Genomic DNA, 275702 nt, shown 5'->3' on the forward strand with positions numbered 1-275702 from the left:
TTTGGCCCCTGAAATAGCTGTCTTTTCCTAATACCAGCGGAGGAATTGCTTAGTGGTACTGTTGGGTAGTTTAAGACTCTGGACTTAATTGTCTTACCGGGGTGCTCTTCTTTAGATGATGATGTGCATCACTTCACTTGCTTCAAAATGTGGTAAACTAGCCTTGCTGTGTTTTGAGGACTTCCTGCTCATTCTCTCTCTCTCTCTCTCTCTCTCTCTCTTTCTGTGTGCGCGCGCATGCGTTCATGTGTGCATGTGGTGTCCAGGTCCTGCTTCCATATTTTGTCCTGATGCAACCACTAGGGCAGCTAGCCATGAATATTGATCAAGAATTTGTGACTATATTTCCTGTTCCACTGTCACTAACTACATAATTAAAAAAATATATTTCTTGAACCATTGTGCAGCGCCTCTCAGAAGTGAAAAGGGGCAAATCCAGTGTAAATAACTACTTGCTATAGGGCTGGAAACAAAACAGAAATAATCTTAATTGCCTTATATATAAAGATATTTTAAAAATATTAAGTGGTTTAGAAATGCTTTTGAATAAAATAAATAAAAATATAATAATCACATGATATACCAATATATTCAGCTTTAAGTCATCAAATATTGAATCATCAAGCGTGTATATGAACATGAGTGTGTGGACAATGCCCAGGGGGAGACGGGAAGACACAACTGAGGAGTACAAAGAGGCATATGTTGTGGAGGGAATGAAAAATATAGTATATCTCATGATACTCAGGGTCATAATCTGATTACATTTATCAACAGTCAGTTCAGGACAAGCAACAGGAAGACATTCTTCAAATAATGCATAAATAACTTACGTAGCTGCTACCTTAGGTGCTTAAAAAGAGTAGACTAACTGATGACAGATGGCTCTGTCTGCTACTGTTAGGAAAAGCAGTGAAATACAACCTCTGCAGTGTTCGAAACTCCCATTGTTCTAGGCGCATTTTGCAACAGGGAATTTCATTAACGTGAGCAGTTTCTGAGCTCCGGGTGCAGTACTGCACCTAGGATTTCAGATTAAAACTGCAGAGTACTTCCAGCTACTCTCTGAAGACTGGATAAGAGATCCTCTTAAGAATATTAAGGGGGTGGGCAGGGGAAGGACTAGACCATGTGAAAAATGAACATAATATTTTAGTTCACTCATTTTCAGCTTTGTATCCTTGTTATTTAAAAAGTGCGCCTAGACATTCTGTTGTTGTGCCCATAACCTAGTTTAAGGTGTCATTTAGCTCCTAGCTTTCATATTTCTGTTTCTAACACTGATTCTTTGATACACAACATTACAGCAGGTAATACTGGGGATAGAGTTTAGCTGTCTGTTGCTCCAGAGAGTGGGACTGGAAATGGTGAACATTTCTGAGAGGCAGATTTCAGCTTAACATGGAGGGGTGGGTACATCCCAATGGCAAGAATTGCTCAGTAATGGCAGAGACTGCCTGGAGAGGTGAGGGGCTCTCCTTTGCTATAGTTCTATGCATCACCTGGTGATTGTTAAACTGGTTTGTCTACAATGCAGGTATGCCTGAAGTGATGGGTATGGGAAATGTAACAGTATAGACACCTGATTTGGAGTAGTTCAACATTCTGAACCAGCATTCTGGTCTTGAAGTGCCCTATATTGGGTGTGTTATTTAAGTACCCCTGGAAATGTATGCATTTATTTTATTTAAAGCATTTGTACCCCCCTCTCCAGCTGAAAAGGGCTCCCAGGGATGACTTGCATAGATCTAGAGTAAAACAATCCCTGTCCTCAAGCTTACAACTGAAAAGACATCTGCAAGCACCCTCAGAGAAAGTATTCTTATGGCTTCCCTGAGAGCCAGCGAATAACGTGAGATCATACAGAATAAGCAGAGAGCCTGATAGTAGAAGAGCATTAAAAACAACAACTTGTAATGACAGCATTCTGCTGCCTGGCATGATGCGATGCAACCAAAATCAAATCATTTGATTGTATTTATTTATTTGAGGTAGCCCATCCCTTTACTCAAGTGTCCCAGGACATCAATACCATTAAAAAAGAATCACAACTAACAATTATAATAAAAAACACAAAATCAATCAGAATCATACTATTTATAACCACCACCAAATAAAACAGGCAGAAGTAGTGAAAACAAAACACTATGCCAGGGGTCAGCAACCTTTTTCAGCAGGGGGCCGGTCCACTGTCCCTCAGACCTTGTCGGGGGCCGGACAGTATTTTTTTTTGGGGGGGGGTGAACGAATTCCTATGCCCCACAAATAACCCAGAGATACATTTTAAATAAAAACACACATTCTACTTGTGTAAAAACACCAGGCAGGCCCCACAAATAAACCAGAGATGTATTCTACTCATGTAAAAACATGCTGATTCCCAGATCGTGCCTGGGCCGGATTTAGAAGGCGACTGGGCCGGATCCGGCCCCCGGGCCTTAGTTTCCCTACCCATGCACTATGCACTTCTTTATCCAGGTGTTTGAGGAGGGATGACCTGCCATCTACACATGATAAGGTAGACTATTTCCAAGCTGCAGGGCCATAATAAATAAAGTACCCCTCTAGGCCCCTACAATGTGAACCTCACTCCATGGAGGAACCATCAAGAGGGTTTCCTCTGCAGGTCTTAAACAAGCAAGCTGGTACTGGAGGAGGCATTCTTTCACATATTTGGAAGCTTTAGGACTTCATGTCATAATAACTACTTTAAATCAGGCCTGAAACGTCAGTGGCAGCCTGCGACCAGAAGTTCCCATTAGCACCCTTGTCATCACATTCTGCACCAGTTGTAAGCGCAGCCCCAAGCAGAGTGCATTCCAACAGCCTAACATGGAGGTTATCAGAGGATGGAGAACTCATGGTTAATTAAAAATACGTGGCAGGGCATAAATGCATTGTTATGCATTGATGGGGGTGGTGCCCGCTATTTTGAAAGAGGCGGTGGTGTGTCCATTCCTAAAAAATAATCTCCACCCTGGATCCCCTAGTCAGTGATAGCTATCAGCTGGTTGTTAAAAGGTAAAGGTAAAGGTACCCCTGACTGTTAGGGCCAGTCGCAGATGACTCTGGGGTTGTGCGCTCATCTCGCTCTATAGGCCGAGGGAGCCAGCGTTTGTCCGCAGGCAGCTTCCGGGTCATGCGGCCAGCATTACTAAGCCGCTTCTGGCGAACCAGAGCAGCGCACGGAAACGCCATTTACCTTCCTACCGGAGCGGTACCTATTTATCTACTTGCACTTTGACGTGCTTTCGAACTGCTAGGTGGGCAGGAACTGGGGCTGAACAACGGGAGCTCACCCTGTCGCGGGGATTCAAACCACCGACCTTCTGATTGGCAAGCCCTAGGCTCTGTGGTTTAGACCACATCAGCTGGTTGTTAATATATCATTTATTTGGCTTAACCTGGAAGCTGCAGCTGGTGCAAAATGCAACAGCTAGGTTGTTTTCTGGGTTCAAGGTTTTGCTTTCAGTATTTAAAATCCCAAACATCTTGAATTGTTTAAGGGGCTGCCTCTCCCACTACATTCCTCTCCAGCAACTGTATTCTTCAGATGGGGCACTTCTGATAGTACCATCTGCACTAACAGTGTGCTTAGCCTGTACTAGAAATCAGGTAGTACTACATTTCCACCTCTCTGGAATCAATTAGCAGCCCAAATCAGACGGGTGCCTAGTGTCATGATGCTTAAGTACCTACTTTAAGACATTTGGGGGGGGGGGGTAAGCAGGCTTTTCCTGAGGTGTTAACTCACTATTTTATATCTTATGGAATTGTTTTGCTGTTTTTGGAGTTTGTAGGGATGGTTTTTATTGTTTATGCAGTTGGTTGAATTGCTTTTATTGTTGTTGGTGTTTGTGCTTTCTTATTCTTCTTATAATCATGTACAGTGCTTCAACAGTTTTATGAAGTGCAGTGGTCTATAAATCTGTTTGACAACAACCATTCAATCTAAGAAAGGCCGTAAACTGGCAAAGCAGCCAGAGCTTGGCATAAGCCTCCAAGGCTACCTGAATTGTCACTGGAACATAGGAAATAGCCTTTTATCAAGCCAGACCATTGGTCTATCTAGCTCAGCACTGCCCACACTGACTGGCAGTGGCGCTTCATGGAAATTCTTGTGGAAATTAGAAGCATCATTCCAAACCAAGTCATTTCTAATTGTAACACTATAGCTCAACTTAACCACTATGCCGGCAAATTAATGTTTAGAAGGTAGCGTAATGTTGCTGCAGTTTGTAAGGTAAGGTAGCTGCGGTTTGTAAGGTGATCCAAGATGGGATACAGATTTCTGCTGCATCTAAAGCTATCCTGATCATTATGGCCAGGCAGTTAGCATTTGTTGTCATGTCAACTCTGTTTATAGCATTTCTTCCTTCCTTCCTTCTTCCTCCTCCTTCTTTGGCGATCACTCATAGCCAAGTAAGATTGTCTTCCATGAACACAGTCTTAACAGTGAGTCCGTAAGTGACTGTGGAAGCCAATTCTGGATCTTCACATCCTTCCACAATGGGGACATAGGTTTCCAGGTGGGAGTTGTTCACAGTGAGAGTTTGCCAAGTGTGCCTTCCTCTTAGCATGTTTCTCCCTTATGTCCTGAGTGTGTCTTCAAAGCCCATGATACCTTTGGTAAAGGCTGTGCTCCAACTGGAGCACTCGCAGGCCAGTGTTTCCCAATTGTCAATGTTCATACTACATTTTTTTTAAAGATTTGCCTTGAGAGAGTCTTTAAACCTCTTTTGTTAACCACCAGCATTACGCTTTCTGTTTTTAAGTTTGGAATAGAGTAGCTGCTTTGGAAGACAATAATCAGGCATCCGAACAACATGACCAGTCCAAAGAAGCTGATGTTGAAGAATCATTGCTTCAACACTGGTGATTTTTGCTTCTTCCAGTAAACTAGCATTAGTTCTTCTGTCTTCCCAAGTGATATGCAAAAATTCTCAGAGACACTGTTGATGGAATCTTTCAAGGAGTTGGAGATGGCGTTTATAAGTGGTCCATGTTTCACAAGCATACAGTAAGGTTGGTAGCACAGTAACTTAGTAAACAAGCATTTTGGTTTCCCTGTGAATGTCCCAGTCCTCAAACACTCTGCACTTCAGCTGGGAGAAAGCTGCACTCACAAAGCTCATGCGATGCTGGATTTGCATTTCTAGACATTGGCAAACACCCCCCCCCCCCGCAAATGTCTGCAGTGCAAAACTAGAAAATGTAAGAGGAAGTACCTCGTAGAAGAAGACTCTGCAATCACACGACTTTAGTATGACCAGCGTTGCTTAGGGAAGCAGGATTTCAGTCCCGGAGCAATGCTGCAGGGATAGAAACAGTTGTCATAATCAGATGTCACACAGCTGCACCACAGAATTGCTAAATGGTACACAAAGTAGGACTAGAGTTTGATTTGTTTTAATATTATTAAATATTATTCTAATCCCCTTGCACTAGTGGCCCATTGTGCTAGTGGCAGTCCTTGTTTTGGCTTTCACTAGCACACTGAGTTAGTTGAATCTGGCCCTGTAGTTTGTTAAGCGTGATTAGAATTGTTAGGAGACCAATTTTCTCCCAAAGACCTACAATTCCCAGAGTGCCCTGGGAAGAGGGGCTGATTGTTAAACCACTTCTGGAAGTTGCAGCTCTGTGTGAGGGGAATAGGGGTTTCCTGACAATTCTAATCATGCTTAACAAACTATACTTCCCAGCATTCTTTGAGAAAACCTTGGTAATAACGATTCAGGTGGAGCAATTTCTTCTGCCAGCCCTGGCTGCGATCCTACACCCATTTACCTGAGAGCAAACCCTACTGAACTCAATTGGATTTATTTCAGAGAATTATAGGAAGGTGATGTAAGCAGAGCAGGTAGTGGCAGAAGACAGGTAATGAGAGGGCTAATGAATAGGTTTAAGACCTTCTGGCAAAACTGCTCCCGCCACAACACCAATCCATTTGAAATGTCAAGATCACCAGTGGCATCCTAACTGCAGCTAAGGTTCCAATCTGAGTATAGTTATATGCATTCAGATACATTTATTTATATACTTTGCCATTCAACATATTCAAAAAGGCAGCTTTCCAAAAGGCCATAACTGCAGGCCATAACTGCAAACCAATTTTTACACTAAATGTCCATGAGCTGGTATAATGAAGTAGCTAAAAGAGTAAACTCCAAATCAGGAAGTCCCCAGTTCAAATCTTGCCTTTGCCATGAGCTCACTACTTATTTATTCAGTATTGATGTTTCGCTGTACACCTACCGTATTTTTCACTCTATAGGATGCACCTTTTCCCCTCCAAAAAATGAAGGGGAAATGTGTGTGCGTCCTATGGAGCGAATGCAGGCTCCCTGGCTTCAGCGATAGCAACGCGAAGCCTCCAAAGTGCAGAGGGAGCGCTCCCTCCGCACTCCGGTGGCTTCATGTTGCTTTCGCTGAAGCCAGGAGAGTCTGGTCTTTGAGGCTGGCGGTGGGGGAAAGCAGCGCCAGCCCCCCACTGCCAGCCCCACAAGCTCGGGGGGCAGCAGGAAAGCGTGCGACGCCTTCGCGCTACTCTCCGACCTGGTTTGGAGGCTCGCGGTGGGGGAAAGCAGCGCTTCCCCCCACCGCCAGCCCCACAAGCTCGGTGGAAAAGCCCGCAGGAGCCGCGCGCTCTTTAAAGGCTGCTCGGCTTCTGCGGGCTTTTCTACGAGTTGGGGGAATTCCCCCACCTCGTAGAAAAGCCCGCAGGAGCCTTGCAGCCTTTAAAGAGCGCGCTACTCTTGGGGGCTTTTCCCCAAGGAGGGAGAAGGGACTGACTGGCCGAGTCAGTCCCTTCTCCCTCCTGTGGGCTTTTGCGGGAGATGGGGGAATTTCCCCACCTCCCGCAATAGCAGGGAGAAGGTCTGGGAGAAGGGCACGGGGGGGATCAATTTTTTTCCTTGATTACCCCCTCTGAAAACTAGGCGCGCCCTATGGTCAGGTGCGCCCTATAGAGCGAAAAATACGGTATATGCTTTGCAGGAGAGCAGGATATGAAGACACTCATTCATAAATAAATAAATAAAATATTTGCATGCAGCCCCATATAACACAGTTTTCTGGGTGGCTTACAATAAAATATAAAAGCAATTTAAATACAAAAGAAACCACGATGCAGTAAAATAGAAAGCAACATGTATACAGAAGGAAGACAAAAGTTACCACAACCACAAAGTTGAAACACCAATTTTAAAACTGAAAGGACCAGACCACACATGCTATTTAACCAAGTACTATGTACATGCTGTAGTTGTGCCCAAGGCATTAGGTTCTTTGAGGAAGGGGCAGAGGAGCATCAGTGGATGCTGAGGGGAAAGGGGACTGACGTTTTAGAGTATGGTTTCATTCTGTATATTTGTTATGTTTGTTTTGAAACTCAGTAAAAAAAAAAAATAGTAAAGGAAGTTATTTTAAAGGTAAACAGCAAGAGCTTCACCAGGCACTGAAAAGACCCACAAGAATGGTGCCAAGTGAGTTTCTCTGGGAAAGCAGTTCTTATAACTAGGGTGCCTTAGGCAAGCAAGCTACTGTCTGTCTGTCAGCCTGAGCGCCACCACTAGCAATATAGATACCTTCCCACACTCCCACTGCATAAGCGTATACAAGCCTTTAGCCGCACATCTTGTCTGGCACATTTGTGAGTTTCTTTTGTGGATGTGTGATATTCTCCATGGTCTAAGATATTTTTATCAAGGCTTTTCTGAATTGAGCTGATGTTCCATAAAGACCACTCTTCACCCTCCTCATTTAATTCTCAGTCCATTTTCTCCACAGCCTTTTAACATTGTGTAGGGACTATCTCACACCTTGCAAAAGGAGCATTTCATAAAGCTTTGAAACTAAATTATTTTCACTGCCTTCCACCTCCATTAGTATTTTACTTAAAATATGTGAAAGCTCTGCTTCCTTGCTCTCTGATATTGTTGTCTAATAAATGCCCCAACTGGCTACACAGGAAGTATCTTTTAAGCTGATTTCTTTGCAGCTCTTACACAGTCCTTGTAAGCAGGATAATGCATCGTAAGAAGATACTGCACCTGTAGTGTGCTAACACTCGAAAATAAAGCTATACAAATTATTGTGTCTACAATTTGATAGAACTAGTCCAGCAGGTGGCCTCAGAACAACTGATGATGTAGAACTGCTGCAGCTAAGCACAAAGAGACCTGGGCAGTCCTGTGGATGAGAGGCTAGGATTACGATAGAATAGAAACACAACACAATTCCATCAGACCCAGCTAGCAAAGCCAATGGTCAGCTGTGGTGAGTCTTGTGATACAAAACATCTGTAGGGCACTGGGTTGGGGGAAAGCTGGTGTAAACACCCCAGATAATTTGCCTCTGACACACCCCATATGAAGCAGCCTTATACTTCCAGGTCCATCTAGCCCAGTATCACTTCCTCTAGTTATCTCCCGCTTGGACTACTGCAATGCGCTCTACATGGGGCTACCTTTGAAGGTGACCCGGAAACTACAACTAATCCAGAATGCGGCAGCTAGACTGGTGACTGGGGGCAGCCGCCGAGACCACATAACACCGGTCTTGAAAGACCTACATTGGCTCCCAGTACGTTTCCGAGCACAATTCAAAGTGCTGGTGTTGACCTTTAAAGCCCTAAACAGCCTCGGCCCAGTATACCTGAAGGAGCGTCTCCACCCCCATCGTTCTGCCCGGACGCTGAGGTCCAGCGCTGAGGGCCTTCTGGCGGTTCCCTCATTGCGAGAAGCAAAGCTACAGGGAACCAGGCAGAGGGCCTTCTCAGTAGTGGTGCCGGCCCTGTGGAACGCCCTCCCATCGGATGTCAAAGAGATAAACAACTACCTGACATTCAGAAGACATCTTAAGGCACCCCTGTTCAGGGAAATTTTTAATGTATGACATATTAGTGTATTTTTGGTCTTTGTGGAAGCCACCCAGAGTGGCTGGGGAGACCCTGCCAGATGGGCGGGGTACAAATAATAAATTATTATATTATTATTATTCCTCTGGCTTGGCAGTTCTCCAGGGTGTCATGCAGAGTAATGTCTTTTTTCAGCCCTATAACCCAAGATTCTACTAACCGGAGATGCCAGGAAGTGAACCGTCCAACCACATGTCCTTTGGAACCCTGCTGATTATAGTTGATATCAAGCTGGATGACTGAGTTTGCAAGCAAGCATGGTAGGGTGGGGTGGGCTGTCTCTTCACGCCTGCACTGATGGTAGCACATCCTTGGCAACAGAACTCATGCCCAGCCCTGACTCTCTCTGCTTCCAATCTAGCCGGCTCTCCTTCCCCTATAGGGATGGCCATTAGCCCCTAAGCAGGAGCCTCATCCGTATCACTGCTGGAGCTGTCTCTGCTCCCTACCCCATCTCAGGGTTCTCCTCCTTCTCTGTCAGAGCCTGCCATTCCTGCCCCATGCTGCCTAGCAACATAGGGCCCACGACAGATATTTTATATGAAAGTGTAAATTTAAAATATTTAAATAAAATAAACAAATCTGAGACCTTCTGCATGTAACATCTGTGCTGAGATATTATCTATCTCCATAGCTCCTTCAGCACTGGGAATTATCTGTCTCAAGGTATAATTGTGCAGAGGAACCTTTTTCTATGAAAATGATTGATGCAAACAGAGGCAGTCTAGCAGCACAGAAAATGACATTCCTTGTGTCATAACAATGAAGCAAAGCAGTATCAACAGGACAAAATACGTGACAGAGCATTCTAATAATGGAAGGAGAATTCAGAGGCACATTATAATCCTCTTTCAGACTTCTCTCTAGGTTGCAATCATTTTCTGAAATAGCGATGGGATGTGGTGTTTAGTACCAAATTGATTAAATACCGAGCACTGCAGCAGCTTCAAGATTTTAATACCTATATACATAAATAACATGTTAATACCTATACAAATAAACAAATACAAATGTGGCCTGCAAGTTTCCTTCTTTTATTCCCAAATTCTAAACTAGAGATTGTGTGGCCTACACCGATGCAGATTTGTCTTCTGAATAAACAAAGCCATCCTGTTTATATTTATAGTAATAGGCCTAGCATCTCCTTCTATTATCTTCCTTCAACTTACACTTTCAGTCATGACTACAACTCAGTTCAACATCCTAATTCTATGCACGTTGTTTTATCCTCCTCCTACCTGGTCTTTTTACATTCACTTTCTCCTATTTATAATAGCCCTTTTTCTTATGTGCATAGGAGGCTTTAAAGAGGTGGGATGTAGGAATTGGCAAGCAAAGCAAGCATAGGCACCACTCCCTAGTATTCCTATATGTTGTTGCCAGTGTGCTCTAAAATACCGGTACTATCTTCCCACTAGGATACTTTTCAGATACACCTGGAGGAAGTACTCTAGTGTCACTTTTGGAAATAAAAATTCAACACATTTTGTCTTAAAAACCAGTCTGGGGCTTTCTCTCTCTCCTTGCTATTTTACAAGAGAATTATAATAATATTTCAGCCTGAGAGAGATTTTTTCTCTGAGAAAGCAGAGAGATGCTTTCTCTGTATAAGAAGACTGACTAGTTGAAAACATTCTGATTGAGAATAGGTGGGGGATTGAAATCCTGTGTTGTAGGCCAGACTAACATAAAAGAAACATCTTGCAAACCTGTAATCTGTGCTTTTCTTTCCTTCAACTATCCATATAATTCTTCAGGAGAATAGCAACATCATAAGGAATAGGCAAAGCATAATGTTTTCCCCCCTTCAAAATATCAGCATAAAATGGAAACATTCCAGTAGATTCTGGAATGCCCTTGACTGCCTCAGCAGGGCTTGAATCACTATGACAGAGCAAGCATATACTGTAGATCCAAGGAAACACAGCCTAGAGCTCCCTCTTTAGGATTTGGGGGGAAGAAAATGATCATGAGACTCAGCTGAGTCATAGTCATCATAGCAATCTGATGTAAGTTCCTTCAAGTAGCCCCAAAGGGCCCAGCAAAAGGGTTTCCAGAGGGCCAACAGTTTGTTGTGAATCTTTTGTCTGCGAACAAAATGGTCAGTCAAGAAACTAAAAGTACACCACAGGATGTGATGGCATTTAGACTGCCTAGACAAAAAGATTCCTGTTAATTCACTTACACCATATCCCTCATGAGAAAAAGGAACCTGGTGTACAGTCACTACAAGCCCACCTTCAGCACATTCAACTGGAGTGTAGTTGCCATTTTTTCCTACTGGGCATGATCCTATACCTTTGACAACGGTATAACATATATAAATTAACCATAACTTCCCCCCACTTAATTTATTAGGGTCAAACTACATGCAATAGGGAAGGCAAATATGTTTATTCCTATCTCCATTCACATAAAAAGCTAGGACATGGGTAGGCAAACTAAGGCCTGGGGGCCAGATCTGGCCCAATCGCCTTCTAAATCCGGTCCGTGGACAGTCCAGGAATCAGCATGTTTTTACATGAGTAGAATGTGTCCTTTTATTTAAAATGCATCTCTGGGTTATTTGTGGGGCATAGGAATTCGTTCATTCCCCTTTCCCCAAAATATAGCCTGGCCCCCCCACAAGGTCTGAGGGACAGTGGGCTGGCTCCCTGCTGAAAAAGTTTACTTACCCCTGAGCTAGGATTTAGAGAATGGATGAGGGCTGATTGTTACAACAAGTGGGCTAAAAGGGAACAGAACCCCGCACTGCCAGTTGCTGTTGACACTTTTCATTCAGTTCAGCCCCAATAACAGAAGGACTGGGAGAAAATGTCTCAAGTAACACAGCACAGGAAGGCAAGGCAAGGCCCTACCATTACAGAGTGAGATGGTTGCCCCAGACAGCTGATTTGGGCCAGCAAATAACTAGTTATTTATTATTATGGTATTTTTACTGCCAGTGAGAGGGAAAGGCACTTGTTGGATCTTCTGCCAAAATAATTTTACATGTACCTTGGAGGGGGCATTATTTGCTGCTCTCTTTCAGGCAACAAAATGTCTTGGATCAGTCCTATTGCCATATTTTTTTTACTGACACTGCTCCTAGGTCCTGAACAGCAGTCCAATAAGCAGATACTGAGAGATGACACTTCTCCCAACACTGAAATAAGTGATGGATAAAATCCCAGCAGCTAAATTCCTGTGGCAGGGCACAGTTGAGGAGACGTAACAACTGTATCCACAATAACAAACAGTGCTAGAAGGAAAGGCCATATAGATTGAATGAAAGCTAAAAAAAATTTAAGAAGAATTTATTCTGTCCCCCAGGAAGAACACTATGTAGGATACCTAAGTAAATAGTAGACTGTACTTGAGACATTTATGCATTTTTCTGATCTGTGATTTCCCACTGCTGCAGAGGCACAGAGAGGCAAAATGACTATGCACAACAGGTACAGGTTTCATTTTCTTACTAGGCCAGCAAGAGAGAAGTAGATGAATTAGAAAGAGAATGGTCATGGGACTCAGGTGAGTCATTAGCAGCTGAGCTAGTTTCCTTTTAGATAATAAGGACCGCAACAGAGCTGCTGGAGTGGAATGGCAAGTGCTGATGTAATTGTTTTCTTCACTTTAGAAACCTCTAGAAAAAGCATGACATAATGAGAAAACCAAACATGAATTCACTGATAAAAGAAGGAACTTTCACCCCCAAATCCCCTAACATAGGATTAAAAATGTTTGTGAGTGTTATCTAAGTGAGCAGTTGCTCATTTAAATGTGGATAGTAAAATTCAATACATCTGAGAAAAGATGCCCAGACCTCAATTGGGGCAGGATAATAAACACTGACTCCAGTATTACTGTTCTAAATAATATTCAAGTTGCTAATAAAGAAATATTGCTGCCACTTGATGGAAGTGTGATGTGACTAAGAAATAAAAAGCAGTTTCCTATAACATTTCCTGGTAAACATTCTCCACCTTCACATTTGGTTCAGTCTCTCCCTTGCTGACACTTCACCTTTTGTGGCATAAATGAAGCACTGGAGTGCTCATCTAATCATTTAAACAGACAATACCTTCACCTTACCGCAATGCTCTCTGAAATTTAGGGCTTCTTTCTTTCTGTTAAAACCAAAGGGGGGCAGTTGCGATATCCTGAAAATCCAAAGTCCCCATCGCAACCTCGAACTAAGGCCTTACACGGTATGAAACATAGCAAACCTTCAAAAATTCACAAGAAATCAATGGTTTGTCTGATTCTCTCCATCCCAGTGGTGTATTACTCCTAAAGAGAAGGCAGATCCAGGCTTCTGTCTTCCTTCCTCCATAATCCCCTGAATGTACCACTCCTCTACGCAGGAGGTGTTCAAGAGCATAAATGTACCAAACAGAAATCCATCAATACAGTGGATTGTGACCAATCTTTTCAAAGCACACAAACAGGAAACCCTGGAGGCCAGTGAAATGTGTAATATAGAGAAACCTATATCTAATATGTTACTAACTCCATTAACGGGAACTTCTTCTTCTTCTTCTTTATTATTATTTCTATCCTTCCTAAAGGAGCCCAGGGTGGCAAACAACCAAGCAGTAAAACAATACAATTAAAAGTCTATGCATAGTTAGGTAAGCATAAATTTGGCCATTTCAATTGGCTTAGAAATGGGCTGCATGTCACTCAAGGTATCACTTGAATGAAAGAAATTTGAGCAGTGGACCCTTAAGGAGAAAGGTTATTAACACTGAAAAGGAGTCCTGTTCACAATTATCTACCATCAGCTACTTAGAAGATTCAGATGGCATCTTCTGTAAACTGCACATTATCTAACCAAATTGAAAAGCATGCCAGCCATTATCTGAACAACATATTGTGCAGCCAAAAACCTTGGGAAGTCTAAAATGTGACCTCTGATGTGAGTAATATTTGCACTGCTATCTGATTCAGGCTCCAGAACTGCACACCCAGAAGAATGCATTAGCTTTAGCTAAGAAATTGTTCCAAAAGTGTGAGGCGGAAAAAAAGGGTCAGTTACCTAAAGGGAAGGACCAGAATGCATAAATATTTTTTTCTTAGCTGTTAACGTATGTTGCTATTGTTATCATGTTGTTTTATTTCAGCAAATATGTTTAACGGTTCTGAAAGCCCCAATATCAAAACCAACCATCAGCTGTTGGCTAGTACAGAAGACTGAGTAAATCACTCCCAGGTGAATAAAATTATATTTCAATACTACCACCAACTTCAACATTAAAACATCTGCATTAATCTGTTAATTTGACAGTACTGCTGTATGTGGGGGGTTTTGTTTCCCCTCCAACATTCAGTTTAACTGTTGCATGTTCAGTCAGGCTTTAGGCCTGGTTTTGGAAAGGCAACTGGTTTGGTTTCCTAGAAGCACAACCTTGGCCCAGAGAGGAGCAGTGCAGGTTCATGCAACCTTATTAGTTTTCTTGGACCTCCCAGGGACCTCTGAAGCTGTCTGGGTTGTGTGCTGAAGACACTGTGTTGCAATGGTTCCACTCCTACTTGGATGGTAGATTCCAAGAAGTGGTGCTGGGGCATTACTGCGGTATCTCTTGGCTGTATAAAATTCCACAGGGTTCCATTTTATCCCACTTACTGTTTAATATCTGTATGAAACCACTAGGACAAGTTATCTAGAGATGTGGTCTGGTCACTAGCATAGCTGAGGGTTGAGACCAGAGGCACAATGGGTGGTTGTGAGTCCCATAGTGCCTTTTCAGGTGGCACAGTACCTGCAACTGAGGGGAAGGAGGCAGCGGGTGGAGCGGACTCGATACAGGCACCAGTTCCGCGAAGCGCACCCTATCCCAGCTTGCCCCACTCCAAGAGATACTGTTAGTAAATGGTTCTGACCCAACATAGTTTGGAGAGTTGCAGCCCCTTTAAAGCAGGGCCAGGGAAGCTTTTACAGGCCAACAGTTTACATTCTTAACAGGGCAGCCTTCTGGGGGTGGCTAGAAACAAAAGTGGGCAGAATAATTTATACATTTCTTTGTATAATAGGCAACATTGTAGTAAGGTTTCTACAGACAACTCTTTGTCCTCCATCCATGCAAGCAAAAAACCACTATCAAAGATAAAGGACACGGTCCAGACCAGCTAGGAAAAAGCGCTCACAGAGGTGAGAGGTGTGACCAGGAGAAAGTCACAATGGCCAAAAACAGAAGAGTGAATAACAACATTTGGCCCCAGGTTCTAATAATCCCTGCCGCTGCCCTAAAATACCAGGTTACTGTCTCTGGAGACACAGGTGTTATACTAAATGTGACCCTATTGGGATTAAGACAGCCTTGCTAGTTATCCATGCTCCTTTTTTCAATTGCTGCAGTATTATACAGTATTATATAGCGGCATTTGAAAATGGCCCAGAAATGTCAGCAGTTCCGAAATACAACAGTAAGATACTTAACTGGAACTGGTCAATATATTATGCCAGTACTTTGCCACTTGCTTCGCTGCCAGCCTGTTGCCAACCCCAATTAAAAGTGTTGGTATTTAAACTTTAAAGCCCTCATGAGCTTTTGGGCCAGGTTACCTGAAGGGTACCCCCCAGCAAGTAAATAAATAAAAAAAATGACCAATTGTGTTGCAGATAACTCGGTTCTGCCCCCCCTAATATAATGCCTGCTGCCCCCCAATAAATCCTGGCTATGCCCATAGTGGGAGGCTACTAGTGGGGCATCCTAAGTGTTGCATTCATGTCATCTAGAAATATACAGTGGTGCCTCGCAAGACGAATGCCTCGCAAGATGAAAAACTCGCTAGACGAAAGGGTTTTGCGGTTTTTGAGCTGCTTCGCAAGACGAATTTCCCTATGGGCTTGCTTTGCAAGACGAAAACGTCTTGCAAGTTTGTTTCCTTTTTCGTAAAACCGTTAAAACCCAAGGTGCATTGCTTGAAGAAGTGCAGTTGTGACTTGACTTCGAGGAGCAACTCATAGCACGCAGTGTGGTAGCCTTTTTTGAGGTTTTTGAAGACTTTGGCGATTTTTGAAGCTTTTCCAAAACTTCTTTTGCAGCCATTTGGTAAGTTAAACTTTTAAAACTTTTTTGGGGGGTTTGGGATTTTGGGTTGGGGTGTTTGGAATTCAAGGACTTGGTGTTGGGGAGGGGTTTGCAAGAATCTGGGAGCTTGTGTGGGTTTTTTTTTGAATTTTTATGATTTTCTGTGACCATTGGGCCATGTTGTTTTTTTAAAAAAAAAATTTCTGGGTTTGAATTTCTGTGTGGTGGCTGGCTGGGGGAACAGTTGAGGAGGGGTTTGCAAGAATCTGGGAGCTTGTGTGGGTTTTTTTTGAATTTTTATGATTTTCTGTGACCATTGGGCCATGTTGTTTTTTTTTTTTAAAAAAATTATGGGTTTGAATTTCTGTGTGGTGGGTGGCTGGGGGAACAGTTGAGGAGGGGTTTGCAAGAATCTGGGAGCTTGTGTGGTTTTTTCCTGCATTTTTATGATTTTCTGTGACCATTGGGCCATGTTGTTGTTTTTTTAAAAAAAATTCTGGGTTTGAATTTCTGTGCGGTGGGTGGCTGGGGGAACAGTTGAGGAGGGGTTTGCAAGAATCTGGGAGCTTATGTGTGTTTTTTTTGAATTTTTATGATTTTCTGTGACCATTGGGCCATGTTGTGTTTTTTTTTAAAAAAAAATCTGGGTTTGAATTTCTGTGTGGTGGCTGGCTGGGGGAACAGCTGGGGAGGGGTTTGCAACAGTTGGGGAGGGGTTTGCAATTTCTGTGTGGTGGGTGGGTGGCTGGGGGAACAGTTGAGGTTTTAGAAGACTTTGGCGATTTTTGAAGCTTTTCCAAAACTTCTTTTGCAGCCATTTGGTAAGTTAAACTTTTAAAACTTTTTTGGGGGTTTTTGGATTTTGGGTTGGGTGTTTGGAATTCAAGGACTTGGTTCTGGGTTTGAATTTCTGTGTGGTGGGTGGCTGGGTGCTTTTGAATTTTTTGGATGTGAAGCACTGATTCTTTTTTTTTTCTGAGTTTGCGAAGGTAGGAGCTGTGCTGCCATGGGACCCAAGAAGACTGCTGCTGCAGAGGCTGGCGAGAGGAAGAAGGAGAAGGTGACGCTGGAAATGAAGAAGGAGATCATCCGGAAGCACGACGGTGGAATGCGTGTGACAGACCTCGCCAGGGAGTACGGGAGGAATCCATCGACCATCGGGACCATCCTGAAGATGAGGGAGAAGATCCTTGCGACTGATGCAGCCAAGGGAGTCACCAGGATCGTGAAGAACCGCCCAGCTGTTCTGGAGGAGGTCGAGAAGTTGCTGCTCATCTGGTTAGAAGAGAAGCAGCGTGCAGGGGACACAGTGACTGAGGCTGTCATTTGTGAGAAGGCCAAGGCCTTGCACGCAGACCTCGTCCGGGAACAGCCAGGAACCTCAGGCGAGCCAGAAGTCTTCAAGGCAAGCAGAGGTTGGTTTGACCGGTTCAAGGCAAGATCTGGAATCCACAGCGTGGTCAGGCATGGAGAGGCTGCCAGTTCTGATGTTTCTGCAGCTGAAGACTTTGCAGCGGAGTTCCTGGAGGCTGTGAAGACGGAGGGCTATGTTCCACAGCAGGTCTTCAACTGCGACGAGACCGGGCTGTTTTGGAAGAGGATGCCCAAAAGGACTTTCATCACACAGGAGGAGGCCAAGTTGCCTGGCCACAAGCCCATGAAGGACCGTCTGACCCTGCTCTTCTGTGCCAACGCAAGCGGCGACCTGAAGATCAAGCCCCTGCTGGTGTACCACTCGGAGAACCCACGGGCCTTCAAGAAACACAAGGTCGACAAGGAGCAGCTGAGTGTCATGTGGCGATCCAACAGTAAGGCTTGGGTCACACGTGTGCTGTTTGTGGACTGGGTCAATCTTGCTTTTGGCCCTGCTGTCAAACAGTACCTGCTGGACAACGACCTGCTGCTGAAGGCTTTGCTTCTGATGGACAATGCTCCTGCTCATCCTAAAGGCCTTGAGTTGGACTTCTTGGAGGAGTTCAGCTTCATGAGCATCATGTTCCTGCCGCCTAACACCACGCCACTGCTCCAGCCGATGGATCAGCAGGTCATCGCCAATTTCAAAAAACTCTACACCAAGGAGCTTTTCAGGCGATGCTTCGAGGTGACTGATTGCACCACCATCACCCTGCGGGAATTCTGGAAGGACCACTTCGACATCGTCACCTGCTTGAAGATGATCACCACGGCCTGGAACGGGATCAGCCAGAGAAATTTGAATTGCGCTTGGCGCAGCCTGTGTGGCACCAAGTGACTCTGATGCACCAGAGTCAACAGTGGTGCAGGACATTGTTGCCTTGGGGAGGACCATGGGCCTGGAGGTCACAGAGGACATCAGCGAGCTGGTGGAGGAGCACGACCACGAGCTGACCACCCAGGATCTGGTCGAACTGCAGGCAGAGGCTGCGCAGGAGCAGGCCTCGCTGGAAGAGGAGGAAGCAACTGAGGAACGGCTGTCCTCCAAAGAACTGAGGGACATTTGCCTGAAGTGGAAGGATGTGCAGGCTTTTGCACAGCGGCACCACCCTGACAAGCATGTGGCACATGACCTTGTGAACACTTTTGATACGAGGGTCATGTCGCCTTTCAGGGAGGTGCTGAAAAGGCGGATGAAGCAGCAGACCATGGACAGGTTCTTCAGCAAGAAGCAAAGAGTGGAAGAGGAACCTTCTTCGAGTTGTCCCCCAGAGTCTTAGAAAATGTACTGTACACTTTGTTGATTTTTAAATGTTTTTCTGTCATGTTTAGAAACTTATTTTATTGTTCCTTCAATTTTTGAAATGCTCTTTACAGTATGTGTGACTTTAAAGAGCACTTAATAAACTCTTGTTGTACCAAATTTGGCTTTGTTTGGACTTTTTTTGACCATAGAAACACATTAATTGAATTTCAATGCATTCCTATGGGATTTTGTGCTTCGCAAGACGAAAAATTCGCTAGACAAAAAAACTCGCGGAACGAATTAATTTCGTCTTGCGAGGCACCACTGTACTGAATGGCCGCTTCTGGAAGCAGGTAGTTCGGTTGATGCCTTGGCTCCCTTCAGCAGGGACCTTCTTGCTGCTTAAATTGGCACTATGGTTGAGGTTATGCGAGACATACCTAAATTAACATGGCACAAAAATGTAAGGAGCATATCCGGACAGCGGGATGGTGTCTGAAGAATAGTGTTTTTGCTTTAAAGCATTCATACTGAGCCATAACTGCGACACTAAAGAGGGATCAGTTCTTTCCTTGTGTTGCAGTGACACTTAATTAATCAATAACCCTTAATTAATAAGGTTCATCGTCATTTTCACTTCGTAAAGAAACCAATTCTTGAGGGGGCTTTTTGTTAGCGACCTTGAGCAACCTCCTACCGCACTTCAGCCAAACGTTTTAAGCCCCGGCTGGGCACGAGAGACGGGAAGCTGTCCGAGGCCTACCTCCTCTTGCCCAGCCTCGTATGTATTAGATCCAGCACACAGTGAGTCAGCAATCCGAAACCACACCGGGCGCAGGAACCGGAGCGGGCGAGGCAGCAGGAGGAGGTTCCACGTCTCGCGTTTTGCTCGCCTTTGCCACCTCCCGCTTCAAAAAACAACCTCGCCTTGTTGCCTGCTTTCCTCCGCCCACCTCTCTTTCTGTAGGCCGCGGAGCAAGAAAGCGCTGAGTAATGCTTACACGCGGGGTTTGCAAAGGGAACTAAACCGCGTTGGGGAGATCAAACCTCCTCCTCCCCTCCTCCTCACGAGGAGGCAAACGAGACGCCACCTCCAGGGGCACAAAGGATAATTGACTTGCCTTCCCCCTCCCCGCTTTAAAAATCATACGACTGACAATGGCACTTCCCCTGTCCTTGGTGTTCTCCTTCCTGAGCTGCAACCCCGCCTCCTTTCATTCTAGAAGCAGCTTTTTAGCGCAAGGGTCGCGCACGCCCCCGCTATTGTTGTTGTTGTTGCCGCTCCTCCCCTGCTCGTCTCCCTGGGTGGGGACTTTCCCAGCTCAAGCCCGCCCTCTTTGCAAAAGCGCCTATAAGAAGCCCGGGGACGAGCGGCCAAGCAGCAGGCAAAGCAGGCTCGAGGACAGAGTTAAAGGAGGCTGCCACGCGGAGCGGTGTCGTCGTGATCCGGTCCGACCTCCCTCCCGCCTTCCTGCGTAAACCAATTCTTGCTGCGCCACTAGATCCAGCTGCTGCCGCCATGGCTCCGATGACGGTGAAGGCCTACCTGCTGGGCAAAGAGGAGGTGACTCGCGAGATCCGCCGCTTCGCCCTCGACTCACCTGCCCGCTACCTGCCGATACGGGACAAGATCGCCGATCTTTTCCAGGGGCTGCTTCGCAATTCCGCAGCCGCCACGGGCGCCTTTCAGATGTACTATAAGGGTGAGTGGGGGCGGGGGACCATTAACAACAGGCCACCGTGGTGTTTTACTTCCAACTCCGGTATTTTATTTATTTGTGCGACAGCAAAATAATAGCCTTGCACGCAGAAAGGAGATTCCGACTAAAGCGTCGGGAAGACAGTACGTCTTCAGACAGTTATGTCCGTTTCTGACAGTAAGCTGCTCGATCGCAGAACGGACTCCCACGAAAGGTGGCGGAGTCTCCCTCAATGGAGGTTTATAAGAAGAGGTTGGATGGCCACCTGTCGTGGATTTGAGAATCCTGCATCGCAGGGGTTGGGCTAGATGACCCAGCTCTATAATTCTCTTCCAATTCTATGATTCCATGAAATCCGGCCTGGGAAACTTTTTTCAGTCACTTGATCTCCGGGTCTGGGAAAAGCTTCGATGTGGGTTCAAGGTACCGCAACAAGGCCAGGAAAAAAGGTGTTTACCTTTAAAAGGCGCCTCTGCTTTAGTGAATTGATAGTCCTAATGCTTTTCATGCTAGATCTGGGAGGCAGGGCTCTGTGTAGCCGTTATTGCTGCCTGTCGGGCTGAAATCAACAGGTCAAGGTTTCCCAGACTCCGTTGTGCAATGGAGAAGCAGTTGGAGGTTTTGTCCAGTGCCTGTGTGCATAATATATATTCTTTGCTCATTAACCTATCATAGTTGTCACGCCCTTCTGCTATACTTGCTCAAACCAGCTCTTAATCTCTCAACGAAATAAGATTTGGAATTCAGATCTGTTAGGAAGCAACACACCCTAGTCTAGAAGCCTTACTTGCTAATGGAAGCTGTCTCTGATAATGTTTAAGAAAAGGCACTCTGTACTAGTTCAGAGGCAGTCTTTTCCACTCAGTTTACTCCTCCAGTGTTGAGGCCTGAGCACTAAAACTGCTATTGGCTATGTCTCACTAAACCTCAGTGCAGGTAACAACCTCAATTCACCTGTTGAGGTTGGGTGGGGAGAGGGAAGACTCTATAGCGTGTGGCTACTCTAAATCTGGTTTCAGTTGCTCGTTTCTAGTCCCACCATGCAATTATCATAGTTCTTGTCTTCTCATACATACAAATAACCAAAAATGTGTGGGTGGCCCAGTTCTTCCCAACTAATCAGTGCCTGGGAGGGTAGGCATTGATCAGATAGGAAGGTTCTGTGTGGTTGCATTATTGATACTCATACACATAGTGCGGTGGTGTGGAATTTTGCTCTGATATGTATCAAGGGACCCATGGCGTGAAGCTAAGGGACCCATGGCGTGAAGTTGCTCTTCAACAATCTGGGCAAAAAGTATGGCACACAGAGGAATGACATAAGCAGCAGAGTCTCCACTGTGAAGAGGGGACTGCCACTGCAGGCGTTAATATGGTACTAGCTACTGGTGTCCAAATTTCTGTTTGGGAACTGTCTATGCGTTTCCTGAGGGTGGTGGGATCCCCTTAGTAGTAAGATATGACAAGATAGGATATGGAGCTCACTGATACTTCTCATAAATTCATTTAAAATAAGTGCCATTGTGTAATGCTGCACAGTGACCCAACTGCAACCCAGCTGTAAATATTTGTTTAAGCATGTTTGTACACTTGGGCAGTTACGTCATACTGGCATATTCCTGTAGCAACCAGAATTTCTTCTAGGGAGCTCTGTTAGCCCTGCAAGTCTTGCACACTTTTCAAAAGAAGTGTTTTTTAAACCACTCATGACTATTGGTATATAAAGTGTGAGAGAGAACTGCACTGTGTATTGTAGTTTTCAGAGGCTGATGTCTGAATACACAAGAGCGCAGAAAACTATCAGACTGTTGGTCCATCTGGCTCACTATTTCTTAAACTTACTGGCAGAGGCTCGCCAGGATTTCAGAGAGGTCTCCTAGCCTTTACAGCCGCATTTCTGCATGCAACGCAGATGCTCTGTCATTCCATTAAGTATTACTTCCAGAAGGCAACTTGGTAATGCCTGGGCTTCCCAATTATGAGGAAAGGTAGCAAATTGCTTTTGTACCTGAATGCATGTTGTGCACTGTTTTCAGTCCTGCCTGAAGGTCAGAACTGATTAGCAATGCCTTATTTTTTTGTACTACTGACAGTGCATGCTGCTTTTAAGGTTCTCTTGAAAGGAATGCCGATTTCCATTAAAGGAAACATAAATGAAGGCTTTTCTCATCTCAAGAATCAGGTGCTAGGAGGTTATTGTCTGTTGCTGCTTTCATTAACAATAAAACCTCCAATAAAACCTGTCCTGATCTGGCACAATGGGAATTGTAGTCCAAAAACAGCTGGAGGCCACCAGGTCTGGGAAGGCTGCTCTTTTTAATAGCTTTGTATAAATCACTGCCTAAAGCATAGATGCATCTTTACTAGAGATCAGCTGCTGGAACAGTAATTCAGTTGGTAGCTGAGAACTGCATAGCTTTTTCAGTGGAAGGTTACATTTCTTTCATCAGAGCTAGCTTGCATTACATAGCCTGCAATCTGAAGCTTATTTGCCTTTAGATTTTAATTCAAGTAACTGAATAAAAGCTGTAAATCTGTCTTCTGAAAGCACTACTTTGCTATGTGAAATAAATGTGTAACCAAAGGATAATTCGCCACCCATGCAGATGGCGCTAGGCAACTTTCTTAACAACAGACTTGCATACAGCCCAACAAGAGGAAGGTAGAGTACATATCGAGTCCAACAGTGTTTTCTGCTGCCCTATTCAGAAATTTCAGGATAAGGCTGAGTATCTGCTGTCAAAGTGAGTTAACTGTGTTCTTATTTCAGATGAAGATGGAGATATGATTGCTTTTTCCAGTGATGAAGAACTGAAGCTGGCCCTGCCCTGTGTGAAAGATGGGATTTTTCGCATTTATGTTAAAGGTAATCTTAGCCAGTTTAGTATTCTCTCTTAACTGCTTTTGGCAGCTATCTTGTAATGTATTCTAGTAGTTATAATTCATTCAAGAGGGGAAAACATCCCTGCATTTCACAGCTTTTGCACTACAGAAATTAAGACACAGCTTTTAACAAGCTAGTGTTTCATGAGAATGGCTGCTATAGGAAATATCACTTGAGAGTAAGGTGAGACTCTATGAACCCCAGTGATTTAATGGGAATTTATACTGCATTGGCAAAACCAGTCTTGAAAACTAGAAATTCACCCAGAGCCAGTACAAGGGTGGGTTTGTTGGCCACTGCATTTAAATCCCTTGAAGTAGACTTCCCCCATTTCTCATTCTACCCTTATTCTTTCAATGACCATTGTTCCAAGCTGTTTTTGACATGTGTAATTTTGTTTTTCAACTAATACCAATGTATAGTTGGAATGCAGCAGCAGTCTGAGGTGGTAGAGCCCATAAACTAGGCCAATAGGAGATTATGCCTTTCCCATAGAAACTCTAGTAAAGGAGATTTGTTGAAGAATTGTAACAAGAAGCGTATAGCTGATCCAAAGTTTACATGACCAGACTTCTTTGTTGTGCTCCAAGAGGCTTGAAATTCCTCCTAACAAAGCTGTTGCGTACCAATGGGGCACAAGCCACACACTAAAAGAAAGCTCAGTTGGACAGAAGTTGGCAGTTTCATGCTAGATTTCTGCAAGAAATGAGACATTGCCAGACACATGGGAAAGGGTGAGTATCCACCAGAACAGCATCCTAAGAGAGGAATGGTGATAGGCTAAGAGATCTAGAATTTGCCTTCTCTAACTTTCCCCAATATTGGAATTGGTGGTTTTAAGGCCTGAAATAAGAATGAGCATTTATATTCATAACCTATGAGCACCCATATTTAGAACATTCTTAAATATACAGAATGGGTATAACCCTCTGCTTATCATTGTTCCCTGCCCATTCCTACCTGCAGAGCAGATGTTGAAACCCCAAAAATTGAGAAGGTTAGAACAGGAAAAGTTATTGGTGGCCCTGATGGAAAACTGAGTCTGGTTTTTTAAAAAAAGTTTTAGGATATAATAGAGAAGGCATTTTGCAGACTTGGATAGCAGAGACTGCTGGTGAGCAAAGTATATCAATAACAATAATCTTGGGTTACAATAAGAGCCATGCTGAGAAAAAGACTCAGTGGCTACTCTCCTTTGGAAACAGAAAAAAACCTAAGTCATATGTATCTCTGGTAATTGGAACTCATGGATATCTTGTCTGCTGGTACAAACTGTGCCGTGAATAACATATTTGAAGATTTAAAAAAATCAGAGTTGGCTACAGTAGTCTGTGGTGCAACTTGATAGGAAAACAAAGTTACGATCACTCATAACAAACAAGTCCTCGATGAGCTGGGTTGTCAACATTTCTGAAAACGATGCTTCAGACACTTTTTGCAGAATGTGACTTTTACATCTATTGTCATCCTTGTATACAAATACTGATTGGACAGTATTTGGTTCATGGTTATCCACACCACAAACACATGGGAGAGAGTTAGTGGCAGGCACTAAAGGCTTTTATGAGAAATTGTTTAGTTCACTTCTGGGCAAAACAAAGTTGGAGGTGCAGGAGTGAATAAAGTATACACGCTTCCATTTCTGTCCTTTTACAACTGTCTAGTTCTGCAGCTCGATGGGTATTGGTTCATTTATCTTGGGCATATTTCAGCAACACCCTGTGTTTGTGTCCTTCAGAGAAAAAGGAGCTGAAGCGTGACCACCTGCACCGCCAATCCTGCAGCCAGGAGCGCCCACCGAACATGGTGCATCCCAACGTGATCTGTGATGGTTGTGATGGCCCAGTTGCGGGTGCAAGATTCAAATGCACTGTTTGTCCTGACTATGACCTGTGCAGTACTTGTGAGGGAAAAGGTATCCATAAGGAACATAACATGATCATGTTTCAGAGTCCATTGCTCCATCCATTTGAGGTAAGTAACATGAGGAAAAAGCAGTTGCCTGTAGGGGGCTGTAAAGATCATCTTGCCTAAGATGAACTGCAACTATTTTCTAAAGCGACAGTTACCCCTAACAGCGTGTTCTTTTAACCTTTAGTGGCTTCCCAGAGGTCGCTGGCTTCGTAAGATGAAACATGGTGTTTCACCTTTTGCGTGGATGCAAGGCTATGGTCATCCTTGTCCTGCCCGCAAGTGTCAAAACCCTGGCCAGGGACAAGGTAGCACCACTTCTCAGAGTGCTGCTCCTGAGCAAGGTATGCGTTTAACTTTCTGATAACCATAATGGTGGTTGTAAATGCAAAATAAAAAGGTGCACACTGTCCCAAATTCATTGCTTTCAGGAACTTACTTTTGAATAGATGTGTTCAGGATCTCCTTTTAGAATGCTACATTGAGTTAGAAATCAAATCATAATTAGGAGCTAAAAGGAACTGAGTTTGTGAATCCTTTTAACTTTACTGATCAACTTTTCTCTTACAAGATCTATTAGTAACTTTCCCCCTTATTAAAAACAGCTTCTAGCAGTCAATCTCAAGATCCCAATGTCACCTTTTTGAAGAATGTTGGAGAAAGTGTTGCTGCATTTCTGGGTCCACTTGGTAAGCAGTTGCTTTCATCTGGCTATTATTGCCTGCTTTCATCTATTATTTGCCTTCATACTCTGCATGTGAGCTTTCAGAAATATCAAATGGTTTAAGTAGCCTTTTGTGGTTTGATCAATTGGGTCTCTTACTAGTTACTTTCTGCCACTATCAAAAGGATATGTGTTACAGTACCGTGCCTTTACGGTATCTGTCACCTATACAGGACATGTGGGCCTTCTGTTTAGTTTGCCTTACCCTTTCCTCCCAAATAGTTTTATGTCAAAGTCTTCTAATACTATGGTTTAGCTTTGGGGGGCGGGGGGAGTGGTCCTAGCAATAGTGTTTCATTTGTGTTTATCTTCTCAAATACTAATTGCCATTACATTGGAGAAACAAAAAGGCAAAAGTGGGCATCTCCTGGGCCTGTGCTCGGATGCTGGAGTTTGTTGAAGGTGACTGTCCTTCAGATGTATGACTGCACTGTGCAAAGGCAGACTATAAATACTTTAAGCTGTTGTAGAGCAATGTAGTCCGAGGAGAAAGTTGGCACTGCAGGTCAGTCAGCAGTAGGTGAATGTTACAGAATAGCTGGCACATTGTCCATCTTCTCTCATATCAACCAGCTATCAGTCTTCACATTCTCCCCAGTGATTGCTCAGTGGGAACATGAAACTTCTGTCCACAATTCCTGGACAAGGTTATTGGAGAGCTACTTTTGTCTGACCTTCAGAATAGCAAACCGTTGCCATTCTAAGGGGGAGGGGGAATCCATCTGAGAAGACTGTATTCAAATCCCTAGAGATGTAGATGTAGACAGAAACATAAAGTGATTGCAGATTACCATCCGGCTTCCAACTTTTAAATTGTTTTTCTAGGTATTGATGTTGATATTGATGTGGAACATGAGGGACAGAGGAGCAAAGTGTCACCTAGTACAGAACCTAGTTCTGAGAAGAGAGGTTCCAGTGATCAGACCGGACCAGAAGCAAGTACCAACAGCAAACCAGCTGCAGATGCAGATACTCTTACAGACCAGCTGCAGGAAATGGCAGTACATTCTCCTGCTACACAGATGGAAGAGGAGAACCTCTTGTCAGAGGTACGAGTATGAAGATTAAACTGTCACTTCCGAAATGTGCAGTCAGTAGGGTAAAGATGTACACTGTTTACTGTCACTAAGATCAGCACTGATGCTTTTTATATTAGGAACTTAAATTGATCTTTCGTTTTCCTATGCAAGAGAGTACTAAATTTATTTAGAGATGGTCATGAGTAGTGGTAATCTTCTAGCCTCTGTACAATAACATACAACAGAAAAAATGTATTATTTCCAAAGAAACTAAAGCTGCAATCCTAACTCCGCTTAGGTGGGAGTCAGCCCAACTGAATTCTGAGTATGCATGGTTACTTGGCAGGGCATTCTTTGTTCGGTTTTCCTGGTGGACATTAGGCTCTGAAAAGGCAACATATTGTATACTTCTAGCTTCAGGGCTGGGTGGGTGGGGGGGACCCATGCTAGATATCCTGAAAATAATCAAGAGTATATAATTGAGCAAGAGATGTTTGGTAAGACAGGGTGAAATCCATTATCACATGTGGACTTCCACTTGCACAAGAGGACTTCCCACTGCAGCTCCTCACTTACACTTGTTCTGGAGGGTCTCCCAGTGTTGAGTGTGGAGGTGCTGGAGAGGCAGGAGGAAGTACTATTGTACATGTGGAAATCCATTTTTTCTGGTGTATGTTTAAAGCCACAGATTAGTAACATCAGCATGTATAGAAGGGGGTAGTTTTAGATGTGAAGCTAGATCTGTAATACACACTGACGTGGCTAAAATTTTCATGGAAGGTTGTGGTTAGCAATGTTGCATTTGATGTGTTTTCTTGGGCATCAAATGTCTGTTTAGCAGGCATGGAAAATCCTAGAGAAAGTATACCTGCAATATTCCTTAAGGTGAGGGAGGCAGAGAACTTTAGTGTTGGGGAATTATAAGTTAGTTATAGCCAGTGAGCAATGTGTATGTGCTATTGGTAAGTAACTTCATTAGGCGCAGGTCTTTTAAGGAGTACTTTGCGTTATTCTAAAGCAGGCTCTCCACATTGTCTTTGTGCAATCCCAGGAACCAGCTGAATCCAGCAGCAGTTCAGGGGCAGATGAGGACTGGACCCATTTGTCTCCAAAAGAAGTAGACCCTTCAACTGGTGAACTGCAGTCCTTACAAATGCCAGAGAGTGACAACCCAAGCTCTCTGAATCCAGCTGAAGCTCCCACTAACACAGGACCAACAGGACTGCGAGAGGCCGCACTCTATCCTCACCTTCCACCAGGTAAAAAAAAGACATTGGAAGGCTATATACAGCTCTGGCATGTTAGGAAATCAAATCCTGTTCGCCTTGGGTACAGACTAATATTACATGTTACTTGCTGAAACCTGCATCCCCTTACCCAAGAGTAAGTGCCACTGAACTCAGTGAGCTTATGTCTGGAGTAGACATGCATAGGATTGTATTTGAGTCACATCTCTTCAGTAGTATTGTTTACAAGACAAATTGGTCACTTGAACTCAAGTGAGTAGAAAGTTCGTTAGCTGCATTTCGGTATAAGCTTCCATGACAACATACAACTAAAATACAACAAAACAATAGCCCCAAAACCTAGTTTATATGAGCTGCTTAAATTCCCAAGCAAATGTTTTTGCCTGATACCAGAAAGACAAGAACGCAGCCCTGTCTGCAGGTCTTGAGCTGTTCAGAGCTTTATAACCATCACAGGTTGCCGGGATAACTAGAAAGATTGTTACCTAATCAAGGTCAGCCTCAGCTGGTCTTCCTATTGGTAACTTTTCCTGATAAAGCTTGTAAGGGTCCAGTTTTTAGAGAACACAACCTAGGCATAGTCAGTTGCCCACACCATCTTAAAACATCCAGCTGTGGATTTGCAAATTGGGGATGGGATGTAGGCAAGGTTGTAGGATAGCTGGGTCAACTAATCCTATTTCTACTTATTTACAGAAGCAGACCCCCGTCTCATTGAATCCTTGTCCCAGATGTTGTCTATGGGGTTTTCTGATGAAGGAGGCTGGCTCACTCACCTGCTGCATTCCAAGAACTACGACATTGGGGCAGCTCTGGATACCATCCAGTATGCCAAGCAAGCAAAAACTTCCAAATAGCACCTGTGTAACTCATATTTCTTAAAGCAAATTGTTAAGGCTGCTGCAACTGAGTAGCCTACCTTTTTATATCTTTTGGCCCCTGCAAGGCTCTGATAGTATGAACTTAGAATATGGAAATACAATCAATAAAGATTCACATTAACTTTCCCCGCTTAATTCAGTAGTGTGTCTAATTTGTGGTAATACACACTGAGAGCCAGTGTGGTGTAGTGGTTAAGAGCGGTAGTCCCATAATCTGGGGAACCGGGTTCGCGTCTCCGCTCCTCCACATGCAGCTGCTGGGTGACCTTGGGCCAGTCATACTTCTTTGAAGTCTCAGCCCCACTCACCTCACAGAGTGTTTGTTGTGGGGGAGGAAGGGAAAGGAGAACGTTAGCCGCTTTGAGACTCCTGAAGGGGAGTGAAAGGCGGGATATCAAATCCAAACTCTTCTTCTTCTTCTACTACTACTACTACTACTACTACTTCTACTTCATATTGCAGAAGATACTTGGTAGGTGCCAGTACTCAAAACAATGGATGCTATCAGGCACAAGTTCTGATAGCTGGTCTGGTTTCTGGTTTTTTTTACCCTCAGGTGGTGAATCAACTGCAAGCCTTGCTTTTATGGAAAGAAATGGTTTTGGAAACTTGGCTGAAAGGTGGTTTTGCATTTCACATTACATTTGTGGCACTTTCTGTATTAGGGTGTGATGAAGCAGAAAAAGTTTTTAATACATAGGCCTACCATTGTTGTGGTTTAGCCCATGACATGAGAATTCTGTCACGTTCTATGAGACAAGATAATCAACAGTGACACTGATTTATTAACTACAGCAGGCATAGGCAAACTCCGGCCCTCCAGATGTTTGGGACTACAATTCTCATCATCCCTAGCTAACAGGACCAGTGGTCAGGGATGATGGGAATTGTAGTCCCAAACATCTGGAGGGCCAGAGTTTGCCTATGCCTGAACTACAGTGCACATACAAGTTTCAGCACCACCTGAGCCAGCATTCCTACTCCTACTCCTACAGAACCAGATACAAGAAAATTCCCTCCTTGTATGCAAGAGAAAACAAAGCTAGCCCCAATTTCGTACTTGAATGCAGAAAAACACCTTTTTAGAAATTTCTGCCTATACATAGTATACAATGAATACTGCTTTGCTAGTTTTAAAGTCTTGTCCCGACACCACATTTTTCACCACAAATGATGAACAACATCATAGAAGCCCTACATGCCAAAGATATTGACAAAGTATTTGAGTACAATCTCCTTTATTATACAACATAGCTCTGTGACTTAGGTCAGGCTACAGTTTATTCTTCTAAGTCATCTCTAATAATGACTAATAATGATAAAAAAGTGTTGGGAAGAAAAAAGAGCATTTAAATATCATCATCAAAGTCATCTCCTGTAGAAAAGAGGTTTCTATGCAGATTCTTTGAATCTGAGACACTAATAAGAGTATTTAAAAAAGAGGCAGATTGCTGTTCAGGCAGTCTATTATGCAGTTTTTCTTGAAGATGAACATTAGTCAAAGGAGGAAAGTGTTTCCCTCTTCCCACAGGTATGTCAGCTATGGGAACATGTTCAGTGTTGGAGAACTTTTGCACTCCAGCTAGTGGAATGGATGCATGATGCCAATTACAGGGGCTGAAGGTTGCTGGCCTTTCAGCACTTGTCCCTGCAGCAAACGTTTGGACTAGCGTTCCCTGCCTCTCTTGCATCATGGCAGTTTCATTGCCGCTATTACAACTCTTACCAGATAAAAGGAATTTCTCCCACTTTGAAAGTCCAGCAGCTCTTGACTCTGAATCTTTATTCTTCTGGCACACCAGATGCTCTTTGACAGCAGGAATCACATTTCCAGATGTATAATCTCCACAGGTATTTTTAGCTACTATGGCTGAATCTTTTCTGTTCTATGATAAAAAGCAGGAGACTGAAATAATCGGAAATGCCAGATTGCAAATAAGTAAAATTACTCTTTATCTGATGCACGTGTAGCTCTTTTGCTCTGTTGCACACTCGGCTAGACTGCATGGGTTGGTCTGTTCTAAGGTGGGTAAGTAAGTAGTCGACCTATCTGCAGGAAAGTAACATGCACCACAGGTGGTGGTTCTGTTATTAAGACAGAACATTCTCCTCAGATTCAGAAAGCAACTGCACAGCTTGCTAAGAAGCCTTGCTGAAGCAGAACCAGCATTGGTTTCTGCAAGGGCAAGTCCAGTTTTACAAACCTATAAAGAGTTATTTGAGAGTTTCACCAAGCATATAGAAGTGATCTGGTTGATATAATGTACTTGGGCTTTTAAAACACTTTTGACAAAGTACCTCACCAAAGACTCCTGAGTAAGCTTGATGGTAAAGTGATGAGAGGCTGTATTGTGGATCAATAATTGGCTGAGTAGCAGGAAGTAGAGAATAGGAATCAACAGACAGTTCTCTGAATGGACAGATGCAGACAGCAGAGTCTTTCAAGGATTGGTATTGGGACCTGTGCTTTTTAACTGGTTCATAAGGGATCTAGAGTTAGGAGTGAGCAGTGAGGTGGCCAAGTTTGTTGATGATATTAAATTGTGAGAACAGGATGCTGGACTTGGGCCACAGGCTGATCCTGCAGGCTTTTCATGCATTCTTTAAGTTGATACTCATTGACAATCCAGCTCTTCCATAGCAAGGTTAACATTGCATCCTGTACAGATGTACACTACTTACATGGTGGAAAAAAAATTAGAGTAGGGCCTCATAGAATGGCTGTAATAACAGGCCTACTGCACAATAAGTAAAAAGCCAATTCACTGGCTACGAATACTGTAAAGTTGATTTGTCAGGTAAAAGAGTTGGTTAGGATATGTACAAACACCACCTTGTGCTTTCAGTGAGGCTTTGATTATACTGAAATTGCTCAGTAAGCTCTACTCATTTGGTAGGCTGCTTTGAGAAGAGCCATGGTAGCTAGGCAGATTTGAGTTCTACCCATTTCAGCAACAATGCAGGGAATACAACACGAGTGAAACTTTTATGACATTTAAAAGAGGGTCCTGTAATACTATAAAACATTAAGTATTTGCTATCTTGGAAAAAGAGTGATACCTCAAAATGTAGGACATCCTTTGCAAATCCAGAAGCTCTCCTTTTTCTAGACCCTTGGGAATCGTGTAAGCTGGTCTTCTGACACTTCCTAGCAGGTGCAACAAAATTAAAAGTGGTCCAATGAATTCACACAGCATCACGGAGAGAAAAAGCAAGTACCTCTTAGATGAACCTTGTGATTCAGTTATAGTATTCTGGCATGTTCAAACAAGGCACCATTACTTACTATGCAAAAAAAAAAGAATCTACTACATATCCACCTTAGTGTGTTCTTGGAAGAGTAGCTCTGTTTTTCTGTATGCACCATTATCTCCTCCTCATCTTCTTTCACTTGCTCTTCACATCTTCCATCAAGATATTTAGTCCAGCGGCTGACCAACTTTACCTTTTCCTCCTACAAAAATTACAGAATGTCTTATCGAGAGTCCTAACTCACTATCCATCTCAGACTAAAAGCTCTGTTGCTTTCGTGATCTGTTTTAATCACAGCAAGAAACCGGATAATGATTATTTTTATTAATACCACTGCTGCTACTACTGTCCAGCCATCTCAAGTACCAAGAAAAGCTGAATTTGGTGAATTATGCAAACTCAGATGCATTTGTTCTGGTTTTGCTTGTCATGGGGAAGGACAAGAGATATGCAGGACCCTAGATGGTTTCTAATTAGTACCCCAGGCTTCTAAGATTTCAATAGGATCTGCCTGTGTTTATTCAAGCCCATCCTCATAACTATTTAAAATGAAAGCATGTATGCTCAGAGAGCTTAATTCTGTACCCAATCTAGAAGAACTGTATTCCACACATTTTTCTGTGTTCTGATGAACCATGACCTTTACACAATCCTGCTAATATGCAGTAAAAACAAAGGTTGCCCAATGTCACATGGAGAAATGGGTCCTTACTTAACTAAACAAATGGATAAATTACTGTTATAAACATTTACACAAAAATAAATCTTGAGAGTATCGGGGGGGGGGTCAGCTAAACTCATCTCCTTTCCTTGATTTGCATTTTAAGGGCTTGTGACTGGTTGTCCTTCAATTTTGGCTTTGAAGATACACTTTATTTAATACAAAGGGGTTTACCTGCCTGCCCGAATTCTCTTCCAGTTTAACTATTGTGTTCTCACCATCTCTCTTTATTGGTTCTTCTTTAGATCTGAAAATAATCAATGCACTTAATGTTATATCACTATATAAATGTGCGTGTTTTAGAGTTCATATGTACTGAAATGTGAGCACAAACTGCAAAGCATCAGGTCTCTCTCTCACCCACAAGATCAAGGTGTCTCCCCTGCCAGGTTAAGTATAGAGGTAGAAGATATCACACACTATCTGCTGATTTCCCCCTTGTATACAACGCCCTGAGGAAAATTTATATCTCCAATTCTTAATTGGCTTCCTGGTCAATCTGCACAGAAATGACAGTTGAACTCCTAGCGGATAAACATCTACAGTGGTACCTCTGGTTGCGAACGGGATCCGTTCTGGAGCCCCATTTGCAACCTGAACAGAACACAACCCGTGCCTGCGCGTGCCCCGATTCACCGCTTCTGCGCATGATGTCATTTGGAGCGTCTGCACATGTGCGAGCAGCGAAACCTGAAAGTAACCCGTTCCGTTACTTCTGGGTCGCTGCAGGAAGATTTAACCCGAAGCGTCTTTAACCCGAGGTATGACTGCATATATTACACAAGCGGTAACCAAATTTGCACAGTTCCAGCTATGTGAATGCACTCCAATTTTAAAATTTAATGTTGTAAATTTATTTTATGTTGTAAATTGCTGCAGGCTACGTTTTACAATTTTAGAGGAAAGTTTTCCTTTTATTTTCTGTCATTCGTTGTAAAGACCTTTGGCTATATACAATAAAAATTGACTTGACTCTCACCCACATCCACACCTTTAGAAAATGCAACTGTGGCAATTAATAATTGTTAATAATGGAACAAAGGAAATTTGATACAACATGCAATGAAAAATGTTAAGATGGTGTGCATAAATCCCGCTAGCCAAATCAGTACCTATGGTCTCAACAAAACCTCAATTACTCCAACAAATAAGTTTAGGTAGCTAGTCTAAAGGATTGTTTCAGATTTAAACTGAAGTGTTGTCGACAGTTCCACTCCTTGATCATAGTAATCATAGCATTTTAAGCAGTTATTGAACCTATTTCCACAGAAGCCAAGTTTAATGGACATCATGTCACCTTTCTGAATTTGGAAGTTTGCTAGTCCAGATTGGAATTAACTAAGTGGGAGCAGAAGCATTATTTTAATCACATTAAATCTTTGCACTGCAGTTGACAATTGTAGAATTGCTGAACATTTCTAATTAAAATCCATTGGGTGATAGATGTACTCAGAAGATACCCACTGAAATCAATGGACTTAAGTAACCTTAAGTCCACTAATTCCAATGGGTCTACTCCGAGTATGACTTTGTTCGATACTGCCCATTATATGCAATTTAGAATGAAAATTATAATGCAAATGTATACAAACACAAAACAGCAAATAATCAGTTAATACCATACCTAAGCATTTCTGTAGGTCCCTGCTCTACCTGTCCTTGTAGCAAATTGAGTTTTTGTACATGGCGCCTGCAATCAGATCCAGAACCCTGACCAAAAATCTAAAGTAACAAAAGTTTTGTTAACACTTATTTTCATAGTTCTTTAATGTTATATAGGCAAGGAAATAGCATCATAGCTATATCTGAGAGGCCCTAGTTCCAGGGACATTACTTAATAATGGGTACTTCCTGCTTGTAAATCTGACATATATACAACCTTTTGCTTTAACAGACTTGCACTGTACATCTTATCACTCCACACTTTAGCAAAGAATGCAGTATACTCTTCTTTGTATACTTTAACTTCCACATAGTTTATATAATCAGAATAATTATTATGACTCCCTTATTCTAATACATGTTTTATAGTAGCTCTCCTATAGTACTATATTTGGATCACATTTTTTTATCATTAACATGATAACGTATTAAAATCTCTTCTAGTTGAGGAGGTACCAGAAAAAATAGAAACACTCCACTGCTTAACCTATTTTTAACACCAGATTATGTGAACAGATTCCTATTGCAAGATAAGGAGATTTTTTAAAAAAGAGATTAATGTGGGTAACATAGATTACTAATACAACAAAATCCTATTCATGTCCACGCAGCAGTAAGCCCCACTGAATCCAATGAGACTTGTTCCCAGTTAAGTATGTGTAGGATTGCAGTTTGAGAATCTGAGGAATAAGAATCCACCTACTAAAAAGCCGGTTCATTAACAGCAGGACTTAAATAAAGGAACTGTGGGTACTCACCTTTAGAACTGACTGCTTTTCATCACATACTTTGCAATTCCATTTTTGGCTCTTTTTGATCTAAGACAGAATTGCAGATATAATTCTTCAATAACCCACACAATTCATATTACACGGGTGAAACATTTGCCACTGTGCATATTTCTGTAACTATTCATCGATTTTCAATAAAAGCCAAGTATGTATTTTAAGGGGCTCAAGAACAGGTCTATGATCAGAGTGTTGTGTGTACTGTGCACTTATACGTATATCAGAATTGTTTATTGTAGGTTTTCTGTTCCTTCCCCCCCTTAGTATTCTTTTGTATTACCTAATAAAAAAAAACATATATCAGAATTGTGCACCATCATTTGAACTCTTCACCCTGCCTGAATTATGTCAACAAAGTTAATTGTTATTGACTTGCTTAGCTTGCCTAATTTACTGTATTCTCACCGAGAAGAATGCTTACTTTTCCATCCAGTAAGTACTAAATACCACATTTGTGTGGCAAAATCATGGAATCACAGAACACCTGGCCATAATTCAATCATAATCCATAGATTTAATGGCCGAAGGAATCACAACTCTTTAAAGACGAAATGCAACAGTGACCATTCTACAGATTGGGGCATGTGCAATGCAGGCTACAGTCTGCTATAAGCCACATCTGACTGCCTTGCACTCATTACATTTTATGCAGCCCCGAGTCCCTCCCAAAGCTGCTCCATTCTTCCATCCAATCAGCATTTGTTCCTTCCTGCTTGTTTCCTCCTTAATTTTGGCCACAGTTAAAACTGAAGCAAGACTATCTTTATTCTGGAAAACACATCCAGAATAATACTGTCTCTTTTTGCCTAATCCACTGCTAACATGTGGCCCCTGGCAGATTCTGTCCAAGGTAATGTGGCCTTTGACAGAAGAAAAGTTGCCCCACTCAGGCTTTGACCAGGGAGCAGGAGCACTGCAGAATGGCACAGTGGCAGAATAAATAGCTGCAGCTGGTTCAAGTCAAAGTACATGGAACGGCAAATAATAAAAAAAGGAGTTTCTAGCCCAGTGGTTGCCAAGCTTTCTTCCACGTGGACCAATTGAAAATTCTAGAAAATTGGCAGGCCAATTAATGTTTCTGCCTGTTGCAGCAATTGGTAATGTGCTGTGCTAAATGCTGTATGATTTTTATTTGTATTTTTATTGCTTCTTTTATTTCCTATTTCATGTGTTACTGTATCACCATAGAATTCAAATTATAATACAATAAAATACAATATACAGAAGCAAAATAAATACAATTAAAAATCAATGCAAGGATATAAAATGGATGTGCCATTTCTCATCTTCAAACACAAATCCAGAGACACCACAGACCACCTAAATGAAGCTCATGGACCACAGGTGGCCTGTTGACCAGTTTGGGAACACTTGCTGCAGCCAGCGAGTGATGCACAATGATTTGATAGTACCCCAATAGATGCTAGTTTTTAGTACTATATTTACTTAATTCATCAATAAAGACCACTGGTCTCTAAGAAAGGGTAACACCCCCCCTCCCCCTTGGTATACATTTTGGTCCATTTCAGACTTTTAGACCTGTAGCAACAACCTTTGTGTAACTGTAGTCAGTGCTTTGGGGGGGGGGGGATGCAGGGGTATGCATACCCCTAAACATATTGTGCATCTTTGTACTTTTGTCCATTTATTGTATTTATTTTCCCCGATTTGAACTATAAAATGGTGATTTTCTTGAGTCAAAGTGAGAGTACCCCTAGACGTGTTTTTTTTTAAAGAAAAAAAAAAGCACTGACTGTAGTGATGGAAATGCCCAAGTTTGCCCTGAAGGCAAAGCCAGCTTGCAAGACCTCAACTTACGTATGTCTTTTGACCACCTTTCGAATTAACTTTTAGCGTCCTGCACGGGACTAGATGACCCTTGGGGGGTCCCTTCCAATTCTACAACGCAGCGGTTCTGTGAGCCCGAGGAGGGCAGAGCTCGGGTTCAAATAGCCCGCGCGCTCCAGCCGGCAGGTCCCGCTCCCCCGCGGCCTCACCTGCTGGACTTGGAAGACGTTGCAGAAGCAGCACCTCAGCACCTGAAACTGCTGAGCCATCAGGGACACTGCTCTCAGTCAGCGCAGCTTCTTCACTCGCATGGGAGAAAAACAGACACCTTCCACCTCTCCCAGGGGGCGAGAGGGACTGGCAAGCGCCTCAGCAGCAGCCCACTTCCCGCTTAGGCTCCCCTTAAGCCCAAACATTTGGCGGGAAATGGCGCGCGACGCGCAGATAGGTTCCTCCCCCCCCATTTCCTACGGCTTTTCATTGGCCTCGTGCATGATCTAATTGGGATGGGCGGGGACAAGGTTCCTCCATTAACTAAGGGCTCCCCCTCGAGAGGCAGAGTTGTTTTGCCCGCGGAGTGAATTTCCTGGTTACCTTTGAACCCTCCGGCGGCGTTTGGGGGTGATAAAAAGCAAAACAGCTGTGTGCAGGAGGAAGCGAGAAATCCAGGATTAATTAAGTAGTAATGACGAGTCGGACACGAGTAATCGACTGAACAAAAATGAGTATTATTATCCCCATTTTACGGATGGGAGGGACGAGGCTGAGAGATGGGGTCGGTCAGGAGGCTAAGAGTGGCTTATGACAATTATCCTTCCTATAGACTTTATACCCAGGTAGCCGGGTCCCCCGTTTTCCCCATTCCCCTCCAGTTTATCAGAGCAGCTGATTCATGCATCTTTTTTACTTTGTTTATATGCCATCTAGTGGGCAGAGTGAAGATTTGACATTTCTTTACATCCCAGTTTGTGAGGCTGGCACTATTTCTGTAAGATCTGTGCTTTATAGGCTTACATATGTTCATTACCGTACATCTGATGAATGGTAGCTGCATGTATCAGCTGGTTCTGCTGAAACTTTTTGCATTTGAGGTGGTATCAAAATGTTATGTCTAGTGGCCCATTTCTGCAGTAAACTCATCACTTGATGCTGCAGTCATCAAGTGAAGGGATGCGTGTAGTAGCCAGTTACAAGCAATTCCTAGAGTCAAGATGATTCAATGCCATTAAGCATACTCAAGGTCTTCATTACAGTGCTATTTTTCTAGAAAAAGAAGTGCCAAAACTCAACATGGAAACCTCCCTCATTCTCTTATAATGGCAATGGCACCCAATTGAGTGGTGCCGGAACTGAGTTCCAGTTGAAAAAAAGCCCTGCTTCAATAGCTTGCAAGTTTTATTTCTACACACACAAGAAAACTTCAAAATTGCTTGTGTCCCCTGATCACATGGCTATTCATTTCACGTATTCTTCCCAAAGGCCATTGTTATGCATATGAAAAAAAGAGGAACTGTGGAAGAGAACAGGCATTTTAAAAAAATGGTCCTGAAGTTGAAATAAAGGAAAAAGAAGTCTTATGTGTGATTCTGTTCATTTATTGAATACATGATTGATCAGACAAAAACCAATGTAAAATCACATGTATTTGTTTTTTTAAAAAAATTACAATAAATTACTGAATTAGTAAAAGCTCTCCAGGTGCATGGCTAAGAAGACAGTCTTAAAACAAATACTGGTTGTGAATACATACAGAGTACGCCACAAAATTGTAGTAACACTGGGTATTGCACCATGTGGTGTATTCCTTGTATATTCCAAGGTCACTCTTGCTCTTTCTGAACTGCCAGTATGTTCCATATTCATCACTGGTCCAACAACAGCCACACACTAGCATTCACACTGTTTCAATGGTGCTCATATGACTGAGTAAAATAATTATGCAATGAGATGAGCAGGTATACAAATATAAACAAATATAATAGTGCTTCTTTAGAGTGAATGCCTTCCCATAGGGAAGTTATCAATCCCAAAATGGAGCTCCAGTTTTCCTCAGGCCTACAACTGATTCTCAGAGCACAGATCTCATAACCGCACTCTATGCCGCCAGGAAAGAAAGTTGTCTAAACACCACACAACTTTATAAAGTAGGTAACAGACACTATTTGGAGGGTACAACCAGCAAGATTCCTATGGTGTGGAACTTCTGGACCAGCATGTAGCCAGTAGGTTAGTTGATTCAGATAAACTGGACTAATCTCTGCTTTCTGCTTAGTCCTAAACTGTGTACACACTTGCATTACTTGAGCCTAGCACACACACAAAAGCAATAGATCCACTTTCCACCATGGTGAGAAACAGATCAGATAAGCAGCCTGTACAGTGATGCAAGTCTTTTATGATAACTAGCTTACTGGTGTAGGGGCTTAGATCTTCCACGTTATTATTAACTTCTTTAAACCCCACATTTCTGAGCCCTTGTACCATCAAAAATTATGAAGTAAACACTCTAATGCCCCAAAGCACCAAGAATTCTGTTCTTATCAGTGTCTTGCAATTCTCAGGATTGTTGCATTCACTTCACCCTCTCCAGTCTCCATAGCTTTTGCAATTTTCAGTGCTGCTTTTTCCCCCCTCAGGGAAATTAAAACAACAAAAAACAAAAAAATTACATGGCACTGAAGAGTTAAAACTGGGCTAAAACATATTAATATGCATCTTTCTTGGGCAGTGTTGAAAACCACATGCTACTGTGATGGTATATCAACTGGGATAGAAACCAGCTGTCCCAAGACACTGGTACGTTCTAGCGGCAGAATGCCAGGCGTAACAGAGCATAACATCCTTTACCTCTGACTAGTTACTGCGTAGCATCTAGGTTCCTAACAAGGCTCTCTCAGGCAGGCTGGGGATCTCTACAGCATTTTGATACATGGTGTTAAGGTCACAGGGAGGCAGCCAAAGATATAGAGGAAGGAATTCAAGCTAGGCTGCATTTCTTGTGAGCGACTACCAAGGAACCTAAAGCAATAGTGTGACTGAAATCAAGCTTCATTAAAGAAAGATAGGCAGAGGCACACATGCATAATTTACCCTAGTAATTCTAGGCCACAGAGGCTATTAGGTTCTAATGGCTTTCATGCTTTTGAGAATGTAATGTAAGCACAGCAAGCAAGGTGTCCTCCAGGGAGGTATCTATACCAGAGAGTCACTGTGATAAGTCCCTTACTCAGCTGAAGTGACTTTAATTGTTGGGTAGTTGTAGGTGTTGGTAAAAAACAAAAAACAAGTGTCCAGCTATCTGCCAGGTTTCTAGTTCTCCTGCCTCTATTATTTACAGCTCTCTCTTGAGTTCAGCCTGATACTGAGGTAAGTTCATAATCACTGGATGCACTGAACTGCCTCTCCACTTTTTTTTGTTCCTTGATCTTCTGTGCAACGTCAACTTTCTTCTCAAAGTAGTTTACCAGTACTGTCTCTGTAAGCATGGAGGCCAAGATCTGTTCAAAGGAAATGGACCAGTCTGTGTCAATGGTACTGCCATACCGCGCAGCTGAACTGCCAGCCTCACAACCGACCAGCACTGTATCGTCTGCAATATCTTCGCACTGCAGAGAGCCTGTGCTGACCATGGAGTATGAAGACATGGACATATCGTCTTTAGTTTCATCATCTGAAAACAGCTGTATTGGAGATCCTGGACCCTCACCACCTCCATCTACCAAAATCTGGTTTTCCTGTTGCTGTTTCTCAACCTGAATGTCTCCAGAAGCTTTTTCTTCTGGAGTAGCTTGGGAATACTGCTCCACAGTTGAATTTTGACTTTGGTCAGATGTTGGAGACTCTTCTTCACTTACTGGGTCCTGAACACTGTTTGCTTTTAAGTCATCACCTTTCTTAGCAGGCTGGTGGGAGAACTTTTTGCCTACCTCCCCAATGCGCAAGAGAAGGCTGGCAACGGTGGCAATGGCATGGTACAGCTCTTGCTCCACAGGGTCTTCACTGAACATATTGTAAAGGGTCTTGCAGAGCTCTATAAATTGCTCCTTGAAAAGAGACAGATGCACATTATAACAACTGCTTAGAGTTTAGGTGCAAAATATTCAAACTGACAATGCTGCAAAACAACAAGCTTACCAGTCACAAATTCAAATAAACTTTTTTTTATCATCTCAAGCTAACAATCATGCTGACAACACAGAAAATGTTCCAAAATGTAATGCATTTCCACTTGAGATGTGCACTAATGTTTCATATATGAAAACTGAGTGCACAGAACCAAAATTAGCTGTCTTTTAAATGTTACCAAGTTAACTTGGCTAAACTCCACATTTCTAAGGGTTGGGAAAATCCCATTTCCACCTGTCTGCTCATGAAGATGTGCAATGACAGTAGCAGACAATTCCTCCTTGGGTGGTGCAGAGGTAGGCAGAAAATGAAATGCAGGCCCCCAGCCACCCCACCCTCTTTCTTTCCCTAGAATGTCCCTGAGCTGCACCCACCCAGAGGCATTTCTCTCAGCAAAAGAGGATGGTGATGGGGTACCAGGAGCTCCCTGTCTTGGCCAAAGCAGACATGGTTTTCTTCTCTCTCTGTTTCTTTGCATTTTATCCTCCTCCAGCAATCAGCCACATATCCCTGGCTTGGCTAAATCAGAGAACACAACCCTTCATGAGGATGTCACCCAAGCCAGTCTTAGAACAGCTCTCATTTATTGCCTGGTAAAATATGGTACAATGATAAAACCACCAACCCTTCTGGTTCATTCAGTATCTTAAATCTAGGCAAATACTATTTCAAAAATTCATCTTAAAAAGCATAACAGATCTTAAAATAAATTCCTACCTGACTCATTTTAGGAAGATCTTTGATAGTTTCTTTTTTGGAATCTTTTTCCTTGGCCCAAATTCGCAGGTGATATCTGTAATCTTGGGGACTGGTGCCCTTTTCCTCTGAAAGGAAAACCAAATCAGCATAACCAATGCAAAACTGTATGATGATGCATTTTATTGACTTCAGTGACCTTGACACAGATTTTGAGATTTATTTTATTTATTTTTAAACTTTCTGCCATAATATGCTGCTTCAAACTGGCAGCAATAAGTAAAAGTTCTGCTGAGGCCAGGAACACACACCAAACATAACAAAACTGTTGAGAGGACTATTAAGACTTGTTGCTCTAATCAAGGCATTTTATTCTATGTTAAAGGGAAATGTTAAAACTAGGAAACAAACCAGGTTGAGGTTCTGGGGAGAGATAATTTATGAGTCACAGTAAGGAAATGTTGGGATATGTCAAATAATAATTACCTTGGTCTTTGGGGTTCTCATCTCTTGGTGCTTTCTCTTCCTGTATAGCTGCTTCTAATAAAACAGACAATAAAGTAGTAACTACTTTAAGAGAAGTACATGAAACAAAAGATAGCAAAATCATAGAACTGAAGAGTTGGAAGGGACCACAAAGGTGATCTAGAGCAACCCCTGCAGGACTCTTTGGCCCAACATGGGGCTCAAACCCACAAGCTTGAGATTAAGAGTCTCATGCACTACTGACTAAGCTATCCCAGCAGGATACCAAACACACTGAATGATATATAACAAAGCTAAGGGTGCATCCATAATTTGAGCAATGGCTCTGTTGTGTGTAGACATTGGACACTCATTGTGTTTTATATAGATGCACAGCCTTTTCTTATAGATCAACCTCAGAAGAAACCAGCAGCATGTTTATTACAGAACCAAGATGCACAAAATGCTGATCGGCCAGAAAATTGTGAAGTAATTTTCCTTAGCCCTCAAAGCAATTTTTCAAGTTTAAAAACCAACCCTACTTTAAAAACAACAACAACAAAACAAAATGAAAAGGGGAGATGAACATATATTAAATTGAATAAATGTCAAACTAGTGTTTTAAAAATAAAATTTTAAATAAGGTAAACAGCATGACTGAGGCATTTGAATAAGCTTTCAAATTATTGACCAATATGTCTGCCAGCTGGGGAAAAACCTCCCAATGAATTCTAATTTACATGTACACAACCAAACACCTTTGATCCTGTACTGCTGGGGGGGGGGGGGAAGCAATTGATGGTAAAAACATATGCTCAAACAAACAAACAAAATATTTTATTTTATTTTAAAATATTTCAGTTTAACTAATGCAATGGTAGAAATCTGGCATAAAATGTCATAAGAATATATCAGTTATTTGGAGCTAGCAGCAACATGGTTTTTTAATTTAGAAAAAAATGACTACAGTGAGACACAACAGACTCCTAGATTGTAAAGTTATAAAATATGTGGAGTGAGTGTGAATTAAGAGAAATTTGTTTCTCTATTCCTCAAACTATTGGAACTAAAGGTTAAATGAAATTGGTTGATAACTTGCTAAGGGCAAATAAAGTTAATATTTCTGCACATAAAACACAATAGCAAATAAAGTTAATATTTCTGCACATAAAACACAATAACATGAGATTCATGGCCATAAGATGATACTCACTGCTTAAAGTGTTAGAAAAAATAGGAAAAAGATAACCAGTGCTATAGATAAACAACTTCATTTGTGGAATGAATCTTAATTATCAGACATTGTGCCTTTTCTAGGTCAAAAATCTGTGCAGTGAATGTGGTATATATGGAGTTAGAGGAACTGATCATAGATTAAGAAAATAAAGCACGCTTGTTATGGTGACAGCTAGGTAGCTTAATCTATGATAGCTATCTATCTATCTATTTGAAATTATAAACTATTAATCAAAAAATCTGTAAGCAGTATACATAAAACAATCATCAATATACAAATAAAAGCAGCAAAATTTAAAAACAAGTATGCATAACTAAATCATATGTCTGGATAGGCTTCCTAAACTATTTTTTTAAGGCATCTGAAACAATATGTGGGTGCCTGCCTAATGTTAACAGGGGGTGAGTTCTATAGCACAGACCACAGCCAAGTGGTCAAACATGTAAGGAAAGGACAAGGAGATATAAATAAAGGGTTGCCAAAGCTCTTAAGGCCTTTGTATGCCAATAAAATTAAGACCTTGATTTTGGTCTGGTAGCAAATTGATGGCCAGTGCTGATCTTTGAGCAGATGATCTCACTCTGTCAGCAATTATGCTGCAGTACTCTGCACTAATTGCAGCTTCTAGACCAGCTGGAAGGGGAGCCCCACACAAAGTGCACTGCAGTAATCCAATCTTGAAGTTAACAATGGCTAAACAACCACTGACAAAGCTTGACTCAGAAGGACCCCCAAGACTGTGTACCAGACTGCTCCTTCACGTGGAGTCTAACACCGTGCAGCACAGGCAACTGGTTGATTTCTTGGACACACGAACGACTCACCCATAGAGCATCCATTCTGCTGCCACGCATTGAAGAGCAGCACTAAAGCAATTCCATTTTAAATGAGCTTTCACTCACATAGTAGGCAGGTAAATTTTAGTACATCAATAGTGGCCCACCTTTGCAAGGGCGGGTAGACTAACCTTGAGAATCACAATGCAGGAAGAGATCCAGTTCTGAGACAAAGGGAGATACTAGAGAAGCAAAGAGAAGAGAGAGAGAAGAAAAAAAAAGAGAGGGGGGGTTGAGGTCAGGGAATAAATTCAAGACAGAACGAGAGAGTGTTAAAATACAGAGCAACAGAAACAAGTGGGGAAAACAAAAATGGAAACAAGATTTGAGCAACAGCCTGGGCAGAAAAAGCCATCTGATAAGTGGTTTTAGTCTTTCTTAGTAGCAGCCAGTCAATGCTTCATATAAAAGGAGAACATCTCTCCACAGTCCACAACAGAGGCTAAAACATTTCTTTGATAGCTAAGAACGCCACCATTGAGTATGCATTCCTACAATCAGATGAGACCAATCCCTGTTACCTTCTGTAGCATTATCTTCTGTGAAGTAACGTGCAGCCTCCAGAGCAGACTCTGCTTCCTCTGGGCTCAGAGCTGTACAAAGAAAGAAAAGTATAAAGCCATGGCCTTTTTATTTATTTTATTTATTCCCTGCTTTATTTGAAGAATTTAAGGTAGCTTACAAACAATAAAAAGCCTAAGCTAGCCTTGGGCTTGTGTGCTTCCCCACTCCACTCCAGCGTAGCCACAATGAGAAGACTCAAAGCTTTTACATCCATTTTTCACAAACTACAGTTAGCTGTATGTCTGAACCTAAAACTGTGGTTGTATGAACTAGCCATCTTCAAGCTATGTTTTATGAAAAAAGCTTTTTCCTGGACTATGGGACGTGGGTGGCGCTGTGGGTTGAACCACAGAGCCTAGGACTTGCCGATCAGAAGGTCGGCGGTTCGAATCCCCGCAGAAGTAGATAAATAGGTACCGCTCCAGCGGGAAGGTAAACGGCATTTCCGTGCGCTGCTCTGGTTCGCCAGAAGCAGCTTAGTCATGCTGGCCACATGACCTGGAAGCTGTACGCTGGCTCCCTTGGCCAATAAAGCGAGATGAGCGCCGCAACCCCAGAGTCGGCCACGACTGGACCTAATGGTCAGGGGTCCCTTTACCTTTACCTTACCTAAGGTTTGGACTTAACAGCAAAATGTGATTTAATGCTTGAGAAGCTCATGTATGCAATGACAGACTATTGTTTATCGTTAAATTCAAATCTGACCTGTGCTATATATGGACACAAGTATTCAAGTTCTTCAATAGGCAGATTAACATGACAGCAATTTCTAAATAATATTCAGGTCACCTTTCCTGCTCTACTCTTTTCAGTAAGCCCAACCCAAGTTTCTTAAAGACAGGAGAAGAGATGATACATACAGGAAGGGCTGCAATGAAGAATCACAGAGAAAATCTCCCAAAGCACTGGCCCAAACTTAAAAGGCTGGTCAGATAAGCCACTGAACTGGCACAGGGAGAAGTGTACACAGGGAGAAGTGTACTGGCACAGGGAGGTGTACTCCGCATGACCCCCAAACTCTTGGGCCAGATATTAATTTCATTTATTAAACCACACCAGTGATGTGAATTAAAACCTTTAGCTCTTGTAAGTTATTTTAAAATCATTTCTCAATGTAGCTGAAGGAGCTGGTCATGATAAACCAGAATTACATTTCCAATTGGTATAGACTGACACCTTAGGAAAATGAAACCTCAGTGAACACAGAATACTGAAAGCTTACCAAGACATAATGTATTTGAAAGAACCTATTACCAACTTTAACAGGTTGCAGCATTCAGGTACCACCAATGTACATTTGAAAGAAATAAGTGGTTCACCTGGAGGTAGGTGTAGTTTGTAAAGTAGTTTTAGCTTCTCAGTCAGATCACCATGATACATTCCACCTATTAGGAATAGGGAAGAAGGGAAAATAAATTTAGCATTAGGAGACACTTCAAAAAAATTATGAGAAAGGTTATTATGCTTGATATCTGCCTGATATGCAGACATTTAGCAAGTGAAGCTTTCCCATATCCACACTGAAATTTTTGTATGCCATCACAGAGCTTGTTTATGTTTCCCCTCTCAACAGCCTTGTGAGGTAGGTCACACTATTCTAATTTAGAGATGGAGAGCTGAAGCTCATAGCTATTAACTTGGCCAAGGTCAAACAGTGAATACATGGCAAATGTAAGATTCAAGCCAGGCTTCACAACCAAACCACACTGGTTCGAACATCTATCTATAGATCCTACACAAGCCATTAGAAGCTTTATCTGCTAATTTGGAGTAGAATGTGGCACACTAGGAGAACTACCATTTATATTTCTCACCCTACATCAAAGGGTGGGGGAATGAATTGGCCTAATAATGAGAAAACATTTCAACCACAAACATATTATGAGGAAATCATTCAAATATGCAATTGCATCATTCTCTCACAATTGACCAGCAGATAGGAGAAGCAGGGAGGAGGCAAGAATTTATGCTTCAGCAGTACATTGAATCTTTTATATAAGCCACTCACTCATCCCTGTTGCAAACTCCTTGAAGTTAATTAGTGCATCTTTGTTCTCATCCAACAGTCGGAACATTCTTTCTGCTAGCACTGGTGTGTGGAGGCCACAAGACCAAGGAGTAAGAGATGCAAACAACTCCTTGAACTGCTCCATGTTAATGCGGTACTGCTCTAAGTAGGGCAGGCTCTGGTCTCGCTGGGCAGATACAGTGTGATTTCCCCAATAACAGCTCATTAGGTGTTTTGCCTGTGAAGGGAAGGTGGTACTATAATTATTGTGGTCAGACAATAATTACATTTTCAAAACTTCAGTCTTGAAGCCAACCCAAAACCATAGGTGATGGTGGGGAAACCTGTGAGCTGAATACCAACACCATTTTACATTTTTCAGGCTTGGAAATAACTTTTAATCAACTGCAACAGGCAGAAAAGATACTACGGTACATCTAAAGGTTAATCATAACAGTAAGATGGAGGTAGTGGTTCTCAGCAGATGTGGCTGAGCTACAGCTCCTATTGTCCCTGAGGATTGGCCATCCTGGCTGGGGCTGGTGGGAGTCCAAACGCATTTGGAGGGTGCCACATTGACTGCCCCTGCAATAAGCAACACCACCAACTTGAGATGCAGATTCAGGTAGAAATGTTAATGTGAATGAAAGGTATGGAAATAAATGGCATTTCCTTCTGCAGTTCTATAGCCCTTTAAACTTTCAATGGATCAGTTGGAAGAATTCCACTTAAATCTGTTCAACAAGTAGATAAGTGAAATTAGATTCTTACTTCTCAACTGCAGTGGCAGAGGCTATGGTGGGTTCAGCCAAAGAAACTGAATGTATTCATTAAGCTTGGAACAGGAGAGTACAAGTTAACAGATAATACTGTTACTAATAATTCTGGTTCTGCTCTCATGCTGCAGTCACAAGGATGCTCAGTACGGAATAAATCCCACTGAAATCAGTGGGCGTTATATATGAGAAAACATGCCAAGATTACACTGTACGTTGGTAAATAAAATACACTAAGGATTACTATGGAGCAAGTCCCAGTGAAATTTACTTCTGAGCAAACATGCTTATGATTATGCTGTATATTGTTAAATAAGCTTTTATGCAGGGTTCCTACCTTAAATACTACATAGAGGTCTTCTAATTCTTGCATAGAAAAACCAATGTCACCAGATATAGCTCGGACCTACAGAAACACAAAGAAACAGATATATTTTAATTATTTTTGCTGTGAACTTGGAAAAGTTAAATTAAAACATACCAGGAAGGTTACTTCGAACAAAGCATGACAAAATGACTTTCAAAGTCTGGGGACTTGACCGGAGAAAGGAAGGAACATGTAATGATTTTAAGCAGAATACTAAAGTCTGCATTTGGGAGCTATTGATCTGAGACAGGAAGATGCAAAAACCTCAACAACAGCTAGAGAAGAGTAGCTCTATTCCCTTGAACTCAGGGGGTAAACACAGCAAAAAAGTGGTCAAAAACATTAAATGCATTTCCTGCTCTCAGTGCACTGTAATTGGAAGTGGGAACAGGAAATGTGTCAACTCCTTCATCCTTTCAGCTTTTATCTATTTGATCCACTCACTGTCAAACATCTACAAGGGCATTAGAGACATTCACTTGGAGACATCTGATCCTATCTGGAGGTAATGAACACCACAATGGCACAAACAACAGGGGGGAAAAACAGAAGCAAGAAGACGTGAAAGCTATTCTTCCCTTGAGATTCTATGGCACTGGAGTTCTGAGGATGAGAAAGGTCAGTATCTTCTGTTGCCACACCCTCAGTGGAGGAAAAGAGGAGAGCTCAGTAGAAGGGTTTTTTTTTAAAGCCTGCCAATTTTTTCTCACAACTTTTTCAGGCCAAACTCTCATGTCTTCAGAGAAATATATGGCAATTTCTCAGATGCAGCAGATGCACCCCCAAGATCATCACTCACAATTCCTTAATTCAAATGTGATACAAAACAACTCTCTGTAGAATAACTTTAAGCAAAGTGTCATTCAGTGCATGCTAATCATTTGATTACCTGATTTACTTTTTAAAAAACTCATCCTATCCGCAAAGGTAAAAATTAGAACAGCATCAACATACCCAATACCTATAACACAAAACTGGGTGCAACATACCACACTTCTCTTAGCTGTGTCCTCTAAAGAATGGATCACTTTCAATCTCTGCTTAAAGCGCATCTGCTCAATGTCATCTGCTTTCAAATGGCCAAATTTCTGTAGTAATAAAAGTAAACAAGATTCATCTTTAGAGCCACAGGGGAATACCACATATTCAATGAAGCATTTGAAGATAATTTCCTAAGCAATGATTTCACTGGGGAGAAAGCAAATCTCTGTCTAAAGCAGGCATGGTCAAACTCGGCCCTCCAGCTGTTTTGGGACTACAACTCCCATCATCCCTGACCACTGATCCTGTTAGGTAGGGATGATGGGAGTTGTAGTCCCAAACAGCTGCCTCTAGCAATGTTTGAAAGCCATGAATAGAAATACTAATGGCAGAGGAAGGGGAAGATACATTAGCAAGCAGCAACAAGTCACTGTCTAAACAGGGGAAGTAAAACACAACAGTTTTGCTTCCCTTCTATTGCATTAACCATGCATGTAACATTTCAGAAGACTAGACTCAGATTTAATAAGGTTTATATTAAAGGTGGGGCAGAGGGAGAGAAGTAACATCAAGCCCATATCCAGAAATTGTGCATGTATCACAAAGACGTTTGACTGATTAATATAAAATTTTATATCCCACTTTCCCCCTTCAAAGGAGTCAAATAGTTTCCAAAATATAAAAACAAACACAAAGATAAAAATAATAGTAATCCCATCTTTTAAATAATTACCCTGAGCAACCCAAGATTAAAAGCAGCATGAAGAGGGAAAAGGGGGTGGGTGGGTGTGGAGTTTAACAAGGAATACAAGTCTGGTAAGGTATTTAAATAAAAAGGAGTGAAAAAATAAGACAGCACTTGACCTCATAGGCTGTTTTTATAAGTTCAAAGATATCAATTTCATCTGGTGGATCATCCCCACTTGTCAATAAGGCATGGAGGTGGGGAATACGTGGGAAAACATTTTGTCGATTAACTACGTTGTCCAGGTACCTACAGGAAAACCAAAAGTAAAAGACAGAACCTGGGATTAATGCATAACCCAAGTTTAGGGTTACCATTCTGAATAGTTTATATAGTTCTACCTAGCCTGCATAATTCCACTGATGATTAATTCTCATTACTTCTGATTCAATCTCTGTACAAATCATTTATATGCTACAAGAAACCAAATGAACATACTATAAAGGTTGAATAACAGCCATTAACAGGAAAATGTATTTTGTTTATGTATGTGTCATATGTATCATATCTATCTACAGCTTTCCTTTTTCAGCAGAAAAACTCAAGGCAACATGCAAAAACTAGAATAAAATATGAATGATCAAAGCAGGAAGTCCTCACAACCTCCCCTCTTTCTTCTGGCAGTTGCAAATGGCTTCTGCTCAGCAGCAGTCTTCACTGTCTCAACCCTCTCCTCTTGTTAGCTGGGGAGTAGCTGGTCACTCATTCAAAGGAGGGGAAGGGCAGGAAGGCAGCTGACCCTTGTACAAGTAAACCCACTGACTCACTGTTTATCTTTTAACATGTGTGAGGAACCTTTGGCACTCCAGATGTTGCTGAACTACAAATCCCTTTTCCTTGGCCTTTGGTCAAGCTTGTCATGTTTGCTGAGGCTGATGGGAATTGTACTTTAGCAGCTTTTGGAGGGCCAAAATGTTCCCCGCACCTGTCTCATAAGATGGCTGGTTGCTATTGGAATCTACTCCAAGACAGGATAGGCTGGGTAACAGCTGGTTCCAGCAGAACTGAATTGCTATCTGAAGCAAACCCTTCTTGAAAGACTTCATTACGATGATCAAAGTCAGCACTGTGATTGTTCATTTCTGACCCCTGCTAGCCCACATGCTCCTGGCTGAAAGAGATTTCACTAGCCTCTTTCATGGAAACCAGATTTCCTAGTTACATTTCTATTAATTTATCCATAAATTACCGTATTTTTCCATGTATAAGACTAGGGTTTTTTAACCAAAAAATTAGGTTTAAAATTGGGGCTCATCTTATACACAGATAGTGCTGAGGGGTGTTTTCTTAATTTGAAGTCCCCCAAAATAGGGGGCATCTTATACAGGGGGGCGTCTTATACACGGAAAAATATGGTACTTATAAATTTAGCCACAAATTATCTATTTTGGCTAAACGGATCTTGCAGTTACAATAAATCTTTCTGGGCTTCACTACCTACGGTGGGCATATCTCACAACACACTGAAACATGGCTTTGAGCAAATGGCTTTTTATTATTATCCTTGTAATAACTGGTCCCTGCCAAGTGAAAAGCAAGAAGCTTCAGTCACTAGCCAGGGATAAGAAGGAAGAATTAATGGTAGCTATTACCATATCCATTACCATTCATTTCATTGTGAAACAGAAAAATGAGGCTACCTGCCCAAGACAGTCATGGCCTCGCCTTCATCACAGCAGTTAAGCAGCTTCTCCATGTTGGCATCCAGGATGGCCAGAGATACCTGCAAGATGACCTTGATGCCTTCGTAGAAGAAACAGTCAACAATGACCACAGCACTTTCAAAAGGCATGACACTGAGAAAGAGTGTGAGGAACCAAGAAAGTGATATGCTGGAAATGACTCCCAGGTCTTGCATCTTCTCAGATAGCTGGGGAAGACAGTCCCGTGTGAGCTCCTCAAAGATGCCCTGGTCTACCAAGGCACCTGAACAGGAGAGAGAGAGAGAGAGAGAGAGAGAGAGAGAGAGAGAGAGAGAGAGTTATCTGCAACATGGAACTGGAAGTGTAGCATAGACTCAACATTACAGACAAGGGGCTGAGGTAAACCTACAGCAAAACAAAAGTGCAGAGAATAACTGATTTGCCTTAGGGTGAAGCCACCTGTACATTCACCACTTGGCTTGCAAAGGAATATTGTGAGGGAGCAGCCGTCCACTAAAAATTATTGTGCTTGAGGAAGTGATGAAATGAAATCTGAAAGCCCAACAGAACGGTTCTGTAGGGTGCATGGGGCCTGAAATGGGAAGGAGAGAATGAGGAAGTCTCACTGCGCAAGTGGAAGTCCACTGGATACAACCTTCTGACTGCAATATTTAGGTTACAATGGCTGTTTTACTCATGGGATATCATTACCTCATGTAGCAATCACTGAGTGTTAAGTATTACTGTGTGAAATATCCCTTATTAGCTTCTTTAAAGGATAAGCACGATACTAAATTTAAAATGAATGTTATGTGTCTTTACTGAAATGACTGAACCTTCCATGCCTTTCAGAGCAAAACACAACCTGTTGGGAGACTCAGCAGTATGCTCATATACAATTAAACAATTCCATATATAAATTAAATATAAGGAATCTATATTTAGTTTAAATTTCTGAAGCCTTAGTAAAGGTCTCACTGCAGCCCAGTACCTATTATATTGTTCTCACTCAGTCAAATATGTATTTTAACATTTCAGAAAACCTTCAATCAATTTTCTATACTTCACCAGTCCTGCTGATATTCCCTGGCAGTACCTGCCAACCTCAATCATTTTGGGCATTTAATTATTAATAACTCTAGTTTCTGAATTATTTTGAGAAGATGATATCAATTTCAGACTTGTGAAGCAATGGTATTGCTCAGTTCAGTGGAAAAGCACATTTTGCTCAAGCAGGCAAAAGCTAAAGAAACTGGGGAGGAGCTAGAGAGGAGATGCTAATATATTGACAGTTTTAGAATATTTGAATTGATTTAAGGAAGTATATTTATTTATTCTATCTGCTAAGGATAGGATTGAATGTAGCGGATATAAAATTACATAAAGTCAATAGCAGATTAAACTTTTTTTCCAAAAAAATCCACACAAGAGAAATTACGAATCAAACATAGTGGTTAGGAAGATACCAGAACTTCTGTCCTTGAAGATTTTTAATCAAAGACTAGACAGGCAAGTGATTTGTCTTTTTCAAGGTATCTTGTATTATGACAGGTGATTGAACTGACTTATTCAGCTTTTTCTCAACTGTATGGATATTTAGTAGCAGCCATCAACAATGGAGCAGGCGTTCTCTTGCACTCTGTCCTCCTGTATGCTCACACAAAATCAGATATCACCCTATAATTTAAAGAATATATTCAAAACCTGGTTTTATGAGGCCAAGGCTTCCAACGCACACCTCCTGTTCTAAGGACAAAATAACCTACCTATCCAATGAATTGCTCTGTAAAAACAAATTCTAGCTTTTAAGGTTAACTGGAAGACTTACCAACCACTCTGGTGTTATAATAATCTGGCAGCATCCTCTCACACAGGGCCACAAGGAGCCAGAAAGCTTCTTCTTCATTACAGTACAGAAGCAGTACCGATGTCACAATGTTCATGGCCTGAAAGGAAGTGGGCATGCAAAAGGAGAATAATAATAATCCACACTAGGTGAGAAGCTCGTTTAGGGCAGCAAACATTTATTATATTTTAGTTTGTCAAAGCGTAAGACACAAATGATAAATGAGATACCTCGAATAAAAGATTTTACAGCTCAGAACCACATCTTTGCTTCAAGTAACTAGTATTAGTGCTTTTATTAGAAATAATGACATTTAGCAGGTGGAGTGGGAAGGGAGGATGCTTCACCCCCCCCCCCCTTCCATAAAAGCTCCTGGAAATTCTACAGAGGGAAGACGGGGGCATTCCATCAGACTAGGCAGAGCCATCAGCCCTGGTTGTGCTCAACCTTGAGTGGTGCTTAGGGCTATGCATGATAATTTTATTATTGATACCCCACCATCTGGCTGGGTTTCCCCAGCCACTCTGGGCGGCTTACAGACTACATAAAGCATAATAAAGCATCAAAAATTTAAAAAATTCCTGATATAGGGCTGCCTTTAGATGTCTTCTAAAAGGTATATACTTCTTTATCTCCTTGACATCTGAAGGGAGGGTGTTCCACAGGGAGGGCGCCACTACCAAGAAGGCCCTCTGCCTGGTTCCCTGTAAACTCACTTCTCGCAGTGAGGGAACCAATAGAATACCCTCAGAGGAGGATCTCAGTGTCTGGGCTGAACGATTGGGGTGGAGACGCTTCTTCAAGTATACTGGACCGAGGCTGTTTAGGGCTTTAAACTTTGAATTGTGCTTGGAAATGTACTGGGAGCCAATAAAGATCCTTTATGGTCCCAGCGGCCACTCCCGGTTACCAGTCTAGCTGCCGCATTCTGGATGAGCTGTAGTTTCCAGGTCACCTTCAAAGGTAGCCCCACGTAGAGCACATTACAGTAGTCCAAGTGGGAGATAACTAGAGCATGCACCACTCTGGTAAGACAGTCTGTGGGCAGATAGGGTCTCAGCCTGCGTACCAGATGGAGCTGGTAGACAGCTGCCCTGGACACAGAATTGACCTGCGCCTCCATGGACAGCTGTGAATCAAAAATGATTCCCAGGATGCGCACCTGGTCTTTCAGGGACACAGTTACTCCATTCAGGACCAGGGAGTCTCTCACACTACTGGCAGCATTCGTACTGATAGGTAGCTAGAGCTCTAATATGAAATTTAATTGGACTTGGATGTGAAGTGCCAAACTGCAAGCTAATCCTTGACCACCACTCTCTTACCTGGCAGTAGCCAATTGTGGGATTCCGAAAAGCATATGCTGTCAGTACTCTTCGAAGTGCAGCAATCCCCAGCTCATTCTGGAAGGCAGGGTGCTCTGGCATTGATCGATGTAAGTCTCGTTCTATTTCCTCTGTAGCAAGGCTATACTTTCCCAGTGACTGTTCCACCAAGTCTGCATAATATCCAGGGTGAGTAGCCATCTCGTTCCAGGCTCCTGCAGTGACGCACACAAAAACTAGTCACTTTCAATTCCTTGTGGCTGTGCTAGACCACGGACTAAATGCATGACATAATGCTGTTATACGTGTATTTAGAAATCATTTTTAAACTCATGTCAGCTATCCTGCAATCTATGCATGTGATCTCTCCATTAATCTTTCAAGGGAAGAAAACTTAACATGGGCCACCACTGGTCAGGACAAATGCAGGGATAGGGAACAGCAGGTGCTGTCAGACTCCAGCTCCCTTCAGCTTCAGCCAACATTGTCATTGGTCAGCAATGATGGGAACTGCAGACCAGCAACATCAGGAGGGTGAAGTGTTCCCCATGCCTGGACCATTGGAAGGAATTATAGATGATTCTTGAGGTCACTTCCAGCTTTGGGAACCCCTACATTGTAACAGTGGAAGTAGCCCACAAAGATTAACTGAAAAACTTCTATTTCCATTAAAAGGGAAACCTGTTGAGCATATAATGTCTCACCTGAAAATAGGAGCCATAGCTCTGCACGAAGATTCTCTGGAATCCCTTTTAGCACCAGTTCACGGGTCTTGGCTGTGCGATACATACACATTCCTCTCCCATACTCAAAAAAATGAATGTTCCATGACTCCTCTTTCATCGTCTCCTTTGCCTAAAGAAACCATTACTGTGATCACAATACTGGAAACTTCAGATGACCAAACCCTGGGATTTTCTTTCCACTCTTACACAGCACACTTTGCTCTATAAATAATCTAGTAACATCGATCTCTTATAGTAACTGGCAAAGATATTGTAATAGAAATGTGCAAGATGAAACAAGATATCAAATAGCTCCACTCTCAACGGGCAGTTTTGTTTTGTTTTAAAAACAGAATAGGCACCAAGGCAGCACATCTCACGGACTATCTGCTTTAATATACACTCAGCAAAATTAAGTTGGGACTCAATCTCTAGCATAGTTATATGGTATATTATTGCTGTGTTCAGAGAGTAGCATTTTTGGATACCTAAGGATTAGTACAGGCATGCCTGAATGGATTAGCATTCACAAGACAAAATAATATGATCAACCCAATTACTTTCTCACATACCTACTTTTATAATACAAGGCAATGCATCATCTCCCCAATGTAGTGCCCCAACAGACTTTTATGGAACACAAGCACTAGGAACCAACTTTTGCCATTGGCTTCCAGGCCCAATGCAAGATGTTGGTCTTAAGCTAAAAAGTATTTAAAAACCTATCCATGTGAATCCTGAAGGTCACTAAATGGGGTCTTGCTTAAGATTTCCCTCCTTGGGGTACATGCCTTAGTTTTTTTGTGCCTGGTCTTTCTTCTTTCAAATTTATTGCCAAAGGCCTTAAGGTTGAGCCATACAGAAAATAGGTACAGCTATTGTTAAAAAATATTACCCATGTCTTTAATGCATAGATGAACATCTTTTGAATTCTTTTTTTGCAAATTAAATCTGACTGACCCCCCCCCCCAATACATATGGTTTTATAGAGGATTTTATTGTACTAGTTTTAGAACTATTGACACCCCCCTCCCCCAATAAAAGAGTTGGTGACTTACCCCTTTTGGTCCAACGAGCTCCTCAGTGTTGTTCCCAAACAGTTTAAGCAGTCCCTGGGATGCTGTTGGTACTTCATCTGTGCACAAATTGGCCAGCTGATTGTTGAGAGGTGAGACAGGGCTGGCTGCAAGTGGGCTGCTGGGAGACAGCTCTGAAATTTCCTTAAAAATGTACAAACTGAAAATTATAAAGGAACAAACAGGCTTCCACTGCAATTTAAATGGCATTTAGTGTGACTAAAAGGTGTTCCAAGGCTTTATGATATAGGTACATTAGAGACCACTGTTAGTGCATTTCAATTCATCTGTTTTTGATTCTTCACTGAGGTGGCCATCTATGATGTACAGGAAGGTCACTAATAACAAGGGACGCGGGTGGCACTGTGGGTTAAACCACAGAGCCTAGGACTTGCCGATCAGGTCGGCGGTTCAAATCCCTGCAATGGGGTGAGCTCCCGTTGCTCGGTCCCTGCTCCTGCCAACCTAGCAGTTTGAAAGCTGTCAAAGTGCAAGTAAATAAATAGGTACCATTCCGACAGGAAGGTAAACGGCATTTCCGTGCGCTGCTCTGGTTCGCCAGAAGTGGCTTAGTCATGCAGGCCACATGACCCATAAGCTGTACGCCGGCTCCCTCAGCCAATAAAGCGAGATGAGCGCCGCAACCCCAGAGTCGGTCACGATTGGACCTAATGGTCAGGGGTCCCTTTACCTTTACCTTTACCTGTTAGGAAGCTATGGCCCCTGTCTAAATCATTAGTGGGAAGTGCCCAGCTAATTTTTTAGAAACCAAAAAATACTGTGATTTTAAAATGGATAGTGAAATTTGTGAATTTGGATCTGTTATGGCAAATATCAGGTGAAGTGAAATCAAAAGTCACGTTTTGGTCCACCATCTTAATTCAAAATGGCACCTGGCACCCATACATCAACATAGAACCCCACCCCAAGAACCCTATTGCTGAGCTTAGTGACCGTATCTCAAGAGGCGGTTGAAACTATGTCAAAAAATGGACGAAGTCACACCAAAGTGACATTTCAGTCTGCAATCTTGTTTCAAAATGGCACCCAGTGTCCAAATGGCAATGAAGTCTGCTGCCCCACCTTTGGAACCTTTGTGCCAACTTTGTTGATGATATATTGAAAGGCAGCCAAACCTATGCCAAAAAACAAAGTCACGCTCATGTCACGTTTTGGTTCACATGTTGATTCAAAATGGCAGCCAGCATACAAACACTGATGAATGGCACCCCCACCCTGGAAACCCTGGTGCCAAATTTGGTGACTTCTCAAGAGATGACCAGATGTCAAGAGAACAAATGGACAAACCACTTTCTCAAATTTATAGATGTGTTTGCAAACGTTTATGTCTCAGCATACAGCACATTATTATGCATATGCCTCAAAAAGGCAGTATGTGAAGCAGCACTGAGTTGTAATGACCAATAAGCTTACCACTACAACAACAGCCAGATGGAGCCTGATGATACTGACCAACAGGCTTATCAACGCTTGAGGAGATGCCCAAATTATTGATCAGCATTATGAATATAAAGTGCTGTTCCACCGTCTCAACCAATATGAAATGTCACTGAGTAAGTCTACCAATCAGTTATGGTGGGAACAGTGACCAGCTCATTTTACATTTTCACTAGCCTGTTGGTCCTCGATGCTTAGAAAAAAAAAGTTCAGCCAGCTTTACCAATATGCAGAGATTTACACCCCTCATATGTGTTCCTCTACCCACTTGCTTCTGAAGTTCATCTTTCTTTATGCCTCCCGACACCGAAGCCATCACACAACACTGTTCATTAACTGAGTCCTCATCCCTGTCATTTGGTTCACTAGTGGAATGACAGTGAATTATGAGCCCATTATCCCATGTGGAAAACCATCATTGATGACGTTGCTCCTAGAGAATTTAGCCAGAGTTCTCAGCCACTTTCCCCTTTGCTCAGCATCCGAGGCAGTCAAGTGCTGCCTAATCTGCTTTCCCTTAAGACTAGCATGGTATGATGCATCATTTTTCTCTGATAAAAGCAGAACATGCTGGATAGAATCCAGGGCACTTAGGTAGCTCACTCAGTGTGTAGCTCTGAGCAAACAGCACTGAACTGAGCTAAGAAGTAACCATTAAGCATACCATCTCATGAACCAAGTATATGAGGAAGGGTGGAACCATTAAACAAAATGGAACAGAAGACCAATAATTTATATACACCTACACCACCAGACACATCCAGGATCGACAGGATGAACTGGCCACCTAACTTGTGCATTCACAGCCAAATCAACACACATGCCACACAAGCTATGGTGTACATTTTCCTCCCCTACAGGGAGATTATCTCAGGTAAGAAAATCATTAAGGGCAAACACAATAAGTCACTTTATACCAGCTCAGACTACCTGTCCTTCTAGCCCCCGTTTTATTTTAATAATGCTAGCATCTCTTGATGATTTTTGGTAGGCATCGTGCTTTGGGGGAAGCTGCTCCCATTTTCCCCAGAACTACCTGATGGCCAAACAGATGCATCTCTGTTAGTTGTGTGCAAAAGGGGTCAGGTGTAGTTAGGCATCTGTTTATCTTCATTGCCTATGATAGGTAAATATTTTTATATAAGTCTATCTCTCAACAGAAGAAAGGAGGACAGCTAGGGTATGCTACTGCTGACTCCCTCTGTTGGACTTGCACATGCCCTTACATGGCACAGTCACATGAAGAGTGAAACTTTATACGTCAAGACATGAAGGGGTATATTAAACTAACAGTGAGGCAGGGCACCTCGGGAAAACCTTCAGCATGCAAACATCTGCTCTATCACTAAGCTATGATCTCAGCTTTCCTTAGTCAGAGTTCCCAACCACTTTCTTCCTCATTCTCACATCTGAGGCAGTCAGTGCTGCCTCATCCATTTTCCCTTAGACTAATAGTAATAACCTTGTATCATTGAGAAAATGCTTTCTCTCTAACAAGAACTCCTCACAGGATAAAAATAAAACTCTCATCTCAATTTCATCTCAATATTGAGAATATAGGTCATATCTGACTAAATAAGTAGATAATTTCCCAAATCATTTGGATAAAGTTAAAAAAAACACCCAGTGTCCTTTCCATTGTGGGTCACTGGCCACAACTCTAAGCCATTTTCCCTTTCCACCAAATGGAAATGGAAATGAAGCAGATGTCTAAATCAGTACTCATTGTTTGTTTGTTTTCTCCAAACAAACTACAAGTACTGGTTCAGAAATAACACTAAACCATCTACTTTGTGGTTTGATTCCCTGTCGATAAAGGTAGGAGTTTAGTGGAAGAGCTCAAGTTGCATGCAAAAACTAATTTGCTTAACTATGGGCTATGGTTTAGTGCTGCACCTGAACATGGGCACTGTAAGCAAATGAAGCACCAGGGTTCAAGCATCTAGCTTTAGAAAGAGGGGCTATCTGAAGAGACCACATGTCAAAACATATTTGAAATTTGCCATGACCATGATGCAATAATAGCAGGGGCTTTTCAATGCTCAGTTCTCATACCTCGTGTGCATTGTCACCACAGCTCTTCTTCCGTCCTCCTCCATTGTTACACGATTGCTTGGATGGAGTTTTCTGCAGGAAGTCAGAGATTCTCTGCACCAGGAAATCACGGTCTTTCAGGTTAGCAAAAAGGAAGGTCATTTTGCTTTTGGTACTGATGGACAGTGGGCTAGGCAGTACACTGGAACTGTCAGCTTTTTCAACAATTGTGACCTAGAGAATATACATGGGGATCATTTGGGTGTATCAGGTTCCTCTGTATTAACATAACTTCTAAATTTAACTTTTAATAGATTATTCACAACTATGTCAGTTATCTTATTAACAACTCCATAATTGATACATATGGAGGTGAATGCTGTCAAGATATTCCTGAAGACACTGAGTTTTTTTCTGTACAGGTAGATGCCACAGTGCATGTGAAACATAGAAAAATGAAATGCTGCAAGAAGTGTGATAAAGAAAGGCTATTCTACTTAAGTTCCACATTTCTGAAACACCTGCTTTATTTCAGACGGTTCTCACGTTAAACCAAAAAATGGTTTGGTTCTTTGACTTTGGAAGCTGCTCTGACAAAAGTGGAGAGGGAGCCCTTGGATGTGTTTGACTCTCTATTGTGTATATAAAACTGCTTCTTCAAACAGTGGCCACAGAATTCCTATCAGCTCCCATCTCAAAATATAGCCGCAGCTGAAAAATATAACCGGATCTTGTCGCCATCAGCCTAGAAAATTATTTAACCAATAGGCCAATCTACTAACACTCAAAAAACAAATCTTCAAATATTTCCTGAAAAAACTGAATAAGCATGTAACTGAGTAACAATGAGATACTAAGACAATTCATCCTTAAGAAACAGTGTCTCACCTCCCTGAGTGGTATTATGAGATGGCAAGCCTCCTCTGCCTTGCTAGCAAAACAAATATAGTTGTTGGAAACAAACATCTGTCCAGGAATGTGAATTTTGTTGAATGGGGTCCACAAAGTACAATCTGTATGCCCATCAAGACGTTCATCCTTAGGAAGTCGAAATGAAGCACGGTACCATTCATTTTTGGCTCGAGCATCCAAATCTCTGAAGAAAAATAATAATACACACCAGATACTAAGTAGGAAAATAATACATTCCACTATCCAACCATTACAGGAAATGCCCCATTTCAATGCAGCTCACTCAAGATTCTATTTCCATCAAACACAAAGTTAGGCCTGAGTATTGAGAGGCAAAAATCTCTAGTGATGATAAATACTTTTCATCCCCATAATCGTTTGGTTGCCCTTTTCTTAACCTTTTACAGCTCTATAATATCTTTTGTGGTGAGAAGAACCAGTACATTGCTGTACAACACCCTGACATTTTATGAGATGGTGGTATACAACTATTTCTATATATAAATTAATACATAAATTGTGAAAAAATGCAGGCGATGACAAAAATAATGCTCAAATAAAAGGAAAATACATTTTGTCAACTTCAGTGTCAAAGATGGTGGATCTAGTCCAACAAAAGTTCAGTACCCACAAGGGATCCCCATAGGGTATAATAGAACCTTTTTCTTCCCTACTTCTGTGTACATGGAGAAACTCAGCACCCCAAACTGCTACAGAATGGGAGGTCTGTTCATGCTTCTAACATGCCATCCAGCCCTCCCAGCACTACCTGAACAAAAGAATGGATGGGGAGATGCACAAAAACACCCATTCTCCATAATGGGCTGGTCTACCGAGATCTTATGAAATTACACACTAGAGTGGTTGAGATGAGGAGGAACACAGCCCTATGATGAATTAGTGCAAGCCCTTAGTATACAATCAGAAAACTAATATCCTTCCATTGGAATGACACCAAGAGAACAACTTCACAAATATTAATTTTTCTACAGTCTATTTTCCATGTCCAGTACAAGTCAAAGGTTCCTGAATCACTTAGTAGGTTCAAGAAATGTAAATAGGATCCATGGGAAGGGGCTGAAAGCTGTCCAATATAAAACCTAAATTTCTGGAAAACTTAATCCACATGGTTTATGTTTTTGTGATTTCCAGACACAATGATACAATCTAGTCCAGGGACATATTTAACTATTCTTAAAATTATTCCTCGTGCCAAGGTGTGTGTGAGTGTAGCAGGGGAGGGAGGGAGATGGACAGAAAGACAGACAGACATACCTTTTGAGTGCTGAAATATTTTTGAGAGGCTTGCTGGGCTTAGGAAGCAACATGTCCTCCACATACCCTTTATTATCAAATAGTTGCCGCATGGCAATGTTAGCCAGCTGTTCCATTAACTTGAAGGTCTCGTTGATGTTGAGGAACATAGAGAAGTAGAGCTCACTGTCCCTGGTACTCACTTTGATGCATTCAGGGAATAGAAGGGTGGCATTCTTCTCCAGCTGGGTTACATCTACCCACTGGACTATTAAGGTCACTAGGGAAACATGCAAACGCAAAGCAACAATTACTACCAGATTTCTAACAGACATTTTAAACAAATTAGAACACAACAGATTTGAAGCCTATCTGTTTTTCTTTTTTTAATTATAGCTTGATTCAGTGAAGTACTTAAGCAGAAAGAAGACAGATTGGGAAGGAAGCCCTGCAAAATATTTTACAAATGTTGTTCAAATAAAATTTGGGGGCTGCAGCATGGACGTAGGGCTGCTGATTGCTTAAATATCACTAAAAAACAAACAAACAGGAGTGCAACCTCCCCTCCCTTCTGGAGTGCCAATTTCTTCCACTGCCCCAACTGGGGCTCACTATTAAGACAATATGGATATACAATCAGATATAAAACCACCTTTAAAAAGGGCAGTTAGAAGTGTTGGACAAAAAAAAAATAAGCAGCTGACCACTTACCTTCTTTGCCTAAAAGGAAAGAATAGAAACAAAGGTGATTAACAGTCAGATACAGCCAGCCTTGCCTAGGGACACGCCCTTTCCAATAGCTGCAGGAATAGTAATTCACTAGTTTCTCTACTTCAGGCATTCCGAACTGTTTACGCATCTTCAGTTCAGCTTCTTTAAATTTACCAGGATCTTCTTCCCCCTGAGGCTGCTGATTCTTATTTTCTTCAGCAATAATGCCCTGCAGGAAGGAGTAGCAAAAGTAGCAGATGAAAACATAATGGCCTCTACATTTCTTTGTTGCATTATTTATTTGCTATGCACAGCTGACAAGTGTACCACTTGAGGTTATGCTTCTGGGTGGATATAATACAATTTCCAAACACTCAAAGTTCAATGTCTGTCGTTGGGCGGCATCTGGAGGGCCAGGGGTTCCTCACGCCTGATCGAAAGACTGAATATATATCTATATATATATATATCTGCACTGTACTCTGAAATATGTGATAGCTCATCCACGACTACTGTGCTTGTTGAGTGGTTGTGCCAGTGCACATGTGCATACTGAATACTGCCAGTAACATTTGTGACAAGGCACCCAATGTTGTGTGAACTTCCTTCAAAATTTGTTTATGCTTATTTGTTTTACGCTGACTGCATGCAAAGTTTTAAATCAGGGCTGGCTGAAAGCATGGTGCACTTTGAGACACTGCCTCTTCCATCAGCACGTTGAGCCCCATTGCTCCCCATGTGTGACCTAGCGAGTGCAAAAGCTTCTTAAGAATTTCAGTGCAGTAAAGTTTAACACATTTAAAGTAGCACCCTCTGGGGCCGCAATGTCTCACTAAGAGAAAGAGCTCGCCATGTCTAATGAGAGCACTGGTTTAAGCCTCAAGTGCCAAACCTACTGTAAAGAAAATCATGCACGCAGTGAAGGCGTACAACTGCAATGGAAGGCAGAAAAAATACTTCCAGATGGAAAGGAAGCAACAGCGTACATATCTTTGCAGAAACAAGGATAGATGAAAATATATGGAAGTCTGTTCAAACTGAACCTTGGCTCAAGCACAATCATAGTGTTGATCTTTAACTATATGGTAGAATGTTAAACTAGCCAGCCTATTTTATTGTTCCAGGTGAAACGAAAACACTCTAGATAGGTGGCTCTTTCATCCCTTCCTCATAGCATATGGCAAATATTTGTCCTACATCCAGCTTTATGTAGCAATTCACAGCCCGTAGTTCTTATGGATTGCCATTCTGTTGCTAAAAAACAGGAAAAGTTCCATGACAGATAGGTGCCACTTACATGTATTTTGCCCTTGACAAAGGTAGTGATATCTTCTTCATTGTCAAAAATAGAAAGTGTCTGAAGCAGGTTATTTTCTAGCCATTCCCAGTGTTTTGTTATTTCCTTACGCGATGAACCTAAGGAGAAATTCAGAAACAATCAGATAACAGCTACTATAAGGAGCAGGTCAATAGTTTGGGGGTTCTCTTGGATCCACTACTATCACTGGGGACAGAAGCATGGAGTGTCTTCTACCAGCTTTTGGCTTGGCAGTCTAGCTATGTTCCTTCCATGGAAAGGGATAATCCAGTGTCAGTAATCTGTAATCTAGAAACCTCTAGATTAGATTACTACAATGTGGTATATGTGGGGCTGCCTCTGACGATGGCTAGGAAACTGCAGCTGGTGCATAATGCAGCAGCGAGGCTGCTGACGCACATGTAGCTATCTGACCACATCACCAGTTCTGGCAAAATGACAGTGGCTACATATATTTTTTGAAGCTCAATTCAAAGTGCTGGTTTTAACATACAAAGCCATATACAGGTCAAGACACCAATATCTAACAGAACACATCTCCTGATTGGAACATACCGGTACATACTGCATCTGAAGCTTTTCTCCAGGTGCCCTCTATGAGAAAGGTTCAGTGAGTGGTGACAAGGGAGCAGGCATTTCAATTACCCTCCCTCCAATTTATTGAATGCTCTCTTCTGTAAAGCCTGCCTGGCACCAGCATCAACATCCTTTTAGCACCAGGGTAAGACAAACTCTTCTCCCAGATTTTTTGAAGGATTATGGTAATCATGCTTCCTGCCATTTCTCTGTCTGTATTTTTGGGGTGGGGTGGGAGGCGTTGTTCTTTTATGGTTTAACTGTAACTTCGCCACTTAAAAGCAAACTTCAACCTTCTATTCCTTATATTTAATACTTTCTACTACTGGTTAAATTAGATAGCCAGTATTTACTTAATATACCTCTGCTAGCTCCCTGCCAGCCCACCCTCTACTTCACACAAATTTGCTTGCTATCAGCCAATTGGTTTTGAACAGATCCTGGACAATGAGGTTTTTTTTCTACTCCACCTGATACAATTATAGAATATTGGATTAAAACTTTGAGTAAAATGGCCATAATCCAGATTTGCAACCATGGTCTACATCGGGGTAGGCAACCTAAGGCCCAGGGGCTGGATGCGGCCCAATCGCCTTCTCAATCCCACGGACGGTCCGGGAATCAGCGTGTTTTTGCATGAGTAGAATGTATCCTTTTATTTAAAATGCATCTCTGGGTTATTTGTGGGGCATAGGAATTCATTCATTATTATTTTTTTCAAAATATAGTCCGGCCCCCCACATGGTCTGAGGGACGGTGGACCGGCCCATGGCTGAAAAAGGTTGTTGACCCCTGGTCTACATGTACACCCAGATTTTTCTAAACTTTTCAGAATGTGCCTCTGAAGAGCACTTGAACTGCTCAAAAATCCTTTTGAGGATATTGTAGTTAAAGAGCATTTAAAAGCTGGCTGTGGGGGACAGCAATCATACACTGGCAGAATTTATTTGTTATAGAATGGTATTTACTCACCACATGCCACTGCCCAATAGATTTGAGAATCCTGTGTCTGATGTAAAATTCTGTAAGGAGCAACCCTAGCACTTGAGTCCAAAACCACATCCAAGGTTCCCACAAGTAGCCCTAAGAAGACCAAGATGCAGAGAGAAACATAATGAATATGATCTGAGCAAATGAGAGAGTGAAATAAATGGTGGGATGATTTAAAATAAAGTGTTTATTGATACAAAAGTTTATAAAGGATGTGAGATCCCAAGAAGGGTCTACTGAATCAGACAAAAGGCCCATCTAGTCCAACATTCTTCTTAAGAGTGCCTAAGCAGATGCCCAAGGGAAGCCTGCAAACAGGACCTAAGCACTACAGCATTCATCCCACCTGTCATGAACGGCAACTGGTATTCAGGGCATACTGTCTCCAACAGTTTCACTGGATGTCTCTGAGTTCCAGTATTATGAGGGAGGAATAAAAAAACTCTGTGTTCACCTTCTCTACACCATGCATAATTTTATACACCCCTATCATGCTGCCTTTTCTCTGAACCGAAGTCCCAAATGTTGTAACCTCTCCTCTTAGGGGAGTTGTTCCATCATCCCCATGGTCATCTTAGGTTGTTTAAGCCACCCCACTTTTAAAAAACACACACACAGATAAAGCAACTGTCTGAAATGCTTGGTTCAGACACAATGCCAAACCATGCCCCTTGTGCATGGGCAAATTCCACTTTCTTTTTGGGGTTGTGCCAAATCATATTTGCCTAGTTGTCCAAACTATTGTTTGTGCTTTCCCTTCAAACCAAAATTGGTAATAACAAAGGTCAATCCACAAAGGCCAAGCACAAACCACACTTTGCACATTAAGGAGAGACTGAGGTTTCACAAACATTTGAAAAGCAGAGTCACTAAAACAATGCATTCTTAACAGGGAAAGGAACACTGAGGCACAACAGCTGAAGGAGAACTGAAATTTATACATCATCAAAACTGGGTTTAATGCAGTGTTAGAATAGCATACTTGAAGCTTCTTCGCAAATGCCTTCAGAATGCTATAAGCAGTAATGTTATTTACTATTTTACAGAGTGTTAGGCCTGTTGCACATTTTCTGAGTGGACAAAGACTAGAGAGAATTATGTGATGGTGAGTGGGTGCAGAATTATACTGACAGTATATCATTGCCAATGAAATATTGAAGGAAGTTAAGCTAATGCATTAGCTTTCCAATTGGCACTGTGTACCTGAAAAGAAGTTGTAGTCTCCAAGAGCAGCTGAGAACGTCCTCTTAAATATACTTTGTATATACCACGTCCAAACAACAGAGACGTGCGTGTAGGGAGGCACTCTCAGTGATGCATCCCTTTAGAACTAGAACTCTCTTCCTTTAGGGATTTACTAATTTCATATCCTGAGTATCTTCCATAAATGATGCAGGGCATTCCTATTTGTGTCATTTAGTTGTGGGGAGGGGTAAGACAACAAATAACTGCTTGTTTTCCCAAGATGATAAAACTAGGTTTTACAAAGTATGCAAGATCTGTATATTTAATCTATGATTTTTTTATATATAATTCAGATTTGTTGAGGATCGTTAGAAGTTATTTTCAATATGGTAAATTATAAATTTATTAATTTATAAAGATGCTCAGGCCACCCCAAAAGTTTAAACTTGACACAAACAATCTAAAAAATTTGAGTAGTTTGCATTTCAAGGCCATTTCTGTTCCAATTTTCTCTTTCAGTCTCTCTCACACACCCTACCCAAATGATACCATGCATCTGGTTAAGTACACAAAAGCTTATGCCATAAGAAATCACATACAGATGCAACAATAGACTTTTATGTTTTTACTGGAACATGACAACCTTATAGGTGTATTTCAAAATGTTCACAGTATTGCTAGACCACCCACAAAGCTGAAATCTAGTGCATGTGTAGCCAAAGATACAATTCTTCCTAGATAGCTTGTCCAAACTCTGGACATGATGTTTACTTCATAATAGAGGCCTTTCTCTGTGCATTCCAGCACAGAGCAAGCCAAGGTATACCTGTGGCAGAATGCTGGGCTACAGGAGTTCTGTTGTGTTGTCCAGCTTGGGGAGGGGCAACTTTCTGTAACAGCCAAGAGTATGTACATAAACTTACAGAGTGCAAGTTTCATTTGCTTGTAAAATAAACAAAGAATGCCAATGCATAAACCAGTGATTTAAATTTGGCAACAAATACAAACCTGGCTGTGATAAACTCCCCTTAGGACTTCCTAAGTAGGGCCAGCCCCTGCTGCAAGCTCCAAGCACGAGCTCCTGAAGAGGAGGGTGTTGTTGTTGTTTTTAATGTGTTTGCAATTTTACAAAGAAAAAGAAAATGCTATCAAAGTCCCTTTACACTGTAGATGCTGACTGCATACGGAATACTCTCCAATTTCTTAACTGTGGTTAAGAGATTCAAGGCATTCCACAAGCATTCTTTCTTTCTTTCCAGAATATATTAAAATTTTAACAAAATGACGTGGACACTGGGGAGGGAAGACTTTTGTTGTTCATTACTTCTTCTTTTTCTTCTTCTTCTTCTTACTATTATTATTATTATTATTATTATTATTATACAGCACATTATCAGGGACGCGGGTGGCACTGTGATCTAAATTACAGAACCTAGGGCTTGCCGATCGGAAGATCAGCAGTTTGAATCCCAGTGACAGGGTGAGCTCTCGTTTTTCAGTCCCAGCTCCTGCCCACCTAGCAGTTCGAAAGCATGCAGTGCAAGTAGATAAATAGGTACCGCTCCGGCGGGAAGGTAAATGGCTTTTCCGTACGCTGCTCTGGTTCGCCAGAAGTGGCTTAGTCATGCTGGCCACATGACCTGGAAGCTGTCTGCGGACAAAGACAGGCTCCCTTGGCCTATAGAGCGAGAGGAACGCACAACCCCAAAGTCATCTGCAACTGGACCTAATGGTCCGGGGTACCTTTACCTTATGCCCGTAGATCTCAGGGCGGTTCGCAGCACATTATCAGTGATGTCACAGACTCTGTTTAAAATGTGTTATGGACACTTCTGTAATTAACTAGTGAACTGAAACCAGAGGAGGGAGGGAAATCACATGTTCTCAGGAGCAAAACTATTCTGAGTGCTAGGCAAAATGTATTTCCTGAATGGCAACCTTATTTTAATAAATCTTTTTATAACAAATAATCATTATACATGCACTACTTTTCTAAATGGATAGATAGTCTGTCTGGAGAGATAAACTGGGATCTTTTAAAACACTGTTTGAGAAAACAACACACACATGTATATGAACATTTTCTCCTAATAAAAGAAATGTTAGCATTTTATTGCCACATTACCAGTGAATGTTTTTGGCTTAATCTCTCTTTCTATATTAAGAGGCCTGTATGCGGTCTGTATACATATATGTGGGAATTTGCAATGCTTGAAGCACTTATGATATGAGGGAAAGAACCTGATGAAATATCCCTTCTTATGCAAAGTACTGTAAAGGAACCCAGCTTCACGCTAGGGAGATAGCAGCTGAAATACCTGAAATACCACTATATATAAGCATTTTGCAGACTTTTGCAAGATTTGCAGCTGCAAAGATACAGCTGCCACATACATATCATGTGTGTAAGATCACTAGCTTCTTCTGCCCATATCAAACAAATTACCAGATCCAAGCATATTCAACAAGCAAAATCCACAATTAGGCATGAAAATGACCAAGGCTACAGATCTAAGTTAGCTGAACTTAGGTACCACTGAAATCTGTGGGATAAATGACTTATTGATTCAACAACCAACACAGCGCAAACTGTATTACTCAGAAGTAAGTCACACTGAGTTCAATGGGGCTTACTGTTAGGTAAGTGGATATAGGACTGCAGTCTTAGTCTGGACCCAATCTATTGTCTGCACTGTCCTATGGAGATTAACTTTTGTTGAGGCAAATGAAATGATAACACAAGAAAGTATACTTTTGCAGGAAGACTGTGACAGAAAACAACACCACAGCAATGCCATTCCTATGTTTACATAGGCAACACTTACTGTCTTGGAACCAAATTTATCTATAATACAAATACATGCTAAACAGATGTGCAGCAATTCACAGAGCTGCTCTGCATTGGGCCTTCAAGAATCTGCAGTGCAGATGTACTGCATATAGCGTGAATAAATTCAGCTTGTCTCTGGGAGCCAAGCGAATGAGTTGGTATGCTACTGGCATACGGGGATTTTACTTTAAAGTAGCTTTTATTGTTTAAAACTACCACAAATGTTACAAGTGTAATACTAAGCTGCTGAAATAATGTGGATTAGAGTGTCAGCCTCTAAAAAGCAAAATAATTGGCTCCCTTGTTTACACTGAAATCCTTTAAAACTGTGCACATATCCTACAAAGCTCTAAAGTAAAATGTTTCAATACCGACATATTATTTACCAAATGAAAATATACAAGTGATGTATTAATCAAAAAAAGCCTCTCAACAATGTTTTTCGTTTGTTTGTTTCCTCCCCACATCAGACGTTGCGAAACTCCACAGAGCCCCTCCTCTGTATTTCATTGGCACACACGGGAGGGGCACCTTCAAATATACATATTTACGGGGCACGCATCCCCCAAATTTCACCTGTGTTGGTGGCTGGGGCGGGGCGGGGCAGGATCACAAGTCAAGAAGAGCCTGCTGATTTGAAAGCCTTGGGCGAAAGGGGAAACCAGTGTCGGTGCTTTTGCGCACAGGCACCTTCACCCAGGGCAGGACCAAACCCTTTCAGCACCCAGAAGCATCCTCTCTGGTCCACCTGGAGAAAGGGTGGGGAGGTAGAGACACCCACGGGCAACGGGCGATGTCACTAGCCAACTACTTGGCTGGGGGGGGGGCACTGGACCTGACACCCGCAAGCCGCAGCGGCCCTGGGCGAAGAGGCCCGGCTCCCTGTGCGTTTTAAAGCGAGGGATGAGGGGCAGCTTGCGGCTGCGAAGGCGCTTTCGGGCGCTGCCCTGACAGGGCCCATTCTCTCCCCGAGAGGCCTTCCCAGCAGCGCCTCTGCTGCCCGCGAGGCCCCGGGCGGCGGCGGCGGCCGACGGACTCCCCTCTTCCAACTCCTCCTCGCCCAGCTGGCGATCGGCGGCTCCACTCACCCGTCAGGCCGCCCCCCTTGCCGTGGCCCCGCCGCCGCTGCAGGAGGAAGAAGGGGTTGGCCCGCTCCGTCACCCACAGCGCGTTGGCCAGCAGCACCTCCTCCGGGCCCAGCCACATAGCGGGGCCGTTGCCGCTGCGGCGCCACTGCCGCCGCCGCCGCCACCCGGGCACACTCCGCCGTCTCCGAACCGGGGCCGGCCCGACAGTCACAGGTGGGTCACGGGGGCTACGCACGTCGCGGACCGAGCCCGGAGGAGCTGTTGTCTGCCTACTGCGCCCTCTAGCGGCGTGGCTGGCGCACCGCGGCGCAGGGAAAACGGCCATTTTTGTCGTCGTCGTCTTCCCGCTCAGTGCGAGGCTGAGCCGAGTCCAGCCTCTTCTCAAGCCGCCTAAAACCACGACGGTCGTCGCCCTGTGGCTACACGGTCCTACGCACACATTTGGGAAGTGGGGGTGCATTGCTGCTATACCCGTTCGACCTGGGAGTAACACCCCCCCCTCTGAAGTCAGTGAGGCCTTCTCATGAGGAGACCTGTCAGGAGTGGCACCGTCAATCCCGTCGCACCTGGCGAGACTTGGAGTGTGTCATGCGGTGGGCAAAGCTGTGTGACCCCGCAGAGAAAGGCCCTCGCCATCCGGATATTTCAGTTTTTGCAGCTTGGAACCTGGGCCTTAAAAAAAAAATAATCCCGTTTTTGAGTTTGGGCTTAACCTAGTGAGGCTTTTTGGAGACCCGCCTGCCCTGTTAGCTGCTTAGGAACCAATGCCCTGCTTTTTCTAATGTCATGGACGCACCAGGGCTAAGCTCAGCTGTTTTGCTACATGAGAGGAAGGGCAAGATGGTCCCAGCCCCAGCTCCATGTCCAGGCTGGAAGAGTTCGCTGTTGGCAGAGGCGCAGTTCAATGGCCCTAAGCAGCAAGACTCGGGAGGATACAGGACAGCTTACCTGGCACATCAAGAATGCAGCCCTGCAAATACACTGCTGTTTCTCCCTAACCCCAGTTGGGGTCTCCGCCTCAATCTGCTAATGGCAGGACCAGCGCTGAGTATCATACGCAACCCCAGTCATTTCTTCACATGATAATAGGAACCCACTTTTAAACCAGTCTTCTGACACCTGAGAATGTCCCATCCCCATTTCACACTGCTGAAGGTCCCGCTCCAGCAGTGCATGCCAAATCCATTTGTTGTTCAGCAGGCTTGTGCTGCACTGTTTTTTAAAGGACAGGAAGATGTTGGTTCTTTGGGTTAAAGGTATTTTAGAAAACATTGTCATTCCACAAGGAGCTCAACATGGGCCTCAGCCATCTGAAATAGTAGGTAATGCATGTGTAGAACCTCACTGCTTGTGGGCATGCATTTACAAGGATAAAAACATGAGACCACTTAGTAGTAAGTGGCACTGAACTCAATGGGACTTAATTCTGAGTAGGTATGTCAGATTGTGCCATCAAGGGTGGTGGTGGATGGAACTTCTAGAGATCCTGGACATGGAGTTGAGCATCTGAAAAGAGCTATCAACTCATGCTAACAAAAATATTTTAAAAAGATGTTATGAATATCTGAAAGGCAGAAATAAGTGGTTTATAAGGAACTGGTATCAGAAAATCAGAACCATCCTTGGTTAAATAGAGGCAATTAGAGCATATGGAATCACAACTGGAAGGAAAGCAGTCATCTTTCTATAATCAGGCTAAAAATAATCACAAATCATCTGACTAAGGAGCTGGAAAGGGTACAGGAAATAGTTGTAGAATAGGGCCATCACCTCTTTGCCTGGGCCCCTGCTCCTTTAACAGTAATAATAGGAATTAAAGGCCCAGCAAACAACAGAGACAATGCTGCTCTAGAATAATGTCTCATACACCTGAGCTTCATGTGTTCAAAACCTGGGAAGGCAAAATGAATAAATATTCCCAGAGGCACAAGGCAATCTGATCTGAGGGAAAATTCCTTCTTGACCACAAATACAGCACCATTGCCACTTGAGCTCATTCACTGCCGCAGGCAGCATTTAGGTTTTGGCACACTACAACAAAAAGCACTGTGTGGTGGTGTGCTAGTTTGGCACTGCCCAAAACTAATCACATGGCTGGCTTGAGAACTGGAAAACACCAGGTTTCATTTAGCAATGAAGACAGGGCTAAAATGAAAGTTGATTCAATCCAATGACCTGTCTGTGACCATCTTTGATGTGCCAGCACCCCTCCCACCACTGCATAAATAAATAAATATTATAGAGGACGCACTCATGGAACAGGAAGGTACCTTTTCCCTCACCACCACTGCTCTGACAGCAAGAAGCTGTTGTTGCAATCATCCCCATCAGTAGCATGGGCAGCTAAATAATAATAAATAGTAATAATAATAAAGGGCTAGCATGGTTTGTGCTGAATTAGAGTCAATGTCTGATGCCATATGAGAAGCAATTCCCTGCTGAACAACTGAGGCGACAGATTCTTTTACCACATTACCTGTTTTAGAGCACTGCAATATCTATTAATAAGTTCTCATTCTTCTGAATGCAATAGCACCTACACAGTTACTTCTCCACAACATTCCTGAGCTGCAACAACCAATTTTGTTTTAGTGCTTATTACAATTCTTGAAGCACAAAGGATTGCTCACCTTGTTGTTTTTCTGAAGCTAACTTACAAAAGGCATGGATAAATCTTCTGAAATGCCTAGTGTTCACTTAAATGTCTCTCTGCCAGAATGACTGCATTTGTCAGGGCAATTCACAAAACAAAGCAGTAGATGGATTAAACAACTCCCTTGAGATGCACTAAACTAAAGCTATTCACTATCCCTGATAAAATAGGAGAAAACATTTAAATTATATTCTATGTTGCATATTGGCAAAAGCCACAAATCTTGGGCTTAATATGCAGTCCTGTTCCTATCTCTAGCTATGCAGTACCAGAATTGGTCTCTTTCTGCCCTCTGCCCTTTTCCTGAATAAATATTAGCTGCCATTTGTTTTAAGCCTACTGAGACAATTACTGCATGACATAGATGCACTGGTTCCAATTTGCTTCTGAGCTCAATTCAAAGTGTTGGTGATTCCCGTTAAAGTCCTAAACTGCTTAGGTATGAGATACCTTAGGTCAGAGGTTCCCAACTCACCCCACCCTCCATGGAACACTTAAAATATTGCTAAATAGGGTCTTAGCGGACCATTTAATAATTCTATTGTAACAATTGTAATGCAGTGTGCTAGATGTGCTAAATTTCATTGCTTCTTTTATTTTAATTTTAGTGTATTACCATTTTAATTCCATAGAATTAAAATATTTACAATAAATATTAATATTAATATTAAAATCAAATTAATGGCTGTGCCATCTCCAGTCTTCAGCCACAAATCCACAGACATGCCTGAATGAGGCTCATAGACCACTAGTGGTCTATAGACAAGAGTTAGACCTTAAGATTTAGGATTGCTCCTTCTTCCTATATTATCTTGCCTTACTATTCTTCTTAACTGCCTGCTGAAAAATTGCTGAACACCATAGAACACAAAATTGACTATGGGAAAGTACAGTTTGTGAAGTATCATGAGATGAGAATCAGGCAGATGAGCTTATTTTTAATTTGTCCACTGGTTCCTGATCTGCCATGTGGTCACATGATATCTAAGTATAACAGGAAATAAAATGCACGAAGAGCCATCTGAGATACCTAGAAGATAATTTTCTGTGTGCCGAAGATTTCATCCATTTTCTTGAAGCACTGGAGAACAGGTATCTCAGATTGTCTCACCAGTTGTGCACTGGGATTTGCAAGGCAGTGAAATTCTCACATATACATAGCAATGGAACACCATTAAGCAGGCATAGGCTGTTTTTAAATAGCTTTTTATTGAAATGTATTACATTAGCAAATCCTAACTTAAAGGTATACACTATTAACATATCAGCATATACCACATAGCTACAATACAGTAGTATACTTACATCAAAATATGTAGACTAAGAATTTTTGTGGCTGCCAAGCTACAGCTTATCACACAGATTTTAAAGTTTAGATTGTCAAGAGGGTGGCAGACTGCCTGCACATGCCTAGATTAGAAACAAGGCAAATAATCCTTTTCACTTTGCCAGACCTCTAGTAGCTTGTTTGTATTTTTCGGCTCTCTGTTGTTCATACTGGTATAATTCACAATATGGCAATGAGGAATTCAAATACATAGGCCCTGCCATTGTATTTTACATACACGCTGTTTGATAGTTTAACCACTTTCACTCATCACATTGCAAAAGACCTGCTAAAAGTTATTCTCACTGCATTTTGTGCATAGTTAATCTTGGCCTGTACCTGGGGATCCTGAGCAGACACATGAGCCTTACATACAGAGTTATCCACTTAAATTTTCTATCTGGGCTAACAGTCTGGATTCAAGACTGCTGGTTGTAGTTACATGAGCTCAAATCATGATTAAGCACATCCACTGAACTGTGTGCTGATACAAATGCAAACTGTTGGTTCAGCGTAACTAAATATCCATACAAATAGTTTCTATGGATAACCACAAACCTAAGGATTGCATGCATAGCCCTTAAGTGGCACAAAAAGGGCATCTAGCAGATATCCATTTATTTTGCTGCTAAGTTGACCAAACAACTGGGATACTGCTAGCTTTGTGCACTTCAGAAAAGTTATTTTCTCCCAACATATAAGGCTTAGTGCAGCAATTTTAATCACCAGAGTGAGCAATGTGCAGATGTAGAGAAGAGAGGAAAGCAGGTCAAATGTTTAATTCTGGTGGTAGCATTTCCTCTTAAACCCACAAGTGTTGATTTCCAAATATTCACAGATTTTCTCCTCCCCCTCTTTTTCTTGGCTGGGCTCCTGTGGTTTCAGTTGCTGCATGACAAGAAGGAACTTAGCAACTGCAGCTCCCCCCCCCCCCAAAAAAATGACTGCATCTTTATGCCAAGAGAAGTTGTACAAGTTGCATTTTAGCCTGGCATGCAGCTGTGAAAGGCACAGGAACTCTTTCAGAAAAAGCTGGCAAAGCCTTCATATACAGCAGAGGTGGCGTACCTACCCCTGACCATTAGCCATACTGTCTGAGACTGATGGGAGCTGGATTCCAACAATATTTGGAGAGTCACAGATTAGCCATCCTTGATATACAGTGTCTGGATAAAGCCCAGGTATGAGGGTTATTCATCATGCTCCTGTTAATTATAACCACCACCATCATACCTAAGACAGCACAGCCTAACTACCACATAGCAAGTGTCTCTTCTCTTCAGTTCCCAGAACTGAAGGAAACTTCACTGACCTTGGAAGTGGGGCAGCCAGAGCCATTCCAAATGATTAGATTATATGCTAGAAAAATGGCAACTCTTTTCTCCAAGCTACAGAGCTGAGTGACAGTTATTTGACATGTGCTTTTCGTTAATGCAGATCAACCTCATCAGTGTGTTAACAAATGTGATAGCTGGTGTGTGTTTTTTAGGTTCTTATACCCTCTTACAGGGATTGTCAGAAGTGCTCAAATTACAGGGAGCTCGGAGAGGGCTTGATCCCCTTCACTACTGTTTTTGGGAGAGTGCAGGGGTCCATGATCTGACTAAAATTGGGCAGTCTCAGGAGTTGAGGCTTGTGGGTTTTATAAAGGACCACTATCTTCTTTCCCCCCATAATTTGAGCAGATCTCAACATAATAAGAACATGGTTTTAGCAATCTAGGTGCTTGATGGAACACAACTTCAATAGCTGGCATTTGCTAAAATCCCATCATTGACATGACTGGCAATTCTAACGGGAGAATCATTGACCCTTTATACTAGCGTAGACATTCTGAACTCATTGGGAGTACGCCAATTTAGTGAGTCAGCAGATCCTCCCTTTACAATGCCATTCCACTGTATTCTATTGTCTGGATACATCAAAAGAAATAACATTTAGGAGAGTTACAAGCATGGCCCATCAAGCATAAGTGAACAAACACTAAATAATAAAAAGAGAGGCAGACAATCAGAGTACAGTTACAATAACAGATCACAACGCTTTAGCCAACATGGTCCAGCACCCCAGAGGGCCTGACATCTACAGGGAAAACTGGGAAGATATATAAGCAAACAAGCGAACAAACATGTAAGCATTTACATAGCACCATCCATGCAAGAAGCTTGCCATTCTTAATAAATATTAATGAATGAAGTCTCACACTATTCCTGTGAGGTAGGTATTATTACCATATTATATATGAGGAAACAGAAGCATTGAACATAACTTGCTTGTTTAGCGCTTGGATGGAACTAGATATTTCCTGTTCAAAAACTCACTTGTTTCCCGCCTGGTGCATGTGAATCCCACACCAGATCATCATCTTTTTACTGAACTGATAGGAAAGGGAGCTAAGCCCCTCCTATAGCAAATGCACAGGTGTGCTAATAGCAATACATCATGTACATTTTGCTAATTGTGCCAGTTTCAGAACACAGTAAAATCTGAGTTTACATACTGCTAGTTTACTGCAGGTCAATTTCAACTGATGTCATCCCTCTGCAGTCTAAGCTGAAATATGAGGGAACCTATGCTTTAAATAGCCACGTGACAGAAGGGAACTCAAGAGGTGCAGCTCCCCCCGGCCCCATCACTGCAACTGTATACTAGGATAAGCTTTACAAACGGAGCACTGCCAAAAACAGGCTGTGTGGTTCAAGTGGCACTGTTTTGAAGAGAAGCAGCTATCCTTGGTACAACTGCACTACCCATTAGTGCAGTTGTGCTGCTTCAGTACAACTATAATACAGTTTTGACTGCATCAATCAACTGCAATAAATAAATACAATCTAAGAGGGTGTGAAGCCCTTTCCACACATATGGGAGTGACAGGAGGGTAGACAAGCCTTCTAACTGCAAATGTTTTACAGGCGAAGTACAGCTTGAAAAAGGAACAATAAAACCAAACTACTCTCTTGTTAGCTGCTAAGTTTTGTACAGAAAGGATTATGCCTACTTCATTTACCCCAATAGCACCTAGTAGAAGGCCATCCATAATATGCTGATTTCACCAAATAATAGGTCAGTTGAAGAAAAGGTTAAGGGGGGGAGATACAGCATTGTCTGCTTGAAAAGTTGCTATATATCTGTTTTTCTTTCCTATGTGGGCCATACAATAGGACTCAACTAGTTTTCATTGTTTAAACATGAGATGAATGCGTGGAGAGCTCATTTACCCCCTTCTTCCCCACTAGATGTCACTGTAAACAACTGAACGTCATGGAACCATGATGCAGATGCTTCTTAGTTACTTTGTTTAATCTCTGTAAATTCACATAGGGCACATCAATGCAGTCTTACTGCGAAAACAGAGTCTTTGTATAGGCCTACATGTTTTAAATATGTTGCTATGCCCTCTGGATAGAGATGGACTCATAACTACTGTGAAAAACAGTATTATTGGGTATGGGAGGGTGTGGCACACAAGTTAGAACATGAATCAGAAAGTGAGCAAGGGAAATTATTAAGTAGGAGGAATAATTAGGAAGCAACAATGAATGGAACAAGTTACTAAGGGAGTCTCTGTCACTGGGCATTTTTAAACAAGGTTAGAGAAATATTTTTAACGGTAGTTTATATGTAAATACACTTATTCAGGAGTAGATTAGATGCCTTATGATCTTCCAGCTCTAAAATTGTGCAAAACAAGCCTACCAGCTTACTTTATCACAACCAATAAAAACACAGATGCCAAGGGAAAGTGGTTTGCCTATGGAAGGAAGAACACTAGCTGTCTAAATTCCAGGAATAGATAAAAATGCTCATCTTTAAAAGTGGGAAGGCACCAACTTTTACTATCCTTTTCCATGCTCACACACTTTGCTGATTGCATTAGTCAATGATTATTTTTAGTCCAGGCTAGATTGAATACACCCTTCTCTTTCTGGCACAAAGGTGGCAATAGTGGTATAAAACAGACTTTCATTTATTTGTAGGGTGGATATGTCCATGGGTTACTATTCTGCCTAACTAAAGTATTTGCACTCCTAAATCAACAAACCATTTGTCCAAAGTTACTGTTTTACCCACATTTTTGCCCTCACTGCAACAGTCTATTTGTATGTGTATGGTTCCTATTCCTATTCACATTTTTAAAAATCGCATTTTCTTAGGGCTGTTAGTCTTAATTGTGCGTGCCTATCTCCTAGGAATTTACAAGTGAAACAGGCTTTTAATATACGCACACCTTTTAAAAATAGTTTGTGGATAATGGTCTTGTTCATATATTAGCCCTCAATCCTGTGAATATACTGGAGAAGAAGGTGCATATCAGCCTGGATAGCTCAGTTGGTTATGTGGTGCTGATAATGCCAAGGTTGCAGGTATGATCCCCATCTGGGACAGCTGCCTATTCCTGCATTGCAGGGTGTTGGACTAGATGATCCTCAGGGTCCCTTCCAACTCTATGATTCTATGACTTGACATGCCATATAACTATCCCTCCTCTCCCTCCCACCCCTGCCCCATGAACGTAAGATGAGACAAAGTGTCTCATGCAGAGGCAAGGGGAAATCATGTGAAACTGGCTTGTGAAATCAAGTTGTGAAATTTGGGCCTTTTAGTGAACTGTTCGCTATATGCGATGCGTGGTGTTATGCGGTGGGTGAGAAGAGTACATGTCTGCTCCACAATGCGAAAATGCCTGTTAAGTGTGTGGACCAGACCACAGTCTATCATTGCTACAATTTCCTCCAGTTGCAATAATAAACCCCAGAAAAGTAACAGGAAAAGGATAGCTTCTATCAACTGAGCCACAGTTTACTTTACTTGTAATAGTATAGCCTCTACATACCTGTGCAGTTCTTGAACAAAGCGACAGTTAGGGAATTAGATAATAAAAACAATACAAGTCTTAAGTACTACATCTGCTAAAATGCATTTTTAACTAGGTAAATTAGTTATCATACACATATAGGGGGAAAACACTGAGCAAGGATGTGTGCAATTAACTAATCTTTCAAATGAACTGCCTGAAATCTTTGGGAGTGTAATAAATTTAGAAACAGACATGCCCCACCCCCATGCCTGCATTACCTGTTTTTGTGTTACCTATAATAAGTAGCCACACCCAGATATTAATAAAATGCATGCTCTCTAGAAAGTTGCAGAGCAGGACCCAGTCTCTGTAGTTGGCTAAGGGTACTTGTGCAATGCTGGATGGCAAGGCACATGAAGAATCCCTTTTGGAAGAGCCACTTTCTCACATTTTTTTCCTTACATGGGATAAACTCTGAAGAAAAAAAAACATGTATAGCACAATTCTTATATTGGGCTAAGTATTTGCGGCACTTTTCAAGTGAGAAGACTGAACAGCCATTTCACATGTAATATAAACATATTTAAAAACTATGCAAGCTGTTTTTTTGCTTGGAGTGTAGCCAAATATAAGCAGGATGGGAGTTTTAAAACTTGTGTTTATGTACATGCTGATTTCCACAGTTGTCTTTTTATTTTAAAAATACTGTTTTTCACAACAGTGTCAGTGGCAAAATAGTAGGTTCACAAGACCAAATCCATCTCAATCCCACCCTACCCACCCCAAATTTGGCCTGATTATGTACAAACATTCTAGTCTTGAGAATGAATCAATGTGTGCTCACATCATGGTCTGACCTGTGTTCAGAAATCTTGATTATTATTTTTTTAAAAAACCCATCTTGGGCTAAATAAAAGAGTGAATGATACTGTCAAGATAAAATATATGCCCCTGAACGTAAGCCACCATTGTTCTTAAAGGGCAATATATAATACTTAAATTAGAGCTCACCCCCCTACTGCATTCTCTCTCAAGATAGCAAAATATTTTATGTTTGGAAGATTTATAGGGGAAGGAGGCCCAATCTTGATGACATCTACTTAAGGAATCATTGAAGTTTAAGCAGCACTAGGCTTTTCCAAAGGGTGCTTTCTTGCTTTCTGGGGGCTGGTTTGTTTGCTTTTATTGTTCAGAGGGATACTACAATTTACAGCTCAGACAAAAGCCACATTTGAAAAGCTACAATTGAAGGGTTTTCTTGATTGCTGCCTATTCCCAAGTTATCAGGACACAGAATATGCTCCAGTGGCAACTGTCAAGGTTCTTCATGAGCCAAGACATGTTGGACGGCCGCAGTAGGGCGCAACATTCTGAGTCAGACAGATAACTCAATAGTAACTACAGTTTGTTTAAGGCTTCCATGTTTCCCTTTCATTGCTCTATTTTCTTAGCTTCAGGCACTGCCACCAATGCCTCAGATACCAAAGAGAAATATTAGTGTAGTGGCCAGCTGTAGTTCACTGAATTCTGATTGCCCTGCCTCATGTTCTAGAAACGAGAGAGGGCAGAGCATAGCTCAGTGATAAAACATAGGTTTCGCATGCAGAAGATACCAAACTCATCCATGGTAGCGCCTCTATTTTAAAGCATTTGGGGCAGCAGGCCTGGGATTTGGGGCAGCTGGCAGCCAGAACAGGCAATATGATGCTAGAGGAGCCAATGATCTGACTCTATAGCAGCAGCTGTATGTATTCAAACAATAGATCTCTCCTTGATTTGGAGAGCAAACATTGTTTATATCTAGCAAACAATGCCCTAAATCATAAGTTGCCTTATTCATCTATATAGAACTTGAAAATCCATTCCAACTTGAAAATCCATTACGTTAGGAGGAGGAGGAGGAGAAGCCTGGATCTTCTAAAAACGGTATAAATTTGGTTAAAATAGTGGCCTGAATCTGTTAAAAACATGACTATGATATTACCACTCACCCGTCAAAATGCAAATACAAAGGAATGTAATTACACTTAAATCTCATTGAAATCAACCACCGATTGAACTACATTTTCTCTGGAATGGGCCCTCTGTGCACAAAGAATTATTGGTATTTTTGCTTCCAATTAGCATTTTCTAAGTGTTTATCCAGTTAATATATTTTATTGCCTTTCAGGCTATGGGCCTACACAGTGACCTTTGAACATTCCACAAAATCCTGCCAAACACCCAATCTTAAATACTTCAATGTTATGGCTGTAAGAATTCAGTAAAGTTCAGTAACAGTTCAGTTTTAAAATTAACTTCAGCTAGTTAAAATTTTAAAATCAGGTAAACTACTGTGATTTATTACATGTGAATAATTGCAGATGTATAGTTAATAAAAGGGATTGGGCAGGGGCAGAATCTGTTTTAGGCGTTTTTTAATCAAGATTCTAGCTATGCACTAAAAACTCTGCAATACGAGAGCACTTTACATACACTTCTTTCATAAGATGCTTTCTTGCCATCAGAGAAGTGTATGGTATTGGCAGTTTGTAAAAGGAAAAATGAATGCTAGACTTTGTGTGTCCATTTAAATAATATCATTGTAATCATGTAATCAGTATTACTGATCTTCTCCACTAAATCATCTAACTTTCATTCACAATACTTCAAGACTGTGCTTTTAAATAGATTTTGTAAAGAATCTCTCACAGTTCAGTGGAGTACATTAAAACTTACCTGGCACATATAACAAACAAAACGGCTGCCAGTGCTAAGTCCCTAAGCTCTGTATCACCCAGTTAAGAATGATCAGACACACAATATGGCCATCTCAGCAACACAGAAAGGGCATTCCTGCTAACGAAGAAACACTTAGCTTCACAGAGCTAATTTCAAGTCTTTGCATAAAACTTTCAGCATCACAACATTTCAGGGCAGGAGAGATCTTGTGAAAGCCCGCTTTCTGCAGGAGAAAAACAAGACATTTTTCATCTGTAAGCTGCCTGAATGGAACGAGACACCCACACAACATTCCTTACCTTTTCTTTTGGTTTTCAATTTCTTCAACAATCAAGATTCATAAGAGCATTAAGTGTCCACACTACAAGCATACCACTTCTATTTCTACAGCAGCTCAGATTTGCAATGGGGGGGGGGCGACTATTCTCAATTGTTACATTTTATGCAGCACCCACAGTAGGAAAAGCTACTTTAGATGCACCATCGCATAATTTTGTTCTGAATTGCTATTTTTTGCTTAAGCAACACTGCCAACTACTTAAAAAAACCACACCCTATAGTCTTTGTTCTTTTAGCTGTCCATTTTTGCATCAGTTGGAAAGTTTATTTCCTACAGCCACTGTCCCATTCTAGTAAATATGGATTTGCTCCTAGATGTCAAAGTAGCAACTGCATTTCCTCCATACTAGATTCATACTGTTGATGTCCTCTGGAACAGGTGTAGCTTCAGAAAAGTGTTTGTTGCTTTATGATTAGTTATCTCAGGTAAAAATGTATGAAGGATGCTTCCAGTTCTTTCAGTATGTAACACCAACGTAAGTGGCTTTTTAAAAATCAGAGTGAAAAAGTACACACCTTTTAAAAAAACAAGCAATAACTTATTTCTGATTCCTGGGTTCTTCTTAAGAAGTCTTAATCATCTAAAGATCAAATATTGGTTTTATAAATTTCAGCAGCAGCATCAGTCTGAGATTCCTTCAGCAGGAAGGCTGTAAAAATGGCTGTTTTGTTTGTTTTTTTGCATTCTTTCTAAGCAGCTTTTGTTCATATTTAACCGCAGCAATGAAGTAGGAACCCTCATCCCCCACCCCTGAAAAATCCTGTACGAATATTGCAGGCTGTAATGCTGCTGTAACGTTGGCTAGTTCTGCCATCAGCTTGTTAAATGGAAAGCTGGAACATTAATACATTTCTCATAGATCCCTTTGGAATGGGGATGTTCAGTGTAAGATCAAGGTTAGAATGAAGAATAACTGGAGCGCTTTGGGCATGTAGCCTACCACCTCCTCCATCAGGCAACTAAGCTGGCAAACACTGCAACTTTTTTTTTTTTTTTTTTTAAAAGAAGAGAAATATCATGTGCCTACTCGAGAGAGGTGACTGTTGTACAAAATTAAAACTGAGAGTAGGGCAAAACCTCTAGCATACCAACACCATCCCGCTGGCACTGCTAATGACAACTTGGTCACTCGGCAACCTCCAACAGCCGACTTTGTGCACACACTTCATCCGTTTACAGATGTCATCCTTGGATATTGCCTCAGCTGAGCTTCACCTTTGCAGCCTGGCAGCCAGGCACATGTTCTGGAAAAGGCAGCTCTTCTTCAGACAAAGGACACCCATGGAAGGAGTACACAACAATAGGAATGAGAAACGGAAAAGGAAAGGGGAAAGAGAGCAAATAAGAATGCAGATCCCCTTCAGGTCTTGTTCTCATCATACATGTCCAAGACAGGTTCAATGGAAGAGAAGTCGTTCTCATAAACCAGGCTCCGAGGAGAGAGGGAATTACGGTGAAAGAAGTGGCCACCTAGGAAAGAAGCAACAATAAAAAGAATCCTATTAGGAACGAGGCAGAAAAAACGAAGCGACTCTGCTAACAACAAAGTTTACGCATTTCAATCTACTTTTATACCAAGGTCACAGAAATGCAAAAGAAACATCAGTTTTTTTAAAAAATTAACCATCTGAGCTATGTGAATTTTTGGAAAATTAGAAAGACCTCTCTTTTTCCAGTAATAAAACCATTGCATACTTCTGTATGGACATTGTAATACTACAGGTTTAATAAACTCTCGGCTGATGGCATGTAGGTGTGATCTTTGGCTGAAGGGCAGTATACAAATTTAATAAAATAAAATAAAATTCAAGGTAGCCTGTGTATGAAACAGTTGCCAAGAAGGGCTGCAAGGCTTGTGGGCAGAAGCGTGCCACTTGTGTTTTGTGCAGCAAGCAGTCAGTGCTGTTACATATTAGACACCTGGAAAATAGAACTTCTGCAATGTATCCAGATCTCTTTCATCGGTCACAGTATGAACAACTGCAGAGGGAATGCTCCCCCCGCAACCCTGAATGAAAGAATATTTTGCTCCAACTGCCTGTTACTTGGAACTGTAGAAGCACACTTTGCCCCTTCCCAGACACCAGGCAGATGGCCCATGATCATAAGGCAGGCAGTGACAGTCTTATCTTTAAACATATGTATAACGCTTAAAAGTTTAGGTGTTTTCTAAGTGTTAAATATTAATACCATTCTATCCTTTTACATCTGTTCAATAATCTGGTTTCAGGTCTGCCTCGTGTCACATTTGCCTATCAAGTTCTCTCTCCATTCATTTCCTTCAACACAGACTGTCCATTTTTGTTAGGAAATCCCTGACACTTTCCTCTTTGTTATTTGGGTCATTTCACCCACATTGCTCTGTATTCATCAATTCGTTGTAAGCTTCCAAGACATTTCTACCATCCCTCTCATCCAAACTTTTACCTTAGTATTCCCCCCACCCACCCAAGGCCCTGCAAAGAAGCTGCTTACATCACTGTAGTAAGATGCTGGGAAAAAGAGATTTCTGCTACAGTTAGTTGACTGACAGTTTAAATTGATTTCGATCAGAGGTTTGCTTCTCACTGCTGTGAAAGCAGCAGTATGGGCTAAATTTAAACACAGCCATGGGCTTTTTGACAACAAATTGGTTCAATTTTCCTGATCTCTGTGATGAAGACTATATGCCTACTCTCAGAGTGCACTAAGAAAAAGCTGTCATCAAATCTTGCTGTTACTAGCATGAGGAAGGCAAACACATATGTTATGTGCTTATTCTGTTGCCTTAAAGCAACCTGAAGCTTGCTTATAACTATAGCCTCTCCCTGCAACTCCAATTGCCGGAAATGGAGCCTAGTAAAGGACATGTTGCCTTGCAGATTGAAGGTTCTCTTGCCTTTTGACTGGGTTTCACAAGACAAGCCCATATCAAGAGACAAGAAAATGACTAACCTACATACATTTCCCCCTCCTCCCGTTCATTTAAAAATTCTTAGCTTATTTGTTTGCTAGCACAGCAACTTCGCTACATGTAATGAACAAAACAGAAATCTAGAAAGAACTGACCAGGTTCACTATGCTCATGAGGTCTGTTTCAAATGTTACAAAACTGGCTAATCAAATTTACATGCAGGCATTCAACATACAAAGAACCGGTTTTTTCAGCTTTTCAAAACAAAAAAAGGCAAAACAATGTTTTGAAAATTCACGTGGTTCTTCCTTCCTCCTCAGTTTGACTTTTTCACATTTTCTAAAGCAAAGTCACTTCCTTATTTGTGACATTTCTCTGAACGTTTCAAAGACATTTTGAAATATTCTATTATGGAAACTTTAACACACTTCATTTCTAATTAATAAAAGCTGCTTTCTCAGCTGACGGTTTCCTGACAGCTACAAATTAAGCTACTATTTTAATATAGATGTTGGATGCTTTCCCAAGTTCAAGAAGTACTTTTAAATCCCCAGCCCCAATATTTCTTAAAAAGCATCATAAAAAAAGGAACGCCAGCTCCCTTTTTGATAGCTAGAAATGCAAACTGGCTTATTTTAATTAAACACAGTACTAAATTCAAAAGTAGGTTAAACTTTGATTGAACAAACACACAAAAGGTTCTGGCTTTGGCCAGCTTATGCCTTTTTGTCTGCCTGATTCAATAGTCAATCTCATTAAGTCTGACATTAGCTTTTGGCTGGAAATCAAGAGCCCAACAGCTCTACATTCACTAACAAGGCCACTGTGGATTTTCTTTATAAAGAGCTGAATGATTCTTACTCTATGAGAAAAGAAGAAGAATGTGCTGTGTTCAATGGCTTGGAAGTGCAAGCAAGCACCACTACTAAAAAAGCAGCAGGGACATGAGATTTTGTGTCACTGACCCGATTTGAAATGGAAGAGCTTGCTGTGGAAGCAATCCTATACACCATTCATTTCCAATCACAATAGCTGAACACACTTTCACATTAGTGTTCAGTGTTGATTCCCTTAGAGAATAATTTGTGATGTAGAAGTAGCAGAGAAGGGACAATTAGGTGGTTTGCAAGGAGTAAATTTTATTTAAATAAATTTCTTTTCCCATCTTTGATAAAGTTAAATTTAGAATTGTCAGGGGCAGCTGTGCCACACCCTGAAACTGAGGTCTCCCTGCAGGAGGAGCAGAATCCTGCCCAGTTGATCGCGATGCAGCCAGTGATTCCAAAGGGCCACTGGATCTGGATATTCTTGCCCCAAATCAGCTGCCCGAATTCCTGGCCTGCTCGCAACACCCACCCAATGCATTTTCCCCAATGCCACAGGAGAAAAGTCAAGAGAGAAAAGAGTATGTATAAATGCATGTATACCTATATACACTATACACCTATTCCTTTATTGATACATCATGTTTTTGCCAAACACTCTATTTAACCCCAACAACAATGAAAGCTATCTAACCAGACAATTTCTTCTTTTCCTGAATATTTTTTCGAACAGCAGAGAGCTGAGGTAATTTAGGTTGTTCAAGTGTTAGATTTTGTAATAACTTATCTAAAAACAGACCACAATTGCCATTCTTTATATGCAGAAGTATTAAGGAATGAGAAACGGAAGACAAAACCATGAGGATGCCATGTTGTTGAAGCTATATATGAGAATAATAATGAAATAACACAAGCTAAATGTTTATGTAGCTATAAAACAGTATATATCCTACACCTGGTATTTCCAGTTGTAATCTCTGAACAAATTTGGAGTCATAATTATTTAAGTCCCAAATATTGCAAGAGGAGTTTCACTTATGGAAAGGCGATTGCTCATCTCTTCCACTACAACCCCCAAAAAGCTACCCTTGAGGACTGAGATACCTTCAGAGCATTATCAAGATACGATACAGGGAGCTGGAACAAGGGAGGATTAGCAGAAATCAAGCCCTCCTTCCTTTAGCAAGAACTGCTTCCCATCTGTGTTAGTGTTTCGTGGAAATCCATAAAGTGAGTGCCTTTTTCTAATTTATAGGTTAGCTTTGGCTTGTATACTAAGTTAAGCAAGTTCACAGAAGGAATGTTTGCTACCCTCAGACTTCTGAAAAGACTCTGTAGAACAGGCATCCCCAAACTCGCCCCTCCAGATGTTTTGGGACTACAATTCCCATCATCCCTGACCACCGGTCCTGTTAGCTAGGGATGATGGGAGTTTAGTCCCAAAACACCTGGAGGGCCAAGTTTGGGGATGCCTGCTGTAGAAGATCAAAGGGCCCTCCTGAATAATATAAAATGGAACATGGTGGGGTACTAGAAGAGGGAAAGAATGGGAAACTTTACTCTTAGATAAGTTAACTTATCTTAGGATCCAATCTCAATTTTAGGCAGTTTGTCCTCTCTGCAGCAGCACCAGGCCTGCACTCCAACATGTCTCCGATGAAAATAAGGATATCCTATTTGATACCCTCCAACATTTATCTGATGAAAATAGGGACATCCTAAGGAAAAGCAGGACATTCCAGGATCAAGTCAGAAACTGGGATGGCTTCTGCAAATCCAGGACTGTCCCTGGAAAATAGGGACACTTGGAGGGTCTACATCTCATGTTGTTTAAGAGGGCCTTCTTGACTTTTCAGAGCAGCTTTCTGCGGAAGAGCAGGCATGCTTGCAGAAGGAAGGGACCTAAAACTTTCCTCCTGCAAACTTCTGTGTTAACTTTTAGTTCAAGGAACTAAGCCTTGAATTTACAGGAGAAATATAAGATCAAAATCTGATACATGTCCATACATTTAACAGAACTAGGTGGAAACATCCACTGGATTAGGGGGGGGGGACCACTTTCCACTGACAAGCGTATAATAAAATTCAATCTCAAAATAATTTTTTATGATTGACCTTTTATTGAGTCTTTTGTAATACAAAGCTTCAGCATTAGCAAATTATGAAAATAGAATGTACAAAACATATGCTTGTGTTACATGATCAAGAAATGATACATAAAAATAGGCCGCTCTCTCTCCAAAGCGATTAGTCAAAGTGTTTCTTCAATACCATTCAGTTCTGTGGGAAAGTAAAAGAGATTATCAGTAATATTTTATTGTTGCTGTTTAATGCACAAATGTTCAAAATAAATTATGAGCAGAATAAAAACAACTTGCTAGTGCTTTCAGTCAATGGGAAGGAAGGCATACAGCTATTCCTTTTTCACAAGTGGCAAATCCATAGATATGACAGTTAAAATAGATGGTTCATAAAAATGGGAAATAAATTATGAATTCTAGCTACCACCTTGACCTCCACACTAGGTTTAATTTATTTACTACACCTTTTGGGGGGGGGGTGAAATAAAGAAAAATACTGTACGTGAACACAATGTACAAATTCTCCCGCTTCCTATTATACTGTGTCATGTCCAAAATACAATCTCTGCATCTCCTCCACCCAAAAGATCAGAGATGGGGCGCTATGTTGGAAACTTGCATATCTTGTTCCAGCATGAAGTAATGACTGAAAGTGGTTTTGGATATCTGTAGTATCCATTTATGCAAGCATCATTTTTACTTTTAGATACAAAAATCTAGGAGGAGCCTTCTAGTTTAATGCAGCTATCACCAGTAGGAAATATTGTGTGAAATCCCTAAAAAATATTCCAGTCTCTTTTTGGAAATATGAAAGTAGCCAACCAAAATGCTACATGAGTAAGTTGTAAGATTATTCCAGACCAGGGTGCTGGTGAACTAGTCAATTACTGTAAAATATGTAGCCTATATACCTCCTTCATGGGGCAGTGTGCGAGAGCAAGCTCTGTGTTCATGCTGCTCACCACATGTAGTGAGAACCATAATTTATTAATGTACATTTGCTTGCAAATATATGTTTGCTGCATAATTTGTCCTCCTTACTTGCAGCAAACTGATCACAGGACCAGGAGTTACTAAGTACACATACGTTGGTGCACCCCTAGTTCACTCTAAATTCTCGTCCTTAAGCTGCACTTCTTGTAGGATGTACATCACTGTTGGATCTTTATCTGCCTAAACAATCTTAGACCAGGCTATCTCAAGGATAGTTAGTTTCCATATAAACCTTTGAGTTGTGCCTTGGAAGCCCTGCTCTCTGTGCCATTACCTCAGGCCATTAGGTTGGCGGACACAAGATTCAGTGGCTGTGTTTGCACAAATTCAGGCTTAATCTGTTTCATGCACTTGTACACAGCCCCTTTGCTTCAGGTCACTTGTCTCTTTATGTGAGTAAGGAAACAAAGACTCTACAGTTAACCATAACTTCTCCAGTTTGCAGGTAACAGGAAACTAAGGTTAACTCTGGTTTCCTGATTTGTTTCCCAGCTTGCACAAAGAAATAAATGAAGTGGGAGCAAAGAGGCTGTGCACAAATGCAGGAAACTCGTGCACATCATACTACACAAGCCAGCACTTGCTTGGTGATAACACTGCGCTGGAATCAGGAATTCAAGAGACTGTCCTCTAAACATAAGCTAAAAAAAGTTTTCCTTTCAACAACTATTTAAAAACATACAGCACTAAACCTTAACTTGATTCTTCATTGATTGCTGCTTTTAAACTGTTATCAGGAATTGTTTTTAAATTTGTGTTTTAGTGATAAAAATTATTTGTTTTATTGTATTTTTCATTGTAAGCTGCTCTTGGTTCTCTGGGAGCAGAAGAAAAATATTAAATAAAAAATAGCATCCTTACTACTCTCTATGGCATTTCCCTTAAGCTTCCCTATTGGAATATACTTCCTGAATATAATTCCTAGACAAATAAATAACATTCAGTTATCTAAATCTGAACAGGCACTATCTAGGCTTGTTCACTCAAGTCCATATAAGCAATGATCCTTACAATTCTCCCTTAAGCTTGCTAATATAAACTTAACCAAACAAGGAGTGCAATGCGCGCATTTGCACACACAAAATGAATAAAAAGCAGGAGTGCCAGAATACAAAGTAAAATTGAACGATAACGCATCTTCCCCTTAAAAAAAAAAAATGTACCCTCCCTTTGGAAAACCTATCCTCAGATGTTCTAACAATCTGATATTGCAACTTAGTAAAAGAACGCTGTATTCTGGATGTTTCCCAGATCTCCTTCCTTCTAATTCTTCAACTCATCATTTCTTTACAATGCTGCCGTATGTGTAGGCACACTCACAATCTGAACATTTACTTACTCATTAGCATTTAAGCTAGCTGTGGCTTTGATGATCATGTAGCAAAGTGTAAGGGCACTCAGGAGGCCAAAGCTGGCAATAATAAACCATTCTTCTGTTGACAAAGGAAAGGGAGGAAATCACTCGTGGAAGAAGGCTTATGTCAAATCGATGGCAACTGCCCCCAAAGATCAGAAGCAGAAGACAATAATTCTACTCATGTGGGGCACCAGGAAGTGAAGCTCCAGAGGAAAGCAGAAGGCAAAGAAGGTACTAAATGGAGAAGGCCAGCAAACAAGGTTATGGGGAGAAGTGAGAAAAAGAGGAATGATACAATAATATTGATCACAGAGTCCAGACATTAATGATAAATGACTGATCAAAGTAAAATGCAAAATAAGGAAAGCATAAGCAAAAATTTTACCTGCAGTTAAGGAATAAGTCTATTTCCAAATGAGACCTGTATTAAAAGAAATATGACAGCACACACACAGACCCTGTATCATCTCTTCCACTCCTTTATCCGCAAATAAAGTGCTCTAGCACTTTTAAAAGGTAGAATTCAGCAGGGAGTCATTCATAATAAAAAATGAAATATAATTTTAGTCTAAAAATATCACACAAAAGTACATCTTAATTTTTTTTAAAGGAATGTGATTGTTTTGGACATCATTTCTAACTAGGTGCATTCCTTGATTTTAATTTTTTGTGGCATAGGAATGTGTGCAGTGTACACAAACTAAAACAAATCAGAAAAGTTTTCAGATGACAGTGCTCGAAATGTTGCATGAATTTCTTCTCCTTTATCATGATCTCCATTTTAAATGACTGGAAAAGCAACAGGACTCAAGCCAAGTTAATATGCTTGTTTTTGAAGTTGTATATATAGCTGTACATGTGTATTTCTCGCAACCAGCAGTATTTGTACACTGAGATTTAACCTATGTTAAATGCACAGTTATGTGGTTATGAATATTAAATAAGTCTTTCCGGTCAATGAAAAAGAGTTGTCAATCCATTCTTAGACATGTTCTGGGCCTGCAAGCAATAATCAAAACCAACAACAACAGGGTGGGGGCATTACCACTGCTCATTCTCAAGATGGTCAAAGTCACTATAAGATATATATCCCACTTTAAGATTATAGAACCAGGACTGTAGAAAGTATTCAATGGTAAGTCTCAATTTTCATGAGGGATATTTTACTGACAAATGAAATTCTTCACACATAGCAATATGATAACACCTCAAACCCAACTTCTGAGGGAATATAACAAAGCAAAACCTGCTAGCACTAATTCCATGCCTGAAGTTTTTAAATAAATGTGTGGGACGTATGGGGAATGTTAGGGGCAAACCCAGCTCTTTTGTCAAAATTGGCAGTCTCCCAAACTACAGAGTGGTAGTATATATCACATTGGCCCAAACATTTCTCTTAGTTACTGGTCAAATAATATGCAAGTGCTTCTGCTCAGGTGTTCCCACATATCTCCAGGTTCCACCAATTCATTTATAGTGTATGAAAGACATTTAGTTAGTAAAACTTCACATAACCATCAAGTTTGCAAATAGAGAACTAAAATAAACATTCATCCTTATTTGTCAGAGTGCATCCTGCATTTCCCCCATAAAATAGTTTTACCTGGTCTGTTAGGCAGCAGACCCATGCAGGGCGGGGCGGGGCGGGGCGGGGCGGGGCGGAGGCAAGCAGATACACTTTCCCTAGGCCTCAGAGGACTAAGCTGGCCAGGGGCCCCAGGCAGGGACCGACTGCTTTTTTTATTCCACCCCAGGCCTCAGACAAGCTCTGCACAGGCCTGCTAGGCAGCAAGAAAGAAAAGCCGTGTGTTGCTACTGATCATGAGGCAGACCAAACAATGCTTAGCACCAGGAAATATGAAAGTTCTACCCTTGATGAGTTGCAGCTGAATTGAACAAAGTAAGGACTACACCGTTTGTCTGGGGCTTAGACTGTGCAACAGAATCAGAAGCAAAACTCTTATTTATATATCCAGTAAGGGTTCTTTAGCTTTTAGGACCTGGTACTATGTGTTCTTTTTTGCCTAAATCATACCCCAAACAGCTAGTTCAACACAGATCACTGTTCCAGAGTTCATTTAATGCAAGGTTGTGTTCACAGGTAGATTGTTGAATTGGCATACATGATTTTCATAAACAATTGGCATATGTGATTTTCTGATGGCACTCAAACTATAAACTGTTTGAAGACTGCATCAAGCCCAAAAATAATTATAAAAAGATGGCAAATATAATTGGAGCAATCTACTAAATTTCTAGATCCAGCCATTATGATTTGCAAACATAATTCACTGACAGGGAAAACTGTTAAAATACTTACCCATTTTAACTGTTAGCCATTTAAATAATTGACTTGTATAATCTATTTTCTTACTTGGTAATTAATTTTGAAAAAGATTTTGCCAAAGCTATTTCCAAGTTCATTGTCTTGATGTTCAATATGAGTCTTTTTCACTGTCACTTAAAACTAATAGAAAACTTTCATGTATGTTATAGTAATAGAGCATAAATCTGAAAGCAACATGAAACCTACAATGCTCAAATTAAAACCAAACTTCACTTACTAGTTACAGCAATATTGATCTCTCCTGTTCTTGGAGTCAGCTCCCCATCCTGTGGAAACTGTGATATTCCAGAAGTACGCAGGGGCTCAAGAGTGAGTGAGGTGTCACTGGTAAGGTCACCAAGAACTGATCTCCTGTTGCCTAGTTGGCCTCTGGTGAGCCTTTCCATGTCAAAGGCCATATTGTCAGCACATGGCACATTTGTCTGAAAATACAATGTTGGCAAGTTAATATATTTCCTTTTTGTAAGCTTCTGGCAAAATCATAAGAGAGATATTGTAAAATGTCTGCAGAAGGCTATCTGAGGGATGCACAAGCATCCAATAGTGACCAATGATGAAATGTGATTCACAGGAAGAAGCAGTTACTGCTGAGCAGCAACCAGTGGGAACAGGGACTGTCAGCCACACATCCAAATCAAATGATTCAGTAATCCCATCATAAGATGTTCTGATGATAAATTGTACAAAGAGCCAATTCCAAAAGTAATAGTGAGAGGCAAATATACTTGAGAGGGGATAGTAGGTAGGTCCAAACACAATATACTAATGGGAAGGCAGACACCCAGTGCTTGCACAATGCTGACACCAATCACTCTGTCCCTCTGCCACAGTCCTTTTACACCCACTACCAAGGATGCTTCCAATATTGGAACACTGCAATTTCATGCAAGAAAGGAAGAATGGCTAACACCCTGGAATTCTGGTCCTTTCGTACCTGACTTTACTGATTTATGATCATTTTGGAAAGGAAAGCTCTACATTCCTTACTGTTTAAATAAGACTTGACTCACCACAATTCCCAGAGCCTTCAAAATGTTCAGTTTACACATAGGACAAGTGCAGTGTTCACTGAGCCATGGATCCACACAGGTTTTGTGGAAAACATGTCTGAAAACAGAGCAGCACAACAAATGCTAGTTGCAAAACTATTAATAACACCAGATATACTGGGGAGGTCATAATAAGAAAAAATATTAGGAATTTTGAACAATTTATTTTGGGAATTCGAATAAATTGGCAATCATCCTTGAGTTGGGTTTAATGTACAACTAACTCCTTAAGCTACATTTAGATCTTCTGAGAATGTATGGATTGCATATTTCACTTATAACTTCTGCTTGTGTTACATTTTTGTACAGAACATACCAATTTCAGGGGTTTTAAGTAACAGCCACACACATACCAAAGCGTTATTTAGTTCCTCTTCCATTTTAGTGTGTGTGCATATAACAAGGAACATGGGAACTGAACTGGGTTATTTATGCAGTTCAATGCCTGTGTCCTTTGCTATATATTAAGATGACCACTCAAAAGATTCAGATAAAGACAGGAAGACACAGGGCAGAAGGAAGAATAAAAAACTTCAGGTGCATTTGTTAAAATTTTTTTATAGAACAACAGCATGATGTCAAATCCTTGTAAGTTTTGGTATACTGAGAAAGTATATGGATCAGAAAAATAATACTTAAATAATTATGAAGGGAAGAAGTCAGGTAGTTTTATAAACTAAATACAGTAATACCAAATGGACTTAATAAGGGAAGTGAACGGATGTCAGATTTGTAATAATCTGGGATCCAAGCTCATTGTAATTATGTAACATGTCTTGCCATTGTTAATTTTATCATGTATTAATATTCAAATACACTAAATACATTTTAGTCTAAGTCTTTACAGATTCCAGCATTTCTTATGTGTTCTGTAGTGAAAAAGAAAGCCCCTTTCCTTCTCACGTAGATACCACATACATTCCCATTGCTTTTGTCTCCTGCTTCCGAAAATAAAATGCCTTTCTGGGCAATAAAAGAAGTGGTGGCCACCACCCTACCTCTCCCTTTCCAGGCCACTGCACAAACTAGTTCAAACATCCTCCATGGCACTTTCAAGATTTCCTTCAAAGAGGAGGGGTTGCCTTCACAACCAATTAGAGTAGAAGGGGATGGGCCTTTCCAGCTACAGAAAGTACTCTGCAATATCAAGGCCACACACAGGTGCAATCTTCATTCAGAGATCAGTTTGAGCGCCTTGGGAGTCACCAAGAAAATTCTGCATGGGTACCATGATTGTTTTATTTGACTACCACCACATCTATTCTCCTAATTCACAAACCACTTTCTTTTCAGACTATACTAAGTATCTTTCACCACCCAGGCCTTTTTGCATAGTTCTCCCACACTAGGTAATTGTGTGCACACAAAAGTGCCTAAAATTAATACACAAGTTCTAATGTGTTGAGGGAACCCAAGAGTGACAATAAGGATAATGAAGCTAAGACATATATTTTCACGGGTAAAGCACTCTCAAAAAGGAAAGAGGAATTACTGACTTACTTGCATGGAAGAATGCGGACAACATCATTCTGCTTGTAACTTTCAATGCAAACAGCACAATGATCGAAGTCTGGATCCGTTTCCTAAAATGAACAAAGTGACTATTCAACCAATCTCTAGAGCAGACAGTCACAGAAATCCTGTAGTAAGACACATGACCTGGTTTTGTGCTGGGACATGTTGGAGGTATGGTGGTACCATTCACATAACAAAAACTAAAACAGAGATATCAACATTTTCAAAAGTCGGAGGTCCATGGTTTGAGGTTTGAGAAACAGGGGTTCTGCAGTACATAGCTAATTGGGAACCACTATTCTAGAAGACTAGAGGGGACCCTCCCACCCTTTCTCATTTTTCCTCATGGCATTATACTCTTCCCTTTTCTACATATGTACCAATGAAAACGAAAAACTGCCATACGGGTAAGGTGTTGGTATTCAGCTCCCTAAGGGTCAACACTTTTACCTGTATAGGGTTTAATGTTTTACTATGTTTTTATATATGCTGGAAGCCGCCCAGAGTGGCTGGGGCAACCCAGTCAGATGGGCCGGGTACAAACAAAAAAACATTATCTACATCAGGGATGTCCAACCGGTTGACCGTGATCGACAGGTAAATACCCAGATGTTCGCGGTCGATCGCTGGATCCCTATCGATCGTTGGAAGTGAAAGAACTCTCTGCCCCCCTCAACAACTTTGGCCTCCCCTCCCCCCCAAAAAAGCTCAACAACTTCTTTTGTGGAGGACTCCACAAACCAAAAGGATTGGGATAAATTGAGGGGGGGGAACAGACTTGCACAGATAAGCGTTAATACTTTTCTCCAGAAAAAATGTGACTAACATTTCATTTGTGTGACTATACCTTATCCCCTTTCTTCACTGTTCTTGTTGTCAATTTACCAACAGCTTTTTTTGCTGCATCTCCAAGTCGACGCTGAATAAAACACAGAGAGAGTTATTAGGTGTTGGAAAAATTGTGCTTCTTCCTCTTAAATCTCCTTTGGTTATATACTAAAATGGTGATTACAGCTTGTTCACTATACTCTGAAGAGTACCAGGTGCACAGTTCATGGCACTTTCAAAACTAAAGTCTCTTTGGGCTATAAACATCAAGCTCATATTTTATGGGAATCCCTTTTAGTTGCAAGCAAGAACGTCTATGCTTAAAGTGCAGATTCACCTTCAACAATATTATCCAAGGCAATTGAGAATGGCCAGCTGCCAAGTGATTCAATAGATTTCTGAGACAGGTCACTTTGAATAGAACAAGCTCACATTTCCTTGCTTCAGTAACCAGGACTCCCAACAGGAGGAGGATTAGGTTTATACAGTGAGGATCAAGTAATGTGTTAGCGTTTTTGCTCTTTAAGCTACTGTAATTATGTTGTTATTTAGAAGAGTATGCTGTTACAGAGATGTTTCCTGATATCATCTTGTAGCTATTCTGGAAACATCTGAAACCAGAAATCTCTGATTTTTTTTTTTAATTTCTCAAGTTTGTCAATAATATGTAAAGAGAGATTCAATTTTGTGTTAATCTTTGCTAGATGTATTTCTTTGCTTTATAGGGGACTAGATCCTGAGTGCCCTTTCAGCAAACAAAAAGGCAGCTTCCATCTATAGAAAGGCTCCAGATACGATAAAGCTACCTATTAGAATGGGGAGGGGGGCCTTGCACCAATTTCCCCTTTCCCCTTCAGCCCTTTGCAGCATCTCCCATTCTGTTCCAAAGGGTGCCCAAACCCTCCAGATCAGCCTTTCAGGGGGCACAATGGAAGGAGGAATCAGCAATCAAAAGAATCATATTTCAAAGTAACATATGGAAAGGGCCAAATCAGAGGCCATTCCAATGTTTACATTCAACTGGATGCTTAGGATGATGAAATGGAGAACATATTAATCCATTGTGCTAAATACTTTGGCCTGCTTCTGCTTGTTTGTGCCTCTGGATGTCTCCTACATTATTCAAGTATGTATCATTTATTTTTCTCATTGTCCATCAAATATGAGAAAAATAGGAAGCTCATCAACTGTAAAGTCACATAGGCTATAAAGAGAAAAGCAAAAAGGCCCCAAAATCAAGTGTTTTCAGCATACTTCCACTCCTAAACATTGCCATATAATTTCAACACATTAAAATCCAGCCAGCCCCTTAATAAGCCAATTGCAGGTCTCCTGCAACAAAAAGCTAAGTAAGACTGCCCTTTGTATGCTTCAATAAATACAGCAAACAAACCAAACAGTCTCTTACTAATCCAATATTATATGGATGATACTGTGGAGAGAACCATTTATACTCCAACTCATTTTAATGCAAAGTTGCTTACAAAATTAGAAGTACACTAAAAAACAGAACAGCTGAAAGCCCAATTTAAAATAGTAAAACCAAAAGATCAACAGCAGCAGAACCTGCCCCAGTAGTAAACATCACAGGTATCATTTGAAAGGATTTAAAATATTTCAGTCAGTCTCATAATGGGGTAATGGTCATCCCAAAATGGCAAAGAGAAGTGGGTATTGTTTATTAATTTCCATTACGTTTTCCCTAACCTAAGACATGGTAAAATTTCAAAGCTGGCTGTTTTAACTACAGTACATATTTGGTTCAATAATCACCAAAAAGTTCAATAGTTCTGCTCACTCAAGGCAGCGATGTAGAATATATACTTTGCCAACTACTGGCTGTGAGTACAGACCAAGCCCAGTCTATTGCTAAATGCTTTCTTTGATTCCAGAATACATGTGAGTTGTAAAATGCATTATTGGCATATCAAAGCAAGCTTCATGATATTTAACCTTTTTTCAGAAGCAGTAGTTTACTTCCAAACTATTGTGTGAAGTCAGCAACAGACTTAAAATGCACAGTTATCCTATCACTTAGCAGCTGTTCCCCCCCTATATAAAATAGCTAAGCTTTTCCAATTGTGCTCTAGCTGTTGCTACCTCTTCATAAAATTTTAATAAGACAAGCCTTTTAAACCACATAAAAGTTTTATCAAGTTTCTCCTGACCTTTGTAAAATTCTGAAGGAAAAAGGTCTAAAGACTTTTACTTAAAGAGCAACTGTTCAGGTGTGGATTTTTGAAATCCAGAAATTGCTAATGTATAGGATTGCTACTTTGTCCAATCAGTTGCCTATCTGTTATTCTTTTCAACTGCCAAATACAAGATAGGTAAAAAAGAGAATTGTAACATTGTCAAAAGTCTGAAATACAAAAGTAACGAAGCCACATAAACACACAGGTTATGAAGCAGAACAGAAAGTATCTCACAACCTCCTCTTTTCTGGGTGTTTCAAGTACAACAGGGCAAAGTGACTATGCTTATCTGATAAAAGGATGTTTCGGCTCCCGAATGCTGCAAACCCGGAAGTGAGTGTTCCGGTTTGCAAATGTTCTTTGGAACCCGAACATCTGATGCGGCTTCCGATTGAAGCAATGTCTTGGTTTCCAAACGTTTTGGAAGTCAAACAGACTTCCAGAACGGATTCCATTCTACTTCCGAGGTACGACTGTACAGAGCATGGGTCGGCAAACTAAGGCCCGGGGGCTGGATCCGACCCAATTGCCTTCTGGATCCAGCCTGCGGATGGTCTGGGAATCGCCGCGTGGATCGGCGTGGGGATTCTGATCATTTGGGCTGCACCATTCCCCCCACACACAGTGGCACCTCCTCCCTCCCTCCTCCTGGCTTCTCCCCGCCCTGCCTAGAGGAGGAAGGGGGCTGGGCTTTGTTGAGCCATGAGACCATTTTAAGCAGCCCCTTTCTGGAGCCAGCCGTATCGCGCCGCTCATTGTCCCTCCACTGCCGCCGCCAGCCCCTGCCACTCACAAGGCACAGGTAAGCAGCCACCAGGGCTCGTCCGGTGCTGTGGAGAAGAGAGGTGAGAGTTGGGGGGGGTCTTTCCCCCAATATAGTCCGGCTCCCCACAGGGTCTGAAGGACAGTGGACCGGCCCCCTACAGAAACCCCCTACAGGGGTTTGCTGACCCCTGGTACAGAGGATGGAATTCAAACTGAATGGAGAACCATTCCACTTGCACAGTGGGACTTCCCCTTCCTTTCCTCCCCCTACAACTCCTTGGAGAGTTGGGGGACTTGCTGGAGCAGATTTTCTGTTTCTGCAAGTGTTTGCCCCGTGACCTGTCATTTACCAGTACAAAACAAATTAAAGATGTGAGGAAAGAAAATAAAGAAATAAACCAGTGAGCAGGAAAAGATTTGGGGATGTTGGGAAACAGAGAAATGACAGATTCCTCTCTGAACCCCATCTTAGCTTCATCTCTATTTCACAAAAGCAGTTTTTCTTTCTCTGCTATAACTTTTCTCTAGAATGCAGAAGAGAACTTTCCTTTTAGATTCTATTCTTACAGTTTATGTTTATTTTACACTGGGATTTTTTTCTTTATTCATATCAGTTTTCCAAATACTTTTTGTACAGCTCCAATTAATCTTAATTACTTGTTTTGGAAAGCTTTTACTTCTCCCTTACTAGAATTGTTCCTTGTAATTACTACACAGAACTGGGTTTTTCCTGAGCGCCAGCATTTGGACATCTTTGAATATATATATTTTTGCTTGTTCCAAGCTGAGGTATGCTTCACCTCCCCACCCCCCAAGCTTCTCTCCATCATGTGGATCCTGCCAACAGGACCCTGCAGTCATCTCTCTGTTCTTCCCTGAACCCACAGAAACTGCTGGGTTGTATTCAGTGAAATTTTACTCAGAGTAGACATACTGAAATGGACCTGGCTTAGTCATGTTCATTAATTTCAACGGGTCTACTCTGGGTAAAACTTAGTTGACTACTACCCTGTTTGGATTGGTAGCTATTTGCTATTTCTTCTCTTTTCTTAGTATTTAGAACAAGTGCCTATATGGCTAAAACACAGCACAGCTTTTAGGTCATTTGGACTAGTGAATATTTTAGAGGAACAAACAATAGAGTTGCATAACAGTTAAAAATTATTCCTTTTGCATGCCATCATGATTCTTTGTAAAGTTAATCTGAATTATGTTCCTCTGACTAAAGTTAAATATTAAACTAAAATTGCATATTTATATTCATATTCATTTTGTTTTTCCATGAAATTATTATTTTCACATACTGTTCCTTATTTCCCCAATATGTATAATGTGCTGTTAATTTCTTCTGGATATTATTAAGATTGTAACTTTCATAAGCTGAAATGTATTCACTGGCCTTCTGCTGATGTATTTAAAACCAATATTTTGAAACAGTGTCCGGCTTCTCAGGTCCTGTTTGGGCACTACCCTTTTGTTCCACTGAGGCAAATGAGACGTTAAAATGAAGTTCTTAAAGGCCTCATTTCAAAATCCAGGCTGAGAAAAATCTTTGCCCTGCCTTGCAATAGGAAACAGTGAGCTACCGTTCAATCCAAAAAAAATTTCTTTTCCATAGCTCTGTAGACCTTGTTTTCAGAACCCCCAAATAAAGGAACACCTATATTTCCCCCCAATGCAGTTTACCTACAAACATAAAGATGAATGAGAAATACTGAATAGCTACACACACACAAACACCATAAATAAGCAGTCACTCAACAATTTATATTAGAACAGAATCTTGTTAATAATATTTGGCAATTTACAATGCTCCCAACTGGAGGAAAATGACTGCATTTCAACTCCGGAATGGTTTATAGCATATTACACTGGAATTAATTCCTAACAAATGACACACTGCATTTCAGAAAGATGTTGAAGATCTAGTCTTCCATTACTTAAGACTCTCAGACATATGAAAATTGTCCGCATTTTTTAAAACCAGCACATTATGGGAGTAGTGTTTCTAGGACAAAGGTGAAACAGTGAAGATCCCTTGTTATTTTTGCTACTGGATGATTCATGTTGTTTAAGTAATCTTGTTATATTTTTGAAAAGTGGGTTTTTGTATGTTACTATATTTGCTATTGGTTTCTCATGTTATTATGAAATTATTTTTGCAGTACTTGCTTGAAAAGTACTCCTGGTATTATTTTGTAAGCTGCTTTGAGCATGATTTTTTGTTGAAAGTGGCATACAAATAAAATGAATGAAAATGAAGGTTACAAACAGCAGCAGTTTAGTTATGTCATGTATGTATGTTTTTTGTTTGTTTGTTTGTTTGTTTACTTATTTGATTTGATTTGTATACCACCCTCAATAGATCTCAGGGCAATTCACAAAATAAAATACAGTAGAAAAACAAGTAACTACTAATTATTTAAAAACCCCAGCAAAACAAGGACACACCCCTTTCCACAGACACATTTAAAAGGCTATAGAAAATTGATAAGCCAAAGGCCTGGTTGAAGAGGAATGTTGCTCAAGAGATTTCTGGAATCCAGAAGAAACTTAAATAGCTTAGCTTACAAACTAAAACTAGAGGTAGTGATTGTGTTCACCAACAGAGAGAGCAAAGTAATTCTTGGAGACTGCCCTCAGTTGATATTAGAACCAAGCAACTTAGTTTGGCTAGCCCCAACACTGTAACGTAATTGTCATTAACTGAATCCCACCTGCCTGGGATAACACTTATGACCATTCCCAGTGATACCTGTGTGTCATAACCTGGGACCCAGGTGAATGTCATGACCTAAGGCAGATGTCAAGACCCTCAAGTCAGCACAGCACAGCACAGCACAGCATGCACTTACGCTCAAATCCTGTCACTATGCTTACACAACTGACCACAGCCTGCTAAGTGCCAAGTCTGCATAAACAGGTTCTCACAGGCACAACCACAACTTGTTGCCAAGCTACTGTATATGGAGATAAGAGCATATTTTGAACACACATAAAGATAGCCAGTTAGGATAGTTTAAGCTTTTGCCATAATTGCATATTTTCCTAAAACGCTATAAAAGCTCTGTGAACCCTTCGTTTGAGGGCCCAGTTTCTTTTGGCAGTTATCCAACTGGGTCTCTTTATTCACACTGCAGCATGCAATAAATCTGAACTGAAGTGCTGTATTTGTCTTCTTTTGGTGAGAAGAATCTGTGTTTTTATTTGTAGGTACCTCCTTTTTAGGTAACACCAGAATACTTCATTTAAAAAAAGAAGGCAAAAAGTAACAGATCAGGAAAGTAGTTCAAAACAAGTTGAACATTCACCTAAGTTTAAGGGTTTTACAGGAAATATCCCCTTTCTCCCCTACTCCAGAAAGTATTACTTTTGTCTTAAAAATATATATGGGTCAACATTTAGTGCAGGCCCATTTATATTCCCTTTAATACTGAATAATTGCATATGATAAAGACCTTCGGCAAAATACCGAAATATATTTTTATCACAGTATGAAATAGCTCACATGTTGCATGTATTAACTTTACAATTTAATTACAAGGGAAAATTAATATCCCACCCTTCCACTGTAGTCATAGCACTCAGGATGGTGTATAGTAGTTAAAAGCAGTTACAAAGACATTTAATAAAAATCTATCAACACAACAGAAAAACCCTACACATTTGATATGAAGAATCAAAAGATAGTTACCTGGTTCCGATCACGTGCACTTGTATATCTGATCTTCTGGATGAAGTAAAATATTAACCATGCTGAAGAAATTATCATCAAAACTACGAACGATATTGATACAAAGACAAGAGAACCACGGCCAAAGTTTTTGTTTGGATAGCGGGTTCCAACTGCTATTGCAATAATGACAGACATATTTTTCTCCAAGTAATTCAGAATCTCCTTAACCTTCAATTCTGTGATCATGACAGTGACAATGTCTCCAGTTCCTATCAAAAGAATAAACAGAAGAAAACAATGACTCAACATCTGACATAACATGTATGTTTATTAAGAAGCAAATCATTTGGCTGTACATATATACATTTAAACAAACTGTTAGGTATCAAAAAGCTGATCCCGAATTGTGAAAAACAGTATGAGATTAGCAGCCTCAAATTTTAGACAATTAGGAAAGCAACATTATTTTACAAGCACTTTTTTACATGCACATCTCTTAACCAACATCTGTTCAAAATGATTTAATTTCAAAACAACACAAATGTGAACTATTCATACTGATATCTACCAAGTACAAAGGAGTGAGACAAAAAAGCACCTATATTCCTCCTAAATATAGCAGTTTAGATCTGAGGCTAAAGGAAATTCAAAAACATTGAAAAGAATTGGCCAAGCTATACCTTCACCCTTGAGTAAATGAAAAGATAATCATATTCCTTCTTGAGTGACCTAGAAAGTAATGAATGCTCCACTGGGCCAAGTATACAGGATAATATCCAACTAAGCAACCAGGTCACACTCAGAGTTAATCTTATGAAATTAATGGTCAACAATTTTCCACTGATATAAATGAGTGAACTCCAAACATAACCAACATTGGATATAATACACAATGACTAGCTAGCTAAAGATTTAGTGATGGTTTTTGGTTTTCACTCAATCCAAGAAACAGAACTGAAGGTCTCACAGTAAAATTCAATGAAACCATCCAGCAGCAATAACAAAAATGCAATTTTAATGGTAGAGCTTATTGGGCAAATTGAGAAAGGAAACTTAAAATAATGTTGTATATATATCTCCTGTGTACAGCATATCTCTGCCTAACAGATACTGGGTGAAAACACTGGACAACTCTGCCACACCTGATTGTGAGCTATAGGAGCATTTTCTTTGATTACTGCTGGAGACAGAACGATGTACTCAAACAATTGCTCTGTCACAGTTCTCCTGCTGCTTATCTACTCTAATCTTAATTTTTTAACAATTGCCACAAATAACCTAGCAACTATATTTTTCTCCCTTACACAAGTCCAGGTAACATTAATTTAGAAGGCAACCATGGGAACTAATAAGTATTTGATACCTTTCTGCAGATGCTTTACTGTAGCATTCAGAGACTATGAACTTGAATATAATGCATCTGGTCACAGGTCCATCTAGCCAGTAATGTCTATTTTATGCATTCATGCTTTTTGAGAAGCCCACAGAGTACAAAGACAACAGCCCTCTCCCATTATTACATCACCAGCAATTGGTGTTCAGGTACATGCTGGCTCTGAATCTGAAGGTTTGCCCAGAGCTAAAAACATATCACCAGAAGCAAATAGCCTACTTGAATGTTGTCCACTACTGGACGCCAAGTATTCTATATTTTATTGCATTTTGCAGTGGAAAAGCATCTAGCATTTATTGCCTACTCGACTACCCCTATTACATTAAAGCAGCTAAGATCAGCCAGTGAGGGGCAAACAAGCAGGTTTAGAAAGAAGCAGGCGAGGGTTGAAGGTTACAGCAAATCCAATGGCTACCTCAATGCCAGCTCCCAGGGAACAACAGGCGAGGACTAACTAAAAATTAGATTAAAAATATATGCAACTAATACTTGGCTGAGCAAGATTTCCAGCATTAACCTATGTCTAGGAAGAATGCAACTGAAGATTTCCCTTTGTCAGAGAAATAGTATTCTATCATAGTTCAACAGCGCAATATGGGCTCCAAGTCTTGTATTTTCAGATACTATGCTAATGGAAAGCTGTCATGAAGGGTTTCTTTTTTTTTTTTTTTTAATCATATTTATTAAAATTTCCAATAATAACAGAATAAAGAAGATAGAAAAGATAAAGAAAAAGAAAAGAAAGAAGAGAGACCAATTTTAAACCCTTATGTTCATAACCTTCTTTCTGGGACTCCCTCCTTCCCCTCCCGACTGTATTCCCCTTTCCCTACGTTGGTTCCACAAGTTCTCATTCCCAATTTAACCTAATATGTTATGCCTAATAGCCAATTTAAATTACAATCTTAACATCACTCCTCACCTTTAACAAAGTAAAACAAAGATTTTTTTCCCCAAAATCTACCCCGTTTCCTTCCACGAATTCCCCCTTTTCTTTTTTTTTCCAAAACTTGTTAAATCAAAATACCAAAGTTAATATATAAAAAAAAAAAATTTAAAAGATAGAAAATAGAAGAAGATTCCAAAAGTTGATTACATAGCCTTTGGATTCTAGAATTCCCCCTCCCTTCCCCGGTTTAGATTCCCTATGTCCATCAGTCTGTATGTTGTCGGCCTGGAGGTCTCAAGTCCACAGCCAAACTTTCTCAATTCATCTTGCCGGTTTTCTTTAAATTTACTTATTTTGATAATATTTAATTTCAAAAGTCCAGTCTAATCGAGGCCTTTAATTTCCCTTGATCATTGTTACTCCTCCCATTGTTCTTGCCGTGGCGTAGTTGGTCCTTTACTCTTTTGTTTCTTACTTTCTCAGGTTTCTGTCTTGTTCAGCTGCAAAACCATTCTTATTCTGAAATCTAGTATCTCTACAGAGGTTTGTTATTCAGGAGCTTACTTAAATAGAAAGATTCTATTGTGTTGTCACCTCTGTAGACAAAACAAATATTTCAGTTTTGCTACTTTCCCAGGAGCTAAGACCAGTAATACACATCCCAGAGTAGTTTTCCATATACGCCGCTTGTAATGTCCCAAAGCCCCTCTAGAGGGATTGCAATAACTTTGTGTCCTCTCATCCAAAAGTCAAATTGTTGTTTCTTTTTCCATCCGACATTTTGTATCCATATTTATATCCAATTGTATCAAAATCAACCAGCAAAATACTTGTAGCAAAGTCCTCTTTATATTCTCAAGATTTGACAGCTACTTTGACAGCTGTCAAACTCTCCATCTCTCTCCGCCAGGTTCTCTGAATCGCCCCGGTTCCCGGGGGGGGTTGCCTTTTCCCTCTCACCCTCGACTCTCCTCCAGCACAATTCTTGTAATGATTCCATCGTGGAATTTGGTATTTTTAGTCAGCAATAAACTTCAGAATTGATCTTGGTTTCTCAGTCCTTGTTTTAGCATGTTTACAATCAGGGAGGGGACTGACTTCCTTTTTAGATCCCCCCCGCTCGTGCCGAATCCGAAAAAAAAAAATTCCTTTTTTTTCCCCTCCTTTTGTACCCGGTTACCCAATTACTCACGGGTTTTTGTTAAATGTCCGAATTTCAAATGGAAGAAGCCAGCGCTCTCCGACGAATGGCATGCGGCTGCACTCGGCAGGGGAAGCGATAGACTCAAAGTACCACGCCACTCCCAGGCACCCGATCCGTAGCCTTTAAAAAGGCTCCTTCACGAGTCGGGAGGGCGCTGACGGTACCAGCCGAGTCCCCATGTCCACGGGCCCCGTGCCCGTGGTTTTTAAGGGTCCCCGCGTCGCCGGCGCGGTAGGACCCAGCCCCTGCCGAGCCGGCTCCCTCCGGAGCTCGGAGGGAGTCCGCCATTCGGCGATGGCGCCAACCCGGAAGTCCTGTCATGAAGGGTTTCTATAGATCATGTATGTTTTGTAGAATGTTTGAGCACAGCTAATACAATCATGCAAATATGCGTTGGAAGGGATTGTTGCACAAACCATACTCCATATACTTATCCTTCTTCCCATCTAGTTTCTGTTACAGGCATTAAACTAAGCACATTATTTTCTTCTCTGTCACAAATAAAGTAGACATGGCAATATGCTATGGTCATGCAGCTAGTGGAGACTGCCAGTCTCAGCACTTTATCCAGCACTTTTATAAATCAAAGAATGAATGACCAACTTCCACGCTTGATAATCACAAAAAAGACAAAATGCTGTTAACTATCCACCATGATGTATCTGAACATGTCTAAAAACAAATCACAAATACCTTTAAAAAGTCTTACAACATAAGGGAAATAAGAAAAAAATGAGGAGAAAGGAATATCTGGTATCTTAGCTTTTACCTGGATGAGTCATGGTGACAGGCTCCTCACTTGACATATTATTGTAAATTACCACAGCTGAAGCATTATGTAAAGCTGCCCGCAGGATTTTTTGTTTAAAAGTGCAATTTCCTCGCTGCAGTAGGGCAACCCACTGCTTATTTGTAGGAACTGGAAACCGAGTTCGTGGATCACAGCCTAAACGATCTGAAACTAAAAAAAGGAAAGAGATGTCAGTTAAAGTTTGTTGAAAAAAATATCTAAAAAGCAGATCACTGGCTAAAATTATTCTCTAGTTATGAGACCAGAACAATTTGCACAACCCAAAGCAATTTTTAAGCTAAATAATAATCTGTAAGTGTTAACCATATTTGATCATTATGATCATTACACTTAAGGATTTTTTTCAGTTCCAGAATACGTACTAGTGAATATTTTCAATACCTGGTCAGAGGAATGGCAAAACGTTAGGATAAATTTGTTCATGTACCGCTGTCATCTTAAGTTGCCCAAAATTTATGTATATATTTAGAAATTAGAATGCAGATTTGGAAGCGACTCAAAAGGCCATCTTGTCCAACCCCTACCTGGAATATCGGAATCACAGATGGCCATCCAACCTCTATTTAAAAATCTCTAATTGCCTGGTACTCCAATTGCTTGGTATAGGGACACGGGTGGTGCTGTGGTCTAAACCACTGAGCCTGGGGCTTGCCGATTGGCAGGTCGGCAGTTCGAATCCCTGCAACAGGGTGAGCGCCCGTTGCTCGGTCCCAGCTCCTGCCAACCTAGCAGTTCGAAAGCACGTAAAAGTGCAAGTAGATAAATAGGTACCGCTCCGGCGGGAAGGTAAATGGCATTTCCGTGTGCTGCTCTGGTTTCGCCAGAAGCGGCTTAGTCATGCTGGCCACATGACCTGGAAAAACTGTCTGTGGACAGACGTCAGCTCCCTCGGCCAGTAAAGCGAGATGAGCGCCGCAACCCCAGAGTCGTTTGTGACTGGATTTAACTGTCAGGGGTCCTTTACCTTTACCTTTTACCAATTGCTTGATACCTGGGAGACAGTCCTATTGTAAAAGCTAGCTTATAAACTAAGAATATGCAGTATAGAGAACAGAGCAAAAAAAGATTTTATTTGCTATAGTTTGGTATGATTTTATTAACTATATCAATGATTAAAAAAAATGAGAAAGACCCCCCCAAAAATGTATACAACTTGATATGGCAAATTCAGTAAGATGTAATGGTCAATCTTTATGGTAGCTTTGAATCAGTACAATGTCTAATTGTGCCTCTACATGTATCAGAAAGGCAAACAGGCTGGCAATCTCTGTCCTCTTCATAGCTTCTCATAGAATCTTCCAATATTTACTGGAACTAAGGGATACTACCATACACCTTGAGTGCCAGACACATCAATCAGCATTGTAAAGGACACAGACAACCATGTCAGCAAGTTTAATTGTCAATAGTTGTCCATTATCATCTGTCATCTATGATCAGTTATTTAGAATCCATTTCTAATGTATATTTTTCTCAAGCTGAGGACTCTGAATATATATGCTGGAAAGTCTCCATGGCATAATGAAAAGCAATTTAAGAGTAATTCAAGCTTATACAAATCACTTATTTAAAAATATGTGATCTGAAGTCATTTATGTCATTTCAGAATCGTACAAAAGGTTACTATATAAAATGTTTTCTCTTTTCAATAAAGTGCCAAATTCCACCAACCTAGTCTATTTCAAATTCAAGTACCTTCTCTGTACTGACAACCATCCTCTACCTTAGCTCACTCACAATGAATTCTGAACTTCTTGGGTGCAGTGAATTTGCTATGCTTTCCAGTTTTTGAAGCTGCCACATTCAAAGATCATCTGGCTCAGAACATTTAGAGCTAAGCCACTTAAACTTAATATTATTTAGAATCTGATCTAACATTGCATGCAAAACTGCTATCTAAGGTCTTGTCTTTCAAGTTGGTTAATTCTTTTTTTATTCAGTGGTGGTGTTCAATGCCTACAGCACAGGTGATGCTGTAATACTCAAGTACTCAACAAGTTGCTGTAATGCTCTAATACTCAACAAGTAGTGGATTATTTGAAGAAACTGGTCTGTCCCACAAAACATGCAGAAAATGGGATTTCACCATCCTGTTAAGTATCCTTCCTAGTCCTTCCAAGAGCTTGCAATGAAGTATGCAACTGCTTATTTTCTGGTAGCTATTGTACCTGCTAAAGCAAAATCTTCTGCATTTTCTATGTGTTATGTGTGAGAAACTTTTGAGGTTACACCTGGCAAACTTGCATAGTTGTGCTAATTAGAGAAAAATAGAAATCCCCAGGTGTCATCTTTTGAGCTACAGGAAATAGAGACTTGGCAGAAAAGCATGTAAGCTGAAGCAAAACTGTGCTCAGACAGTTGCAATTTATTTGGGGGGGGGGGAGTAATTTCAGTCCACAGAATTTTGGAGCATAATCCACTCCAAAGGAGAATCTAAATCTCAAAGTAGTACAGTACTCTGTATAACACTGCAACATCTTGGTTACCAGCTAGCAGACAGTGCTGATCAGATGCTTCTTGTTACAGATGGCTCTCTTGACCTTTACCACTCTGGAAATATCCACACCTGAGATGTACACATTATATAAATTTCAGGGGTGGACGGAATCAAACATGCCTCGTAACTGAATTGCAGGTGCACTTTTCTGTAAACAAGTTTCCCTGAAACACCTTTTCTTGACTACTTAAATACAGAATCATCCAGCCCATGTGACAATCTGTATCACTTCAGATTACAAATGGATGGATGAAATGGTGAATGCTCACATATTACAAAACTGCACAAATGGGTTGGTAAAGAATGTTGGTCACCAATGAGAGGTGAAATGAAGTGAAATGAAGTGAAATGAAGGAAGATGACAATTCCCTTCCCCACTACAGGTCCCATGCCATCATCTGTTTGAGGATCCCTAATCGCCTGAAGCAGATGGGGGGGGGCAGAGAGCTATGAGAGGGAGGGGAATTGCCCCCCTACATTGCCTCCCTTCCTCATTCTGCTATCAGATTCCTTCTGGAGTTCTAATCATCCATGGAGCTCACTGGGTGACCTTGCACCAGTCACTGTTTCTCAACCCTATCTCACAGGGTTGTGAGGATAAAAAGGGGAGAGGAAGAACCATATACATCACTACGAGCTTCTTGGAGGAAAGGTGGGATATAAATGCAATAAACAAATAAAATAAACATCTAATCTGAGTTGATATAACTGAAGTTTGGCACAGATATTTTTAAAAAATAAACAAGCTAGTAAACACTGGTTTGGTCATGTCCACACAATGGAAGATGGCAGGATCCCAAGGACGTGCTCTACGGGGAGCTGGCTTCAAGCACCAGGCCTCTTGACAGAACCAACTCTGCATTACAAAGATGACTGCAAATGTGACATAAAGGCTGGTAACATCAACCCTGCTGTGTGGGAATCCCTTGTATATGACAGCAGTGCCAGGAGACAGACAGTCAGGTTGTGTATCCACAGCAGTGACCAGAGGAGGAATTGGACCGCTGAGAGGAGCACAGAGAGAAGAAACGCCATGGGGCATCAGTCTCAGCACAACTGGGTGCCTTCATCTGCCTCAGCTGCAACAAAACACATCTCATCCATACCAGTGTCTCTACAGCCACAGCAGGTGCTGTAACTCTTCAACAATTTGACTTCACCCCCAAAAGTACACTCCTCCACTGTCCCCTCAGAGAGACAGATGCTGTACACCAAAAGAAGTAAACTCCTGATATAATGGATTCAATGTAGGCATTTCCTTAACACAGCAATGTTGTTCAATTTTAAGCTTATTTGGAAGTACAGTACTGTAAAACTGTTGCAATGGAACTTATTTCAGAGTTGGTTGTATTGCATTAAGTATTAGTTTACTCACTATCTTTCAAAAAAGAGAAACCAGGCGGACCATAAATGTGCAAACATCCCACTATCACAGTGGATTTAAAAGGTAATATTTTGTTGCAGGTCCACTTATGTTACAAAAATGCTGTATCAGTATAAAGAGAAAAGACAGAAACAGCACTAACACCTAGCAGCATACATTGCCTTCCCCTCACGGTTACAATATCAAATTAACAATTTCATGTACCTAAACATTCAGGTTAATTCCCTGATGAACCTATTTTGTTTCCTCTCATTCTCAGTTTTACCACAAAACTGGGGTCTTGTATTAGATTTTTCTCTGGAAAAAAATGTTTTTGAGAACTCATTCCTATTTTACAGGAATGTCTCAAAAATGTTGATTGTTGTGATTCTAAGCCAATGATAGGGAACCTGTGCCTCTACTGATGTTCTTGGACTCCCATCAGCACTAGCCAGTATGACCAATCATCAGGTAATAAAGGAAATAAAAGAGCTGGGAGTCCAATAGGCTCCCCATCTTGACTGAAATTCTTCCGACAGATGCAACACAGATTATGGCCTTTCCCCTCAGTTATCAGTTTCAGCAGTCACCCAAGTTCTGCCTACAACTGAAATTTACTGAAGAATACGGAAGTACAATTTGCTTAATTCAAAGAGGAAGCAGCAGTGACTGCTCAGCAGTTATTTGCTTATAGTTAAGAAATTAGCATTGTGCAACAACTTACTCTTTTCCTCTCCAAAGTGCTTGAACTGAAATAAATGCTTATAACATCCACCTGCTAATATCAAAAACCTTGCCCAAAGTATCAAGCAATATGACTATAGTATATGTGGTAGTTTTCACAGCACTATGGAGAAAATATGTCCTAAAAAGCTTAGAACTAGAACACACATTTATAAATTGAAACAGTTTAAAATTAGGCTATTTTGGATTGGCAGCATCAGAACATTTAGTCACCTGAGGCTCAAAGTACTTGTTATGAGGAGTTCTACAATTCTTTCATCCTTGTGCTGGTTATGGAAACATGCAAATAATCTTAATACTCTTACAAACTGCAAATGCCTTCACAACTAGTGTTTATGCATGAAATCCAATTCGGTCACTTTACTTAACAAGTGCAATAATTTCAGTGCACTACAACACATATCCATAATCTTTACTACCTATACCAAAGTTCAGGGACGGTAAATTTGATGCCAATGTCATTTACCTCAAGAACTTGGACTTCCTATGGAAATAAAAATGATCCTTAATCACAATGAATGTGGTATCATGGTTAGACTAGGACCTCTGAGACCAGTGTTCAAAACCATTAAACCATTAAACTAAGTGGCCCAGTCTCAACCTCTCAACCTAACTTCACATGGTTGTTGTGTGAATTAAATAAGGAGGGAGAGAAGCATGTACACCATCTTCAGCTACTTGGAGAACATGGTATATAAATGCTATAAATAAATACTAAAGATCCATTCTTCTCAGAGATTATTCACACAGGCATAGTAACAGATCAAGAAACGTGCAAGTGCCAGCCCATCTCCACCTGGCGGTATGCATCTGCTCCTATGCACAGGGCCCAACTTTTGCTTTACCACCACAAAATGTCACTTGAACATTTACTGTGGATGTAGAAGGTTGAACTTTGCATTTAGCAGATGTACACAACACACTGGCAAACAATTTCAAGTGCCTTTCCTACTCTTACTATGTATCTTGCTATGAAGCACCCAATCAGTGTGTTAAGAGTGTATTCATTTTCACAGTTGACTCACAACAGTGAATGCATGATATAAAAGGGTCACCTGGTACAACTATTGAGATCAGACATATTCAGGTTAACTGACACTCAAAATACTAAAAATAAGCTACATACAGCAGCTTACATGCCTATTCTGAAATGTGTGACTTCAATTTCACTCTCATATTAACAGCTTAAAGACAATGCATCTAATATAGAACAGCCTAAATAGAGCAACACACAAGAAAAAAAATAAGTGGTAAACAGTTAATGGCTGCTGTGTATTTAGCTTTCCTAGTAATATTGGACTAGGTTGGTAAATGATCATGACACCAAATTTTAATGATTATACCATTTTTAAACTGCAGTAATTTGGAGGGATGAATGCTGACTAACTGAAGTTAGTCGTTTTCTATTTTAAAATAAAACAACTTTTCTAGCAATCTATAAGCTGTTTAGCCACATTATTTTCCATTCAGTATCAGAAAAGTAGCATACAAACAACAGATGAAAGAACTGTTTTAAAACAGTTTTAAAATTCTTTAAATAAAATAAAGTCAACTGGAATAGGGGTTCAGTAAAAAAAGTGCCCCTAAAAATTATTCAAGTTCTGCCTTTTTTATTCTACCCCTCCTCCAAATAAGGAGAAACCTATTCCTGTGATGGAAAGAGTAAGTGATGGAAAGAGTGATGGAAAGAAGAAGAGTCAAAATAGATAATTTCAGAGACGTAAACTGTCCTTCAGAGGCACAAATTGTCCATAAGAGAGGTATGAAATGTCACTAATTTGTGGACCTCATACCCCACTCTTCCCAAATCGTACAATGCAGGAGCATTCTGTGTCCTACTTCTTATTACTTCTGAATGGCTGTCCATGTACAAGATGCTATTCACCATGGTCCCCCACCTTTCAGTTTGGAGAACTACTGTATATTTATACAGACTTTAGAGTTATCAATATGTTTATGTCACTCAGTTCTTGTCCTGCAAATGTTCACTCTGTCTAGCTAGAGTTGGAGACTGGATGCAGACAAGCTAACTAAAGCGGAATCCAGAAAAATAATTATGGCTGAAAATGCTTTGTGCCCATGTCTATTCCTTGGACATTCAGATATACCTGAACCTAAATTGTACTATCAATAGGTCCTTAACAGTCAAGAGAACATAAAATGAAGAACATCTATAACCTCAAACAACTACGTATTGTTTTCTATTCAATTTGTTCCAAATAATCTTTTTAAATGTTTAGGGCATGTCATTCTCAACATGCACGTAATGTTAGTTTCATGGGACGAAAAAGGAAAACCTACAGTATTGAGATGAATTACACAAGGTTTTAAGCAAACTGTTAACATGCAGAGAGCACAAAAGAAGAAGAAAAGTAAACAGAAGGTGAGGTATGAAGAAAAAATAGGAAGTAGAAAATGATACAGGCCTAAGGCTGCAATACTATACACATATACCTAGGAGTAAGTCCTACAATGAGACTTGCTTATGAGCAAACACGCATAAGATCACATAACTCAGAGTGCTGACAATTAACTGCACAGAAGTACTAAATTAGAACCCATTCACCACTTAACGCTTACATGTATGTCCTAATTGCAATTTTAAAAATTAGTTCTATAGCACTTTCCACTTTACAATAGCTATAACACTGCATACTTAATGTATGTCTTATGCTTACATTCCAGAGCAACCATTTTTTCTAAGCAAGTTTTCAACTGTGACAAAAAATCAAGCTACTGTGTATAAGAATCTGCTAAATATATACAAAACACTCTTACACAACTTAAAACAAATCTTAAGCATCAAGTTATGATATCAGGTAGAAGAGAACTTTATTGCTCCAAGGTCTTTCAGAACTAAAAAGGTACCCAAGAGACTGTCAGGTTGAGATTTTTTAAAAAAAGACTTACCCATGTGTCTAAATTAATGTAACAGTAATTAATGGATTAACTTTCAAAGGACTAGGAAAAATATTATTTTTATAGAGAGCTGCTATTGGCGGGACTGCCTGTTCTAGATGGAACTTCACTTTAAAGCAAGTTAAACACTAAAGCTAAGACTGACTGGCCTTAGTCTCAGCTTTGTTTTCGAGGGCCAGATGGCATCCACAGTCAGATTGCTTGCAATTAGTTCCCTGATATGTTGCTTACCTCCTTAGAGGGAAGAACCTTGCCACTATTATCATTCAGACCTGGAAGGCTGTAGAAATTTGCAGCAGATGCAGAAACCACCACTTCTTGCCTGTTGGCTGAACCAAGTGTGATACCATACTAGATTGTGGGAGGCTTCGAATCAATCTTGTGTTCAATGCCCTTGAATACTCACAAAGAGCCATTTCACACATTACACGGCAGCAAACTCAAATTTAATTCTGAAGGGCAACTTGACAGGCAGCTCCCAGTAGGCTGAAAAGGAGTGCCTATGATACATGTGTTTTCAACATGTGTGTATGTATTTTAGGTGTACACCTAAAAAAAAATGTGTAAAATTGTACTACATTCACCCAAATGTACTTCACAGGTCAGTCCACGAACTGACTTTCATAGTTACAGATTGCTTAAATAAGGAATTACTGAAACCCAACCAGAACCAATGGGCAAGGGAGAAGGCAGAGGGTTTGATAGTTTTTGTGAAAATTTTAATGTGCACTGTAAGGAAAGCTTAACAAACCAAAGACTCAGTTAAACTAAAGAGAAAGAACCAAAGGAAATCCTTACCTCCATTGATTGGCAGAGGTGCCAAAAGTTGGCCTCTGACAGCTACTTTGGGAGAATCTTGTCCATAGCGCCCACGCTCAAGTATCAGCAAAGTAGGTGTTGAACGATCAGGACTCAGTACAGTCACATTTATGAGGGCTGTATAATATGCTTGACTAGCATTATCTGCACTAGCTGGAAGAGTGTAACAATTAAACAGGACCAAAATGGGCACAGAGGATAAATAGCTCCAATAAGGCAAAACCCACTTTAGGAACATTTTCAGCCCTAAAAAATGTAAATTTTATCTTCAAAACGTCTCTTGAACAAAAGATTATTGTGTGCATAAATTCATGTTATTCCATATCACAATAAAAAGGAATTAGAATCGCTACAAGAAGCAAGAGAGCCACCCTGGGTGCCTAGTCCTTTCCATACATTCAGCCACCGGAGGAAGATTAAAATGATATGGATGGTGGGGGAAAGGAGATTTTTAAAAAAATATATCGGGTTTTAAAAGGTGGAAACGAATCAGAACGAAGAAGCCGGGATAATAACCTAAGCTCTACAGCAGCTGCAAGGAAGACGACACACAACAGCTTATTCGAAGGAGACGAGGAAGGGGGGGCAGTGGGATCCAAATGCTTTAAAAACAGAGGATGGGGCTCCAGAGGCCGAGCAGTCCGTCACTCGATTCCCGAAGAGAGGGGCAGCTCTGGGCCTGCCCGCTCGCCTCCTGGGGCTTCGCTTTCTGCCAAGGAGATGGATGAAGGTAGGCAGAGAAGCGCAGGTGGAGGCGGTCGCTCCGGCGGGGCTTCGTATCTCCGGGGGCGGCCGCGGGGAAGGAGCGGCCGACAGTCTCGTCCGAGGGAGGGAAGCAGTCACTCAGCGTCGCCGCTCCGCCCGAGGGGCACAGAGAGACAGAAGGCGAACGGTGCCGCCGCCGCCGCCGCTTCCAGGACAGCCTGCGGCTCGGCAAGGAGATCGCTTCGGCGCCGCTGCTTCGGCCGCCCCGGAGCCTTCGGCCCGCCTCAGGCTTGCTGTCGGGTCCCGAGGCGGAGCCCAGTTTCGCGCGCAGCCTCCACAGACCCTCCCCAGCCCCAGGCGGTCGACTGCGGCGGAGTCAGGAGCCGCTGAAGCTCCATGGAGGCCGCTTCGGCTCCGGCCGCTTCGTGGGTCCCTCCTCTTCCTCTTCCCACCCCCACCCCCCTTGCTCAGTCCAGCCGCGAGACCAACAGCCGAAAGGGAGCTCGCGGCGCCAGCAGCCCCACCCACCGAGCACCCGTCAAGCCTTTCCTTTTCCCCCCTCAGCTTGGAAACAACGGCAGCCGGCAGCGCCCGGGCGGGTTCTTACGGCGGAACCACCAACTGCAACCTGCCGGGTAGTTTCTCGCGCCGCGTGCGCAGGCGCACTGCGCCAACCCGTTGCTCGCCCTCGTCCTCTCTCCCTCCTCCCCCCACGCACCGCCACGAGGAGGTGGGAGGGAACTCGAGTGAAAAGTCACACCCACTCCTAGGGGAGGGTGCGCGAGCGTTACAGTCAGGGACTGAGGCAGCGGAGGCGGGGCTAGTTTAAAAATAGTTGGGTTGCGCTGGATTCTGAGGGAGAGGCGGCAGCGCGGTCGCTGTTCTTGGGGAGCTGAACAGTCGAAAAGGGAAAAGGCAGCCAGGCTCAGGGACCTGCGAACCAGCTCCACATCTATATGTATCTTCCTTATATTGCTTTACTGCAACCCCTCCCCCCTCCACACACTCATTGGACACTGAGGCAGGACTGGCGTGCGTGTGTGCTCCCAACAGAAACTGACCCTTTCTCCTCCGCCGTTACCAGTAGATCGAAGCTCAGTGTTATTATGATGTCCTCTTCCGAGGGAGCAAAAGCAGGGCAGCAACACCCGTCATGTCCCCCTCAAGCAAATCACTCCTTCGCTCAGTCCGTTTACCTCACACCGGCCATTTCATTTCCCAGCCATAAGCCCCCTTTTCCTTCCCGCATTATGCTGTGCCTTCCACACGTTGACATAATAGTTAACGACACTCCACTCCTCCCCATCATTTTAGGAGGAAATTGCCTCACAAATTCACTTCTCTGATGAGAGCTAGAAATCCCCTCAGCCTTCGCGCAACCCACATTTCTCTGGGACCTTCAAGTCCCCTCAAGTCCGCATAATTCACCTTGCCTTGCTCCGGTGGAAGGGCCAAAATCAGTGCTAAAGCTGCACATTCAGAAGGTCCTGGGTCCAGCCTCTTTCATCTCCAGGTAAGGCTGGGGAAAATTCCTTTCTGAAACCCTGCAAAGATTTTGCCGGTTGGTGTAGACCAGGAATACATGCCAGTGGTCGGTGAAGCCTGAGATCCCTCTTACATAGACACACAGCTTTCCCCCAATCCCTCTTTCTCACGCACGGGCTAAGCAGTGTGTGTGTGTGTTGGGGTCTCATGAGGATCATTTGCCTGGGCGTCAAGATTTCTTCTGCAGCTCTTTCTGATATGCCTATGCATTAAGTTGTTGGTGAGTGCATAGTGTAAGCACGTCTCTTCTGGCTCCTTTTTAATAAGTTAAAACCTCATATGCCAAGTTACATTTCATTGGGGTTAAATGTGGCTTAAGCCATATCCTGATAGAAGAGAAACTTTTTGTCCCACTGGCAATATGCTGGCCAGACAGTGGATTCACAAAAATGTCAAGCTACAGGAGCTGCCTATTTACCCTCTGCCAGTCTATCTAGCACCTTCTGCTCTGTCCTTCTTGATTCAAAGGGAAGAGCCTGGACTGTATCACCAGCTGCCAAAACCAGAAGAGACTTCCTGACATATGCCAAATATATCCTTAATTATATTGTACCTTTATGTGGGTTTTAACTGGAACCTGGTGTGAGAGCCGATCCTGACTGAAAAGCAGTACATAAATAAGTTAATATTATGTAGTGCAATCCCATGTATTTTGCTTAGAAGGGACTCTTATCTAGTTACTTAGGAGTAATACAATTAAACACAGCATAATTTACTTATGAGTAAATGCATTTAGAATTGCACTGTGATTCATTTTACTAAATATAAATATCCCATTCTTGTTATACCTTGTATCATCAACCAGCTTTTCCTCTTTTGGTGCTTATTAGTCCTTCATTGTGACTATTGAGAGTGTGGAGAATGAACACATTTACTTCACAGCAGAATAATGGGCTTAGCATGTATTTCATCTACATCCACACGTTTCATACATACAGAAGACTCATTTGGCTATTATGGGTGCACATTTTTCAATGTTGGGGTTAAAGATTCATCTCCATCTTGGTCATACACCGATCAATATTTCATAGATGAAGATCAAGGTATCACTGGGGTGGGGGAAGACTTGTGGCTGTCACCTGTGCTGTCAATAAAGGGGGAGAGGCTACAGAATTTGTCCATGCTGTAATAATAATAATAATAAATAAATTTTATTTATATCCTGCCCTCCCCAGCCGAAGCTGTAGCACAGTTTTTGTTGGAGTTTTAATCAGCCTTCTACAACTTATTTAAAAATATTTATAGGCTGCTTTTATGACTAAAATCCTCTCCAAGTGGCTTACACAATAACACATAAAAACATTTCCTGAAAATATTAAAACAGAATACAATACTAAAACTTCCAATAAAGCTCACAACATTAATAAAAGCCATAATAATAAATACACATGCATCCCAGGAATAAAACATAATTTGCAGAAGTGCAATGGCAGCATAAGGTATCACTCATAAATAAGCCACTGAGACTAAGCGGGTTGTCAAGGCCTTTCTGAAGGCCTAATAATAATAATAATTTTTATTTATAAACAGTACTAACTGTATAGCAGCCAGCTGGCAGTGAATTCTGGAGTCATGGGCTATCATGGAGAAAGCCCTCCACATTGTGCCCACCATCTTGTTGGCATGCAAGTGAGAATGGCCTCAGTTGTTGGCCATAACATGTGAAAAGATTGGTACTAGGGAACATGGTCCTTCAAATTACTTGGATCCAATCCCTCTAAGGTTTTAAAAGTTAAAATTGGCAAATTGGGCTTGGAAAGCACACCAGCAACCAGTACAAGTGGCACAATAATAGTGTCCTATGACCCAAATACTAGCACTCATCAGGATTCATGTGGCTACATTCTGAACTAGATAAAAGTTTCTGAGTCATGTTAAAGGCAGCCCCCCTCATCCACATTTCAATAGTCAAGCCTAGCTTGCCCATGAGAAGGGCATGGGTTACTGTCTGAACTTTCCAGACAAGGTTGCAGTTGGTGCACCAGCAGATGCACTATATACATAAATAATACCACCACATGTAACAATGGTAAAGTAGTTGTAATTTTGTTCATCAATATGGAACATCCCATTCATGTGAATCTATCTGAGCCTTGAGATTAGTATCTAAGGTCTTGCCTTGGCCCTGCCATTATCAGAAATACTAGAAACAGGGTCCTTTCAGGGGTGGCTCCCTGACTGTGTATCTCACTACCTAGTGAGATTTGCTAGCCCACTCACAGACTTTAGGTGTGTGCTAAAGACCAGCCTGAGTCTGAAGGCCTTTTAACTGTCTTATTGGACTCCTGTTTTATATAGCTGTTGGGGGTTTTTTGTATTGTTTGCTATATTTAATTGGTTTTAACTTGTATTTATTCCAATTTATTCTTTTAAATTGCTTTCTGAAGGGTTTTTGCTCTGAAAAGTGGGTACACAGATAAATAAAATTAAAATGCATGAAACCACTCCGGATCACTTTTTATGTCCTCAGAAATGGATGCCACAAAAAATCCAAAAAGAAAACTCAAAAGCAACCTTCCACCTATCATTTATGATGGTTAAATGCACTGTTTTATTTTTTAATTTTTAGTATTTGTTGCAGAAAATATTTGTGTTTTGAAGCAAATAACCACCTGTCTGCTCTGCAGAGACATGTCCTGCCTAGTTATTTGTTAGCAGCAATGGAAAGCCCCACATTGAGAGCAAATATTAATCTTTAGCAGTGTGGTTAAATGTTTCCTTTTGGAGAAGCTAATGTGTTTGTTGTGAATGATACACTTGATCACCAGTGTGAGGAATCTAGAAGCAAATTGCATTGTGCTAGTTTAATTTTTCCTTTAATGAGGGCCAAGTTTCCCTCCTCTTCTTGGGTGGCTTTCAACAAATGCAGTACGCATTGTGTGTGCTTGTGAGAGCAAACATTGACCCACAAAACCCACTAAAGGCAGATAACTTGTGGATCTGTAAAATCCTCAGAGATGTCATTTATGAAAAGCTCTATAGAAATGTCAATATAATACAGGAAATGTTTTTGAAGTGGTAGCTGAATGTTCTGCTTTCACATCACATCTCCCCCACCCCCCCACCCCCATGCTTGGGAAATGCAAGGTGATGAACCACAGTGGGTCCACTAATGGCCTTTTAAGCATTCTGCAAAAACTCTTCATCCTGTACTCAGGAGACTATGCAGCAACAAAAATGACAAATATTCACGTTTCACTAGTGTCCTTCACAAGAAATATTTACTGTGTCTGACCATGGGCAGATTGCTTGACAACGTTTAATGTTTTCCATGCGTCTTTGCTATTGAAAATAATACACTTATTATTTTAACAGAAAAAATGGGTTGCTGTATTTGTTCTGTCACAGGAATCAGGAGACAGCTCTGTGGGAAAACAGCTTGCATTTGATAGCAAAATTAGAACAACCTTATTAGTTCACTTCTAGCCCACTTGCATTTGCTTTTACTTGAAGCTATAAGAAAATAATAGAGCAATAATGGACCGATCCATTTTCTATCGTTGTAATATATTCTATAATGAGTGTTTGTTACTGTACATTCCATCTTATATCTGAATTCACACAGGTGACTGTGACCAGCTAGGATGCCTAGCAGATCTTGCTAGATCCTTCTGACTACAATGAAGATTTTTATACCTGTTACATACTATAGGTTGTCAGACTCTTGATCCATCTAGCCTATTGCTGAGTATTCTGTCTGGGAAAAGTTATTTCAGGTCCCAGAAAGAGATTTTCCCCATCACATTATTTATTTATTTTTCATCTGGAGGTGCCAGGGGTTAAACCTAGGCTCTTCCACATGCAAATCATGTGGAATGTGTGGTGCCAACTGATGTGTGGTGCCACCCAGTAGCAGAAAGGCACAGAAACAGGCCTAGCTAAAATTATTCTGCTGTTTGGAATCAGTCCTGTGCACAAGGCACAGTTTGATTCCTTAGCTCCACATCTGTTCTGCATATAGATGGGCATCCATGATGTTAGATGTGAAGATAATGTAGACTTGGCTGAGCTATCTACACATTTGTGTTAAGAAACGTACCATTAACAATAATAAGCACGTGAAATATCTCCTGCCAGTCTTTTCTGATTTTTCATTGCCTTTACACTCCTTTTTAGTATGCAGGCATGCTTTTTTCCAGGATACTGTACTCCATTACCTATCAGCAAACCAGGAAAATAAAGCCAGGATCACATCCTTACTTGTTTTCTTGGTTTGCTGACATTTAGACGGAGTTCACTGCTTTGGACATAGCAGGAAACTTTGACTTAATACAAACTAGACTTTTCATACCAAAGAACCCAGTGCACAGTTGGAGGAGTGGAGAAGCAGAGGAGAAGCATTCATTCCTGGTGCTTGTTCCTGGCTTCATAAACCATGGCTTATGACGCTGGAAAGGCTCAATCAAACTGTGCAAATAAAAAAGGGTTACAAAACGACAATCCAGAAGGGGAAATTGCAAAATATCACCTATGCCTCAGGCACCAGAACAAAAGTACTAGTTATACAGAAAATGCCTTGCTGTTCCACTATGATTGCTTAGAACTGGTCTTGTGCTTTCATTGCTGTAGAGAAATTTCACAGTTCTACAGTGAATAATATCTCCCAATCTAATGCAACTTTATTGACAGCTCAGCTGTACTGTAAAGTGTCACCGCATCAGTGGAGTTGACAGTGTTCACTTTTATGCAAAGCAGAAAATACTTGGGAAGAATGCTGCTTTTCTAAATGTGTAAATGTCACGGTAGCACCTTGTGTCCCTCATGCAAGCAGTAACACCAGAACTAAAATCAGCAGCAAAAGCTGCCTGCTTGTCTCCTTGAAATTCCTTCCTATGCAGAATTTATGAAATCTGTCTATAATATCAGCAACAGAGGATAGAATAGCATCAGAGGTGAATATAGAGCTTATGAATATATAGAGCAGGGATGTAACGAATATCACAACAGTTTATATAACAGTTTTCACTGCATTTGGTTCTGCTGGGTGACAGCTAAAGTTTTAGAAATGTTTTGGAGATGTAGGTTTTGTTTTGTGCTACATAAATCTCTGAATAGCGGGATGTTCCAGGGAAATCTTATTCTACAGAGCAGTTTTCTTTTGGCTAAAGTAACACTAGAGACTTAGTGTGGCATTTGTAATAAACTGCCTATTTACAAATGTACAAGCTGAGCAGGCGGGAAACCCAAGCAAGTGGACAGAATTCTAGCCTCATCCCAGCACACTATTAAAGATCATTTCTACTGGTTGGCACCATTTTGTAACCTTTTGTAACCAATTTGCATTATCCATGGATTGGGTCAGAGTCAGAAGATTTTAGCTCTCTTGGCACATCCATTTTTCACACAGATTGAGCAAATACAGCCTCCCTCCAAGAAGGTGTGTCTACCTACAGTAGACTAAATAAAGGGCAGCAAGACTGATAGTAGTGACTAGCCAGTAAGGAAATACTGTATTTACTCAAAGATAATGCACATCCTTTTTGGCCAAATTAACATTGCGAAAATTAGGGTGCACATTAGATTTGATGGCGCATATTACCTTTGGCAGCAAATACTTTTTTGGTTTCAAGGTTTTGAAAATTGAGGTGCGCATTAGATTCAATGGCACATTAGATTCACGTAAATACAGTACATATTATTCACTATCTACTATCAAACAATTAGAACCTAGAAAGAAAGCTCTAGCTCTTTGCTTAGCCCAACAGCACAACATAGCTGTAACACTATTATTTACAGCAAGTGGAAGCTGCAACAAAATGTTGCTCTCCAGTGCTCCAGCCAGTTAGTCACCTATGCTCCCTTCCAGCATACTCCATTCCATACTCCACTCTCCCTGGTCTTTTACCAACCCTACCAACCCCCCCCCCCCACAAAAAACCAATGTACACAAAATTTTAGAATGAAGAGTGATTTTAAATGCACTAAATAATAACAGTATTCTGTGGAGCATAGGAAGTTGCCTTATACCAAGTCAGACCATTGGTTTGTTTAGCTCAGTATTGTTTACACTGACTGGAAGCAGCTGGCTAGGGTTTCAGGCAGGGGACATTCCCAGCCCTACCTGGAGATGCCAGTGAATAAAACTGGGACCATCCATATGCAAAACAGATACTCAGCCACTGAGCTACAGCCCTTTGCTGTGACCTTTGAGCATGACCTCAACCCCTTGGGGTTTGGGGATGGTTGGTCTCAATAGTTTTTCTTTTTGTTCCTTTGCAATCCTCCTGGTTCTCCCTCCCCCTTGCTTTCCAGCAGCTCTGTTTTGGCTACAATCCTAATGGCACTCACAGCTTTTTAATGTAATTCTTCAATGTGCTTATGTACACAGATGGTACTATATTTGTATGAAGTAAATAATTCTATGACTATTTTGTTCCAAATGAGTCAAAGCACCTTATCAAGTCAGTCCAGCCATTCATTAAGAAATCAAAATGAGAAACAGGTACAAAAACACTGGGTGCTTTCATACAACAAACCAGACAACTTGACGTACTGCTATTATTCAGAAGTAAATCTGCAGCACAGCTATATACAAAAGTACAAACACTCCTGCATGGGCAAAGAGAAATGAAAGTAAATCTTCCAATGGGAAATATTTTCATATACAGTACAATAGCATCTTGTGTGCAATTAACTTGTGCGATCTCAACCTTGTATGGTTGAAAACTGGCTGGTTCAAATCCCACAAATTAATTGCACACAAGGTGAAGAGCTTAAAAGCTCCTTTTGTTTTGAGTTTTCCTGGTGGAAAGAGCTTTTAAGCTTGCATACAGGTTCTGGGATGTTCTTGCTGGAACTTGGAACATCTCAGAGCTGGCACAAGAGCATCCTAGAGCCCACTAAGTAAGGCAGAGAGCTTTTAAGCTTGGAAGGTACAGGTGGTTGCATGGAGGTAGTTCAGAACTACATGAGTTTGCATATACTCACCATCCTTGGAACATAACTCTCCCCCCCATACACAATTGTACTGTCTTTCTAATCAGGCAAGGCAACATTCATTAGTGTTCATTACATTATGTACTTTAATTGGTGAACAGACTAAAGTCCTTAGGAAATAAAACACACAAATCAGTGGCAGACCTATTTACAGAATAAAAGGAGCTGAACTCTTCTTGACCCTTCCGTCCTTTAATTTCTTAAATCCCACCCACACACACTTTATTCTTAGACCCCTTCTCTCTTTATACTAGGGCAGACCCCAGTCTCTTGGATCCAGTTTCTTCTGTTGTCTTCTTCCACCTGCCTCTCTTCTTTTCCCCAGGTACAGCTTTTATTTCCATTAAGACCTTGTCATCCAAGATTCTCTCTGTAATCATCTTTTCTCTAGCTTGCATGAGCTCAGATTCTCTTGCCTCATCCCTAGTATCGTTTTCACTAGAGGAACATGAGTGCGCCTAAATGCCCAGACATCAGAACACTAGGACATTCAGCAGAAATTAAATGACTCCACAATATTTTCTTTTGAAGAAGCATTATAATTCCTCTAAGCTTTATGAACAGATATGATTAGTGGATAGTTCTTAATGAAAAGTAGAAAGGCATATAGGCCATAATAGGTTTTTCTTGATGCTAAGGATAAAGAGAAAATGAGGTCTATAGCATTTAAAGAGTTGTTTGGGAATACAGTAAATGTAAAATAAAAAAAATAAACCAAGTGTGCCTCATGTGCTTTCCATTTACTGACAATCTAACAGATAGCTTTAAGAATTATTTTTTTTACTAAGCAATCCACATATCTGACACTTGTTGACAAGCAATAGTGTGCTGTGCATGAGGCTCTGTATAGAAATAGCCACTAAATAGACAGCTATGATTCTTATTAATATATATACTGCGTATATGCCAAAATGGTTCCTAAGGGGTTTACAACAATAAAATCAATACATCATTAAAACACACAATAACAATTCAATTGTGCACCAAAACATCCTTAATTAAAATATGCAATAAAACAAACAATTAAAAAACTGTTTTTAAAGCAGTTTTAAAAACCAACACACAGTTGAAACCATCAAACCAGAAGTTCAGTTCAGGGGAATGCTTGCCTAAACAGATGTGTCTTCAGGAGCTGGCAGAACGCCAATACTGATGGGGTCTCTTATATATCAGCAGGGAGGGCATTCCACAACATTGCTGCTGCCAGTGAAAAAGCCCATGTTACCACAAGCCTGTAATTATTGCAAAACTAAATTAGTTCATTTAGCTGATCTTAGTACCCTTGCTAGGCAGTGAATAAGAATACTTTTTTCAGTTAACCTGGTCAGCTTATTTAGATTTTGTATGTATCTATCAAATTGACTCTTTCTGAAACAATATGCAAACCAAAGCACAGGTTCAAAATTCACTCATCCAAATTTAGCATTGTATTTTGCCAAACAATATTTACAAAAATGCATGTATTAGGGGAAATTACTTGCACAAATGTGTACATTACTGAAAACTGTATAGAATTGTTTATTAGGAGAAATTCATACTAAAATGCTGGTGAATTTTCAAAATTTTCAACAAATTGCTGCAAAATGTGGAGAACTGGGTTTAAGATTGGAAAAATGAGAATCCGAGACATGAAATAGACAGATTCTTCCATCCCTACTCTGGACCAGCTGCAAGGGAAGCCCAACAAAGCTTGCATTACAATAGTCCAGACAGTTTACCAATATATATGCCACAGTGACCACATTACCCATGCCAAGGAAAGCTTTGCTACCTTAGCTCACCTGCTGGAAGGAGAAATGGTGTGTGTTGGATTGAATTATCCCACCCCAAACTGGTGGGTGCTGCAGTCAAAAGTGACAGAGTGCAAATGACTCTAGCATTCAGAACTGTGTGTTGGATTAAACCCAGTCCAGAAGTAGTTTACTCACTCCCACCAACATCACTACACTGAATACATCTATGTAGGTTGTTTGTGTGTGCGCAAACATTTTCAGCACAGGTGTGTGTAGCAAAATGCTTACTTCATCGCTTAGGTTTTCATCGCTTAGAACAGCCATATTCTGGGGTATATTTTATGACTGATTTGTTTAAGCTGGTAACTACATGAGTTAAGTCATTAAAGTTTAGTGTGGGACAGTTACTGGTCCAGATGTGTGTCTAGTAAAAACAACAACTGATTTGCAAGTTTCAGAGTGATTTGCTGATTGTAATACTGATCAGTCACTAAAGCCATCTTGTGTCTGTCACACACAATAGCACACCCTTGTACTCTTCATAAATTAATTTGGAATAAGCACTGCCCATTATGTTTAAAGCTATGAAGGACGTACAGTCGTACCTTGGTTTGTGAACACCTTTCAACTCAAACATTTTGGCTGCTGGACACCGCAAACCCAGAAGTGAGTGTTCCAGTTTGCGAACATTCTTTGGAACCCAAATGTCCAGCACGGCTTCCGTAGCTTCTGATTGAGTGCAGGAAGCTCCTGCAGCCAATCGGAAGCTGTGCCTTGGTTTCCAAACATTTTCAGAAGTTGAACGGACTTCTGGAATGGATTCCGTTCAAGAAACAAGGTATGACTATAATACTAACCCCATGTATCTGGAGGTAAGCCCCACTGAATTCATTACAGCTTCTGAGATGACAGTTAGGATTGTGCGGCTACTTCTCCGTAGACACATGCAGGATTACACTACAAATGGATTATCAACAATACGCTTTGAGAGAATAGAAGGCATCCATACTGTTTAACAGATCTGATTGGGAGTACAATAACCAGGGTTTTATAGCCCTAATTAAACCACTCAAAGAATGGTAATAAATACTACTCTTTCACCAGCTTTAAGTGTGCTAACAGTAAATCATACATATTAATTAATGTTAATATGTCTGGTTGGTTAGTTTTAGCCCATTGCAGGTAATCAGTGTTTAGAATTCATAAGCAGTCCAACATTCACATTCTACACTAGCTGCAACCTCCAGATCACAAGGGGAGACCTACCTAGAGTGCATTGCAGTAATTCCATCTTGTTATTACTAATGCCTGGGCTGCTGTGGTCTAGAAACAGTTGCAGTTGTGACACCAACCACAGCTGGTTGAAGGTACTCTTAGCCACACAGGCCACCTGACCTTCCAGTGACAAAGCAAGATTCAGGAGCACGCCCAATGTACCTGCTCCTTCATGGTATAATCCCATCTAGGGCAGGCAATTGACTGACCTCCTGGATCCAGAAGTCATTCACACACAGAGCCTCCATCTTGCCATGATTCAGACTCAGTTTATTAGCCCCCATCAGCCCACTAATACATCCACACTGGGCCAGGGCTTGCACAGCCACTCCTGATTACAGAGAAGTAAAGCTAGCTGTCATCAGCGAACTGATGAGACACAGGGGGCCAAGACTCCTAGCTGTCATGATTTGTTTTAAAATAAGCCTCCAGCCCTTTTAAGGAGTGTTATGAAGCAAATCCTGTAGACACTGTTCTAATCAATTCCATTGTGAGAAATGAGCCTTCTCCCACCTTTCAGTGTTTGTAGACAATTAGTGAAGCCAGAGTTAGACTGATGAGTGTTCTAGAGAAAATTAAAGTCCTATACTCACCAGGGAAGATCAAAATAGCTTCAATATGAAGATGGAGAAAGGACTTTCTGGCTTATTTTGAAGCCGTTTTGAGATCATCCTGGTGAGTGTATGACTAATTTATCTCTACATTCAGACAATGGAAAAGAAATCTCATTTCATCTTTCTAATTCAGGTCCAATTTAATGAGAAGCTCCCCCCCCCCACACACTAAGTATGAAAACATTCTTAAAAACCTTGTGAATATATATAGTTACTAAATTCGTATTAAAGGTGTGGCATTATGAGGGGATCCTCAGCAAAACCTGTCCTGCTTCCTTAGCCTAGTTTGAGCTGAACGTGCACTTCAGAAGGCAATAAAGGATTTGCCAAGGAATGCAAGTGGTAGAGGACCCAACAACATTCTGGAGAATGCTTGGCAACTTTTGCCCACAAACCCATGACTGTCATGAGGCTTCCTCTTACTGCAATAGTTCCTGTTTATAAAAGTGTAGAATTGCTGTATCAAAATTAACACAGCAGCAGTAAAACAAAGTACATTCTGGAACTGTGCTTGGAATTCTATTAAGTGCTATGGAAATATGGATTTTCTTTAAATTCACATACATCTGGTTACATTATGTATGATATGGGGAAGTGCATCCTGTCCATTTTACAGACTGGAAAATGAGACTGGAGAAGAATCCCAAATCACACAGGGTATCTTTGACACCAAAGAGGCCCAACAAAGATCTTGCAAGTTATAGATAACCACTCTATAAATAGCTCATCCTTCTCCCTCTCAAATGTGAATTTGGAGCCTAAGAAACAATTCTTGATTCTTACCAGCCAATTTCAATTAACTCCAGAAGTATTTTTTCCACACAGGGGACTTTTCATACATCTTAATTGATTAAAAATGTATATTACTCCATACAGACAACAGATGCATTTCTACAGTGCCTTTAAGAGGTTACAGCAGTGGCAGAAGATCCAACAGAAAAGAGGTTACTTTTCTGCGGTTTTGTCCTGCGATAGTCCTGTAATTTTGAAGTGCCTTTCTATATATTCATGCTATTTAAGATCTAGAGTCTCCATTAAAATTAGACACTTGCCCATACCGAGGGCAAACTGATTCTTTCTCAGAGTTTCTCAAAACACTGCAAATCTATTCAAGGGAAATGGGAATCAGATGAATACTACCCAGACTTTTAATGCTTCCACTTAGTGAAAACTAGAAAGAGATATATTGTAGAATGCAGTAGTGGTAAGGAAGCTGTGGTCCTCCAGATGCTGTTGGAGTCCAACTCCCATCAATTCCAGTCAGCATGGTCAGTGATTTGGGATGATGGGAGTTGCAGTCCAGTTATATCTGGAGGTGCACAGGTCCCTCACCCTTGTTGCAGAAGAAACTTGAGGCTGCAGCTTCAAATAAACAAGACATATCCAGCATGCAAGCAGCTTGTATAATCTGCCTTACAGACAAGTATGGTCCCTGATCCAATCAGAGTGTTGGGAGTTTCATTCAGGAGTAGAAGTGTTGTCCTGTGCCAGATCTTTCCAACAGATATGTTCTTTTAAAGAATGACTCAGTCAGAATCAGACTTTCACAACCATTTTGATCAGAGAATGGGGAAGTGAGACTAACCCTTGCATCCGGAAGATAGCATATGCTTTAAAATGCTCTTTGAAACAACAGAATAGTGGACAAAGAAAAGTTGAATGCTTTATTTTGCAAGTCTGTATTTGCTTTTATGTCCTAGAATACTGCCCCACCACCATTCTTTCTGTTATCCATTTATATTTCCAGTTTTGCAGTAATTGTGCTTATGCAGCTGGTGCCCTGAACAGAGAAACTGAGAAACAAGAGTTTTTTCTTTGGAGATATAAAATCTGCACACTGTGTGGATGTTTTGAATTACAAATTTAGGAAGACAACAGTACCATTAAAAGGCCATGGTGAATTGGGGTGCATCGATCACTTTACCCATCAAATAACATCAGGAGAAGTAACATATTAAAAGTAATAGGCAAGTAGTAGTGAAAGTACTCAGAACAAGATAAAATAACAAGGCTAGCAAGGAGCTCCAAATAGTTGCTTCCCCAAAATTGTGTAATTATTTGGGAATTCCTCTCTGGGGATAATCTGTTTATATGGCCTACTCTTTACAGTGAGCTTGAAGAAATCGTAAAGAAACTGCTATCTCACAACAGGGAAGAACTGACCATGTCCTGAGGCGCTTAATTATTTGACCTAGCATGAGCAAATTGCCCCTCCATACTCACTGAGATATCTATAATTGGTTTTCATTTTTTTCTATTAAAAAAAACCCCAGTTTACAATTATTGGTGCATTAATGGGATAATACCTTCATCTGTAGAATTGATATGGCCTTCTACCATTGCAGTTTGCTTAACGCTTTACAGAGTTTGCTACTATATTGGTAAACATTTCTTTAAATGCTTTATTTAAGCAATTGAAGCCATGTAAAATTCAGCAGATAAACACAGAGGCGTATCAAGGGTCCCTTGAACCCTTGGCAAGGAAGCTGTATTGGTACCCCCCCCATCACTTTACCACAATACCATATTAGAAATTCCTACATTTTACACAACCAAGTACCCAAAGCATCCGGAGTGAGAGTGAGGTGAAGCGGAAGGGTGGAAAAAAATGCACGCCTTTCTGTTGCGGTGTGAGAAAAACGGGAAGCTTCTCCTGCATTTGAGCTCGCCGCAATAGCAGTGTCGTGTTGCCATATATATATATATATATATATATATATATACGTCATACACTCCATAGCTTGGTAGCTGGTTTTTGGCCCCCGCCCCTGACCTGGGCCCCTGATTTCGCAAACCCCTAATTACACCTCTGGGCAAACAGGAATATGACCAAATAGAAAAGAGAAAAAAGATGATAGTTTTTAAAATAAGTTATTTTAATGAAATGGAAGTACTACTGCTAGTTTAGTATTGCAAGAGAATAAAACTGGAAGTGGAATCTAGAATGTGGCTTCTTCACACATTAACACCGACGGCTGCTTTCCTTGTGACATTTTAATCCTGTAAGAGGTGGATGCACACACCCCTCCAGATACACTCTATGATTGGCCACTGTGAGAGGAGGATACTGGACTAGATGGGCCTTTGGCATCATCCAGCAGCGTTTTTCTTATGTAAACACTGCAGGAACAATGTCACATTTCAAAACGCTCCAATTCCTGGATGCTGTGTAGCTGCACCCCAAAATGACTTAATCGAGAGTTTATCCCTCATTAAAGATCAACCAATGCCTATAACAATACTACAGGATGAGCAAGTCACATATTGATGCTCATAGAACACTAAACTTGTTATGGTTCCACACTGTCCCTTATCTTTTTTTAACTAGGTATTAAGACTAAGGGCACTTCCAGACTCTCATTGTTTTTGAGTAGAATTAAATCACATACTGGAAAATTCAGGTTGCAGAATTACAGCTGATTTTGAAGTATTGTGCAACAACCTGCTCTCCCACCCCCCACCCTCACATCTTTTTTGCAGTAAGGGAAGTGCCAGGAAGTGTGGGATAACACTTGCTTTGATGCAAGGTCATCTAACCTTCCTGCAAAGAAATGAGAATGAATGCTCAATGAACAGGTTCTTTGGTCCTAAGGCAGCTGCAACATGATCTTTCAACTTTCCTGTAATCTGGAACACTTGATTAGATTAGATTTACAGCTTTGCGTGTGTATCTACGTTGCTCAGGGCAGGGGGACTTCATCTGCATCTGGGTAGTGATTCAGTGCACGAAAAGTACATCTGAAATGGGTCCGGTTTGTGAAGTTCTCAGCTGTTCAGGTCAATGGGATTCTGCTAACAGAAAGAAGGAAGGAAATCTTCCATGTAGAATTGTGTTTTCTATTTGTACACCATTTATATACCTCTTTGAGTCCCCCTCCCCCTTTCTACAGAATATGTAATACACACACAGAGGCAAGAGAACTTTCATCCCTTCCACACCTGATAATAACTAAACCACAACTGTATACTTATGTAGATAGGAAATGTAATAAAAAAGGGACAAGACATTGAGTGCACTCATAAAGATACAAATGAATGTAGAAAAGGCATGAACAATGATAATTACAAATGTGTAAATGCATAAAGCCCTCTTATGGAGGAATATATATAATCTGGAGGGGGGGGGGACATATGCCAAATATGAAAAAAATAAAATAAGCTAAACCAAAACTATCAGTTCTATAAACAGAAGCCTGGCCTGCAAGCAGAAATTCTTTCACATGGAGACACAATTGAGAGTGAGAGCCTCTGACACTGTACAGAATTACAAAGTGAAATTCACAAGCTGGTCAAAAGCCATTTCATAAGGCTTTCACAGACATTTTCCTATGGCAGCGTCCTTCAGAATTAGAGCTGGGAGGGAAAGGCTCGTAGGCTATGCAAGGGAACAACTACACAAACAAGTTCAGATTGACTCTATACTTATTCCTCATTTATGTAAAAAACAAAACCTCATTGATGCAATGGTTTACAATTAGAAGATGGAAAACTATGCTAAGGACTGTGTCAGGGAAGAATGCAAATGTGTGTATATGTTTTAATAATATCCTCAAATTCCAGACTCAGGGCTGGGCTCAGCTAACCAGTTCCACCAGTGGAAGCCCACACAAGGACTTCTGCTAGCGCAATGGGGCTTTCTTCCCTTCAGTGCCCCATATCCTCCCCCACTGGCTCAGGGATGAGGTGTCAGGAGAACCCCTGGAACCGTGGACAGCAAGAGGATAGGGTAGATTGTTTAATTAGGCAAGCAGAACAGCTTGCACTAACAAAATGACCTGCATTGTATTCCTCCCATTATAAATAATGCAAATTAGATACATTTGCAGAAATTTACTTTGTACTATTTATTCTAACATATGATATCTTGGGAAGAGGAAATAAGGATGTAGGAATTGGGAGCTAGAGGAGAATAAGTAGAGGGACAGAGCTAAAAATACCAGTTAAGGATTTCATTAGATTCTCTATTATTATAAGGTTGCATTCAGTTCCACAAAGACAAAGTTCTATACTTTGCCGTGGGATCATAAGGGACACTAAATTTTTGAAAATGATGGCTGCCAATAAAGAACATTTTATAGTTGGCCGTGGATTCAGGGGTGGGGTAGGAGATGACTGGACACATAAATGGGTTCCAAGTCTGTATATGTCAGTAGAGAGTGAAGGAAATTAATTTCCACCTTGAACTAGTTAACACCAAATCCCCCACTGTGCAGAGATAAAGTGGTCCGCTTGTACTGGAGCAGCCAATAATGCCACCACAGACATGGGAATGGTGATGGAATAGAATCTATAATAGGTTTAGTGTCTAACATAAATGAAATATGTAACACCATACAAGAATTAAGTATGTAATATATAGTTCTGTACTGATGTGTCTATAGGGAATGTCTATATCTAGCGAAGCAGGACTCTCCAAGTCTGGAAATACTGCTACTCCTCCAATGCCCAAATTCATTCATTTGCTTCTTCCCCCTCCCATGATAGCTGAGTTGAAACAAGAGCAGAAACAAACAAGGCTGCATATCAGGAAGAAACTCAGCTAAGACACATCTATTTTTATCTGACCTGAAATGAAGCTTATTACGGCAAAGTATTTGAATGGAGGCTGAATACTGAGCGGAGGCTGCAGCTCTCTACACACATCCATCTGGTGGCAGAACAGTCCTGTTTCACCCAGGGAACTGCATCCAATATCTAATTGAGGGTGGCAGGGCGGTGGGGGGCAAATACAGAATCAGATCAAGGAAGTGTGCTAGTGCCAAATGCAAGGACTATATCCTGCATCAAAATGCTTGGCATCTATCTTCACATCCAAGGAGTTCGCCATCTGTTCCACAGGGGTTCCCTACTGTGGATTCCTCAAGGATGAAGGGAAAGTGGGCTCCACTGAACAAATGTAGTGCTGCATAAGGGGCGAAGTGTAGTCTCTCAGCAGAGTGTCTCCACAATCTGTTCTTCCCTTCAGTATTGGTCTGAAAAGAATGAAGCATGGAGGAGGGAGGGACTGGCTCCCTCAGTGGGTGGAGTGCAGCTGCCTTCCTCCGACTGTTCTGACAGTTCCCCATATTCACTGTTGTAAAAAGTCTGGCCTCTGAGCTGGGACTGGTACGATGGCCGACACCTACCCCTCAGGTCTGATTGATCCACTATTGATTCTGCATTTCGACTGGATCCTTTACTGCTGTTGGGGGTGGGGGAAGAAAGAAAGAGCAAGAGACAGGAAGTCAGTTCTTCTGAGTAAGAGATAGTATTCTAATTGACTGTCCAGGGGGGGAAAAAGCTTCTTAGCATCAGAAAGCTCAGGGCAAGCACAGCTAGCCATTTAGCAGGTTGGTAATTCTACAAGATGTATGAAGTTACATGACAGAGGACTTCTGTGAACCGCCCTCAGACCTCCGGGTATAGGGCAGTATGTATGTATGTATGTATGTATGTATGACTGACTGACTGACTGAATAAATAAATAAATAAATAAATGCAGAGAGCATCTTTCTAATGAGAAAGTGAAGGTGGTGCAACAGAAATGAGATGCAAGAATGTAGTTTTTTTGTAAACCTTATTGCTGTCAGGAACTTGATTTCATATAGGAAAACTGGATTCAGCTACTGGCAGATTATCCCTAAACAGACTTACTAGAGAGTAAGCCCCATAGAGTTTATAGGATTGCACTGTAATATCACTTCTTCAAAGCAGGGAGTTTCCTTTAAAAATCCCCCAAAAATATGTATCTATGTATACTGATTTTCATATTGCTTTTAGACCTACCAGCGATGTACCTCATGCTCACCACCAAGGATTTCATTGTTCTTATCCACCATTTCTATGGGAGGATTTGAACAAAGCCAGGAACCATATAGGCCAGTTAAGTATCACCAATGGTTTTGAATATCAGCTGAGTTACGCTTTGAGCTTTAATAAATCTTGTATTTTCCCTGTGATTCTTCCCTCCTTTGTCAGACTTCAGAAAGTCTGACTTTTCTCAGTAGTGGTTCTATTTCCACAGGTACAGATGCCTTTAGTGCTGCTCTTACATCTTTTTAAAAAGGGTACAGTATTGACATGGGCAGTGACATATCAGAAAAGTGAACCTATTGCAACTCAGCACATATTCATTATAATTATTACAGTGAATATCATGTTTGTCCCTATTTTTTGTTTATTTCAGTCAATTTTATGGTTAATGAAACATAACAGGATGTATACACAGAACAAGTGCAATACTCCTGATAGCATGGCAAGTCAATTGGACTTCCCCTTGTAGCTTAGGAGCTCCCCATCTGGCAGCAGCCTAAGTCTCAATTATTTCAATGGGAGAAACAGATTAATTCTCTCCCTGAAATCAATGGAACCTAGCCTAGTTTTGTTCTATATGTTCTAAAAGTAGCCTTAAAATAGTTCCTTGATGGTTTGAGTTGCCATTTGATGTCATATCCACTGTCAAATGCATAACAACTACAGAAACATTTCACACTAGCTGGGGAAAGAATCACATTTTCCCAATGGCATTATATTGCAGTTTGAGCATTGGGAATATGTGACATTTCCACAAGAAAAGTGTTTCCTTGAAAGAACTGTACCTTTGCTGCTTGATTGTCTGGAAAGCTCCTTGATTTCTTGCTGTATTTCATGCCCGTGTAATATGCTTCCTCTCTTTATTTCCTTGCACAGAGTCAACTGACTCCACTCAAAAGCCATTAAGCTCAATCAACCCTTTTTGTTACAAATGCCATCAGGAATGCTGCCGCCAGCAGCAGGTTACAGGAGAATGGATGCGCTTGCATTTCTGTGCTCCCAGCACATTTACAGGAGGCTGCAGTGAGGTTTGCTGCAGAGGACACCGCTGGGTATTGTATGTTAGTGAGGGCTGTGAGATATAGCGAGGAGAACTAAATAACCAAGTACCTGAATGCACTTTCTTTTCTGTGTCTATTTTCTATCCTCTCAAACTCCTCAGATGCCAAAACCATCCCACTGTCTGTCTGATTGTCCTGCAACGGAGCAGAAAAAAATAAAAAGTGTTAGAAGTGCCAGCCTTGTTGAGCAAGCATTCTGAATTTTTTTCACCAGGAACCTTTCCTCTGATGGATGGAGACTGAAAAGCAAATGTAGGGCAGGGAACAGCTGCAGATGATGAGCAATAAGAGTGGAGCTTAACTCAGCCTTGTAAATATGCCTGTAAAACTTAGAAGCCTGTACCAATTTTTATAAGCATGTTATAGAGCATGTTGAATTTTTCAACTTTCAAAAATGAAGGGTGCTAAAAAATTGTAACACAACTTCGGAATTCAAAAGATCTTTTGGTTAAATTAATATAATTAAGTTTTGCTTCGTAAGTAAAATTGCATAGAAATCATTAAAAATGATTGCCAAGTACTTGTAGTTATATTATATATTAGTATTTATTATTATTAGTTATTACAGTGGTACCGGTACAGTGGTTACATATGCTTCAGGTTACAGACTCCACTAACCCAGAAATAGTGCTTCAGGTTAAGAACTTTGCTTCAGGATGAGAACAGAAATCGTGCTCTGGTGGCACGGTGGCAGCAGGAGGCCCCATTAACTAAAGTGGTGCTTCAGGTTAAGAACAGTTTCAGGTTAAGTACGGACCTCCAGAACGAATTAAGTACTTAACCCGAGGTACCACTTTATTAGTTGTTGTTGTTTTGTTCTTGTTATGTTGCATTACCTGAGATTTTCAGAAGGTAAAATTTAAATTCTTTGGTTATCTGAAAGCAGTGTATGTGCTTCTTCATCAGAAGTAGACTTACCAACCCAAATGTTGTCCAATCACAAAAATAATAGCAGATTTGAATTAACACACCCCACCACCATTAATACAGTAAATACCTTTATCTGGGATGTAGTTGCCTAAATATAATGAGGATGGATAGTCCCTATATTCTATTTTTAGAAGAGTTTCCTCAATACACATCTAGCTTTCATGCCAACTGTAAATCATGGTGTTAGCAATTTGTGTGAATATTGAAGTGTGGCAGAAAACACTGTTTAACTGGTCTTTAACCAGTCTTTAATGCAGTAATGGACAAATATACATTGAACTGTTTATTTTTCAATTTTTCCTTCTGTCTCTACCACTTTGCTCCACTCACCGGATGTGCTTTATACATGGTTTGTGTCATAGGAAATTCTTCAAAAGTCTTTATTCTGGATGGACACCTTATCTGATTCCCACCAGTTAAACAGCCAGGGAAAGACACACAGTTATAATATCTGGGAAAGGACATAAAGTAAAGGGTGAATCAGAAAAGATACTGGTGGAACATGCACATTAAATAAGGAAATCTTCACTTTGTGCTCTTCTGGTCAGCAATACTGGGTCAGTTAAGACATAAAATTCTGCAGAAAAAAAGTAGCACAGTCTGAATGTGTTATTACCCTTTCCCCTTGCTCCTCAGAAAGTATGTTTAAGGCCTAAGTAGACATTGCACACAGATTTCTGTAGCTTCAGGAAAGGAAAAGTAGCCTGGGAGAAGCCATTTTTCCCAGTCCTCAAGGATGAAAAGCAGGTTGAGGACTGGTTTTGAACAGGAATATGGATGGCAGGGAAATTTTAAGAATCCCCCTCCCCCTGCCATTCTTCCACTGCTACACATATATTGCATAGAGTGCCTGGTTTAGCCCTTAGAATAACCTTGGTAAGTACAGCAGTGATTTAAATGTAGCAACATGAAGCAGGATTCATCAGCTGTCACTGGGGATGTTGATGCTTTGGGTGGAAATGACATGTCTCTCTTCCTATGCCACCCCCATAGCTACTGTCACTTTGCATCTCCAAGATGAAGACAAATATTGTGCATCAATGGCCTTCCATTTTTTAGTGCTTGGGGTACCCACCTTTTCCAGTCTAGCAAAAAGTATTTATTGTCCCACATGTATATTATCTGGACATGTATAGAGCAAATCTTGCTGTTTTATTAGCAAGCAACAGATAAACTGTATTTTGGGGAGGGCAGGGGTCCAAGTTAAATGCGTAACATCCATGAGAAGTAGTTGTGGCTGAAAATATTGTTCGTAGCCTAATGATATAAAAATGTTTGATGTGAGATAATACTGCCTTTCTAAAAGGCTTTGTTCTTAGTTTGGCCAGCTCTCAGCTTGACTCTTCCAGGATTCAGCAGGGACTTACCTTGCTGCTATATTGTGACAGTGCATCCTCAAGTCAAATTCCTCTTCATCAGAATTCTGCTGGATGGAGGAAGCTACCTGGGAGAAGCCATCATCTTCAGAACTCAGAGAGTCATTAAGTGGGATATAATCCTTCCCTTCCTAATGGGAATTTAAATAAGTAGTTATGTGCCAGGAAAATTGAAGAATTTGCCAGAAGCCGCAACAATGAGAGTGAAGAAACGGTAGTTCTCCCCCTGCTCCCATTTTCTCCTCCAGGAAAAAAGAGGATAGCCGTTAACGCCTGTGCAGACACATACTTCTGAGGAATAATGGGTAGATGAATTTCATAAGAAAAGCAAATAGATCAAACTGTTTTATATCGGAAAGTGAAACAATGCTTTCATCTCCCCATCTCCTGACTTGCAAATAAAAGGTAAGGACACCCACTTCTGTCATCCAACCCATTTAACAATTTGCTGGTGGCATCAACTCCACAGTCCGATTGTACCAAATGTCCTGGGATACAAGACAGGCAAGGGGTACAAGATAAGTAAGGATGTATATTTCTGAAACAATTTCTGGTTTTAAGCTTTCCCCCAAGCACTATTAGAAAGACACTAAGGTAAAAGAGGGCAGCACGTGTGTTGAAAAACCTCTCTGAAGAGAGAGAAAGAGAAGGAAAGAGATTTGACGCTAGTCTTCTAATCTTAATCACATTCAGCTGTCAAATTTGGGCTGCCAGACAAAGAGGCTCCCCATCTCCACTGTATCTAAATGATTACTCAGCAGCTCACCAAAGAAATAACTCCTTGCACCTAGCTGGCTTTTGCAGCTGGTTTCTGATCTATGATTACAAATGAGAACTTACATGCTGGACATTCTCCTGAAGAAGGTTCCCCAGGATCTCCACCAAGTCCGAGAATGTTGGTCTTTCCTTGGGATCACCATACCAACAGCTTAGCATTATACGGTAACTGCAGAGAAAAACACAACAAGCCTTTGCATGAAGCTGATCAATCTCTTCATCCTATAACTGTCAATCAAATACAAAGCTAGAATTTGGAAACTGCTGCAAAGGGAAAGCCTCTCCTTAAGGTAAATGCTGGAGTTGAGCACCAGCAGTGTTACTACAGAAGCAAATGAAAGAGTTTAAATGGCTATATCATGTTGAGCCTTTAGCACACTAGCCAAAGCAGAGGAAGAAAATATGCTTCAGATCTTGGGAACCTCTATGGATCTATATTCTGTGGACTACAGTATTTTATTTTTTTTGCTGCTGGCACTGTTTTCAAGTGCTCTGACTCACATTTCTGCAGTGGCATATTCTGGAGCTCTCATCCTGGTGCCATCTTTCAGTCTCTGGCAAAATTCTTCATTGATCTGGACTCCAGGGTATGGGGAGGCACCTGAAGAAGATAATCCACAGATTGTCAGGCAGGGGCATGAAGGAAAGATGAAAGAGAAGAAGGCACAATTGCATCTGCAAAAATGCCCCATCTGTTCTTTTACACTGTGAGAGAACTCACAGAGATATCCCTGTTTTTCTTATATTGTGTGAGTGCTCCTCTGTCTCACCTGTTATTTTACACTCACTTTAGGAATCTGAAGTAGCCTACTTAGACAGGGCCAAAGCTACAAGTACTGGAATCAAAATGTTGCTCAAGAACTAGTCAATATTGGTTCAGGCCTTTATAAAACTGGAAATTATGCACAAAAAGGAAAGGCTAACTTTCTGTAAAGAAGTTCTACAGAACTGAAACCTAGTTGATAAATTTGAGACAGGAGGTTTCTGGGATATGCATTCAGGGGTGTTAAGATCCAAAAGTAGGCTTTGTAATGCCCGAAGAAGGTGTGCTGCAGGTCACATGTAGCAAAGTGTTGCATCTACCTGATCAACGGGACTTACTCTCTTTTTCCTGTCTCTACCTCCCCCCAAGCTCCCTCCCAATTTACTCTGGATGGTTAGAGGAACCGCCCCCCCCCCCCCGAACAGATCTGGGGAGGTTGGGGTTCATGCGGAGAGAAAGAGTCCTATTCCTTAGGTGGAAATCCTTGCACAAGAATGACAACCCAAAATAATTAGCAGAATAGATGCAACTGGAGTGGTAAGGTAGGTAAAATAAGGAGATTTAGGGGGCCCTTCCAGCAACCTACCTTCAAAGTCACATGCATCTAAGAGTATGGGTGGCTCAGGGGAGAGTTCAACTATTCATCAGTGCTCACCTAGTGAGAAGATCTCCCATAGGAGGACTCCAAATGACCAGACATCACTCTGGGTGGTGTAGACTTTGTCAAAGATGCTTTCTGGAGCCATCCACTTTAGTGGGAGACGAGCCTATGGAAGAGAAATAAATGTGAATGGCTATTACAGCTCAGAAAAAGGTTAATAGCAACTAAATAAGAAAACCCACAGAAAAATCTCTGAACATCCTATAGTGGCTCATGCAGACAGGCACCAAATCAAGTGAATATCTATTTAGGTGCAGATTAGGAAGCTGTAGCCTGATATTATCTACCTAGATCAGAGGTGATTAATCTGTGGCCATCCAGATGTTGCTGGCCATCAACCCCAGGCCAATAGTCAGGAATCATGGGAGTTGCAATCCTTAGATGCTTGGGCTTCATTCACTAACTCAATGAGGTTATGAATACTTCCACAACAGATAGAAAGCTGATGTTTTGCACACACGTTTCAAAATACTGTATACAAAGTGTAGCAATAAAGAATTGTGAGCAAAAGCAGTTATAGGGACCTAGGCTTTAATTCAGTTGGGGATGCACAGCTAAGCAGAAAACATATGAACATCTTTCAGGTGAGGGAAGCATGATGTTTATTGCAGATGACAGGTGAAATCAAGTAGCCCTACACTACAGATGGCAAGGCTAAGTGCTACCCTCTATACTGTCTTTCTCTTACACGGAACAAAATGCATATTTTGTGCCAAGGAAGTGCATTAGACAAAGCCTCTTAACCATTTTATTTCTCTACTCCATTCCTCTTCGTATCTATAAGAACAGACGATAAACATCCTCTCTGTATTTCAGTAAGAACTGGTCATAAGCAAACATATACTGAAGGCACTGACTATAAACTTTTAAAGCCAATTCCAGTTCCCCATATCCATGACCCACAACTCACGCTGCCCTTCCTGACATAGTCAGGATCCTTATAGATGTCCCGAGCCAGACCAAAGTCACAGATCTTCACCACATTGTTTTCTGATAGCAAGATGTTGCGTGCTGCCAAGTCTCTATGGATGCACTAAAGGAAAAGAAAAAAAGGGGAGACGGCATCAGGAATATAGATTCTAGTGTGGAAATGACTGATGGGATATCAGAAACTATGAACAAGTACAGAAGTCTCAGGGCTTTTCTCTCAAAGTAAGTCAAAAGCAGATCATTGATCCTATGAAGATATTCTAGTAATCCCTGTGTTCAGGACAAGTAATAGCTCCTTTGGGGAGTGCTCACAAGTCACCCAATGTGAGCAGGCCGGGCTTGAAAGCAACAGCCCTCTATACAATCACACAATGGCAGTGTGGATCAATTTTCCAGTCAGCCATGCCCTTATCCAGGATACTCCATTCCACCCCCTCCTTCATTTTCTGTTCCTCTTCCCCAACAATCTGTCTGCATCCTGTTGTCTCCACTGACCATACTCAGCCTTCATTGGACTGTTTTGGGATCCACCCCCTCCCTTTATGGATTTTTTTCAAATTATTTTTTTGTACTTCTGCATGCCTTGTGACTGTCCAAGCATGCCACTACCTCCCCCTTGTTTGTGGATGGTGCATTTTTTTACTACACACTCGGAGAACAAGATCACAATTAGCATACAGGGTACTGTCTCTCAAATTGGATGTACTTAATATCATCCACCATGGCTTTAAAAACATGGTTAGACTGCTCCTTCTTGAATGTGTTTAAAGTGTGTACATGGCCATCAGCACACCTTCAGGACAAGTAAAAGACGGTACCACTTCACAAAATTATGCAGTTTGTGAAGTGGTACCGTCTTTTACTTGTCCTGAATCTACTGTCAGTCCACTTCACTGGATGACTCAAAGTTCTAGTACAAGAGAAGGAGAAAGGCTTCTCTCTGCCCATTTTCTTCACACCACACATTGTTTTATAAATCTCTTATTATATCCCCTCTGTTAAGATTGTAGACAAAAAAAAAACAAAACAAAAAACAACAAAACCAACCAACCAACCAACCAACCAACCAACGGGGGGGGGGGGGTGAGTCAGAGTAAGTATGTGGAGTGCTTACCTTTCTGGAAGCTAAAAACTCCATACCACGTGCCACCTGGAAACTGTAGCAGATCAGATCTTCCATTGTCAGAGGGCTCTGCCACAAATCATCCACTGTACAAATGTGCAAGAAAGGAAGTTACATTCTGAAGGTTTGTGGCAGTGAAAAATCTCCAGGTCAACCAGCTTTTGCCTAGACTATAGTGATTTTCTTCAGAGTGTCCTAGAGAAATCTTAGACTTGCTTGCTAGTCTAATCCAGACAACTGGGATCAGTGATGGCAATCAAAGACAAAGCTATGCATGGTTAAGTACAAGGCTTAACAGAACTTAAGCCTGTGTAGCTGTATGCCTGATATTAAAAATAATTATCATTAACCATTTGTGTTGCTGAAAGCACAGCCTGATTTTATACAATTGATGAGGACTCTGCACTAGGGACATTGTCTCTGCAATGGAAAGGTGGTACTGACACCTACAGATATATTAATTTAATTATGAGAGACACTTCAAGCAGATGTGAGGCCTATAGCTGAGAATAAAGACAGGGCTTAGTATTTTCCCGATGAAGAAAACTGTATTTCAGTGCCAGACAGATAGGAAAACTGCCTGCCTCCAGGAAAATCATTTTACTTGGCTGAGGTATTGCCTGATTAAGACATTGCAGATTGCTGACCTTTGTAGATTTATAAACTTGCCATTTGACCAGGGGCTAATCATCTTTAGATAGTCCTGTGGCTTATTGCGGAAAGTTATATATATTCATGGGGTAAGAACAGTGGTTTACTGTACTAGGAAAGCCTAGGAATCATTCTCTTTAGAAGGGATTCCTTTGCTCCTACAAAAGCTTTGGGAGATTAACAGAGAAACAGGAAAGGTCTGAAAATTGGATCTATATTTACTAATCAACATTAAGCACATGTATTTTGTATGACTGTGATTGAATTTGTTACTGTCCTCATGCAGTGATTAGAACAATTACTATTTATGTTTGTGCAGTTGTAAAGCTGTATAAAGCTCTTTAATTTTTACAAATATTGTTAGTATTCAATGTTTTTTAATGCCCTCAAAATTTCTATACAGGGCACACATTTAAGTTGCACATGATATATGGTCATCTGACTGCTGGCTGAAGGGAGCATCAGGCCTCCAAGGGAAGGTCCAGGGCCCTCCATGACTTTGTTCCATATTCTCTAACCTACATTTTTATGGTCAAGGAACAGAGTGGAATCTTACCCTTTGCACCTTTCAATAAACTCACTGTAGGCTTTTGTGCAGGCTGTACTCCTCTGCACTTGTTACACAGACTAGGGTCACTAAGGACCAATGCCCCCAGCTTCCTCTTCAGTGCATTCTTTTTGGTTCCTTGAGTTCTTCCCACCTTGCATGTGAACTGTGATGAATACCCATAAAGTCTGGCTCCCTCCCTTTCCATCTGCTTCCAGGTCTCTAAAAGGGAACATTATCCACTCTGCCACTGGCCCAACCTTCGTGTGTGCTTAAAGAAATCCTGCACACTTTCTTTCAAGTTCCCTAAATTCCTTGCTCCCCTCCGCCCATGAAGATTCAATGAGTTCTTTACCTTCTTGTATGAGTGGTGGCGGCGGTGCTGCCTGGCTCTTGTTCATCAGAAGTCTATTAAGAATTGCACTGTCAGTGGTACCAGACCGACTCCTTCTGTCTGCTCTCACAGCTTCCACGATAGAACGAACTTGGACGCGTAGTCGGGGAGATTTTTCCTAGGAAGCACACCCCATCACAAGGATCACCATGAGGCAGACTATGGGCTTATCTACACCTTCCCTTGTCCCGCTGCTTTCCCCCAGGGAAAACCTCTCTTTAGTCCTCAATCTGAGCAAACAGTGATTTGGGTTTCCCCCAGATTGCCATTTGTTCCCATCTATCGCTAAACATTGGGTTTTCCCTTGGAAAGGAGCGGGACCAGGGGGAAACTGCTTGAATCCATACTTTTTAGGCATGGCACAAGTGGAAGTGTGGAAAAGCCTTCATGCTTATGCTGCAGTGATTCAATCTCAGCTCAGGTTAAGCAGCCCAGAAGCTCTAACCTCCACTTTTGAGCGACTGACTAGAAGCGGAGAAGCAGACCCAGCTGTCAGAAGGCTCATTTGTTACTGAGCTGTAAAGTATTATGGTGAACATCAGGAGAGCCCTGAACAAATGTCCATCTATTCCAGCAGCCTACCAGATGCCCCTGGGAAGACTGCAAAAACAGGGCATGTGAGCAGCAGTCCTCTACCACTGTTGTTCTCCTGGAACTGACATTTGGAGGTATGCTGCCTATGGGCCTCCTGGCAGGGGAAAGCGTGAAGCAGAAAGAGCAGAGCAGGTGAAGAAGGATGCTGGATCCTGGTTTGTCCTGTTGCTCTTAACACCACAACCCCCTTCATCTCCTTTCTCCAGTGCAGGCCCCTAGACTGAATGTGGGCCTAGCGAGGAAAAAGGTAATTGGGGGACACAGTAAAGGAGGCAAAACCTGTGGGCAAGGGCAGGGGAAGCAGCAGCAGTTTTCCAGCTCCTCCTCCTCTACTTTAGATTGTTTCTGCCACTTTTTATTTACACACCAAGCCATAGTGTTCAGAGGGACTGAAACATGCTTAAGCAAGTGATTTTTCTTCAATAATACGATGATGATGATGATGATGATGATGATGATGATGTTCAGACTATCCTATGAAAACAGAGTTAGAATTATTGCCAAGATAATGTCAGTCACATACCCTATAAGGACTGAATCCTTCCCGTTTGGTCCGCAGATAATTGGAGAGGTTTCCATATTTACAGAATTCAACAATAACCATGAGGGGACCTGCAGTAGAGAAGTCAATAAGAAAGTGTGTTTCTTTCGGGCAGGCTTAAGTGTAAGAAATTTGGATTGCCTTGTCTTTCACACCATACTACCCACATGGTATATACCCTGTGCAAGACATTCTTCTAGCTGCGTTCCGCTCTAGACAAGCTTCTGAAGGCCACAGGGAGTGGTGGGTGGAGCAACAAATGTTAATTTATTGACACACGCCCCATCAGGGTGAGCAAGAAGCATGATCAGAATTCAAATATACATTATAGCCTGGTAAAAGCATTCAAGGAAGAAGCAGAGCTGGGGCAATGTGGCGTCAGGAGTGTCTCAAGGGACAGACAGAGAGGCCTGGAGGGCCATATTTGACCTCTGTGCCTGAGGTTCCCTATCCTGCTGTACAGGGACAATGTGAGATGGCTCTCGTACCATTTTTTCTTTTACATGCAAGGTGATCAAGACAGTGGCAGCAGTTGTGGCCTGGGGCAGCACTAGGGAGACCAAGGGTGGGAGGTCATCACCCCACACATCTAGCTGATGTCAGCGAGGCATAAAAGTCGACTGCCTTACTATCCAGCAGAACAGTCCGGAACAGATATTCCACCCACCCTCTCTGTATTTTGTGGCTTTGCCCAATGGGAAAAGGGCAGCGCATGTACAGGACCCTGCTGTTGAATTTCTCAGTCGTCGTATTCATGAGCAGGAAGGAATTTGCCTGAAGATGTATCGGGTTAGTTTGGGGTTTTTTGCCTTCCTCATAGCAATTGTCACTTTTGGGCTGGCTCCTTAGACAAAAGCTTGGGCTGGGTAGGTGATCCACCCCCCAAATATCAGGCAAAACTCAAGGTAATCTGGTAAAGGGGGTAGGGTTCTGTCCAAAAACCTGAACGGCATCCTGGTGGGATTTCCTTGTTAGATTTGCATCAGTGGAGGCTATCCTCTCACCTTGTCTGACTCTGATGGCGATATCAGTCAGCAATTGGGTTAGCTGATTCAGGATCCATGCCCAATGCCTGTGCCAATAGAGTTGTGGCTATTTCTATCCCAGGCTGGTGTCATGTCTTTCTAACCACATTCACACTGTTAATCCCCTCCTCCCCGGCTTTGGCTGCAATATTTACCAATATTTACCGTTAGGTTTGGTGCAGGCACCCAGCAGGTTAACCACATTCAGATGGTTTCCAATATGGATGAGGATCTTCAGCTCTGACATAAGCGCTTTGTGTTCACTTGCAGTAGCTCCCTCTGAAAACAATGTTACAATTATCCCTTAATTGCCACTTCTAGCATCCAGATAGCTCATATCTATGTTTGTCACCAAAAACCATTCCTGAGATAGATAGATAGATAGATAGATAGATAGATAGATATAGCTTGCTTTAAGAAATTGTTTGCAAATCTTACATTGCAAAGCTTGATATGATTCATCCAAAACAAAATATTAATTTCTTCATTCAGCATCCCATCTTCTAAGAGAGACGAGAGGAAAGCGTAGTCTTTGCAACTACATAGCATGGACAACTTCTCTTGACAGTAAATTCTTTTTTGTTTGTTGACACCAGTGCAGCAAAGGCTTTGTTATTCAAACATCTGCCTCTTTCATCTCAGTACATTGGGAGTAAATGTACTCACACTAAACTCAATGGGACTTGCTTCTAAGAAAACATGAATAGGCTTGAACTTTAAGAATGCCATACAATGCAGCCACCATCATACATTCACTGGGCCTGTACGGCAGTGCCAGTACATTAAAATGTGTCATGCTCTGCTATTATATAAGTGAAACTTAAGAAGGCTTAAGAAAAATAATTATAAATATGGGGTGGAATTCAATGCAGTGCTAAGTTCTACTCATGCAGCCAGACTTCCCACCCCCACCCCCATGTCCCCTAAGCCAAGTGTGGATGTCCACAAGCCCTGGAGATGGAACAGGAACATTGGGTGGCCTTTGCAGAAATCCCTACCTGAATTGCTCTTGGCCATTTGAAATTATGACTACAAACATTTATGGAAAGCTCTAATTTCAAGGGGCTTGGATTCTTTTTGGTTCTGATTGTAACAGATGGAACCACAGCTTAATGCCTGACTGCAGCACCGTGGTTAATTCTGACAAACAGCGCAAGGTATACCCAGAGGTTTCCCTGAACAGCTGCTATATGAAGGTTCCTACCTGGAGAATCTGAGCAACGCTATTCTTGTCTACTGAGATAACTATTCTACTGTTGTTCCATTAGAGTATGTCACTTACATCTGTTTCCTCCTTGTTATCATCTACATTATCTCAGCTGATCTTTTTCTCTCCTGTAATTAATCTTTGGGCACTGTAACATTTTGTTCTGAGACTCATTGGCTCACTGGGAGAACAGAGATGACAATTTGCCTAGTGGTAACTTACCATGGTATTGAGTACCCATCTGATAATCCAGTAACAAAATGGTTTTTACCAATATAAACAGCTGGCTCACCAACTGGTTCCATGGGTCCCAAGTTATCACTTGGGTCATCTATATTAACCGGTTATGGAGAATCCTCTCTGCCCTCATTTTATTGGATCTGATGTTGATCTGACGTTTAGAGCCTCTGTAGGTCAGCTCTGTTTAAAGGCCACCTTCCCCTCACTCCCTGCCCAGCTGTATTGGGAGGAATGGGACACTGTTTAGCAGTTACTGACTGACAAACAGTCAAAGGCAAAGAAACTGAAGATTCAGAAAAGGCTATAGCTAATTACTTCTACAGAGGAAGATCAGCTTAGTGGATCCTGCTGGCAGAAGAACATATTGGGGGTTAGGGTTGGGAGATGATGAGGGATTTGCTTAAATCATAGGGAAATGGACTTCCAGAAAGAAAAAATTAACCAAGTGAATGTTTTTAGACAGACAAGTAATACTTAGATGTCATTTATTACACCTACCTTTGAGCATTTTTACTGCCACTGTCTCACAGCTGTTACTCTTATTAATTCCAAATGCAGAGGCTTCCATCACTTTCCCAAAGGCTCCATGGCCCAGGACTTTACCTGAAAAAAGAAAGGTTTTTTTTGGGGGGGGGGGAGAAGAGAGACAGCGTTTAAAAAAAATATGGCCAGGGTGCAGTTAGATGAACTCATTTCATGTAATGGCTGTAACAGTCATTGAATGGGATCAAAACAAAACAGGAAACTGGGACAAAAAAGAAGAAAAGGTGTGAAAAAAGGAAGAGGAAAGAATGGCATTTTCACCATCTCCAGGTGGCTGTATTTTTAGAGAGAGGGGAGGAAGTGAGACAGACGCAGAGTCAACAAAGCAGAGGAAGGAAACAGATAGCTGAAAATGAGGTGTCGTTTTTGCTGCTGTTGACCAGAGCGCATGGGAAAGGTGAGGCTATACTGCATAGGTATGAGAACTTCATAATCTCCATCAATGCCTGCATTTCTGGCAGCCCTACAGAGGCTGGGTGCATGGGCTGTTCTAGAAAGTGCTGCGTTCTGAGACTGAATAGACAATGGCTTCTGTAGTTATTTTGTGGTGCAAACCAACTTTCATAAATGGCAATTGGATTTGCAATGGCAAGCTGGAAAGGAGAGAAAAAAAAGAACTAAACATATTCTTCACTTAGCAGCAAACAACATGCTGAACCTTACTGAGTCGAAGTCGCTCCCGAGGGAATTCCCATTTGCTGGAATCGTAGGGCAGGTATTCACATTGCTCATCCAAGGGAACTTCACCTGGGTCCATGATAATAGAAAGGTAGCCCGTCTTGATATCTGCATGAGCAGGCTGCGGGGAGGGAGAGATGCTGGTAAATCTGTTGTTTTGCAACGGGCCCCTATTACTGTGCAATTTTCCTCATGTCTTGAACCTATACATTGGGCTTTGCTTGACAAAGCAAAAGGGGGAAGTAGATGGTCTGACATTTCAACATCCATGTCTCAGTCCCCCATCCCAATAGAAAGGGGCCCATGTTTGAAACAAAACTGTTACTATTAGCTCAGGATATATTGCAATTTTATCCAATTCCCTCTAAATCATTTCCTTCACAAGAAATTGTACACAACAAGGGTTCATCCTTCAGCTAAACTAACCAGACCGTTGAAACAAAGGAAACTAACTCTACAATTCTATGATTCTATGGGTCTGCAGTTATTTAAAAAAGGAGAGCCCTAATTTATTTTTTACATTTATATACCGCTTTTCTGCCAAGGCATCCAAGACGGCTTATCCTTGGTCACCCTCCCGTGGCAATGCAATCTGTATTCAGTGGTGGTTACCAAGGTGATTTCTCATCCTGCTGGAAACTAGATACTTCTCTACCTTAGGTGAATGGGGCGATCTGCAAACATAAGGCAGTGGGAATGTAGAGGAGGGAGACAAAGCCATCCTATGGCAGGGACAGGGAACCTTTTTCATCCCGAGGGCCACATTCCCTTCTGGGCAACATTTCAAGGGCCACATGCTAGTAGTGGGTGGAGGTGGATTTCTACATAAACTTGTACAGCTCGCTCTCTCGTCCATTAAGGCTAGCAAAAGGCACTATCAGAGTTCAAGGACACTTTCCAGCCAAGCAAAACCACTTGAAGCATGAAGACTGGCCAGTGAAGAGGTGTGGCCTGCAGAGAGGGCAAGATAGAGAGTCATTGAAGGCCACATTTGGGCCCCAGGCCTGAGGTTCTATAGGATCTATGGGATCATCTCTTGTTCATGATTCTGTTTGCTGTTCACCAAATCAGGCTCTGTTGGAAGGATCACAGGAGACTTACTCGCTTGATGTTACAGAAGATGAGGATTAAGAGAATCCAAAAGAAGATGGCAATGACACCTGTCCCAATTAAGATCACAATCTCCACATTGGTCCTGTCATCCGAGCCTACAGGTCAGAAAGAACCACATAAGAATTAGCAAGTGAATAAAGTTTAAAGCAGGAACATGACAAAACCAAGGGCATTTTCAAGAGACAGCAGAGGAAACATTGTTGAGAATATTCTAGATTTCCTTCCAGCTGGGATAAATATAGGAGAATATGATTTCTTTTTAATAGTTTGGGTTAAGGAAGATGAATCTTGTACTGTTGTCTCAGCATGGTCTTTATTCTGATGGGATCCCTCTTCCTTTCTTTTGCTTTCTTTCCAAATAACATTTCCCTCTACAGGCTTAGGGGGTTGAAGTTAGTAATAGTACCTTCTACAGAGACACTGGCGGAGGAATTCACACAACCCTTGGCATTGCAGACACTGCACAGGTAAAGGCCAGCATCCTCTTCTCTCACCCTCTGGATACTCAGCCTCTGATTGGAATCTGCCAGGTCAATTCCTGAAACAGGCAGAAGGGGAAGGGCTTTCAGGTGTGAACTAGTGGCGTCTAGGGAGGGCTGGGATCCTTAGGCCTTTGGCCTAGTTCAAAGCGGAAGCCTGGACTAAAATTAGAGTATGGAAATCAAACTGGGACCAGTCCTTTTCACCACTGCTCGCCACATGCTGTTGTAATCAGCACTTGGTCACTTTCATATGCCTCATCCCCCAGCAATGAAGTAATATTTGTGAAAGAGTAGCCCCCAGATGCAGTACGTAGTTTTCACAAAATGCAGTGTGCCAGTACGGAGATATAAACAAATCCCAGGTTGTGGCTTACAATTCACAGTTCTGCAACTCTTAATTTTTGCAGCTCTTACAATTCCCAATTTTCTTTTGGAATTTATTTTAGCCCACCTCATTATGAATAAAAGTCAGAAACTAGTTAGATAGCTCCTGAAGGCTATACAGGTAGAAAAAGCTTGTGGAGGTTTTCAGTGGTCAAAGAGTATAACATGACACACATTAATGGTAAAGTAACAAACCATAGAACAAATTTTTTTCTCCATGATCTTTTTGGCATAAATCTTTTCTAAGAGAGATTTTGAAATTGATCGGTTTGCCACTGCAGGTCAGTAGAATGAACCTGGGGTCCAAATGTACCATTTACTTTGGTGAATGGGAACTGCCCATGTAGTCAAATATTTTCCTGTAGCTTTTAAGCACACAACTGATGAGGTAAGCTGTTTAATCTTATCCTACCCCATAGTTATCAGAATTTCAGTAGCAAAAACAGAAGTGACTGCTCAAGCATTGTCTGTGGTTCCTTTACATGCATGCAAGTAGTTCCTTGGGATTGCTGCCCATATTTCCCAAGGGATGGGCTGAAGGTATATGAGGCCACATGATGCTGAAGCTAAGCAGGTCTGGGTATGGTCAGTACCTGGATGGGTGACCACAAGAATTCCACATGTATGCTGCCCGGGGTTCCACAACAGAAGAAAGGTAGGATATAAATGTAATTCATATAAATGTAATTCAATTTAAGTTTAAAATGAAGATGCAAGTAATTATTTTAATGGGGAAGAGGAGGCTTAAATCAAACTGCAGGAATAACATCTGTGTTGCCTACTTGTTCTTTGGAAACATCTTACAGTAGCATAAACTTTTATAATTGCTCTGCTCCTGTGCAGTAATCACAGCTATAACTGATAATGCCTCTTGGTATAGGTTTGCAGATACATGCACACAGAGGAAGCAAAGCAGGAAGTATGGAAAGTCTTTATTAATTAATTACACCCTTCCTCTAGTAGGCTTGTGCTGGCACACATGAGTTGTTCTCCACTCTCATTTTATCATCAAAACAACCCTGTGAGGAAGGGTAAGCTGAGAGAAAGCAACTGATCCAAAATCTTCCAAAGAGCTTGATGGCTGGGTGGGATTTCCTTGTACAAATCTAACACTCTGTTCACAACATCACACTGGCTACACCAATGTACTTGTGTTGGTATGGCACCTGGAATGTTATTGAACTGAATGCAACAACCCAGCCTGAATTTTAATTTGAATATCCCAACCCAGAGCCTTGCAAGGCTCCACTAGGAAGCAGGAAAATTCATATGCCACTCATTCCCTCCCCAACAGATATCTTCAACCAGCCATACCTGAGACCTCTTCTACAAGCTTCTCATCCTTATACCAGCTGATGTTTGGAATATGTGTGCCATCCACTTTACAGCGCATCTCTATGGAATCACTCACATTCACCAAGATGTTTGACAGGTTCTGCTTCAACCTGGGGACCTCTAGAGCTAAAAGAGGGACGTTATGGTAAATGAAGGTGATCAACCACAAAAAAACAGTTTGGCAGAACAGTAAAGAAGAAACACTCTATAGCAGGGGTGAGAAACATTTGGTCATTCTGATATAGCTGGACTACAGCTGTGACAGGGGACATTTTGTTAATCATGAAAAAATATTTGAAATTTTAGTAAGAAGTTTAACAAGATTCCTGCTGTTGCCAGTATGAGACTCCTGGAGTGTTCAGGACCACTATGAACCTTATTATTGTAAAACTGGATATTTTAAATCATGAGTCAGCCTCATAAAAATACAGAAATAATAAACCAGACATATGAATGGACATAATTTTATTTGGCATTGGAATTATTACTTTCGCCTAGTCTAAGTTTCTCCTTTTCTTGATGTTTCTCCAGCTATTCGGGCTAGCACCTGCCCTTGTTATTTCTTTTGGTGCAAACTATGTTGTCTCAGGATTCTAATAAGAATATATGATCCAAAAAAGAAGTGCCTTCTGGATCAATCTGTGGCCCAAAGATTATATCTCAATCTAGGCTGCAGCCTAGTGGCTGCAATTCCCTATAGCCATTGTCACCACATTCTCTTTTCCATACATCTTTCAGCATCATGAAGTCCTGCCAACTAACCTGACTAGTACTTTCAGAGTGGTCCTTACCATGCACAGAGATGTATCTTTTGTGGCAGTGCTTTTCACTGTTCTCCCTGTTTTGCACTTCGCACACATAGTCCCCTTCGTCCTCTAGTGAGATACTTGGAATGGTGAGTGTCAAAGCAGCGTAATTGGAGTTGGGTTTGAAATGCAGCTCTCCTTGCATCTTTGTCGCATAGTGGTGGACATTCTTGCAGTCCAAGACCAGCGGGTTGCCCTCTTCACCATGCAGCGTCGAAAGGTTGAGTCGGTACCACTGCAGGTTCTCATAGGTGTAATTGTCAGCATTGCAGCTTAGTCTCAGGTCTTGCCCCTCAATGGGCTCTTCTGAAGGCTGCGATTCAATTTCAAACCCATTTGGGATGGCTGTCAGGAAAACAAGACAAGGAAACAGATGTGTGACGGAATTGCAAAAGCTGAAATACCAGTCTCAGGCTATGCTTATGGAATTCTATTCTATGTGCTCAATGCTGTATGGTTAAGGAATGGGAGAAACCACTTACTTGTATGTGTTTATTTAAATGCATGCACAATGGTCGCTTCAAATATGCTGAATGAAATGTTTGGCTTTGTCCGCACATAGAGAAGAATGGAAAAAGCCACCAGTGAATAAAGCTACAATCCAAACACTGATAAGAGGAAATCACTACTATTATACTATGACTTAGTATAATATGATTTACTATTATACTATGATTTACTATTATACTATGAGTGGCAAGGTCAGGGCTGTGTTGGCACACCAGCAGAACCACTCTGGAGCTCCCACCGGTGCGATCATGCAGCCCCAACCTTGCCACTGTGCTGCTCTACTCTGGGAAGTGGAAGTGACACCAGTGTCAGGAGGCTGACTCCATAGCACAGTCCACTGGGTGCTGCTGGGAGTTGTAGTCCCAAACTTGGCAGTTGTAGTCCCAAACTTGGTTGAAGAAATCTGTTAAAGAGACAAAAACCCAACTTCCTAAATATGTAATGAAACTGGGACACCACAGAGAGTCTATTCAGCGACAGGGCACTAGGGGGTGCTACTGCACCAGGAACACTTGGGAAATGCATGCTCCAGCATTTTCGTGGAAGAGAGCTTTGATCTCTTCACTAGCAAATATCTGCTCACAGGAAGCATGAGAGAGGAACTGAGTTTGTATTTTCTCTTTTCTAGCTCCAGGACATCTCTTGCATACTCTTATTTGCAGTGGAAACCAGCCTGGCTTTTTAACATCTTATAGTGGATATTTTTTATTCTGGATGCAGACTGTACTAAGGAGGTGGAGGCCCATGTTTTTGTTACAGATGAAGCCAGTTTGAAAAAATGAAATCGCAAATGAAACGATGAATGCTCAAATATAAACATCTGCAAAGTGAATTTTTCAAAAGGGCCTGGAAACCAAGCCTTATGAGGAACAGTTGAGGGAGTTGGGCATGCTTAGCTTTGAAAAGATGACAGTGAGAGGAGATATGATAGCCATCTTCAAACATCTAAAGGGCTGTCACTTGGAAGACGGAGCATGATTGTTTTATCCTCCTCCAGGTTAGGACCCAAAGAAATGGCTTCATGTTATAAGAAAGGAGATTCCAACTAAGCGTCTGGAAGAACTTTATGACAGTAAGAGCTGTTTGACAGTGGAACAGTCTCCTTCGACAGACAGTGGATTCTTCTTCCTTGGAAGTTTTAAAGCAGAGGTTGGATGGCTATCTGTTAAGGATGCTTTAGTTGAGACACCTGCATTGCAGGGGGTTGGACTAGATGACCCTCGGGGTTCCTTCCAACTCTACAATTCTATGATTCTGTGAAATCCCAATTTGAAAACTCATCTTTCAGCTACAAAGCTCAAATTCTGATCATGATGATGAAAGACAAATTGAGGTGGCAAATGTGTGGCTCTACTGACTAAACTATAAGAACCAAAGTTAGAGATTTACCCTCAAACTCAACGTTTTGACAAAGTTTGAGGGAACTCCTATATTATTAAAAATCTGATAATCTGAAACTGTACAGATTTTGAAATCTGAGAAAAAAAATTAATTCACCACTAGCCCTTATTAAAAGGTCCATGTCTTCCAGTGATCTGTATCTTCGGTCCCTGAGGAGGCCATATAAACACACACACACACACACACACACAGAGTGCTGTCTGATTGTGAGCACATCATGGCAGTAATGCTTTTAAAAACACTCATGAACCATTCAAATGGTCTGTGAGCAAAGGTCAGAAGGAAAGACAAAGGATTGACACCCCCCCCCCCCACATACATGCTTTATGATACTCACTAGTTACATAGAAATAGATGAGCCGTTCATCACGGCCAACTTTGTTAGAGGCTGCACACTTGTACATGACAGAAACGTTGGCTTCTTGGATGATAAGTTTGCTGACCGTCTGGTAAAGAAACAGAATGGGCAACATGAATGACATTTAAGATGTGGAAACGCAAGACTTCTCAGCTTCTTACTAACCTTCCAGGAAGGAAGAGGATGCTCTAGCTTCATTCTTATGCTCTGGGGAATTGCATGATGAAATATTTAAGGGTATGTTTGCACCACCCATTCAATTTTTGTCGAGTTTCTCCTATCTCTGCATTTTGTTTCCACTGATAGTTTGCTTATCATTCAGCATTGTCCTGTGATCTCCATTCACCACTTCCCCTACTGAAATGCTGCTGTTGCACTGAGACACTCCCCTCAATAAAAAGGGTTAAATCAGGGGCAGCAAACTTCATTTATGTGCTGCCATTCTGCTTACAGGGAAGTAGGTTGAAAGGGGGTTAGTAGCCATACACAAACAGATGGTGCATAATGACCTGACACAGAATTTTGGAGAAGCCGAGGACAGGAACAAAGAGATGTACACCAGACAAATGCCATCTTTTGTCCCTGTTTAAAGAGAGGATTGCAGATGTAGTGCAAACTATAGGAAAAGCAACAGATGAGAAATGTATGGGTGGGACCACTAGGCATGTCCACACTACAGTTCAGTGTGTTTGCAACTGTTTGCATCCCCATTTAATTTGCTTAGTCCACATGATGTCACCTTCAAACAACACCAATCTCAGGGCTTTCCCCCTGTAAATTTAGGTTTACGCAATACGGGGATACTTTGATAAACTGGGGAAAATTTGGCTGCAAACCACTTCACCCAGGGTTGCAGATCATTTGTTTTGGTGTGTTTTGGATGGGTAAATCAATTGTCACTTTCTGCCACTGCCCTTTCCATGCCTGCTACTTCCTCAGTGCTTTCATTGCTTTTCCAGCTGTGCCCGTAACTGTTTTTGGTGCACTCCTGAATGCAGGATTCCCCCACCCACCCCCAGCCTTTGATCCCATAGATTTGCACTAAACCAGAAAATTGCACAAAACACATGAAAAATTTCTACACCAATTACATTGGGCAGCCATCTGCAAAGTGGATGCTGAAATTTTACAATTGATTTCATTTCTTTTCCAGCATCCTAGTAATAGTGAGTCAGGAGCTTAGTCTCTCTCTCTCTCTACATATATATATATACATATTCTTTTGATCCCTCAGATTTGCACAGAACTAGAAAATTGCACAAGCAAATTTATGATTGCCTGACAGTGTGTTTTTGCACACTTCTTGGGCAAAGATGTTAAGAAGCAACAAAAAAACCCAAGGTGCACATATAGCTACCTGCATGCGTGTCCTGTCAGTGCTTAACTGGCATAATAGAATCAAGAAATTAGAAGGCTACAACAAACGCAAAAGAGAATGCCTGCTAGTATGAATGGGAAAGACTACTCCAGTCTAATTTGAATGGGGGGGGGGTAGATTAAGAGCTAAGTAATGCTCAAACGTGGACAAGCCCACTCTAAGATGGATCTGCTCTGCTGACCTTTGCAGATCATCTGTGGAAGGATAGCTCCAGTTCCTTTAATGATATATGCAGTGGTCCATAAAATGTCAACAGAGCTGCTGGCTAGTGCAATTAAACCAATATAATATTTAACAAATTCTACAGTACAAAACCATGCAGGGTATGCACAACATCCATCATCTAGATTTAATTCCTATTGCCTCCAATTTGTCTTATAATCTATGCTTGGAAATTAACTATTCTGGTGTTATAAGCCTATTCCACCTATCCACATAGACCTGCTTTCTTCTATTTCAGAAACTACATAGCAGTGGCTTTCAGTCTGTGCTCTAGGGAATCCTTTTTGTAAACTGAAAAGCTGGTTAGAAATTCATTCATCAAATGAAATCAATTAACCCTGGCAAGTTTATTCCTCATTTGTTGTCTTGTAACAGACATTCCATCAGGTTGCAATGAAGGAGGGAAGCAGGGCCATTCCATTAGCTCTGCTGAGAAACCAGCTCCATCAGGTTTCTCCCCGCATCAGCGGTCATTTAGTAGCAGCCATTCCATCAGACTGTCACAGAGGAAGAAGAAAGGAAGCAGAGCCACTCTGTCGCTCAGTGGAAAAACCAGCAACTTTGGGTTCTTCCTCTACTTGAATTGGTATCAAATGAAACAAACAAATTTAAATAGCGGCACCCAGAGCTGCATCTAGTGACCTGTTCACAGACAGGAGACTTTCCTAATGTTCTGGAAAATGAGTATCAATTCCATTAGCAAAAGTTTTGAAGGTCAAAAGACTAGCTATTTTCTTATAATGGCATACTTATATTATGAAACATATAGCCCACCTTTCCACCGAATATGATTCAGGTAGCTAACAACAATAAAATAAACAAATGCAAAAATGCCATCACATAATGGAAATGCGAGACAGCTTTTGGAGACACCACTCCAGGAGTGTTACGGCTCTCTTTTCCAGAACCCAAACATTTGAGGGGCTGACAGGCTGAGTCAGAATTGGAAGTTATTTACAAATGTTTTCTATTCATGCTTCTTTCCCTTCTAGTAACTGGGGGGGGGGGGGGGATAAAGAAATATATATGGCAATGGATCCTATAAAGGACAAAGCAGGGGTGAAATGGGTTAAAGGAGAGAAAGGAAAGTAAAAGAAGTGAATGTAATATATGTTAAATTACTATCACAAATAATATCACCAAATATGACTTGTCTATCATTAGGATAGGTTCAGAAAACAGACTGTCTCTTGGTATAAGCCATTAACACAGCCTGAATCAGAGCACGAAACATGCCTCTCTCCTTCCCATCATCCTTTCCGTTGCTTTCCAACTCCTGACTGAAATTGGAACAGGAAGTGATTTTGGAGGGGTGTATGAAAACAGGAAGTGACTTCAGGAAACTGGGAACCATTTGTTTGTTCTTTAGCCTGCATCACTATTATGCACGCGTGTTTGGTAACTGACATTGTCACCTAGAACAGGAAACTAGTCATAGAAAAGCACACATGACTCTGGCATTTATACAGGGGGGATGGAAAGAAACAGCCTTTAAATGCCAGCTAGTCATGCATCAGGACGGGAGAGAAAGAAAAAAAAAAACATTCCAGTAAGGAAATATAGTGTAATATCCAATGGAACCTCTCACACTTCAAAGCAACACTTCATACATTTGGATTCACATATTTGTACTGGAATAGTGTACAGGGCCAAACTGTTCATAATGGCCCACTGAGTCTGGTAGCTGAATCGAGAGAAAGTAGGGGGCAGGTGAGTAGGGCGACTGAAAGCACAGCATGAGCAAGAAGGAAGAGTTGGACTCTTGTTGCCTATGTTTTTTGCCCCTTAAATGTCGTAGCTCAGCTGTCCCACCATCTCTGAGTGGCATTATGAAATTTCCACCAGGAGAAAAATGGCTGAAGCACAGTAGTTTGGGAGCAAAAAATAAGGATAGGAAAAGGGTTCTCCTTGCCATTCCACCTCAAGTTCTCAATTCCAATTCCCACCCACCCCTTATATTTAGCAGTACCAAGGTGGTTCTGCCACTGCGACATCAAATTAAATTTCCAGCAGTTTCACTGAATATAGCTTAACGTGGGACAAAGTGTAGTTTAATAATCAGAATGCTGACCTGAGTCGTAAAAACAGTTGTGATATATATTCTTATGGAATGGAGTTGGGAATGAATATTGTAGGGCATCTTCTGTGGTGGCACCCCAGTTATGGAATGTCTTTTGTCTTTTTGGCACTAACTCAAAATTCATGTATTTCCTCAGCCATTTATAGGATGTCAGCAGTGAATTTATTTTGAAGAATGAAGATTGCTGTACATTCATTGCATTAGAATATTCCACTGCACTCTGCCTTCCATTCAGCTTGCTCATAGATGATCTCATTCCTCTATGAAGAAAGCCATGCTCTGACTCATGGAACTGTCTTTAAACAACCACAGTGGACAATACCTTCTAATTTAATGTTCACCTTTTAAATCACTCTATTGAATAAGCATACATTCAGTACTGAATTCACTGAAAGCAATGCAAATTTAGATCATTATTATCACTGTCTCTAGTATTCCTTCCTTTGCACATTCATACAACATTTGTCCCCAAATTTGCCAGTGCCATTCACATAAATCTGGTGCATTCTTAACCTTTGAGTAACGTCAGCCATATTAGGAGTACATGAGTCCTCCCCCCCCGCATTGTGAACTATTTTCTATTTCATGTGAATGTATTCAGTAATGTCAGTCTTCACATTTTATACCTCATTTTTCTCTCTAGTATCATAATTGGTAGTAAGGATCTTAACGGGTTATCCAAAACTGGCTTTGGTTTTTCATATAAACGTATAGATAAGACAAAAACTGATTACTAAATGTGTAATCATTTACCTGCATAACTAACTGACCACATGATGGAAGTCAACTCACAGTTTGGCTTCATGTTGCAAAATCAGCTAAAACGTTTTGGCCTGAGAAGGCTCCGTCTCATGAGCTCGAGGTGCTTCTACCTCTTTCCAACGCAGAAAGGACAAAGAGAAACATGTGTCCTCACCTTGTTCCTTCCTTCCACAAACTCTGTCCAGGTGTCAATGCTTTCAATGGCATTCACAGCATCCAGCTGCGACACATCCTTCCAGTCCTTACACTCGGGCATCCGGTCTCGCTGATGGCGCCGGACAGTCCTCCTCCTACTCCTATTTATCCAGAAGCCATGAAAGAAGAAGAGTCAGAGAGAAACAGGAGATTTGGTTTGCCAATAAAAGAAGTTATTGGGAAGATTACAGGGCATTAACATACAATGCTGCCTATAATATAATTAGGAGGAGAGGGAAAATGGCTAAGGGGGAGCACGAGATGGCCTTATAAAACTTTAGATGGTACAGAGAAAATGGATAAAGAGAAAATGTACTCCCTCTCCCACAGTATGAGAAATCAAGGATCGCCAGTGATAGCAAGAGAGTCAGAAGAGATGGAATATTATAAGCACTTCTCTTCATGTAGTGAACAATTCGCTCCATTTCATGTGGTGATAACCACTAGCTTAGATTGCTTTAAAAAGGGGTAAAAAATGCAAGGATATTTCATATACCCACAACTATCAGATTGTTATATGGAGCCAGCAGCAGTTGGAGGAGTGGTAAGGTGCAGAAAGCTCAAGGTGGTGCAGGCAGGGTGATGGTGTGGCAAGAGCACTGGACTGGCTCCTTTGCCATGCCTGCACTGTTAAGCTCCCTGTACCTTGCCCTTCCCGCTGCCTGGAACCCTGACTGTATGGGGTGCCAGTGTCTGGGGAGCAAAAGCAGGAGAAGAATATAGCCTTCATGCCGTGCTGTGTGGATGCGCATGTTAAATATATGGTGTGCACACAACCTGAAAGAGTTTTTAATGTGGGAGGTCAGGGGATTGATATGCATCTAAGGGACATTGACTGAGAGTTAAGAGAGTATGCTACAGGGTGTGGTATCCTGCAACATGTGTCAGAAGGTGTCTGCTGGAAAGTCGGGTTCAAATGTAATGCAATGTGGGTACCTGGATAAAGTGTCTGCACTGCTGTGTATGCAGTAGACCAGGTATGGACAACTGGTGGCCCAAAACATATCTGAGAGTGTTGGATAGTTCTGGCGCCCAAATTAACATCTGGCAGATAGTGTGCTCCTCCACCCAAACAACATGCCTTCATTAGAGAAGATGAGGGGACAGATGTTTAGCACACTTAGTGTACCATAACAAGAGTGAGAATCTGTTTAAACAACAGGAAATCATGATGCATCCTCTGAAGCTGGGATAAGCATAAGGATTGTGGCCTTGGGAGACAGTGCTAATAATTCAACAACTCCTCTCCTTCCTGACAAGGCCACAAAGCATTCTGATGGGACTGGAAATGCCCTTGTTTCCTCAGCCAGTCAAACAGTACATTTACGGCATCAGTATTTTTATAGATGCCCCACTTCCTCCTGGGTCAATAATGCTTCCCTGTCACATTCCTCTCTATCTTAGAGGCCTCTTTCTATCTTTCTTTCTCAATAATAATAGACCTTTGCTGTAAAATGTCCTGCCAGCAGTACCCAAAGGAACAGGCAGCTTGTCTCCTGCACAATAAACATTCAGACAGAGATAGAGGTCATATAAATTGTCCTTGTTTCTAAGGGCAGTTCCACAACTACTTTCACCACATCCAGAGCCTGTCACACCTGGTCAAACAGGGCCTCCATGAGGAAAAGAACCTCCAGAACTACTGCCTCTTCCAAACTGGTGCATGCTGAATGCCACTGCAAATCACCATAAGCTTCTCCAGTCAACCAGCAAGAGAAAAAGGAAAATTATGGGGCACCCACAAGGGATGCAGGTGGCGCTGTGGTCTAAACCACAGAGTCTAGGACTTGCAGCTCGGAAGGTCAGCGGTTCAAATCCCTGCGACGGGGTGAGCTCCCGTTGCTCAGTCCCAGCTCCTGCCAACCTAGCAGTTCAAAAGCGTGTCAAAGTGCAAGTAGATAAATAGGTACCGCTCCGGTGGGAAGGTAAATGGCGTTTCCGTGTGCTGCTCTGGCCACATGACCCGGAAAAACTGTCTGTGGACAAAAATCGGCTCCCTCGGCCAGTAAAGTGAGATGAGCGCCCCAACCCCAGAGTCGTTTGCAACTGGACTTAACTGTCAGGGGTCCTTTACCTTTTTTGCAGCCTCCACAGGTCTTTGGGCTACATTGCTTGGGACAGGGAAAATAAGAACCCTGCTTCTCACCCAGTTGAAGCACAGATACTGAACAGTCTGGGAGAAAACAAGCAGTTCAAGCCTTTCTTAGCAAGCTGCCCAAGTTTCCTTGGAGACAGGCCTACTTCACATTATCAGAACCGTTGCACTAAGGGATTTGTTTTGGAGGTAAAATGCTGAAGGCCAGTAAAATTCTCATTTATTAAATGGCTGCTGCCCTATGTTTCAATTGTGTGTTAATGTTTCCAAAAACTGTTTCCCACCTCACAGTGGAAACAAAGTGGACCACTTTTGTATTCTTGTTCTCTCTTTCTCTCACACATTCTTCTTCTCCCAATCTAAATGGGCTTTTGTTATCTCTCTGCTTCTTGATGTAGTCACAGGCATCTTGGAGTCCAAAACTTTTTATGAGTCTCCCTATCACTATGTATTACAACAGCTCCATACATTCTGCCTTATGACTTTAATTTGCTCGTATCTGCTACTTCTACATTCACTCAGCTTTTACTGAAGCTTCATTGCCACTTTGAATCAAATATGATCTTGGGGTCACACAGAGGTGTAGTGTGTGGGGAGCATGGCCCTGGGCACAGTTTTGAGAGGGGCATGACTAGGTGCCCCTCCCAGACTCCCTCATTGGGCCTGGCTCTGGCTCCTGGGCCAGGTCTGACCTGGGAGGCGGAGAGAAGGAGGATAGTCACAGCAGCAGTGTTGCTGCCCCTCTCCTCGGCTGGGCAGTGTTGTGTGAGGGTGCCGCCAAGGCAGCATTCTCCTGCCTGGCCGGGCACAGCAGGCTCCCACCACCCCTGCCCCCTTAGGGCATGCCCTATGCACCCAATTTAGGTGGCAGGAGCGTACGTTCCACTGCTGGGGTCACATACTATTCAGTCACTTTTGCAGGCTTTCACACTTTACTTTGACAGATTTGCTATTTCAAGCTTCTGCCAAGGTCTTTGTGGAATTTACTGAAGGAACGTAAGTTCTTTGTGTGGGATAACCAGCCTCATATAACCAACTTGCTTAAGTCTAATTAACACATGAAGGGGTTAATACCATAGAGTAAGCTGTTTTGCCACGCTTAGTTATGTCCACTTCCCCTCACCTTGGGAGGAACTAGGTAATCAAGCCTGTCGTTTCTTCCTAGTCTGTGGGAGAAGCTCAGCATGTGAAGAGGCTAAGCTGGTTGCTCCAACTTAGCCACATGGCTGTAACAAGCCGCATGGCTCTAACAATTATTGAGTTCCTATACCAATAATTTGGGAACTTTCACCACTGTAACTAATCCAGGCTTTACTGCCTGGGCAACTTTTTCTGTACTTGCCCCAAACCTGGATTTTGGCATCTAGGGAATTCTTTATACAGTATACCCCTTTTTTCATTGCACCAACACTTTGGGGTCCAAAGATATTCTTATCTAGTTTTATTTTCAACAACCACTGGATCATCTCACTCTGCATTCTGACTATTAAAAAAAACCCTTTATCTATTAGCACTACTAGAACCTTCTGAGGTGGATGAATTACGGTATACAGCAGTACTCATATAGATTTGTTTTTCTGAGATATTGTTCTGGTAAGCAACAAGGGCATTGAAACACATCTTTGTAAAACTTTGTATCAGACTCCCATCGATCTTTCTAAGTCTGTTTCTGTTAAACAGAGTGTTAAACGCCTTAGATGCCACTTCCTACCTAGACATTTTCTGGCAGCTACATAAATTTTCTGCAGGAAAAACCCACACACATTGAAAACCTCACAACTCTGCCATGTAATAATTTCTGCCTTCATTGTCCCTGCAGACAAGCAGCAGGCAAGTTTTGAGTTCTGCCACTAGCATGCTCAGAAACAAATCTCTTGAAGAGGGTAACAAATCTCTACAGCTTCCTAAGATGGTGCAAACTACACCAGGCAAAGCAGCATTTGGTTTGATAGATGTCTGTGAAGACTGAAGAGCCACTTATTTATAGGCGATTCTTCATGTTAGACCACTGCATTTCTTGTTCTTTTTCTGTCAAATGGCTGAGTTGAGTCCACTTTACAAATTGCCTTTTCATGCAGCTGCTGGCCTGTTCATGTTTGTGAACGATTGCTTCTCAGCTCCACTTTAAACTGGGCCTAGATCCTAACCAGTTTTCAGACACCAAGGGCCAAACTTGAAATTGATGCAGGAGTTATGGGCTCAGGTTCCCCAGCTTTTAAAAATGTTTAAAAGTAGCCACAGGGTCCCTCATTCAGATTGTCACTGCCATGTTGTGGGGAAATTATTTGTTTTGCTTTCTAACACCCCTGTGCCTACATTACATTTCCCTGATTTAAATCAACTCTGAGGGCAAAAATGTACATCTACCCATACAGTACTGCTATGTTCTCCCTTCCCAAACACAGCAGTTTCAATCCAAATATGAGCCCTCTGTAGCTGCTTGTCTTTCTTTGGAAAAATGAGACATCCAGTTCTTGAATCTCCCACATCATGCCTAGTTTGGACTTAAGCCAATAGTTCAGCCCTCAGTGGCCAGAGAAATCAAAGAAAAAGCACTAGCAGGATAATTCTATGCAGGAGTAATCAGCAACATTTTTACATATTCAACACCAGAAGAAAAACCTGCCTAAACCCCTGCTCTTAACCCTGCTCCTTCGTGTTGCTCCATGAGAAATCTAAAATGCACCCCCATGGCACAATTAGTTGCTAGAGAAGCATGGAGTCTCTTTTCCAGTAGTCAGGTTTAATGCCACTCCAGTCACACCCATAAGGAGGGAGCATTTTGTGGGCCAAATGAATAGCCCCCTCTCTTGGGACTAGAAGATGCAGGCAGGAGGGTAAACCTCATTGTCTACTCCACTCATGTGAATAAAAAACTGATGCTCTTGCACAAGGACCACCATTTATACTTTCACCTACAAATGTTGGACAACACTACCTCTCTGAGATCAAGGTGATAATACCAGCTTATTATGACATTTGAATTAGGTCTTATTCATAGGTTTTAAAGTGAAGGAACAGGCTGCATTTAGCTCCTGGCTAACATTATTTATGGCATGCCCTTCAAATGGACAGGTACTCACACCACTCTCCATGCCACTACAAATGTTCTCCAAAAGGCAGTGTGGAGAAATATTGTCCTGTAAGTGCAAGAAGCCACTCCACACAAATGGCTTCATTTCTGTTACTGTAAGTTGTTTTAATCCATTTTTAACATTGTGTTTTAATTGTTGTAGCCTGTCCTGGCACCTTAAAGTGAAGGGCAGGTAAGTAACAGCAGCAGCAACAACAACAACAAGTAACAGCTAGCAACAGCAACAGCAACAGCAACACAGAGGCTACCCATTTTGGTTTGGGTCCAAATCCAAATTTGCAAGGAACAAATAGGAAAACAAAAAAACAGTTTCATTTTTAATGGACTTGCATTAAATTTCAAGGCTTAGTGGATAAAGCCTGCCAAATTACAGAGAAATAGTTCCATTAGTTTTTGTACTAGGCACCTTTAAAAACAAAACCAGAATTGTCTACAATTATTTTACCTTTAGGCAGAAGTGTATGAAATTTGCTCTCTTGTTTGCCTTTTCTGAGAGGATGTACTCTGGCACTTTTAATCTAGCCATAGTGGTTTTCCTGCAAGGGCAGGCTTTTCCATTTTAGGATGGTCAAAAAACAAATCACTTAAGCTCCCCTCTTATTTTGTATGCAAAATAGCATACAAAATAGCATCCACCAGACAGCCCCCTCTTTGTAAGAAACCTGCCAAAATACAAAATGTTTTTTGTGCTGGGTGCTTTTTGAGGATGGGGAGAACTAAAAGGGATTTGCTTCTCTCCCTCTGGTTTTGTGGGCAACTATTTTATTATGAAAATGGCATACTTTCCTAGGGACACCTCTACAACATAACCAGCAACATTTTAAATATCCAAATAACTGAAGTGCCCCAAATCCCACTTCGGTTTGGGGCATACTGAAGAGATGCCACTTTAGCTCGGAGATGCCTGAAATCTGTCCAAAGCAGCCCGCTTTGGCATTCATCCGATGCACATCCCTAGTGACCCTCTTGCGGTGACCATCTCATATGCATTTGCATGAAGAAGCATGCCAAGGTCTTCCTCCCTTGCTGCAGCCTTAAGAACACGGCAAAGATCAAAGGAGGCCAGTTACTTACAGATTGTGACGGGAGAACATTGGGCAGGGTTTCCAAGGCCTCCACTGCCACTGGATCTTCTCTGGTGCTGGGATGCCATACACAGTGCAGGTGAGCACCTGTCGGCTTTTACGGGAATAGATGTTGGGTGAAGTTGCTTCTTTCTCATGGATTTGTGGAGGAACTGAAATAAGAAGAATGTTGATGTATCAGCCTTGTAAATAATAACTGTTCTGGGATGGTTGCCTCTGCTGCTCTCTCTGCCAATCCTCACCCACACTATCTTCCTCAATCTTCTCCCTCCCCTCCCAACCTCGTGTTGCTGCTGTGTAGTAGTAGTAATTATACTCCTTCCTCTCCCTTAGAATTGCTCTAGGTCCCAGCAGCACTGATGTCACTGCAGCTTACCTGGGCAGGGCTGGAGTGGGGTAGCAATGTCAGGGTGGGATCACCTGATTGGCTCAGCTGGTGCTCCTGTACAGCCTCAACCTCACCAGTGCCATGTTCTGTCCAAAAGTGCCTCACCCAGTGGAGTGGAGTTGCAACACTAGCTTCCCAGCAGCAAGGTTGTTGCTGCTTACCAGGTGAGAGTGGAGAAGGGGTGGGGAGGTTCCATACAGGTAAGGTGCAATGTAAGTGATGCTGGCATTGTGAGGGTGGATCTGTGGCTCCACCCCACCCCACAGGCCAATGCTGGTGCTGCCTTCTATTAAGCAGGATAGCACTATGGAGGCAGTGTACGTTGGTCTTTCCCTTCCCCTGTTGGAAGTCATTGTTTTGAGGAAGAGAATGACACATCATTGCTTGAGGGCAACTGTTCCAGGAGAGCAAGCAAATGCTGAACTACCAGCAGGTAATGTACAATTACCTGGCACACCTCTCATTTAAGAAATTATCTACTAAATGCAATGGATAAAATGACCTGAGCTTAAGTTATAGGTGCATTTAGAGTATGGCTGGGTGGGCGTCAGGCTTGCGAGATCTACTTTGTTTTCTACTACAACTTCACGGACCACCAACCAGAACCAGGTGCAAATTAGTGGATCAGGTAGGTGGATGTAAGTTCAGAATTAAGGAACAAGGAGCCTCTGAGCACATGCTCAGTCTAGGAATGAATGAGCAGTTCCCATAACCAAGCTCACAAGTCCTTCACACAAAACACCCATTCATTGGGTGGAATTCAATACTGCACTATTATAGACTTCCAAATGTGCAAGCATTTCAGCTTGCCGAATGACCCCCCTCTTCTCCCTCAGTGTGCTGTTCTTGGAGTTCTCCAGCCCCCTCTGAACCAAGTTCATGGTGGGTGGGAGGACAGGTGGGGAAGTCCCATTGCACAGGCAAAAGTCCTTGTTCAGGGCTTCTGCTGACAGGGATTGTTAGGAGAATCCTGCTCCTGGTGTTCTTTTTTACCTAATTTGGTGCATGGGGGTGAGGGTGTGCAGAGTTTAAACTGTTGCTATTGTTAGACAGCTGGGAATCAGAAGCCCTTGCTGATCTACTGCAAATCATCCAAAGGTCTGCCATTAGATCCCAATCTACCTTCTGCCCAATCCTATTTTAAAACACTGGGAAGTTATTTTCTTCCTCTATAAACACTACAGTGATGTGACTGCCAGGCGTGTTAGGATTAGCTCCAGGAAAACTCACTTATTGCAATTCGTTCTTCTGCACTGACATCATGGAGTCAGAAGACTACAGATCCTTTGGTAGCCCGACTGAGACCCCCCCCCCCCCAATTTTACTCCTCATACCCCTCCCACATTTCACTCTTCTATGTGCTGCTATTGAGGGCCAAATACAGGGGTCAGTAACCTTTTTCAGCCGTGGGCCGGTCCACCATCCCTCAGACCATGTGGTGGGCTGGACTATATTTTGATTTTAAAAAATGAACGAATTCCCATGCCCCACAAATAACCCAGAGATACATTTTAAATAAAAGGACACATTCTACTCGTGTAAAAACACGCTGATTCCCAGACCATCCGCGCGCCGGATTGAGAAGGCAATTGGGCCGCATCCGGCCCCCAGGCCTTAGGTTGCCTACCCTTGGCCAAATACAATGTGACCCAGACTAGTGGTGCTGAATCCATACAAAGCAGAGAAGGGCGGGGAGGGGGGATTTAATGTGCAGGATGGGGGGGGGAGAAGTGAAATTGTTTTTCCCACCTCCAAATTACCTTTTAGCCTTTCCTTGGCAATGGTAACAAAGCCCCAATGAAAGAGAACTTTGTTTAGAATGCAGTGTCAGTGGGGGTGGGAAGATGGGGGTGGGAGAAGATTTCAGTTTCTCCCACCTGCCTGCACTAAACTTTTTTATATAGGGATTTTTGTGGCAATTAAATCCTAATACATGGATCTGCTGCCATTATGTGCAGTCGGAAACGGTAATTGAACAGAGGGTCCCCCCATTCCAAACCTGACACTCTTTCCTTGCCCTACTCATCATATTATATTTTATTTTTTTATTTAAAAAAATTGACCCAGAGGCATTCATTTTATAACTTTCTGATCTGAAAGGACAGAGAAGTCCCAGAGGGGGAAGGATAACACAAACCGATAAGGAGTCATTCTAGATGCAATGTCATCCTCATTGTTCAGCCTTGTGTGGGGAGAAGAAGGGTTCCAGCCCTTTTGCCCTTGCCATGTTCCCAGACAGAGCCAGCTCCCCTCTTGCCAATGACAGCTCCCCTCCCATTGTGAATAGGATGCACATGGGGCCAATTTGGACTGGGGCGGGGGGGGGGGGCAAAGGATGAAGAGGACTTCATCCTCTATAGCACGGACTTGTTAAAATAAACAGCCACACAAGGCCAAATGACATCAGGTACAAACATCTGTCGAACTGCACAGGGTTTCAGGACATTCCTCTCCCATTAGTCCAACCTCCTTACCATTGACCACCAGCTGGAGACTAATGCTCTTCTCCAGTCCAGCCGGCCCGTTCTTCAGAACCAACGTGTAGGAGCCAGAGTTCTGCTCTGCCACATCCTTGATCTGCAGGGAATATTGAGACTGCCTGTTGGAAATTAACCTTCCATCCTTAAACCTGGGCAGAAGCAGAGAGAGAAAGAGAGAGGTGTATGTGTGTGTGGATTAGCACGTTCCTCCCAAAAGGCAGTCACAGGGCTTCAGTCCATGTCAGGAGGCACTTCCTCAAAGGGAGATCTCTCACGAATTCCTCCCCTTCTGCTTGCTGCGTTTTCTAGCCAAAGGGAAAACACTGACAACCACCCAAGGCAAAATTCAGATGTATAAAATGCAGGGGAAATTAGGTTTGCAATGTAATGTCAAATTACTTAATTTGCATTTCTCAAAACAATACAAGATCCCAAAACACAGCTTTTCCTCAAAATCCACACTTCTCCAAATTTTGCAATGCATTATCAAACCAAAGAATGTTTTTTAAAAATGTATATGCAAGGGTAAATATGTGCATTTAAAAATACATACGTTAGTGAAGATAACATCCAAAAATGTTACCGAAAATCACTTGCAAAATTATGTTTAATAGGTAAAATTGCATACAAAAATGTACATATGAGAAGTGCATACTAAAATTCTGATAAATTTTCATGAGAAATTTTTTTAAAATTGTAAACTGAAATGGAAGTATGGAGAACTGACTGTGAGATTGGAAAAAAAGGGGGGGGAAGGAGAGAAATTTAAAATGACAGGCGTGTCCTGCCCTTATGAAGTGACACTTCACTGCCTTGTGGCATCTTGCAAAAGTGCCATTTATGGCAAGTCATTGCTACATAGCTGAGCAAGGGGCTGAAGTGAAGGGCTTATACTACTTATAATTTTACACACAGCACAAGCTGATATGACAGAATGAAGTGAGAGATGAAATCCACTTCCCTAACTCCGCTTTCCTTGCTATCGTGTCACCAGCTGGCTGATCAGAATGAGATCAGGATATATGTGGCACCCCCAGGGAGCTCAGCTATCATCCCCTCTGACTGGGACTGAGGTGCAAGTCTAGACCCAAACACTTGCCACCTCAGTACCAGATTCCACGACTTTCCCTTAGTCAGGAGGGCCTCGGCTTTCTGAAAGTGTTAACAGGTGTTTACATAGCCACAGGGAATGTGAGACAGCACTTGAGTGTGGGTGGAGAACATTTGTGTGTTTGTGTGGCGTGCGTTTGCCAACAAAGCGAATGATGAGAAAGATTGTTTCTCCCTGCCTCTAACGTCTGCCAGAACTCTGGAGAAAAGACGAGGAAGAATTTTTATGTCTCCAGTGAAAAGAATAGCCTGCTTTGCTATACAATGTTAAAATGCTGGGTAATGAGTCAAGCTTAAGAATCACAGAAGTCAAGAAGAATCGCTCAGGTTTTGAAACAGACCTCCAAATCAGAACCCTCAAGCCGTGTGGGAGGGCAGTGTCACTCCTCTCACAAAATCGATTTCAGCAAGACAGGGGCCTTTCTCCTCCTCTTTTCCCCTTCTCTACAAAGGTCAACCCTGAAGACTGCTAAGCCTATATGCTAAGAGGGGGAGTGCATTACCACTGGAACTCAGGCTGGGGGTAGGCAACCACTTTCACCGGCAGCTTCGCCATTTCATCTCCTGCTGTTGCTTCAATCACTGGACCCTTCCTCCACTCCACATTGATGAAGGGTTTCTCTGTGAAAACCAGATAGATAAGAGAGAAGAAGAAAGCAGGGTGAAAGCTGTGAGATGACCATGCTGGAGCTACAGCAGAGATTAGATAGCATTAATCCATACACATTGTAGAAGTATGCACTGCTTGGAAATAAACATCACGTATGCACAGATGCCCATTAGATACTGAATCTGTGTATCCCTGAATTTGTGCAGACATGAGAACAGTTGTTCACACTGATTCACAGTTTGCTCCGTGAAGGTACAGGGACCTGTCTTTCTTAAACGTTGACAATGCTACCATGCCTTATCCTGCAAATAACCTTGCATTGGATGGAGATTTTAACTAACACTTACCGCTACTTTTGCCAGGACTTTTCAGCTCAAGTAAAAGTTTTCTTTGTATGGGTGGTGGTTAGTTTATAGTTACTACCTATAGAATGACATAGGCATAAGGAGGGCAAGTGGAGAGTTTCAGCTGCTATAAAAAAGGCAGTCCTTGGAGAGAGAAAAAGGGAACATCTGTTCTGACATCTCAGTGATAATATGGAGTTTGGTATCAGTACTGGTTACCACCATGACTTAACTCAGAATCATGTCAGCTTACTCCTGGGAACATATCATTTGCTGTTGTTTAGCAGGAGCATTGGATCTTTGCTCTGTCATGCCATAATCCTAGAGAACATGGTGTGTCACATAATAATCTCTCTCTTTCTTACACACTTACACACACACTTACACACACACACACACACACACACACACACACACGTGTTTTCATATGGCAGGGAACAGAGGACAAAAGGTCAGTCTTCACAGGAAGTTTTCCACTGCTTCCTTTATCTTATCTGATCTTCTCCACTGTTTCACAAAGGACACCAGCTGCCTTTAAACTGTTTGCCACCATGCTAACACACCAGAAGACCTACAAGGTTTTCTTATCCTGAGTTAATGGTTTTTACCATGTACGATGACATCTATGCTCTCCTTCAAGTCTTGCTCCCCATTGCTAGCCTTGCATGTATATTTTCCCAGGTCTTGTAGGCTCACATTTTGGATGATCAGGATGCTAGAAAGTTCAGTGTGTGTCTGCTGGGAGCGCCTCTCAGGCAGTTCTGTGACTTTCCGGTTCATCTGCCAGAAGAAGGCAACAGAAGGAAAGGAATAAACATATAAGATATTAGGAAATATTAGGATGCCCTCCCCACTGCAGCAGGCTTCCCCAACCTGGTGCCCTCCTGGTACTTTGGACTACTCACATCAACCCCAGCCAGAATGCAAACAGTCAGGGATGTTGGAAGTTGTAGTCAAACAATACCCAGAGGGCACCAGGTTGGCGAAGGCTGATTTTAAAAGGGGGTGACAGAGTAGTCAAAAGCCTAATCCCAGCTGGTAAAGTAAAATTGTATCTGGGCTAAACCACATCAACTTGCAGGCAGAGCTCAGATGATTGAATGTTCCTTCATACAAGAGAATTCTTTGTATATAGGGAAACCACCATTTCAAGGAGAGTTTTTGGCTAAAAAGTTTTCCCCTGACATGTTAGCTTGCTGTGTGGAGGGATATTTTGTGCATGCATAGAAGAACTTCCAGACATATGAGGTGTTGCACAACTGTGTGGATGTGAAGTGTGAACACCTTTGCAAACACATATAACTCCCAGATAAGGAGTCAAGAAGAAAAAGGAGTGATGAAGACAAGCATAGGTAAGTCTACAAGGTGGGTCAATATGGGAGCAAAGACTTTCACTGTGACTTGGAGGAGGCAAGTCTCTTTTCTCTGTCCCCCTAACTTGCTTCCCCAAAGAAACTCCTGCACAGGAGCCTCCCTCTACATCTTTCTTGGTAAACCTTTGATCTCATTTAGCCTGCTCAGCAAAATGTTCCAGAAATGTTGGGGATGGAGCCTACGGGGACAGTGACCTTTGGGGCAGGGCTGGCATACACGTCTTTCTCTACACCCATTCTTTTAAACATATGAGTAGGGCTGTTGTGACACAGAAAGCTGCCTTTCACCGAGTTAGAACCATTGCTTCCTCCAGCTCAGTACTGTCTACACTGACTGACAGTATCTCTCCAGGGTTTCAGGCAGGGGGCAATTCACAGCCCTACCTAGAGATGCCATGGATCTTCTGCATGCACAGCAGATGCTGTGCCAGAGAGCTGCAGCCCATCCCAGCAGTGATGGAGGTGTCAGGGATATTGTGAACGCAAACATACCCCAAACTGGATTGAATTGGCATGTACTCGGGAAGGCATTGCTATTTCATTTTTTCTCTGCAGGGAGCAAATTTAGGGGGAAAGGAAGGCTGCAAGTAACAAGGCAGAGAGTACAAGGAACATCAGATGTGACTATACCAGTGTAATTAGGTTTGTCAACTATGCATGAATTGGAGTGTGTGTGTGTGTGTGTGTGTTCCACTTCCACTCCATGGATCCAAAATTAAAAGTAGTGCACACAAACCATTCATAGAAGCAAAAACTGAATAAGATAATGTCAATTCCTACCTGTTTCGCAGGGTAATCCCACTGGAAATCAACTCCCGAATTAAACTCAGCCCATACTGTACAGTTGAGATATAGTTTTTCTCCCACTAGAAGCTCCATGGCTTTCCTTGGAAACAACTGGATGTCATAAAGTTCATTCCCTGGTGTAAAAGTAAGGCAACTACTTAAACAAATACAGTTTTTCCTTGGGGGGGGGGAAACAGAACTCTTGCTACAAAATTGTAACAAATTTATAAAAAATAAAATCAAACCACACAACACAGGCTCATTGGTCTAACCCCTCACCATATATTTGCTTAATTCTGTAGCCATTTGTCTGTGTTATCAAACTACTGTGGTTCTGGATGGTCAAACCCCCTACCTTAAAGTTTGTTGATTACTTCCTTATTCAACTGTCAATTGACATCCTACAGAATATAGCAAGATATATGAAGGGAATAGGAATGAGGGTGTGCCATATCAAAAAGTGCAGTTTGAACAAGGAATATGTGGCCATTTGAAGGGGTAATGATGACTGCCATTGTAGATAGCACAGATAGAATGTGAGGGTTTATTTGCACCCAGACATTGCTTATTTTGCTTCCTTATTTTTAAACTTTCATTTCATTTCACGTCATCCTACCTTATTCTGAAATGTTCTCTGATGCCACAGGTTGCCTGTTCCCAAGACTGTGAATGTACGTGTGTTTTGGTTTTTAATATGTAAGATTTAGCATTTTCACAATTGTACTTAGGCACAAACATGCATCTATCAGACTTACGGGCGGGGCGAGGTCATGTTGGAGTAGCAGCACCTCAGACAGCTCTGCAGTGACTACTTGTTCTGATAATGGCTGAAACCCATCCAAGTCTCCTACCTTTGACTTGGTTGCCAGGTTCTGCCCTCACTGAGATGGATGGAGAAGTTTAAAGGGACATGCCTGTTCCTGGAGTGATACACTACTCAGCCAATGCCTATCCACATCTAGTGGCATCTTGACCAGGCATGGAAACTAATAAGCCCTTAAGAGTAAGGGCAGTTGTGCTGCCGTTGGGGCCTATGGCTCAGAGGGAACTGGAGGCGATTGTCTGGGTGATTAGGTCCAGAACTAGTGCCTGGAGCCTTCCTCACCTTCTAAATCAATCCCTCAATTATGGCTTGAAGTCATGGGCATGACAATTGAGGCTGTTTGTTGATGATGTAGCAGGCAAACCAGAGGCATCTATAATACAAAACAAGCCTTCTGGTCATAGCAGGTTTCATAATCACATTACAAAGGGACTGCAGCAAGAATGGCTGGAAGCCTCATGTGTGAAAAATGGTTGTCGTACTGCCTGAGCACTTTTAAGAGGTTGATTGTCACAGTGACTGACTCTGTTCCAAAATTCACCTGCAATGTGGACAAGGAAGAAACTTGATTTGCGGGGCTTCATATCAATGAAAGTTTCGCACTCAACAAACAAGGAGTCCTTGATCAGGTGAGTGGGGACCAGCATTCCTTTTTTGTTGTCCCAAAGAATGTTCTTCCCGTCTGGATATATGGGAGAGGTTGTCTAGAAACAGATAAAATATTTTTAAAGAGACGTGCAGGGTGATATCATTACTGCTGCATCCTCCATTTCTTTGAATTGCTATTCAAGACCAGTTCCAATATTTCACACCTGACGGAGTGGGGAAATCCCTCCAAACTTATAGACAGCTTTCTGTTACAGTATGTGACCCTGTGGGGTTTTTTTTGTGGGGGGTGGGGAGGTTGTGGCCTTTTTCTACTGACACCCCCAACATAAATCCAAATGCACTTCCAATGAAGCTTTGGTCATGCGACTGTTGCGATTCTAGGAGAGGAAGAGGCAAGAAAAATGGCTGAGAGGACAGCTTGCCCAAAGAGTGAAGGAGACTGAACTACATGGCTAGAAACACAAGGCATGAATTTACGACACTGGTGAGGTTACACTGTGCACAGGCTGCCATTTCCCTCAGATACGGAAATTGGTTCTGGCCTCCCAGGACTAATGTTTCTCTTTGCATTTCATGAGAAGTGTAAATACAGCAGCAGATGAAGCAGTGTGCTGGTCCTTTCCATAGTTTCCCATGACTCTTATAGGATTTCAAGCATTGTTAAGAACTGGGAAACCCCTTAAAAGATTGCAGCTTATGCATTTTAGCAAAGGGCTGCTTCACATACTATATTTGGGTGTGCACCAAATAGGTTTTGAAACTATAAAATGTAAGCAAAGATGTATTTTCAAAAACATGCATCATACAGGTACAAACATGAGGGGCTATGATTGGATGCATCTCCCAGAAAAGTGTATACTTGGTGGAACAATGCATGTGAAATGGTTCTCACAGCCTGCAGAAAGTGGAGCACGATCCCCCAGAAAAGGAGAACTGCATAAATTGATGCTGGTGTGCCAGAAAATGAAGCCTTAGAGAGAACTGAATATATATATGAAACATTTTCCTCCCCTCCCTAGGAGTGCCACTTCCTTCTCCAGATTATAATATATTATAATGCTGGAGTATCTCTTCAGAGAAGATCATTAACACTGTAGAGTAGGAATGGGTAATCTGTAATGTTGTTGGGACTGCAGTTCTCATCCTCCCCCTGACCATTCGCCATACTGGCTGGAGCTGATGAGAGTTGGAGGGCGGCAGGTTTCCCATCCCTGTTTCAGAGCAATCTGAAGGGACTCTGAAATCAACAGTGCAAGGGAATCCAAAATGGGGGGACCACAACTGTTACCGGGAAACATCCACAGGGGTTACATCCAGGGATTTCATCCAGATTTGCAAGGACAACACCTTTAGTGGGTTTCTTTCTTTTTTGTTTTTCTTTCACACATACACACCCCAGGTGTTTTCTCTGTTCCCCTTCAGACTGAAATAAGGCAGATTCCTGAGTCATCCCACAGGGAGATTTCTTACCGAGAGCAAAGTGATGTTAAGGTCTGGAATAGATACCAGGCATGGGACCCAGATATTCTCCTTCTTGTAGATAAGAAGAGCCTCTGGTTTATTGATAAATGGCCGCTCATAATCTGAGAATGAAAGAAGAGCCGCAGAATTGGAGAAAACAAGGAAAATATAGTTATTTTTTCCCCTTGCTGCTTAAAAAAAAAAAAAAGTTAGCTAAAATCTGCAGGACATTGTACTGAGTCAGTTACAAATATGAGATGGGAAATGTATGAACAGTCTTATTGTGCAAATCTATACATGCCTACTCAAAAATAAGCACCACTTAGTTCAGTGGTAGTTACTCCCAGGCAAAAAGGGTATAGGATTACAAACTTAGGTTACCAGTTCATTTAATCAACAGCAGCAACAACAACAACAACGAAAGGGCACCAGAAAGCAAAGGGAATCATAGTAAACTTTAGGAAACTGCCTATGTTTCCATTAACTCAGGCAGCAGACCTGTGTGTAGCTATAATATGTTTAGCTGTTTTTGTTAATTTAGGTTGTCTGCTTAATTCTTATTTTGAATTCAGTGCTCTGTGCTAGTATGTTCTAGTAATCACTTCAGATGTGAGTTATAATGGACAGAGTGCTTGATTTGAAAGGGGGAGATCTGGATTCAAATCTCTGCTCAACCGAAGTGTCTGTTGCAGAATAACCTATACAGGGTTTTTGAGAGGACAGAATAGGACAGCCCCATATATACCTTTCTGAGCCCCTCAGAGAAAGGACAGGATGGAAATTAGTTAAGTACAATTCTGAATATGGGTACTACTGCTAATCTCTTCAGCATGAATAATGCCTTTTCCCAATCTTTTTAGCTTCATAACTCAGCAATTTTCATGCCCCGACTTGCAGAACAATAACATGAGTCAGGAAAGTAGGCCAACTGCCTTTCATGTCTGTTTTGTCAATCCAATTTATCAGCAGCCAAGCTTAGAATGCTCCTGCTTATTGTCTTTCTTGACATTAAGAGAAAACTGTTTTCCCCACAGAAGCATTCAAGAAATTTTTATTGCTCCTTTCTTTTTCAGCATATTTGGAATTAATAGATTATCCTGCAGTGTAGAATTTTAGAAAAGGGAATAAGGGGGCGGAGGGAGCAAGCCATACGATAGCTCAACGGCAACTTGGATTTCATGCGGCCAGATTTCCTTACAGAATTCCTGTAGTTAAGGCTAATCTATACAAATCCATTGTTGTGGCCATGAGTTTAGCATAGTAGAAACAACAAAACCCCTATTCCCCAAATTCCAATTAAAAAACCACGAATTCAAATGCTAAAATGAAGACACAAAGAAAGCTTCAGAGAACCTTCTCCACATGCGTGGAGAGGCTGGCAATCTTCTTTAACCCACACAGTCATATCCAGTGTCAATGTGGACTCCAGATTCCAACTCTGGATTTAAAAGGCAGAAGAAAAAATGGACGGTGGGTTTTTTAAAATGTCTGTCACTCACGGGCTACAGTGAAGCTCCCCACCTACGCATGACAACTGTGTGGGCGTCCATGAGGTGCTCTAGCATTGCCCCTAAAGGCAGAGAGAGTGCTGGACTCAGGCCTCAGACCCTTTTAAGGTCCTAGCTGCTATCATCATTATATTCTCATAGAGATGAGGAGAATTAATTATCTACTCCCATCCTACTAAAATACCCAGGAAGTACCTGTGAATGGTATTTGGGCTACCTATTTATTGGCTAACACAAACAAAATAATGTCATGGAACAATTTGGAATGGAAGATCTCTATTTTCTGCTGCAGAGAACCATAAAGGGATTGTTTCAGTTTACTTGGTATCTTGATTTGTTTTCATTGTACCATATACAGTATTTTAAATCAGTGAATATTAGAAACTGTATGATTTTGGTGTTTTAATTTGATTGTACTGGGTCTGTCATAGTATAATAAAACTTGTTGTAGTGGTTGGTTATATCCTCTCTCTCTCTCACTCACTCACACACAGGAAAAATGGTAATTTGTCTGAATATTTTTTAAATGGCTGTTGAGTATGTAGGAACATAGGAAACTGCCTTATATAACACGTCAGACCATTGGTCTACCTAGCTCAATAAGCTGATCTTCTACCCCCTGAGCCACAACCCTTAAATGTAGAGATAAAACAAGTATAAACTTGGTAGCAAGCACTTGGAGGAAGGCACTTCTTGCCTTTGTAACAATGACATCCTTGAGAAGTTGGAGAAAGGAAGGGAAATTTAAGGTTAGGGTTAGGGTTAGAGACATGATGCAAATTGCGGAAGCTCTCTTAGGAGGTCAGTGACAATAAATGTACCATTGCCCATCCCTTTGACAACTCAGATATCAGACCACAGTTTATGTACTTATTACATTTATAACCTTCAACTAAGAAGCTCAGGCCAGCATACGCTGGTCTTCCTGCCCCTCTTCTTATCCTCACAACAACCTTGTGAGGGAGGTTAGGTTGAGAGATAGCAGCTGGCTCAAGACTATACGTATAATGAATGAGGTTTTGAACTCAGGTCTTCCTGAACCTAGTCTGACATTCTAACCATGCTGCCTCGCACTGTTCTTCAGAAGTTTGTAACATATACACACATCTCCAACTTAGGCCCCCATTATGCTAGCAAAGAGCAAGCTAGCTCTAAACTGAGAGAAGAAACCCATTTCACCATCCTACAATCGCAGCACGAGGTCATGATTGAGACATATTTTCATGGGCAGTGTTGTACATCAGCTTCTTTCCTGCTAAGTGCTCCTGACTAGAGGTTTTGGATTTTATTCCATCCCTGTGTTTTTATATAAATATTCCTCCAGGATGTATTTGAAGAACAGCCACAGATGTTCATAGCAAAGACCAAGGGCAGATTAGATTAAGAGAGAACTAACATTCATGAGGGGAAATTCCTGCCAAACTTCTAATGCCTCTGGCTATTGTTATTTTGAGTTTGTTATCGGAGAATGATTTATTTTAAAATACCAGCAACAGTTGCTCAGCTGGCAAACCACAGGGGCTCACTATTAATTGCCCATATTATATTTAGACTGGATTCTGAATATCCAAAGTCCATAATCTACACTAATATCCACCTAACCCAAAAGCAATTGCAATTCCTCTTTGAACACTGACTCCCTGGTTTCTAAGTATTTGAAGGGTGGACAGTTATGGGGGGGCGGGACACATGTAACTTCGTGGGGGACATGCTTAGGAGAAAGAAATGATGTATGCATGTATTTATGCACATGAGAAGAAGCAATGATGAACGTTATTATGGAGGAGAAAGCTAAAGTGTGGCTTTGAGTTTGGGGGCTGAGGTGTGGGGCAAGGACTGGGGGCCAGTGCTGAATGAAGACCCTGTCCATCAGCTTATCGCATCTTATAATTTCAAACATCTGAGGGCCAATTCACCTACTGCTGGAATGGCATCAGGACCACTTCTGCATTCCTGGTTCCCATGGTGCTCCATGTTTTAACATTCATACAGAGGGGGTCACCTGAGTACCAACACCATTGCCTTCCTCTGAGGTCAATGATGCTGGCAAGGAAAGTTGGTCTGAGCAGCATGGGAGCCTACCATGTGGTTGTGATTCCCAGCACATTTTGGTCAGATATTCTCATCCCAAAGTATAGCAAAAATTAAGACCACCCATGAATGGATTGTTGTGCAAAAGTAAAATCAAATAAGTGTCAATAAGCTGTATTAATATACTGTTGTTTACTTTATCAAGAAAAGCAGCATTGTGGGTGGGGAATTTGGAGAAGAGACCAGGCAAGGCTTAGGGTTTTTTTTCCTTCTCGCTCATTCCTTCTTTGTTCCAAATTGCCCATGCAGGCACTTTCTATCTCCTTCTCTTTGCAGTTCCAAATGCAAGTTTGCCGGGGGAACAGGCAATTCAAAGTGTGCAGGGGGAAAGAAGTTAGGAGAGTGATTTGGAGTGGAGAAGTGACAGAGAATGCACAGGTTTCACTTATAATGAAGCTGGGCAAACTGTTGGCCCTCTAAATGTTCATAGAATCATAGAGATGGAAGAGACAAGGGCCATCGAGTCCAACCTCCTGCCAAGCAGGAAACACCATCAGAGCACTCCTGACATATGGTTGTCAAGCCTCTGCTTAAAGACCTCCAAAGAAGGAGACTCCACTACACTCCTTGGCAGCAAATTCCACTGTCGAACAGCTCTTACTGTCAGGAAGTTCTTCCCATGCTGGCTGAGTCTGATGGGAGTTGGAGTCCAACAACATCCTGAGGGCTACAGGTTCCCCACCCTGCCTAGTGACATCACAGATGACATGCATCTTCTTGTTGATAATTGTAATGACCACAACTATAGAACTAGAAGTGGCCTGAACTATGTGCCAGGGTAACCAGTATGGAAAGTGCCAGTGATACTTATGTGAGTATTTCTTGCAAGTAAAAGTCCATGTCATTCCATTATAAAATATAATTTCACAAAGGCCCTCAGCCAAGACTCTTAAGAAAATAAGGTGAGGCAGAACACCAGTGGCAAAGTCAGTCACCAATTCAGATGTTATGTTCTGCTTTAATTTCTCATTACTGCTTGTACAGGCAGATTTTTGGCACCAAGATGAAATCGTAATACTGCATTGTCATTTTTTCTGGTGCTTGCCAATTTGTGTTGAAACAGATAGATATGACCAGCTCACCACAGCACTCTGCACAGCACATGCTTGCTCTTCACTTAGCCACCACAAACCAGATGAATGCATTTTTTGTGCTTTAGAATTATTATATCTCATTTTGAAACTCATCCCCAAGTTTACTAGGTAGATGGCAGATCAATCCAAACATGCAATCCACTGCCCTAGAGTGGAAGATGTGCCTCTTCATTTGGCGTGGGTGGGGGTGGGAGAGCAAACTCTAGTCCACCCACTGGTTCCCCACTGCACTCACTAAAAGCAGTGGGTGGTAGTCAGTGTAAAGGGATATTCCTGTGTGGGGCAGGGGTGAGGGGTCTAATCTGGACCTCTCTGCTGAACCAGTCAAGAGCTAGCACAGCAAAACCTGTCTGGGTATTAGGATTGCTCCTTCAAGTTACACTTTTGATCATACAAACAGAGTTGGTGAATGGGGATGAAAGGTTAGGATTTGTTTTTTGGATAAGTGGAATGCTTTAGAAAGTGTTCTCAGAATCCTACAGCATCTGTGTTTTAAAGAAATCTAGATAATTAATATGTCCTCACAGTCACAAAAATCACAAAGCACTAGTGAGGTCTATATGAACAAGAGAGTCTAGATTTTTTACCCCTAGTGCACAATCTTTCCTAATTTTAATCTAAAATTATGCTTGACTGATAGGACATACTCAACGGATAATTTTAACACTTTTAAAAGCAGAAAATGTAGCACATCATGACTTCATTAACTGGCAAAAATCTAGGGAGTTTGGAAGATCCAGCTATATCACACACAAATTATGATTCAGGTGCCAGAGGCAAAACAGTATGTGATTGGGGAAAAGAGAATCTCTGCCTCCTACACCCTCTCTGACTCCAGCACTACAGTTTTTCATCCTTCTCTGCTTCAGTTTTATTCAAAACAGCTCCTGCGTTTCACCCTTCCCTTCCAAACAATTGATTTAATTTCTCTCTTTAAAAAAACAACAACAAAAAAAACCTAGACAAGGCCACTGCTGTGGTTCTAGGGTGCCATTGAACTAAAAATTCCTGCATTCCAGCCTGACAGAAACATTCACCCCAGGCACCAGTGTAATTGAATCCCCTAGTCAGAGCCTATAATCAGAAATCCCACACAAGAGGATGAATACTGATTTGTTCTCAGCAGAAGACTTGACACCCCTCTTCAACTCCCCTGGATTTAATCATCGTTATGCGGATGAGAGAGGAAACCAGAATACAGAGAAGCATTTGCTGACGTGAAGGATGACCAGGTGCTAGAGATGGGTGGTGGGAGGAACCTTTGCCACCTCAGAACTGGTGGGGATGGGGAAACATCCAATTTCTCTTACAGATTCCTCTATATACTCTGGGGTTCCCCCTTCTTATTATTCAATTATTTATTTCATTCCATTTATGAATCACTAGAACAACTCAAAGTGATTTCACCATAGAAACCTAAACAATAAAAACTATTTCATGTATGTCCTCAGCCTCTATCACTTTGTGCTGTGCACCCCCACCATTCCTTATGCCCAGGGCATAGGCAACATCTGAATAGTCTAGAGCAGTCTTCCCCAACCAGGTGCCCTCTCAATGTCTTCTACACAATAAATCAATAAACACGGTGTGTCTGCATAGGCAGCATGGAGTTTCAGTCATGATGTAGAATTCCTGCTCTCTACTGAAAATAGAAGGACATACTTTCAGGTAAACATACACACAGTTTTGCTGCAAATAGGTTGGATAGCTGCAATACCGCCATGCAAATATATGGCACAAAAAAGAAAAGGGGGAAAAAAAGAATTAGGTCTCCAAATGCATGTTTAGGTTAAAAGTGGGTTCCCTGGGTCTGAAGCTACTGACCTAGATAACAGAGAAGCCTTACCAGCATGGTGTAGGAACTCAGTATCAACGCTGCAAATTGACTGCCATGCCATGATAGAGTACCGTATTTTTCGCTCTATAGCACGCACCCAACCATAACACGCACATAGTTTTTAGAGGAGGAAAATCCGTAGGCATGCCACCCGTAGGCATTCCCTCTATAACACGCACAGACATTTCCCTTTACTTTTTAGGAGGAAAAAAGTGAGTGTTATGGTGCAAAAAATACGGTAAGTCAGGATAGAGGCAGGCAGGGAAAATTGCACATGGGCACATCAATCTTACATCATTTGAAACTGTGATAACCTTTCCCTTTCAGAGGACAGTGTAACCTCTGTCTCTTCACAATGATTTTAACTCCAAGTAGCTTTTCCTTAAGCAACCTGCTATGTAATACAGAGTTTCAACAATATATATATATTTTCTTTTAAGGCTGTAATGCAGTTTGGCCAATAAGTTCTTCCACCTGGAGTTCAATCTGTTTTGGCTGTGCAGGTCTTTTACCCTCTTACCTCTCACAAATACATAGGTGCTGACTGCAGTGGTGCCCTCGATTTTGGCATTGATGTACTTGTAGTAACAGCGGTAGTAGCCCGTGTCGTTAGCCTGAGTCCCTGTCAGTGTCAAGACCTTGCAGTAGGGCTTTGTGTCAGTGCCCTCACAATCCTCTTCCTTGACTGTTTGGACACCGTCGAGACTCACCAACACCACTGAATCGCTCTCCTTCCCAATCTGGACGGTGTCCTCTTGGCCTCCAGGCCACGACCACTCCAGGGGGTGCTGCCCTCTTCACCAGAACAAAAGGAATAACAGAAGCAGAATTATATGTGTTACTATGGCCTTCTATAATAGGTATGGCATTCTAAAATTCCTTTACTACTCCATTTCTAATGTCCGCATTGCAAATTTAGGGATTCAGCTGCATTCCTCCTCTAATACAGAATCATAGAATCCACAAGATAGATGTGGATTGTGGCTTAAATGTCGCATGTACCCTGCTTTCCAAATCAGCGGTAGGAGCACACTGGATGAAGAGTAAATAGGAATGTGTACACAGCCTAAGTGTGACAACTTCTCACCTGTGAAGAAAGCTTGACCCTTTCTATCTAGCACACTAAGCATGTAGAAGTGAGAAATATTTCGTGTATGATTCTCAGCATTTATTATTCTTATTTATTACTATAAAAACAGCATATATATGGTTGTTGTTGTTTTCCAAAAAGTGTCACAAATGTAATGCCACCATGGAGAGAATTGCAGAGTTGCAAGATGTCTCATTGCTTTGCAAGCTTCTCCACATTCCAGCACTTCCAGGGTTAAGCCTGTCTCCCAACTTAGAGCTGGAGAAGGAGGGTGGGCCTGCCCTTGCAGTTGTACTGGACCTTGAAGGTGGGTGAGCATTCCCAAAGTACAGCGAGATGTCACAGGCAAGGCCCACTCATCATCTGAGAGGAAGAGGGAAAGTGGTGGTCACTACATTTGTCTGATTACGAAGGCTGACAGTCCTTGTGTCATCCAACTCACAGAAGTATCCCAGTTAAAGGCTCCCAGCTTCTAGAGATGCTGATAGTTTGGAAAACTGACAATCCACAACAGCAAAATTCTTCCAGGCACTTTTGCAAGGCAGGCCCATCCTGTTATTTCATGCCACTAATTATATTTGGCTACTGCTTATCTTTGTTGGACTCTCTCTGTGTGTGTTCATATTCCCTCTTTTCTATTGTGGCAATTACAAGACTCCACTGTACAGTCACATTATCAAACTGCAGATAGCAGAAGTTCACACTTCTGTCTGAATGCTGACTGATTAGGTACTTGCTTTATCCATGTTGTACAAAGCAAGGCCTGGTAGTACCAGCTTCTTATGCATCTCTTATTGGAGCTCAGCTGTCAGTTTCCATATGCTCTACTTCTCAGTTCTTGAATAAGAATTGCATGCATCTTTTATATCCTCTCTATAATGAAGCTGCCCAAGGCATGTTTATGTAGGAATTTGTTTTAAATCTTTTTGTTTAATCTAGGGATGCTTGTGAAGTTATCCTCATATGAATTTCTCCAGAGATTTTTCTCCAGGGTTCCAAATTACCTAATCATGTTGGCAGAGCTGCACTGATGAGTTAGTGATTAATTTTCTGGGGTTTTTTCCCTGGACTTTCAATGGCTGTGCATTGTTACAGTTTTCACTTCAACATAACCCCCTGCCCCGTTTATTAGTTGCCAATGTGCAGACACTGATGAAATCATACCACAAAAAGGAATCCTGATGTGACTACCTGAACACATCCAGATTCCTTTTTGCACTGTGGTTTTATCAATGCTCATGTGCCTATATATTCATAGTTGAAACCACAGAACAAAAAGCCTGATGCAAGTATACAATCGCATCAAGACTCCTTTTCATGCTGTAGTGTAATCAATGCACATGTAAGTTTCTTCACATCAATAACTAGCACAGGACAGTTTGGAGATATACGGTACCCCAAAGATCACAGAAAGCTGAACATGCTCAAGTTATGAAACTAATTTGTATAAATTCTCCAAGTAAAAGTGTGAGGCATGTGGAGTGGAATCAAGGTCAGGATGATAACAAAACAGAATGGGGAATATCCAGTCATTCTGGATTCAACGTTTGGACAGGAACTAGCAGTTGGTGCACTGTGCATATTCTACTGCTACTTAGTAAACGAAAACCAGTATCATATTACATGTGCAAACAGGCAAAAACTTCAGAGGTTTGCAGAGAAAGTTGGGATGGTTAAGATAAGTTTAAATGCTGCTCACAAGCAGCAGCCAGAACATTCTTCTTTGAGTTACAACATGGACAAACAAATCTATCTCCAATTCTCCAGTGAAATCTGAGGAGAGTGTTTGCTTCATACTCATTTGAAATAATTATGTTTTATTTCAGAAATCTCCTACTGGCTCCCCCACGGCCGACATGTTGCGTATTTCTGCATTTCAACTCCCCCGGCTCTCACTAATGTGAACCATGTCCATTCAGGATGGTCTATGATCCAGAGGAGAGACTCTGAGGCACAGCTGGGCAAGATTAAAGACGTCTGAACAAGTAGGAATTTGATTCAAATTAAGCAGCTGTTGCAGGGAGAAGGTAGTGGAGATGATGGTACTAGGTAAGTAAGAATGATATGGTAAATCTCCTTCTTGGTGAAACCATTTTGCCCACAAGGCTATTTTCCCCATGTGCCCTAGAGCTTGACATCATATACAACATTTAGATGTGGAGCAAGTAAAGAGATGCAGCTCCCTACTGAAAGCACTGTTTGCAGGCAGCACTGACCAACTGTGTCCACACACCCCTGAGCCATTGTCCTCGCTGTTTGCTTTCAAATCACCCAGACAGAACAAGCAGGGTTTGCAGGGATCTTGGTCTGTGGGGTTGAGGCACCAGAGACTGAACTTCTACATGCAATGCATGAGCTCTACCACTGAGCTATGGCTCTTCCACATCATTGAAAGTTAATGAAAAATGTGGGAGCCGAACTTTGGGGGAGGTAAGTGTTGGTGGGGAGGATAGCCATGCTACTGATGAAGGATATGGGCCCCATTCTTTTCCAGATCTGTTGACCAGCTTTAAGTTGCATTGAATATGTGGTCTGGAAGCAGGAGATAGGAATACTTCCTTCCTGCTGTTTTCATCCTAGCATGAGGCGGGTTTCTGGTCACATCCCCCTTGAGATTTAAAGATGAGCTGGCTCAAAACAGAGTTAACTGCTATTTGGGAAGATTCCCTTGGATAACTCAAAGAACAGATCAGCCTCTTTGCTTTGGCAAGGGCAGCTTTGCACATAAGAGCTCAGACTGGAAATAAGACACTTTCCTGCTCCCTGTAAGCCTCTGTCAGATAAATAAAGATATAACCTTAGCATAGTTGCTGCTCTGTCCTTGGGAGGAGGCAATGAAGGAAGGGTTTTACCCAACAGGCTTAGGATAAGGGCATATGTGCAAAAAGTTAAGTGGGTACATAGTAGGTTGGAGATGTGCACTCAACCATACTAAATTATGCTACATTTTTCAAGGTGCAGATCAGGGTTTCCTGGGGAAGAAAAGAACAGGCAACACAGGCTTTAGGTAGAAGGAATCTGTGGAAAGTGCAGCTACATGACCACAATGCCTGTGCATGCTTGAACGGGCACTAATTTTTAGGTCCTGGCTGCATGGTTGCCTGCCACAGCAAAGACCTACAAACCTAATTCCTGTTCCTTCCAAGTAAACTGCTGGAAAGCCTGCAGTACTAAGATGGGATTGCTCTTTGTCATGATTACACACTTTTAAAAGCCCTTTTCATTTCCTAAGTGAATTGCTATGTGGGCTGTTCAAGACTCTTTCAGCATGCAGAGTGAGTTGCAATGTTCTTTGGCACTCAGCCATCAATAATATATGCCCTCGAACTTGCTTTTATTGTTGCTTTTTTAAATTTTGGAGCTCAGGTGAAAATAATACTAATTCCATGCATTTTCTTGAAAGCGTACTAAAATCCATTGGTCAAATATTACTATAAGCCCTCAAGTGTCTGTAATCAGTAAATGTGGAGGTTGTGATCATAATGTATAGCGTTCCCCCTGATTTTATAATAGGCTATGATTGACAGTTCTTGGCTGCCCTGACCCAGAATTCCCCTATCACAAATGGAGAGCCACAATTCTGTCCCAAGTATTCATAACCAGTCAACTTAAGTTCAGCTTTTCCACCAGTCCAGAAACCAGAAAGAGGTTTCCCACTGAGTGTCTTTGAAAGGTCTTTCAGAATCTTTGGCACAACAGCTGGCAACTGTGAAAGGCACTGTTCTTTTAATCTTACCTGCAAGTAATATTCAGTGTGTCCTTAGCGTTGATCACGTATTCTTCTTCTGTGATGCTGAGCGTGGGTGGGGTCATAGAATAGCCACTCACTAGATCTAGGGAGAGAAAGAAACAAGTTTATAGTACAGAACAACAGTCACTCATTATTATCTACTCTAGTAGTTCTATCAATCATCCATCAATCATCCAATACATTTGATATTTCAAGTTTCACTAATTTTTTTAAATTCACTTTTGTATGTGTTTTTATATTGTTGTTTTATAGGTTTTAAGTTGTGCTTTTGTTTCAATGTTGTAATTATACATTGTTCTTTTTTAGGGCTTATCAACACTTACCTTTGGCCAAACTGCGGGAGGCAGTGGAAGACAGGAGTGCCTGGCATGCTCTGGTCCATGGGGTCACGAAGAGTCGGACATGACTAAACGACTAAACAACAACTACACACTTACCTTTGGCCCTGCTATTTCCAGGCACAGGTCCACACTTAAAAGCTCAGTTTCTGCGTGTTTTGTTTCTGTTTTTGGCCCCAAACTAGAGAAGGGATGGCCTGGAAAAAACCTGGAAAACCAGGTTTCCCCCCTGTTTTTTCCCAAACTGAAAAAAATGGCTTTGGGGGGAAAAAGGAGGGGGGGAACTGGTCCCCTCCCCCCAATTTTTCTTCCCCACCCCAGGCCTTCCCATCTCTACCCCAAACCTCCTCTTTAGTGCTCAACTGGAGCAAATGTCCATTTGGATTGTCATTTGCTCTGACTGAGCTTTTAAGAGTGGGAGGGGGAAACTGCAAAGCAAAAAAAAAAAAAAAAAAAAAAAAAAAGGTGCTCAGACACAGAGCTTTAAAGTGCAGATTGTGTCTGGAAAGAGCAGCGGAAAGGTAAGTGTGGATAAGCCCTTAGGCTGCACAAAACTTAAAGAGGTGGTTTTTTAAAAAAATTGTTTTATAAATAGAAAATAAATTAACATTGGAGGAAACACTTAGTAGTAGTATATCAAGATTTGCTTCACGAGTTTCAGTCTACTGGTTACAGGCATCCTGCAAAAGCAGGAAAGATCTGTCACCTTAAATTCACACATTCTCTTTTACAAAAGGAGAAAATATCTGTAAGCACTTGAACTTATGTTGATTCATATCCCAGTAACACTTTTGACTGCTACTTTAATGAATGAGTTAAGCAGTGCAATATCCCCTTACAGTATTAATAAATGATAAGAAATAAATTACACTTCGAACATCTATGTACATGGTACTTTATAAGTAAAACAGTATTTGTTTTTCAGAAACACCATGGCCAGATGAACTTAAAATATTTGCATTCCTTGGCCACTGCATCCTATATGCTTACAACAACAGTGGGAGGCTGAGGGGGAGGGCAATCAAATCAGGAAGAGAAAGGGCATGTTCCCCCAGGCTAAATTAGAATCTGGGAAAGCAGGTAAGAGGAATACCAGGGAATCAGAAGAGAGAAGGCATTTGGGGAGCAATTTCCCATAGGCGGCTGAGAAACGTGCAGGGCAGCACCCAGGTCATTAGAATGACCTGTCCAAAACCTAGTTTTGTGTAGACATCCTTGCTCCTTTTAATTGTTTTACACTTCCTTCCTGCCAAGAAGCCACACAGACTGTGGTCATTTGACTAGGTATATCTTTAGAAACTGGGCTGGCATCAGCAGTCTCGAGCTTCTATCTTTGCCGGACATGCTTGTCTCCCAACCATGCTTTTCCTGTAGTAGCGGCCAGAGTAATAGGAGTAATAATGGGAGCGACAGGAGCCACAGCAGCAATACAGAATGGCAGGATGGGGGTGGATCCCTCACATCCCACTCTCAAGTTTCTTACTGTGGCTTTCCCCCTGCCCCACTTTGCTCACAAAATTTAGAATCATGATTTCTAAAGTGTGCAGAAACTTCCAGAAGGAAGGGTGGCGGTGGAGGGAACACGCATCACCCTATTGCTATGGTCCGAAACTCTTGGGCTATATTTTAGACAAATTTTGGGGCATGCTCAGATTCCTTCCATTTAGAAAACTTTACAGCAGTTGACAAGGACCCAGATGCAACAAGTGGAAGTTATAGCACCTCCACTGTTTATTTCCCACAGTGGGCATAGGTAGATCCAGAGGGGCCAATGAATGGTCTGAAAGCACATGATGCTCGGCAGATCTGAGTCACATCAGCGCTCTGATAGGTCAACCGTCGGCCTTGGCATACAAGTACCTGGACACTTGTCAGATACACAGTTGTGCTGGTAACATAGCTTCTACAGAGGCCTAGTCTTAGGTGGTGAACATTTGACTACTTAGAGGTCAAAACAGTAGAGAAAGCTTTGGTCAGTGCATTCAGCTCAGGAAGTGTCCTTAAGCACTAGGAGCCAATACTTGTCATAGGTGGATGAGTTTCTGACGTCTAGTTTTCGGAGGTTCTTTCCCCTGTGGAAAACGTTCACTGTGCAAAACTATCGAGGTAGCATCCTTCATGGTAGCTTCCAAAAAAGCAAAACATGTAAAGAAAAGCAAGAATAGACCCTCAGTGGTGCACTTAGCACATGGCCACTCAGCAACAACCAATGAACTGCAATAAGATAATAATGAGATGGAGAACCAGAGCAAGACTCAGAATCCATGTACATCACGCACAAGGCTGCATGTGAGTGTGTAAGGTGGCGAGATGAAAGATAATGTGGCTGGAGAAGGTACTGGGCTGAGAGGTCTGTCCCTATATACATGCATTTTTCCACCACTAAGTTTAAAAGGAATCAGGGTCACGGTTACAAATTTTTATTGCCTTCTGCTTTTTGAAGTCCTTCTGGCTTTCATTTTCACTATGTTAGTTAAGAGGAAGGGCTTTAATTTTTTTTAAATGGTTAACTTGTGTGTTTCATTCCTCAATTAAAGCCACACCCAAATCCAGCCCCTGACACTCCAGTGGAGTTAGTGGCCTGAACTATTAGGCCCTGAAGCTAAAAGCAAGAGGAACGCACTGCTCAGTTGAGCAAGCGTAGTCTTGGCTCCTAGTATCTGGAGGCTTTGTTCTGTCTGCCAAGCTACACATCTAATTTTCAGTATTGTGGATCTTTGAGCTTTGTGAGCATTCTGACATGTGCACGCAACTCCTGCATTCACAATTCCCACCTCATTTCAATGTGAAGATGACTATGGCCATGTGCAATGAGGATGTACATGGAGTATTACCCCTCTCTCACAGAAGTAAATGCAGAACACCGCGTACATCAGAAACTCTCTTAGTGCAGACCCAGGTCATTGAGCCAGGTCGAGTTTCCGCAGCCACCACCTGCCATGAATTACTGTGGGCAGGACTTGGCAGCAACAGCAGAAGATATGTTCTATGTTTATGATAATATTTTATTCTCTTGTTAATTATGATGTTTTAAATGTACATTTTATATTCGACTTCCTTTAGTAATGCTTTCTTTTGAAATGGTTAAGGTTTTTTGTGTGAACTTTGCTGTGCTAAATGTGTTTTCTGTAGTTGACCTCCCTAGCAATGTTTTATGCTGAAATCTTTAAAATAATATTTTAGTTTCCTGTTAATTATGTCACTTTTAATGTATACTTTATATTTGACTTTCTTTAGTAATATTTATTCTGGATGGTTTTATTTGATGTTTTAATGTGTTATAAACCGCTTTGGGATTTTTCTGTAAAAATATAAAGCGGTATAGAAATGAAATGAAAAATAAATATTAATAATATATGCATATATGTAGAAGTAGCTGGAGTGGGAAGTTGGTTGTGATGCAGCGTACATGAAACACCTCCCCAGTCTTTTCTCAGGCAAGGGTACATTTTGAGGTGCAGAATGGGGATTCAGTCCTTGTGAACATAAATAAATAATTCCCTCCATAGGAAAGCCTGGGGTGCTCATGCAAAACATCTTTATGAACATGAACAAGTCTATGTGGCTTGAGCACATGTAATCCATGCTTGGCTGCTCACAAAACTAGATCCTTTCCCTGGACATGAAGATTCCTAGTTCAAGTCCTGCATCCCTGACATTCAGATGGAATTGCAAATGGAAGATGGAAACCTGTTCTAAGCTTGCAGCGCAGGATGAAAGAAAACAGAATGACTGAGTGGGAGAAAGGGAAGAGGTACAGTTAGAAAGGGTTAAGCATCCTTTTTCTCCCTGAAGCTATCACTTAACAAAACAGTTAGACTGAAAAGACAGATGGGTGGGGAAAACATTTGGATGTTGTACAAAAAATGTGTTCTGTGTTAATGAAAATAAATGAAAGCATTTTTGTGAAATCCCATGAAAATATAACCATTTTGAAACAAAAATAATTCTGATCTGTCCTGAATACAAATCTTTATATCCAATTTACTGCTGGACATATCTGCCTCCAGTATAAATTCTGGGCTCCAGATGGCTAGACACTATTGACACAGGAACAATTTCACTTTCCTTCAGTACATGTTTAGAGGTGTCCTGAGGAGAATCATAACAGGCATTGAAATCAGTGTACTAAGGGCTTGAGGACACCCCCACACACACATTGAAGCAGGACATGATCACTATATAATGAGAGACCTCCTTGCCTCTAAAACATGGGTCACTGCAGCTGCATCCTAAACAAACTTACTGAGATACAAGCCCCATTACTTCTGGGTAAACATTGATTGCATTCAATGTGTGTGTGTATTAGGAAGGTAATTGGTTCTGAAGGATGACAGCTCTAAGTGTTGTGGGTTAAGTACCCTCTAGAAACATATGTGAAATGTCTTGCTTTCTCATATTTAAGGCACAACACCACCTAGCTTTGCACACTAAACCCTTCTCTATGCTTCCACAAATTTTGCTGCTGGGGCTTCTTTGTTGGTGCTCTCAAAGAGCAGAGCCACATCAGCAGGAAGATGGGGAAACTGCAGATGTAACTGTGTCACTCATGGCTCTCTTGCGAAACAGCTCTCCTCCTTACGAATGCTGGGATTTATTTATTTATCTAACACATTGTTAGAAACAACGTCCCTGCCAGCAACTAACCCATGTTGCTTCCTTTAGGTAAAGGCAAAACATGCAAACAATGGTTGGGGCAGAGATAGGTGCTCCTCTGTTCTGCTCATGAGAACTGATCAGAGGGCTGGGCACAAATATTGTCCCGTGGAACTGGGTGGAGGATACAAGGAAGGATGCAAAATAACAAAAACTGAAGACACCTCTCTTAGCTTTATGACCTGTTAGGCAACATCACTATACTAGGGTTGCAGGGGGTGGGAGGGGGGAGAGAAAGAAAATGTACAGTCTGTGCAGGTTTAGGTTCTGGGATTCCTGCAGATGTATCCTGTCTGAGGCTCTCCACAAGTACAACAGGAAAAGGAACAAACTATCCTTTGGAATACACCATAAACTGCATTTATTGTACTGGGGGGTGGAATGCGGGAAACATAGGATAACAGTAGTATTGACCAGTCATCTTGGAACCACCCCTCCTATCAATGTGTCCTACATTCCTTGATTCATCTTTTGTTCCCTTTTAACTGCTGTCTCTTGCCGTAGTAAAAAGGAGCTTTCAAAATAACTTAGTGACAATCATAATTGCTGCTCTAGGTACATTGCCTTTGAAATAATCTGGAAAAGCACATGTTATAAGTAAGGCTTTTTATTCTGATTCCACATCTGGATGGTTGGCCCTGTTCTTGAGCATCCTGGCATCTCATTCTTAAGTAATGAGCGTGCGTGTTTTATCTTCTCCCCCCCTCCCATGCTTGGCTTCAAATAAGACTCCCTGGTTTGTTAAGCCATGGTTTACCGTGATGTCAACCTGGGAAACTGATTTAAGTGCTCCCTTCAGATCAGGATAAGTTTCTGAATTCAGACATCACAGGAAACTATGTCTTAACAAACCAGGATAGTTCTGCAGCTAAACATACAAGAAGAAGAAGAAGAAGAAGAGGGAAGGTTTCAGAGCAGGGAGTGGTGGAGCTTCTCACTCATTCCTACACCAGTGAATCATGGTTTCTTGGGCTGTAAATATAACATTTTAAATTGAACCAGTAGCAACTAAAGATGTAATGTTGCGTTGGAGGAAGGACCAAACCAGATGCATGTTTGTTTATAGCATTCATGCTTGCCAGTTTGGCTCTAAAGTGATAAACCCTATAAGAATCAAGCCTGTTCTTGCCGTATTCTCTATGCTCTGCTGCTTTAAAACTTTTTTACCTTCAGCCTAGTTCTGATACCAGAAGTAAGCTGACTGGAGGGGAAAGAACATTAAAGCAGCAAAGCATGTGGAGTAAAGGAGAGGGCAGGTTTTGTTCCTGTCAGCCATGTGCTTACTGTTTACTATTAGATTCTAAAGGATGACTGAATATTGCTTTACGTATTTGATATACGTTATTTTAAATTTATTATGACTCTTTATATTAGATCATATTGTTACTGTTAATGTTTGATGTTTTATTATGTTTTTATATATGTTGGAAGCTGCCCAGAGTAGCTGGGCCAACCCAGCCAGAAGGGCAGGGAATTATCAACAACAACAACAACAACAACAATAACAACAACAATTACTGCTTCTTTAAGACTCAGAAATTAACCCTTACCCTAGGAAACCCATGTTCAATAATCAAATGTACATCCGGCTTAGTCCCAAGAGCAATAGGTATTCAAAGTGTTTGTGATACTGAGAATTAAGGCAGCAGCATTCTAGGGAGTTAAAACATCTGTTAAATCAGGCTTCTTCAACCTCGGCCCTCCAGAAGTTTTTGGCCTACAACTCCCATGGTCCCTAGTTGGCAGGACCAGTGGTCAGGGATGATGCGAATTGTAGTCTTAAAACATCTGGATGGCCAAGGCTGAGGAAGCCTGTGTTAAATTCAGCTGAGGGGCAGTGAGTAAAGTTCATCAAGAGAGAAAGTGTGAGAGTTAAAATAGGAATAGTAAATGATTAGTACATTAACAGCTGTTGTTGTTTATACTTAATTGGTTCTAATTATCATTTACAACTTCATGGGCAAGTGTCTCCACCTCTTCTCTAAAGTCTGTCAATGACAGGGTGTGACATTGCCAGTTCATCACACCAGCAAAACAGGTTGCTATGCTGTGGTCTAAAGTGTGCTAAAGTGTGAAAAAAATAATGGTGAGTGGTGGGATATCCATTGTATGGTATTCTGTACTCCTATAGTTTGGAAATAATTATTATTCATCAGTTACATTGCATTTTTTTAAAAAAATGAAGAAGATGCTTTTAAATATTTATCCTATACATATTCACAACAATTATTCAAAAGTTACAATAGAAAGCCAAAGTTGAACTCATGACTTCTGCAATCAAACATTTTATCTACTGGACCATGCTAATTCCCTGCTTAAGTGAGAAGCAACTCTTTAAAACAAGGGTGGCTAATACCTGGCCTAGGAGCAACATGACACCCCTCCAAACAAACTTTCTCTGTCGTTTCCCCCCACCCATTTTTGTTGCAACAGCAGCAAAAAGAGAAGAAGAAAAAACTAAAGTTGACACTGCACTAGAATCCCATGACCCTGATGGGATGGATCTTTCACCCCTTCCTAGTTATCAGATTAATCATTTGATAACTGGGGAGACAGCATCCTACTCAGCTGAGCTACTTGGATCAGCTCAAGAGAGGGGACTGCGAGAGTTGACCAAGGGTGCCCCTCAGGCGAAAAAAGGTGACCATCTCTGCTCTAAAACAAGAAGGCCCTTAAAATGATGGTTGTCTGGCAACAACTGGGTGCTTGAACGCATTTCAGAGGGTTGACCGCAATCTTTGGGTAGTCATTTTGCTGTTACATTCACAGCTTTGGAAGTAAACACAAAGGCAGGATCTGATCCTCAAATTAAAAAATTCCTTCTTCCAGATTCATTTGCAACTCTATTCCCTCTAATCCAAAATCACCACTTTGTATAGACACTTTGTATAGTTGACCCCACCAGGTTGAAATTCTCACTGGTGCCTGCAAAGGCACAACCAGCCCCTCCAGACAGTTGATTTTCGCAGGGAGGTCTGCTATGATATGGCAGCTGACTGACATGCAGATGGTTTGTGTCTCAAGTAAAACCCCAAGGTGTGAAGGAGATACTCCTGCTAGACTATAATGCCCTTCCTCTCGCTCCAAGATTTATATGCTGTGACCTTCATCCTTTGGGTTTTTTCTCCAGAGCCTCATGGAGGAAACCAAGTGAGCTCACACACATACATGATGGCGAGTTAACATGCAGCTGTAAAAAGTATGAGTCATTGTGTCTCATATGTGCATATATTATTCTAATATTCACATACTATTAACATGGAGAAAGAATTAGTGTAATTAAAAAGGCATGCAGCAACTCCAGTAATATTTGTTTTCTCAAGATGGTTTCCAAGAGAGCTGGCAGCAGGATAGTAAAATAAACACAACTGGATTGATGGGACATTGAAAAAGGAAGCAGGATTCTGCAGCCGCTGACACCTTGTCTATTTCTGGAAAACTGGGTTTCCTATTCCTATCCTTGATCTTTCAGTTTATGGTTTTTAAAGGGGCAAACTGCAGACAAGGGTCTTTATCCAAAGTGGATTCATTGTCTGCCATTGCTTAAATGTACTTGTCACCAAACGTCTTCTATTAATTGAGATTGTTGACTCAAGATATCTTGTGCATAACCATATCATTATTGGCATGTTTCCATTCCTCTTTATTCTTGATATGGATAGCTCATTGCTGGGAAAGGGGGGATAATTTCCCTAAAACAGCATTTGTTAATGATTGCAACATGCATAATCAGAAAGAGTCCTTGGTGTACTGACAGGTTAGCGACAAGATTTAGTGGTCCAGTTACTTTTTTTTGTTCACTGTAATTTGTTTTTACTAAAACAAAGGAAACGGGGGGGGGGGGGAGGGAGGGAACATCCCACCTATGTTTTTAGCTGATTTTTAACATTACAGAAAACACCCCTGAGAACTAAACAATACCAAGATTTGTGCAGGTCATGAGTTGTAAAGAGAGAGAAAATGCACAGTTGAGTTCTTTCGGGGGTACCTGTAGTTGTGTTAAGTTTGTGCAGCAAAAGCAAAAAATCTTGTAGCACTTTTAACTACAGTATTAGCAAAAGCTGTCATGGCCCACACTTCACTTCGTAAGTTCACGAAAGCTTAAGCCATGATACGTTTATTCCTATCTTTGAGGTGCCACAATACTTTTTTGGTTTTGGTTTTAAATCAATCTTATTGTTGCGGTTCTGTCTCTCTTAAAATATGCAGTTACTTTTCCACAAGCCCCTCACGTAACCCTTACTATTCTAACCTACATAAGGGTACTCAAACAGATTTATCTTCAACGTTGTAAATGAAGATCTTAAGAAACCACCTGAAAATGTAACAGCTTCAATATTTATTATGATAAGCAAATCTCATTTTTTAATTTTCATATGGGTGGCAGAGAAATCCGTGAATATCAATCTGAAATCCTCCAATGGGGCCAAATTTTTACTAGTACGGTGGTGCCTCGCAAGACGAAATTAATCTGTTCCGTGAGTCTCTTCGTCTAGCGGTTTTTTCGTCTTGCGAAGCAACCCTATTAGCGGCTTAGCGGATTAGCGCTATTAGCGGTTTAGCGGCTATTAAAGGCTTAGCGGCTTAGCGGCTAAAAGGCTATTAGCGGCTTAGCGGCTTAGAAAAAGGGGGGGGGGGAAGCGAAGCAAGCCCATAGGGAAATTTGTCCTGCGAAGCGCATCGAAAAACAGAAAACCCTTTCGTCTAGTGGGTTTTTCGTCTTGCGAGGCATTCGTCTTGCGGGGCACCACTGTACCGTAGTTGGAAGTTTTGAAGAGGATTATCATGTTTTTCCTCAAGGGCACCATTTCAAATTTTGGTGGTAGAAGTGGGGATAAAGTTCATAGCAAACTTCAAGTCCTGATATTGAATATATTCAACACCAAGTTACAAAGAAGCATTGGACTTTCACAGAGATATTGATGATAAATGATTATGTAGTCATGAGAGAAGGGGTCTGCGTCCTCCTGCCCTCCCTAGGCAGTACCTATTTTTCTATTCATTTGATTCCTTGGACTTACTGTGGAACATTCAGATTGCTCAGTGACAGCACAGTTTCTTTGCAATTATTCTGTGCCATTGTTCTGGTAGTCTCACTTGATGCATAAGCATATTCTTGATGCAACTTGATGCTTATCGCAAGCAAAAACTGATATACATTTGCCATGGATTGTAGGGCTGTGCCCACACTGGCATCGTAATGCAGAATCTGCTACAGAAATTCATGCAAACACTTTAAAGAGTTTGCATAGCGCTTTACGATCTGTGACTATTTGTCCTTTACAATCTGGTTATGTGTATGAACCAGAGGAGCCAACTCCGAGGGGCCAAAGTCCCTTCGACCCCAAAAAAAGATTTGAGGGTGCCGCCCCCCCAAGTTGATGGACATTGCCATTCAAATGGTGTGTGCGCATCTTGTGATTATGTGGGGCAGGGTTTATCTGACACACACTTCCCAATATTTTATTCAAGTTGGCACCCCTGGACTATGAACCCTTACCCCACAGCATAACATTGGCCAGTGACTAGTACATATCAGAAACACCCTTTCACAAACTGACAGGTGAGTAAAACAATTGTGCCTTACTGGTTGTTCCTTACAAGGATGTTGGCAATTCATTGTAATTTGCCAAAGGCAAATTGTGTGAGTGGCTTACACAGAATTCTTCCTTTGTCCTTCCTGGTTATCCCCTGCCCTTTATTATAGGGGCCTTTGGATTTTCTTTTTTTATGATCAATTTCTGCCTTTCTGTGCTTATCTTCTAAACACTACGTTCCTACCCATGAGCAGCAGATGATATGTGCTGGTTCCCAGTTTGCTCGCAGTGCTCTCCTGGTTGTTGCATGTGCATGTTATTCAGGGAGGGGGCATTTCCGTAAAGTCAACCCCTGGCTGCATGACTGTGTCCCCAGCTCCACATACCTATCATCACTCAGCTGCCACAGCTCATGACAGCTCAGTCTAAGAAACTTTCACACTTAATTCCATTTATGCATTCTGCAGTTTCGAAAACAGGTGTTTGGTCAGAGCCAGAGGGATACGGACTCTTTGTTTTGCTAAATGGGAAGATCACAGAAGCAAATGGGAGCTGTGTAGAATTTCAAAGCTGAGGATGAAATACTCAAGACCTTTCAGAGCCATTTTTTAAAGCTTCCCTTCCTGCCAGCAGGAAATCCTCTCCTGCATCCTCATCCCTAAGTCTCAAAATGCTTCAGCATTTTTTGCACTTCCTTTTGCCTCCCTCTTGGAGGATTTGGCAGATCTGCTGATTCACAGAGTTTCCTCTCAGTGAAGTATTTAGTATACACTATGCCCTTTGTGCTGACTCCCTTCCCAGTCTGATGAAACCATGGGCTGGTTTTGTGACAGGGTTAGAAGAGCAAGCCCTAATCATTCTTCAAGTCCAGTTGGCCCTTCTGATTGAAATAACACAGGTGGGGTTAGGGAACAGGATCTGGTCAGCCACATCTTCGGCTCCCACACTCATGTGGGCCACTCTGACAAGTGAGCAGGGGCACCCACTTATCAATCACCTGACCCAGCTTCAAAGGAAAGAATTGGGCAAGTGCTCTAAGTGTGATCTCAATTCTTTCCTTTCTTCTTTTGCAGTCTGGTATTGAACTCAAGTCAAGCTGCAAAGGAAGATCCAGAATGAAAACAGGGCTTGCAGGCACTGCCCATCAGCTGATCGGCACTGGATACAAACCTGATTTTCAACAGGGATCAGCAGCACATAGGAATTCATAAATGCAGCCAATCCCAGCAGAGTTAGCAGCTGCCACTGATCCGTGGAAGATTTATTTTATTTTTATTTAGACATTAGTTCTATACTTGCCATCAACAAAATCCTCTCGGAAGTTTACAAAACTTAATATATATATATTTTAAAACTCCAAAACAAAATGCAATAAAAAAATAAGCTAAAACTAATAATATCTATGCTATTTTACAAAATTCAGCATAAAACCAACACAGAGTAGTATAACATCTCTATAAAACCAGCTTTAAAAGAATGATTAATGTCAGAATTGAAAACCCACCAGAGCATTTAATTGAAACGCCTGGGAGAATAAAAAGATATTCACCTGGTGCCAAAAGATGCTACCAAGTACCAACTGAGCCTCTCTGAGGAGGGCATTCAACACCACACTACCCCCTCTCTCCCGCCCCCCACTTCTTTTCTTCCCAACCCTATACTGCATATAACACCAATGTCTCACAACAAATGTAACTGATCTGTAGAAAACACAACCTGAAGAAAGAGAAAATGCATGTGCTTTTTTAAATGAGAAAAATATTTTTAAAAAATAATTTAAAAAAAAACAGCTGGGGGGCCACCACTGAAAAAGGTCCTCTTCCTCATGACCACCCACCCCACTTCATTAGGCAAGAGAATCAGCAGGAGGAATTGCATAACTTGGAGAAGTTCTGGCATAGAGAAGAGACCAGCAGCAACTATGATGTGAGAACAGAGTTTTAAAACTGGCATTTGTTCTAACCTCACAGTCAGCAGATGGTGGGGAAATGGGAGGTGCAAGAATCAGCTTTGGCCTAGGGACTGGAATCCATTTTTAAAAAATAACACGGGAAATGGCATTTCCCTTCTCAAGCCTCCTTCTCCCCCTGGTTTGCCTCCAAGTGGATCTCTGAGCATTTCCAGATATTAGTGAATAAGTTGGCAGCCAACTCAATGTCTAGACGGCCTTTGGGGTTTGTTCCTTGTGTCAACAAGAGTAGAGGTTACTGCTGACTAGTGATGTCAGCACCAGAAGTGTCAGGACGAGGCCGCAGATTTTGCCTTCCTGGTTCAAAGTGTGTGTGTTCTTCCGCTTCTCCTTTGCAGATGTAGTGGCAGGAATTGTACCTCCACCCTCTCCTGCACCAAATCATTTTTCTATAAACACAAAGTTGGTCCACACAGACAAACACCTTCCAAGGATTTATTTCAGACTTTAACAGCCACAGCTGCTCCAAAGTGGTCTCACAAAATAGAGCTACATTTATAATTAGGGAGCAAAAAAGAGGTAAAACCAACAGCACAATAGTGACGCTACTTGATAGGTACATTTGCTAAAACAGCATTGTATCACAATTTCAGGAAATACAGCTATCAAGCTACAGTTCTAGGTACCATTGTGAACCTATAAAGATCTACATTGTTTGGGCTGTAAATGCCTTAAGCGGAAATAAAAGACAAACAGGGCTCCATTCACTATGCCTGCTTCCACAACTTCTGTCAGGCAATCAACACCAGCAAGTACTAATTCAAGCCCATCACTCTTGTTTCCCCTCTCCTGTGTTGCTTTCTTCACCTGTCCACCACTGCCTCCACCTAGAGACCATTAACAAAGCATCCTGCAGCCAGCATTCCATTTCAGTAACCCAGATACTGATGCTTTCTGTAGCAATCAGGAGGAAGAGGCAGTGGGAGCAAGCAAGGTAGTGAGAGGGAAAGGGCAAGGCTGGCAGGCTTGGACCAGAGCTCAGTTTGTTGATATGCTTGTCTGATTCCAGAGCAACTCTTTTCTCTGCTGTCTGAGTGGTCAGCCAAGCTAGCTGACTTTTTGATTGTATCCTCCATGTGTCCAATGGATACACTTAGGGCCACTAGTCTGATGTACCCTATGTTGACTCCCCAACTCTGAAGCTTGCTTCCACACACAAAAATGTTTCTGGGGTGCTGTAAGTTTCAACAAATATAGATAAGAATGAAGATAGGTTTATCGTAACCATGTTACTTAGACATTTTTAGTTTATTTTAAAGAATAGATACAGAGATATACAGTGAACTGTTCTGAGTCGTAGCAAGCAAGTGAGGAAAATTTTCAAGTATACTAAATACACATGTAAACAAATAAATCCACACCAAAGGCACACAATCAATTTATATTGTGTACTATTTTTATAGGATCAGTGCCAATATCCTTTTTCTGTTTCTCACATGAGGGCATCTGACAGTATCCCATGTGTGCTCCACATGGGGTTAATTTTAAGTCTTCCATCACTGTCTTGCCCCCATCCCATACAAGATTAATTGCTAACACTCTTGCTTTTAGAAATGTATAGCTAATGTATAGCTAATAGTCACACTTTTGCCATAATTTACAAGGTGTTGATTATAACAAGGTCAAGTCTGCCCACCCATTCAGAGTTACTCATGCCGAGAGTTAGTCCAGAGTCTTTGTTTATCCCAAGTGATGATAAACAAAATAAGTAAAGGATTAGTTAATGTCCTCCAACCTGCTCCACATGGTATTAATTAAACTGTGAGCTCCTAGACCTATCCTAAAATAGTTCCTAACACGGGCAATGTCCGGCTTCTTTCCAAAGTGGAATCTACTCCACAACGACAATATAGAGAAGTTTTAAGATAAACGGCCACCATTAAATTAAAATTCTGGGAGAAAAAAAACACTGAAATGTTGTAAAGTCTACTCATTAACTAATTAAATAAGTATCTCAATATAAGCGATGCTTTGAAGATATGGAATGAAGATTAGAGCTTTTCCCAGCTAAATGACACTTAGAAATAATTTGTGGTCTGGAAAAAAATAAAATTGTATTTATACAAATAAAGAAAAGCACAAAACCTCTAGGTGGAACTTCAGAACATCCAGTGTTGTAAGAAACAATTTTTACAACTTTCCCTGCTCAGAAAGTATAGGGGGCAGGTTTTAATCATCTCACTTTAGACCTCTTTTGCTGCGGATGCCAGCCTCCAGACACATTCTGCATTAGCTTCAGCTTCTAAGCCACCTTCAAGGGCAGCTCCCCATATAGCACATTGCAGCAGTCCAAGCAGAAAGTCACTACAGCATGGAGAAGTGAGGACATTCTCAGCCTAGGAATGACTACAGCTGATGTACTAGCCTAAGGCTGACATAAGCAGGCCTAGTCACAGAAACCACTTGGGACTGCAGTGACAAGCTGAAATCCAGAAGTACTCCCAGAGTCCTAAACTTTTCGTGGAGTGCAACCCCTCCCAGAGTAGGCCATTCACCTAATTCAAGGACATGTACTTATCCTTTGTTTTGGTGTATGCAGTGAATAACTAGGTGGCCTAAATGAGAGCCCAAACAAATTTGAGAGCTGCTTCCTGTGGCAAAGTAGGCCTTACAGAGCAGATGCAGCACCCTAAACCTGGGCTCCTCAAAGTTTGTCATAAAGGACCCTTCCTAAAATAACAAAGGGTGGATGCAGATGGCAGTCAACTTCAGAGCTGGAATTGTCACTGTAGTTTGGGGATGCATGGGCAGCTAAAGGCAGGGAAAGGGAAGGTGTCAGTTGGATATCAGTGCTTTAATGTCCCCAAAGAATGTGGTTTGTGGAAGCTAGAAGTCCACATTAATAACTGGCAGAGGTGGCAGCTCCTTTGACCTTTCGGATTAGCAATAAAGACACGCAGCACCTGACTACTGCATAGACACCCAAGTTATACTGACGGATATGACAATACATCATGCTGGGCAAGATGAAACACAACTGAAAGGAATTGGTTACTGGGCTGAGTGAGCAGATGTCATATTTCTCAAACCTACCAGCTGCCCATATATTCTCTGGGAGGCCTATCTCCCGTCTGAAAACTGTGAAACTATTGGTTAAATATAGCTACTAGAACAACATGGGGAAATTTGGTCTCAGCTCTTAATACTTTAGGGCAAGAGTATGGGGAGGGGAGGCAGATATTTTAATGCTGTACATGAAACTGTCATGAAACCACTAGATCAAAATGGGCCATGCCAAGAATCTAGGAGTGCCTGTTTTATGGAGTTGGGATATTTTGAAATATGATATAATAATATGGGAAATCTGGCAACTCTAATTGTTCCTTGAGACAACATTATTATAGTTGGAGAAAGAGACCAGAATCAGTTTGCCTGTTTAGGTTCCTCAAAACTACAGCAACAAAAAACCCACCCCTCCCGGGACTGTCTTGGGAGATAAACAGAATGAAAAAACCTTACAAATGCCAAATTTCCGGAGGCGGGGTGGAGTCTGAGGCCCTTTATTCAGAGCCAATAGTGCAAAAAGAACAAAAAGCAGTGAAGCACCTTAAAGGGCAACAAATTTATTATAGTATAAGTTTTTGTGGACTACAGTCCACTTCATCAGATGCATTGACAGGATAACACTTCATGCACCTGAACTCAAAAGCTTATGCTATAATAAAGTTGTCACGAGACTTTGCTGTTTTTGCTAAAGAAAACTAACATCCCTACTCCTCTGGAAATTGTTACAGTGAAACACACCACCACAGGCAGTTCATTTATTCTTACAAAACTCAGGCAGAATTAAAACAAGGATTAAAATTCATAGCCTGCATTTGGCTGGTGAACTTATGTGCTCTCATGCCAATAGAAAATGCAGCTACTAAGAAATCTAAGGGAGGTATCAGAATGCTCAGGGCGACCCCAAAGTTTGCCAAAGTACAAAGAATATTTAAAAGTCCACAAATACCAAAATGGGGCAACCCCATGCCCCCAAACAGCTCAATGCAAACTAAGCATGCTCCATGATCATCAGGAGCCATGGAATGTTGAATGTCAATTGGAAAAGAAAAATGGAAAATCAAGAATGGAAGAGTGAGAAAGAATTGGCTTGCTTGAGCCCTTAGCAGATTTTAGGAAGCTGGAGGAAGACATGGTTAACTGGCTGGCTGGTCCCCTCCCTCAACAGGAACGTTACTTTTAGATGTGTGTGAGAGAAAATATATTGTGACGTTTTGCTGTAGGTCCCATTTATACACTTAATTTCTCAACACTTATAAAGACTACATTGCAAGAAGGAGATGGGTAGTCCTGCATTTCTTGCTTGCTCCAAGTGCTATAGAGTTCTTGACGCCTTTCCTGGTTGTTCATTTCCTGTAGAATGGAGCTGAACCCAGCAATACCACACCCAGAAAAAGGTTGCATCCTGAGCCCTACAGCATTAGAACAGGCAACACATATCCTGGATATCCTTCCTTGCAGCAAAGCATTTGGTAGGAATGCTAGGTTAGATGAGAAATGACAACCCCATGTTCACAATATCACCGTGAGGTAGATCAATAAGTATAATTGTACTGGATAATTTGCTGTTTAACTACAGTATAGGTCAGTATAATTTTGTCAATTTTTTTAAAAAAACCCACCACCATTGTTATTTTCAATTTACAATAAAAACATCAAACTTCCCCATGCAGGCCTATTATATAACCTATGCATTCTTCATAAAAATAACGTAACAGAAATTATAACTCACCCCTTCTCACCTGGCAGGGATAGGGGGTGCCATTTTGTGGTTTGCCTCAGGTTCCAAAATGTCTTGAGGCAGCCCTGCAGTAATGTGTACACAGGCAACCAAGATGTGACAGAACAATATAGCACTGATATCATACAAGTTGCAGCTTTTAGGAAGCCTGATGGCTGTGTGGCCGAGGAATCTAACCTGATCTTTCTAACGCCTGGCCTTCCCTTGAAATATGCAGCATTACCAGCACATTGCTAGATATTATGAACAATATTTAGTGTTTAGAAAACAGTAGTGGGGAGGGGGCTGCAGTGACACCTCTTCTTTCTAATATGTTTGCCATATGTGGAAGTCCTTGAAGTAAAATCAAAAGGCATAAGGAGACAGAGAGAGAGAGAACAGAAACCAGGCCTTGGCAAGTTGCCAGCTGCGTAGCGCCCTCTAGGACTTTGCTCAGAGAACAGCATCCGTTCCTTGGGTCCTCCTGGCTGTTTATCTGTCTGCCTTTCTCTCCAGCCCTCTCCAGGAAACTCTATCTCATCATTCCCCTCACTTTGCTTCAGCTTGACTTCCTGAGTTCTCTTGCCAGGTTTACCCTTCATCTTCCTCCACACCTCCCCCACACCATAACTGCTAGGCCGTGTTTGCATTTCTCTCCCTGTCAGCTTTCCTTTCTCTCCCCCCTGCCCCACCGCAGTGCCCTTTCCCTCCCCGGCTCCATCCTCTCAGAGAGGAGATGTCCTGGGCCAAAGTTAGCCTGTCAGGTAGCCACATGTCCGGCCCAGAGCCACTAGGTCAGCCAGGGCCACCCTGCAGACCTCCTCTCGGATCTGGGCTGTCAGCAGCCTTTCTATCCCTCTGCTGAGCTCCATATGTGCTGCTTTTAAGTTAGAGGGGCAGGGTGCTCTTTGCACATCTGAAAGCACGTGTTTCCTTTTGGATCTGGCCTGCCAAAAACTGATGGCAAGGGGGCTAGCCATCTCTTTCTCTAGGACTGCCAGTTCTCTTTAGTTACATTCACCCCATGCTTTCAAAGCACTCTTTGCACCACACATGGAGAATCCTGGGAGCTGGTGCTGGGAACTGTAGGTCTGTGAGCTCAGTGCCTTTACCAAACTACAGTTCCCAGGATTCTTTGTGGAAAACCATTACCGTTAAAGCTGAAGAAGTACTTTAAATGTAGGTGTGGCCTTTTTTCTAAAATCAGTGTTCCTATGACTTCTTTTAACAGCTGCCTGACAGAGAAACCTAATAAGAGATACTTCATATCATCTTCATATTGGGAAACACTTCATCTGTTGAATTTGTTCACATCACAAAGGTGTGAAAAATGCTCGAGCACTTGCAGAGAGGTGAGGAGGTGCCATCCCTGGTTTGGTCCTTGATTACTTTCATTACTTTGGAGTTACTGGCTAAATTTATAGCCTTTGAAACAGACCATTTCCCCCCAATGTGCAAACATTATTCCCTATTTAGTTTTATAAATACATTACAGTTTTCTTGAATTCTCTGGTGGAGAGATGAGCTATAATCATAGCAGTATAGAGAGCAGGAAATGGATGGAAAATGCTTTGATCATATAATTAATTCTTAAAGGAATGCATATCTAATATTTTATTCTGTAGCCTCCCAGGATTGAAGTACTTCAGTTACCTCCCCCTTTAATAAAACGATCAAATAGTGCAACCTTTGCAGAGTACAAATCCTGATGATTACAAGTTCAAAGAGACAGTCAATGAATCTGTACAGATACCTCAGGCATCTGAGAACTACCGGTACTAATAATTACAGGCAGGCATGAAATTCATTTTTTCCCTCAAACAAAAAAGATGTCCATTGAAATGCCATGCTATGGCTTTCTCAACAGGCTACTTGTGTTCAGATCAATCATATTTTCATAGTTAGAACTTCAAGTTGAAAATATATTTTTATAAATGGTTTGTAGGCCATCATAAATTGCCAATTTTTTTAAAAAAAATATTCTAATTCTACTGATTGTTGTTTTCCTATTTAAAATTGTTTCCATACACAATAACTCAAACCCCAGAGGTACTCACAAGTAGAATACAATAGCAGAGAAATGTTTATATATGCTAATGACTCAATTAAGGAACGTAATTACTAACAAAGATGTTGTACTTAATAACTGAGTGTGCTTGAAAGGGGTTGAAAATCAGATGAACTAGCTTTCATGGTCTCATTCATTCAAGATGTAGCAGAAAGGTATAGGGAAATCCACAACAGCGTGGTCTCCAAAAACTCTATAATCTGTTGTCTTGATGAATTAATTGGACACCTGGTTTGGATATAACACTAAACCACAGTTTAGTGTTATAAAAATGGGCCTAGTCTCCCCCTGGGCCCATGTACCCCCTACTGAAACTGCAAGGAGGAATTCAGAAACTTTCATTTCTAGCAATCTGTTGTATCAGCGATGGATCTGAATCTTTTTCTCAAAGCTTGGTGGTTTGTATTCTAAAGCGGATGATACAGTCTCTCTTCTCTTAAAACATTATAAAACTGTAAATGTAGTGCAAGCAGGAACTTTAGCCACCGATTTTTAATCAAACTTGTCAGTGCTAACGTATATTTTTGCACTTGGGCAGGTAGCATACAGCTTGCACAAGACCACATTTATTTATGATTCCTTTTATCTGCTCTTGCAATAAAACATGTTTTCATTGGGATTGGGGAAGGGGTTAGTGAGAGGTCAATGCTCTAAGCAATCTTTCCAATTCATAGCAATACTAGCTAAACAGCAGCTAAGCCAGAGTCTCCAGTCTATTACAAAGAAAGTATTACATTTCTCTTCCAGCCCCCAAAATTAAAAGAATATATTCCAATGCTAGCTAATTTCAAGCCATCTCCTACGGATACATTCTTTGAAATGCCACCCAGGTCTTGTTATTGCTGTTGAGGACAGAGAGCTGGGGATTCAGTCGGCATTAGATTTTATTTGTCTAACCAGCTGGGGGTGGGGAGGGGGCTGTAAATACTGGGAAATGCCAAGCCCTGGGAGCACAGTCCTTGTCTGACTCTGCCACTGAACTGCAAAGTCAGGAGCAAGCAGAATGCCAAAGCTACATATCAGCATGAGGCAGTGGATGCTCATTCTTCGAGAATGAGGAAGGCACAAGGAAAGGTACTAACTTTAAAACACACACACACATTTTCCTCCCAAATATATTTTGGACAATACTTTGGGCAAAGCACCTCTTTCAAATACTGTACCATCTCTACTCTCACTCCTTTTGGTAAGTCTTGCCCTGCTTCCTTCATTTGTATTCTTATCTCAATGATATTTTACCTGAAATATTAATACATTATGCAGAAACAGAGCCAACTCAGGACATTTTGCTGCCCAAAAGTGGAGCAATAAATGGACACACACACACACACACACACACACACACACACACTCTCAAATCAAGGTGCATAGTATCCAACGCCAACCAAGTTATTGGGTATCTGAGGCAGAAAATCTCAAAAGCAAGTCTCCCCTTTCCTGGCAGTAAAAATAGAATAACAAACTAAACAGAGAGAAGGCAGGTTCGGGTTAGGTGTAAAGGGATGGGGATGGGTTTAGTGCCAGGTGTAAGACGAGAGGGGTTGAAAAGGGGAGGTGGTCAGGCAGGGGTTGGTGAGCAACCTAAACAGTGGTGCAGTCCCTAGTATACAGGCAATCCTCGTTTTTTTTTTTGGGGGGGGGTTACATCCCAGATCCTCCCATGTGTTGGCAGAGCACACATAAGCCTGCTCTGCCTGTACCCCATTCCGCCCCTTTTTGTGATGTCTTTATGACATTTTGGGGTATTTCCAGGTTCGGTGCTGTGCGTGTGTACATGTCATTCGGGCCACATAAATTGGTTGTTGCCTGTATAAATAAAAATATAAAGGATGATCCAACCTATAAAATAAATATCATTTTATTATCAGGGGCCGGGATACTGTTTAGGGGATTTTGTTGCAGGGGGGTTGCTGCTGTTGTTGATACTAGTTTTTTATATCTTTATACTGGATCTTATGATTTATGTGGAAATTGTTCAGTTTGGTTGTGTACTTTTTGATGTTTTGTTTATTGTTTATAACTACTATTCTTATGTTTGTAGTTTTGCATTTTTTATATGTTGTAATCTGCTTCGTGCATACTTTTAACTATGGAAAGATGGCATGCAAATAAAATGATTGATTGATCAGAAAATCAAATTACAAGGCTGAAACATTTGGTTCTCAAATTGCATATGTACTTGAATTGTACATTTTATAATTTGCAATATAGACATGTGGAGGAAGGACAACTAAATCCTTGTATACTTTGGCCCTAATATAGTCAGGCTTATTAGGCTTAGCCATGACTAAACTTGACCCACTTATTTCAACAGGACTAAAATACAGCTATTTCCTCCTCTAGATTTAGGGCCTATATTCCATAAGAGCCTTGGCTGTCCACATCATCTCAGTTTTACCTGTGGAAACAGTGCAGTTTCAACTTACTAATGTGCAATTTCTGAAAACTTCTGGTTTGCCAAACGTTTTACATACCCCAGGCCCTTGCAGTGATTCTTGGAATTTTCATTCTCAATTTCAATCAGCCAACAGTCCCTCGGACGTCATTGAGTGCAGAACAAGAAATTTAGGATTTAGCCTAGTAATAAAAACTTCCTTCCTTCTTTCTGTGGAACACTCTGCGGGGCATTGCTATGTTCCTTTCTGCTCTGTCTACATCTCTTGAGACTAGACCCATCAGCTATTCTGGTTGATCACCCTTATTCCTTCCTGCAGATGCTGCTAGGGTGGAAATGAGGAAAGATTTAAAACTGCAAGGAAAACAGAACAACCAGCAAGTTGGAGCAAATATGGTTACTCTTTGGAATAGGCCGTAGGCTCTTCCAAAATACGTAGGCTATGTACATATTAGTGACTTAAAACACAATGAGACATGCCCGCCTGCTGCATTTCAAGTTGCATTTGCCTGGCAAGGATATATTCATCCAATGCACTACAATCAAGAACTACATGATAGATATGGATTGTGGCTAATGTCAGGTGTACCTCCAGAATGAGAGCACACTGGAGCCAGGGTAATGTGCACGCAGCCATTGTTGGACATAACAGTCACTTATTTCCATGTTGCCTTTTAGAGGTTTATTCAGAAGACATTCAGAAGACATCTTAAGGCAGCCCTGTTCAGGGAAGTTTTTAATGTGTGATATTTTAGTGTATTTTTGGTTTCTGTGGAAGCCGCCCAGAGTGGCTGGGGAAACCCAGCCAGATGGGCGGGGTACAAATAATAAATTATTATTATTATTATTATTATTATTATTATAGCAACTCAAATAATCCTGTGCACTGTTAATGCATAAAGTCGGGGTATATGTATAATTTAACTCAGCAAGCAAAGTCAACAGTGATGCAGCAGCGGGTATTTACAGAGGAGAATCAGAGGCTGGAAGTGCTTAGCCCTTCCCTACAACCATTCTCCTGGACTTGTTGCTTGACTGATGGGCTATTGCATGGCCTTGGAGCCACCTGGGCAAAGCAGGGAGCTGGGAGAGAAAGAGAGGGGTGGGAAACTGGTGGGAGAGAAGGGTTATGGGGGACATTGGTGAGCTGAAAATGTTTAAGCACTCACTCTTGCCCAGTAACACTCCCTTCCAATGCCCTGCCTATCCATGCATTAACAGTATTAGGCAAACTGGGAACCTGTGTTTGCCTACTAATGTGCAGTTTACAATTCTACAGCCAGAAAAACCAACATTTGGTGAACAACATGAGTTATGCTAATTGGATATGTTTGCAAAATTGCATGCCCCATCTTGTCTTGTTTTAAATCCAGAGTAACTTTGCCCTCTTCAGTGAAGTGGAAATTGGAGCATGTTTCCTATCTCTTATTTCAAGCAGCCTTTCTTGGATTATTATTTTTAATGTATCAGTCACCACATGGAAAATTAAACCACTGATACAGAAATGCTTAAGCTTCAAGTCAAAATTGGGCAAACACTGGTGATCATTAGGATGTCCACAATGAATTTCACCATAGCTACCCCACAAATCAGGATGTGGGTGGCGCTGTGGGTTAAACCACAGAGCCTAGGACTTGCTGATCAGAAGGTCGGCGGTTTGAATCCCCGCGACGGGGTGAGCTCCCGTTGTTCGTTCCCTGCTCCTGCCAACCTAGCAGTTCGAAAGCACGTCCAAGTGCAAGTAGATAAATAGGTACCACTCTGGCGGGAAGGTAAACGGCGTTTCCGTGCGCTGCTCTGGTTTGCCAGAAGCGGCTTAGTCATGCTGGCCACATGACCCGGAAGCTGTACGCCGGCTCCCTCGGCCAATAAAGCAAGATGAGCGCCGCAACCCCAGAGTCCATCACGACTGGACCTAATGGTCAGGGGTCCCTTTACCTTTACCCCCCAAATCATCAGTGCTTGCCTAGCTCTGACCTGCAGTTTAAGCTGTTCTGTACTGAGGTTTCATTCTCCAAATGGAGATTGATACATGGGGTAAAGGAATGGCTAAGTGCGCATATGATGACCATTCTCATGGAGCATGTTGCTCCATGAGAAAATGGCAAAAGTCAATACAAATATAGTGGAGTTGCTTTTATTGGAAATATATTTACTTCAGCACTTCTAATACAGATTTGTTTTGTATGTAACTGTAAATGTAGACTCTAGTACACAGATCATATCAAAGCACCATGTATGGTGAAAATACACGTCCGAATGTTTTGTGTATGCTGCTTGTACACAGATTCCTTCTTGACTGCCTCTCACTTCTGACAAGCCCTGCGTCACCATGTACCATGCCATTGTTATTGCTGGCCTTGCTGACACATTGTCACCATAAGTCAGTGGAAAACTCTGCCCGGGCCTGGACTCCAGCCAGAAGGCTCTACTCCAGGATCCCCCTTTCCCCTCTCCCCATGAACTCCTCCCTGAGTCAGCTGGCTCAACCGCCCACAGAAAGGGGAAAAAAACACCTCCTTGAAAGACGTCATCATTTCATTGTTGGATTATTTTCAGACTAGAAATGCAGCGTGATTTGTGTACAAGTAAGTGAGCAGATCAACACACTGAAGTGCAGATACTTTCTCCCCCTGGAAAATGTATATTAAATGGCCAGTGTCAATCATGCCTGAGTTGGCCGGGCATGCTGTTCTCCTCCCCCATCCTCACCAAAATGAAAACTGACCCATTGCCTACCTAGACACCCATCATAAAGGGGTCCCTGAACTGTTATCAGGCTATGACAGTTTCCGCCATCGGATTCCTCCTGCCCATCAGGAAAGCTAAATAAGGACCGCAGTTCAGGCGGCTGCAGGAAGAGGGGAAATGCAGGACATCCGGCCCAGCTGCCAATTTTTCCTTTCCCATGAACCACTGCTGACCTCCGCCAGCAAAGGCTTGGACATCATGCCTGGCATCATAGCTAAGCATCTTCACTTAACTCTTTGCAGGCTACCTGTTAAAAGCCAGGGACCTGCAGATACCTGGATTAATCATAGTGCGTGACTCAGTTTTACATAAAGTTCAGAGAGCATAATATTGGCACAGTTTGATCTCTATAATGTATCACCCAATTTCAGTTCAGTGCATGCCTATCTCAGCAGTGTATAAATTTAACCCATTTGTAACAGCAAACAGTTGACTATGTACCTCTATTAAGTTCATGCCCGGAAGTTAAGCATATGCATGTCTTGAAAGCATTCAGTGATTATTTTATCTCCTTATAGACAGGTTTACAGTTGCTTGTCTATGTAACAACTATACTCACACACTTCCAGTATGCTGAACAGGTTATTTCCTATTATGAAGCCATTAACGGAATAAACTGACATCTGGCGAACTCTAGGTTTACTACTATGAAAAGGTAATCCCTGTATCCTTTAGAAACTTCCTAATGTCTAAAGATAAATTCCAGAAGGTCCACTCTCTTTTCTGAGAATAACATATTGGGTTATTATTTTTTCCTGTCTGATCAGATAACTTGGGTTTTTTTAGGGAGGAAATGGGGATAAATCTTTGCTGTAAATTCATAACACAGATGGAGAGAAGTAAAGAGGCATTATTTATATAGGAGGAGTAACTGTGGAAAAACAATACTGTTTAAAATACTGGAAATAGTCAGAAGGGCAAGTGAATGACTGCAGTTGCAGAATGTGAGGGGGGCAGATTCAATAAGTTAGTTCGCCAGGTTCTGCCCTTTTTGCATTACACAACTTTGCATTCTTTCTTGTCTCTCCAGTGGCTGGTGATTCATGATATCCTTCTGATTTTGCAGCAATATTGTCTTTGTCTCTTTTTTATGAAGGGCATCAATGGACTGTAGCACAATAACTGGAATTCCATTTGGACACTTGCTAGCTTGTTTTGGATTTTCCATCATCTCTTGGTTTGGCCTGACTGCCAAGTAGCCACAACTGTGCAGAGCTGGCTTTGAATGTCTTAGTCAAGTGTAACATGAGAAGGCTATTGCAAGAAGAAGAAGAAAACTAAAAGGACTGAGGAATTATAAGGTGGGACAGTGGACTGGAAATCTCCCTTTGTAAGCTGTCTGCACTCACAATAGGAGCATAGGAACCTGCCTTATACCGAGTCAGACCATTACAGCCTACACTGTATTGTCTACACTGACTAATAATGGCTCTCCAGAGTTTCTGACTTTTCTGACTTTTAACAACCCTACTGGCAAAGTGTGGGGGGACCTTCTGGATGCAAAGCATGTGAGTATATGTAGACTTATTTTTGTGAGGGGGTAGAACCAGGGGTGTAGCAAGGGGGTGCGGTAGGTACGGTCTACCCCAGGTGTCCCCACTGAGGGGGGTGACAAAATGGCGGGGAGCACTCACTACAAGGCCTGCAGCGTGTTTTGGGCACTCACAGGCTCCACGATGTCCGCCGGCTGCCTCCCCCCCAGCTATAGGGTGGCTGAGGCCCAGGCCCTCGTGGTGCATCCCACCCCTATGGGCGCCCCGCACCCTGTCCTGTTCCTCCCTAAGGGCACCTCATGCCCTATCCCGTCCCTGTGGGCGCTGCGCGCCCCATCCCATCCCTCCCTAAGGGCACTGTGCTCTCCGCCCTGTCCCCCCATGGTGCCGTGCGCCCTGTTCCTCCCTATGGGCGCTGTGCACCCCGTCCCTATGGGTTCCACATGCCCCGTGCCGTCCCTATGGGTGGTTCGCCCCACCCCTATGGGCGCACCGCCCCAGGTGCCCGAGAGGCTTCCTCTGCCACTCAATAGAGCCAGGCACACTGAGCCTGGCTGTGTCCTTTTAATGACGAGGCACTTTGGAGGAGCAATGATACCACTGCAATTCATTAAGCACCATTACAGTTTTGACCTTAGGAGAAATCCACCAACGGGACTAACACAACCCACCTCATTAGCAGCTTGAAATAAGAAACAAAGCTTTAAGATAGCCAGAGGCAATAAAAATCCTGGGATTAATTTAAACAGTCACTGGATATCAGAGCAGCTGCAGAAGTATTTCTATGCCCACAGAGGAGAAATTATGATCGTGCTGCAATCCATCGGAATGCCTAGCACCAAGTCCCAGGCTACAAGGAGCAGGGGGTATCTGTTTAACACATTGTGTCAAGCGTCGTCCTTGCAGCAGGTGCTGCGGCAATTGGGGATCTATCGGGGAAAAGTGCGGCAATAATATATTCCATATGCCCTCTGCAATCATGTCAGCATGCTCCACTACGTCTGCTACAAGGATTTGTCTGCCTCCCTCAGCTACATTCCTGGAAGCGGTAGGTTTGAGTTTTACTTGGCCTCGTGCCAAAAGGATGCTTTTAGCACTCTCACTGTAAATGGAGACTTGATCCATGGAGCCAGGCGAGTCAGTATGATCTGCAGTCCAGCTATGTACTGCAGGCCAAAGAAACTGGTGCACCCTTAACCAAGTGGCTGGATGGGCCTGAGGAGAACCGACTGTGCATGTTTATTTACAACTTATCATACAAAATAAGGAGGCAACAAAGAATGGGCCTTGTCCCATGCTGGTAGGCGTTGCAGTGGCGTAGCGTGGGGGATGCAGGGGGGGCCGGCCGCACCGGGCGCAACATCGGGGGGGGCGCGCTCGCACTCACAGCTCTCTGCCCCTACTAAAATCCACGGGTTAGGGGGCGCAAATTACTTGCCTTGCCCCAGGTGCTGACAACCCACGCTACGCCACTGAGGCATTGGCATAGCGTGGGTTGCCAGTGCCCAGGGCCTGACAAGGGAGGGAAGGAGGGAGGGAAAAGGACAGAGTACGCATGCACATTCCTAATGACACCATGGCACCCAGGAGATCACAGCCGCAGAGATTAAGAAAAGAGAAATAATTCCGCTGCCTGGAGAGGGCACTTCCTGGTTTGCATGGAGAAGCCATTTTCAACAGAACTCAGCAATGGAAGCATGCACTGCATTGAGGCAGTACCGGGTGTTGAAATGTTGCACCCCTAAGAATTTTGCACCCGGGGCAACCACCCCTGTGATTCCCCCCCCCCCCACTACTGCCAGGGGCTGATGAGATCTGTAGTCCAAAAACATCTGAAAGGCCACAGTTTAGACATCCCTATTATAAAGAGCCCAAATACAGGAGTCTGTAAACCTGCTCACCCAAACCACAAGACTTAACATTTCTTAACATTATGTGTGATGATTACCCTGCCACACACAATTCTTCCAGGGAATATGTATGGATCTCCTCATCTCTCCTGCTTTATCCTCTCGATAACCCAGTGAGATAGGACAGGCTGACAAAGTGACCGGCTAAAATCACCTACCCCACCCCTGAACTATGGTGCAATACTGTCTGGATGTAAAAGGAAATATTTACTGATCAAAGCTAAGTATGCCAATAGTGGCACCTGATCATAAGACATTCATTATAGCATAAGAGACAGATAAAGAGTGTTAAAGCTACTATAAAAAATTGTGTGCCATTGAAACTAATGTACTCCAAAGTCACCAGGTGAGCTTCATGGCTGAACCTGGGTTTGAACATCACCACCATCGGTTTTCTGAACACATTCAAGCCCCTATGCCAGATTTATCTCACACCTGTTTATTCTTCATTCCTTTCTAGCTATTCATTTAGGAAAGGTAGTGTTCTCAATCCACACTGCCCTCCTGCCTCACAGAAACTCTGATCCTTATGAAGGGAGCATTACATCAACTCAGTTCTCTTTGTATCAGGACATGAAAAACCAAGCATGTGCGCTGCTTGTGTGCACTCCACCCCAGAGGCAGCAACTCAGTGTGTATTAGCCTTGTTCAGACCCATTAGGTTAGTAGGAGAAAGGTAACACCACCCACAAATAATTCATCACAATGTCCAATTCCAGCTGCAAAGCACTATGCCTTAAAAGCACCTTTGCTGAGCAGCAGCTGTCTGGACTTGCAATGAGCATGGTGCTGCATTCTATACCTCTCAGATGCTTAAGACCCTGCTTTTAAATCACTTTTTTGTGTGGAATAAACAATACACCACAACAGTGATGAATCATGGAGCTGTGATTATAGAAAATGGTCTTATGCTGCAAAAATTGATCTTGCCGCATGCAAAGCTTCCTGCACTATGACTTTTGCTGTGGTCTCTCTGGTTCCTTATAGCCTCCCCCCTGAACGCTAGCAAATCATGTGTCATAGTCCTCCTCCACGGAAACATTTTCTGCATCTCAGCAAATGTTACCTACAGCTTTATTTTATTAGCAGCTCCGACATGCAGGTAGACCACCTCCCTACTCCCAAGTTGACAGGCATCTCATGCAGTCTCAGCCAGTATAGATCTACTCAGAAGGAAAGTCCCACTCAGGGGTGCTAACTTGAATGAAATATTGGGGGGGGGGCGAGGTAAGCCCCACTCCACATAATCAATAGCAAGAAGCAGTGTGCACACACCATTTGAATGGTGATGTCGATCAATGGGGAGGGGGGCTCCAATATTTTATTGGGGGAGGGTGAAGGGACCTCAGTCCCTAGGAGTTGGCTCCTATGGTCCCACTTTGTTCACTTTGGGACTGCAGCCCTAGTGTTGGGCCAGTCAATGTGTTTTGGTAATACATGCAGTAACTTGAACCAACTTATGTGTCTGCACACAGACTATATATCATAGCACACAAACAACAGGCAATGCATTAAAAAGGAAAAGAAAGAAAAAAACCAACACAAAGGCAGGATAAACTGTACAGGATCACACCAGAACGCACTTCCTGAGGAACCAGCGCAGGTTTGATCCCTGTTGCGGGGTTAAACCAAAGGGATGTCTAAAGTCCCCTTTCCTGCCCGAACTTTGCGTGCAGCTGGAGGAAAAGATTAGTCACCCAAGAGTGCCCTCTGGTGGTTGAATGGCGTTCCGTCATCCAGCTGAAGTCGAAAAAGATGAACAAGTAGTCGAAGGAAGCGGGTACAGTACTGCTAAGCTGGCAGATGCTTTGCCCGGAGAGCGGCGGAGTTGAACAAAAGAGGGAAGGGGATGTGAAAGGGAATGAAGGGACAGAGGCAGAGCGCACAGCTGGGGACTCAGAATCCCAAGAAGCGATAAAAGCGGGGAGAGCTGAAAAGTGCCAAATATTATCTAGAAAGGGAGGCAAAAGGCAAGGTTGGGGACCGAGGCCACGGAGAGCATGCAAAGAGCAGCAGAAGGGTGAGAGGAGCCAGGGGATGCCCGTCCCCGCCGGTGCCAGGCGGTCGGGAGCCGCTGGCTCAACTCCGCGCACGCACGCGGGCGGAGGGAGCGCGGAGTTGCTGGGCTGGAGCTTTCCACCCCGCTTCATCCTGCAGCCAGGCGATGCCCGCCGCCACCCGCCCCGTCCCATCCCTTGCCAGCCCACAGCAGCTCCTCGGCTTGCGCGGCGCCGCCGGCGTGCGCTCCGTCGAAGGCGCGCCTGCGCTCACTCACCTGCTTCCGAGACGATGCCGATCCAGAGCCAGAGGGAGAGCGTGCACACTCTCTTCATTTCCAGCGAAGGGGCTGCGGCAGCAGGCGAAGCCACGTCTGGCCACGGGGGTTCCGCGGCTGCTTCTACTCGACTGCCGGCGCAAGGCTGTGCCTCCTCCGTCCGCCTCAAGCAGAGCGGACGCGCTCTCTCGATGCCTCAGGCGCGCTTCCCTTTCCTTTTCCTCCCGCTGCCGGGAGCAAATCCCGCTGGAGCGGCTTGGCCAAGTTTGCCCCGGCGCAGCAGCTCGGCCGGGAGCTGCTCCGTCTTTGCGCGAGGCAGCCCAGCCGGTGTGAGGGGCGGAAGGAAGGCGGGAAACGCGCGGCGGGGGCGGGGAGCGAAGGTGGCGGGCGGGCTGGTGGGCAAAGGGGGGAAAGTGTGAAGAAGGGGGACGACGACGAGAAGGGCACCGAGTGTGGGGTGGGGCTTGCTGGGTCGGAAAGCGGAGTTTCTCCCTCACCCGCCAAGGGATAGCGGCGGGAGACGGGGATGGGCGTGGGGAAAGATAAAAGCTCTTCGACGACGGGGTGGGCAGGAGCGTTAAGGTGTGTGAGGGGAGCGCGCGCAATTAGAGCGAAGTTGGCGGGCGGGGGGGCTGGACGGCGGGAGAAATCACGTCGCGAGTCAGATTGAGCGATGGGCTCCCCGTGGGAGGCCGAGAAGTTTGCTGAGGGAGGCGGTGGGCAGACGCAGCGTTGTGGGACGGGGGAAACGCGGCAAGGAGCAGGTGAGAGGCTCCACCACCGCCTTGCTATTATTATAAAGGCAAATGGCTTCCTCAGGCAAAGGGAGTCTGGAGTCTTCTCTTTTGAGGACGCCGGTTCTGTGTGCGCTTAACAACAACAACAACAACAACGGGACAATACCATAAATGAGCAATTTCCTGACACTGACGTTCGATGAGGGGAAAGCTTCACCTGTTGGATTTTATTTTATTTTTATTGCCGACGCTGCCCGTGTTAGAGAAGCAGGAGCTCTGCCAGAAAAATAGTGGCAGCCATAGAATAATGTGCTTCCTTGCTTATATCCCTTTTCACTCCTGAACATGCTCTTCCAGTTCCTGCTGTGCTTTCTGTGCAAAGCCAGAAGCACCAGAAATAGTCTCTTCCATGGAACCATGGGAAGAGGGGTGGACTCCACAACCTGCGTGCAGACTTTGTGATTCCACGTGGATAAGCAATGCACCTTAGAGCAGGCATGTCCCACAGGTAGATCGTGAAGAGAGGCCTGAAGAGGACCCCCAGGACTGAGGTCCACCATCCCTGCTATATAAAAAGTAGTGACGATAACGCAAAGGCAACATAAGACATATAGATAACATAAATAGTGGGTAGAGCTGATGTCAAATATCTGCCCAGCCTTTTATCTTAGTGGGTGACCCTTGGGCAAGTCATGATCCCTCAGCCTAACCTGCCTTTCTGGGTTACTGTGAAGATAAAATCAACCCTACACTACCCTTCGTTCCTTGGAGAAAGGGAAGCATGAAAATGCCGTGCAACAATCCCAGTAACACAGAACAAGTGCACAGACAGGAATGCATAGACATGTGGACAGGGGCACAAAGTGATCCTATAAAATCATACTTGCTGACTTTGGTTCCATGCTAACAAACACACTTGCCATGCATATTGCCAGCTGCAGAAAGAGATGAGTAGAAGGGGGGATCACCCAGCCATACAAATGTGCAAATCAGGACAAACTTATGGAATGCTTGACATAAGTATGTCTATCACTTCGCCACTACATGTCCAGGTACATACACATGGATTCATATGTGTGTCTGAAACACACAGATAAGCACACACTGTAGCTCTCACCATGTAAAAGAGCATTTTAAACACATGGGAGTCATTGAAAGATCTCTCTCCATCTGCAGAAACCAGCGCCTCGGGGACCTGACCTGCTATTTCCTCCTCCAGCTGTTTGTTGTTTTGTTTCCTTTCCTCCTCTCCCCCCCCCACCCATTTAGAGAAGTCTGCTTTAATAAGTGCATCACTAACCTTTCAAAGCACAGTAAGGACAAAGGCAGCCAAGCTGTGCCAAGGATCAGGACCACTTCTTGGCATCTGCAGCCAAGCTGCTCTTTTGCTGTGATTACTTAAGAGCAGTTATGCTAGAAAACAATGAGTCCAGTAGCCTCTTGCTCTAGTTGGCGGAGAATACAACCAACTTATTCTAAAAGTGGAGCTTATTACCAATTTTCTTTTTGTGGACTTACAGGTGTTGACAGCCTGTAAAGTGCAGGCTTTGTCCACCATTCTTATGCGATGTTATCCTTTTGTGGATGTCCTGCAGAGAAGACAATTATTCTTAAGTAATTCCTTGATGGCAGATAACAGAATTCCGGGCTTTTTAGAAGCTTAAAGGATTGAAGGCCATTTCACACTTTGCATAGAAAGCATGTTTTCCCATGTGCCCACCATGTGTCTTACAGTCATGTATGAAAGTTAAGATATGCCTCTGTAAACATATGGGGATACTGCGCGGGGGTTCTGCTGTGGTTGCCTGTGCTCTCCAAGATATATCTAGTGCATCATTGCAGGTGCAAGCCTCTTCAGGAATAATGGTGATCACAGCATGGATATGAGGTGGCAACATGGGACACATATTTGGCTGGGTGCAAAGTAGCTTGTAGCTGTTACCTTGTGTCTTGTTTATATCATAATGAGATTTGCCGCATCAAGCCCTCCTGCATAGTCTTAACTATTTCTGAATGGCTAGTAGTAGTAGTAGTACAGTGGTACCTCGGGTTAAGTACTTAATTTTTTCTGGAGGTCTGTTCTTAACCTGAAACTGTTCTTAACCTGAAGCACCACTTTAGCTAATGGGGCCTCCTGCTGCCGCCGCACCGCTGGAGCACAATTTCTGTTCTCATCCTAAAGCAAAGTTCTTAACCTGAAGCACCTGCTCTTAACCTGAAGCACTGTTTCTGGGTTAGCGGAGTCTGTAACCTGAAGCGTATGTAACCCGAGGCACCACTGTAGTATTAATCATTTTCAGTATACAAATCCAGTTGCCAATGGCATATATAATGTCCAGTTCTTACCTTAATCCCCAGAAGTATTAAACATTCTAAGAGCTGACCCTATGTATGTTTACTCACATGTAAGTCCCACAGAGGTCAACATGGCAACAACAAGTACAGAACACTCTTCCAGAATCATGTAAGTTCAGTAAGTTCAGTAAGAAAAGGAAACTTTCTAAACCTGCCCTTCATTTATTTGTCACATGTAAGTCCCACAGAGGTCAACATGGCATCCTTTTGACTGAGTGTATGTAGGAATCCAGACATATATGCCTGTGTAACCTCAATCTACAACCTATTTCTGAATAGTCCTATTAAAATCAGTACAACTGCTTAGGTATATTGTGGATTACACTCTGACCCTGAGTTTCTCTGCCACAGTAAATAAATGCTTGATTGGAGGTGGATGGGCAGGGGACACAGTGAAGCCTGGTTTGCTTTAGCCTTGCAGAGCAACATAGATTGACAGCACTATGTCAGAGTATCATGTCCTTTATTTTCTGCCCCTGCAGTGGTTGAAAGACTGCATGTCACAGCAGAAGGCTACAGCGCTCCTGACTTTACTGGGTGATCTACAGTTAAGACCAGCTCAAACCGAGCTTTTTGCAGGACAGAGTCTTGTGTGAGGCATCTCAAATATTGTACCAAAGAACCAACGTAGGTTGTATGAGAAGAAAACAGTGGGGGATGTGTGTATTCAACTAACTTTGTACCTAAGTTAGTCATGGCGAGGAATTTCAGTGGGTTTACTCTGAGTTAGTTGAATAACACCATCTATTTATTTTTAAACAGGAGAGGGAGCAAATACCAAAAAGAAAAAGGTAAACATTACAAATCAAAGGCAAAAAACCGCACACAAATATTGTTCAATTATCAGCTTGTAAAATGTTGAGTTCTGGCTTTGTATAAATGGATACAGTGTCATCATTTCCAAATTAAAGCTACAACAGGCCAATTGGGAGGCCAACCCTTTCCTTACAATGTGTATCTAGCATAGAGTGGAAGTGAGAGTGGGCGGGTGGTTTGGCTACACAATTTTTTATCAATGATATGACCTCATGGACATTGAAAATGACACTGGGCTGAGAACCACATGCTTAGTTTTTCCAAATGGTACGAGTAGCTTGTGTTCTCAATGTCTTCTATAAACCGATTCAAATACACATCATCCCCTCTTTCTGAAAACCCCAGATAGTGATGAAAGTGATGACTTGTGGGTATTACTGGAGCTGGGGTCCAGCAACAGCCTACAGCAGGTTTTCCGCATCTATTACACAAGAAGTAAATGATTGTTCAGAATTAAATGAGCAGATTCAAAGGCAGAAATAAGGGTTTTAAGCAACACAAGCACACTGTGGTTCTATATCTCTCACTTTCCTCCACAGATACATTCAAAGTGGCTTAATAATAAAACCATAAATCACACAATAACTTATATAAGCAAGAGCAGATTACTGAAATAGCAAAAAAACTACCACAGGAAAAACAGAAAATCACCTGACAAATGCCTTTTACAGAGTCTATGTTTATCACGATATATAATACAGTGGTACCTCGGGTTACATATGCTTCAGGTTACATACGCTTCAGGTTACAGACGCTTCAGGTTACAGACTTTGCTAACCCAGAAATAGTACCTTGGGTTAAGAACTTTGCTTCAGGATGAGAATGGAAATCGTGCTCCGGCAGCGCGGCAGCAGCAGGAGGCCCCATTAGCTAAAGTGGTGCTTCAGGTTAAGAACAGTTTCAGGTTAAGAACGGACCTCCAGAACGAATTAAGTACTTAACCCGAGGTACCACTGTAGTGGATAAGAAGTTTATTCACTAATCAGTTGACTTCACGGATTTTCCTAGAGGCAAAATTATAGTAACTTTTATCATTGTCCATAGCAATCTTCTCCACCTGGAGCCCTCCTGAGGTCAGACTGCAACTCCTGTCATTCCTGACCACTGGCCATGCTAGTTGGAGCAGATGGGAGCTGGAGTACCGTATGACAATGTACATTGAAGGAGTACAGTCCTAACACTATGCAGTCATATATAGTGGCTATGTGAATTGAGTTCAGAATCACTTTCTATGTATATAAAAGCTAAAGGACCCCAGGATGGTTAAGTCCAGTCAAAGGTGACTATGGGGTTGCGGTGCTCATCTCGCTTTCAGGCCAAGGGAGCCGACATTGGTCCACAGACAGCTTTCCAGGTCATGTGGCCAGCATGACTAAACCACTTCTGGGGCAACGGAACACCGTGACGGAAACCAGAGTGCACGGAAATGCCATTTACCTTCCCGCCACAGCGGTACCTATTTATCTACTTGGACTGGTGTGCTTTCAAACTGCTAGAGGCAGGAGCTGGGACAGAGCAACAGGAGCTCACCCCGCTGTGCGGATTCGAACCACCAACCTTCTGATCGGCAAGCCCAAGAGGCTCAGTGGTTTAGACCACAGTGCCACCTGCATCCTTTTACTTTCCTATGTATGCCACCAGTATGAATGTGGTGAGTCTGAGACACATGGGAACTGTTTTCTGCAACTATTAAAATTTCTCCTGCAATTTGTTTCTTTCAAAACCCTTCATGCAATCTATGCACTGGTTAGAATCAAATAAATAGGGCTTTCCCCCCGTGTTTAATATAAATACTTTATACATAATTGTAAGCTATGGTTTTCCCAGTAGTGATGTATGGAAGTGAAAGCTGGACCATAAAGAAGGCTGATCGCCGAAGAATTGATGCTTTTGAATTATGGTGCTGGAGGAGACTCTTGAGAGTCCCATGGACTGCAAGAAGATCAAACGCATCCATTCTTAAGGAAATCAGCCCTGAGTGCTCACTGGAAGGACAGATCGTGAAGCTGAGGCTCCAATACTTTGGCCACCTCATGAGAAGAGAAGACTCCCTGGAAAAGACCCTGATGTTGGGAAAGATGGAGGGCACAAGGAGAAGGGGACGACAGAGGACGAGATGGTTGGATAGTGTTCTCGAAGCTACCAGCATGAGTTTGATTAAACTGCGGGAGGCAGTGGAAGACAGAAGTGCCTGGCGTGCTCTGGTCCATGGGGTCACAAAGAGTCGGAAACGACTAAACGACTAAACAACAACAACAAGTTCTGCACCTGTTTGCACAGGTTCCAGTATTTTTTTAATGTATGTTTGTTTTAGTGAATTCTTGTTTTACTGAATTCAGCAGGAACAGGATTGCACCCATTGCATACAAGAGTTTTATATTTATGCTCACATCTCTCGCAGATTACTATTATCCCCATGGAACCAATATTACTGCTGTTATTTATTTTGTTTATGAGCAGCTTCCTTTGAGGCATCTCAAAGTGATTTCGCAATACAATAAAAATGTATATAAAACAACTGCATATAAAAAACCAGTTTCAAATCCAGTACAGATACTGTTGGCGATAAAGACCTCTACTATGGCTATTTTAAAGCTACTAAAATTCCCATTCAACTCAGCCATAAAGAATAACAGTGCACAATGAGAAAAATGTTTCCTGTTCATCTTTTTGAATCTGGGTTATGATAATGTCATTGCATCCCCTAACATTGCAAGATATTTTCTGTTTGCTTTATTTTTCTTCATCAATTTTTTATGCATCTATGGAATGGATAGAAAACCTGTCACTTTCTAGATTAGCCTTCCCCAACCAGGTGCCCACTAGATGTTGCTGGACTACAACATCCATCACCCCTGAGCATTGTCCATGCTGCCTGGAGCTGATGGGAACTATAGTTCCATAACATCTGGAAGGCCATAGATTCCTCATCCCTGTTCTATAGTATCCCCCCCTCTCCCCCATCTAACTTCTAAGCTGAAAGCCACTGCCTCATATAGCAAATATTCTATGGTCCAATGTGGTTTATGCATGACACATTTCTAGTCTGTCATATCCTTACAGTACTTGAGGCAGACACTGTGCATTGTGATTTTTTCTCCCAATGCCCCATCTGCTTATTTGACAGCTGCAGCCCACTGCATCAAGTCTTCAGGGAGCTGTCCACAATTAAATAATAATCTCTCTTCCATGACAAGACCTACTTCAGAACCCAGAATTCTGTTAAGGACAGTTAAGCCTTTCGAGGGGTTTTTTTGTACATAATTTTGCTCTTGTTAAGCATTGCGTTTTATTACCCAGTCTCCTAGCCTTGAGAGGTCCTCCTGTGCACATTTTAATCGCTTTGCTATTCATTCCCTTTCCAGGCCATTAGTCAAGCAAGCCTTCGGAGACGAGAAAACACATTGCTTCAACACCTATATTCATTCCGCATGTCACTGCTGGTGAGGGGCTTCAGTCGTGCCAGTCGAGATGACAGTGGAGTCTGGAAGGATGCCTGTCAGCAGGGAACTGATCTAACAAGTTCCATTAAAGAACAGTACAAAGGTCACCTGAGTCTCTTGGGATGTTTCTTGCACAAAAACAAAAACAGCTACTCAACAGACACCGTGATCAAAGAAACAATATGAATTTCACAAACAGTGGAGAGGCGACTGTACGTCTACAGAACTTAGGAAACGCAAGGCTCAACTTCTTTCACTTCACAAAAAGTTATTTATGCCCAGATGAACCAGCAGACTTCTCTATACAAGCTTCTTTTCTGATTTAGCAAGAGGGAGATGCAGTGGCATAGCGTGGGGGGTGCAGGGGGGGCCGGCCGCACCGGGCGCAACATCTGGGGGGGGCGCGCTCGCACTCGCAGCTCTCTGCCCCTACTAAAATCCACGGGTTAGGGGGCGCAAATTACTTGCCTTGCCCCGGGTGCTGACAACCCACGCTACGCCACTGGGGAGATGAACTGGATTTCATGTTGGGCCATTCTTGTTCTCATTTCTCATGTATTAGATCAGCTATAATCTTGGCTACTGCCACAGGCTCCTGGGCCAGGCTGAGCAATGTCTTGACATAAATGAGACAAAAACCTGGAAGGCATTCATAGAAAGCAGGGGTGGGGAAGGCACCAAATGTAGCTCTGGCCTTTCTGCCCAGTCTTTCATAACTACTTAAGAATAGATATAACTTATTTCAAAGGAGATCTTCATTGTAACATCCAGGCACATTCTCAGCATATTATTTTCTCCTCTTTCCTATTTCCTCCAACTCCTCCCATGTCTCCCATCAACTACTAGGGCCTGGCAGAGGAGACTGACTGCTTTGCTCCTCCTGTTTTTCTGTTGCTGTGCTGAACTGAGCTAAGCCATGGTTTGGCTTAGAGCAGGGATGCCAACCTGAATAAAAGATTGGAGTGGGCGGCAGGTAAGCCCTGCCCCACATAATCACATGACACAGTGAGGGCCCCCTCAAATATTTATTGGGAGGCAAAGACTCCTAGGAGTTGGCTCCTATGGCTTAGAGTATCATCAGAGCTCAGGTTCATGGTTTAGCTCTGTCCAAACCATGACGTGTAACCAATGTTTGCATTACAGTTTGCTATTTATGGTTTGTCTGGGAGAGCTAAACCATAAACCCGGGTTCTGACCATGGGTAGGCAAACTAAGGCCGAGGGATCCAGATCCAGCCCAATCGCCTTCTAAATCTGGCCCATGGATGGTCCAGGAATCAGCGTGTTTTTATGTGCGTAGAATGTGTCCTTTTATTTAAAATGCATCTCTGGGTTATTTGTGGGGCCTGCCTGGTATTTTTACATGAGTAGAATGTGTGCTTTTATTTAAAATGCATCTCTGCGTTATTTGTGGGGCATAGGAATTTGTTCGTTTTCCCTCCCCCCAAAATATAGTCTGGCTCCCCACAAGGTCTGAGGGACTGTGGACCGACCCTCTGCTGAAAAAATTTGCTGACCCCTGCTTTACATGATCCAACAATCACTCTGTAAAGCCAAGCCCTTTCCTCCTTCGGACCCCACAAGCTGCAACAGATAGCAGCTGTTCAGAAGTGTCACGGGCAAGGCTTAAGGGAGCAGACCTTTCCAGGAGGAAGATGTGAAACTGAACTCCACACTAGTTGTAAGAATGAACATGGATTCAACCTGTTCAGAGAAACAGAGTACTTTCAAGCCGACTACCAAAATAAAGGCCAAAGACACAATATGATGCAGAGACCCAGAACACAAAGTAGGGGGCAGGAACCTACACCTAGACACGCGAGTAGGATTGAACAGAATGCAACAAGAAATGGTTCCTTGAATGCTTATGTTATTGATGGCTCTCTTGTCCCATCCCAGAGGTTGTGCTCCGCTCCGAGCAAGAGTGAGGGACCTGTGGCCCTCCATACATGGTCGGCCTCCAAGGTCTGAGGGACAGTGGACTACTGGCCCCCTGCTGAAAAAGTTTGCTGGCTCCCATGCTAAGCCAAACCACGGCTTAGCTCAGAGTAGCACAGCAGCAACCTGACCAGAAGTGGAGCAAAGTGGTTGTAATCTCCTCTCTCCAGGAGTGCACACATGTATTTGTCTGTGCTAAGCCATGGTTTGGCTTAGCATTACCTGCAAACAAGGTTACCATGTCTATCTATTCCAGAACCATCTAATCTGACAGGCAGTGGCTCTCCAGGGTCTCAGGAAGAAGGTCTTTCACATCACTTGACACCTTTTATACTTCCTGTCTCTTTGAGCTGATGTTGAGGCTGAAGACTGAAATGCCTTCGTTCCTCTGCTTTACTGGACTGTAAAGAGTGAGAATTAATACAAACATTCGTATTGGGAAAGAGAGGTAACAAAAGTGTGACAGAGAGATAAACAGACCGAGAGATGGCACTGGGATATATTAAAACACCAAAGGAAATAAAGAGTCATTGCACTGAAAAGAGCGTTGATGGCAGTGGAAAGCAAAGGATGGGGGATCATGAGAACTTGGCTTCAGTTCCACATATTTATCTGGTCTCTTGGCAACTGAGTAACATCTGACCCTCAATAGTGTGACTGTGGGGAGGGGCAAATTGTGTTCAACCTGAAGGACAGGGACAAGGTGTCACCTGGCAGTACAATCTGTTATATGCAAAATGGCTGAATCGCACGCCATGCAAGCAATCGCCAAGGTCTCAATACCCAGCTTTACCACACTGCCACCTAATGGTGGGAAGCAATTAGGACTTTATTTACACATAGGCTGTAGATAAATGGCTATTAGTGAACAACAGGAACTCTTCGTTGTTATAATCTGAAAAATACTGCCCCTGACAAGCCCAGTATGACCAATTAACAACATAAGGTAAAGGATTGAAAGTGCATATTAGTTGCTTGCTGTTATTGGTATGCACACGAAAGCTCATACCAATAACAAACTTAGTTGGTCTCTAAGGTGCTACTGGAAGGAATTTTTTAATTTTGTTTCCACAATATCTTTGCTATCTTTCAGGTTTTTCAAAGTAGCTAATTAGGAAAAGTGAGACAGCTTAATACTGAAATCAGGGTAGCAAAACAACTCAGAGATAAGGGGGAAGAAACAGGACATATATATAAACTGAGATTGTACAACTGGCCACACTTTATTTGCACACATACAAATAAAAAGAAGAAAAATATTTAAAATATTTTAGCAAAAATTACAACCTTTCCCTGAATTATTTTTTTTTTTAAGGAGAAGAGTTGACGAAACATACTAAAGCATTTTCCAGTTTTATAATGATATTGTACATGAGTCTTACAAAATGAAAATAAAAATCTTTCAATCCCCAGTACTGCCCTGTCTAGAACCACAGAAATGTTTTGCTACAGAGGGTCTGGTAGGCCACACTACATATTTCTAGGCTGTCTCCCCGAGGTCTGCTGATAAATTATGTTTGCCCTCAGTGAAAGCACCCTAAAGCATCCTTCACCAACCTGGTGCCCTTCAGATGTTTTGCAGTGCAACTTCCATCACTGTGCTGGCTGGGACTGATGGGCAGAGGCATACCTGGGGGTTGGAAAAATTGGTCGCTACTGATGGCACAGTCCTGGTGTGTGTACAAAATCCACCTATCAGACTATGGATTGTATGATACATGTGTATGTAGCGATGCACCACTGTCGTCACAGCAAGATCAAACACAGGAGAAGCTTCCTATCCTTCTTGCACCAGAACACCAAAGGCGTGTGGTAAACTGATTTTTAGGTTGTCCTTGCTAACTTAAGCATATGAACCCACAGAGCTGCATTTGCAACCCTGTGTTTGGAAAATAAAAGGATTTGCATGATACCCAAAGCAATTCTCATTCTTAATAGGGGGAGCAGGGGGGAGTAAGCACACATCATGGAAAAACAGGAAAGCTTTGGGTTATTTTTAAAATGTGTTTCAGTGTAGGACTAGGTGACACATAAAAGTTCATGAATGGTGCTTGTTTCTGTGATTTTTATTAGATTATACAATTGCCCCATACATCCTCTAACAGACAAAAGCCAGAATTTCATCTGCACATACAGCATGTGAAACTTACAATCCATCCACAGCACAATTTATTTGTTTCAACCACATTGCCAGCTCTGAAAGGGGCTACAGGGGCCAAATTATGGTATCACCTGGGGTAAACAGATTAATATATAGATATTTTGACATGTTGGCAGGGTTTTGTTTTGTTTTTTAAAAAAATGCTTGTCAGCAACCCATTTCCTCACAGTGACCCCAGCAGGGGCTTCAATGTGCTTCCTCCCCTCCTGACCCAAAGAGCATTCTCTCCCAATACAAGTCTCTTCCTTGTGTGAGAGGCAGATGGGTCAAGGGCATATCCCATGGAGCAAAGAAGAAGTGCATGCTGGGAACTGGAACAAGTCCTTCCAAGTCCATTGCACAGGGAATGTGCATAAAATTATGCCCCCCCCCTTTTAAAAAAACCACCACAAAACTGTTTAATTCTCTCCCAACACCACAATTTGTCATCCAAGTACAGAACACTCTTCCAGAATCATGTAAGTTCAGTAAGTTCAGTAAGAAAAGGAAACTTTCTAAACCTGCCCTTCATTTATTCATCATCAAAACAGGTGCTTAGCGTTATTTCCTTCCCATGACGAGCCAGTGTGTTGCAGTGCCCAATTGCCCTCCATAAAATTCCTGCTCCATAAATATGTTAGGCTACCATAGAGCGCCTGGTTAGCTGAGCGATGGAAGCAAAAAAAGAACAAAACCAAACCAAAAAAAGGAAGAAAGGTGAGCGGGAGCAGAGCAGGTAACTATCCAGGTACAGTGGTACTTCTGGTTACGTACTTAATAAGTTCCGGAGGTCTGTTCTTAACCTGAAACTGTTCTTAACCTGAGGTTCCACTTTAGCTAATGGGGCCTCCCGCTGCTGCTGTGCCGCCGCCACGCGATTTCTGTTCTCATCCTGAAGCAAAGTTCTTAACCCAAGGTACTATTTCTGGGTTAGCGGAGTCTGTAACCTGAAGTGTATGTAACCTGAAGCGTATGTAACCCGAGGTACCACTGTAAATGGGTACCTTTTGTTTCTTTTGTCAGAAGTGCTCAGGGCAGGAGATGGATCAGGGCAGCAACAAAATATCACTATGGAGATTGTGGTGAGCAGGTGATTTTGAGATTATGGGAGACGGCAAAACAAGCTGGTCAGCCTTGAGAATTTTGCAGCTTGACTTGGGGAGTGGGACAGTTGGCATTTGTTATTCTGTCACAGGCAGCACAATGCCTTGGGCCAGCCATTTCCAATCTTCCCTCCTTTTAAAGCAGAGATTGAAATTATCTGGCTTCTAAAAAACATAAGTTAATATTGTTTTGTAAAGTCTTTTGTAAAGGTAAATTTATACAAATGTGCATTGTAGTCATATTATTGCTGTTAACAAAATGCCCGCAACAGCAGCAGCTCACAGTTCTCAACAAGCTCTTGCATCTGCAACAGCCAGAACCAAATCACCCAGGCTAACCCTATATCACTGTTGTGTTGTTCTAGAGAGATTAGATTTAGTCTTGTTGCTGCATATGTGTGGGTCAGCCAGCTTCTTCATTGAATTAAGCAGTCTTCACCTTTTCTTACAGGCTGCACACGGACAAAACATCCCCAGGAACTTTATTTTTCCTTTCCCCACAGGAGATCTCAAACAAACAACCCCTTTGCTATTCTGTTTTCATTTCATCTGTGGCCAGCAGGCTGTAAGGGAGCTAGCTCTGTTCCAGGACATCCACAGACAAAAATGGGTTGCATAAACTCCCTGGGTCCCGCACAGGCAACGCTGGGTAGTGGAGCTACAAATGGCTTGAGACTCTGGAAGGAACAGGCCAAGACTCAGAGCTGTTGTTTAACACAAAAGAAACTGATTCTTGGAAGATGACACACTAGCATAACAGCCCGAGAGAACGAAAAATCAAATAAACACCCAGCAGAGGCTCTCCCACCGAGAGTATTCCTTCTGTCCAAAAGCAGCTCCCTTTCCGATTTGTACAAATCATACACAAATCATACACAGCGGATGCATACCTTGGAGAAAACAGATGGTGGCCTATTGCATGGTCACTGCAGGGGAATGGCAGACTTTGGCCATTTGGCAAGCTGAATGTGACACGTATACTTAAGCTAATACAGTAGTACCTCGGGTTACAGACACTTCAGGTTACAGACTCTGCTAACCCAGAAATAGTACCTCGGGTTAAGAACTTTGCTTCAGGATGAGAACAGAAATTGCGCGGCAGCCGCGGGAGGCTCCATTAACTAAAGTGGTACCTCAGGTTAAGAACAGTTTCAGGTTAAGAACGGACCTCCGGAACGAATTAAGTTCTTAACCCAAGGTACCACTGTACAGGTTAGATCAGCTCCTCCATGTAGGATGTTTTGAAGCAGCGACCATGGGATAATGGCCCACTCTTTTTACTTCCTCTGAGGGGATGTGGTTTGAAAGCATGCAAAGCTAAGCAGGCTGGGTGTGTGTGTGTCAGTCCTTGGATGGGTGGCTGCCTGAGAATCACATATACACTACTTTGGGTTCCATTCAGTAAGGTGGGACATAAATGTAATGAAATGAATCAGGAGCAGGAAAAGAGAAGCTTGGCTGCTATGGTCCATATTCTTATCTCTTAAGATCTGTGGGTTGTTTATTGTGTGGCTGGGAGTGTGTCTTCTCTCCACTGTCTGTAACCCACATTTCAGACCCTATATGTGTGGAATATGGCACTTATGAAATGCTTAACTCACCACTGAGTGGTGATAAGAGGAACAACAACAAAGATGGGCTTGACTCTCTATGGTTCAATTTATATCATTTATTAACAATAGTACAGTAATCTCCCTTCTGTCTTACAGCAGCCACTTACAACATAAATTATCTTAATTCTTTAGATTGAAGTCTACTCTGTAGATGCAAACTTATTCAGTAATGTACAAAGATTTTCCAAGTTTGTTTTGATGCCATGTGTATGACTGCATATAATACTTAACATCTGTACATGTATTTGTCTTGGAAGACAACACTTTATGTTTGGTAATCATTTTTAAATTTTTCAATAAAGTTTTGTTTTAAGGGAATTTAGCCTGTACATGGATACATCCACTCAGTTTTATGGTGATGTTCACATAACCAGCACAAGCAGTGAGTTTTCCATTCAACCTAAGCACTTTCTGGGGAAAGGGTTCTATGCCTTTCCCAAGCATTCTTCCTTAATTTTTGACTATATTCTACAGTGCCTAACCAATAATGTGGGTAGCAGTCACATGGATGCACCTCCAAGAGATCCCCCCAACCTTCAAATAATACAGTATCTGCAACACACATTGTTCCATAAATTATTCTCCCCCACCCAATCTGGTTTGCTATACACAAAGTCAGCATCTCTGTCAACTCTAAGTTGCTTTGCTCCACAAGACTTTGCTCCATAAGAATGGGTTAGGTAAATCAATTGAATCAATCAAATATTTATTATGCTTGATCAACCATTAAATAAAGTACAAATGAAAAAGTAGTGTACAACCACAGCCTCAGTAGAACCAATGATTAATTATTAACAGTGAAAAGTTGGGAACTCACAATCATAGCAGGTATAAGGGAAATTAATTACAACATTCAAATGATGAATGCCACCTGTTTGGTCATAGTGCTTTTTTTCTGGGGGTACGCGGGGGTACGCATACCCCTAAACATTTTGTGAATCTAAATTTGGCCTCATTGAGGGGCAGTATTTCAATATGAGTAGGAAAATGAGAGTACCCCTAAACATTTTTTTTAGAAAAAAAAGCACTGGATTTATTAGACCCCTCAAAGTAGACACTTGAAAGGGTCTCCAAGGATCAACCAGGAAACTGTCTCCTAAGGAGATAAATTATGCATTCATCCACCCGTTATGGGTTCTCTAACATTGACAGAAGCTTTAGTAGAAGACCTAAGAGTGTTTCAAACTCTAAATGGTTACAAGGATTGTATCTGCCATTGAAGGGAACTTGGGTAAATCTGTCATCTAGGATCTTGGAGGGCAAAACTCTTCTGTACTTAGGTATTGTTAGAAAATTTAGATATGGCTTACATGTGTCAGAGGCAGACTGAGCTAAGGCCAGATACCATGATATACATGCAAGGAGATGCACGGACATCTGTAGGGGTGCATGTGTATGAGAACAATGCTCCCCCCAAGGTGAACCATAGTGCCCTGTTCCTCAGCTTTCACTTAAAAAGGAACAAGCTCCTACCATTTGTAAGAACCTCAGAATTGAGAAAAGCTTAGTACTTTTTGTTTGCTGCAGGAATGCATTTATCCTGCTTCCTTAAATGCTCCAAGTCATTACTAAAATATTCCAAACTGTGCAAAAACAAGCACATTGAGTGATCAAAGCCCCAACAAAAATGGGAACCGGCCCTCAAAATAAAGCAAGTAGCAACAAATGCAAAAGGCAATGGGGCCGACCAAAGAAAGGAGGGGATTTGTTGACCTAATATGTTTCAGACGCTATAGGGATTCAGCAAACAGTAATGCAAAATTCAAATGTGCTACCTCTAATTGTTTCCTATGCTGTCCTAAGAAATAGAAGAGGTGTAGCACACCTGAATTTTGAAACACTGTACTCTGAATTTCCCCGAAGGAAGCCCACTTGGTTGGATCACTACCTCCACCACACTTTTTGTCTATCCCACTTACTACTTTTGTTCACACTTTGTAATCAAGCTTACATTCATTGACTTCACATACATTTGGCATGCTTTATTAAAATTTTGAGTTTTAATGAGGACAGGTTTGAGATGTGAATGTACATTTCTTATTAGGCCGCACCTATGCACTGGGAAAGTGGGAAGGAGCCTTCTCACAAAGCCTTTGGGCCTTCCTGTAACACTTTTAAACCAGATTGATGAGCTTCTGGGAAACAAACAGATCTGCTTCATTCAGTGCCAGGGTAAAATAATAGGACACTGGCAATCCCTGGCTGCTGTTAAGATTAGATAACTGTGACCAATCCATCAAGTACAGTATCTTCAACCAGTGTCTCACCCCTCAAAGCTGCTGGCTTCTGCCAATGGATATGTTTGTTTTGCCCACTGGGCCTGGATCCACCAGGCTTGTTGAAAGCCTTGAGCTACAGAAAGGCTCCGTATAATCTCACCCATTAGAAAGGCTGCTGACAGACGAGGGTTTCTTAGCCAGGAGGTGATCCCCAACCCCCGCCCCTTTCCTCCAAGTATTAAAGCAGCTCTGAAGAGAGTCCAAACCTGTCACTCCAACCTCAGTCTTAGGAATCTAAACAAATAGCAGAATCAGGCGCCATTTGTTACATTCCTCAAATGAATGGGACTCTCATCTTTCATTTTGAGAACAGTATTTTTTATATTTAAAAAACCCCAAAAGTCAAAAGTTGTGGAGAATAGCTCTAGCAGGTCAAGGAGAAGCAATGGAGCCTGAACAAGCACATTGTGCCTCTAACCCCTGTGCAGTACAGTTGTGCACCAGCCACTAAAGCTGCACTAGGAAGGCTGTGGGGCAGATCTAAATGGGATCTTGTGTTTTCAAAACTCAGTTGAACCACATTGCAGGGGTGGAAGCAATTTCAAGCAGGGAAAGGGCGGGGGGCGGGGGAGCTAGCTGATCTCTTCTTGCATCTACTGCCTTCCTCCACCCCCCCACCCATTCACATTTGTCCTGGCCAGGTTCAAAGACTAGCAAATTGCCCCCAACAATGTGTGTGTCCTTGGTGGTTAACCCACAGGTTAGATTCCAACTCCCATCTGCTCCAGCCAGCATGGCCAATGGTCAAGGATGATGGGAGCTGGGAATCCAACTCTATCTGGATGGACACAGGTTGGTAGGGGAAAGGCCCAGCACCAGTTTTGGTCCCTGCTTCAAATTGCCACTGCCTTCATTTAAAAGGGGTTCAGTCAGTCACACCGAGTGTGACCTCTCAGCTTCCCTCGTGCAGTTGTATACTTAACACAGAGCGGTTGTGCAGTGGCTTCATGCGCATGGGTTGTATGAGACAGGCACTGAATCTCTTAGAATGGAAGAGTCATGACTATTCAACTATTGATCAATGCTTGTTGCTGAAGCGCATTATCAACAAATACCTTGGCAAGCACAGAGAAGCAGATTCACGGCTCTCAATGACTTGAAAGCAGTCTTTGACTTTATCCCTCCCTAATGCTTTTTGGAGAAAGTTGCAATCAGTAGGTATTTATTTAAAACTATTAAGCTCCTTCATAAGGATGTATTCTGGAACAACTTTACCGGCTAGAACTGGGTTAAATTATCAGTTTTCAAATAGCCTTTCAGTTGCTAGGGATGTACTTTTAAAATTGTTTTTAAAGGATATAGCGCCCTTCTTAAAAAGCAATCATCTTTGTACTGTGAAAGTAGGCTGCAATAGGATAGTTATCCTTTTATTGTGCTAATGATGTTATTTTAATTTCCAATTCACAGGTTGAACTGTGTAGGCTGCTAAGATAATTTAGTTTGTATTGTGATAAAACCAAAATAATGGTTTAATACAGCGTGTAAAACTGGACATTAGATGGGAAAATATTCATTTAAATACTTAAGTTATTGTGTTCTATCAATTGAGCAGCTGGTCCACCCTGTTTTGCAGGATTGCTGTTGCTATTGTTGATACCCTGCATCCCCCCGCAAAGGAACTCAAGGCAGCTTACTATAAGAACAGCTAAAAACAGAAAAAATAAATTTAAAAACAAGTAAAAATTAATAGAATTAAAACTATATTTATATATACATATATCTATATTAAAAACTAAATTAATAGTTTTTCAACTCCATTAATTTAATTGTACACTGTCAATAATATTTTTTTAAAACTACTACTGTCAGATTTAGTAAAGAATTCTAAAACCCCTTGGCAGAATTTTGGATCTTTTATGACCAAGTAAGTCTTGGGGGCAGCAACGGAAGTTACTGTAAAATTTGAGAGGCAGATGTGTAAAATTTCTGTTACTGTAAAATTTGGCTATCTTAGTAGCAGGCAGAAGGAGGACAACTCAGCCTGCTATACTTTGAAATAGCTAATCTTGACAAGCAGATAACTTTGTTAACCCTTTCTATATGGCTCCTGATAAAGAAAGGCTGCTGCATGCTAGAACAATCTTGCAAAGAACTGGCTAAGAATTCATTGCCAAATATGAAAGGCATGCAGCAACTGCTGAGCATCAGCGCCATCACTCAGCGCCTTCTGTTAGCATGCAGAGCCCTCTGCTGGCAAAATGCGGCCCTGCACCAAGAACAGGAACTCCTTATACCCACTGAAAAAACACCCTTGCAAAAGGAAATTCCACTCTTCGTATGAAGAAATTCTTTAGTGTCAACACTGGGTAAAGGACTGATTGATTGAGCATTTTGTGCACTGCTGCAAAAACAATGACAGCTTGTGAAACTGAAAACTCTTGCGGAAGAATGGGCAGAAGCAAGCATTTATTATTATTTTTAAAAAGCGGTACGGCAAGAGGATGTGAAATATGAAAACAAACCGTGGCGTCCTGGTACAGGCCAAAACTGGCACAAAGGCCTCTTATGCATCTCTGCCAAATATACAAGCTACTCTGAACTACTGTGCTCCAATGCAATTCTATCATCCAATGGTTCGTCCACGAAGCACAGCTCTGCCAATGCGGACTTAGTCCATGAAGGTGCACCGATCCCAATCCTCTCTCCTGCAATCTGCCATTCTTGTCGCCACTGTTAGGTTGCACTGCTTTATTCAGCACCATTATTCAGCTCTTCACTGTGCCGTCTTATTTTGACAATCTAATTTCCTCCACAACTAGTATGAACGATTATGTTGTGCTGTGATTGCATGGGTGTATGTGTTGCAGAGCCTGGGGGTAGTTTTAAGGGGGGGGTAGTCGTTAAGAGTGTTGGAATAGGACCTGGGAGACCAGGGTTCAAATCCCCACTTGGCCATGAAGCTCACTGGGTGACCGTGGGCCAGTTACTGTCTTTCAGCCTACCTTACCTCGCAGAGTTGATGTGGAGATTAAACGAGAAGGGAACCATATATGTCACATTGAGCTCCTTGGAGAAAAGGTGAGCTATGAATGCAACCAACAAACTATCCTTGTCTCTGCCATTATCACTTTTGGCTCCAGCTTTTCTACACCTGTGTTTTTGTATGTGTCTGTAAGTCAGAATGCAGGTCAAAATGTCCAATGGCTGTGGTTGTGTGTTACTGACCCCTAGTGCTTTGGGCTGTATTCCCATCTTATACAGCTGGCAGAAATGACCAGGCAGCACCATCTACAAAGCACAAGGCCCTTTAAGTACACCAGACAGAAGAAGGCATTAACCTGGAGAAGGGGACGTAATTATAATTAGGGGGGTGGGTGGGAAATGAACCAGGAACCGACTAATTCTTCTTACTCATCTGCTTTAATATCTATTCTAATACATTCCATCATGTTGATATTGTTTTATGCATTCTAAGAGGTGGTGTTCGTCCTATGAAATAGAAGAGTGGGTTGTGGTTTTTTTAAACCTCTTTGCAAAACCGTTCAGTTTCCCTTAACTTGCTCATCACAGCGGGGAGACACACAGGGTAGAACTTATGTGTTCCCAGGAAACAAGAGGGACCCACCAAGTCTTGCTGAATGGAATCAGACTTCAGGATGTTCCTACAGGTTCAGGTGGCAGATCCTCATGGGCTCTGCGTTCTCGCCATCGCCGAAACAAGTGCTGAAGAAAGGGTAGAACCTGCGTGCCCTGGCCTGGTGGAAAGTGAAGAGAAGGGACATGTCCTCGGCATTATAAAAGGCCACCTTCCTTGCCCTGCAGTCCAGCAGAACACCTACTTTTCTCAGCAAGCGCCCAGGATTCAGACGCACCCAGGGAGCAGCTGCAGCCCAATAATGAGACTTCTCCCGCAGCCGTATAGCCCAGTAGCCATTCTTGGGGCATAGCTTGACCCTTGCTGCCCGGTCCACTGAGTCCGCTGCCACTCCCAGGTCCCACTTGGTCTTGGTGCCCACCCAGACCTCCCAGTAATGTCTTCCACTCTCAAAGGACTCCTTCGCCAGCACATTCACACACTGCAGGAAGCGGCTGGGGCTTCTGGGCACAGACTGGGGCGTCTTCCTCTCTGTCACTGCTGTCAGGTCTTTGGAGAGGACAAGGTTAGGGTGAGCCGATTCAGGGTCCAAGGTCAAAGGAGCAGGAGCTGTAGGAAGAGAATATACCAGGATTCAACTAATCGAATTAATGATAATTCTAAGAAAGAAACTGGGTAGGGTGTCGTCAAACGAGTCTATGAACTCTGTTCTGTTCCCATATCCCCAGTATGCTCTGTTGCAATTGGGGGGCGGGGGCGACTCACCTGTGCAGATCGATTTCAGCATCCTTCTCCAAAATATAAACTGCAGAGGTCCATCATACCGGTCCTTGTGCTGCTCTATATTAAAGGTGGTCAACTCTTTCACCTGCACCTCTGGCCTGGAGCAGAAAGAAATGTCTGCTGAGCAAAACAAGATTCCAGATAAGGAAGTTCTGGAGTTTAGAAAGTGGCTCCTAACCAATCTGAAAGTGCTTCAGCCAGCATAAGGATGGGACAATAAGGCAGTTGCGGCTTGGCCAGTGCCATTTGCTTGGCGCACATAATGTCAGGGAGCGTCCTCACATTATTGTGGGGGCCAAATAATTTCTTTCCCCCTTTCCTTCTAGCTTTCTAAAAACAGTAGCTAAGGGGACCATCACAAAAGATGTGCCTCTCCTGTCCTTGTAATCTAAGTACTCCCTGGGATCCTAGGTCAAAGGGCAAAACACTATCTCTACTGAACAACCCCTCTTATGGAGGTATTTCAAGAGTGAAGTATCTTTGGAAAAGGACGCAACTCCTAGGGGTTTCAGTACACCACCTTGGAGTGGGGTGGATTCTGACATAAGCAGGCCACTGGTTCTCCTCTGCCTTAGTGGCTAAGTAGCCTACTGCCTAGAGAGACAGAAGGTGGTCGGCCACAAGTTCTATGGCAGCCAACTTCCAGAATGGAAACATGCATGATAATAAAATAGAATCCACCAGTTTCTGCACAGTACTCCATAGAAACATGAGCCAAATGCCCTAATTCTCCTCAACATTGACAGCAGCCAAAGAGCAGTCTCAAACCTATCTTATATGGATGTATTTGCTCTCCTTTCTCCCCAGCAAAGTGAGCTGGGAAATGAACTGCTCTGGCAATCTTTCAGCCAAGAGGCGGGATATGGCTGTGCATGCGAGATTCGCCCATGTTTAGCCATTAGAGAAGCTTGGCAGCTCCACAACCTGAGAGAGCGATAATCATTTTAAGGCAGGCCAGCAAAGCACAGCCCCTGGGTGGCTCATTAAACCTGTCCCCTCATCCTTGCCTTCACAGGCTACAATAAAATAAAATAAAAAAGCAAGGTTTTCAGCAGCTGACAGACAACATTATATGGCAGGTGAGGTGCATTCAGCTTGGTGACCTGCACAATTTATTTAGGCTCATTTGCCAACCCTCCGTGTCGAACACAAGAAGAGGCCAGCAGGATCAGTCCAAAGGCCCCGATTCCAGCTTCCTTTTCCCACAGTGGCTAACCAGATGCCCATGGGAAGCAGGCAAACAAGACCTGAGCACAACACTCTGCCCACCTGTGATTTCCGGCAACTTGTATTCTGAGGCTATTAGAACATAAACATAGTGGCCCCAGAAGACCATTCTGAGCATTTCCTTGAAGTAATGTGGGAGGACCTTATGAAAGCAGTTAAATCCTGGGTGCACCTCAGTGCTTTTGCATTTACATCCTGAACCCTGAGGTCAACACATCTATGCAACAATGCCCAGAAGGAGAGATATCCTATATTCCCCAACAGCTTCTCTCCCAATAATTATTTTCCAATGCTTTAAAAGCTACAGCGATAACAGCCCCCCCCCCCCCGGCCAGCTGAGCAGGTAAAATAAGAGGCTCATGAAAACAAAAGCTGCTTTTTTTCTTTCCAGGCACGTACCTAACAGACACATTTTCCACCTGCAAAAAGAAAAAGAAAAAAGAGGAGAAAATTAACAAAACCCCTCACTTAATCCTTATTGCAGCTGCTCAAGTAAATTCTCCTGTCCATTTTTTGCCTCTGTACTGAAGTACGACAATTAAAAACATAATTATGGCCCTACAATTTCAAGTGGCTGCCTGGGAACCACATGGGATGTTTCCTTGAGTTGCATGACGGATGAAAGTTGGTATATAAATGTAATATAGTGAATAAATGAATGAATGAGGTGGCAGCAAATTTTGAAGGGGTATGGGCTAGTTCTGATATAGAAACACTGGCTTCTGTAACCAAAAGAGAGATGCGAGAGAAGGCAGGTTCCTCATATCACCAAGACTGAAAAGCCTGGAACCTAGACGGTATCACTGTCAGCTGTCAGGAGAGCATGCCATACACACATAACAACATTTCCCTAGTCATATTGTACCTCTGGCATGCAAAGAGGCTGAAAATATGCCTAATCTTGACTGAGAAGTGAGGACATACATGTACTTGCCTATCAAAAGAAATGATAACCCACGTTTTGTCTCTAACAAGCACCCTCAAGGCAGCTTGCATTTAAAATTTCAGAATTATACAAGCAGTAAAATAAAAGCCAAGGGAGTATCACTACCAGCCACCCCATAGGAGTCTGATGATGGAAGGAGATAGATAAGGAAAGGAGTATTTGAGACATTTAGAAAAAACACAGAAGTATTTTCATGCAGACCTGCACAGCGCAGCATGGTCCGAAGGCACACAATACAGTAACCTTGCTGAAACTAAGCACTTCATCCCTACTTCCAAGAGCAGCTAGTTCTTTCGACAGAACCGGTCTCCAAGCCCGAACTGCTTCTTCATGCCTGTCAGAGGTTAAGGACCATGAATCTCACAGCATGCACAAGCAGATCCTGCTGGAGAAGCATGCTTAAACCTCCTGGCAAAGGCTACCTCGGTCAATTCACGGCACAATCCTGCTGCAGTAACCGTGGCAACCAACTATGGAAAAGCATCACACCAAGCAACCAGCAATAGTTCAATCTTAGAGGGAGATGGAAAGGGCTGCCTCTTACCATGGGGCAAGAGGGGAGCCTGGGGAAGAAAATGGCAGGCACACGTTTTCCTTTATGAGGGAAGTGGCAAATAGAAAGCTGTAATGTTGGGGCTTTTTTGTGGTGAGAGAAGTGTTCCAGCCACTGTCTCACCTCTGTTTAAAAGAGAGAGGGAATTTGGGAGGCCACACTTTTAATGGCAGATAAACCTCTTTACATCTCAGTGCAAAGGCCAACAGTTATTTGCCTTCTTTGACAATGTTATCTGGCAGACATTGACAAGGCCTAATTCTGGTCTAGGGCAGAAAAACATATTATTGATAGAGACAAACATTTTCAGTCCGGAGTTTAAAATATGGAAAGACTTCTTTGAACACGCATTCTCCCCCCCCAAACCACACACACACACACACACACACACACACACACACACACAAACATGACCCACTCCCAGGTCTCACTGCATCTTATACAAAGGCCGAAAGGTCACCAATCAGGTATGCTGCCACAGTGGATTTCCTGCACTAGAAAGGGGTTGAACTAGATGACCTCTGAGGTCCATTCCAGCTCCGACTCCAGGATTTTTTAAGCCTCACTTCCTGAATGCATAGAATGAAGTACAAGATGACACCCTTGCTTAGTAAATCAATCCATAGAAAACTATAGCATTTGCCAGTGTGCAGTGTGATACGCGTCTGGGAATGTGGAGAGGGTGGAGCCTATGACTGAGAAAACGTGAGAAAATACAAATCTGCCTCCGACACCCATGACCCAAACTCCTCCCACCTCAGCCTTGTAAGCATGATGAGTCTCACCTCCAGCAGCAATGAGTTCCCCAGCTCATCAAGCTTTTTCTGAATGTGCTCCATGCTCTTCTTCAGCTCAGTTATCGCCATACTGAGACGTGTGGCATCTCCGTCCAGCTTCATCAACCACTGTTCTTCCTCTCTGGCCAGCCCCGTCAGCACAGCTCTCTCTTCCTCTTGCAAGATCTGATGAAGATACTCAAATTCTGCCCGGATCTTGGAGTTCATTTCACGAGATGTTGTCTGAAACAGCAAAAGGGCTATGTATGAAAGCAGCATGTGGATGAAACCACATCCACAGACTTCTGTGTAATTAAAGGAGGATTGTAAAGCCAAAACATTTGTGGGACAGAAAATACAATATGGTGTCGGTCAAGGGGAGAGCAGCCTATGGCCCTTCTAATATAAAACATTTACATCCATGTTCATTGGCTTCACAGCGATTTTTGCTGTCACAAAGCTAGGCTGCTTCCATACCAGATGTGTACCATATTTTTCGCTCCATAAGACGCACTTTTTTCTTCCTAAAAAGTAAGGGGAAATGTCTGTGCGTCTTATGGAGCGAATGTATGATCCCTGGAGCTGAATTGCACAGGGGCAAAAAACAGATCATGCTTTTTTTTTTTTTGAAAGAGGGAAGAGGGTGTTGAAACAAAGCCGCTGATCGTTTGCCGATCAGGGAGAGAGATAAGGGACGCTAGAGATAAAGGAGGGGGAGGGGGGAGATAAAGACAGCAAACTTGCAAAGGGAGGAAACAGGAAGACTAAAGCAATAAGAAGAGAAATTAGAAGAAAAGAAGGAGCAAAAAACTGCTCCAGCTAAGACACTAAGGCAAACAAGAGGGAAGGAAGTATTGAAAGGAAACAGTTGATCGGTGGGATCAGAAGAGAGATAAGGGCCGCTAGCAGAGGCTGTCTGGGAGGGGGGAGGTAAAAGCCCATGGATCCTCAGGATTTTTGCACTGGGTCACCCCAAATTCTCCATCAGATCACATATCATGTCCATGGCTACAGCCTGCACCAAATAAATCACACATGCACTGTTTCCTGGGTGCAAAAATGTGGTTACAAAGCACGGATCCAAATGGATCCTCAGGATTTTGCATTGGGTCACCCCAAATTCACCATCAGATCACATGCCTGTGGCCACAGCATGAACCACAAAAATCATACATCCACTATTTCGTTCAGAATATTTTTTTTTCTTGTTTTCCTCCTCTAAAAACTAGGTGCGTCTTATGGTCAGGTGCACCTTATGGAGCGAAAAATACGGTAATCGGGAATTGCCATCCATCATTCAAGAACTGTTTACAAGAAACTGCTGATGCTGTTTCATTACAATAGCATTTTTCTTCGGCCCGCCTGTCTTTTTTCAGGACTGACTGGTGGCAACTGTTTGGCCTCATAAAACTTAACTGCATTGCCAGTCTTTTCGGCATGGATTAAACTTTTTCAGAGCTGCTACAGCTTTAATTAGAAGCTACCTTGCGGCATTTGCCTCCTAGGTGGGTCATAAGGAAAGGGTTAAAATGAGTGTGATGTGATTGGCCAGTGGAAACAGATAGGAGGAGTTAGGGTTAGAGTCGGAGGTGTGTGAAAATCAGTTGAGAGTGGGGAGTTGGAGAAGGAAGAGTGAGGAACAGTTTGTGGGTTGGTTGAGTTGTGTGGTGAGAGAGTGAGAGGAATTGTTAGGTGGGATAATCAGTTTGAAGTTGTTTGAAGTTGTTAGGAACGAATAGGACAGTTAAGATTAAGAAACTGACAAGAAAAATTAACTGAAACCATAAGCTTGTTCATGCCTATAAAATAAACTTGATTATTTGTTAATGTTAACAACTGACTGGACTTCCGTGTGTACCCGTGAGAAACGGGTTGGTGGCAGTGAAGAAAGCAATCACAGTGGTGCCACAGGGTCAATAGACCGTCAAACGTCCGGGGACCCTGTGTGATCGCCACATACCTCTTTATGGCTTATTCCTCTGATTGCTTCCTGCTGAGTGTACCTGATAAATTTCTGATAAATTGCCTCAGGAGTTGACCTTATGTAATCAGTTCCAGAGATGCCTGCTGTTTCTATCCTTCAAAGTTTCCTGTAAGACCATGTGTCTCTCTCTCCATGCTTGACAGAGAACTCAAAGAAGAGATAGGAGCATTTTCTGAACTCCAGGAAGGTTTGGAAATGGATAGACATGTCAGCTTTCCTTCTCCACATAAGAAGTGCAGAGGGAGAGGCAGAGTCTCAGATAAGGGGGTAAAGAGTGGAAGAAAGGCCTGCTATTTCTTTCTTTTTTTTTATCGATACAGCAGCATGAGTGAGAGTCTGAGATACTCACTCCTCTCCTGTCAAGTGGTGCCGCTGATGCTCATCTCTGCTCTGCGGAGTGTAAGAACCCCAATTTGAGCTGAGCTTTGGCCACAGGTGTCTTGTGGAGACCAGATGCACTCCAGAAGCCCATCCTAAAAGCAGCTTCTCAGCAAGATGGTCTAGAATTTGAAGCAGAACCTCCAGCAACGCACCAGTGGGAGCACTTGTAAATTGTGTAGTGCAAAAGCATCTAATTCTGAAGAATAAAAAGCATATAATTCTGAAGAACAATTTCACAAGGTGGAATGTTCTATCCAGAGCCCACGAGACTGAAATGGAGTGGTGAGTGGTGCTCCTATCCTTGGACTGGAGAAGAATAACCAGAAGCTCCCTCACATCTTCTGTATTCTTGGTAGCACTGGGTTGTTTTGTATTGACTATTACAGCCTTTGGCCTCTCTCCAATTTACTACTTCCCTGCAAGCAATTCAGGTCTTTTCACTACAGAGACAAAGAAATACTATCGAAGTACTAATCATTCACATTGTCCATCTTTGACCTTCAACTGTACAGTATTTGATTTCAGATGACATGACTAGTATGAAATACAAAGGCCCAGGTGAAGCCACTTCACTGATGGCATCAAAACAGCCTCAGTATATATATCCCCTATCCATGTCTCTCATTATTTGATTTGCCATTTTTAAAAAGTCTCTGCTACACATCACGTCTGAGGGTTTCCATAGTGAACCGCAGTATGCATTATCAGTGATTAGAGTTCATTTTGATTTCAAATTATTCCTTCAGAAGTGCACATTACTTGCAGCTTGCCATTGTCAATAGTGTCTAGTAATGCTTCCTAAACTAGGCCACCCAGCTCCTTTTGATGTTGCTGACAGACTTCAGCCTCAACTACAACAATATTATGTCTCTTAAAGTTAGGCCAACACACAGCTCATTCACTTTTCCCTCAACCCTGCTTGTGGTAGGGTATCTTTATCCAACCTTCAATCCCCACCAATTAGAAAGGTTGGTGCAGGATAATCCATTCATGTCGCTAATCACACTGCCTTTGCCTCCTGGGAAATTACTAACTATCCCCACCCCAAACCCATGGGGGTCTTCTGGTACAAACAGATAAGAGCATAAGAAAATCCTATCTGGATCAGGCCAAAGTTCCATCCACTCCTGTTTCCCATTTCCTACAATGGCCAACCAGCTACCTCTGAGAAGTCCACAAGCAGTGTAAGAATCCAAAAGTCTGCTGGCTCATACAAATGGAGGATCAAAGGGGAAAAACATGTGTGGAAAATGCTTGTTCATATCCTACCTTAAAAAGATCACCCAAGCTTTCCCTTGAAATAGACCACAGTTCCTGAAGTCATATATAACAAGAAACTGTGGTTCAGTCAAAAGTGAAATTGAAAGCTTTCGCTCTCATCCTGTCATGTGCAAAGAGAGAGCCAGCATGGAACAGTGGTTAGAGTATTGGCTAGGACCTGGGAGACCAGAGTTCAAAGCCCCACTCGACCATGAAACCCATGAGGTGACTTTGGGCCAGTCATTGCATCTCAGTCTAACTTACCTCACAGGGTTCTTGTGCGGATAAAATGGAGAGGGGAAGAAGTATATATGCCACTTTGAGCTCTTTGGAGAAAAGGTGGAATATAAACAGAGTAACAAATAAAGGAGAAGATAAGGGAGTGTGAAAGTCAGAAGGTCACCACACTGTTTAGAGACAGATGTCTGAACAGTAACTACACATTGTTGCAACTGCAACCATTTTCTTCCTTCTTCCAGGGGACTATAAGGATGTATCTAACCCATTTCCATGTCTTAGGTGGCAAAATTATTGCACTAGCAACAGCAGCTTTCCAGAACAAGCAAACTCAATGCATAACATATGAACACATAACCATCTCTTATCTGCCCATTTGGTCAGTCTTCAAAATAAAATAATAATGAAACCAACAAACTGTGTGTGTGTGTGTGTGTGTGTGTGTGTGTGTGTGTGTATAACATCTGTATGCCAGTTACTATAACTTGCTTCATTTGAAAATTCGGGTTTTCTGATCACAGGTTCTGGCTGTTTTCAGATTGGCATTCTAGGCATCCCTGACAATTGTTTTAGAGTGAACTGTTGCATTGTGTCTCCTCGACTGTTGAAAAGGCCACAGTGCACAATGTGCTTGGAAAGAGCAGGAGAGGCCTAAATATATAAAGAGTGTACCTAAATGCTTTCGGGGGGATGTTATTTTTCAAATGTGTAGTATGTTTAAATATGGCAATAATTGTAACATATCTAGCATAAAAGGAGGAAAGAATGAGACATGCGAGATGGGGATCCTTTTTAATCAAGGACTGGCAGCTCTCCAAAGCTAGCGCCTGCTCAGGCCGGATATCAGCTGCTTTTAGCAGTCGCTGAAGCATCTGGCTCCTGTCTAGGACTTGCCCTACCAGCTAATGATGCTCTACTAAGTGCTCGCATTGCCAGGAGTCTTGCTGACATATTTCTTTGCTCTGAGCAGCAGACAGACAATTTTACTGGAGATTCTATGGGGTGCTGTTTTGAATTAGCTTGGCACTGCTCCCTTGGACTTTTTGAGCTGAACAAATAATTGTGAATGAAAAACACAACTTGGGAGAGTCACTAGTGCCAACAACCCTCAAAGTTGCCAATACACAGAAGTCACTGGGAAGACGCAACCCAAGATGTTAGCCAGGCACTACGCTTAGTTGGCAAATCCCCAGCTGCAAGCTCACCACATGTCTGCTGGATCAGGCCAGTGTCCCACTGAATCCACCACCCTATTCTCACAGTGGCCAAACATATGCCAATTGAGAAAACACATGAACAGGACCCGAGCACAACAGCGTTCTCCCCTCCTTTGGTTTCCAGCAACTGGTATTCAGAAGAATATTGTTTCCAACAGTGGAAGGAGACCATATCCCTCAGGGTTGGTAGCCACAAGCAGCTTTCCTCTCCATGAATTTGCCTAATCCTATTTTAAAGCCATTTGCATTGGTGGCCATCACTGCCTCTTGTTTGACTCTGTGCTCTGTGAAGAAGGACATTTATTACACCAACGCTAAAGGGTTTCCATTATTCCACTCGGCATGGTGAGTGAGGTGCTACCCCATGGCGAGCATGAAGAGCGGCCAACCCTTCCTTCCTTCCAACTTTGAAGCTGTGGTGGTGGAGGTGGGTGGGGGTTATCCAAGCAGCTGTGTGGCACTCCCTGCCACCTGTCCGGCTAAGAGCTGTTTAAGAACAGCTGCATGTTCAGTGTAACTCCCACTGCGGTCCTTACTTGCTTTGGTGCTGGAGAGGCTGAGGTGGCTCTGATGCCCCTGCCTGAAGATGCTTGGAAAAGACTGATGGGAGTGTTGATGGGCATTGTTGTCCAAAGGCCCTTGGGGTAATCCCGCCTTCCTTGTCCGTGACCCTGAGAAGCTTATAGAAAATCAACTTGTCTTGTTTAATTCTGTGTCATAAACCCTGGTGTACAAAAGCTTCCCTCTTCCCTCTATTATTTAAGAGGCATTTTGCTTGTTTCCCCAAGATAAAAACCCAACAGGTTGGATTTGACTAAGTGAAATCTGGCATGTAAAGCCTGGTGACATGGGGAAATTTGAGGTTCTTTGCTGAAGCTTAGTGGCTTTCAGCTGTCTCTCTCTATACCACTCCCAAGTAATTTCCCTACTGCTCAGCTCCCTCTGTGAAAGTGCTGCAATTAGAGGTATTAATCTTCTTTTCTGCTGAGGTGCGTCAGCAGATCAATGGTTATCTGGGCAGATAATTAGTTTGCTCCAACCCCAAAGCAACTGTCATTTATTTGGCGGCTTTATCTTTTTGCCTGTGATTTAAAGCAACCATTAAGATGGGCGGTCACAAAACAGCAAGACGCCCCAATTGCAGCCCTGCTGATTTGATAAGCCTGCCGAGGCCCAGCTTTCAGCTGTTTTCTATTTTTGTCCATTCTTTTCTCTAGTTAAGACTCCCCAATTGATCTTTTCCAGCCCTTTCTCACCGGCAATACAAAAGAGCAACACATCTCTTCCTCTGTAGGGAAGCCTCCACCTTTAGAAACTTTGGCATTTCTCATCTGAGCAAGCCAACACAAAACAAAAGCGACCACAGAAGGAAAAGTGGGGGATGTACTGGTACCAGCAGGGTGCAGATGTTCTCTTCAGCTGCATGCTTCATTCTCATCAGTTTCTCACACTCCACCTGGCAAGACTGAAATGCCTCTTGGAGGTGTGTCTAAGAATGAAATAGATGGATAGATAGAACGCTTAATCATTATGTGTGCAACAGCCTCTGCCTATCAATTTTAGAGCCAGGATGGCATAATAATAAGCAGAGCAAGGATGCGAAACTTCTGGCCTAGCCGGCTTTCCCACCTCATAGGATTGATAGAAGAGCAAAATGAGGTAAGTCCTACCTCCCTGACTTTCTTAAATAAAAGCCAGGGTACTACCCTTAACAATAACTGCCATGTTCTTTTTCTCCTTTAGAACTGACTTCTGCAGCCCCAGCTTTCCTGTTCTTCCATTACTGCTTGATCAACTGCTACCCTTTCCTCTTCTATTCACTTGCCAATCCCAAACCTCACTCTCCAATAACCCCAGCTGTAAATTAAGCTACGAGAGCATGACTTGCTCAATGTCACTGACTTACCTTGAAATCCACAAAGCTGAAAATCCCACACTAGGCCTATGATGGAAATTTACCTTCCCAGAATATTTGACATGCTTTTTAGCCTTTGTGCAGAATCAACAGAATATGAAACCCGTGACCTTTGATTAAGCGCCTCATGTGATGTGGTAGTCCAGTGCAAACAATAGTGTTGCAATGACCCAAGACAGCAAAGAGGAATAACTACAGAAAGAATACAATCAGCCATTGGACTGAAACTCCCAGGGAGTTAAGACGCTGGGGTAGGAGTAGGGCAAATTATGCAGGGGAAAGAAATCCACTGGGCTCTGCACAGTCAAATAACAGGCAAGCCATCTGCTGGCAAACGGAGCTGGAAACAGGGAGTTGAGATTTTAAAAAGACACACAAATATCTTTGTCAAAGTGCTATTTGTCTTTGCTTCAGAGGCTGCAGGGGAGACTGCTTGATGGGAGCTTCTGTTAGAATCAGAAGGTGACAAATGGAATTTTCCACTTGTCCAGAATTCTTGGTCCAAACAAGTCTGTCCCACACTTCCTTGAATCTTTCTGTACAGTCCCAAGCAACCCTCATACTACTGTACAAGGTACCCCTGCCTAGTTCATATCTGACCATCCTGTTTTGTAGCTTAGTTGACCACCTGAGAGAAATGCCAAGCCCCACAATTCATTGAGGGAAGCACTCCAGGAGGAAAGGAAGTAATAATCACTGTCTTGCCACCCAGCTGCTCACCTGCATTTTTTTCTTGTGTTCCTCAGAGGTGCACCTCCGAACTGTCTCCACTACTCCAGAAACAAGGTACTGGGGACGGAAGGACCTGGTGGGGAACTTTTGCCGGCATTGGGGGCAGGTGGCAACTTTTGAGCTCTTATCCCAATAGCTCTGGATGCACTCCCTGCAAAAATGGTGCATGCATTCCAGCATGACTGGGTCTCGGAACAGATCATAGCAGATGGCGCAGGTCAGCTCTTCCCGGAGGCTCTGCTCCCCGCTCCTATGGGCCATTTCCTGCACAGACACAAGATACATTCCTCACTCTACCTGCCACAAACCCCCAGACTCCAAGGTCCGAACCTCACAAAACTCTGCGGTTGCAACACATGCAAACAAGCCAGCTGTGTGCATGGTTCTGTTGCACACTCACGCTAAAATGTGGCAGGTACAGAAACAAACAGCTGTCCTTTTAGGCCGGGCATCCCCAAACTCGGCCCTCCAGATGTTTTGGGACTACAATTCCCAACATCCCTGTTCACTGGTCGTGTTAGCTAGGGATGGTGGGAGTTGTAGTCCCTAAACATCTGGAGGGCCGAGTTTGGGGATGCCTGTTTTAGGCCTTTAACAGCAGTAATAAAAGAGTTTTAGGACGACCTCTACAAATTCAGATGTGCCAAGGAGAAAAGCAGCACCAGATGCATTTCTGCCTATTCCCATGGTTCCCAACATGGGGGCACACACCCCACAGGGGGGCAATTTGATTTTTAAGGGGGGCAATTCGAGAATGAGTTAGACCAAGTTAATGGCCTTTTAGACTTCCTCCACCTGAACAGGAGTTTACTTTTTGAATAAGAAGAATTATTAGTGGGAACCACTGGCCTACACGCAAAGGCAGTGTAGTGCTTAGAAAGGGTGCCCTCCATACATTGTTGGTCCCACCAGCCCTAGCCAACTTGGCCAAAGGTCAGAGATGAAGGAAGCTGTAAGCCAGTGTTTTTCAACCTTTTTTGGGCAAAGGCACACTTGTTTCATGAAAAAAATCACGAGGCACACCACCATTAGAAAATGTTAAAAAATTTAACTCTGTGCCTATATTGACTATATATAAAGTAATTCTCTTGAATAGGAATCAAATAAACACAAATCAAATAAACACAAACACTTAACAATTCTGTGTCATAAACCCTGGTGTACAAAAGCTTCCCTCTTCCCTCTATTATTTAAGTGGCATTTTGCTTGTTTCCCCAAGATAAAAACCCAACAGGTTGGATTTGACTAAGTGAAATCTGGCATGTGAAGCCTGGTGACATGGGGAAATTTGAGGTTCTTTGCTGTGTGCGGAGAGGGAGATGTCAGAGCCCCGCTGCTCTCTATGGGGAATCGGATGAGAGTGGACCGCCTGTCCGCTCTCATCCGATCCCATCCGATCTGATCCCCACCCAGGATGGATGGAAAATAGGGTGGACACAGTCCGGCGCCCGCCTAGTGGGCGAAAATTTGACATTTTTTAAAAAAATAATCTTTCGAATTTTTCAATTTTTCCCACGGCACACCAGGCAACATCTCGCGGCACACTAGTGTGCCATGGAACAGTGGTTGAAAAACACTGCTGTAAGCTACCCCAGCTTAGTATGTCAGACAAGGGCGCAGGAGACCAGGGTCCAAACCCTCATTCAGCCACCTTGGGCCAGTCACTATCTCCCAGCCTAACCCACCTCGCAGGGTTGTTGTGAGGTGAAGATGGAGAGAGGGAGACCACGAGCTCCTTGGAGGACAGGTGGGCTATAAATGTAATAACAATAACAATAAATAAATAGGAGGTTGCCACCTTAGCAGCTGGCCTACAGGCAAAAATGCAGCACAACACCTCCACGGCAAGGAAAGCAACACCTGTCGAACTGCTGCTCGTTCAAGGCAAAAACGAGCCTTTTCGTCGGAAGACCCACGGAAGGAGCTAAGCAGACAGTCGGGAGAGCGGAGACGCCAGCTCTCCCCCCCCCCCAAATCCCTCTTCCCCCCTGTGCAGGCCACGGGAGAGGAGAAGGGCTGCGCTGGGGCTCCCTGCCGCCGAGCCCCGGCTCCGGACTCACCGCCTGACGGGGACGCCGCTCTCCTCCGCTGGAACCCCACCCGCCGCCCGCTCTCGCGCTTTGGCTCCCCTCGGCCCAGGCGCTCCAACTTTCACTTCCCCTGCACGGCGCGCCTGCCCCGCGGTAGCTGAGCGACGGGCGCTCCCCGCCAATTGGGGCAGGCCCTGGGAGGCTGCGTCGCCCTCCATTGGCCGGCGAGGGAGATCTGCTCCGCCGGGGCCCTCGGCGGGTCTCGAGAGCGCGACTAGGACGCGAGGCGGCGGCTTGGCTGTTGCACCAGGCTTGCCCTTGCGGGAGGCGGAAAGGGACAGTCTCGGTACCTGGTGGTTGTTGTTTTCATAATCGTTTTTATTGATTTTCAAAGATATAAACATAAAACAAAATCCAAATCTCGAGATTACTCTGAATCTCCTGACTTTTCCCCTGTCCCTTCCATGGGTCCTTTTAATTCTATGTTCAACTGCATATCAGTACTTCTCCAATTTTTCATCTTCCTAAGTTATCTATACGTTCTGTTATTTTATTACAAGTGTGTTTAAAATCCTGCTAAGGTTTGACCTGTTCACAATGATTTTGTATATACATTATAAACACGGGAAACACCTGGTTGTTTTTAGGCCGGAGATCTCCTTGGTGGTGGTGTGATTCATCAACGTGGGCAGTGTCGCTGAGCAACTGGTGGTGGTGGTACTACTACTACTACTACTAAAAACCTTTGCATCATTCTTGCCCACCAAAAGGAAGGAAGGTTGTTAGAAAGTTAGGACTCAAAAGCCAGCTGCTGGCTGTGGCGTTGATGGTTCTGAAGTACAGGGCAGAAGTACAGGGGAAGCAAACAGAGCAGAGTCATAGGCAGAAGCAGGAATTAAACATCCACAACTATGTCCTACCATCAAGCATATTTCGGCATCATCATATGTATGTGTGTGTATGAGCGCAGCATTTTCTATCTTTTGTACATATCTAACAACAACAAAAATTCCATAACAACCCCACCCCTGTCCACCATCATCTATAATCCTCTACAAAAATGAATTGCTGTTTTTAAGAGCTTGGTCTCTTGAAGAGTCTGCTGAGTTTCACTCTATAAAATGTGTAGTCACATTGCCTTCAAAATGCATCCCAGTGTGGTGAGGAGAGGGATCTCCTTTTTCCAGGAGGGCTTGAGCAGGCCAGTCCTCTGCTTCCAATGCCATCCTGTTCTTCAGCTTGACACATCAACATACCTGTAAAGGCACTTCTAGACACTGTGTTGGTCCCATACTGGCACATTCAGGTTGCACAATTAAAGATGATTTGACACTTAGCCCAAGAAGCCTTACTTCCCCAGCTAAGGACGTTCCCAGAGACCCTGTTTATTATCAGTGTTCATCCTGATTGGTCTGCAGGAAGATTAGATGATGTTGGCTATTTATTGAGCATTCATTATGATTAGTTTGCAGGGAGGTTAGATGATGCCAAGTCAAGGAAAGTCTTATCCTGCACTTTCCAGCCATTTTATCTGCCACTATCCTTATCACAAAAAAGTCAAATCTTTGGGGAAAGCAGGTGTGTTGCACAATACCTCCTAATCAACAATAATTAACGCTTGAATTTTCTGGTATGTATTGAGTCCAATCCAAAAATACTAGCAGTCTAAATTGGATGGCTTTCAACAAGGAAAGTGGTAGGAAAAGGAACTGGAAAGTTTGACCTTGTCTAACGTTGCAAGCTTTGTGCAAAACCCCCAGAATGAATGCTCAATAAACAGATAATATGGAAGTTAATAGGCCCTTGTCAAGCCATCTTCTACTTTTTTCCGGAGTTCCTTTAATCTACAAGTGTCTGTATTTCAATATACCTGGGGAGTTCTCTTATTTTGGGGGTAACTGTTTTGCATCCAAGCTGCTAGGCATTCAACCATATGACTTGGTGAAACAAATTGTACTGTTGTTCTGCTCAGAATGCCTTCTCTGACACAAGTCGCCCACTGACTAAAACAGATGCGATGTTATTTGGCAATCAGTAATTGCTGAGGGATCACCTCTTCTTATACCTAGCTGCCTGCTCATTAATATCAAGCATGGAAGCTATTATCTGTATCTGGTGGAAGCACAGTTGGTGTAGGCAAGAAAGAGGTCATACTCTGTGTCTAGTGAACACAACAGGCTTCCTAATACTGTGGAACACTTTGTCTCATGAAACTGTCCAATCCCCCGTGGTTGTCTTATGTCAGTTGGTTAATACTTTTTCTTTTTTTCTTTTAGTTCAAACAGGCATTTAGCCTGCCAGGCAGATACTTTGTTTTATTTGAAGGTTGTGTTTTACTTGCTGCCTCTGCTGCATTTTGTTTGATATTGATATGGTTTAAATTATTGTAAGCCATGCTGAGTAATGCATACGCATTAGAAAGGCAGGGTTTAAAAAAAAAATCTATATGAATAAATGATTGTGTGAATGACTTTAAAATAAAAAAGTAATTTGTGGTTGCGGGTTCCCTAATTGGGATCAGGATTGTGATGTGGGTAGAATGGGAGCTTTAACTTGGGCTTTGGCCTTGGTCCCAAACTGGAATCCCTTCCCCACTCATACAACTTTTGACCATAGGCATGTTCTATTAAAAAAATTACAAGGTGATGTACTGGTGCCCATTGTCCAAGGGAGGCCCTCAAGGACTAGGGTCCCAGTTCTAGAAAATATAAGCCTTCACTGCATTCTGCCCAATAGGCAGAGGTGGATTTAGGGCATCACGGCTAGTTTGGTTGTACTGGGAGCGGAGTCTCGGGGGTGCCACAGGGGACACTGCAAGTATAATGTAGAATGGAAGGTGATAGGTATGGGCACTGCTGAAATTTGGGACCCCAAGGTCCATGGGCAGCTTGTTGTTGTTTAGTCATTTAGTTGTGTCTGACTCTTCATGACCCCATGGACCAGAGCATGCCAGGCACTCCTGTCTTTCACTGCCTCCCGCAGTTTGGTCAAACTCATGCTGGTAGCTTCGAGAACACTGTCCAACCATCTCGTCCTCTGTCGTCCCCTTCTCCTTGTGCCCTCAATCTTTCCCAACATCAGGGTCTTTTCCAGGGAGTTTTCTCTTCTCATGAGGTGGCCAAAGTATTGGAGCCTCAGCTTCACGATCTGTCCTTCCAGTGAGCACTCAGGGCTGATTTCCTTAAGAATGGATAGGTTTGATTTTCTTGTAGTCCATAGGACTCTCAAGAGTCTCCTCCAGCACCGTAATTCAAAAGCATCAATTCTTCAGTGATCAGCCTTCTTTATGGTCCAGCTCTCGCTTCCATACATCACTACTGGAAAAACCATAGCTTTAACTATACGGACCTTTGTCGGCAAGTTGATGTCTCTGCTTTTTGAGGTGCTGTCTAGGCTTTGTCATCGCTTTTCTCCCAAGAAGCAGGCGTCTTAAGTAAATCAATACAAAATACTTAACTAACTGAGGTTCTGCCCCTGCCAACATAAAGCCTGCCCTCCAACATAAATCCTTGCTACACCCATGCCACCAATTACCATAAGGGAAGGGTTACAAGTGCTATACAGTCCAAACAAATCAAGGTCAAGCACAGAGAATCAGTCTAGGCCTAAACATGATCTAGAGATGAAGTTGCACAATAGTTCAGGGTCAATAGCACAGGGAATTCTGGCAAGAAATAACACAGCAAATCAGGGAAACAGAAATCAGGAACAAGGAGCCAGTAACTGGAAGGCTCAAATGGGAGGCCTTTTATCATCCAGCCCAAGTGTTCTTCCTTTTGATACTTTTAAACCTCCATTCCACTGCCTTTTTCTTAGTTCCTTAATGCCCACCTCTACTCCATCTAGCCAGGGCATTCTTTCCCCACCTCTCTCCATCTCTGCGGTAGGAACTGCTTAAGCACATGGCCCAGGCAGATGTGCCTTGGGTAGCTTGGGTCATTCGTGACAACAAACCATGTCATTATTTTCTATTTCTATACTGGCGCTTCGAGCAGCAAAGCCATCTCATTCACAGTCTGCCATTTTATGTGAATAAGCATTTGTATTCATTAAGATTGGCATTTATTGGTTTTTGCTAATTTCCCCAAATTAAGCAAGGCAATGTTGGCATTCACAGAGTAATCATGTCCTGCAGTATGTGTAGTATATTGAATTGGAGCACTCCACTCCTGGAACCCACAAGGAACATGGAAATACTGAAGTGTGCGTGGCTTGCTTTTTTTTGGTAGCACCCCAGATTTGACCAAAGCTGTTGTGCCCATTTTCCTCTGTGGAAAAATGTGAGATAAACTGACAGAAGTGCACAGGAAACAAACAGAAGAGAGACATAGGCAGGCAAAACAAGCAAACCTCCCATATCCTACCTTCAAGCATGTTTGGGTATCACCATTTTTTAAGCAGCATTTAAGCAGCAAATACAGCATTTTCTCTCCTTTGAACATAACAGAAAATAGCCCCATAATAGTCCCCACCTCTATCCCCCATTATCCCCGCACCCTCTCCACAGATTTATAATCCTCTACCAAAATGATTCATGTTTTAAGTAATTCATGTCATATACTGTTAAAATCACCTTACTGTTTAAATGACATTTCCTCCCTTTACTGCCATATCTAATAAAGAGTCTTTGTCTACATTTTAAAGTTGATGTTTAGTGAAATTGTGAAATTAAATGTTTGGCTACCATGGAAGCCCTTAAAAACCACAGAAATTCATATGTATTTTCCATGTGTAAAACAAATGTCCAAGAATAATTTTGGAAGCAGAGCATCTTTAACATTAAGGTGTCTCGTACAGTGGTACTTCGGGTTAAGAACTTCATTCATTCTGGGGGGGCCACTAGGGGGCGCATTGGAAGATGGCCGACAATACCATCTCTCCGACCCACACGGGGTAATTAAGAGGCTGTTATGGGAGTAGGCCGCCTCCCTTGTTGCCCCAAGGAAATGGGGAACACTGCCCTTGCCTGCTGTGCCCATAAATCACCCCCTAATTCGAAAGAAGGGGGTGAGGGCCCTAGGCAGAATGCCCCCGTGTGGACATCGGCTCTCCTGGACGCTGTCTCTGATCGCGCACTAGTTGCAGCAATTTGGAATAATTAATTACAAAAGAAGCAAATGCACATATTTCAAGTGAAGAAGGGGAGTGAAGTCTGCTAATTTAAGTGACCTCTGCGAAAGAAGACGATGGACTGGAGAAACAGGAATATTTTACGATGAAGATACACCAAAGGTGGGGTATGTTGACAACGGGGCTGAATGGGGGGGGGGACCTTTTTTACTTTCCTTCTATGTGATTTACAAGAACCCTCATTAGAACCATCGGTTGAACTGACCCAAGCAGGATGATTAAGGTCTGTGTGGAGATAAACTTTAACCAAAAGTATGCTTTATGGAGACCAAGAAGCAATAAGAGCTTTTGGGAATGGCGCAGCAATTAATTCGGAGTCGCCATCTTGCCAAAGGATTTATAGCCGGGAGGAAGAACGGATTTGTTTTCAGACTGCATTCCTAGTGAATCTCCTCAGAGGTTTTGAGGTTTTGAGAAAGGAGGCAGATTGGTGAAGATTAATGACGCTAAGACTGTTTTGATGTATGGAAGTGATGTTATATGGAAAACGTATTGCTACTGGATAAAAAAAATAATATCCACGCAGGATTACAAACTGTTCTAACCAGCTTTCGGAGACTATCAGAGGTCACAAAGAGAAAGGAAAAATATATGAAAATAACAACGAGAGATGTGGAAAAACAATAAGAAAGGACTGGATAGTACTGTGAACATCATAAGGTTAGATTTGTGGACATTAAAACAGCAGTAAGAAGCAAGAAGTTGATTGGATCCCTTCAGAACTTGAAATATGGGTACCCCCAACAAAAATTTAAAATTCGGCTGTGTACAGTGGTGCCTCGCAAGACGAATGCCTCGCAAGACGGAAAACTCGCAAGACGAAAGGGTTTTCCATTTTTGAGTTGCTTCGCAAGACGATTTTCCCTATGGGCTTGCTTCGCAAGACGGAAACCTCTTGCAAGTTTGTTTCCTTTTTCTTAAAACCGTTAATACAGTTGCGACTTGACTTCGAGGAGCAACTCATAGCACGCGGTGTGCGTCTCCGTAGGGGCAAGAACGCGTGAAGGCGGGTTCTGAGGGAGAGGGAGCTTTGTTTCGGCGAAAAATAGCAAGGCGCGCACACTTCCCTCCCCACAACTCCCAGTTAGGGAGGCCAGGCTCCGGGGCTCTTCGGACGGGGCTCCTTCCTTCTCCCCCCCCCCAGCGCCCCGGCGGTGACAAGAGCGCCTGCCCGGGCGCTTTCCAACCCCGCGACGTCTACGGCTGCGGCAAGTTTGCCTCTCAGTGTGTGTGCGCGCGAGTGTGTGTTCTCCTCGCCCCGCTCGAGTTAGTCCCGGCGCAGCGCAGGCAGCAGGTTTTTGAAGACTTTTGAAGCTTTTCCAAAACTTTCCCGACACCGTGCTTCGCAAGACGAAAAAAATCGCAAGACGAAAAAACTCATGGAACGAATTAATTTCGTCTTGCGAGGCACCACTGTAATTTGGAATTTATGTAATTTGGTTTGATTTGATGTGATTGGTCGGTTAATAAAAAATTATTCTTAAAAAAAAAAAAAGAACTTAATTCATTCTGGAGGTCTGTTCTTAACCTGAAACTGTTCTTAACCTGAGGTACCACTTTAGCTAATGGGGCCTCCCACTGCTGCCGCGCTGCCACCGCACGATTTCTGTTCTCATCCTGAAGCAAAGTTCTTAACCCGAGGTACTATTTCTGGGTTAGCGGACTCTGTAACCTGAAGCGTGAGGTACCACCGTACTGTGGTATGATTATAATGTGCTGGGTGCAGTACCTGCACACCCCATGAGGTGGCAGCACAGGAAACATGGTTAGGCTGGCAAAAGTTAACTGGGGGCAAGATCTGCCCCTCCTTATGCACTTCAGCCACTTAAGTGAAGATACAGACAAAAGGGCTCTTTAACAGCCTCTTCCCCAACATGAAGAGTAACAGAGGGTCTATTAGTGTCATCCATTTATGCACTTCCGCTTCTTGCTTCTGCTCCACAGTAATGAAATAAACAAAGGAAAGGAACCATCTGAGATGAATGAAGAGGGGGCTATTTTCTCCTTTTTTAACTGAGCAACACACGTTTTCAAGAAATATCAATTACTCTTAACAGAAGAAAACATAATGACTGCAACACACAGGTACTACCTCTAGAAAGAGAACATCCCCTTTCCTTTCACAAAAGGGGGGAAGTTTAGGATGGTGGCTTTGTATATAAGTATGCAGAGGGCAAGGCAACAGGCTGAAAGCATGCCAGGATGTTTGCACTAGTCGCGTCCAGGTGTGTTCTCTGCCCAACAAAAGCTGAAAGTATAATTTTGACTTCCTAAATATTGGCTCATGCCACCCCAGTCTCTGAGCGGTGCGAAATTCCACAGGTTCCAGGCATTTACCCAGAGTTCATGTTTCTTTTTGGAAATGAGGCGCAGCGGAGAATGTGGTGTTTTAAGGTCCACCAGATATGTATAAGTGTCCCTTCTGCTTTACCACACCCCCAACACAGGTTTGCTTTTGTTTTATACATTTTAGCTATTTTGGCAGGTGTTAAGTACCATCTATAAAACATATTGATTAAATTTTCCCTTAGTGCTTCGCAGGCTGTAAATTTCCAATTCTTTTCCCATAATTCTTCCCATATTTAGTTTTTAACACCATATTTAGTTATAAAGAACACAGCTACACCAAGCTCTCCCCCCAAAACATGGATAGATAAATTAAGAGAAAATGAGCCTTAAATAATGATGTGAGGAAGAAAGAAATCTTTCCAGTTACCTTAAATGCAGATGCCATTACTGTTGGTAATTTGAACTCTAGTTTGACACCATGTTGAATTTGAAATACTTTACAATAGGGTTGCCAATGTTGTAGTGTTATGGGACTTGTGTGGGAAGCAAATCACTTTTTTGCATTTATCAGCTGCATAAGATGTAGAAATCCAACAGGGTACGCTTTTCCTATCTCTGTATCTGCATGGTGTGAAAAGCTTCAGCTGCTTTTGTTTGTTGTGCTTCGTTTTCATAAGCTGTTAAAGGTACAGGAGCAATGCATTATATATATTTGACAAACTTATGCTCACCATACTTCAGATATTATATGTAAAAAAGGACAGGGCTTCTGTACCTTTAATAGCAGGATGGATATTTCATTAAAAAACCTGCATCAGCTGAAACGTCCTCTCTTGAACTATTAAAGGTTCAGGAACACTGTACCTCAGCTGCATAGAATCATACAGTTGGAAGAGACCATGAGGGTCAACTAGTCCAACCCCCTTGTAATGCAGGAATCTTTTTGCTCGAACCCATGACCCAGAGATTAAGAATCTCATGCTCTACCAACTGACCATTCCCACATTGCACACTAAAGATGGATGTAGCAAAGCTGTGTAAGCACTTCTGAGCAAAAATCCTGTTCATTTTAATAGAGTTTGTCTGTGAGCTATACATGGTCATTGGCAATCGGTGATAACGAGAATAATGGGAACCCTAACATATCTTAAATGGATCTTAACCTGTCAAGTCCAGAATGACTTTTTAAAATGAATGGATTGTTCAATAATGCAAGTTCTATTCTGCTGGCAGGTGGCTTTGTCATCATAGTTTATGCTTCACTCTTGAGATGTCTGGAGTAATAAACACCTTTAGAGCGAAGAGCCAACCAAGCTCAGCTCATTGCATCTTTGAATAATCCCGTGATTTGTGTGACATTATTTATCTCAGCCTCCTGCAATATAGCACAAGCCTTCTAGCGTTCTGTCCAAGAGAACTGTCGGCAGACAGATTAAAAAGAAATACTGGCATTCTTTTTTAAACATTAACAGGGTTTCAGGGTTTCTATAGGATATGTTATTGCAGGAATGGGTCACCTTTCTTTCTTTCTTTCTTTCTTTCTTTCTTTCTTTCTTTCTTTCTTTTAGAAACACACGCCAGTGCTGAGAACAACCAGAGGCAAGCAAGTGGATGGAGCAAGAGATATGACTTATCTTTGTACCGCATGCTACATTCCAACCACACACAAACCACAGGTTTCTACATGCAATCCTCTCCATCCTCTGCCTGGGCAAAGAAGAAGCATTATTATCACAGTTCAAAGACCTGTTCCAACCAGGTAAGCCAGGCATAGGCAAACTCCGGCCCTCCAGATGTTTGGGACTACAATGCCCATCATCCCTAGCTAATAGAACCAGTGGTCAGGGATGATGGGAATTGTAGTCCCAAACATCTGGAGGGCCGGAGTTTGCCTATGCCTGAGGTAAGCACACCTGTGGGCGGTGATAACTGCTGCCCATGGGGACTGGTAGGACAGAAGACAGGAAGCCCACCAGTAGGTGGAGCCAGAGCCAACGACAGGTGGAGCCAACTGATTTTAGCTTTTGTCCTGCCTTCCTCCCTGCTGAGTTCTACAAGGGCAGCATGGAAACAAAGAAGGAAGTTGGTAGGCATTGCCACCCCGTGGACTAGTTGTGGGTAAGAAGGTTGGCAGGTGAGGGCAGGTTGAGATTGGAGGCCTCCTTCACCCTAATGGGCCAGCCTCTACCACCTGCAGGCTTCCACCAACTCAGAGCTCCCCTGGCCTCACCCCATCCCACCCCTGTCCTGGGCGAGTGTAGCACTGCTGTCAGAAAGGTGCCTCTGTCACCCTGTATCCTCGTGCACTGCGATTGCTTTCAGCATGTACTGTACATGTAAAGCTTATGTTCCAAAAAGGTTGTGACCCTTTCAGAATCAAAAAGAGGAAAGGGGACCGCAGCATAAGTGGTAGGCCTTATACATCACAAGTCTTCCTTGCAACACTGTGTTAACTAGGTTTAACACAGGTTTGTGGGGGAAAGTTCTATATGATGGTTCGATAGTGCTTTCGAGGAAAAGGAGGAGACACAGGGATGCAGTTGCCCTTTCAGATTACAGTGGTGCCTCAGGTTAAGAACTTAATTCGTTCTGGAGGTCTGTTCTTAACCTGAAACTATTCTTAACCTGAAGCACCACTTTAGCTAATGGGGTCTCCTGCTGCCGCTGCTGCGCTTCTGCTGCATGATTTCTGTTCTCATCCTGAAGCAAAGTTCTTAACCTGAGGTAATATTTATGGGTTAGCAGAGACTGTAACCTGAAGTGTATGTAACCTGAAGCGTATGTAACCCGAGGTACTGCTGTACTTGCTTCACCTCAGGTACATACTCAGTCCTTGTGACAAGCAGGGGTGGCCTATCCCATTTTGCCGCCTGAGGCGAAATGGGAAGGTGCAGCCTCCGTGCTACCCTCCCCTGAAGCCTTGCTTACCAGGATCCTGTGGGGGTGGTGTCAGCTTCTGTGTGGTTCTGGTGAGATCTCACAAGAGATCTTGCCACCACAGTTGCTTCTCCTTTCTTCTCTGGTGGTGGTTGCTTGTGGGGGCACTACCGCTTAGATTCTGCCACCTAAGACAGCTGCCTCATGGATAGGCCTGGCAGGGATTTAACCCTGGAAATGTAGGATGTATAGCTGATTTTAAAGTGTGGCCCAAGCCTGTACTAGAGTAGAAACTGTGTGCCATGCATTTATCAGTGTTGTGGCAAGTTATTATAAACTGAGATTTCTAAAGAATATCTGGCATTTTTCAATTACTTCTAGTTTACTATCAGTTCAAAACCTCCCCACACTTCAGAATACTGACTGTGGGGGAAACCATCAAATGCTATATAGCTCATTAGACACATTAAACATCATTTTGTTTGTGTCAGCAGCATGCTGTGGGAATAAAGTATGTATCTAGAACAGTGATTTTAACGGGCTGTCTCCTCATTTCTTTCTCTCCCTCTGGCTAATCCTTCCACCACAAGGCGTGTGCACCAGCTGTACATGTAGGTTTGTTTTTGTAATACATGGACTGATGGTTAAATCTGCAGATTAAAATTAAAACCTCCTATCCCATGTATGTGGGAGAGATGCAAAAAGTAGGCAGGCTGTGAAGCCTTTTTAGCAGAGTAAAACACTTGTACATTTTGTAGCTTACTAAACCCTAGGAATAAGGCAATTACACATTTTAATCCTTTTTATTTGTGGTCTGTTGACCTCTGCCTCTTCACCCCGCTGCAGAGAATGAACCACATGTTTTCAGCGAAATAAACAAAAACTTTACTTACATTTCAATGCAGGCAGAAAATACAGTACAGGTACGAAAACTTCATTAACACAAAATACAAAAGATGGCTTCAAAATAGGCTGTGGGTGTCTGGAGCCCCCAGACACATGTCTGATCAGTTTGGAATCATGGTGGGGAGAGAGTCTCCTCAAAGCAGGAGGAAGTAGAAAGAATTATCTCCTTTGTTGCAGAATTCCCACCTAGAGAAGGCAAGCACACAGAAGGTCCACTTTGGGGGGGGGGGGAGTTATATATCATGGTTCAATAGTGCTTTCGAGGAAAAGGAGGAGACACAAGTTTAAGAAGTCTCTGTGTACTAGCCCTGTGCTTGTCTAGCAAAAACATGCATTTGTGAATTGGCTGCAAACCCCAGTTTCTATCCATACTTTTTGCTTCCGGAGCTGGCGAACCAGACAATATAGCTTATTTAGGAGTGAGTCCAAAACTGCATAACAAAGAGACCTTTATTACTAAGAACCACCATAGATCTCAACACTTGGCACTCCAAGGGCATTTATTTGGTCACATTTTTGCTGAGGTTGTAAATAACTTACAGCAAAGTGACCATCTCAGTTGCAATCCTCCAAAGATGGAAAAGTCCCATTACAGAGCTGGAGCATTAAATTTTAAAAACTTAAAAATGCAACCAAGCACTACTCTGAAACTTTCCAAAGAACAAAACCAGAAAGTCTTGTGGCATATTAAAGGCTAATGGGTTTATTGTGGCCTAAGCTATCATGGGCTACAGCATACATAGGCAAACTTGGCCCACCAGATGTTTTGAGACTACAATTCCCATCATCCCTGACCACTGGTCCTGTTAGCTAGGGACGATGGGATTTGTAGTCCCAAAACATCTGGAGGGCTGAGTTTGCCTATGTCAGGGCTATAGCCTGCTTCATTAGATATATTAAGTATTACCCTCAGCAGATAATACATGAACATATACCCTGGTGTAAAGGAAGATATATAAATAATGGAACTAAAAGGATGCAAAATGCAAGAGGCAATGTTTGTGATTCAGTTGTAGTTCTATGTAAAGCTAAAATGTATAAGCACAGATAAGCACAGAGACCATTTACAACAGCAGTTCTTCACAGGAACTGTAAAGCCTTGTTATATAATAAAGTTTTTCTGTTATAATTTACCACTTGCAGTGGGACAAAAGGTCTTCATCCCAAATGAATCCTAAAAAACTCCTGGTGATAAATTCTAGTTCAGCAATTTCATGTTGGACTCTCCCTTTGATTTGTCAAAGAATAATGGCTTTAAGGTCAGCAGAGTGTCCTGAGAGAATGAAATGGCCTTCCATGGGTTTCTGAATTTTGCCAGTTCTTGTGTCAGGTTTGTGTCGCCTTTTACCTGTTTGTCCTATGGACAGAGCAGAAGATTGCCAGGGTGATAGCATACCACAAGGCATTTTGTTATATTAGCTTTAAAATCTGGTCCCAATTTCAGAGTAGATCCATATTAGACCAGTTGGTTCATGCAAAATGAAATCAGTTTTCTTCCTTAATGGGCAAAGGGCTCAGGATTCTGAAAAACGAGGTCTGAAAATACTAATGTCTTTGGCAGCAGCAGTCTTAACAGAGAGATGGAGTGTCAACCTCAGTCTAGAAGGATTTGGCTTAATGCTAATGGGCTTCGTCCAATATCCTTTAAAATTGTTTGCCCTTTGTTGTAAACAGTCTCATAGCAGCGGTGGAATTCAACTCCATAGAGGCCATAGAATATAAAAAGAACTGCTTTTGCCTTATAAAAATAAGCAACACCAGTATATAATGTGGAGGACTCCACTGTAATTCTAACCCGTTTCCATAAACTGTTGTTATTATAGCTGCGTATGACTGAGTGATGGATTTGCTTAGCTCCCCTAACACCACCATTCCCAAGTCAGAGCTGCACTGTGGACAGTTAAAGCCTTTTATCCTTTGTATAACTTAGAATAAAGTAAACATTAAAGCCTTGTTAAGAGGCCTCTTTCAGAATTGTTGCCTGGCTGTTCAGTTCTACCCAGCTGCGGCACACCTGTATTAGGGCAAGCTGCAGCATGTGGAAGTGCAGTTGCTACGGAATTCGTAAGAACGAACGTAGAGCTCTGCTGGATCAGAAAAAGCATTTATATAATCCCTCACACAGTGGCCAGTCAGGTGCCTCCAGGAAGCTGGGTGTGAAGGCAACAGTCCTCTAAGGCTGTTGCCCACCAGCAACAAATATTCAGAGGCATAGGTCCATCCTCCTTGAATTTGTCTAAACTCTTTTAAAAGCCATCTAAGCTAATGAACATCAACAAACCTTGTGGCAGTGAAAAACACAAATCAATTATGCTTTGCGTGAAGGAGCACTTTTCTGAATCAACTGTCAATTCATTTGATTGGATGACCCCAACTTTCCCAGTTTTAAGAAGGGAGGGGGCAGAGGAAAACACCTCCCTCACCACATTTTTCATTACGCAGAATTTTATGCCTGCATACCAATATGACTGCAAATAAAACTCACACAATATATTGTTACATGCTACCCCACTCTCTGAGCGGTGCAAGATTCCAGGGGTTCTGGGCGCTCACCCAGGGGTTTGTGTTACCTTTTGGACAGTGAGGCACAGCGGATACTGTGGTATCCTTATGGTCTATGGTTTATTTACACACATATACAACCTGAGCCTGTGATGGAGGGGCTCACAGCATTAACACCCCAAGGGGGTCCTGCTTCTCCCATAGCCACAGTCTTGGAGCCTGCAGAAATTAGCGATGGCCCTCTGTCCCACTGCTCAGCTCGCCGCATTTAACCAACTGCAACTATTTTTCTTCCAGCCCACAACATCCCTAACTGCAATCCTAAAAACAGCTGCTCTCCCTCCAACTCTAAAAACTACTTCAAATGTTTTTGTCCTAATTCTGAGTTGGCACAGAACCAATCCCTTTTCTCCCTAATGACTCTTCTTTAACAAGCCATTACCAAGCCGGCTCCTGGCTTTTATTTTAACATGCTAAATCCAGCGTCTGGTACCCAGGAATTAGAAGGGGTGGGGTCCATGAATTAGAAGGGGAATCCAGGCACCCCACAAACTCATAACAATATGTAGCAGGGAATTGTACCGCAGGCTATGGAGCAGCTTCATCTTTATCTTTTCAGTTCATCTGGAAATTTACTCTAAAGAAATGAGTGGCCATTAACTGTTGAGTTTCAGGAAGATCCTTAATAATTGAATTCAGGGGTATAAATCAAATTGGTTGTAAGAAAATTCAAATTAGGGCAATTTGCTTATTTAAAAAGTATCCCTAAAATTTGTTTCTGCATAGCAACAAGCTAGATGAGCTGCTGTGTGGCTCCTCAGTGTAGACTCCCCCCCCCCCATGATGAAATTACACATTGCAAATTATGTTTTCAACGCCAGCTCCCACCTTGTTTAACTTTTTAAATTTAATTTCCCATAAACAGATAGGTACATATGCCTTTTTATAACCAAATGAAAGCAAGACTTAAAATAATAATAATAGAAAAAGAAAAGAAACAGGGAGGAAAAACACAACCAACGACTACCCTGTAAGGGAAACAAATCCTATTTCCACAATGATTGATGATGGAACTTTGGATCCTGGACTTCCTGCAAAAATCTATAAAAGAACAAAAATGATCAAAAGTTCCATCATCAATCATCACTGTTAGCTGGCAGGCATCAAGTATTTCAAACGCTGGCATATCTCGCCAGAACAGTGTGGATATGGGGAGCAGCCTCATATTTAATTGCCTCCTCCCTTTGTTTGGTTCAATTTATCCCATGCCTGGCCATCATTACAATGTGCTTACCATGGTCTAACTACTGCGTAAGCTTTGTGCCTGCTATTAGCCACTAAGGAGAAAACATACATATACACAGTACAGGCGGCTGTATGTTTGGCTTTGAAGAGAGGGGAACAGGTGTGTGTTTTGAGGTGGGGAGGAAGGTTAACCACCTCTCTCTGTGTTGTGCAATGGCCCCATACCAAATTGCCTCAACACCCCCCCCCCAGTTTAACACAGATAAAGCATATATCTTCAAGATGCATTCTGTTACCTGTTTTGTTTCTTAGAATAGAATCCCTCTTCTCCAAAGCTGCACTGATGGCGGGGGAGGGAAATTGCTGGCAAGGGGCTGCCCTTTGGGGTGACAGCTCCTGCCATGTTCCTAGTGTGTCTTGCCACCCTTGGTGCTGCTCTGTGTGTTTAGTTCTAGAGAGGTACACTTTACAGATGTAGAGCTTTTGCCTGGCTTGGCCTCCTTCCTGCAAAGATCACAAGCTGGCCTGTCAAGGAGTCTGGCATTTTAATGAGAGAGATTTACCATACCAGCCCTTCTGTGGACAGTTTGGAATCCGTGTGAGCATTCCATGTGGAATCCTAGCGCTGCTTTGATCTCAGCTGCAAAGCCAATGTTTTCTGGGAGTACCATATGAGATAACCTCTCTGCTGTTTGCTTAATTTGTTCCAAATTTTGCATGAATTTGTCTGGCATTAGACAAAGCAGGGGCATTTCATACATGCTGCATGCCAAACTCCAACAGGGAGACCTGTAGGTGAGGCACTGAACTCCCAGCACCCCCAGAGCTGTTAATAGGATTGCTAGCAATCTGCTTTCCATGTAGCCTAGGGTTCTCTTCCCTGCCCAGACTTTTTAAAAACCAGTTCTAAAATGTAAACTGGGCAATTCCAAAAGGGCTAACTGAATAATTATACATACAAATGGGAACCCACTAATTTCCCCCCCTTGCCTTTTGGCAAATTAGCAAGTACCAGTACCTTTATTGTAATGGCTGCATCATTACTGGGAGAAGAGCAAGGCAGGTGGAGAAACTTCTAAAGTAGAAGAATAGACAGAATAAAGAGATGAAGTCATGCAGTTTTATTTGTTTATTATCCTTATTACACTGTGGGTTCCACCAGAATCAATTAGATCCACATAATATCCCTCTGTTTGGAGCCTCATTATTGATCTATTTGTGCTCCCCATCCCACAACAGTGCGTGTTGAAGGCAAACCTATTTTGCCGCTTTGTCTCCAGCTCTAAGTGAGATAGAAACAATTGTTCACACCTCTTGATTTTTCACCGTTTCATCTCTCAGTGTCTGATGACCCACAGAATGTATTAATTGATTGCACTGGAAATTACTGTGCAGATTATATGAAAATTTCCATCTGCAAAACTGGAACCGTGGAAGGCTCGTGCATATGTGCAAGTTGCTATTTGATGCTGCAATCATTGAGAAGAATATGGATGCATGACCAGCCCACAGACTCATATTGTGTTACAAATCTAAACCAATCTGAAACCCTAATTTGCTCTGAACTGTGGCTTAGCTAAACTTTCAGAAGGCTTTCTTGCTCCTCATGAAAACATGGATTTAATGCCTCCATGATTACTTTTTAAAATGTTATGAGATGTTTTTAATTTTAAAGGTTGTGCAGCGCAGCAAAGATATCGCTAGCATCCCCAATACAAGTTGAAGACAATGTTAAGAAAGGAAAGGTCAGAAATGGGGCATCGTCTAATACAGAACAAAGATAATGGTATCTTCTTTCAGCAAGGTAATTATAATAACAATGACAATAACATCTCCAGAACTGTGCTGTGCTGGAACCCTACTGGAATTATCACCATAACAACAAATCTTTGTATAAGATGGAATGAGAACTAAAAAAACAAACACAAGGAAGCTTTCAGCTAAAATTTTAGATAGCCTTCTTTTTAGTAACAATAGAAATTCAAAACAAGTTTATACAAGTTTGTCCAGTTATTCTTTTGATGATCAGAGAGATGCTCCTTTGAATTCCTTTGAATTCAAGGCAATTGAGTCAAGATTGTATGATACAAGATTTCAGCCCAAGGTTTGCCTTAACTAGATTTGGGGCAGAAAACACTCATTGATGGTGGATATAAATGAACATTATTTGAGGTTAAGCTGCTGTGGAGGTGGTGTTGTATACAGAATGCTGAACAATTTTCTGTCCAAGGTTAAACTCCATGAAAACCAGCTCTGCCACTTTTCAGTAGAGGTCAACTGAGCACTGCAATAATTGGATTCCACCTGAAGTGTCCCAACCCTACCTCCAATTGCTGCAGTGGTTTTGTAACTTAAAATAGATTTGGGTTAAAAAAAGAAATTAATGGCAAACAAATGCAAAAGAATTATGTGGCAATTATTATTTTTTTATAAGGTGGACTAGGCATCTGAAGCATGCTGGGAGGTGCCAAACATACAACTAAAGGCTGCAATCATGGACAGGGTGAGTCCTTTAAAAGAGGCCCCATGGATACAGAGTACACATGTTCCACGGGGCCTCTTTTAAAAGACTCACCCTGTATAACCTTAAAAAGGTAAAGGGACCCCTGACCATTAGGTCCAGTCGTGACCGACTCTGGGGTTGCGGTGCTCATCTCGCTTTATTGGACAAGGGAGCTGGCGTTTGTCCGCAGACAGCTTCCAGGTTATGTGGCCAGCATGACCAAGCTGCTTCTGGCGAACCAGAGCAGCGCACGGAAACGCCGTTTACCTTCCCGCCGGAGTGGTACCTATTTATCTACTTGCACTTTGATGTGTTTTCGAACTGCTAGGTTGGCAGGAGCAGGGACCGAGTAACAGGAGCTCACCGCCGACCTTCTGATCGGCAAGTCCTAGGCTCTGTGGTTTAACCCACAGCGCCACCCACAGCGCCACCCGCGTCCCTTCTGTATATCCCAGTGATCTCAATGTGACTTACTTCTGAGTAAGCATTATAGGATTATGCTGTATATTACCATTAGAATCACTGAGAAGCACATTTGCCAAATGCATTGTGAAAGTTGAGGACAAACCTTAGAAAGTATGCTGATTAGGGGGGCTTTTGTGTTCACTATCAGAGGAGAAAGATCTGAAAGCTCAGATGTGCCAACACTACGTTAGCACTTGATTTCAGACACTAACGAACTCTGGGAATGGCTGCAGTAGTCATGGGAACCAGAGAACACCAAATGAGCCTATATTTTATTATGGAGCTTGATAGTTGCTTCTCTATTAAATACCCAAAGTGACAGGCAATAAAACAGAAAATTAAAAGTGTATGTTGATAAAAACATTTTAAACTGGCAGCAGCTGAAAGCCAATAGCAATGCAATACGTATTTTAAAATAAACAATTTAGCTTTCCAGTAATACTTCACTGGAAGTAAATACTCACTTTTCCTGAATTAAAATGTTTCAACTTGCTGTTTTTAAAAGTGTTCTTCTTGGCATAGTGTCTTCTACAGGGTGATTGCCACAACCGTGGAAGCCCATGGTCACCTATTTCATTATGGGCTCTTACCTCTCCTATAATTTTAGTGCTACTTATCCCTACCCTTAGATAAATAGATTCATTTCATAGCTAGAGCACTATATGGATGCAGCAGAACTTCTAAAAGAACTTGTGAGTGTACAAATTGTACATGCATAGGAGTGGTACATGCAATCAAAGAACTGTCTTTCGGTGTCTTTCCTGGCTAGAATCCAGGACTCCTTTGAATTTATAGAGCAATATTTATGAAAGAAGTGAAAGAGATAACTAACTTGATCAGCAAGGGCAGTGACTCAAGAAATTCAAGGGCAGAGAGAGTGAGTGAGACAGAAAGAGATAGAGATAGATAGATAGATATATATATGTACAGAGAGAGAGAGAGAGAGAGATCTTCAAAAGAAAAGGCTTCATATTTCCTACAGTTTTTTCCAGGATTTTTAAAATGTGATTTTTGAAAACCAAACCTTTACATTTTTCTTCTTATAAATTGATTGATCAGATGCCTTGGTGCCCAGGTTCAGTGTCAAGTTGTAAGGGTGGGGGGCAGAGAGGGCCCACTTCTCCTATCATGAGGTTGGTTTGTGCAGCACGGTGGTGGAGACAGTGTTGTCCTCTTGGCAGTGGTGGTTGTGCACTCAGCAGGGCAGGGATAGGGTGAGATGGAGACAAGACTGGAGAAACTTTGGGTTAGCAGTGGTGCACCTGTGGGGCCACTGCCAACCGAGAACTCCCCCTGAGCCTCCCTCGCCCTGCCCCATCCGTTTTCCCGACAAATGCAATACCATTGGATAGCACTGCTGCTGCTCCCTTCCTGAGCCACCACTGGATTTAGGTGCATGTGGACTCCTCTGTTTGGAGCCTCATTATTGATCTATTTGTGCTCCCCATCCCACAACAGTGCGTGTTGAAGGCAAACCTATTTTGCCGCTTTGTCTCCAGCTCTAAGTGAGATAGAAACAATTGTTCACACCTCTTGATTTTTCACCGTTTCATCTCTCAGTGTCTGATGACCCACAGAATGTATTAATTGATTGCACTGGAAATTACTGTGCAGATTATATGAAAATTTCCATCTGCAAAACTGGAACCGTGGAAGGCTCGTGCATATGTGCAAGTTGCTATTTGATGCTGCAATCATTGAGAAGAATATGGATGCATGACCAGCCCACAGACTCATATTGTGTTACAAATCTAAACCAATCTGAAACCCTAATTTGCTCTGAACTGTGGCTTAGCTAAACTTTCAGAAGGCTTTCTTGCTCCTCATGAAAACATGGATTTAATGCCTCCATGATTACTTTTTAAAATGTTATGAGATGTTTTTAATTTTAAAGGTTGTGCAGCGCAGCAAAGATATCGCTAGCATCCCCAATACAAGTTGAAGACAATGTTAAGAAAGGAAAGGTCAGAAATGGGGCATCGTCTAATACAGAACAAAGATAATGGTATCTTCTTTCAGCAAGGTAATTATAATAACAATGACAATAACATCTCCAGAACTGTGCTGTGCTGGAACCCTACTGGAATTATCACCATAACAACAAATCTTTGTATAAGATGGAATGAGAACTAAAAAAACAAACACAAGGAAGCTTTCAGCTAAAATTTTAGATAGCCTTCTTTTTAGTAACAATAGAAATTCAAAACAAGTTTATACAAGTTTGTCCAGTTATTCTTTTGATGATCAGAGAGATGCTCCTTTGAATTCCTTTGAATTCAAGGCAATTGAGTCAAGATTGTATGATACAAGATTTCAGCCCAAGGTTTGCCTTAACTAGATTTGGGGCAGAAAACACTCATTGATGGTGGATATAAATGAACATTATTTGAGGTTAAGCTGCTGTGGAGGTGGTGTTGTATACAGAATGCTGAACAATTTTCTGTCCAAGGTTAAACTCCATGAAAACCAGCTCTGCCACTTTTCAGTAGAGGTCAACTGAGCACTGCAATAATTGGATTCCACCTGAAGTGTCCCAACCCTACCTCCAATTGCTGCAGTGGTTTTGTAACTTAAAATAGATTTGGGTTAAAAAAAGAAATTAATGGCAAACAAATGCAAAAGAATTATGTGGCAATTATTATTTTTTTATAAGGTGGACTAGGCATCTGAAGCATGCTGGGAGGTGCCAAACATACAACTAAAGGCTGCAATCATGGACAGGGTGAGTCCTTTAAAAGAGGCCCCATGGATACAGAGTACACATGTTCCACGGGGCCTCTTTTAAAAGACTCACCCTGTATAACCTTAAAAAGGTAAAGGGACCCCTGACCATTAGGTCCAGTCGTGACCGACTCTGGGGTTGCGGTGCTCATCTCGCTTTATTGGACAAGGGAGCTGGCGTTTGTCCGCAGACAGCTTCCAGGTTATGTGGCCAGCATGACCAAGCTGCTTCTGGCGAACCAGAGCAGCGCACGGAAACGCCGTTTACCTTCCCGCCGGAGTGGTACCTATTTATCTACTTGCACTTTGATGTGTTTTCGAACTGCTAGGTTGGCAGGAGCAGGGACCGAGTAACAGGAGCTCACCGCCGACCTTCTGATCGGCAAGTCCTAGGCTCTGTGGTTTAACCCACAGCGCCACCCACAGCGCCACCCGCGTCCCTTCTGTATATCCCAGTGATCTCAATGTGACTTACTTCTGAGTAAGCATTATAGGATTATGCTGTATATTACCATTAGAATCACTGAGAAGCACATTTGCCAAATGCATTGTGAAAGTTGAGGACAAACCTTAGAAAGTATGCTGATTAGGGGGGCTTTTGTGTTCACTATCAGAGGAGAAAGATCTGAAAGCTCAGATGTGCCAACACTACGTTAGCACTTGATTTCAGACACTAACGAACTCTGGGAATGGCTGCAGTAGTCATGGGAACCAGAGAACACCAAATGAGCCTATATTTTATTATGGAGCTTGATAGTTGCTTCTCTATTAAATACCCAAAGTGACAGGCAATAAAACAGAAAATTAAAAGTGTATGTTGATAAAAACATTTTAAACTGGCAGCAGCTGAAAGCCAATAGCAATGCAATACGTATTTTAAAATAAACAATTTAGCTTTCCAGTAATACTTCACTGGAAGTAAATACTCACTTTTCCTGAATTAAAATGTTTCAACTTGCTGTTTTTAAAAGTGTTCTTCTTGGCATAGTGTCTTCTACAGGGTGATTGCCACAACCGTGGAAGCCCATGGTCACCTATTTCATTATGGGCTCTTACCTCTCCTATAATTTTAGTGCTACTTATCCCTACCCTTAGATAAATAGATTCATTTCATAGCTAGAGCACTATATGGATGCAGCAGAACTTCTAAAAGAACTTGTGAGTGTACAAATTGTACATGCATAGGAGTGGTACATGCAATCAAAGAACTGTCTTTCGGTGTCTTTCCTGGCTAGAATCCAGGACTCCTTTGAATTTATAGAGCAATATTTATGAAAGAAGTGAAAGAGATAACTAACTTGATCAGCAAGGGCAGTGACTCAAGAAATTCAAGGGCAGAGAGAGTGAGTGAGACAGAAAGAGATAGAGATAGATAGATAGATATATATATGTACAGAGAGAGAGAGAGAGAGAGATCTTCAAAAGAAAAGGCTTCATATTTCCTACAGTTTTTTCCAGGATTTTTAAAATGTGATTTTTGAAAACCAAACCTTTACATTTTTCTTCTTATAAATTGATTGATCAGATGCCTTGGTGCCCAGGTTCAGTGTCAAGTTGTAAGGGTGGGGGGCAGAGAGGGCCCACTTCTCCTATCATGAGGTTGGTTTGTGCAGCACGGTGGTGGAGACAGTGTTGTCCTCTTGGCAGTGGTGGTTGTGCACTCAGCAGGGCAGGGATAGGGTGAGATGGAGACAAGACTGGAGAAACTTTGGGTTAGCAGTGGTGCACCTGTGGGGCCACTGCCAACCGAGAACTCCCCCTGAGCCTCCCTCGCCCTGCCCCATCCGTTTTCCCGACAAATGCAATACCATTGGATAGCACTGCTGCTGCTCCCTTCCTGAGCCACCACTGGATTTAGGTGCATGTGAGCCCCTTGAAATTACTGGCCTTCTGGGAGCAGGTGCACTGCCTCCAGTTTTGGTGCCAAAAAAAGTCAGCCTTCAACAAGCACCTGTTCAGCAGCAACTCACGCTTCAAATCTTTTCGGAGTGAGCAAAGCACTTTGGGAAATCCTAACTCTCTGCCTGTCAATCAAGCAGCTTTTCTGAGCCAGTGAATCCAAAGGAGTCGTCAACTTACACTTCACTAATAATAGCCCTGATTTTGGTCTTGTGTAGAGCTGTCATTTAGGCAGTGTTTATGCCAGCACCAGCACCCTCCCAATCTTCTTCCGTGCTGCTGCTGCCTTCATCATTACTCCATGTCTAACTTATAGAGTTCACTTTGCATTCCTAAGAGTACCGTATTTTTTGCTCTATAAGACTCACTTTTTCCCTCCTAAAAAGTAAGGGGAAATGTGTGTGCGTCTTATGGAGCGAATGCAGGCTGCGCAGCTATCCCAGAAGCCAGAACAGCAAGAGGGATTGCTGCTTTCACTGTGCAGTGATCCCTCTTGCTGTTCTGGCTTCTGAGATTCAGAATTTTTTTTTCTTGTTTTCCTCCTCCAAAAACTAGGTGCGTCTTGTGGTCTGGTGCGTCTTATAGAGCGAAAAATACGGTAATTGCTAGATGCAGGCTTAAAGATCACACCAGTCAGGAAGCTAGGGAACAACTTCACATCTTTTTCCAACCAAGAAACTCCTGGTTTTACCCAGATGCATCTAAGTCCAGTGGAATACAGTACTGACTGCTACGGAACTGGAACAGAACCTGTGCGGCTCCTTTCTCAGTGAAGTTTGGCAAGTGACACATTTCATTGAAATCACCAACCTTT

General features: G+C 42.3%; 6 protein-coding genes and 5 long non-coding RNA genes across 19 annotated transcripts; 4 read left to right on the top strand and 7 right to left on the bottom strand.

Annotated features, from left to right (window-relative positions):
• The first annotated feature begins 19954 nt into the window (after positions 1–19954).
• Positions 19955–29093, top strand: SQSTM1 (sequestosome 1). The gene is made up of 8 exons (XM_080991430.1): positions 19955–20295; positions 23063–23158; positions 24915–25150; positions 25275–25431; positions 25693–25776; positions 26637–26860; positions 27882–28089; positions 28774–29093. The coding sequence occupies exons 1-8, from the start codon at positions 20112–20114 to the stop codon at positions 28932–28934; spliced, it is 1350 nt and encodes a 449-aa protein (XP_080847556.1). The 5' UTR covers positions 19955–20111; the 3' UTR covers positions 28935–29093.
• MRNIP (MRN complex interacting protein) lies at positions 20302–37786 on the bottom strand. Of its 3 annotated transcripts, none has more exons than XM_080991428.1 (8): positions 37379–37767; positions 35352–35411; positions 34556–34653; positions 33106–33178; positions 32279–32412; positions 32019–32106; positions 30685–30844; positions 20302–20924 (listed from the first exon to the last, which is right to left on the bottom strand). In XM_080991428.1, exons 1-8 carry the CDS (start codon positions 37436–37438, stop codon positions 20866–20868), a joined length of 732 nt encoding a protein of 243 aa, XP_080847554.1. In that variant the 5' UTR covers positions 37439–37767; the 3' UTR covers positions 20302–20865. The 3 variants fall into 3 exon arrangements, with proteins under 3 accessions (XP_080847554.1, XP_080847555.1, XP_080847553.1); XM_080991429.1 differs by lacking the exon at positions 20302–20924 and adding an exon at positions 29646–29707; XM_080991427.1 differs by lacking the exon at positions 20302–20924 and having other exon boundaries at positions 30180–30844; positions 37379–37786.
• Positions 37787–38743: 957 nt separating this feature from the next.
• Positions 38744–71151, bottom strand: TBC1D9B (TBC1 domain family member 9B). 2 transcript variants are annotated; one of them, XM_080991310.1, is made up of 22 exons: positions 70941–71151; positions 65820–65930; positions 64251–64369; positions 62954–63182; positions 62264–62522; positions 60965–61172; positions 60098–60310; positions 56567–56728; positions 55488–55638; positions 54784–54998; positions 53441–53558; positions 51610–51895; positions 50089–50218; positions 49233–49331; positions 48214–48282; positions 47101–47338; positions 46412–46477; positions 45050–45121; positions 44660–44710; positions 42477–42530; positions 42012–42118; positions 38744–41212 (listed from the first exon to the last, which is right to left on the bottom strand). In XM_080991310.1, the coding sequence occupies exons 1-22, from the start codon at positions 71056–71058 to the stop codon at positions 40520–40522; spliced, it is 3768 nt and encodes a 1255-aa protein (XP_080847436.1). In that variant the 5' UTR covers positions 71059–71151; the 3' UTR covers positions 38744–40519. The 2 variants fall into 2 exon arrangements, with proteins under 2 accessions (XP_080847436.1, XP_080847437.1); XM_080991311.1 differs by lacking the exon at positions 44660–44710.
• Positions 42812–44653, bottom strand: LOC308469251. Its single transcript, XR_013982054.1, has 2 exons — positions 43592–44653; positions 42812–43553 (listed from the first exon to the last, which is right to left on the bottom strand). It is a non-coding gene; the product is annotated as an uncharacterized lncRNA (long non-coding RNA).
• A 3632-nt stretch (positions 71152–74783) lies between the features above and the next one.
• RNF130 (ring finger protein 130) lies at positions 74784–116882 on the bottom strand. Of its 3 annotated transcripts, XM_080991424.1 has the most exons (9): positions 115921–116828; positions 107558–107749; positions 103321–103571; positions 96686–96757; positions 95824–95906; positions 94285–94381; positions 93492–93696; positions 90910–91003; positions 88594–88776 (listed from the first exon to the last, which is right to left on the bottom strand). In XM_080991424.1, exons 1-9 carry the CDS (start codon positions 116177–116179, stop codon positions 88761–88763), a joined length of 1269 nt encoding a protein of 422 aa, XP_080847550.1. In that variant the 5' UTR covers positions 116180–116828; the 3' UTR covers positions 88594–88760. The 3 variants fall into 3 exon arrangements, with proteins under 3 accessions (XP_080847551.1, XP_080847550.1, XP_080847552.1); XM_080991425.1 differs by lacking the exons at positions 88594–88776; positions 90910–91003 and adding an exon at positions 74784–84249 and having other exon boundaries at positions 115921–116882; XM_080991426.1 differs by lacking the exons at positions 88594–88776; positions 90910–91003 and adding an exon at positions 91017–91161 and having other exon boundaries at positions 115921–116882.
• Positions 116883–117398: 516 nt separating this feature from the next.
• On the top strand, positions 117399–137025 carry LOC308469246. The gene is made up of 2 exons (XR_013982047.1): positions 117399–118159; positions 135509–137025. It is a non-coding gene; the product is annotated as an uncharacterized lncRNA (long non-coding RNA).
• Positions 130400–218670, bottom strand: FLT4 (fms related receptor tyrosine kinase 4). 4 transcript variants are annotated; one of them, XM_080991274.1, is made up of 30 exons: positions 218353–218670; positions 188223–188319; positions 183917–184191; positions 176876–176988; positions 175338–175500; positions 173968–174107; positions 172423–172594; positions 171364–171481; positions 169745–169899; positions 166872–167034; positions 160568–160709; positions 155951–156059; positions 153688–154047; positions 152876–153022; positions 151102–151233; positions 150684–150790; positions 149568–149703; positions 148860–148964; positions 147080–147193; positions 145872–145960; positions 144716–144872; positions 143154–143248; positions 142020–142142; positions 141104–141215; positions 140187–140286; positions 139749–139854; positions 138900–139039; positions 137863–137983; positions 136652–136737; positions 130400–134930 (listed from the first exon to the last, which is right to left on the bottom strand). In XM_080991274.1, the coding sequence occupies exons 1-30, from the start codon at positions 218408–218410 to the stop codon at positions 134711–134713; spliced, it is 4155 nt and encodes a 1384-aa protein (XP_080847400.1). In that variant the 5' UTR covers positions 218411–218670; the 3' UTR covers positions 130400–134710. The 4 variants fall into 4 exon arrangements, with proteins under 4 accessions (XP_080847400.1, XP_080847399.1, XP_080847398.1 ...); XM_080991273.1 differs by lacking the exon at positions 218353–218670 and adding an exon at positions 205483–205659 and having other exon boundaries at positions 130400–134927; XM_080991272.1 differs by lacking the exon at positions 218353–218670 and adding an exon at positions 205483–205659.
• Positions 137990–153359, top strand: LOC308469249. Its single transcript, XR_013982052.1, has 7 exons — positions 137990–138089; positions 139157–139313; positions 147407–147481; positions 150654–150796; positions 151073–151162; positions 152055–152216; positions 152856–153359. It is a non-coding gene; the product is annotated as an uncharacterized lncRNA (long non-coding RNA).
• Positions 205829–214474, top strand: LOC308469253. Its single transcript, XR_013982056.1, has 4 exons — positions 205829–206049; positions 206692–206812; positions 213193–213329; positions 213771–214474. It is a non-coding gene; the product is annotated as an uncharacterized lncRNA (long non-coding RNA).
• A 19334-nt stretch (positions 218671–238004) lies between the features above and the next one.
• Positions 238005–252569, bottom strand: LOC308466608 (zinc-binding protein A33-like; the record flags this gene model as incomplete). Its single annotated transcript, XM_080987507.1, is given in 8 exon segments — positions 238005–238919; positions 239076–239191; positions 240720–240739; positions 242605–242838; positions 249068–249163; positions 250310–250585; positions 252382–252446; positions 252449–252569. Coding segments are annotated over 8 exon segments (1470 nt in total). The 3' UTR covers positions 238005–238377.
• LOC308466617 lies at positions 240746–242598 on the bottom strand. The gene is made up of 3 exons (XR_013980915.1): positions 242209–242598; positions 241355–242171; positions 240746–241254 (listed from the first exon to the last, which is right to left on the bottom strand). It is a non-coding gene; the product is annotated as an uncharacterized lncRNA (long non-coding RNA).
• Positions 252570–275702: the final 23133 nt, after the last annotated feature.

This window comes from Podarcis pityusensis (genome assembly GCF_964106645.2).
Source record: "Podarcis pityusensis genome assembly, chromosome: 2".
Lineage (NCBI taxonomy): Eukaryota > Metazoa > Chordata > Lepidosauria > Squamata > Lacertidae > Podarcis > Podarcis pityusensis.

Coding starts and splice junctions, on each gene's coding strand:
- SQSTM1 (XM_080991430.1), top strand. CDS start 20,112: ATGGCTCCGATGACGGTGAAGGCCTACCTGCTGGGCAAAGAGGAGGTG. Junction 25,151..25,274: donor CATTGCTCCATCCATTTGAG/GTAAGTAACATG, acceptor TTTAACCTTTAG/TGGCTTCCCAGAGGTCGCTG. Junction 28,090..28,773: donor CTATCCTCACCTTCCACCAG/GTAAAAAAAAGA, acceptor ACTTATTTACAG/AAGCAGACCCCCGTCTCATT.
- MRNIP (XM_080991427.1), bottom strand. CDS start 37,438: ATGGCTCAGCAGTTTCAGGTGCTGAGGTGCTGCTTCTGCAACGTCTTC. Junction 33,179..34,555: donor GGACCTACAGAAATGCTTAG/GTATGGTATTAA, acceptor GATTATTTTCAG/ATCTAAAGAAGAACCAATAA. Junction 32,107..32,278: donor TCTTCCAAGAACACACTAAG/GTGGATATGTAG, acceptor TGCACCTGCTAG/GAAGTGTCAGAAGACCAGCT.
- TBC1D9B (XM_080991310.1), bottom strand. CDS start 71,058: ATGTGGCTGGGCCCGGAGGAGGTGCTGCTGGCCAACGCGCTGTGGGTG. Junction 64,370..65,819: donor CTATTGGGCAGTGGCATGTG/GTGAGTAAATAC, acceptor ATTTCTCCTTAG/GTTCATCGCGTAAGGAAATA. Junction 56,729..60,097: donor GTGGTGACAATGCACACGAG/GTATGAGAACTG, acceptor TACATTTTTAAG/GAAATTTCAGAGCTGTCTCC.
- RNF130 (XM_080991425.1), bottom strand. CDS start 116,179: ATGTTCCTAAAGTGGGTTTTGCCTTATTGGAGCTATTTATCCTCTGTG. Junction 103,572..107,557: donor TGTCACCATGACTCATCCAG/GTAAAAGCTAAG, acceptor TTCTTTTGATAG/GAACTGGAGACATTGTCACT. Junction 93,697..94,284: donor TGAAGGCTCTGGGAATTGTG/GTGAGTCAAGTC, acceptor TTGTATTTTCAG/ACAAATGTGCCATGTGCTGA.
- FLT4 (XM_080991272.1), bottom strand. CDS start 205,606: ATGATATCAGTGCTATATTGTTCTGTCACATCTTGGTTGCCTGTGTAC. Junction 167,035..169,744: donor TCTCCAGCTGGTGGTCAATG/GTAAGGAGGTTG, acceptor TTCTTATTTCAG/TTCCTCCACAAATCCATGAG. Junction 145,961..147,079: donor TGCCTGCACCAAACCTAACG/GTAAATATTGGT, acceptor TCTCTACTGCAG/GTCCCCTCATGGTTATTGTT.